Source organism: Telopea speciosissima, chromosome 9 (genome assembly GCF_018873765.1).
Source record: "Telopea speciosissima isolate NSW1024214 ecotype Mountain lineage chromosome 9, Tspe_v1, whole genome shotgun sequence".
Taxonomy (NCBI): domain Eukaryota; kingdom Viridiplantae; phylum Streptophyta; class Magnoliopsida; order Proteales; family Proteaceae; genus Telopea; species Telopea speciosissima.
The window spans coordinates 56,715,545-56,989,906 of NC_057924.1; the positions used below are offsets into that span (position 1 = coordinate 56,715,545).

Consider the following 274,362-nt stretch of genomic DNA (forward strand, 5'->3'; position numbering starts at 1 on the left):
CCACGAGTTGGCCCTTGGCCTCTTCCCCCACTTTTCCAATCTCTGTGGGAACTAGAAACAAGAGCAGATCTCTCTGTTAATGGTGTAAGATCCATAGTTGTTCTCCTGGTTTCCTCACTCTGCAAGTAGTTGCACACGTCATCCAGAGCCATAACACTACTCAAATCTGCCACTCACAACAATTAAGAACCACACAAGACAGCACATCCTCAACAAGGTCTTCAACAGAAAAAAAAAAAGAGAAAATACCCTGCTGGCAGTATTGTGGATGACAGAGTAGAGCTCTCAAACCTGCTTCATGTAGCAATCAACACCTTATGAGCCTTAAAGAGGACCTCAAGGCACTCAAAAAGTCCCAGTCCCAAAGCAAATCAAGCTGCCAACAGGCAGAATCGAACAGAGAAAAGAAATCCACTGACGGAAAAAATTGGGCAGCAATATTTGGAGCAGCACTCCTCGAGCTGCTTCTCTCTTTAACCGACTGTTGGAGGGGTTGAAAGGACACCCCTGGGCGATCCAAATGCACCACACCTCATCCCAAAAGGTTGAGAGATGAGGGAGAAATGAAAAAAAGTTGCAGAGGCTGGCGGTAAAATGGTGCAGCTGTTGGAGCTTCAACTCTGCTTCATCAACATCTGCAGTCCCTCCATTCTATATTGAATCAAAGAATGGAACTCCAAAGGGATGTATTGCTTCACATGGTACAACCCCTAATGGAACCCTACAGAGAAGAAGGGTTCCAAAGAGAGGTAGAAGAAATAAGGCAGGCCCTAGCCAACTCTCAAACCAGAGGACCTTGATGCTCTAATACCAAGTTAATATTTATGGTTGATTGATTCTAGTAATGAATGAAGAGTTTACAGCATGAAGGAGAAGAGGAAGAAAGAAGAAGAGAGGAAGAAGAAGACAGTTGGAGAGAATCGTGGAAAGTTAGGAGATTCTTCTCCTAACATCCATTTACTTCATCAAGCCATAATTAGGAAATTATAAGGACCACCCTAGGGAGGTAAAAGAGAAACATAATAAAAGTTACAAAATACAACTCTAAGACATATGACATAGACATGTACTAAAGTACCCCTAGCACATACACTCTAACAGGTTCCACCTTTGATAGGCCCCAGTCCCCTGTTCCGCCTCAAACAGACACCCATGCCGCCTGCTCCATCTCCGATAGGCCCCCAGGTCTCCTGCTCCACTTTCAAAAGGCCCCAGCCCCCCCTTTTATCGACTTCTACACATTGCACCGAGGCTTCCAGCTCTTCTATTTCAATGTGATCACAACCCAGGGCCTTTGTCCCGTTATATTTCAGTGTTTTAATCTTCTATGCGCATGTACCAAGTTCTTTTTATTCCCTTTTTTTGTTCTACATGTTGTTGCCTACTATATGAAGTACCTATATGCTCCTTGTGTGAGCATTTGTTTAGCCTCTTGTTGATCAAATGGGAGACAGTTCTTCCGTTGCTACTGGGGGGGATGTTGGTAGTGTGGTGGGTCGTCAAGGAACACATGGCCATAACCATGCCCTTCCTGTTGAGCCTATTAAATTAAATGGTGCAAACTATTTGACTTGGTCATAGGTTTGCATGCTCACTGTAAAGAATCCCAGAATCTGTAACCAGTGCCTAGCAAAAAGAAGAGAGAATAGATCAAGAGATTAAGGGAGAAGAGGACAGAACATAATTTTTCTCTTTCTTGTCTTGTGTCTTATATATTTCTTGAAGGAAATACATCTATTTATAGATGGAATTCCCACCTAACATTAGACAATGGTAGTAGCCTCCCACCTAACACTTACCTAATCTGTTGACAATAGAAGATGATGGGAAAATACCCAATCTACCTTTTCTAACAATTTAATTCAACAATCCAAGACCCCATGGGTCGACCCATGTTACATTTCAACCCACATTGCAATATTATTCAACATTTGCTTAAACTAGGAAACTAACAATTAATAACAAACTAATAAAGGAAACCACGATAGGGGGACTCCCCCTATCATGTTACATATCTCTTAACACTCCCCCGCAAGCTGAAGTATACACACATCAGAAGAAAGCTCCAGCTTGGACCAACAAGAACAAATATGAAAGGTAGCACCAGTCTTGAACACATGTAGTCATAGACACCAACGAGCTCAAAGTAGCACTCCAATCAATGAATCCATCAACAATAGCAGCGCAAACAAATCCAATCAGCAAAAGCTCTTCCCAAGGAAGTCAACAAAATGCAGCACCCAACGGCTACATAAAATCCCATAAAAATGCAGTTCCGGTGACTACACAAAAGCCCATAAAAGTGCAGCTCCAATGGCTACACAAAATCTCATAAAAAGTGCAACACCAATGGCTACACAAAATCCCATAAAAGTGTAGCTCCAATGGCTATACAAAATCCCATAAAAGTGTAGCTCCAATGGCTACAAAAAATCCCATCTCGAGGAAGGCACTCTAACAACAATCACAACTCAATCCTTAGTCCCAATCAGACTCACTCTTGAGCTCCAAACACATAAAAAAGTCTCAAATAAAATTGTTTGCAGTAGACATCTTCAATCTCCCCCTCACGTGTAGTATTACACGTGAACAAATAACGACCAATGATCAATATCTCAAAGGACAGACATCGCAACAAATCTCATAAGCAAGAGCACCAGCAAATAAGATCCCAATAAATTAAGCTTCAATCACACCCCACACGGTAACAGATAATCTCCCCCTCACGGTAAAATGCTAGGCAAGCACAATCATCACTCCATCAAAAAACATAAGCCCAATGGCAATTCAAAAATTAATCCATGCAATCTTTGGTTGAGTCCAAGCAAAAATACCAAATAAAGTAATTTAGGGTTCCAAAACCTGGTTCAGATCATTTGTAGATCTACCCAATCAACAAAACGGTAGGTATTAAAAGGTAATGGCAATTTCGTAAATAACCAGAATATTTTCAAGGGGCCATGGGTAAATAAGAAACAATGGGACATGAAAGGAATTAGATTTATAGATGGGAGACATACTTGGAAGGGAAAATAAGTAAAGTCTATGAAGTAATTGAAGGAAAAAGTAAGGGCAATAATGGGATTCAAAAAATATAAGAGATATGGAGGAGTCCCCCTATCGTGGTTTCCTTTATTAGTTTATGTCTTTAATTGTTAGTTTCCTAGTTTAAGTAAGTGTTGAATAATATTGTAATGTGGGCTGAAATGTAACATGGGTCGACCCATGGGGTCTTGGGTTGTTGAATTAAGTTGTTAGAAAGGGTAGATTGGGTATTTCCCCATCATCCTCTATTGTCAACAGATTAGGTATTTCCCCATCATCCTCTATTGTCAACAGATTAGGTAAGTGTTAGGTGGGAGGCTGCCTCCACTGTTTATTGTCAAATGAGGCTGCCTCCATTATCAAATGTTAGGTGGGAATTCCATCTATAAATAGATTTATTTCCTTCAAGAAATATACAAGACACAAGACAAGAACAAGAAAAATTCTGTTCTCTCTTCTTCTCCCTTAATCTCTTGATCTCTTCTCTCTTCTTTTTGCTAGGCACTAGTTAAAGATTCTGGGATTCTTTACATGGTATTAGAGCTATAACCAATTACCGGTTTGAGAGTCATTTTTAGTTTCGTGGTTTTGTTTGGTTTCGATGAAGATTTGTATTGCTCTGATACCATGTAAAGAATCCCAAAATCTGTAACCAGTGCGTAGCAAAAAAAAGAGATCAAGAGATCAAGAGATTAAGAGAGAAGAAGAGAGAACCGAATTTTTCTTATTCTTGGCTTGTGTCTTGTATATTGTTTGAAGGAAATACATCTATTTATAGATGGAATTCCCATCTAACATTTGACAATGGAGGCAGCCTCATTTGACAATGGAGATAGTCTCGCACCTAACACTTACCTAATCTGTTGACAATAGAGGATGATGGGAAAATACCCAATCTACCATTTCTAACTTAATTCAACAAAGCAAGACCCCATGGGTCGACCTTATAGATTGGTCGAACCATGTTACATTTCAACCCACATTACAATATTATTTAACACTTACTTAAACTAGGAAATTAACAATTAAAGACAAACTAATAAAGGAATATACATATCTCCTTAACACTCATAATACGAAGCAATAATTTATTGGGATATGTGACTGGTGATTCTCCCAAGGCTTCTGAAAGTGAGGCTGCCAATGCTTGGTTGGAAAATGATGCCCTTGTAATGACCTTCTTGCTGAATTCTATGGAACCATTGATCAGCCCAAGCTTTGTGCTCTTAAACTCAGCAAAAGACTTGTGGGAGGCTGCGAAACACACTTGTACACATTCCAACAATTATTCTCAAATTTATGAACTGCGGAGACAAGTTCGGGAAACCACCCAGAAGGAATTATCTCTTCCCGCTTATTACTCTGCCCTTAATAACTTGTGGCTACAGTTGGATTTTTATCATCTTGTGACCATAGTGGATCCTACTGATACTAAGACCTTCCAGACTGAGTATGAGATGGAACGTGTATATGACTTCCTTACTGGACTGAATTCGTAGTTTGATCAGATCCGTCTTCAGGTCCTCAACCGTGACAAGTTTTCCACACTACTTAGAGCCTATAATCTTGTTCAGCATAAAGAGCATCGTCATTCCGTTATAATGCCTTCTGTTACTCCAGTTTGATCGGCCCTGGTTTCTACTCCTCAGACTGATTCTACTAAACCAGCTGCTCCTGGTAAAGAACTGGTCAAGTGTGATTATTGTGAGCATCCCCGTCACACCAAAGAAACCTGTTGGAAGCTTCATGGTTGCCCTAAAGGGGGGTGGTTGTGATGGGAAACAAATTGGCTCCTGCTATCAAGCTCATACGGCCGAGACATCTAATAGCACTACCACTGCACCCACTGCTACTTTCACCTCTGATCAGGTTTAGGCTCTGCAACGTCTTTTGGCTCAGATGGGCTCTGTTGCTCCTCCTTCAGCATCATCCACTTCCAACCTTGCCCAATCAGGTATATTCCGTGCTTCCTCTCAGCTTAGTCCTTTTTGGCTCTTGGATTTCAGAGCATCGGATCATATGACTAGCTCCTCAGATATGTTCCATACCTATACCCCTTGTTCTCGTAAGGACAAAGTCCGAGTTGCTGACGGATCCCTTTTTACTATTTCTGGTAAAGGCATTATTCCTTGTTCCTCTACTATATCCCTTCAGTCTGTTCTCCATGTTCTTAATCGTTGTGCAAATTTACTTTCAATTTATCGTCTTATTACTGATCTCAACTATTCTGTTCACTTTTTTCTACTCATTGTGTTTTTCAGGACATGGTGACAAGGGCAACGATTGGATATGGTAAGGTGCGAGATGGGCTCTACAACTTGGATTTGGAGTTTTCTGCAACATCAATGGCACTAATCCCAATCTCTGCCCATACTCTCCATGCTGAAAGTGAACTTCACCAACTCCACTAATGGCATCATCACTTAGGACACCCCTCCTTTCCTATTTTGAATCGTTTATTTCCTGCTTTAATAAAACACTGTCCTCAGGGAAAATTTCATTATGATGTGTGTAAAATTTCTAAACACACTCACTCTTCTTATTACCCTAGTGAGAATAAAAGTATTGTTCCTTTTTCCCTTATCCATTCCGACTTATGGGGACCTTCTCATGTTGTTTCTCGGGGTTGGTATCGCTGGTTTATCACTTTCATTAATAATAATACTCACTTAACATTGATTTATCTCCTTATCCTTCAGCACAAATCTAAGGCCTTCTCTTGCTTTAAGTCCTTCGATAATATGATTCGGACCCAGTTTAGTGACCAGATCCGTGCGTTGCGTTGTGATATTGGACTCGAATATATGGATGGCTTGTTCCTGAAATACCTTGATGATCATGGTATCCTATCCCAAACTTCCTGTGTCAGCACCCCGGAACAAAATGGTATTCCTGAGCGAAAGAATCAGCATCTTCTCAATGTTGCACAGTATATTATGTTCACGAACAATGTTCCTAAATTTTATTGGGGTGATGCGGTCCTCACTGCTTCCTTTCTTATAAACAGGTTTCCATCAGCTGTTCTAGATTTCAAGACTCCGTTCAGTCAACTCCCTGACCCTGCTCTAGCGACTCATCTCCCTCCTCCAGTGTTTGGGGGTGTTTATTTGCCCACTACTCCTCATGTAACTGTTGGTTGAGTCGTGGGTCATGGAGAGGGAATGAAATAATAGAATGGCTTGTATTAATGATAGAAAGGCCCCTCTATTTATAATAGAGGGGAAGTTACAAATAATAGAAGCTAGGCAATGTGGGACTAAAACCCACATAGCCGACATAAGCTAATAACACTTAATAACATAAAAATACCCCCAAAAGGACCAGAATACCCCCACGGTATTCTGAAGTACATATATTCTAACACTCCCCCTCACGCTGGATTATACAAATATGAAAGAAGGAAGATCCAGCGTGGACTAAAGAAAAAAAACTCTCTCCATAACAATGCAAACACTCCCCCTCAAGTTGGCGCATACAAGGTACTAATGCCCAACTTGAATAAAATGGGAAAAATAAGTTGTAGTAGAATCCAGCTCCAAAATGAATGCAGCTCCCAAATAGACCTTCAAGAACTTGAAAAAATAGACCTTCAAACTTGGACAAACTTGATCAGCAAAAAGGCATCTCTCACCAATCTTTGTCCAATAATGAATCTCTGAATTATAATCTTGAAGATAAGTAACTAGGGTAGTCGGCAAATGAGTCAAGCAGCAGTAAAGATCAAGCAGCGAAAAAAACAACCAAACTGTAGGATCTCATATGGGCAGGCAATAACCAAACATCTTCAAAATTTTAAGGCCAACCTCCCCCTTATAACAAACTTTAACCCAATAACAAAGTAGATACCCATTGGCAATGGTGAAACCTCTGACCTTCTATGTTTTGCACCAAGTGTCCCTGCATGTTCTGCTCTCTGCAATGGCTGCAGGTAAACTGTATATAATCCCCCCCTCACGTGTAGTGCACGTGGACATAAGAGAGATGATTTTAGAGATAGGGCAAAACATAACATTCCAGAATTTTTCAATGGCTGCCAAGTGTAATGGTAAAAAGAAGAAATGGTAAAGAAGAGAATACCATTAACTTCCAAGGTGATTATGGGGAATGCCAAAGGTATGTTTTGGGAGGTGGTGAAGGAAAAACAGCAGTGGGATAATGAAGTAGGAGTAAATAATGCAACATATAAAGTTCCAACCATCTTCCATCCATCAAATAAACACTTTTGATGGAAACTTCTGCAGGGGAGAAACTCCTAACTCCAATATTCAGATCGGATAAGGATACAGATCTGATGTGATGAAAGGAAAGGCTCCATTTTGCAAGGCTTGATCAATCTTCAAACAAGGAGGAACAATTGTGCAAAAAACTCCAAGGTATAAACTCCCACATGCTAAACAGTACTAACGAAGACATCTGGACAGCAATAGATTGAAGAAGCTTCAACAAAAAATTGGATCGGATCTGAATTAGGGAACAATGCTAGGATAAGCTCCAAAGTGTGCCGGATATGAATAAAAAAAAACTCCACATAACTGAATAGGTTCGTAGGTGTAACCAATAATCGTGGAACACACTGTAATAATCCCAAATAAGCTGATCTCCAGGGTAGCAGATTCGAGTCTTCCATAACGAAAGAAATTCGATCTCCAATAATAGGAAACTCAGTCATAATCATAGGGCAGAAGTATTCCACATGAAGGCAGCAGTAACACATCAACCAGTCATGCTTACAGAAGCTAATCAAGAACACCAGCCAGGTAGGTAGTGAAGCTCAAAATAACCAGCAAATATAAGATAAATAACTAGACAAATCCATAGGTAGTTGAAGCAGCCAGCCATATAGGAACAAGAAAAAACAGGTTGATAATTGGAGAAACCAAGCCAACAGAATAAATTGTAATTTTTGCAAAAAACCCTGATGAATGATGCTGAAATATGGCCTGAATACTCCTTTGATGGTTATAAAACTCTCCTAAAAAAATCAGCAAGAGTGGACTGCCCTAACCCTTAGATCGATAATAGCCAGGGTTTTGTAAAAAACCCTGAAAGTGAATATCGATTGTAGGGAAGGGGGCTTCAACAAAAGTGAGGATGACTTGGCCAAGGTGATTGCTTATGGTAATAGATGCTGACCACAGCTGCTAAAAGGATCTCTAGTTCGAATGACCAATCTCCTTGGTAATTGAGACTTGATCTTCATGTGGGAGAAATACCAAAAAATCGCAAAAAAGGAGGGCAGCAGCTATCTTGTGCTGTAGACCTTCTTCAGGCCATAAATAGTTGAAGTAGAATGTCCTTCTTGATGGTAGAAACACCAACAAAAAACTCCAATAGCAGCAAACAACCCTAACCCTAACATCGATATGGGTCAGGGTTTTGAAAAAAACCCTGAAAAGAAGGATCGATTGGGGTTGGGAGTCTTCAAACACTTGGAAAGAGGCAAAAAATTGAGGTCGAGTGGTCTCTGTAGGTGGAGTAATCATCCCTCAAAAAGGCAGCAAGAACTCAAACCTGTAACCCTAATGTCGATTTGAGTTAGGGTTTTAACGGGGAACCATAAAAGGCAGAATGAGAAGATTTTGTTGTAGGGATAGATCCAGCCATCAGATTGTGTTCATACTGAGGTCGATTAAGGCTTGTATTAGTTGGGAATTATCCCTGAAAAATTAGCTGCATTTGACAAGGAAAGACCCAAAAATCGATTGGAGTCAGGGTTTTGAAAAACCCTGACAAGGTGAGATCGATTTTGGGGATTGAGGCTGGAAAACTTAATAACAGATAGAGAGAAAGACAAAAGGGAAGTTAGGTTTTGGAATAGGGCAGAATAAGGCTGGAAAAGGCTGCATAGGGTGCTCCAAAAATTAGTGGAACAGTTTTCATAGAGATCTGATCTCAAAGAAGGGAAACTCCAAATTGCAGAGAAGGATCCAGCAGAATTTTAATGGAAAAATTCGAAGAGAATGCAGGAGGGCAGCAACTAAATCATTGGATATTTTATTTTCCTCAGTAGTGCTGCCCCCTTACATGGGTAAGAAGAAGAAAACCAGTAGGAGGAGAAAACCGAGAAAAGGGAGAAGAAGAGAGAGATCGATTGGAGGAGAAGAAGGGAGAAATAAGGTTTTTTTCCTCTCTAACCTGGATCAGACCAGCTCTGATACCATGTTGGTTGAGTCGTGGGTCATGGAGAGGGAATGAAATAATAGAATGGCTTGTATTAATGATAAAAAGGCCCCTCTATTTATAATAGAGGGGAAGTTACAAATAATAGAAGCTAGGCGATGTGGGACTAAAACCCACATAGCCGACATAAGCTAATAACACTTAATAACATAAAAATACCCCCAAATGGACCAGAATACCCCCACGATATTCTGGAGTACATATATTCTAACAATAACCATTATAAACTAGAACCTCGTGCCTTCCGATGTATCTTCCTTGGGTACTCAACCTCTCAGAAGAAGTACCAATGCTATCATTCACCCACTCAAAAATTATGTCATGATCGATGTCATCTTTCATGAGGACGTACCCTTCTACTCAGCATCTCTTCAAGGGGAGAGTCTTAAGGAAGAAATGCCTTCTCCTACACCTTGTGAAAGTTCGCCGGTTGTTATTGATACTATTTTACTTCAAGGGGAGCCAGCTCAGGAAGTCACTCCAACCGAGAACAAAGAGCTCATTACGTATTCTCGACACAAAAAGAAAGCGGATCTCACCTTACCATGTTCTCCGATGCCTCCAGAACCAGTTCCTGAGCATACGCAAGGTACTAGTCCTATTCACAATGATCTTCCTATTGCCCTTCGAAAGGGAGTGAGATCTTGTACTCAACATCTTATTTCTAACTTTGTCTCTTATGACTCATTATCTCCCAGCTATCATGCTTTTGTTTCCTCTCTATCTTCTGTTTGCCCCTCAGGGTTGGAAATAAGCTATATCAAACCCAAAATGGAAAGATGCTATATTGGAGGAAATGCAGACCTTGAAGACAAATGTTACCTGGGAGCTTGGACCTTGTCCTAAAGGGAAGAAACCAGTTGGGTGCAAATGGGTGTTCATGGTAAAATAGAATATTGATGGGACTATTGTCCGATACAGGGCCAGACTGGTTACCAAAGGGTTCACTCAGACCTATGGTATTGATTACCAGGAAACTTTTGCACCAATTGCTAAAATGAATTTTGTTCGAGCATTGCTATCTTGTGCTGCAAACCTTGGGTGGAGCCTTCAGGAGTTAGATGTAAAGAATGTTTTCCTGAATGTTGATCTTAAAGAAGAGGTCTACATGGATATCCCTCCTAATTTTGACTCATCAACCACAATTGGCAAAGTATGTAGGCTTAAAAATTCTCTCTATGACTTGAAACAATCACGTTGTGCCTGGTTTACCAAATTTCAAAAGGCAATGGAGAAGTGTGGTTTCAAACAGAGCAACGGAAATCATACCTTATTTGTCAAGCATAGAGTAGGCAAGATCAATGTACTCATCATTTATGTGGACGACATTGTAATTACCGGTGATGATGAGGCAGAAATCTCCCTCCTAAAGACTTGACTGGCAACGGAGTTTGAGACTGAAGATCTGGGACATCTCAAATATTTCTTAGGAATTGAAATGGCACAATCCTCCAAAGGGATCTTCATCTCCTAAAGGAAGTATGTCCTAGATCTCCTCGAAGAAACAGGGATGCTTGATTGTAAACCTGTTGATTTTCCCATAGAAGTTAACCACCAACTCAGCAGCACATGTGGTGACTCTGTTAACAAGGAACAATATCAGCGCCTTGTTGGAAGGCTTATTTATCTCTCTCACACCAGGCCTGATATAGCCTATGATATGGGTGTTGTCAACCGTTTTCAGCATGATCCAAAGACTGCTCATCTTGAGGCTGTGTATAGAATCCTCAGTTTTTAAAATCAGCACCAGGGAAAGGTATCTTGTTTTCAAACAATGGGAACTTAAAGCTAGAATCCTTTACTGATGCTAACTGGGCGGGCTCCATTGATGACCGCCGATCCACTTCTAGGTACTGTACATTTCTTGGAGGAAACCTTGTTACTTGGCGAAGCAAAAAACAACCGATTGTTTACTGATCCAGTGTTGAGGCCAAATATAGGGCAATGGCTCAAGGAGTGTGCAAACTCATGTGGTTAAAAGGTTTTCTCAGCGATATAAAGTTGACTCCAAAAGGACCTATGAAGCTTTATAGTTATAACAAAGCTCCGATCAGTATCACTCATAACCCAGTCCAACATGATCGGACCAAGCATGTTGAAATTGATCGGCACTTCATCAAGGAAATCATTAAGTGGTCTGAGATGCAATCCATTTGTTACTACAGAGAATCAACTGGCAGATGTTTTCATCAAAGGGTTGTCTGTAAAGTGTTTTCATCCTATTGTCTCCAAGTTGGGCATGTGTGACATTTATGCACCAACTTGACAAGTGTCGAAGAATTAGACCAACCGGGACCGGTTCTATATTGGTTCAATATATAATATGTCCAGATACATTGTACCACATGCTAGAATAGGTTGAGTCAGCTTTAGCTAGCATGCCTTAATTGTTCTCTCTTAAATCATTATAAGTAAAGGGTTGGCCATTGTATCTATGACAAACCAGAATTATTCTCTCTTTTCTCTCTATAATTCTCCTATTATTATTGTTTCAAACTTATTACTGGCAACCCTTTACTATGTTTTTTATTTTTTAATATAAAAAGGTGGGATGGTAAGAAAGCTCCAACTTGGTCATGAGACACCTAAGAGTTTGCAGCTCATCTTGAGAAAGAGAGGAACCTGTGGTTGCAGTATCAAAAGTCTTTGTATGGTTCGCATGGGACTGATTAGATCGTCCTTGACCACGACCACGAGAGGTAGTTGGTCTACCATGAAGCTTCCAACAGTGATCCTTTGTGTGATGCTCCTTTTCACAATAATTGCACTTAACAGGTTCCCAATAAGAACTAGAACGTGTGAAACTACCCTCAGACTAAGTACCAGGGCTAAAATATAGTGCTGACCGCTGCTGTGATGTGGGCTGCAACATCGCGGTATGACGACTCTCTTCCAATTGTACCAGAGAATATAATTGCTCCAAAGAGGGAAAAGGGTCTCTGCTGAGAACTTGAGCACAAATCTAATCATACTCAACATTAAGAGCCAAGAAGTCATATACTCACAACTTATCTTCACATTTCTTGAAAGCGATAGCATCGTCAGGGCAGATAGTTTGGAAATCTTAAAAAAAAAATCCAACTCTTACCATAGTCCACGTAACTCGAAGTAGTACTGTAACAAAGTAAGTTCTTTCTGCTTGGTCTCATAAATCTTCTTTTGCAACTTAGACTTGGGCATCATTACCAACCTGAGAATAAGTCTCTTTGGCAGCCTTCCAGATTTTGGTTGTAGTATCAATCAATAAATAACCCCTTGTTATGTTAGGTTGCATTGAGTTGAGGAGAAAGACCATGACCAACAAGTTGTCAAAACTCTTTTCTTTTTTTTTTTTGAGGTTGACCGGCGGCAGTAGGTTTAACAAGCTCGCCTGTAAGATAACCAGCATACCCACGAGAATCGATGGAGAGAAAGCATGATCGCAACTACATTAGGTAGTTGCTCCCATCTAACTTTATGGATCTAATAGGGAATGAAGGAAAATCGGTTCAACAACCAACGCCTTCCATTCCAGTCGATGCAGTAGTTAGTTTAGACATTGACGAAGATCAAAAAATGTATGCTCCTGAATGAAGAAGGGTTGCTAACACATAATAACCTTGAAGTATGTGTAAACCGCAACCAACCATAGCATCGAACATTTAAAAAAGATGTTGATGACGAAATCAAATCATCAAAAATGGATTGCAAACAAGATGCTCTCAGTTCATGCAATCAGTAACGTGAGATACAAAGGCAGATGAGAGAGGCGAGAGAGAAGAGAAGGATCAAGAGAGACGAGAAAGGAGAGAGAGAGAGAGAGAGAGAGGTTAGAGCCGATAGAAAGATTTGAGCAGACAAGAGAGGCGAGAGAAAAGAGAAAAATGAGAGAGGCGAGAGAGAAGAGAAGATCGAGAGAGGCGAGAGAAAAGAGAAAGACGAGAGAGGCGAGAGAAAAGAGAAAGACGAGAGAGGCGAGAGGGAAGAGAAGAGAGAGAGAAGAGAGAGAGGTTTTAGCCGATAGAAAGATTTGAACAGGGAGAGAGGTTGGAGCAGAGAGAGAGAGAGAGAATGGGCTAGGGAATGCGTTTTAACCCCAAGTTGGATTGGCTTTACCATGACAGAAATATTTTGTATTTTGTATTCTTAGAATATTCTAGTATTTGTCTTCTATTATAAATAAAGGAAGTTGTGATCATAATGACACAAACCATAATGACAAAGGCAGATGAGAGAGAAGAGAAGATCGAGAGAGGCGAGAGAGAAGAGAAGATCGATAAAAGAGAGAGAGACGATAGAAAGATTTGAGTAGATGAGAGAGGCGAGAGAAAAGAGAAAGACAAGAGAGACGAGAGAGAAGAGAGAGAGGTTAGAGCCGATAGAAAGATTTGATCAGAGAGAGAGGTTGGAGCAGAGAGAGAGAGAGAGAGAATGGGCTAGGGAATGAGAGTTTTAACCCCAAGATGGATTGGCTCTGATACCATGATGGAAGTATTTGGGAAAATTATGGTTTGTGTCATTATGATCATAGCCTCCTTTAATTATAAAAGAAGACAAATACTAGAATATTCTAAGAAGACAAAATACCAACTATACCCTTTTACACTCATATTACGACACCATTCATACCCTGCATACCTAACGGACCAATATATAGCTAGTCATGTTGTTAGGCATCAACCATTGACATACCACAAACACACAATGTTTAAATGCGATAGTAAGTACCTCTCTGGTATTGGGGAAAAACAACTATCAAAAATTCTTATTTTTGTCAAAAACAACTGAACCATTCAAGAATCTCAACAATCAAGTTCAACACACAGTGTTGCCCACATCTATACTTGCATGTCAATCCCTATTGGAGAAATATACATAATAGCAATCGTAGAATAGATTGTCCAAATCTATCCGTAGTTGTAAACAAGTTAAAGATAAATTCTGATTTGTTACATATTAAAAAACCAACAAGATTACCTTGACTTTCTGAATCTCACTGATGAGGACCAGAAGGCACTGAAGAGACCCGATGAAATCCATGGCCATCCCAAAAGGAGAGAGGCACACAGCAACAGTTTTGGCTACGCACAACCTCAGCTGGAAAAACTCCTCTCCTACTGACCAAGGACCAGGAATAGGGCCTCAAGAACCCAAAAATTCCTCGGAGAAGATCATCGATAAAGGCTTCCGATCAAATGGTATAGAAAACCCAGCAGCAAGAAAACCTGAAATAGAAGATCACAACAAAGAGGGAAAAAATAAAATCAAGAACGCCATTGGTGAAGGAGAAGCAAGAACCGACTCTTAGGTTAGAGAATCAAAGTGAAGCTTCAGGAGGAAGGAAATAGAGGAAATGAATAGATGGCAGGAAGGAGTCCTGCCACCCCCAACACGAATTTTTATCCTCTGTTGTTCGCTGTCCGAACAGCACAGTGTTGTCCCCTCACATGGGGTGCGAAATGACGACTTAACCTCCCTCGGGCAGTGTGTTCGGGCAAGGAGATTAAGTTTTCATTTCGCCCCATGTGAGGGGACAACAGGTGCTGTTCGGGCAGCGGACAACAAAGGATAACGATTCTTCTTCCTACCAACTTCATTCTCCCCCTCCTAAACTTCTGGGATTCAGATCCTCTATGGCCTTGTGAGTAGCAGCCATCGTGCTGCCAAGGGTGGTGAGCGTGCCACGTGTCATTGCAACCATCCAACGGTTGGGTTGTTATATTTTCAAAAAGAATTCAAATGATGGAGTTGAAACTGGGTTGATTGGATTAACCATCTTGAACCAAGACAAACCCAACCAAACCTAGTTCGGTTTCAAAACAAAACCCTAGAAAATCTTTCGAGAGGCGAGTTTGTCTTCTTCCTCTCACGCATCATAGAGAAGCAAAAGATCGGCTACGAGAAGGAAACACTGGGGAACATCCACAAATCAGTCATAGACAGTGCATACGAGGTGATTCATCTCAAGGGCTACACATCATGGGCGATTGGGTACTCTGCAGCTAGGCTCGCTCGAACCATACTCAAGGACCAGAGGAGGGTTCACCCTGTTTCAGTTCTGGCCAAGGGCTTCTATGGGATGGATGAAGGGAGGTGTTCATGAGCTTGCCTACCCAGCTTGGTAGGGGTGGGGTTCTAGGTGTGATTAACGTGCATTTGACGGACGAAGAAGTATAGCAGCTCCGTGACTCTGCTAAGACCATGTTGGAGTTCCAGAGACAACTTGGGATCTTGAAGGAAGCTGCAAGCTTATCTTTTGATCTTCAATTTGTTTGTTTGGTTTTGGGTTTCTTTTTTTTTTTTGGTCGGATTTTGGCATTCTTTTCACAGAATGTTGCCGCTGTCATATGATAGGTTTGTGAGGAAGTGTTTAATGCTTCCTTACCTTTGATATTTGTGTAAATTATCCGAGTAACAACGCAAAATCTCAGACTGATGTTTATCAAAGTACGGATTGTCATTACCATTAACTGTTACACTGTTAACTGTTCTTAGTTTCTAGGGCCGGCAATAAGGCCTTAGAACTTTAAAACATCATTCTACTGTGAAGATACAATTGATTTTGATCATAAATTAAAACAAAGTGAATCAAGTGGCAAAGAAAAGATTCCTGAAGATGACAAGTATAGGACAAGGAGAAGGGAAGAAAAAATCAGGTTGATTCTCACAGAAAACATGTTTAAAACAGGCGAATTTTGATAATAAATTAAAGCAAAGTGAATCGAGTGGCAAAGAAAAGATTCATGAAGATGACAAGTATAGGACAAGGAGAAGGGAAGAAAAAATCAGATTGATTCTCACAGAAAACATGTTTAAAACAAAGCGAATTTTGATCATAAATTAAAGCAAAGTGAATCAAGTGGCAAAGAAAAGATTCATGAAGATGACAAGTATAGGACAAGGAGAAGGGAAGAAAAAATCAGATTGATTCTCACAGAAAACATGTTTGCCAGAGGAAGGAGGAAAAGAGTAAAATGCTATGCTTTGGAATAGATGACAATTGTCCCTCAATCAAAATGGTTTGGAGGTTTTAATCTTTTCAATCCGAATGGTTGGAAATATCTAATATTGCAGTCATAAAACCATTGAGGCTGGAAAAGGAAACTGTGACCATGAATTATAAGGTCAAAAATATTACACGAGGAGTGAGAGGAAGAAGAGTTGCAGGAGAAGAAGCCGATTTGTGTGGTTGCAATGGTTGCAGTCTTGCAAGCGAAGGAGGAAGAAAACCAAATAGGTTTTTTGCGGGGAAGAAGTTTCAAAATGAAACGATTTGAAAGTTTAGGTTAGGCTTCTGTTAGAAACCAAAGACAGTACTTGTATGGTCGGGTTTGTCTTGGTTCAAGATGGTTTAATCCATTCAACCCCGTTTCAAGCCCATCGTTTGAATTTTTTTGAAAATATTACAACCCAACCGTTGGATGGTTGCAATAACACGTGGCACGCTCACCACCCTTGGCAGGACGATGGCTGCTACTCATAAGGCCGTAGAGGATCTCAATCCAAACTTCTGATGGCCGGCAATGAAACCAACTCCTGAACTTAAGAAAATTCACAAAATTTAATTTCTGAGAGTTGAAATCGAAAACCCAAAACGAGAAGACACGATTTATGAGAATAAAATTGAGGGATCGGATCGCTTAGAAAATCGGTGAAATACTGAATTTTGCTTGATCGGCAAAACAGAGGTGCATTTGAAAGTGATCTGAACTAGAGTTTCCATTTGGTTGTGTTCGTTCAAGATTTAAGAGAAAGCAAACTCTTCCATCTCATATAAAGCAACATAGAACAGGGAGATAGTAAAACCAACCGTTTCAACTTGCTTGAAGAGACTACAGTTTTGAAATCTGGAGTGAAAGACGCAAAACCCTCAATTACCTTCTTCCCAATCCTGAGAAGCAATAGTTACTGTGACGGAATCAAATACAAAGAAAGAGAGGCAAGGCTTAGCAGTTCGATGGGAGGCCGGAGAGATAAATAAAGCTTACCAATTAGGGTTCGCTAGGGGCTGCGAAGTTTTTCTGCAATCGTAAGAGTCGTTCATGAAGAAGACAAGCGAGGGTGAGAGAGAGAGAAAGAAGAAGAATGGTGGCGTCTGGATTGTTGTCCGTCGGGGAGGGACAGTAGTTGTTGCAGCGGCGAACGGTACGGAGATTCCTCGAGAGCGAAGCCGGAGCTGCAGGACGTCTCGAACTTGAAGAGATGGTAAAGGTATGTTATCGGGTATGAGTTTGTTTTTTCACTTGACTCTGTTCTTACCAAGTTGTTCCGATACGGAATAAGAATTTTTTTTTTTTTGTCTGTTATCTAATGTATCGCACTGTTGTGATGCCGTGTCTCAACTCTCAACTCAATATTTACCTTCGCCGGAGATGAAACCTTCACTTTTTGTCGGAGTTTGCAGGAGATACCTTGAAGCTCGCTAGAGATGATGACTTTATTTTCCTCTGTTATGGGGGTTTTAGGCAGTATTTTGTATGCATTTTTTGAATGCATTCCAAGTTTATATTGTTTTTTAAAAAAGGGAAATTTACACATGCCAACCTGAGGTTTGACGAAAGGATATTTTCACCCCCAGTTTTGGAAAATTCTGCGTACCCCCTGAGGTTTGCAAACGGTAACAAATAAGTCCATTCCGTCAGTTCATGACTAGCACTGTTAAAAATTAGATTTGAAGTGACAGAATTGCCCTTTTAAGAAGAACTCAAAAAAAAAAAAGCAAAACCTGCAACTCATCTTCCCCAATCGATCCTCTCTCTCTCTCTCTCTCTTTTGTCAAGTGTTAATGGATTCTTTTTTCCCCTTTTTGGTTCCTGTTCCAAATCGATTGGGAAAGAGGGAAAATATTCTTCTTTTACAGGCCAAAGGTGGACAAAGAAGAAGCTCACAGATCCGACGATGTACAAAGGTTGTATGTCGTTCTTCGGCCGGAATCCGGCGAGAGGGCGGTGGAAGAGAAGCAATCTCCAGAATTTGGACATCGGTGGAAATCATTAGTATCTCTTTTTTTTTTTTTGTGGAAGTGTTATCCATCTCTTCGTCCTCTGCAAATCGCAAAATAGGGTTTTCATAAGTGTCTAAAACCTACAACTTCACCATACACTAGAGAGCCTCAATCATCAAACTGATAAAGCTAACTCAAGTCCTAAGACAAAGAGAAACCAGTTGGAAAAAAATCCTAAAGATTGCAGAAAGCCCGGACTACAACAGACTATGCATTATTAAATCTAACATCACCTAATTAACACAGAACCAGAGAAATTCGATTGAAGATCTCAAAGACTGTACAAAGTAAACATGAGATGATATTCTTACCGGGAAATTACAAGGAATAATAGAAGAAAGCTAATTGAAAGAAGTGAAAGAGTGAAGAATTAATTGCTGACATGGGATCTTCTCCAAGAGAGGAGCTGCAACCTCCCTGAAAATCCATGAGACAATGAAAGAAACACCGCATAGACCAGCTTTTGTCTTCTTCCCTGAAAATCCTTATGATTTTGGAAACCTACAACTTATCTTCCCTAATTCGATTGGGGAAGATGAGTTGCAGGTTTGTTTTTTTTTTTTTTCCTTTGTAAGGGTAATTTTGTCCATTCACTTCTTTTTTTTTTTTTTGGTTCTTCTTAGAGGGGTAATTCCGTCAGTTCAAGTCTAATTTTTAACAGTGTTAGCCATGAATTGACGGAATGGGCTTATTTGTTACCGTTTGCAAACCTCAGGGGGGTACGTAGAATTTTCCAAAACTAGGGGGTGAAAATATCCTTTCGTCAAACCTCAGGGGTGGTATGTGTAAATTTCCCTTAAAAAAATAATGCATTCCAATAATGCATACCAAACACATTCTTAGGTTGAAGATGAAGAAAAGAGTAGCATTGTAATTCTATTTGTGATGTTTAATAAGGGGTAAAAAAAGTTTTTTCCAACATTAGACTAATACATTAGCTAGAGGGGGTACGGGCGTAGTAATCAAAAGTCAAAGAGAGAAATGGGAGAAAGTTTTTTGTCCGGGAGTGTGGCCTATGCCAACACTCTCATAAGTCTGTCTCTCTCCTCCCTAGTTGAAAAGACACCTCTACCCCCTTGTTATAAGGAGGAGAGAGATAGATACATGGGACTACTGGCGTAGGCCACACTCCCGGACAGAAAACTACTTCCCGAGAGAAATTTATAATTAAGGCAAAAGTGCAGGGGAGGGATGTAATTTTCCGTTTTTTTAATATTGCTTTATAAATAAAAAAATCTGATGGTCGTGTGTGGGAGAGCTTTGCCTAAATATTGGGGCCATGCAAAATGGTCACCGCACTTGGCATTCTCTTTCTATAAATAAATTAAGATTTAAGAGTATTATCAATCAAGTTTAAGCATTAAAAGACTTTTGACTGATTCTTTGTCCATAAAATTTTGTTGCTACTTGTAGTAGGAATGTTACCCTGCTAGCAGCCAAGGAAATAGAATAATTCACTTCCCTTTTGGTTTCATAAATACTCTCTTAGTTTTAGTATTTTCTAAATATCTTTTAAGATCTCATTTCCTTGGGTGCCACTAGGGTAATAGGAACGTTTCTATTACAAGTGTAGCAGCAAAATTTAGGAATCAATGATGGAATCGATCGCCGATGAAGCTTGGCCTGAATATTCCAATTTAGAACGTCAGATATCAGAATTGGTACCTGTTGGTGATAGAAATCCCAAACACTCACACGCGGGGATACGCATGTGGCGTGAATAGTGCGAGCGTGCCAAAACCTTTGTGCAGGTTCAAACGAGGCCGAGAACAGCCTAATCTGACTCCTCACCAGGCTAGTAGGTTTCTCTTCTGCCTGAGTAGCTCTAAGGTCTTTTGGATTAAGCCAACAACTACGGACTACAACCCGAACTGCTATTGATCTATGATAAAAGAGAGCGATTTAAGACACAAACAACAATGAACTGAAAATAATGAATATATTAATCAATCATACTAGATACAAGTGTGAGCCTTGTGCATGCACCCCTGTTGCCCTTAGTATGTGACCGTACATCCTTTCAACCTCAAATGATGACAAGAACAACAATAAAGAATGCAAAACGAAACAAGAAAAAGTAAAACGTAAAGCAAGTAAAACAAATGGTGGTTGTCAGATGTGTTTGTGTGTCCCCTGTCAGATTTGCTGTCTCCCTTATATAAGATAAGCACCAGCGGTTATCAGCCTGTGCCACTGCTTCCACCAGGGCCATTCCTCTCGGTCCACGTTTCCTTACTTCCAATCAGGCGTTGCCATGTATGCCACCAACCTGTTCTGCCTCCAATTGCCAAGGCAGTGGCGGGGCCCACCTTCATTGTCCTCATTCACATTCCTCGCAAGACGCGATTCTGCGCTCAGCGCTGCCTGCGTCTCTGAGATGTGGGCCAGCCCCTAACTGACAGGGTGCAGCCACGTCCCGACATCCTCCCACTCTTTCGGCCCAACGACGAGCGCTCAGCCCTGGCCCCTCCCTGGCCCAGCCTGACCAAAACCAGGTGGTTTGGGCCGCAAACAGTACCCGACGGATTTTAATTCGAATTAGTCGGTTCCGGTTCGATTCCGATTCACTGATTTTTGAAACCTTGACAAAAGACGGAATTGAAATTCACACCTTCGTGGAAGCTGCGGGAATGACAAATAAAAACATCCATACAATTTCCATGAAGCACCGAAAGCTTGAAAGTATCATGGAGAGAAATTTCTTAGAAATTAATTAAAGAAAGCAAAAACCAATGAAGTGAGCACGCCGCACACCTTCGTGGAAAGCTGCCCCTGATGAATCTGATACAGTTTTTCACTTTGACAACTGACATAAATACCCTCCGTTACCTTGATAATCAGAAATTTTTTTTTTCCGAACAAACCATTGAAGATCATGGAGAGCAGTGAGAAATCATCGCAAAATTCTGAATTGAGAATACGATTTCCTCCACCAGAAGTAGTGATTGTTGCTTTATCTTCGATTACTGCATTTTTAATATATCAGCTCCCTTTCGAATACATTAATGGGAACCCAGTTCCAACCATCGTCTTTGCAGGTAAGCCGTCCATCTTTTCTGCTTTCCTCGTCGCATTAACCTTCGCATTCTCTGGTTCCATTTGTGCAGTCTATCTCCACAAAATTTATCCGCAGATCGCGAGGTTCTGCAGATGCTTTGGTGTTGCTGCGATGTCCACAGTTCTAGTTGTACTGATCTGGCTCATCATTCTGCCGTTTTCCCAATATTGAAGCCAATTCAGAGTCGTCTCTCTGTCTCTCTTTATATAACTCAGAGCAGAGTTATGGAAATTTTTTTTCTTTAAATCCTTTTTGTGTATGGAATATTTGAATGGCCGTAGAGCGTTTGCTAAGTAGTTTGTTAGATAAGTAATCATGTGGGTTACTTACATGTATTAATTGTTATATTGTGTTATGATGTTGTATTATTAGTGGATTAGTTATTTAGATGTGGAGAGAGTCATAAGTAGAAAGTAATGTAATGGCTATACAGCCTGTTTATTAATAATTGCAAATTAAAAAGGCAAGCGTTTATTATATCCTAAATTATCTTTTAAGTTTATCTTGAGAAGAGGATTGACGGCCTCCCAATTGGACCAAGCGTTTTATCCTTCATCTGATTGACTTAGTTTGAGGTTTCTGTTGAAGGTCATGCTGAAGGTGGATCCTTAGAGTAGTGTTGAGTCTTTTGTTTTGTTAAGGCTATACTGTAGGTGAAGTTTTAAGACTTTTTATTATTGCATTGTATTTTTTTGGGTATGTCCAGACATTAAGTTTCCTGTTCATATTCTTGTAATATATCCTTTACTGACCTTTAGCAATATATATATATATATATATATATATGTATATGTATATACATGATGAGTCTATTATAGAGATGTATAGGGCAAAAAATGGATTAGTACCTTATACTCTTGAATGGACACATCCTGTTAGTATGCATGATCACCATCTAATTAATACAGTGAAAGGGGGAGCATGTGAAGGAGGGATCAAAACTTTTCTGGTCTGATACACATAATTGATCCTCTCGTCGCAAGTGAAGCACCTCTAATGATTCACAACACTTGAACACCGAGGAATCAATCTCTACTCAACGCTCTGATGGAGAAGAATTCAGTGGAATCCTTCCTCTATCAATGGCAATCACCAAATTTTGGATAAAATAGAGAGAAGAAGAGGAGAGAGAGAGAGAGCCTAGAATACGGGTTTAGGATTACTATTTTAGTGTCGCAAGTGAAGCACCTCTAACGATTCACAACACTTGAACCCCGAGGAATCAATCTCTACTCAATGCTCTGATGGAGAAGAAAGCAGTGGAATCCTTCCTCTAACAATGGCAATCATCAACTCTTGAATAAAATAAAGAGAAGATGAGGGGAGAGACTCTAGAATTCTGGGGAGAAACCTTCCTACCCTCATTTCATATGTCTTAACAGTGTCATGCATCTCATCTAGAGTAATTGTATCAAAATCCTTTGCTTCTTCATTAGTTGAGACTTTGGGGTCATATCTTGGCAATACAAATCTAAGGATCTACTAATACATATCTGAGTCAATCATCTTCTCACTAGCTCCTTTTATGGAGTTCACTATCTCATTGACCCTAACAATATAGTTTTCAATGTTCTCATTCTCTGTCATATTGAGGTTCTCAAACTATGGGCCTTATTTTCGCATCCCCTTCATAGATGATGTTCAACCTGTCCTAGAGTTCTTTAGTAGTGTCATAGTCCATCACCTTAGCCATGACATTCTTCTCCAAAACTGAAATGATTGCATTTAAGGCTTTGAGGTTGTATCCATAGGCCTTCTTGGCCTCTACAAGCCATTAACAACTAATTCCTGCACATTATATCCTAAGGATCCAATGTACACTTCATTCTTCTCTTCTAGAAGACATAACCTGTGCCATCAAAATCGGGACTCTTTCCTGAGTCCTCTGAACTACCTTCCCCCGTAGCCATACTTCCCTTGTTCACTCATATGCTAATTTAATTGTTACTGATCCTAGTGCTATAATATCAATTGATGAGGTATGACTGACACTAAGAAGGGGGGTGAATCAGTGTTCCAAAATTTTCCCTTTCTCAACCGCCTAATGTACTGTGTTGCTGGTTGAAAGCACCGATGATCTCAAACACACATTCGTGTGCACACCTTTACTCTCAAGTCTCAACCACAAGTAGGTACACAATCCCTGTGGAAAGGTCTACCTAGTGTGCACACCCATCCTGCAGATGATATAGTATACATAAGCAAACATCCACAACACAAGATATATGTGGTTCGACAAGTTTCCTACATCACGGAGCAATGTTTCTAAGGGCTTCGCATATGCTCAACATTCTACTTTTAGCTGCACCTACAGCTGGGATCACCCACACCCAAATTTACCCAACATATAACAAGGAGGGAAAATTAATGCCAATACAAGTAACAACACCCACTGCCAAGGAGCACTCAATCCGTGTCCAGTACCCACTGAACACCCCTTTTCTTGTATCAGATATTTTAGTCTACATTTCACTTAATAATTTTAAAAGCTTTTAATACTCAGTACTGGAAAATTTTACATTTAAACGAAGAGAATGTCTTCTGGTCTCATCCTCACTAGAAGTGTGCCACTTTTATATTCAAGTTTTGATAACTTCCAATCTATCTATCGTGTGGTAATGATCCTCAGTGCCCATAATCTCCCTACCCTCTGCAGTTAAAGCTTGCTCCCCAATGTGGTTTCAACAATGGAAAACCTGGTAAGATTGTTCTAACACAATGAGTTCTTCCAACCAATCAACTAAAGCTCTTGAAGAAGACTCCCTTGGTGGTTTACAAACTAATAACTCCTCAAAGCCTATGGTGGTGGATAATGAATTCTAATCAGAACAGTGGAAATTTACTCGTATTGGGAACAATAACCCCTTCACACTTGTGTGAAAGTTAATAGAGATACACAACGATAACCAAATATGTGTTAAGTAATAACATGTTGAAATAAATCAACCCAACCACAAAAGCATACATCAATTTTAAAGTAGAAACCTAAGGGGAAAGGGAAAAACCATGTGACCTCATCTAAGTAAAAACTTCCACTCTAGTAATAGGGCAAGAGATCTCTACTTGGTCACATGGTCTCTACAGAAGCATCAAGGCCAATGGGGGAGCACGGCTGGGTATCTACCCAAGGGGCAAAGACACCATTTCACGATGCCCTATGAGAGGGTGTAGGAAACACCACCAAGTAGGAGATCTTTTTCCTATAGTAATAATAATAATCAGGTTACAAGATTTTCTCTCTAGACAATACTAGAGGCTACCAAAACATCAAGAATAAAACACCTTCTTGGATTACAAAGAGCCCGCTTGATAACCTTACGGAAAAACACATAAAAATCGCTTGATAACGAAATGTTTTTTGTGACTGTTTTTTAAAACATAAATCAAAATTTATGCTTCCTGGAAGACTTTTGATAAAACATGTTGGCCATGTTCTGTCGCTTCTAGGCTAAAAACTGAAAAAGTGTGTCCGATAAAAACTCCTATATTCATTCACTATGCTCTTGACGATACACATCTCTCACCTCCAACCTCCATCGCTGCTCTCACATGAGCTCTCAAGTGAGAAAAACCGGCAAGCTTTGTAAGGGGAAAACGGCAAGCTCTGATCTGCGAAGAGAGAGTAGAGTCGGTGGGAGTGAAGAATGTGAAGGAGCTTCCCAAGATGATCTCGTAGGGGATATATCCGATATCACTAAGGCGTTGTAGAAGAGGTTTTATCCTCACGATCTCAGAGCATTCACCATTGCCAAGAGTTCTTGTTCGGGGGTTCCATTGACGCCATTGGAGAGAGAAACGAGAATGACGAAGGAGATTGTTGCTAGGAGGTTGAACAATCAAAGGAGAATCGGCAGTAACTGAGCTCTTGGATTGCTGAAATTTGCCTTCTCCTCTAGGTAAGAGTTTGGTTCGATTCACCTATTTTTTTTTTTTTCAGTCTCATGTTTGTCTCTATTCTATCCTTGGTTCGATTTTCGATCGAAGCCTGATGAGCATAATCATCTCGACCTAGTCCAGTTTTTTTGATCTCATCTTCGATGCCTCTGTTCTCGACCAGAGGAAACGATTGTCGAGGCCAAGCCTCAACCATTGAAATCTCATCTCTTCTTGTCATTTTTATGTCTGTACAAACCAAAAGACCCAAGAGGACCAAACGGCATAAACCCCTCCGCGCCATGAAACTGTCGAAACCTGAAACCAAAGCTGGAGGTGGGTTTTTTTTTGTTTCGAAACCCTAACGGTTTCCTTTTGTTTTGTGATTTGGGGAAGAAGCTCTCCGATTCCTTTTGTTAATTTAAAAAAGAAAAAAAGAAAAAATGAGTTTTGCTTGTTTCCAAGAACAGGTTTACCAAGCGCGTCAAAAACAGTTTCTCAACACAGAAAATGAAAAATCTGTTCTGCTGTTTTTCAACACATAACCAGAACAAAAACACCCGTATCAAGTGAGCACAGAGTAACTCATCGAATAAAGGTAGATTCACAGGATTATACTGCTTTTACCTCAAAACCCAAGTGACAAAATACGAAAAAACCTTAGTATCTTCCCTTTTTCCTTGACAGAGATCATCGGTAACCGCAACCCACTAGATAGAGCACCTTTTCTTCTTCCGTGTTTTCTCTCCACTCACTCTCAGAGAGAGAGAGAGAGAGAGAGAGAGGATCCCCCATAGTGCACAGGTCCAGGGTTCAATGTTATCTGTCTTAATTCTGCAATTATGATTTGTCTTATTAAAAATCAAGGTTGTATTAGTATAAATGGAGATGACCTGTTGACACATCACACCCCTAAACCATAGCGATAGAAAGTACAAAATAAATGCAGAATGAAAAGGTGGTGATGTCGTATGGGAGTATAAAGAAGAATCAATAATTTAGGGCTGTCAATAAAAAGCCAAGCCAGCCCAAACTCGTCCTAGCCCGCCCTGAAGCCGGATAGGGTCTCCACTGTATTGTTCAGCCTGTAGAGCAGGTTTGGGCTGGGATATTGAAGCTGAGGCTGGGCTGGGCCTGGGTTGACACATTGAGTTGAGCCTAGGAAAGCCTCTTATGGTTGGAGGAATGTCATGGCTGTGGTGGATGTTCTCCTAAAGGGCATTAGGAAAATTTTTGGTAACGGCACATCGACCGATATTTGGTCTGATCCTTGGGTTCCCTTATTCGAGAGTCCCATATCCTAAACCTGTTCATTGCAATCTTGAATATATTGCTGATCTCATTGACCCTTCTACTAAGGAATAAAAATTTGACCTATTGTCTTCAATCTACCCATCAGATTTTGCTCTTGAGGTGGCAAAAATTCCATTGAGCTCCACTAGTTTTGATGATTGTTGGGTCTGGATCTTTGATAAGAAATGTGTCTTTTCAATCAAGACACCTTATCTTGTTTCCAAGTCATCCTCCCCTTCTTCTTCATCATCAAGTAGATCGAACATCTCCTATATTGCACTTAGAAATCTATTTGGAGAGCTTGTCATGATGCTCTAGTTGTGAAATCCAACTTGGTTGAGAGGAATCAAATCTCTGGCCCTTCTTGTCCATGTTGTAATGAACCTATTGAAATTGTTATTCAGGCTCTTTTATCCTACAACCATGCTAAGTTGGCTTGGTTTGGATCCCCTTTTTGCCTTCGACCCTCTGTGTCTTACCATACATTTGCAAAGTGGGTTAAGTCTTGGCTTGAGGTTCCTGATTTATGTAAATAAGATTGCAGGAAACTATCCCAACTTAATGTTATTCTCTCTTGGGAGATTTGGCATAGGAAGGTTTTTAAACATGTTTCAACTAATCCAAAATGATACTTTATTCTTGGCTAATACGATGGTCCAGAACTTGGTGGGCCTCCATTGACATTGCTTCTTCCATCAACAATCTCTCACAAGGAATCTCTTTTTGGAATGGTCCCATACAAGGTTATGCTAAACTAAACTCTGATGGTGTCTTTATACAAGGATCAGCTGCTGGTTATGGTGCTCTCATCTGGGATGATCATGGGTATTTTTTGGCGGGCATTGCTTTAAAAGACAGTCCTAGATCTGCCCTATTTTCAGAATGTGCAACAGGTTAGATCTTCAATTTGCTTTGGAGCTGGGTATTGAAAACATTATGGTGGAATCAGACTGTGCTGATTTACTCAAGTACGCTAGACATCTTTCCAATCCCCTTGGGAAATTTTACCTTTCACCTAGGACATTTGAAGCTTTGCCTCTAACTTTAATCCTGTTATTTTTATGCATGTTTTGAGGCCTGCAAACTCTTCTGCTCATCTTTTAGCATCATTTGCAATCTCCTTTAATGTTTTTTCTCTTCGTAAATGGGAGGGAATGCCCCCTATTTTCTTTGAGATGTACTTAAACGTGACCGTTGTTTAAGCTCTAATGCATAATTTTTTTTTGACCAAAAAGTAAAAATATTTTGTACCCTTTAACTTTGGTGCTTATAAAAGAGGTAGGCCCATTAAAATAAAAAAAGTATGAAAACAACAAGCACAACGCCCAACAAACCAAATCATGGGCCAAAATACTTTATTCTAAGGTCAATTGGTCCGATTGGATACCCTTAACTGCATCACTTCTTAAAGGTTAATAAACCACAAAATCGTAGGATGTCATCAACTAAGACTATTGCTTACTAGGATTACCAATTCTCATCCAAGACCACACAAAGTCTTCATAATTTTTGGGGTTTCTTAGATTTCACATGGGCCTTCTCCACGGGGGGGAAGGATTGCAACTAAATGTAAGAAGCCTATAATCTAATGCAATTCAGGGTTCAAAATCCTTGATTTAGATCGCTTGTTGGCTCACCCAAATGAATAATGGTCAAAAGATGAAGGACAATGGAAACTCTATAATTATTTCAAGGGAAAAAGATCCATGCTTGGTGGTATCCCCTACACACTCTCACAAGGCACCATGAAATGACGTCCCTACCCACTGGGTGGAATGGTGGATACCCAGGTGCACTCCCCCATTGGCCCTCAACTGCTGGTATAGAGACCATGCGACAAAGCAGTGATCTCATGCAAATAAACCGAATAGGATAAATAAATATTTATCGAGAAAGGGTACAATAGGCATTAAACGAATAAAGTATATAAATAAGAGAAAGAAGGAAGTATGGTGACAAATAAAATTACAACACCAGCCCACCAGGTGCTCTTCAACCTTCTAAACCTCTAAAACAGAAAAGGCCTCTGTCCACCTAGTTTTAGAGAACCCAGTCTATTCAACACCAATCAAATCAAAATTCCAGGCCAAGGTTGATAATTTCATAACCATTTGATCCTGAAACAAAAAAACCCTCAAATCAGAAAGTTTTGGGGGAATGTTTATAATCTCTGAAACCAGATCTACTGGTAGCATTGAAGCAACCTGGTTTGCAGGTTTTGGTTCTCACAGCAGGGGATTCTTAAGGGATAAAATTCAAGGGATCAAGTCAGCTAAGGCAAGGGTATAATCAACGTAAGTTCAGACCTTTCATTCCATAGCAATGAAGCAGGTCAATAATAAGAATGAATTTTCATGTAAAATTTCCCGTCTTAGAGAGATTATAACATCTAATCTCTCCCATAATCCGAATTATTGTTAAGCATATAAAAACCAACTAAAATCCTCTACAACACCAAGAGCTTTCAACAATACCAATGAAAAATTGGAAACTGTTGACAGATAAATAAATGAATAAATAAACAAGGACAAATGAATGCTCAACCACCATCCTAGGGTTCACAAAACCCCTATATTGTTTTAGTATGTTTTGTTGGGGTTCCACATGGATGGCGAAAATAATAATAATAATCTCACATCGGATGTGAATAGCCTAATTTGAGTTCTACCTGAGTCCCAAACAAGCCGTATCAGAACCAAGGAAGGTCAAAATAATAATCCCACATTGGTAGTGTTCCATATGATCAGTTGTAAAGAAATTTCAAGGAGAAAATATACATGAAAAGGCACACCATAGTGATAGTAAGTAGAAAATAAATGGAGAAAATAAGGAATTAGGTTAGGAATGAAAAGGTGGTGTTGTCGTATGGGAGTATAAAGAAGAATCAATACAATAAGAAAGATAGAGAGTTTAGGAGAGAAGAAATGAAGGAAGAAAGTGTGATTGGAAGGAAAGCTAGGGAATAATATTTGAGAGGAGAAACCTTACAAGTGAAATAATGTGAGGAAATTTTCCAAACAAAACTAATCTATTCCAATCAAAATTGTAAACTAACTTGGCAAGGAGAGGTGATTTGAGAAAAGAAGTATCCTCAAAAACAGAGGTCTCTTTCGACTTAATCCCTTCTAAACCTTCTGTTTTTCCCAGCCAGCCCATCAGGTCCACTTCAACCTTCTCTAAACCTTAAAAACAGGGGAGGTCTCTTTGGACCTAGTCACTTCGAAACCTTCTCTGTTTCCCTCCTACTTGATGTCTCTGCCTCTCGTCCCTCCCATTATAAATACCTATGTCTTCAATCTCCAATTCCATAAGATTAAACCTTGTGACTCTCTGAATATTCTTCCTGTAATCAGTTTCCTGTCTTCAACAATAGCTGGAATTGTGGTGGTTTTTGACTTTGACAAGACGATTATCGACTGCGATAGCGATAATTGGGTGGTCGACAATTTGGGTTTTACCTAGTTGTTCAATGAGCTTCTGCCTACAATGCCTTGGAACTCTCCCATGGTTTGTTTCAGCTTTCCTAATTTATAAGTTTTTTCTGTTTTGAAAGCTTTTCCCACCCCTTTTGATATTGTTCTTGTTCACTGCATTCTAGTAGAATTTTTTCATTCTTCTCTGATGTTTCAACGCAATCAATTTCAATGGGCTTAATTGCTTCTTGGGCTTCTAAAATTTGCAGGATAGGATGATGAGAGAGCTTCACTCCCAGGGATTACTATCGAGCAGATCGAGAACTGTTTGAACGAGCTCCATTGCATCCCCGGATCATAGCAGCCATTAAATCAGCCCACTATCGAGCAGATCGACAACTGTTTGAACGGGCTCCATTGCATCCCCGGATCATAGCAGCCATTAAATCAGCCCACACTCTTGGGTAAGTTCTCTATTCCAGAAGATTGTTTATGCACTTTTTTTTGTTCTGGTAAAAGGAATTACTTTGTGTTGGGAGAATGATTAATTTCTGAAACCAGATCTAGTGGTAGCATTGAAGCAACCTGGTTTGCAGGTTTTGGTTCTTACAACAGGGGATTCTTTAAGGGATGAAATTCAAGGAATTATGTCAGCTAAGGCAAGGAAGTCTATCTTCAAACTCTTACAAACAGGATTCTTAAGAGGGTTATGCAGAATTTCTGTTCTAATTCAACAATACGGCCCAATAGAGGAAAAAAATGATAATAGAAAATACAGACAGGAAAAAAAAAGATGAAAATAATAGAGAATGGAAGAAGAATAAGGAAGGTGAGAAAGGTAGATTGTACCTAATATGAGGATAGTAACTTCCAATTTCTTTGATAATCTAAAATATTGTTAAAGCATATAAGAATCAACTAAATCCTCTACAACACAAAGAACTTTCAACAATAGCAATGAAAAATTGGAAATGTCGAGACTTATAGGTAATTGGGCATTCTCTCCCTAGCTTTTAAGGATGAGTTCTAGCCAAGTATTTAATTCGGTGGGGTTCTACGCGAAAGGCAGAAGTAATATTCCCACATTGAAAGTGTTTCATACTTTTAGTAGTAGAAGGAAAACTCTTTTTTTTTTTGATAGATTTAGAAGGAAAACTCATTCCAATGAAGTAGTTGAATAAAAATAAGATGGTCTTTAATGTTAGCAATGAAGGAAGTCAATAATAAGAATTAATTTCATGTAAAATGTTTGTGTCTTCTATTAGAATAAACTATCGAGTTTCACATCAAGCCTGAATGGTATCTCATACAAAAAACTAGAACATGAAATCAAACATAAGGGGAATCAAGATGTACCTTGCACCAAAGTATTGTGGAGATGATCTCTTGCTGGTTCTAAATCTTCCACAACACCTCAGACGTCCTCTCTCTCTTGTGGTAAAGTGGAGAAGAATAGAATGAGGGCTACGGAGACCCAAAAAATAGTATATATAATATTGTCCTAACCCTAAACCCTAAACCACAATAGGTTGGACCAGCATATCCCTAAACTGGAGAGTAAATCGAACCAATCTGTGTAACTTGATTCTCACCAACTAATCTACCTAAATTTCTACAAAAAAAAAACTAATCAATCTAAATAATTAATTAAGCCCATAATTCTTACATATTCAAGAATATAACATCCCATCTCTCCAATAATCTAAAATATTTTTTAAGCATATAAAAAATCAACTAATAAATAAATAAATAAACGAGGACAAATGAATGTTCAACCACCTATGTTGGGGTTCAGAAAATCCCTTGTCATGTGCGTAATGGGGTCCACTCTAGTGTATATGTGTACTAGATTGGGTCAATCTAATACAGAATAGGTTAAGCTCTGAAGTACCTAACACCCTTATAGTGTTTTAGTATATTTTGTTATTGTGATTATATGTCAAAGGCGTAAATAATAATCCCACTTCGGATGTTACTAGTCGGATTTGGAGACTTAAGAGGTAGTTGGGCACTACCCAAATCCTTAACCTGCACATGAAAGTGTTCCATATGTTTAATGCAATTCACCAAGCAAGCAACATTAATTAGATGGGTGAATGAATTGGATTTCAATTTTTGAAACCGTGAACCCACCACCAAAGCAACATTAATTAAATCTAAAAATGGCAATATGATGCAACACAAAACAAATGCCTTTCAATCAAAAACAAATATAGCCAGACATGAGGGAGGATAGAGAGACAGACCATCAGAGTTTTATTTATTTATTTATTTTTTATGGCATCAGACCATCATATATTAAAATTTATATAATAATAGATAAAATCTAAGATCTTGGTGTTTGGGGATATTAAAGTTAGTACAAAACAGTGAACGCCCTTAAAAGATTAAAAGAGTAACTAACTAACGGCTTTCTCCGTTCATCCCCAGATTTTATGCATTGGAAGCTCGAGGCATACCCGCTGCATTTTCTGACGATCCTTCTCCAGTTGATACGAAGTGTAGAATAAACGGAAAAATACACATAAAGCAACAGATTACCAAAATCCAAATGAGATTCAGTGCCACATAACAAGACATGAAAGTGAAAAAAGTTATTACCATCGATATCGCTCCCATCGTCTCCCCAACCATTGTAATCATTGGGTAACTCTTTGGCACCAGAAAAGCCATGAATGAAGAAGCGAACGAAATTGAATATCCAGTAATCAAAAGCCTTAGCAGATATTCATGATGGCTATTTGTAGACTGAGCTATTTGAATCGCTAGGGCTATACCAGCTGGAAACGATAACATTATCATCATCATCCCCAAATTCAAATTCTCCAATTCTCGACCTCTTCCCTTCGATTTCCTCCCAAATCCCTTCAATACTTGTAAGAAATATTTGGTCCACTCAGAAATTTTTTTTCGAACGCCACATAATTCAGGCGACGGTGGCACTGAATCAGGGAGTGGATCAATGTTGATGCGCACATCCTCCATCGAATCCCCAGGGAAGATGGAAAGGAAAACTTTGGATCAGAAAAGCATTTGGAAAAAGAGGCCAGGTTATAATAGGGTTTCGCTAGTTTGTTTCCCATTTTTTTCACAGAAGAAAAGAAACTCCGGCGGGACGGGAACCTTCATCGAAGCTTCATTTAAATGGGTCCTTCTTCCTCTGTAATTTTAATTTCTACTTCTCTCAGTCATAAGAAAGCTGCAAAACGGTAGAAATTGCTGTAAGTGGTGGTCCTCTTTTTCTTCTTCTTCGAGTTTTAATCTCTGATTCGTAGTCACATGGGTCCCTCTTCTCTGACTTTAATCTCTTATTCACATTCTTATGTGACTTCAAAGCTTACAATCTCCAACAAGATGGAAAAAGCGTTATGTGCTACACTGTTCAGTCTTCTCTGAGTTTAATCCCTTCTCACATTCTTATGTGACTTCAAAGCTTACAAGACAATCTCCAACAATAATAGATGGAAAAAGCGTGTGCTATACAGTGTTCACAGTCTCCACTCGACGGTTTGGTGAATCTGAAACAAATCCAGTGCTTTGATGAGGTCAATGATGATGGAGTGAGGATGAAGAGAAAGATTCCATGTCTACATGTTTGTTTTGGATTCTATTCCACATCAGTGTGGCTCCTGCACCTAGCACAGGGCCAATAGGAGGAATCGTTATCTTCTTCTGTAACTGCACGGTGTTGTGCTGCATCATGCGGCGCAGCAAAGGCCATGTGGCACAGCAGGCCCCACATGGTGCACATGGTTTCTGCAGCTGCAGCACGATGTAGTATAGCACCGTGCAGCTACTGCATAGGATAAAAATTCCAATAGGAGTGTATGCATAATCATCAACAAACTAGGATGGAATTTCCACTTTCATGGGGGTGGGGCGATCATTTCTCTCGTTCATGTGTTTAGAGGAGGACAAAGAAGCGACGGTTCCAGATACAGACATTTTTCCTTTCTGTTAAGTTGGAATACTTTATAAAAAAAAAAGTATTTTGTTTTTTTGGTAGAACGAAGTATGTATTTATTCAAGAGAAACATAAAACAACTCATGGAACAGAGGATGAAGACACATCATGTAACCATGGAATAGAATTAGGATAAACAGTCATGGATTTAACCGATAGTGCCCTCTTAGAAATCAAACTGTTAGGGATCTCCCAATCCCTTGACACTTCCAACTTAAGAGTCTCATTGTTGGGATTTTTTTCCTCTAAGGTTACTTCACCCATACGGTTGTGAGATTCCCTTTAGGGATGTTCGACATGTGTTAGAGAGAAATCCAACGGCTGGCTTTTCATGACATGTTTAAATTGGTAGTTTCCATTGAACATGTGACTCTCTCTCTCTCCTCTCTCCACTCATTCCTCAAAACCACTCTTTCTTCTCTCTCCTCTCTCCACTCTATCCTCAAAACCACTCTCTTCTCTCTCCTCTCTCTACGTAAGCAGAAACCACTCTCTCTTCTCTCTCGTCTCTCCACTCTATCCTCAAAACCACTCTCTTCTCTCTCCTCTCTCCACATAAGCAGTTTCTCAATGAAACTGCAACTCTCCTCTCTCTCGTCTCTCTCTGGATTTACTCCTCTCTCACGTCTCCTCTCCAAAAGAAAAAACGAAGAGGGAAACGACAACGATTTTGTAAGCCAGGTGTCTGCAACTGTTCACCCTCGACCCTCCATAAACATACCGAGAAGAGTGACGATCGATCAGTCTCGCTCCACTACAGGTACTCCAATATGTGTTTGTGTTTTCTTTTTTTTTTTCAAAAAACGTTTCTAGTTGTCGGTTGTACTTGTATGTTCCCTGGTTTGCAATTGAGAGAAATCACTTGATCGAACTCCTTTCAAGATGAAATTTCACGCATTTGTAACACCTAAACCGACAAGGAATAATCAAGGGGAGAGAGAGAGGAGACGTGAGAGAAGAGATTATAGAGAGAGGAGAGAGACGAGAGAGAGGAGAGAGAGAGGAGACGTGAGAGAAGAGATTATAGAGAGAGGAGAGGGACGAGAGAGAGGAGAGAGAGAGGAGAGGGAGAGGAGACGTGAGAGAAGAGAGTACAGAGAGAGGAGAGAGACGAGTAAATCCAAAGAGTGGTTTTGAGGATAAAGTAGAGAGAGGAGAGAGAAGAGATAGTGGCTTTGAGGAATGAATGGAGAGAGGAGAGAGAGAGAATCACACGTTCAATGGAAACTATCAATTTAAACAAATCATGAAAAACCATTCATTGAATTTCTCTCCGACATATGTCGAACATCCTTAAAAGAAACCTCACAACCGTATGAAAGAGAAAACCTTAGAGGAAAAAAATCCCTCATTGCTGCTTGTGGTATTGAGAACCCAGAAATAACCGTTTGCAAAGGGTGAGAGGGATTTGGAAGTTGACTGCCAAATTAATATCAAACAGTTTTTGTTGGTGGTTACCATAACTGCCACTATCCCTGCCATCATCCCTGGCAGCCTCCCTTTTGGATGGTGGAGTCAGAGAATGGCAAACCACGTAGAGAAGCTCCAGACTTGAAGTTCCTGTTGATGTGCAGACTTTGCATTAAAGAAAGGCACACACTTCCTAGAATCGCGCCCAATCATTCCACAATGATACTCGAATACCATTGGAAAAAAATGGTGTGTACATGAAAAGTTTAGAAATACTTTCTTAGTGGTAAAAAAGAACATAAACACGAATGAAATGCAAATTAACACAAATGGTGGTGGTAGTGGTGGTCGGGGTGGGGAAAGGTACGGTACAGAATCGGGCTTAATGGGCATGTTTTTGTTATAAATGTGTATATTTATGTTTATTTTGGGTAAATTACATTAGAGGTACTCATTGTTTGAGAAAAATACATCAAAGATGCCTCATATTTGAAAATGGATGTTTGGGGGTATCTAAACAAGTTTAATGCTAATCGACTTAATTAATCAAATAGTATTTTACAATATTATCCCTTACCCAACAAGAATGAATGTTCCACTTCCAATCTCATTCTAATTCCACGGCAAAGAGCAAAACTAACTCTCTCTCTCTCTCTCTCTCTCTCTCTCTCTCTCATTAAATTGTAGTTTCTCAATCATTTGTTGGAAACCCCCTACTTAGAATAATGTAATGTGGATGGTAGCATATGGTAGCATCTGTAATATGGTCAATAAACAACCTAACAAGGGGAAAGAAGATTAAAGCACAAAGTGGGTAGTGCTTAGTTTATTTTTTTCTTAAATGTGAATTAAATATTTGGGTTTTTGTTAAATGCCCCCTAAAAGTGTCCATTTGTCCAAATGCCCCCTTATAATTTTTTTAATTGTAAACTCCCCTTTATTTTTAAAATATTGTAGCACTTGGGTCTAGTCCGTTAATTTGAAACGTTAGATGTTAGTTTAAGGATGACCAAAATACCCTTTTGATAAAAACTCATCAAAATTAAATAATAAAATGATCAAATTGCCCTTCATTTTCCCCAAATGTTTTAGGGTTTGAAACTGAAAATCAAACCCTAAATCATTTGGGGAAGATGAACCCTAAAATCAAACCTCTAAAATTGAAATTATAAAATTGAAATTGCAGTGAAGAAAGTTTCCCTTGAATCAAGACAAGGGATGAGAGAATTTGTTGCTGACATCGTTTGAAAGTTTCAGGTTCGAGATCGCATTCATTAGGGCAAAGAATGAATGTAGCACGCAATAAACGAAACCCAGAAAGAGAGAGAGAGAGAGAGAGAGAGAGAGAGATCAGACGAAGCTCTAACCAATTTGGGTGTCAATACTGCCATTAGAACGACCAATGGAGAAAGCTTGGTTGGGAGAATCCAAAATCTAATCAAGAAGTTATCAGGGAACTCCAGCAACTCCATCTGGTCGCATAGCTTGACTGCCCCTGAGGGCACTCGATTCAAACAATCGAGTCAGGATTTAACTTTTTGATGTTTAAGAAAATACTAATTGATCATGAGTCAGAATTTTTTTCTATGGATTTAGTCCAAGTTCTTCTAGGATTTGGAATTGATTATTCTATTTGGCATTAGATCTACAGACTTATTAGTATTTCCCAATTCAATTATTATTATGAAACCTCACACATGTTCTCAATTTCACCTCACTTCATTCCACCTGCAAGGCTGCAACCACTAGACTGAACCCAAGAGAGAAACTGAGAAACCCCTTACGTCTTTCACCTGTACAACACTTTGTTCTACCATGAAAGTTCTGAAGAGAGCTGCAGTGTTTTACCACTACCCTTGCCCAGACGGCGCATTTGCAGCTCATTTCTTCTTCTCTGCTACATCTCGTCCCGCAGTTTTCTTCCCCAACACTGTCTATGATCCCATCAGTTCACTAAATCCTTCTTTGGGTTTTTCCTTTCTTATCTCTGTTGTTGCTGCAATTGGTTATGTTTAATAAATTTTCAGCTCTGATTGAGTTAATCCGTAGGGTTTTGACATTGATTGTTTGATTGAATATTGTACAGAAACTAATGATTTCATATGGGTTTGAGTTTGTTATGGACAATCTTCTCTGCTACTGCAACTTCAATTTGGAGGTTTGATTTTAGGGTTAATCTTCCCCAAATGGTTTAGGGTTTGATTTTCAGCTTCAAACCTTAAACCATTTGGGGAAGATGAGGGCAATTTGGTCACTTACATTTTAATTTTGTTGATTTATATCACAAGGGCATTTTGATCATTATATATCCGAAAACTAACGTTTAACGTCCCAAATTAACGGACAAGACCAAAATGCTATAATTTATTGAAAATAAAGGAGAGTTTATAATTAGAAAAGTTGCGAGGGAGCATTTGGACAAATGGGCATTTGACAAAAACCCTAAATATTTTGAGAAGAGAATGAAAGCTTCACTTAGGAAGACGGGACGAAAGTAGTGGGTAATAGTTCTGTTCAAGATGTGAAACGTTACCAAGAGAGAGGGATCATTTTCCGTATTTCTTTTCCTTCTCTATTGCTTCTCATGTTCCCCCATTACTTAGCGGATTACCCACCGTAGATGGGTTTCTTCTTCTTTGAATTGTTTTTGTTATAAGGAATCTTTTAAAAAGTGGTGCAATTTTTTTGAATTTTTTTTCGTGAAGAATTGAAATGGGTATTTATGATTAGGTTCTGGGATTTCTAGTGTGTTTTGGGCTGCTTCATTACTATTGATTTAAGAAAGGGAGAAAGTTCTCTGACCGGGAATGTGGCCTCTGCCAACACTCCCATGAGTCTATCTCTCTCTTCCCCATTTGAAAAGACACATTTGCCCCCCTTGTTTTGAAGAGAGAGAGAGATAGAGACATGGGAGTGTTGGCGTAGGCCACACTCCCGGACAGATAACTACTTCCCTTTAAGAAATTAGGCGGTTTCCCTTTTTCTTCCTATCGTCTCGCTTCTGAACTGGGTTGAACTTACCTAATGCTTGAATTGTTACTTGAACAAGTTCACCAGATTCTAGTAGGTTGACCGGCATATGATGTTACTCTATTGTCGGATGATTAGACCCGAGAGATAATGGTTGATGGTGGTAAGGTGAACCATCATGTAACCTAAACATGAGTTAGTTGTTTCTTATAAGCAAAATTGGAAATTTTGAATTATTTTAAACTCATATGACTAAAATTAGACCAGTCGACTAGCATTAAACATGTTTAGGTACCACAAACATCTATTTCAAACATAAGGTATTTTTGGTGTACTTTTCACAAACATTGGGCTCCTCCTATGTAATTTACCCATTTTTTAACCATATTAAATCTGTTTCTTTAATCACTAAGAAATGTGGTTTTTTTGGGGAGATAAAATTCTCTGCACCGGGGCTCAGGGTGCAGAGTAATGAGGCATGGATAGCCCAATATTCCATTGTAGGTGGAATTAACCTTCACCATCAGAAAATTCAGCATGACAATAGATTAAAGTGGAGCTGTTCCAATTGTGACTGCGAATTCCACAGATCTTTCTACGTGCACGAGTGCTCTAGAGAATCCGTACAGGGGAGAGTCAACTCTCTTCAACATGTTGTTGCTTAGCCCCATCTTCTCAAACGCTTCAAACTATAGAATGTCAGCTGAGCTACCATTATCCACCAAGATCTTGTGCACCATCTCATCAGACTAATGACCATAGCATCATCATGAGGCATTTGAATTCCCTCCATATCCTTGTTAGAGAAAGTGATTTTATGCTTGGGGGGTTGCTGGTATCTGGCATCAGCTTGGTAGACTCTTCGTGCATATGCCTTCTTGGAATTGGAAGACTCTCCTCTTGTTCATGGCCAACCACATTGGTGAATATTTCTCCTGTAGGAGCATTGACTGCATGTGCATCGTGTTTTTGTCATTTCGTGCGTAGTTCTTCTCTTCCTGTAGCTCTTTTAGGGGATTGCTCCCTCCCTTTTTGGCCAACTACTCAGCGCTCCTGTCATGGTCTGTCATCACTTCCTTTCACATACCTCCCCAGGTGGCCTTGTTGTATCAGCCTCTCTATTTCCTGCTTCAGCTGCCTACAATTGTCAATATTGTGCCCGTGGTCTTGATAGAATCTGCAGTACTTGTGTTTGTTACGTTCCTCAGCTAGAGCCTGCATCTTCTAGAGCCAGTTCACAACGTCTTTATCCTTAATCTGGTTAAGGACATGAGCTCTACTATGAGTGAGGAGGTATATGTCTAGCTACTCTGTCCGCGAGGGATTTCTTCTTGAGCTTGATGCTTGGTCATCTCTCTTCCTTTTCCTATCAGACCTTTTGTCTCTTTCTTCCCAATCAGATTTCTTATCAGGCTTCTTTTCTTGCTCCTGATTTGCCACCATCACATCTGTAACATTGATTTACTTTTCACAACGGGCGATGAGATCATACATGTAGGGCTCTTCTTCTTCTCCAGAGACTTCCTTAATTCGACATCCCTGATGCCACTATGCAGGGCTTGGAAATTCACCATGGGATCTTAATCCCTCACTTCCAGGGGTTCCTTGTTGAAACGCGTAAGGAAAGCCCTGAGAGTCTCGTATGGATGCTACTTGATCTCCATGAGGTTGGCAGTGGTTTTTCTATGAACTCTGTTGCTCATAAAATAGGCCATGAAGGCCTTGCCGAGCTCAATGAAACTGGAGATGGACTGTTTCAGACGAGCAAACAAAATCATTGTTGTCCCCTTCAAGGTAGATGGGAATGCTCTCCATATCATGGCATCTAATGCTCCTTGGAAGAGCATCACTGATTTGAAACTCTCGACATGATCTTCTGGGTCCAAGGTTCCATCGTACTAGTCCAAGGTTGGCATCTTGAACCCCCTTGGTAGGCATTCTGCCTTGATTTCATCAGTGAAGGTTGTATCTATGGTAAAAGTGAAGTCGTGACCGGTTTCATGATTCTTTAAGACTTCTTGCATCTTGTCATGTAACTCACGTACACGCTCGTTCAGGGCTTGTTTGCCCTTTGTCATCTGGGACTCCGCCTTTTGGTTGGTTGATGGTACAACCTTAGTCTTCGTTCGTCCCTGATGATCATTGGAGTTGTTGTGGTTCTCACTATGATTGGTAGAGGGAGACCTGCTTCGCACTGTGGTTTGCACTGGAGGTGGAGGAGGTGGAATAATTTTGGCTGCTTGCCGTTGGAGATCTATCATCTACTGCATGTGCTATTGTATTTATAGTTGTAATGCAACAAACTGTGCCATGGTGATATAGGCTTGTGGATCTGCCTAAGGGTTGTCCTGATAGTTGTGGCTTTAGGATTCATGGTTTTGTTGGATCTGATCTTGATCAATCTTTGCGATGGGATTGGGTTGTGGCCGGTGATCATCAGGGGTTGGCTAAGTGGTGGTTTTGGTTTTCACCATTATGGATCTTCGTGAGGGATACTCTTTGTTCTCACAAATGGCGCCAAATATTTTCGGCAGAAACAGTCTTCTTTCTCACAAGCGATCCCGGTACTTGAAAAATCAGAGAGTAGTGGGCGGAGCTGGCCTCCGAGGGGACTCTCCGACAATCAAGTCAATAATGAGAATTTGAGTAATGGGAAACTGAAGAGTAATTGAGTATTCAGATTGGAGATCTTTTACCTCTTACCCTTGTTGCTGTATTTATAGGTTTAATCGTCTAGTTCCCTTGATAGCCAAGTAACTTTGAATTGACAAGAGTCTTGATAGGGATGGAATCCCTGATTTGGGGGACTTTCCCCTTTTACAGCGGTGTTCTGAAGATGTGCGTGAGACATAATAGGAAAATGATAAGGTGTCAACCGTGGAGGCCAATCTTGTTGATTTGTTTCTTTTTGGGAAGAGTCCTCATTGATCACGTGTGTAATTTAGGTGTACATTTGCGTATAGTGCCACATGTCAAGTATCTATTGGGTGGTGACAATTGTCCACATCAATGGCGATCTCGCACTATGGTATGATCCACCACTATAGCGCAATCTATTGCTATGACGTTATGACACAAGCTACCATTATGGCACAAATTGCTGCTATGACAATCTTCAAAGCACTATGGCAATATCAGATCACCTGACTCGGTATTGGATTGATATTGAATCATATCATATTGGATTGATATCGGAATCGGACCTCGTGAGTATTGTTTGGATCATTAAAAAAAATGAAGAAATATGAATGTTACGGGCCTTTTTGGTATCATTTTTTGACAATTTTTAAAATTTTCCATGTGTATGGTATCATTTTTTAAACTTGTTTTTATTTAAAATAAATGAAAACACCCCCAAATCATAATAGACTCAAGAGTTTATTTATGGATTATGGCCTTTTCCTTCATTTTTTCACTCAAGTTTAGTGAGCACGTGCTTGTAAAGTAGAAGAAGTGAGGGTAAAATAGACATTTGGTTTTGATTTTAGAAAAGCCCCATCTTCTTCTTCCTTTTTCTTCTTCTTCGATTTCAACCACAACGGATCCATCAATGACACCACACTCGTCAGATTTTTTGAACAAAAACTACCCATGGCAACCTCATCCGCAACTGGACATCTGGCGACGCCTACACCACCTCAAGGTAAGGGTGTCAATCGGTTCGGTTTCGGGTATTCGGTCCGATTTCGGTTCGGTTTCATGCATTGTAGGTGTGACCCGAAACCGAACCGATACCCGACTCGGTTTTGTACTTGCAACCGAATCCGAACCCCCCTCTGTTCGGTTCGATCTCGGTTCTATTTCGGTTTCAAAAAACGGTTTTCATTCGGATCTCATTTGGTTTTTACTGCAATATAATTCGGTTATTGTATATGGTTCCTTTTTTTTTATGGAATGACAACACCATCAAACCTTCAAATTGACAATACTACTTTGTTTTTAGTAAATTTCAAAATGCCTTGCCAATTAGATATTTGGGTCGTTCGGACTTAAGAGAAAATGTAACGTTTGAATTTGAAAGAATTGTAAGATTACCTTGAAGTAAAAGAGTAAGACTAAAATAAAAGCAATAAAATAGGAAAGGGAATATGAAAAGCCAATCGGTTAGAGAATTAGAGTTATAGTGATAACAATTACCAAAAAACAAATACGGTTTTGATTACTTACTTACTTTAAATCGACTTACTTACTTTAAATCTTTAATTACTTAATTATCTTATTAAATATCTTTTACCCAATTAAAAGAAATAGGGTTTGGGGATTAAATGGGTATTCGGTTCGGTTTCGGTTCAAACCGACAGTTTTGGACATGGAATCGAAACAGAACCGAATTAATATATCCAATATTTGAACCGAAACCAAACCAAATTAATTCAGTTCGGCTCGGCTCGATTTCGGATTCGATTTTCGGTTTCGGTTAGATATTGACACCCTTACCTCAAGGCATGGCATCCGCTGCAGTAGCAACTGGGTTATCTTCCTCTCCTTCCCATCCTTGGACCTATAAGACTCCATGGACTCTCTCTCTCTCTCTCTACCAGCTCTGCCTCCACATCCACGACAACCACCTTAACGGTTTCATCCAAACTCGAGCTCCTTCTACCTCTCCAACAACATCTTCTCCGTCAAAATCCCTACCCACATTGGCTCCCTCAAGCGTCTCCTCAAACTCCACCTCTCCGGCCGCAATCTTCGAAGCCCCATCCCTGCCTCCATCTTCAATCTCACCCTCCTTCTCGAGAACATGGCGGATGAAGGGTAGTTTGCAAAACAAGGCAAGAGGACCCAACCTACTCCCAGAGTTGTACAACACTAAAACACACAACAAACACGATATTCAGAATTTTGAGGTAATATAATTTTCGGGAAGTAGTTTTCTGTCTAGGAATGTTGCCTATGCCAACGCTCCCATGTGTCTATCTCTCTTCTCCTCAAAACAAGGGGGCAGAGGTGTCTTTTTAAATGAGGAGGAGAGAGATAGACTCATGGGAGTGCTGGCATAGTCCACACTCCCGTACAGAGAACTTTCTCCCATAATTTTCTGTTCCCAATCCTCAACGACAACTTTCCGTCTTATTTCTTTTCCACTTTCCATCACTTATACCCAATTACTTGCTATGCTTAACAATACAAACCTAACCTAATTAAAAAGCAGAGAAATAAACAAAAATTAATCAAAACGTCTATATCAACAAATACTTCAATGTTTAAGCAAACACTTGAGGGAGGAATTTTTAGAGTTAATTTGGGAAATAAGATGGGTGATGGGAGAATTTCTTCGCCTACCACTAAAAAAAGCCCAATTTCAATGTTGAATTTTCATGACTTGGGCCCATTAGTTCAAAAATGTTATAAAAATTATTTATAGATAAACTCATTTTTCATTCTACAACCTGTTGTGTTTAAGTAGTTACCAAACAATTTTTTTATTTTTTTTATTAAAATGGTTTTCAGTAATGATTTTTTTAAATAGACCAAAACAAAATGAAAAATGATAGCAAAAAGACCCTAAATAAAAAAGAAAAACGAAGGAGAGAGAGAGAAGGAGGTTAGAATGTGGGTTGCCCATTTCATTTTTAGGTTATGAGGTGTGGGCAGTCCCACATGTACTTCCAAATTGGTCTAAAATTCCACAACCCCTTTTTTTTATGATAAAAATTTCCACAACCCCACCTACCCCCAAAAAGAGAGAAAAAAAAGTGTTGTGACGTAGTTTTTTCTTTTGGTAAGAACCCATTAAAACTTTAGGATTAAGTTTCCCTCCAATATACCTAAAATTAAAGGTTAAATAATTTCTAAAAATACATGAGTTTAGTGTATGACTATTTTACCCTTTGGCTGTATCGTTTCATTGATACGATATCGATCAAGTATCAACATTATTCACATTCAAAACCATGCAGTATTGACCGAATCGGGCGATCCAATACCAATACCGATGCCGATAGCGATTAGGAGTGTAAATGAATAGCCAAAATCCGTTTCCGTATCCATTTAGCACAATTCGAATCTGTTTCCAAAAGCTGAACGGATGCGGATACAGATAGGCTATAGCTATCCGAAAAGCTATATTTACATGTAAATGGATAAAATATCCGATCCATATCCGTTTAGCGCTATCCGAATCCATCCGATAGCTAATCGGATGCGGATGCGGATATAGCACTATCCGAGCTGAATCTGATCCATTTACAGCCCTAATAGTGATGCCTCAAACCATGAACAGATAAGCATCAAGACTTTTTTGCCTTGACTATTTATAAAAGTGACAAAATTGATGACCGAAAGTGAACTTAGATTTGTCAATTATCAATTTCGTGGAAACTACGCGTAAATGATATTGAAATTTATTTCATAAGCAGAACTTTGCTCCTTTCCTCTTTGTGTTACCTCTTCTTGTTCCAATTCCACTTCCTCTTCCTCTTCCAATCGATGTTACTATGTTAAAACATAAAATTACTCCTTTCCTCTTTATGGGTTCCCTGATTCCTCCTCCTCATCCTTCTCCTCCATCAAACAATCTGAAGTTACAAATCGATGTTATTATTTTTAGTGGATTTTTTTTTTTTTTTTGATATGTGTTTGCCATTTATTTTACATTTTCAAATTATTTAAAATAATTACATAAAATGTTATTCTAAGGCAATCCATTTTATATGATTGTAAGAATCATGTATCGACATGGGATCCACAAATTTCGAACATTATATTTTTCATATTTAGTAGTGGAATGAGGAAGTACCACGAAATCTAAATTATGTGTTTCATATGTAAAAACCTATAAATGAAACCAATGCGAAGTAATTAATTTAAGGACATATATTTACTATCTGTAAAGTGGACCTATAAATTATTATTATTATTTTTTTTTACCAAAAAAATAAAAGTGGAAAATTAAGAAACAGTAAGAAACCGCCACAAAAACTTTTCAATAGCAATGGTGGTTAATTTACCACTTCTAAATCTATTTTATGTTGTCACTTTTAGTGGCGATCAGTCCCAGTTCCATACATAAAGTTACGTGTAAGTCGTACAATATATTTATACCAGATAGAGATGCAAAAACTTGGGAATTTCCATTTCATACAAAATAAGCTAAACAAACAAATATGTACTTGCATTTTGGGAGGAAAAAATGATCAATGAAATCTGTACCCAAACTTAATTACAATCCACAAAAATAAGGATTCAACAATTCTTGATAATTCCAAATGAAATATATTGGTCAACATTGTCTGCTGAATCACCTCCAATAAAGCAAACAAAGAAAGGTGAGTGACCAACTCTTTCCACCCCCTGCATCAGCATTATTAGAAAAAAAAGTGAAAGTGAAAGTGAAAGTGAAAGTGAAAGGAGGAAAGCAACAACTCTTTCTAAAATGACTAACAAAATGGCTCATTCACTATCCATTAAAAGCAAACAAAGAAAGGTAATGGTTATGCTCTCAGTAGAAAACACAAAACTGAGGCATCAATCTGACACAACTCTAAAGTTGAGTAGTTGAGTCAACAGATTAAAGTCTCTCAGTTGCCCTCATTCTTTTATAAATGTTCAGATACATACATAAAGTAGACAAAGGATTTTCATTCATAGCATGTACAGCAAAAGATAGATATCCTAATATTGTCAAAGAAACAACCACAAACTGAGATTTTAAAGTGGCTCCTTTAACCCAATGACTTCTATGAGAATTGGAGAGCTTATTTCTATGAAGGACATTAGCCTGAGATTTTACAATGGAGTATTTTAATGACCATAGTTTCAAATCTTTCCTGTATATATCAACAACTCCTTTCGGCCAGCAACTATGATAGACTGTGAACACTTGGAACCTTGACATCAGTCAAAATTCAGCTATTGCATCACGGGAACATCTCCACCGCATACTGGAAGATTCTACTCGTGAAATCTCCACCCATTACGAGTGGCTATACAGCCTATATGACTAGAGAATAGTGTCTCTACTGACAATCGTTTGGTGCATATGTTATATAGGAAAGTGATGAAAATCAATAGTACATGGGAAATCCTACTAAATTCAATTGGCAAAAGAAATGCAATCTCATTTGAAATTCTCATACACAAATGGAACAAGAAAGAATCACATCAAAATTGTGATGAAAGATCACCCACCTAGAAAAATGTCATGGTTGATTTGAGTAATTTCTCAAGCATTCCATCTGCCAGCTGTTATGCGGAGAAACATGTTCGTGGGTTGGAATATATTGCTGCAAATTAAAAAGCAGAAGAATCAAAATTAAGATGCATAAATTTTTAAGAAATACAAGTAGGTCATTAAATCACCTCCATTCTTACTAGCAGTTCTTTTGCAGTGTGGAATTGATATAACTATATGCTGAGCAGTCGGCTTAATGAAACCTTCCCAAAACATTGTCAAATAATGCAAGCAAAGAATTGCAGTAGCCATCAACATTTAATAAATTAGCCAATCTGTCCATACATATTACCAAATCATCACATCAATTTGTTTGTTTTACCAACCTGAACACCCTTCCCAACCCAATCCAAAATGTTCTTGACACAAAAAGTTGGAGCCCTATTGGTTTATTGTGAATTCCAAGTTGTGACCATATTATCATCTCCATGGTTCATTAAGGGCGTACCCAGTGCACGAGGCTCTCGCTATTGCAGGGTCTGGGGAGGGTCATAATGTATCTGGAAGGAGAACTATATATATATATATAGATTTACGTTCCAAGGAGATCAAACTGGAAACATTATTGCCAAAAAGAGAAGAAAAGTCATAGCCTTAAGCAGTTCACATTCACCTAAACATTTACATTTCAAATGAAAAGAACTCTTTGGTTACTTGCCAGGAAGAGCAATAAAGGCATCCACTTGTCGGCCATTTCAGCTTTTCGCTCATGCATGTCTGAAACAGTTTTCACTTCTCCCACTCTTTGTCTACATATCTGTCAAGGACTCCATATAATCCAGGTTTCTACCTCAAAACTATCTCAATTAGTCAAATGAAAGCTTCTGGTTGCCCTGAAGATTGAACCTTACTTCTCTTGGAGACCAACCGATGTAAGGATCAGTGTGCTCTGAGCTTTATAACTTAAAAGCAACACATAAAACTACATAGCATAAAAGTAGTGCAAATGATAAGGATTAGCGTTTTTAAGTGCTTGATTCTAAAATTGTATTTTATACCACGTCTTAAAGAATAGATGTAACAAGAAACTCTATGGTGCGCTCTCTAGTTTTACAATGCAGTCTTTCAGTTTTAATGAACTGGCTTCAGAAGAACTAAACTAGATATCCCCTTATATTAGTCTATGAAGGCCTCAAGACATGAAGTATGGCAGTTTAACAGATACCAAACAAGTGACAATCAACCCACACACACACACACATGCAGAAATTAAAACCGAGAAGACCAGAAATGCATTGATTGAATTACTGACTTAATCTACTTACCCAAGAACATGGCAACCTCCATCATAAACTCTCTGAGAAATCTAACCCATCAACCCAACACTGCCTCCTCCATACCATTAAATATATTGCAAACCTAAATTGAATAATATGAAATAATGAAATCAATCTGAATAATTATTTCCTACAACCTAACAAACACATTCTAGGAAAGGAAAGAAGAAAGTGCAACAGAGTAAATAACCAACCAATCTGAACAATTATCTCCTACAACCTAACAGTCACATTCTAGGAATGGAAAAGGAGAAAGTGCAACAGAGCAACTAACCATTACTCAGGTCGTCAAAATCAATGAGGAATGCGAGAAAATCCATTAAGTGAGAGAGAAAATAGAAACCCATTTGTAGAAACATAGCAATGTCAATCAAAGGAGGAATATACTTTCTTAGAGAACGAAAAGAAATAGAAAGAGAAAGGGAAATCAACTAGTGCATTTCCCAATTAATGAGCAACATCACTAAAGACTTTTCTGTTGTCAGCATTGCTACCGCAGAAGAAACAGACTCTCTTGAATTTGCTTTATGTATTTCCTTCCTTTTACATGATTTCAAAAGGGTTTCAATCAATTGCAACCCATGAGACAGAAATCTTTCACTTGGTTACCTGGTTTTCAAACAAGAAGAAAAAAAAAAATACAAAAAAAAAGCAAAAAACAAAACAAAAAGAAGTGAAGAAGACTAAGGAGTGAATAGGAAACCAACCCTCAGGCCTCAAGGCTCAAAGACAATCTTAGTTCCTCCTGAATCGGAAGACTCATTTCACATATTGGAGTCTCTTTATTATGTTTTACCAGGAGAAGTTGAGAGAATGAAAAGGCAACAGGGGTGACATCGAGGAGTGGAAGGGTTCTGTTGCGATTGCGAAGGATGAGAATTCTATCTTCGGCAAGAAGAGTGAAAATTTTACGGACAATTCAGGAAGAAAATTTGTCAAAGCTTTTTCTGGGAAATGATCCTGTTAAATTTCCTCCAATATGTAAATTTTACAAAGTTCAAAACAAACAGGGGAAAAGCCCTGCTCTACAACTCAAGTCTGCATATGGTTTCCAGTATTGGTGTGTCTAACTTGTGTTGTCTAGGTAACGAGACCTTGGTCAAACAGTAATGAGAACCCATTGGCAGGACACCAGATTTGGCTAATCACTGTGCCAGTGCATGAGGTGCAAGCGATTGAGGACAAAAAAATTAGTATTAAACATGTCTACCAAAAAATAGTCCTCAATCCATCTTCATAAATATGAGAACCAATTTAGTACTCATAACTGCTGAGAATTGTCCTTACTGTTTGCAAAATTACATAGTTCTTTTCAAACCAAGACTACATTGTGTAGGGTTTATGCAAGTGATTTTGGGCCTTGAAGGCAGATATGGGTTCATTGATGGATAGACTGAACATGGGTTCTTGAGTTTAACTAATGAGTTAGTTTGAACATGGATGAAAGTAATGGGGGCTGGACAAGGAGTTGACCACCTTAATGAGCTTGGGTGGTCAAGTATGCAACTGCATAAAAAAACAACCGCATTGTCATTTTGTTGTGAGCTATTTGATTGAAAGTTTCCTTTTGAAACTTCAGGATAAACTAAACTACCAATCTCCTAAGAAATAGTCTATAAATTCAATGAGGTCTAGTCCAACAAAAAGGTAAATAAAACAAAGTTAAAAAGCTACCAAGAAATATTTAGTCAAAATTTAATTGATTAATAAGAAATTTTCAAAGTTTTTAGAACTACTGGCAGTCAAATATTCAGAACCATGTTATGTTACCAGTAAAAAATATCAGAACCACATTATGGATAATACATGAAAGGGGCGGAATCACAATTTACTCAGTATTTACAGATGGTCTCATCTCAATCACAAGTCACAAAACAATTGGAGATATACCCTCAATAAAGTTTGCCCAAAAAAAAATTAAATATCAGTACCCACAACTCAAAAATTGCTGTCAAATAATCTTTGCTTCTAAGATACCTCATATCTAGAAGAATTACTTAAAAATGATATGACACGGAAGGGCAAATTTACATATTCAATCATAGAATTGAGAAACCCCAGCAGGAAATCCTTTCATAAGGAAGATGCAGAGAGAGAGAGAGAGAGAGAGCTTACCAGTTTCTGTGACCCTTGTAGCTCAATGGCGATGTCTGAAAACTTCAATCATTCAAAGTCTCCTCAAAGAGAAATCCAGTATCTAAACTCAGAGCTGTAACTTGAGAGGAAATAAAGTTCAGACAACCAGAACAGTATGCAGAAATAACACACAAAGAGAGTGTGAGATAGGAGAGAAGAAGACTGAGCCAACGATAGAATCAAAGTGAGAATTTTATTACTGGCTATGATGTATTTATATAAGTAAACAGAAGTACAAGTTAATAGAAAAAGGAAATTCAACTTAGACTAGGAAACTAACTAAAAATAAACAACTTATCACTACAAAGGACTCTCTCAAGATGGAAACAACTTCCAATCGTTAGTTAAACAATACACTACTGCTGGCTATAGGAATGGGTCCAATAGGGGTGCACACGACACCCTATAGGACCAACTACAATATCTCAACACTCCCCCTCAAGCTGGAATATACAAATCACACATGCCCAGTTTGAATAAACACTTCTGGAATGCAGGACCAAAGAGGGACTTAGTAAATAAATTGTTGAGATGTGTTACCCAATATTATAAGGGTACTTTTGGTATTTTATTTATGCTTTATGTATGTACTTTTGAACAAGGGTAGAGTTGTAATTTGGGCCGTGACACTGTTCACGCGAACAGTGCCGTGAACAGTGTTTTCCTTTGTAATCTCTTTTATTATTATTATTATAAATAGAGAGCTTGACTGATCTCATTGATCAATCAAGCCATTCACAAAATTCCTGTTTTGTTAACATAGTATCAGAGCCAAATCAACTCTGATCGATTTTTTCAAAACCCACCACCCTCCCCTCATTCGAACTTCATCCATTCCCACCCTCTCTCTCGATCTTCTCTTCTCTTCTTCTTTTGGTTTTTTTTCCCACATTAGGGCAGCAATGATCTAGATGCTGCCCCAACTACCCCACATTCTTCCACCACTTTTTTAGATCGATGGAGGCTGCAGGACTGCCTGCGATTTGAAGAAGTTCTGTTTTTTTTGAAGATCAAGCCTCCCTACCAATTTCGGCTGCTTCTTCCCTTGGAGAACCTTCTTCAGCTACTGCTCTCAGCCTCCATTCTCTTCATCTACAGGTTTGAAGACCCCTCCCCCTTATCGATCTCTCTTTTCAGGGTGTTTTCAAAACCCTGACACTAATCGATATTGGGGTTTGGGCTGCTGGTTCTTGCTGCCTCTGATTGGCACCTTTGCTGCTCTTATTCATCATCATTCCCTGCCTCAAATCTGGGAATCTTGGCTTCCTTACAGCCCCTCTATCCTGCAATCGATTTCTGCCTATATCGATTCTAGGGTTTTTTTGGGTTTTTTGTGGAAGGTTGCTACTTATTGAAGACTCTGGTTCTTGGCTACCATGACTGGTTCTGATTCTTCTTCAGCCTCTTCTGGCATTGATGGACAACCCAGGACTGATTTGCTGCCACTTGCTGCCCCCATCAAACTTGATGGCTCCACCTACCTGAAGTGGTCTCAGTCAACCTATCTGACAATAACTGGCCGTGGCCTTACTGGCCATCTTCTCGGGACAGCTTCAAAACCTGCAGAAGAAGGTGCTCCACTCAACAAGTGGTTATCTAATGATGCAATGGTGATGTCCTACCTGATTCACTCTATGCAGGGGGATATCTCCGATAATTTTCTGCTACTGGAAACAGCCCAGGCTATATGGAGTGGTGCTAAAGAGACTTACGGTCGCACTGGGAATGATGCACAGGTCTATGAGATTAGAAAAAAGGCCAATGGGACTGCCCAACAGGACCTCTCTGTTTCGAAGTACTATGCTGCCCTCAAGAACTTATGGCAGCAATTGGACCACTACTCCGACTATCAGTCCTCCACTGCTGCAGATCTGGCTGCCTATCGCAAACACGTTGACAAAATACGTGTTTATGATTTTTTGGCTGGCCTAAATATGGAGTTTGATCCTATTCGGGTTCAGGTACTTGGCCAGTCTCCGTTTCCCACTCTGGAGCAAGCCTTTGCCATGGTTCATATTGAGGAATCTCGTCGGACTGCCATGTTGCATTCCTCTACTGTTGATCGATCTGCCTTGCAAGTTGCTTCCAATGTTTCCTCTTCTACCACTACTGATGGTGGTACTACTGCCCAGAAAGGCCCAGTCAAGTGTGAACACTGCCACAAGCTCTACCATACTAAAGCTCAATGCTGGAAGCTCCATGGGAAGCCTGCTGATTATGAAGAAAAAAGAGGCCGTGGGAAGTCCAAACCCAAGGCTCATATTGCTGATTTTGTACCTATTGCTGCTACTGCCCCTTCTTCTGATATTGGGCTTACTCAGGATGAACTTCTAGCTTTCCGTCGCATGCTTCAGGCCTCTTCTGCTGCTCCCACTACGCCACCTGCACCTGCTGCCAATCTTGGTTCTCACTTTGCCTCAGGTATTCCAGTCAATAGTCTGTGTGCATCGGCTATATCCACTCCTTGGATTATTGATTCCGGTGCTACAGACCATATGACTGGCTCATCCCATGTGTTTCATTTTTATTCTCCTTCTTCTGGCCAAGACAATGTTTGAGTCGCTAATGGCTCCCTTTCTCCTATTAATGGGAAGGGTTCCATACGCTGCTCTCCTACCCTTTCCTTAAAATCTGTTTTGCATGTTCCTTCATTTTCTACCAACCTTATCTCTATTAGTAGCCTTACTAGAGATCTGAACTGCAAACTGACATTTTTCCCTTCTCATTGTGTTATACAGGATCTGGAGACGGGGCGCACGATTGGGGCTGGTAAGATGCAAGGTGGTCTCTACGTCCTCGACACGGGTCAGCCTTCTCCATTGCATTCTGCTTCCTCTACCGCTCATCATTTACAATCCACCTCGTCACCTGACCTTCATCTCTGGCACTATCGGCTTGGTCACCCATCTATTAGTACCTTAGCTTTTTTGTTTCCAGACTTACTAAAAAATTGTAATCGGAATGAGTTTTTATGTGAGGCTTGTGTTTTGGCCAAACAGACTCGTTCCAGTTATTCTTCATTAAATAAAAGAAGTGAGTTTCCATTTTCTTTGGTTCATTCTGATGTGTGGGGCCCTGCCCGTTGTAATTCCATTTTGGGTCATAGATGGTTTGTCTCCTTTATAGACTGTTATACTCGTACCACTTGGGTTTACCTGATGAGTCATAAAAGTGAGGTCTTCCGTTGTTTTCAGTTGTTTCATCGTATGGTTCAGACCCAATTCAATGCCACATTGCGGATTTTACGCAGTGATAATGGCAGAGAATACTTGGAGGGTCAGTTCCAACAGTGTTTGGCTACCCATGGTATTGTCCATCAGACCAGCTGTGTTGACACACCTGCCCAGAATGGGGTTGTTGAAAGGAAAAATTGACATCTCCTTGAAGTAGCCCGGGCCATTATGTTTGCACGGTAGGTCCCTTCTCAATACTGGAGTAATGCCATTCTTACAGTTGCTTACCTCATAAACTGCGTGCCTACCCGTGTCTTTGATGGTCGTTCCCCCGTTGCTCTCCTTCAGGGTTCATCATCCTTTGTGGTTCCTCCCAAAATATTTGGTTGTGTCTGCTATGTCCGCAATCATCATCCTCATGGGAAATTTGATCCACGGAGCATTCGATGTATTTTTCTGGGCTATTCTGCAACCCAGAAAGGATACAAGTGTTATCGTCCCCCTACTCGCCATACATTTGTCTCTATGGATATTGTCGTCCATGAATCCTTGCCATACTATTCCCAAACACCTCTTCAGGGTGAGCAGGATCAGGTTTTTTAAGACGTGTCTGTTAATGTGCTTTGGGTACTGTTCACGTGAACAGTGTCGTGAACAGTACCGTATACTATTCACGTAAACAGTGACATGAACAGTACCTTATACTGTTCACGTGAACAATAACTAGAAGATGAGAATTGTTAATCAGGGGTAGTTTGGGAATTTTTCTTGTGTGTTAGCTCTACCCTATTATTAATAATATTGGTGAAGAGGGGAGAATAATTTCATTCGATAGTTCTCCCCAAAGGATTACAACCACTTCTCTTCTTCTTCATCTTCTTCCTCTCCGTCTTCTCCATTAAATCTAGGCTCCTATTCAGGGGGAGCCCTTTGTAACTTTAGCTCCTACAGTGGTTTCTCATCAGGGGGGCGTAGACCAGTCAGTCAAATCCCTGTTGATAAAGTATATACCTGGGAGCGCACAGGACAGGTTGAGACTGCCACTACCACCATACCACCTCTACAATCGTCTGCACCTTTCAGACCCTGCTACTTCACCTAGTAAGGATCCTTCTCTTGATTTACCTATCGTTGTCCGTAAAGGCGTTAGGTCATGCACCCAACACCCCATCTCCAATGTTGTTTTCTATGATGCTTTATCTCCTTCCTATCATGCATTTGTTTTTTCTCTTCCTCTGTTTCTATTCCTCGGATGGCGGAGGCGATTGAATCCAAGGAAGCAGCATGATGGAAGAAATGAGCTTACTTAAAAATGAGACATGGGAGCTAGTTGTTCTTCCTTGGTAGAGACCGTTGGGTGCAGTGAGTATTTGTTGTCAGAAGCGATGGACAGTGGATAGATATAAAGCCAGGCTTGTGGCCAAAGGCTCACTCGGACTTATGGGATCGACTACTAGGAAACATTTGCCCCTGTTGCAAAGTTGAACACTGTTAGATTTTTACTGTCGTGTGCTGTAAATCTTGGTTGGGATCTACAGCAATTGGATGTAAAAAATGCATTCCTACATGGAGAGCTGGAAGAGGAGGTGTATATGGAAGTTCCTCCAGGTTTTTCCTCTGACAAGAATCATGGGAAAGTTTGCAGATTAAAGCGGGCACTTTATGGATTGAAGCAATCACCACGGGCATGGTTTGGTAGGTTTCATAAAGCCATGGTCTCCTATGGATATAGACAGAGTAATGCTGATCACACTTTGTTTATCAAGAGAAAGGGAGAAAAGGTCACTCATCTTATAGTTTATGTTGATGACATAGTTGTGACTGGTAATGATGCAGATGAAGTTTCTCACCTGAAGGCTTTCTTGGGGCGGGAATTTGACATAAAAGATCTAGGACAACTAAGATATTTTCTTGGGATTGAAGTTAGCCGGTCTCCAAAGGGCATCTTTCTCTCCCAAAGAAAGTATGTTCTAGATTTACTATTAGAAACTGGTTTGCTTGGCTGTTACCCTTGTGACACTCCTTTGGAAGCTAATACCGTCTACAAGAGAAGGATGGTGAGCCTGTTGATAAGGGCAGATATCAACGATTGGTGGGAAAACTGATTTACCTCTCCCACACCAGACCAGATATTGCCATTGCTGTGAGTCTAGTGAGTCAGTTCATGCATGATCCCTATTCCACTCATATGGTTGCTGTTCTCCGTATTCTCCATTACTTGAAATCAGCCCCAGGAAAAGGGATCCTTTTGTCTCCTCATGACCATCTTTGCATTGAGGTTTATACAGATGCTGATTGGAGTGGTAACCCAGACAGGAAGTCAACCTCTGGCTACTGTACCTTTGTTGGAGGGAACTTGGTAACATGGCGGAGTAAAAAACAAAATGTGGTGGCAAGATCAAGTGCTGAAGTTGAATTTCGTGCCATGGCCCAGGGTATATGTGAGTTATTGTGGCTTCAGAGTTTACTCCTAGATATCCGTGGGTCTGTTAATCTTCCAATGATGTTGTACTGCGACAACAAAGCAACGATTAGCATTGCCCATAATCCAGTACAGCATGACCGTACCAAGCATATGGAGATTGACAGACACTTCATCAACGAGAAGTTAGAGAGTGGGCAGATTTGTATCCCTTTTGTGAAGTCTGGAGATCAACTAGCTGATGTCTTCACCAAAGGGTTCAGTGGAAAGTTGTTTTATCCTAGCCTAGTCAAGTTGGGTATGTGTGATATCTATGCCCCAACTTGGGGGGAGTGTTGAGATGTGTTACCCAATATTATAAGGGTACTTTTGGTATTTTATTTATGCTTTATTTATGTACTTTTGAACAAGGGTAGAGTTGTAATTTGGGCTGTGACACTGTTCACATGAACAGTATCGTGAACAGTGTTTCCCTTTGTAATCTCTTTTATTATTATTATTATAAATAGAGAGCTTGACTGATCTCATTGATCAATCAAGCCATTCACAAAATTCCTGTTTTGTTAACATAAATCACCCAACTGATCACCAGAAAAAATGAATGGAGTGACAATCAGCTTCTTCAGGACAGCATCCACACAAAGTGACAGTCAACTTCAATATGTATAGTTCTTTTGTGAAACACTGGGTTGCTAGAAATATAGAAGGTATCCCGATTATCACCAAACATCTTCATAGGTTGAGTAACTAGAAAACCCAATTCTTGAAGAAGAGACTTGAAGCCACAGTTGTTTGCTTCTTGCTACGTCATGAGACAAGATAGCTACCAATAAACGTACAATATCCTATGGTAGATCTCCGATCACCATCAACAACAACCCAATTAGCATCTTAAAACCTAACCAGATCAACATTCTGATGTGGACAATAAATGAGCCCCTTTGCTAGAGCCATAGTTGTCACGTCGTCAAGGCGATCCAAGTCGGTGGAGGGGTGTCTAATCAATATGTCGACAAGTCACCCACCATGGAGTTGCCATGGTGATCATGGAGATCATGTTTTATTTTTTATTTTCCCTATTTTTATTGTCATTTAGTATGTTATAATATATACCCTATAATATCAAAAATCAACATGAAAGTGTACTACTATGATTTAATTCATGAAACTGTAATATCCATTTGTGTATATGAAATCATGGATTAGCCTATCAAATATAAAATACTTGGCTAACCTGTTTACTGAAGCTTGATAGCAATAGTCTTTCTTCAGCGTGTGTGATTTGGAGCAAAGCAACCTGAACAAAGTAAAAGGTGTTGAAGATGTGTCTTTCGGCTCCTAGGGGCTAGTGTATCTTAGTTAGGACTAAGAGTACCCTAACCGAGATACACTAACCCCTAGGAGCCAATAGACACATCTTCAACAGGTTAAATACGTATGCACCCCCTAAGTCGTCCAAAAATTCCACCTGCACCCCCTGTTATTCTGACAGTTCCACATGCACCCCTTGCTATTCTGACAATTCTGTGCTTAATAATATTTGGAGTATCTTGCCTTCTATTTTGAGGAGACCCTACCATTGAGGAGATTATGTTACTTGGCTGCCGAATTCTTTGGGCTCCTTTAGCTCTAAAGCTGATTGGGATCTCTTTCGTACTCAGGGTTTATTAGCTCCTTGGAGGAAACATGTTTGGTTCAAGCATCATATTCTCCATCATTGTTTTACGGCTTGGAGAGTTTTTTCTAACTGCCTTCCAACGCAGTCCTTTCTTCGACATCGGCATATTGCGGTCCCCTCCAGTTGTGGTTTTTGCTGGAATGCGGTTGAGGATTCCAACCACGTTTTCTTTGCTTGCCCCTTCTCCTCCTCTATACGGAAAGGCATCCTTGCAAAATGCTGGCCAAGAAATCGTAGGATTCTTCCTTTTGACAGAGAATGGATTTGGGTTGATATGACTTTTGGTGGCCACTCCCTCTGCGACACGGTTGGCAAGTTGACTTTTTGTGCAGTCATCAATCATATTTGGATGGAACGCAATATCCGCAAATGGACTACCAAATCTCGATCTCATCAATAGATAGTTTGGCTGCTCCCTCCACTTGTATTGATACCCCAAGGAACATGATTATTGTTGTATCCTGGGGTCTTTCCTCTATCTCTCTTCGAGCATCTGACTCCCCTATTTGAGTCTTATGGCTCCTTTGCTTTTTTGTTTTTTCCTTTCCTCTCCCTCCTAATTTGAGGGCTGCTGTATTTCTTTCTTTCTTCTTTGGTAATGAATTTTTTATTCACCCAAAAACAAAAAGCTGTCATTTCTCGTCCGAATAGGCATTAAAATATCTTTTCGAAATGGCGCACAGAGATCTACAAGTGAACCAGACTACCTAGTTCAACCAAAGCATCTGCACAAAAAACCCTTCATTTTCTAGACCGTCCGAGGCTTCAAAGTTTGGGTTTGCAATTTTTTGAATTTTGAATTTTTATGCAACTTTTTAATTTTGAATTTAGATGTTTTTTTTTTAAAAAAAAAATCTAGAATTGTACTTTGGCCTATTATATAAGGTATCTTCAGGGTTTGTAATCTACTGAAATTTGCCAGTTTCGTTCTTATCTCCTACCTTGTGGATTCGAGGGTAGTTTGTGCTAGAACAATATCTAGCCCACCCATCTTTCTACTGCATCACTCTAGCACCCAAAAAAAGATAAATTTCCTTAGTCCTGCAACAAGAGACCAAACCAATAAAAGATACCAGTCTTTATTTTCTCACCACTGTTCAAACTCAACCAGACACCAGTTTTACAATGATAAAGATAATATTGAGAGCTATGAGGGGAAGTCTCAAGTACTGAGTTGCATATATGAGCCCTATAAGCTGTCCCTTTAGTGATTTTGTCCTAACTCCTGAGACTTCTGAGAAGCCCCATCCTCTGGGAGCAAGAAACCGTTCCTCATTCAGTATTGCCAATGCATTTGCAAGAAGAAGAAGGCCTTCCACCAATGTCCACAAGCCCATATCCTGCATGATAGAAGATTCACTACAAATGTAAGACAATGTCTACAAAACCATATCCTTTAGAAATCAAACTTTCACTAGCTACTCTTGAATAAAGATTTATTGTCCATATGTAGATGTTAGAAGCACAGTATTTTTTCTTTTTATGTTAAGGAGGCTGTGATAAGGATCAAGGTTGGCTTCATTGAAAAACAACAGATTTCACTGTAGTTCCATTTCCATTAAGGATCTGCATCAAGTGAACAATATTAAAATATTTTTTGTACCTAGAACCAAGGTTTAAAGTATCAGTGCGTATCGTACCGTATCGGCCGATATGTCTTAGTATCGGTCGGTGTCGATACGATACATACTGATACGTATCTATTTTTTTTTATAAAAAAACAATGTATCGACTGTATCGATATGTATTGACCGATACATGTCGATACGATCGATACGTATCGATACAGCTGATATGCACTATTTTCAATTTTTATTATTTTTTAACTGTATTGGTACGTATCGATATGTATCAATACATATTGATATGTATCGGTCGATACATATTGATATGTATCGGTCGATACATATCGATACGTACCAATATGTACCGATACATATCGATACGTATCAATACACATGCCTTTTTTCATATTTTATACCAAACACGAATTAGAACCCCAAAAATTTTCTCCCTATCAGCCCAACCCTCTGCGTCACGAACTAAATCTCAACTTTTTCTCCCTTCGCGTTGCGCCACAAAATATGTTGGGTCGGGTCGGATCCACATCGCACTCGAATCCTTGGAATACAAGACATACTCAACAATTGAAAGGGAAAAGGAAGTTTTTTTTTCAAAAAACTTGATCTTTACTTCAAATCTTGCATTTTAGTTCTTTTTTTTTATTTTTATGATTCAAGGAGAATAGGTTCAACTAACTATTAGATGCATGTTTTGTATACATTTGCAAAGATTTGAACTCAAATCCACCATTTTTAGCTCAAAACCGAAGATGGCTCCCTTAAGGGTCAGTATTGTGCTTATGTTCGGTCAGTACACAACATCATCCTAGTTGCTCTTATTCTTGAAGACCCTTACAGACATGAGTTTGATCCCATGGCAATAGAGTGACTTTGCATGTAAGAAATCTCATCTTTTATAACAATTTTGAAGTGCCGCACTTGTCTGGTTATACATTATTCACAATTCTTAGTGTATATGCATGATATATGACATATATTGCTTGTTTATATTGTTTTTTGTGTCCAAAAATGTATTTCCATGTGTATTTTGATCATGTTCATGCGTTTTTGCACCGATCAATACGTATCTCCGATACGGAATGATACGATACATCTCTTAAAATCGCCCGACCGATACGATACCTGATACCGATACTTTAAACCTTGCCTAGAGCTGCAAAGAAGATTGGGTTAGTCATCCATCTAGGACAGCTGAATGGGTTGAATCCCTGACCCGACTGGCCGGGGCCTATTTTGATTGGAGAGAATATGGGCTGTCTCCTAGTTGTGAAGAGAATGTGAGGAAGGGAGAAAAAAAATGTAGGAGAGTCTACAGTAGGGAGGGGAAGGGAAGTGTAGTGAAGTTGAAGAAAATGAAATACAATTTCAAATAGACTTCTGATAGTACACTCTAGAGTTTTCTCTATGAGAATCACAAATAAATTGGATTTTCTAACAAAACCTTTCTGGGTAACAGGAAAGGACATTAGAAAGGAGCACATTTCAAGGTATAAAACTTAGAACTCTGAAGGAAAAACAATTGACATGTTACTGTAATAGGAAAAAAATGTACTTATACAAATTTTGTTCACTTTCCTACATTCTCACGACAACTAAACAAAACCTCATTTACTCAGCAAAAAGTGGGTAACTCAAATCTGTGCAAAACAGGTGCCTAAGGTTTCAGTAGAGAACAAGTGAATAATGAACTTCTCGCTCAAATCCTGGAGACCAAATGCAGAAGCAATCTATTAATTATATGCATATCTATCACATATTGTCAACTAACTATAATGCATCTTGTACGCTGCAGTTTATCTGATCTCTTAATACACATCTAGAGGTGGCAATCATGGACAAACCTACCCAAGCCACCACTCATTTTCCTTTCCTTTTCCTTTTCTAAACATTGCAAAATGGGTTGTGGATTTTCCCGCTGAGTTGAGCACAGGGCATCCTGTAACTAGCCTGAAATTAACCTTTACTGAAGATACTCAGCTAAACACCTGAAACCACCCATTTTCCTAGATCTTTGGTACATGGTATACCTCTACCTCATTAGTAACAGGTCTGATCTGATAGGCTGTTTCCAACAACCCAACCTAACCAAACTGTTAGATTTTGGCTTAACCATTTAGACTCCAAGAACTAACAAAATTGTATCAAGGAATCTGTTATTATATTTTTTCAAATGAAATTTATTTATTAGCACTAAAAAGGATAAAATAACTGAATACCATAAGGGAATGTTTGACGCACTACTATTTTCAGTTTTGTCAAACTAACAATGTCTACAACACAGCGAAAACGCTGTAGACGTGCGTATACACACAGTCACACACACCCACATTACAGATAAGGAAACCTAAGAAAAAAATTTCAATTGAAAGAACCAGTAGACAATTTCCAGATAAGTTCCACTCAGGCGCCATTTGATCCAACAGATCCCATGATCCATTAGGGCATAGAAAACCATCATGGGCTGCTTAAGAGGGACGACCACAGGGTTTATATTTATGGAAACATTTTGAAATAATTTAAAAAACATGAGGAAATAAAATATAATAAAATAAAACGGCCTATAAAACACAGTAGAAGTAAGTTCTGCAACAGCCAACTATCCTCCATTACAGAAAAGTACATTACAAAAAGAACAGATTTAGGCATTGAAAGATAGAATAACTGATCAAAATATATAATTTTGTTATCATTGAATAGGTAGCATTTAGGATTCCTTCCAGTACCATTGAGAAAGAAAACAAAAAAAATATATTAAAATTCCAACAGAAGCTCAAACACAAGAAAGCAGATTAAAATCCACAAAGACCATAGAGAGATTAACACCACAATGAAATGCATACTTGTCAGAAACAAACTCTCAGTGGCTATGATGAAAAATTCAGAAGAGAAATCAATCCCAACAATCAAAAGCAGACCTGAGTTTTTTACTAATCAAACCAAACAAGAACAGAGCATCACAAGGAAATTGAGTAATCCATAGACAACGATACCTGAAACGTTGAAGCAACAGATCAACAAAATCTAATCTGAGAAAATGAACCCAGAATAGAGAATACCATTAATGAAAGAATAATGGATCTAAAGGCTTTAAGATCGGTGCAGTTGCTACTTGGGGATTCAAAGCACGTACAGAGAACAAGTGGTTTCCAGAATGTGGAGACACGAGGCACAGATAAATATATATAGGTATGGACGAGGGTGTTATTATCAATCCAACACCTTTTCGAGTTGATTTTATGCTCTTCGAACCGTCCCGGTCCGGTCTAAATGCTGATATGGAGCAAGTCAGCAAGAGAGCAAAAGAGACTCAACGAACCAAGTAACTCTCTTTCCCGAGCTCCCTCTCTTCCTCCCTGCCTCTCTGGGCACTCGGTCTCTGGGGTAGGTTCGCACTTTACAAGAACGATGCGAAAGAGGAAAGAGATGAACAACCTTCAGCCCAGTTGGATGAGCTTGCTCAGGCTGCACAGGTACTTTCCTTATCCACTCTCCTTTCGGCTTGGTCGCTTTTAGAGAAACCAACTTAGAAAAACCCAGGTAAATTTCTCTGCTATTTGTCGTTCCTCGCTCAAAGTGAAGTTCCGTTTGCTCGCAATTCCGTTCCTGAAATGTCAACCATCCTGTTAACTTCAAAATTTGTTGGATCAAATAGTTTACAGTAATTAGACCACTTTATTCTCTGTAATTTGTGAGGTCATAAGAAAATTCATAACAAAAGGTGCATTCTCTCCGTTGTTAATTCCAGGAGAATTTGTCTCGACTAATTACTGTCTTTTTTAATTTGATGATATTTGATTCAATATTCTGTTACTGCTTACAATGCTCAAATATGTATTGACTTTCCACTGTTTTAGCTAATACCCTTATGGCAAATAACTTACTTCCATAAAAATCTTTATTTACCCAACAAATACTTAACTAGATTCAATATACTATCCAGATGACAGGGTAAAGCAGAGGACCAAAGATTCAGAGACACGGTACTCAAGTTTGATAACAGTAATGAGCATTGAGAAGGTACATCAACAAAATCTGAAATGCCGCCTGAGATACGACCTCTCGTCACCAACACCAACAACAAATTCTACTTCTACTATGGCCACCGCAAACCATCTCAGAATCGACCAACTGTCCGTGGTGGGATCTTCTCCAATCGAAAAACCTCAAACCCTAATAGTTTTGATCAGTCTAAAACCCTTAACCCTAAACACCAATCAAATTCCGCTTCTACCTCATTCGACCTACAAAAATGGGACCCCAATTCTCCTGGATCCCTATCAACCCCACCAACAAAAACAGCGTCTGAGAAATTCTTCTCAATTGCTCAGACCCTCACTCCAATTGCTCGATATATATGTGATTCCTTCCACAAGCACAAACATTGGGGACCATCTATTATCACTGACCTCAATAAGCTCCGACGAGTCACTCCTAAGCTTGTTGCTGAAGTTCTAAAGGTCCAAACTGATCCAAGGATCTCCTCCAAGTTCTTCCACTGGGCAGGTAAGCAGAAGGGTTACCAACACAATTTTGTTTCTTACAATGCATTTGCTTATTGCTTGAATCGTGCAAACCAATTTCGGGCAGCTGATCAAGTGCCCGAGCTCATGAACATGCAAGGGAAGCAACCTAGTGAAAAACAATTTGAAATTTTGATTAGGATGCATTCTGATGCCGGCCGGGGTCTTCGGGTTTACTATGTTTATGAAAAGATGAAGAAATTCGGAATCAAACCTAGAGTATTCCTTTACAACAGGATCATGGATGCACTTGTAAAAACGGACCATTTGGATTTGGCAATGTCAGTTTATGAGGATTTTAAAGAGGATGGGTTAGTGGAAGAGAGTGTTACTTATATGATCCTGATTAAAGGGTTGTGTAAGGCAGGCAGGGCTGATGAGGTTTTGGAGCTTTTGGGTAGGATGAAGGAGAATTTGTGTAAGCCAGATGTGTTTGCTTACACGGCAATGATCCGGATATTGGTTTCAGAGGGAAATCTTGACGGTTGTGTAAGGGTTTGGGAGGAAATGCATGGGGATGGGGTTGAACCAGATGCTATGGCTTACACCACTTTGATCACAGGTTTGTGCAAGGGGAATGAGGTTGATAAAGGTTATGAACTTTTTAAGGAGATGAGAGAGAAGGTTTATTTGATAGACAGGGCTGTTTATGGCTCATTGATTGAAGCATTTGTAGCAAATAGGAGGGTTGGTTTGGCTTGTGACTTGCTGAAAGATCTAATGGAATCTGGCTATCGAGCTGATCTGTCAATATACAATTCTTTGATAAAAGGTTTATGTAATGTGGACCAGGTAGACAAGGCTTATAAGCTTCTTCAAATCACAGTCCAGGAGGGTCTTAGTCCTGACGTTGTTACTATAAATCCCATCTTGGTGGCTTTTGCAGAGCAAACCAGAATGAATGACTTTTGTAAATTGCTTGAGCAGATGAAGAAATTGGGATCTCCAGTTATACATGATCTCTCCAAGTTCTTTTCATTCTTGATTGAAAAGGGGAACAGAGAACTGACAGCTTTACAAGTGTTTACGTACTTGAAGGAAAAAGGATATTCCAGTGTTTCAATTTACAATATCCTTATTGGGGCTCTTCACAGTATACGGGACATCAAAGAAGCATTATCACTCTTCAATGAGATGAAAAATTCAGATGTTGGACCTGACTCATCTACATATAGCACCATAATTCCATGCTTTGTAGAAATAGGAGATCTCAAGGAGGCATGTTTATGTTATAATAAGATAAAGGAAATGTCTTGTGTTCCCACTGTAATTGCCTACTTATCTCTTGTCAAAGGGCTCTGCAAAATTGGAGAGATCGATGCAGCAATTGTTTTAGTTCGTGACTGCTTAGCAAATGTTATGAGTGGGCCCATGGAGTTCAAATACACTCTTACCATTCTCCATGTTTGTAAGTCGGGTGATGCTGATAAGGTGATTGAAGTACTGAATGAAATGATGCAACAGGGATGTCCACCAGATGAAATCATATATTCTGCTGTTATTTATGGTATGTGCAATCATGGAACTTTAGAGGAAGGAAGAAAGGTATTTGTACATATGAAAGAGCGTGGCCTTCTAAGAGAAGCAGAAATGATCCTATATGATGAGTTACTTATTGACCACATGAAAAAGAAGACAGCAAATTTGGTTGTGTCAGGTTTGAAGTTTTTTGGTTTGGAATCAAAGTTGAAATCAAGGGGTAGTACACTCTTACCGAGTTGAAGATACATTCCAGGTAATGAAAATCTTGAACGCCACACATTAGATATCCATAAAGCTATGTCACTTATCTAGTCACATGACTCACATTCGTATTTTCAAAAATATTTTCTTTTGTGGGGTGTATTCTACACTTGATTCTTATCCTTTTGTTTAGTTCTACAATGATTACATAATGCATTTGAATTCAACTATTAATGAAAGGAGTAACAAAAAGTTTTGTCTTAATTGATTAATCAAAATCCAAGCCGAGTTTTTATTGATGAAACACATCTTAAGACTTCATTTGCTCACCTTTTTGGTATCAATAGCTCTTATTAATAGAGAATTATATCTTAAAACATTTATACAAATCCTTAATTTAAGAAATTGTTACGAAACCAGATTCCTGCAATCAAACCAGAGCAAAGAGAAGAGAAAGAGTGAGAGAGAAGAAAAGGGCAAAGAGAAGACAGCCAGAACCGTGGGAACCTGCCTGCGGCTAGAACTAACTGTTCTACCACAGGCCCCTCCCTCTTTTATATATATATTTAAGTGAAAGAATACAAGGGGACAGAAATACCCCTGTACCCAATCGCAGAACAATAAAAGAAAACGAAAAATAAAAACAACTAGACCAAACTACCCCTAGAATCACAACAGAAATGATAGATTTAGTAATTCTAACTTTTAAAATTATGAAAATTCCAACTAATTTGAAGGTATTTAATCTAACCTTAATGAGAAATTATTGGTATATGAGTCCTTAGGTTTACTGTAGACCTAGCATAATAGTTGTTCTTCAAAAAGGATATGGTAGCTATAATTGGTTATCCATAAATAACATAAAAAAGAAAGCTGTACCTGTAGCTTTACACCAAAAGCAGATCAACATTGAACGGGGTTAGACCGACCCAAGGACATTTTCGGTTTTGTACGTGGTTTGGATTTTAAAACATTGATACAAGCCAATGATGGTTCTTTGTTAAATTGGGCTAATTTGGTTCAGCCCAACCCAAAAACCAGCAAACATATTATCTTCTTCTCTTTTTTATTTCACCCAGGCAGCTTATTCTGTGTTTAGGATTAACCATCAATAACTTGTTTACTGATTGGACTGAGTAAATTGGCAATCTGGGTCTAGAAGGTACTGGGGGTGTTTTTGGAACCATGATAGCAGATTATCCTTGTATTTTTGGGTCCCAGTCGTGTTTCTGATTTAGTGTCTGCTTAGCTCTGGGAAATTATTCAAGGATTGGAGATTTCCCAACGAATGGGTGACCTAAGGTCTATGTGGCTCTTTAGGATGGACAGCTTGTTAGGATAAGTAAAACAACCAACCTAATTCGAGTCGTGTGGAGGGTTGATGTGGCCGATTAAAACCATTAAGATATGTAGGCTACAATTGACTATTTGTATTCTTGGTCTGGAATGACGGATCCGGTGTTTGATGCAATAGCTCTATCTGGTAAGAGTCGAGGAGTAGGAGCAGTGTGTGAGAGAATAGCAAAACAGGTTTGGCTTTTGTCTTATTTTCTCTCCTTTATTTCCCCATAAAAGCTCTAGAACCAGATGGATTATCCCTGGTTATTTATTATGCTGTATCACTCATTGTAATCAAGACTGCTTTCACCTCAATATCCAGGCAACATTTGGGAGGACTTGATCAGTATCAAAGTGCAAAGGAACTTACGTTTGACTTTTGAATTGATGGCTTTTTCCATTCTAACACATAAATGTACCTTCATCAATGTACTTCATCTTTTTCTAATTATATCATCTTATGGAACGCAAATTAGCTTGATATATAGGAACCTTTATCTCTTGGAGTGTCTCTTAAGAGCCATCAAACGCTAGACCACCTAGTCTTAATCAATTATAGATTAACTATGTGCTTGCTTTAAAATATTATTTTTGTGAGATGTTACTCTTCTTTTGATGTGTGTGCTTTTTTTGGGTATAGGCATTTTGGTTCTTGGGCTTACTGATAGTTGAGATTTGTTTTCGGCGGCATTGAGGAGGGGTTGCTGTTCTCTTGGAAGCTCAGTGGAGTACCTGATGGGTTTTTAAATATTCCCTCATAATGCCATCTTCCTCTTTTGTTGAAGTACACTCCAAGCAGCAAGATTTTCCAATTCATGGTCACAAGTCATGCAAGCTCAAAAGTCTACAAGGGGGTTTCCTTGGAAGGATTTGGAGACAACTCGATACTAACAGCTACATCCGCAGATGGATGAGATTTGGAATACCTAATCCAAATGTGTTATAATGTCATTTTACGTAATTCTTTAAAATACTTTTACCATGTAGAAGTAATAGCAAACAAACATTGGAAAATTTTTAAGGTGACATTTTACATCATGTTTTACTTCCTGGAAACAAAGACTGGAAATTTTTCCAGAATGTAAATTTTACACCGAATCAAATGGAACCTAAGTTGCAATACCATGATGTACCACCAGTTATATTAGAATCGTAGGGAATTGGCAATTGACATTAATAATTGTGAAATATTATGAACTAGATAAGGCTTCAAGCGAGAAGACAACCTTCAAACTGAAAAACCTGAGCTTTGAACCGTTTCTGTGAAGGGAAGAACTACAAAAATAACCTTATTTACTGAAGGAGTTTTTGAACCCCCTTAGTTAAGTGTTGTTGAATGTTGTTGCTTCTCCCCAATCAAAACTGCAGGTTGTTTTGGTTGAGGGATGGTGTTAAGTCTTTCCAACATCATAACCATATATGATCTGGAAGGCCTGTAAATTGATTAGATTTTCTTGAACATATGAAAGGCCTATTAAGCGGCGTTTTCGGAATTCTGTTGTTGGACATGATTTGTGCAACATAGCATCCACAAAATCCATGCCATTGCCATTGTTCATCTTCTGTACAAAATGATTGAATGAGCCAAACATTCTGCTGTGAAATACATGATTCAAAGAGTTAGCACTCATATAATCACCATCAGTGCTAATATGTTGTTTGGAGTCCAGAGTTTTTGGTATGAAAAGAAAATAACATCCTTTACTGGCTGGAATAAGATCAAAAAACAGCCCACGAAAACCTTAAGCCGCGTAAACAGTCAAATAAGGCATTCAGAGGGTGCTAGAATGATATCGCAGTATGGAACTTTTTCTTCACCCATCACCTTTTTTGCTGTTGGATTGGAATCTTTGGACACCCGAGTACTTTTAGCATTTTGTACAATAAAGGGAGGGGGGGGGCGGGGGAGGAGAGATTATGACCTCTATTGGCAGGGAATATCTTCACCATGGGTAAAGAGAAACTGGGATAATACGACGTAGCTACATCCATCTTGATTTGAAATATCAGAAACATATACTAGATTTAACTAGTTATCAAATCCATAAATGGTAATCAAAACAGAGCCAGATTGAATCACCAAATGGTATAATAAACCTCACGAAGATGGCCTTGTTGATTGCTATGAACTACAAATTAACTAGAGGATTTCTTCAAATTTGACCAAACTATGAAAGAGACTAAAACTTATTTGCCTACTTTCTACTATGAATTACTGTGTGCTGAGGAGTGAAGAACAAAAGTCAGAAATGTAAATAGAGCATGATTGAATTTAATTACAAAATACCCTAAGTAAGGTGACTTTAAGCTACAAATCAATCAAAAGACTTTAAGCTTCTGTAGTCTCTTCTTTTAAAGCCTACATAGGGGTTACCACAAATTTTGAGGCTGAAGTCCATGCGTTGATTTTGGGGATGGAAAAAGCTTAGAGATCTATGTATCCCAATGCTCTGGATTGAGTGTGACTCGACTTCAATGGTCATCTTGGTGTTGAAGGGTGTGGCAACGTTGGTCTGCTATTCAAAACTTTCTAATGGGGATAAAGTGGAAAATCACTCACTGTTATCGGGAGTCCAATTTAGTGGCTGATTTTCTTGCCTAGTCTGCAGCAAAACTGAACTCTCAACCCCTATTGATTCTTGGCCAGTTTATGTTCAAGAGGATCTCAGAATGGATACTCAGGGAAGACCTAGATTCCGGTTGTGCTAAGTTGTCTTAGTACACTTTTTCTTTTTTTTTGTTCTCTAGTCTTTTCTTCTGCTGATGGCTTTGCCAAAGATGGGGGAGAGGTGTAGTTGATTTTGTTTGTTGTGTCTGGTATTTTGAACCTTTTTGTTGTACATTCCTCATAATAATAATGATTTTGTTTTTTAGTATTATGTAGAATCTCAGTTTTCTTCTCCTCTATCCGTTTACATCCCTAAATAGACATGATCTTTTAGTGAGAAAAAACAAAAGACTAATGAACTGATAATTTGAGACTATAGTTTTATACATTATTATAGGAAGAGGGGTTCTCTTTTGGTAATAGAGGAGTGACCACTGATATGCGGCAAGACGATGCATTGAAGGGCAGCAAGATCATTTCATACTCATAGGAAAGAGATAGACATAGAACTGCTAGCATACTCCACCCTCGTGGCTCAGAGAACTTTTTCCCATTATTATAAATCAAAGAAGTGTTGACGTAGTGGCAGCATAGGGCTCAATGATAAAGGCTTCAATTACAGCTACAAACCTAGGATTTCAAGGATGAAAACCCCAAAAGGCAAAGATGAAAACCCCTAAGGTGGGAAAGGAGCTCACAGAGCTGCTAAAACTCGATACAATTAATGAAGGACCGAGTTTTCCCAAGGCCATGGTCAAGGGAAATCCCTTGACCGTGGGGCTTTAGATGCGTGGAGTAGGAATCGGGAGGGTATTTTGGGGAACATAGTAAAACCCTATAATGAACCCTAGCATGGTGTGGTGAATATTCACGCCCGGTGAAAGAAAAAATTTTCCCGTAATGAATTAACTTGAGATTAAAGTCCCCGACGATTCTCATATATGCCTCTAGTTCCTGCTGAAGCTTAAAAGTCATGGACCATTTTCTGCATTATTGCAGATAAAATAAAGATAGAACAAAGATTAAAGGGAAAAGTTTTCCTTTACCCGTTGAGTAGGGTTCAACAAACATCTTAGGGTCATCAAAGATTAAATTAACTGCTTTAACAAAAATAAAGAGGGGTATTTATGGCTCAAACATTATAAAATAAAGAGACATAAAAAGATGGACCAGGAAAATCAAGAATAATTCAATAGATTTTGGGCTACTATCTCCTTCGAAGTTCAGGGTAAGCTTGATCTCCATTTTGGGTCTTGCTTGGAGACTGCTAGGAATAGGCATAGTGTTTAATCTTGGGAGATTTCTATCTAGTTGATTTGGTATGAGCTAACATCTTCATTTGAGTTTTATTAGAAGGACCAAGCTTTCCTTCACGTATAAGAAAAAATTTCTCCTTGCAAGAAAGGAAAAAGAAGGGAAAAAATAATTAAAGCGTAAATTTTACGAACACCCCCTATAAGTATATGAAATATCACAGACATACCAAACTTTGAAAACATATCACAGACTACCCTTACTTTATGATTGTATTTCAACTTAGTCCACTCCGTTAGGTCTGGGCAATTAAGTATAATCCAATATGTACCCCATATTAAAGCAATTACTTACACAATGGATTAGTCTTTTTCGGATCAAAATTAGCCATGATCGATCCCATTTTCATGGATTGAAATCCATTGCAATGCACCGATCTTGCGGTGCATTGCAATGCGGGCTTGAGAGCTCAACATGTGGATGATGCTTAATCCAATGGTGCGAGTTCGATTAACCCAGTTTTTTTTTTTTTTTTCTTTTTTTCTTGAGCGCGGTACCGTTTGATGTCGCACTGATCCACGTGTCGAACTCTCAAGGTGCACTACAGATGAATTTTTTTTCTTTCAATTTCCACCTATCCGACATGATCGATCGATTCACACCCAAAACCCAAGAAATAAACATTTAATCCAAAAAAAGACCATTCTCTATCTTTCTTGTAGGTCATCCACTTCAGCTCAGTCAGAATTAAGCGGCAACACAATGCAAAAAACCTAACCTCATTTGGACCCCAAATGACAAAGATATGGCCATTTTCTTGTACAGGGGCAAATCTGTCCATTTAGTGGGTCGTGACATTTCCTCTATCACTATTAGATCTCGCCATTGCTTGAACCGTTACAACTCGATCGGCTTTAACAGTTGAGATCCATGTGTCGTCGGTTAATGGAGGTCATTCCACCAGGCCATTCATGACTCTAGCGAAGGTATCAAACACGTCACAAGCTTTTCTAAAATTCGCAAATTAGCCCACTCTGCTTTTTAAACTTAATTATCTTTTCTTACCCTGCCAACTTTCAATATCACATTTGCAAATCTTGAGACAATTTTCAACACTATTTACTAACCGAGAGCAACAATATTTTTATCTTTTCCCAGACGTAGGATCGAACATCATGAGCCACCTCTAGGACTCTGGAAAATTGTGAATTACAAAACGTGGACACCACGGTCTTGCCACAAGGTGCTGGCCCGACATTCCACTCGCACGCGGTGACCTTTGCTGGCATTACTGCCCAGCGCGCGGGAGGGCCTTGCCCCCGTGCCAACACAAGTGAAGTTTCTGGGATGCCACGAGCGACCCTGGTAGGTGACCAAGCCATGGTGACCCAGTGCAATAGTGTAGCTTTATGAGTGATGATGCTGCCCATGCTGCTGTGACATGATACTACCAATGCATCTATAATATCAACAGCCATGCATCCATCAGCATGCCCATCATACATCTCTCATGCATACCATCTTGATATTCATATCAAGTCATGCATCTCATCTGCACATTCATGTGATTTTCACTGATTTCAGTTCAAGTTTTGAAACCATGTTCATCCAGAATTGATAGAAATGGATTTAGGCTGGGCTATAGTTAGCAAAAACGGGAACCGAAAAAAAAATGGAGTCTAATGGTATAGGTTTTAAACGATAAAAAATTACAAATTGACGGTCAAAAAAATGGAAAATGGATGGTACGGGTTTTAAACATATATATTTTCAAAAAAAAAAAACATAAAACAAAAAAGTGGCACTATTCTCAAATAAATTGATGAATTTTTTTAAAAAATATATGTTTCTAATGTTCAAAACAATTGTAACATCCAAAATTAATCCATATATATTCCACAATCCATTGTAAGCTCCAAGACACACATCATCACCGAACTGTTCGTAAAGTATGTACGGACAGACTTGTCATTTATTGTATAAAGTTGAAAATGTCCTTAACAGTATTTTAGGAATCCCATCCAACCATCAAAACCCATGGATTAAGAAATTCTCTTTTCACCATAGATCAACTGATAAGGTCTGTCTTGCTGCGCTTGTGTGGATCAATAGATGAACAAAGAGATCTGAGAAAGAAGAGAGGTTTGATGCCTTGCTTAACCTTTAAGATTATCCATGTTAGATTCGTATTTGGTAATCAGTTACCTTTAGTTATTTTAGTTAAAAGGTAATGGGGATCTCTATACTGATTTGAATCGTAGAACCAATGCCTGGATGGCATAATGAATCTCTTTGCGGTCATTAATATCCATTATAGATTCTTATCAACTACAGAACTATTGAGGACCTCAATTTGTCTTGACCTGGTAAATTTTTTATACTGTTTACCAACTGCTACTGGAAGTTTAGTAGTTAGCTTAAGGGATAAGAGAAAGAAATGTTTGAATAAAGGCTTCCATAAACAAGGGAAGCTCTCTATAAATGTCTCCTCTTCTTGTAGGACTAATTACCTCTATGTGACTGATCATCTTAAGTTACTACAAGATGCTTCATTATGTTGCATACCCTAAGTCTGTAATTTCTCCCATGTCTCCTGAGAAGCTAAGAGAGTGGTTCAAACGGATTGACACCAATGGAGATGGTCAAATAAGCAAGAAAGAGCTTGAAGAAGCTCTACGCGACCTTAGATTGTGGTTTAGGGGCTGGAGAGCTCGATGTGCAATTGTCCATGTTGGCATCGACCGTAATAGGTCCATCAATGGGGATGAGGAGCTGATGGAGCTCTTCAACTATGCCCAAAAACAGTGGAGAATCACTTTTAGTTGATGTTAATTGAGTAAGGTTGTGTACATTATGACCCTCCCCAGATCCTACAGTGACGGGAGCCTCATGTAGTGGATACGTTTTTTTTTAAATAATTATAAAAAATAAGGGTACTATTACGAGGTACAAGTAGGGATTTGGAACTAAATAGCTTTCATCACCAAAAAACAAAAAAACAAAGAACTAAATATCTTTCAATTCTTCAAATTAACAAAAGGGATCTTTGAACAAAGATGATCTCTCCTCATGGAACAGTCTTCTTCCTCTTGGAGGGAGGTAATTGGGATTCTTCCGGTAAGAACTTGTCATCATCAACAAGAGCATTATTTGAAAACTGAAGAAACTCATTGTCTTCATCAGTGAAGAGTTTATTTCCTGATTCAGAACATTCAATAGACATTAATGAAGAACAGATCCAGTTCTCTGGTGTGGCTGGTTCCCATGACTGAATAAACTCATTGTCTTCTGACCACAACTCTTCTGACCTCATCAAAGGTGAAACTGCTAATACTTGCTGGTCAGCTACTTGCTGCTGCTGCTCATGTTGTTGTAGTTGTTCTTGGTTAGTTTCAACCGAAACTATGCCTTCATCATCTTGCTGTTGCTGCTCATGTTGTTGTTGCTGATGAATCCCCTCCTCCATTGTTTCCCATGACTGAATAAATTCATTGTCTTCATCAGGGAAGAGTTTATTTCCTAATTCAGAAGATTCAATAGACATTAATGAAGAACAAATCCAGCTCTCTAGTGTGGCTGTTTCCCATGACTGAATAAACTCATTGTCTTTTAACCACAACTCTTCTGAGCTCATCAAAGGTGAAACTGCTAATACTTGCTGGTCAGCTACTTGCTGTTGCTGCTCATGTTGTTGTTGTTGGTTAGTTTCAACCGAAACTATGGCTTCATCATCTTGCAGCTGCTGCTGCTGCTCATGTTGTTGTTGTAGCTGATGAATCTCCTCCTCCATTGTTTCCCATGACTGAATAAACTCATTGTCTTCTAACCACAACTCTTCTGAGTTCATCAAAGGTGAAACTGCTACTACTTGCTGCTGCTGCTCATGTTGTTGGTGTTCAGTTTCAACGAAGACCATGCCTTCATCATCTTGCTGCTGCTGCTCATGTTGTTGTTGTTGGTTAGTTTCAAATGAAACTATGGCTTCATTATCATGTTGATGCTGAGATAGGTTGTTTTGTTTTCCGGATTGGTGTGTAAGAATCTCCTCCTCCATTAATGTTGAACCATAAGTAGTAGTAGTATTGCAAGAACTACTTTTTCTTCCACTGTTGCTGATCCTGCACAATGTCCACTCTTGAAACTCTTTCTTATTAGGGTTTTTAGGATCCACTAAGTTATATTCATGCATTATCCAACTTGTTTTAGACCCGCCATTTTGATGGGAACTGCAGGTTTTCTTACCCTCATCATCACCTTCCTTGAGGACATAATAAACAAGACTTTTCTTCATACCTAACACATTTCCATGGTTATCCACCACTGGTTTCCCCGAAGAAGTTGATTTCCAAAAACCCATATCACCATTAATCCTCCGATTAGGTCTCCAACCATTTGCATTCTTTTTCGTCATTCGAACAAAAAAGTAAACAGCTCCATCTCTCTCCATTCTATAAGCAGCACCTTCAGTAGAAACCATAAGAAGCCATGGATGCTTGTTGTATACTTCACTACACTCAATCACCGCCGTTGAAGAGAACTGCTTATAAATAAAATTAGGGTTGCCTGAACAACTCCAAACCTTCTTGGCTAAATATTCACAGATAAGCTCCTTTTCAGTTGGGTTGAATCTAAACCCAACTGGAATACTAATCTCTGAACTCTCAGACATCTTAATTAAAAATTTCTTCTTTCAATCTCCTCCCGCCTTTTTCTTAGATTAAATTTTTTTCTCAGGAAACTGGTCGGAAACCTATTCTTATTATATATTTGTATATTACGAGGTACAAGTAGAGATTTAGTTATAATAAATCATAATTGCATTAGGATTTAGTTAGTTAGTTAGTTACGTAGGATCTTGGTGAGCTTTATAGTCAACACGTGTCCGGTAAAAGGATAACTGTGAGGTCGGAGATATAGCAGCGCCTTAATTAATATAGAATAAAAAGAACGGAGAAGGTTGTAGCACCCCGTCGCCTGCCTGAATGCCTGATACGACTCGCTCTGTAGTAAATTAATAATGATCTTTAATTAAATATTAAGGGAGATTATCTTATCTAATCCAATTAGTAATCACTACCAAGAAGATCATATGGTTCAACCCGGTCCGTTTGGTTCTGACAGGAGGGTTCAATTGAGTTTATTTTCAATCAGATGGATCAACTCCATCTGACCTTCGCCACGTGTCTTTGTTAACGTTCACAAAAATGTTTTAGTAAAAACATAAAATATATATATGAGGAGGAAAAGATCTGACCGTCCAGTATAGTGTTTGGGAGATTAAAAAATAGATGGCCAGATTCTTGCCAATTGTAGTGATTAGCGTGGTTAATCACTTAATCCAACGTGATCTTTGGCCAATAGTATGAGCCATAGGGTATACTTTAGTGAAAAATAAAGAATAAAAAATAAAAAGATTGGTCGGAATCATGGTTCGTAATCTTTCATTATCGTGTCTGAAAACCTATAGTAATAGATATACTCGCATAGTATTAAAACGGTTTTAGTTATAATCATAATTGAATTAGGATTAACTATAAATCGAACAGTATGAAACGTGGCGCATTAAGTTTAATTAAAAATGAAAAATAAAATATTGGTCGGAAAATTCCAAATAATTTGGTACGGTTTTGATTTTGGAATGTAAAATTTAATTGGTTCGTTCTAGTTTTGGTTTTAGATTAAAAATCATTGCATGGTTCTAATTGAATTGAACCATACCCAATAAAGTGTAACCTCTACAATCAAACCTAAACCATACCAATAAACCCTTTGAGTGTGTTTGTTTAGTTGTGTCAAAAGGATTCCAAGCTGCCCTACTGCCAGTTGCCCGAGTGGGGGTAAGGAGGTCTTTGTCACCTTATTATGTCTGGGGCACACAACAGTAGAATAATTATCACCTCCAATTCACGGGCACCTCCAATTCCTCCAATTCCTCTAATAGAGGGAGTGGACCCCATCTTGGGCAGTGGGTAGGATGGTCATTTCCGCTCTCATGTGAGGAATTGGAGGAGATAACGATTGAAGTAGGGGCAGCTCGAAAGTAGAGGATTCAGTTCCTTCAGCAGGTTATTCCACATAAAAGGGAACAATGCATGTTAGATCAGATTCGTCCCAAAACCTAGAGACCTCGCTGGATTTTTTTTTTTTGGGTAAAAGATAAGGAGATAAACTCCAAACAAGAAAAGTCATGAGCTCGTCCTTACAACAGTTTCCAGTCAGATGGGATTATCCCAAGAAAATAGAATATGGGTTTTTAGAGGAGAGATACAATAGGGAGCAGATTGGAATTTGACCCTAACCTCGAAGGTAATAGTGTCAAGGACTTGACAAATGATAGGGAATTCCTCATGAGAGAGTAAATGAAGGAATTTGATGCTAAAATTTGACATAAGGTACATTCAGATCTTGACTTGTTCATGAAACGGTTGGAGTTAGGGGTGTCAACTAGTTGAGTCCGATCAGTTTCGGGCAAGCCTAATCGGTCCCCACCTATTTAAGGCCCACACCATTTCTGTTCGTTTAGGTATTCAGGCCTCGTAGGCTAGGGCATGGTCAAGTTTCCATTTGGTTGATTGTTTTCGGTCCATAATCGGGCTCAAGGTAATTGGGCTAATTGGGATCTAAATGGGCTTATTGACTAATTGGGCAATAAAAGGTCTTTAAAATGATCGTAAATGGTCCTAAAAACTGACATTATTAGCATTCTAATTCAAGGGTCGTCAATGGCCGAAAAACTGAATAACCAAGCATTCAAGGATGGTCAAGAGGCGACAACCTCCCGTGCTCTGATACTATTTGATAGCCAAAATTGAAGGGAATTAATGCAGCCTCGTTGGAAGACACGGATCGGGAGAGTCAAACACACAAATACAAGGAGAAAGACATCGCAACGGATTTAACGTGACTCTTCAAGGACACGGGAAAATTACAACTCTTCAAGGATGCAACATAACTTTTCAGGGTTACGGGAGAGAACACTTCAAGGTTCCAAAATACTCAATGGAGTAAACTTTCTTTAATCAATTCTTCACTACTCCTATAAACAAAGCTCTCACATTTATAAGAAAAATAAATTCTAATTTTCAAAAACCTAGCAATCTATCCTATGGCTACGATTAAATAAAAAATTACATTATAAAAAAATATATATATCAAAATAAATTCTAATCTATGCTAGACTCCTTGACAATTAAAAATATAAAATTAATAAAAACTAAATTAAGAAAGAGGTGGTTGTAGAAGTAATTCGGTCAAGGCTGGAATGCTTATCATTAAAATCTTCTGAGGTGGAAAGGATCTTCATAATTTGGTTATAATAGGTGTCCTTTAATGTGCTTCAATGTTGACCTCATTCCTTACAAATAGGGAAGGAAAAAACTTGCAAACCGTGGAAAGGATCTTCATAAATCGGTTATAATAGGTGTCCTTTAATGTGCTTCAATGTTGACCTCATTTGTTAAAAATAGGAAAGAAAGAAACTTGCAAACAGTACCGGTCAGAAACCGCACATGAAAAAAATTCCAAACCGTGAATGATAACCTTGGTGATTTTGTGTAGATTTTCTTCAAAATAAGCTTCCTAAAATATAGGAAAGAAAATAAATACGACAATTCCTCCCCAACCGAAGAATTAGGATTTAAGCGTGATCAAAGTGCTCCCAAAAATTCAATGCGGAACTCATAAATGTACTAGGGCTGGCCAGATTAAAAAATGGATGGCCAGGATTCTTGCCAATTGTAGTGATTAGCGTGTGAGGCATAGTTTTTGTGAAAAATAAAGAATAAAAAATAAAAAGATTGGTCGGAATCTCAAATCGGATCGGCTGATATTGGCTGGATCGGATTGGTATCGGTCGAGATCGATCCGATCCACCTATACAGATAAGGGTAAAAAGATAAAAAATTAGTTTTTTTTTTTCTTTTCTTTTTAAATAAAAAAACAGGGACAAAAGTTTCATATTTACCCAAGTTTGGGCGATCCAGATCCGATTCAGAAACTAAGATTACAAACCTTGGTCGGAACTCGGAACCATCATTAAAGGTGTCAATTTAGAACCAGATTGAAAATTTTTATCCAAAATTTCCAAATTGGCCATGTAAAACTAAATTAAATTGAACCAAATAATTAGGTTCAATTTTGACTTTAGAATGTAAAATTTTATTTGGTACAATTTAATTTTAGTTTTAGACAAAAAATCATTGGTTCGAATTGAATTGAATTATACCGAATGAAATGTAATATGTATGTACAATCTAACCAAAACCATACCAAACCCTTCCAGTGTATTTGTGGAGTTGTGTAAAAAGGATGGAAATGTACCAGAGTTGACATTGTAGAGCTCTATCTTCATGATGTTGTAATTTCCTTCACAACTTAATTTGCTTTAACAGATTATTCCACATAAACCAAATCGATTGAAACCGTAGAAACCAAATGAAAACGAAAATCATTTGAAAGTCTGAAAACTGTTTCAGTTTTTATTTTTTATATATTTTATCCTGAACCAATTCAAAATACCGGAAACGACTGACACACTTACTAGCCAGTCAAGTTAGTGAATCAAGCTTCTTTTTTGGGGGCAATTACTATCACTATCCTACACTAACCTATATTTATTAAAGAGAAAATAACACTATCACCCCCTGAGGTTTGTATTAAATATAGAGCGACCCTGTGTTTCTAAATTATACAGCCACACCCCCCGTTGAGATTTGATTAATTGTTACAGTCAGTCCCACTCAGTTATATCATTCCCGTTAAGAGGTATGCTATTGGTAATTCATGATTTAAAATGACTAATATACCTCTTAGGGGTTTGAGCTTACCACCCCCTCCCTCTGCCCTGTTACTTGAATCAAAATGAGGTTTAGGGAGGGCATGGGTTTACTGCTGCTTCGGAGGAGATTTGAACCATCGGAGCACCTTTCAGAACCGCTTCAATGAGATTCATGAGCCGGACAGGTTTGCCTTTGCCCTTGCTGAGCTAATCTGAGTCTCTCGTTCTGTTTTTCACCCGCTTAGAAAAAGGAAAAAGGAAGAAAGCCCATTTGAGATTAATCCTTCCTATTACCTGTGATAGAATAATCCGATCGATCTCCAATGCCTGCTTATCAATCTGAGCAGCTAAAGACTCAGAAAACGCCATTGACAGAGGGTTACTTTGAGAAGAAGAAGAAGAAACCAGGGGACTAGTTTCAAAACCCAGATTGTGATTTCTGAGTAGATTGATATTCGGTAACTGCTGCATCTGTTCTTCTGTTTTCCCAAGTCTGAGCTAGGGTTTTGGGGAGAAGAAAACATGGCTGTGGCGTCCTTGAGTCGGACTCTGATCAACAAACCATCTGTAGCAGCTATTTTTTTCTCGATCTTTCACTTCAAGCACTATCTCAGTTCCTGGTTTGGCTCTTAGTTTCGTTATCCTTCACATCTTCTTCGAATCCGACCTCTCGTCACTGCCCTCACAGAGTGCCCTCACAGAGTTTCATCGGTTTCTACCGGTTGGTTTGAGATTCTTTGCAACGCGTCAGACGGCGTCATCTCTCAACAATCCCAATCCGAACTGGTCCAATCGTCCGCCGAAGGAGATGATATTGCTCGATGGCTGCGATTTTGAGCACTGGCTCATTGTTATAGAGAAACCTGAAGGAGAACCCACAAGAGACGAAATCATAGATAGCTACATCAAGACCCTCGCTACGGTGGTTGGGAGGTCTGTTCGTTTTCTATTTAGTGATTTTATCTAAATATTCATTTCTAAGATTTATATACGTAATTTGATTCCCAATGTTTTGCTTTCAGGACGGAGGTGTTCAAGTCTGGCATTAATGAGATTCATGAGCCCAGCACGGCCATAGAACTTGGCGAGGAAGACCGTGGCATGTGCTTGGGATTTTAGGTTTTTGATCCGTTGCAAACAAGGTTTGATGCTGCAATTCTCGTTGCAACCTTTGCGGAAAACTCGACAAAGGCCATGTTAGGTCGAGATTCAAAGTTTGGGTTTGCAGGTTTTTTAGGATTAATAGCGAATGAATGAGAACAGGGAAAAAAATCCGAGAAAATAAAGGGAGAAGAGATGAGGGAGATAAGATTTAGATGTATAAATGAATACCCGTGCGTAGTTTCAGGTCAGCCATGGAGGCAACTTCAAATTAGGGGAAGAAGACAAAGTTGGAATTTTCTGTTGAGTATTAACAGGATATTTGAAAATGGCAAAATTGATACTTAAAATGTATTATGTAACACCGTCCACTTAGGGGGTGTGATTGTGTAATTTAAAAATATAGGAGGTTGTTTTGTATTTAATATAAATCTCAGGGATTGGCAATGTAATTTTTTCAAAATTAATTAAATAGAAAAATTGAAGAAAAAAAAAAAATAGAGTAAAAAATGGGAGAGAAGAAGTAGATGAGTGCTTTTAGGTTTTTACTATTTTTTTTGACAAAAATAGTAAAAAATAGAAGAAGAATGGTAGGTTAAAGGTTACTAGATGAAAAGGAAGGATAGTCTGAGTATTTAAAAACATGAGGGTAGAAAGAGATGTAAAAGTTCAAAAGCAGGGTAGTTTCAGAAAAGAAGTTTAAGGTAGGATAGTTTTAATAAATATAGGTTAAGTGTAGGGTAGTGATAATAATTGCCCTTATTTTTTATTCAATCAAACTGTCTAACTGATTAAAATTAGAAAAATCAAATCACCCTTTCAGTTCAGTTCCTGGACCAATTATTAGAACTCTCTATAAGGTATTTAAAGTATGGGATCATTTATTTACCCAAAAAAAAAAAAAGTATGGGATCATTAATCCATGTTTAGATCAGGTTCGTCCCAATACCTGGAAACCTCGCTGGATTTTTTTTAATTAAAAATACAAAAAAGAAATTTAAGGAGAATTTTTTTTGGGAAAAAAAATAAGGAGATAAGAACTCCAAACAAGAAAAATCATGAGCTAGTCCTTACAACAGTTTCCAGTCGAATAGGATTATCCCGAGAAAATACAATACGGGTTTTTCGAGGAAAGAGAAAATAGGGAGCAGAGTGGTATGGACTTAAGTAAGAATGCAATGTATCATTCCTGCACGAAGCATATGGATGTGAGATATTATTGACTACGTGAAGTAGTGGATAAGCGCGCAATTACTACGGCTTAAGAAAATTCATAATGAACTTCAGATATGATGACCAAGATTGTTCCCAAGGAGAAACTTGAGCTTTGCACTGCATTGATCGGGATGGACTCCAACTAAAGAGTCGCGTGCTGGATATCCTTCCTCATGGGCTGGAGGGGAAGATTGTTGTGGGGCCTAGGCCCATTAAAGTCCAGCCCAAGCCCCAACAACAGAATTTAAAAGGTTAAATGGGATTAGGGCGTTGGAATTGGTAAAACCCATTTTTGCATCTTTTTTTTTTTTTTTTTTTTTTTTTTTCTGTTGGTTTAGTGGTAAAGACAATCTCTCCTCCAGTCCTCCTCCGCCTTCATCTAAGGTTGTTCTGTTTTTTTTTTTTTCCTGCTTATGGTTTAAAAACCTAATTTTCTCGTCCTGTTTAGGATGTGTTTTGATCACCATTAATGAGAACTTTCTCTGAATAGAAGAGGCATTTATTACCTCTGTTCCTTATTCAAGAAAAAGATTTGTCTTTTTGGTCTACAATTTCTTATATCAGATTTTAATTTTATTCGGCTTCAGGGAATTTGATCTGGTGTTTGGTTCAGTAATTAATCGCTGGTTTCATTGATACTTTCTAATTATCGAAACTTGGCATAGCCTATTTGAAAGATGGGAAAATGCTTTTTGTAGTTTGTTCTTAATTTGAAGCTTAATTAATTGATCATATCCTTATCCCATGACTTTTGTGTTCATTGATTCTGAATATTTTCTCATTGTTTGCTTCCCTTTCTTACAGTTAGAAGGATAAACTTTCTTCTGTTCCAGCTCTTTTGAAAATCGAAGAACAAGAAAAAAACTTTGGACGGAAAGACGAGAATTGTCTTTGATTTCCCATCCATCGTTGTCACTGCATTCCTCTTCTCTGCATCGCTGAAATTCCTCCTCTTCCAAAATATTCTCTTGTTTCAGTTCAAGTTCTCGGTAGTGATATCTCTACCTGATTCATAGTTGCCTTACTGACCAGGTCATTACTTTCTCTGGCTTGATCTCAAAACATCGAAATCCCAATATCGCAAACCCAATATCTCTATAATGGGTCTCTTAAGCCTCCCTGCTCCATCAGGAGTTCTCTGTATCTTCCTGGTAAACACAGCTCTCTCCATCTCAATCTTGGAAGGCATAATATGGGGTTGACTCACTTGTGACCTAGCTCTACATTAGAAATGGGAGAGAAGAAGAAAGAAGAATTTAACTGCAGCAGGTGGTCGTCGCCGGAGCAAGAGGTGGTCGCCGGAGCAGCAGGTGGGGTTAGTTTCTTAAGAACAAATAGGGAAGGGTAAAAAAATCTTTTTAAATTATATGGTGGTTAGAAGAAAGGGTAATTTGATCAATAAACAAAATTTTTAACATCTAATGCCTAATATTAACGACATGGACTTAAATATAAAATAATTTAAGAAACAGAGGGTACATGTGAAATTATCAAAATTTTAAGGAGGATATGCAGAATTTTTGGACGATTTAGGGGGTGCATGCATATTTAACCCCAAAAAAATGGTCACCAGTGGTGGCTTCTAGTTGCCCTTTGTGTAAATCATGGCCTGAATCTGTTAATCATTCTTTTACACGATTTGTTGCAACTAAACACGCAAGGAATTACCAGATTATTATTAGAATTACAAGATTATTTTTAATATTTTCCCTAGAAATAGTGTTTTTATCTATTAAAGTTTTTTACTAACTAGGGATTTAGATTTTTATCCTCTAATGATAGTCTTATTGGTTTAAAGAAATAGTGGAAATTTTGTGGAGACTTGTTTTCTATCCTAAGTTTAAAATGTTTGTTTGAAAATTGTTACATAATGGCTATTACATTAAGAATTTTTAAATGGACACCTAATGATGAGTTGTGTTATTTTTGTAAAAAAAAAAAAAAAAAAAACCGGAATCTGTTTGGCATGTGTTTTTTTTTTTATATGTTTCCCTCATGTGAGTTCTCTAGAAAAAGGCTGCTTTGGGATCTTGAGTCTTCGAACTGAACTATGATCGAATGATTCAATTCTTAGTTTATTTCTTACTCTCCCTACTAATTTTTCCTCGGTGGTGGAAGCCATTGATTTTTTAGTGTCATGTCATTACTTTATATTTCATTTGGATTCATCACAATCAAGTTCCTTTTCAAAATTCTTATTCCAAATCTAATAATAGTTTTGAACAATGTTTCTAAATGGCGATCTGATCTTCAGTTTTTTCCATCTTCATCTTTATCTTTTCTTACCTCTTTTATTGATTCTTTTTCATGTTCTTTCTCGGATTTGACATTGTTGGATTTGGTATCTTTTATCTAGAGAGGTTTATGAGTTTGGTTCAACGGTCCGTTTGGGTATCCATTAGGTCTTCTAATGGGGAGATGTAGAGACACCAAAGTAGAGACTAGAAGAGGCAAAGTCTTCCAAGTTGGTTGAAGTCTTTAAGTGAGGTGGAATCTCCAAGATTGTGGAAGAGGTAAAGTCTTCCAAAGTGGTTAAGGCTTTTAAATGGAGTGAAGTCTTCCAAGAAAGTAGAAGAGATGAAGTCTCCAAGAGAAAGAAGTCTTCCAAGAGTTGAAGTGGTTGGAGTCTTCAAGGAGGTGAAGTCTCAAAGAAGATGAAGTCTTCCAAGTGAGTGGAGTCTTCCAAGGTTGAAAGATGAGTCCTATAAAAGAAGAGAGGTAGACCGATGAAAGGTATTGAGATGCCAAAGCGAGCTTTCAAGATTTGAGGATCCAAGTGAGAGTCCAAGGGATACAACATGGATGCAAGGTGTGTACAAGGACTAAGCGAGGTGCCAATGTAGTGAGAATGAGAGGAGAAAGGGGTGTACCGGGGGCTTGGGTCTAGGCATCAACTTGCAAGGATTGTGCTATTTATATTCTCTTGATTATTAGTGGAAGTTGGATTTCACTTCGTGGACATAAGTGGTATTGCCGAACCACATAAATCTCTTTCCTCTTATGTATGTGCTTGATTTATTTTATATTCTCATTATATACGCACATACATTTTTATGTGGCATACACAATTCTGTGAAGAATTTACAGTTTTATGTGTTACACACGATTCTGTACGTTGCTCACATCATAAGCAGACTGCCCATCAAAAATGGTAGTTGCAGATCATACTGTGTTAATTCTTGATGGTGATTTTGATCAATTTTTTAAACAGGTTGAGTGGACCTCTATTATTTTATGGGTCCTCCTAGACGTCACTATAGAGAATGAATCAGTTTGCTTCACTATTTTTTACATACCCTTAATAAATCTTTTTCTTGAGTTAGAATGAGGAGCAAAATTTATAAATTAACATGTGATAAGTCTTGTATAGAAACAGTGTAGGGTTAAAATTGGCAAACAAAAGCTCCCTGTGTACGTAGGGATTGTCAGAGACAGAACATGGAAGCGGTGGTGGTCTAGTTCAGGAGGGAGGAGAGTGATGGTTGGGGATCGATGGAGAGCAAGGAGGGGGTATTGGCTACGAGGAGCAATGGTCAAGGGAGCACGATGGTTACAAGAGAGCAAAGAGCAGGGGCGACGGAAGCTGGTTGCTACGAGGAGCAGGGCCAGGAGCACCTGGCGATTTTTGCGATGTAAGGGAGAAGACAACGAGTATTGCCAACTGAGAATTGCAAAGGCAATTGTAGGTAAATGAAATAATAGTATACTTATTCACTCTTTATAGTGTTGCGGAAGAAAACCCTTATTTTATTATGCAATCAATTTTCTTTTTATTGCAATGGATTATGGTGGCATAGGAGGCAGAGTTGAGGTCTTGTTATAAAACACTAATGGAAGACTATTGAGGGTGATGAAACTAATCTGTTTGAAGGAAAGTGCCTTCCTCTAGAATATCTAAACTAATCAAACTGAGATGTACCAATGGGCACTTTCCTTAAGACCATAGATGCCCCCAATTGGTGCAATTGGGTGTATACGAATTGGCCTCCAAAATAAAACTGCCTAATGGCTTCCTATGCACTCCCTTACTGCAAACCTTTTCAAGTTCTACATGGTTGTGCTCAAACTCACAAAATGGAAATACACAATCAAGTATAAAACTGAGATAAACAAATATGAAGTTCTGGAGAGTGTGCAAAGTCCTACCCACACGGGCAATGTGAGAAACCCTCCGCAAGTAAGGGAAAGTACACTCTTTTGTTACCTTCCAAAAAATTGTCTTATATACGCCACATTTGCTTTGTAAAATGCTTTGAAAAAATTGTTAGAGATTAAATAAAAAGATGAAGTTTTCCTTCACCCTTAGAGGAAGAATTCCTTTCCCACAAACGATGTAAACCTGTGATTAGACTCCTGTATCTTCATTAACTCTCATCCCTTATTGTACATGATGGAAAATATCCTTCCCCATCCTAATCAAAGGTACAAAACTTCATGGTGAGGAGATTCTATCATCACCATGGGAGAAGAGAAACTGACTTCATAAAATAAAGTTGGACATATATTTTACAATATTTATTATTTTACAAATTTTCTAGATAAAATAACTAGCCCACTAAAAGACCTCATGATTAGGGATGTAAATGGATAACCGAAAATTGGAATCCGATCCGCATCCGTATCCATCGGATGGTCAAAAATTCTAATTCAATCCGCATCTGAATCCGTTTAGAGGGATCCGTATTAGGCCAGGGAATATCCGGATCCAATCACATCCAATCCAAATCCGATCCGTTTACATCCCTATTCATGATCCTTTTCACTGCATGAGACATACTCTATAATTAGATACTTCATGTTCCTTTCTTTTACTATTTTACTTCCGACCATTTTACATCCAAATAAAACATAGCTTAATGGAAGAAAATTTGACTCCCATGGATCATGATAGGTAGTTCAAAAAACCAAAAAAAAAGTAAAAAAAACAAACAATGAGAAAAGAATTAAACAGCTAACATATCAAAAGACAACTATTAATGAGAGAGAGAGAGAGAGCCAGCCCCTAACAAAAACATCACTTTCACTAATTTATTAGTGCATTTCTTTCTCTCTTTTTTTTTTTTTTTTTTTTTTTGGGGGGGGGGGGGGGTTACATGATACATCACAGTAAACCAAGCAATTTTCGTCAACATCAGCTATACACAGGCTGTTTGAACACTTCTGGGGCAACATTCCTTCAGAAGGCTGTTTAATGTAATAACTGGGCCCACATTTACCAAGCACAAGGAACCAGGCTAGACAACCACCACCCGCGAACAACCTCAACTCCTATGACCTCCACCATCTAGAACTCTGGGCTGTTCGGTTTTCCTGCTGTGGAGAATCTTCAAAAACTTGGCCCTGGTCTCTCACATCTCTGAACATGGAAAAAAAGGAATTTAGGCCTTCAGAGGATGCCCCACCTAAGATCCACAGCAGCAATGAACTGAATGAATTAAGTGAGCCAGGGTTGGTGTTTGCTTCTGCTTGTTGAGGATCTGGTGGTTCAGGAAATTGTAGGGGACTGTCCACAGTATCTGAGTTGTTAATTTCAGTTGGTTCTTCGGTTGCATCGTTGGGCGACCTAGCTTCATCCAGCCCAGGTCTATGCGCAGGTAAAGAACCAGGATCCCCATTAACTGCACCTGTGTTCCTTGTGTTTAATCTTGTGATATGCAACGTCGAGGCCAGGATGGTAGAGGAAGTGATATGGAAATCTGGAGGCTGCTGAAGCTGAGATCGACGGTTCTGCAAAAATCTTTGTAGAGCTGGGACCTGAGATGAATTAGAGTCAATACACTCAGAATTGAGAAAAAAACATAGATGAATCTGACTTTTAAGCGTTAACCAACAAATGTAGGTTTTCTTATATTAGGTCATACTTATATGGCTTCTATGTTTTTTTGATGAAATATATGGCTTCTATGTTGTATATAAGCATAATTATGTAACATTGATCATTGCCAGATTACATATACTGCATGCCTAGGCAGGCACCTTGTTGTCTAGGCACCCCTCCAATGCCTTGGGTCGCCTTGAAAACTATGCAACCCACCAACCAAAATAACACGACCTATTAAATCTGTGCTCACTTGTAGATTATTACAACTCAAAACAACAACGGAGAATCAGTAGAGTGTCTTCGTCTATCCCAGTGTTACAAAAAAATGGGGATCAGATCGGCCGATTTGGATCGGAATCGGTGAAGGCCAATCCTGATTCAAACCAATCCAGATCGGCTGGTCTCAGTACAGAAACTAGGTTAGGGCTTATTGGGACCAATTCTTCACAGATCCGGATCAGAATCGTTCTGGATCCCAATTCCAGGTTTTTAATCCTTGATCTATCCCCCAAATCAGAAAATAGGGCCAGAGGCAAGTTGAAGGTCTAACAATTAGGAGCAAAGATTCAGTGATCCTTATATTGTTAAGCAGAAACGAAATGTACACACTAAAATGCAGTATACTAAAAATAATCCAACCATAGTAAGCATATGCAGGTTAATTCATATTTGATAGAAATAAAGTGTAAAAACAGTTGGAATCACTTAATATTTTGCAGTGAAATTATCGGGTGTGAATTTGGAAGAAATATCCCCGATGCTCTTAAATTTACTTTATGAAAAGACTAATGGTCATCGTTATTACAACATTGTTACCTCAAAGCGGTTCCAGAAGTATAGGATGAGGTGTAGCATGAATGCTGCAGTTGCAGAGAAAGCTAAATATGAAAAACCTGGAAAAAGAAAATGATGGCAGAGAAACAGTACATGATTTTCCATAAACATAGATAGTGACTTGAATTAGAACACAAATTTGTGATAAAAGGGAGTACCATAAGCATACGAAAAGAAATATATGTGAAACACCAGAAAATAGAGCAAGAAGAAGCGAGGGAAGAACTTCATTGATATTGGTGTCCGGACACTGCATTTCAGTGAAGATCACATCCATACAAGACCAGCATTAATATGAGGATTTCATACACACTTGGGGAAGGGGACTAGTGGAGAAGACAGAGAGAGAACCTGATCAGAGTAAACAGTTCACACAGCCATACAAGAATTAAAACCATGAAGGCAAGCAGCTGATCATCATAAAACTCAAACAGAAAAAACAGTATGCCGATCATTATCTGCAGAAATAATGCATAAAATATAAAATTAGTCAAAATTTAACAAGGCTGTTTGGAAAATGGACTAATGTTAGTAGGGAAACTATCAAAAGAAAACAAAAACAATATATCAGAAAAAAAAACTAAAAATTTATATTTAGAAAGTATTCTATGCCCTGTACTGAGCAAAAGTGGAGGATCAACAAATAAGAGATATACTTACCGGTACAAAGACTAGTGACTCAATGACATGCACAAAGATCAACTGAAAAGTTGGAAGTTGATGTCGAGCATGGTGTTGAAGCTGCACTGCAAAAATTTGCCAAAAGTTAGTACAAGTCATATCTGAAGACATGTGGAATACCAACGTGTAGCCACTTAAGTGTCTAAAGCAAATCTACTTAAGAGGATGTAGAATAATTGTCCTACTGGCACTTTTCTTGTAAGGACAAGGCACCTGTACATACAGACTGCACAGTTAGAGTTGGCAACAGGTGGCCAGACTCCATATTGGGCAGGACCTGGGCCTAAGATTTTCAGTGCAAGCGTGTCCTGGACCAAGCCCAGTGAAGTCCCAATGAAATTAGGGCCAGGCTTGGGAATCACATATGACGCCCGGCCCAGGCCAAAGTCCAGCCAGCCCTGAGATTCGATAGGTATATTGTGCTGATCCAAGTCTTGGATGAAGAGTAATTGAAAATTCTCCCTTCGCTGGTTCTGTTCGATATCTGGAGATAAAAGTACATTACTGTATACATATGTAGCAGACCCCATTTAGTTGGGACAAGGTTGAGTTGTTGTTAAGTGTTAGTCCCGGTTATGGGTATTTTGCTTTATTTGCTAGTTTAAGTTAGTGAGGGGTATTTTGGGTATTAGAATACTTAATGTTTTAACTCGGTTGTAATTGTGTTGTGATTAATATAAATCCCCTCTTGAGCTCACGGTTGGTGTAATCCATTCTCAACACAATCATGGCAGTGTCTCTACTTTCTGTTTCTCTTCTTTCCTCTTTGCTGCAGGTCTTCGTGCTCTTGTATTGTCACATGGTATCAGAGCATTGAGATCCATTGTCTCTCTCCATCCTTGTTACCTTGAGAGTCCCTTTTGGGATTTCCTTTGTGGTCCACAGCAACCAATGCTGTATCGTTGTTTTATTTGAAGCCCTAATTGATGAGTTAACAAAGAACTAGGTTTTCCTATTGCTGTGAATGCTCTCCTCAAATTGCTGTGATTGTTGCTTATGGAGTAAGCTGGTGGTACCCTGTTTTTTGAGGATTTCTGCAGATTTTTTATCTCCTAATTACTTTTTATCCCTCCATCGGATTGTCCTGATATTTTTGGGCATTGAAGCCCCTCTTATATGGGTCATTCAACCTTGGTATTGTGCTGATCCAAGTCTTGGATGAAGAGTAATTGAAATTCTCCCTTCGCTGGTGCTGTTCGATATCTGGAGATTCTGACTGGGTTGATTCTCTGATTTATCCTAGATCTGTTCTCTGGATTTGCCTTGTCTTTTTAAGCTTTTATAAGACGTTGTGATTAGACTCTTCAACTTGGATTTGGGCCTGATCTGAGCCCTCTGGTTGCTAGTTGCTACAATCTTTCTCTCTCCATATGCTGCAGCGATACCCTGTTTTGATCTCACAGTGGCAGAATTGAATCATCAACTGGTACTCTGTTTTCAGCAAACTTGTAGGGCAGTGTTGGCCCTCTGTGCATGATTGTTTGATTACATATTAGATCATGAGAAATAACCCAATCCTAGTTGAACCAGGAGAAGGGTATAATGGTAATTTCAAACAGTAGAATAGAAAAAAAAAAGAACAATCAATCAGTCAATCGATTCTGATCATGAACTAGTAATCTCACCAGAAACAGATTACTAAAACCCAGATTCAATACTGATATACACAACTATTAAGAAAAAAAAGGGTAAAATAGAGATTTCAATGTATATCCAGATCAGCTGATGCAGATAAGTCACATAATGGGCTTATTTTATTCAAAATAAGCCTTGGGTGGGGTTATGTATGCATTGGGCCTTTGATTCCATGTGTTTTCTTGTAATGGCCACTTTAATGGGCCTAAAATATGGGTATAAAATCGGAATACGGGATTTACTTCATTAGTTTAGTTGAAGTCATGTTTTGAGTCAGTTTCTTTCATTATTTTAGTTTCCTAGTTAGTTTATAATATCTTGCTAGTTAAGGATTGGGTTAGACCTTTTCTTTTTAGTGTTTGAGTCTGTTTTTTAGTCTTCTATATAAGTTTGTAAGGGGCTACAGCCTTGCACACGAATTTGATTAATGAGATTTTGGCTTGAGCTTTTTCTTTTATTTTGTGAGACTCAAATGGCTGTGAGATACGGTGCTTTGTGGTGGGATACCATTAATGGCTGATGGAATTCCAGTCGAGGTTAGGTGGGATGCTTAGGCATATTTTCTCCTTCTCCATTAATACTCAAGTAAGTAATTCTTTGTTTTCTGCCATTGTTGCTGCCTGTGATTTGTTAGTCCTATCACTACTAGTGTGACAGAATAAACACAGGAACAACAAGGCCGAGAGGATGGAGAAGAGAGAAGGGGACTGATGTTAGGAGAGATTGAACTTAGCAGTCCCCTCTCAGAAACCTTTATTTATATATGAATTCAAGGTACAACCTAAGATTCCTAATCCTACTAGGAATCATAGAAATAATAAACAAAAGTAGAAATATACTAGGAAACAAACTAGAACTAGGACTAGGATTGACCATCACTTAATTATAAGATGAGACAATTAGAAACTAGATGAGGGTTGATTCTAGTAAAGGAACAAGATCTAATAGCAAGAAGAAGAAGGAGCAGTGAAGAAGGAAGAAGAAGAGTTGGGAGAAATCAATGATAGTGGAGAATAGATTCCACTCACCTATTTTGTCATCAACAACTTCTGGAAATTACATAGGCCTCCCTGATGAGGAAAAAGGAAAAAAGAGCAAAAAGTAAAATTACAATTTAACATGACTTATGATAAGCAAGTGACAAAATTACCCCTAACAACATAAATTCTAACACTCCCCCTCAAGCTGGAGAATAAATGTCATGCATTCCCAGCTTACACAAGAGGGTATTGAATTGGTTAGGTATGAGACCTTTGGTGAAGATATATGCCACTTGATCACCTATCTTCACAAAGGGAATACAAATGTAACCACCTATCTTCACAAAGGGAATACAAATGTAACCAGAATCCAACTTTTCTTTAATGAAGTGCCTATCAACCTCAATGTGCTTCGTTCAGTCATGTTGAACAGGGTTATGAGCAATACTTATAGTAGCCTTGTTATCACAATAGAGCCACATAAGTCCCTCAGAATCGAACCCCAACTCTTGAATCCACCACTTCAGCCATATGAGTTCTCACACTCCATGAGCCATATGTCTAAATTCTGCCGCTGTGCTAGATCTAGCTACAACTGGTTGCTTCTTGCTCCTCCAAGTAACAAGATTACCACCCACAAAGGTGCAGTAACTGGATGCAGATCGCCTGTTAGAAACTAAACCTGCCCAACCGGCATCAGTGTAGCTTCTATCTTCAAATGATTATGCTTGGCATATAAAAAGCCTTTTCCTGGAGAAGATTTCAAGTACCTGATGATATGATAAACAACATCCAAGTGCCCACTCTTAGGAATGTCCATGAACTGACTCACAACTCCAACTGCATAAGTGATGTCTAGCCGAGTCAAGGAGAGATAGATCAGTTTTTCAACCAATCTCTAGTATTTCCTTGCATCTATAAGAGGAGAGACACAATATTCACTAAGCTTGTGATTTTGGTCAATTGGGGAGTTTGCTGGTTTACAACCCAACATTCATGTTTCTTTTAATAGGTCCAGAACAAACTTCCTTTGGCAAATATTGTGTTGTAATATGGGTATAAGGGTAGAATTGTCATAAGGGTATTTTTATCTTGTACTCTATTTTGGAATGTTCCTCTATTCTATTATAAATAAAGCTGGTCTGTGTCACATTGACACAAGTAATTCTCTCCATTCCAGTATTTCACCATGGTATCCAGAGCTAAGAATCGACCTAGGGTTTCGTCATGTGTAAGAGACTACTGGCAGCCACCTCTCCAAAAATCGCAGCACCACCACCACTGTAGCACCACCATTTCCTCCACTCTTTCTTCCGCCTCTCTCTCTCTCTTCTTGCAAAACCTACCGCCCACCTCTCTTCCACTTTTTTTCTTGCTTTTTCCCTTCTTTTTTTCGCCCCCTTTCTTTTTCCGCCTCCACACCCACAGCCATAGGGTTCCTTTTTTCCCTACCTCCCTTCTTTTGCCTCCTTTGGTGGTAAATGTATCCCACTAGGGGTCCTTTTTTCTCTTCTACCATGTAGTAAATCTCCCATTACTCTTAGAGATTTTTTTATGTGCTTCTGTGATTAAGCGTTGTGATATTTTTTTCTTCTTCTCTACGGCCATGTCTGACGACGGAAATTATGCCATCTCTTCTGGACAAGGAGGAACCTTTGTACATCACGAGAAGGATTTCCCTAGTTTCCAGACTAACTCGGTTAAACTGAATGGCAATAATTACCTCATATGGTCGAGGTCTGTTTCGCTTGTTGTTGGTTCCCGTGGTTTGAAAGGCCATTTGATGGGTACCTCTGTTCGTCCAACTGCTGCAGGGAAGGCCCAGGATAAATGGGATCTCAACGAGTGTCTGGTGATGTCTTTTCTACTCAGCTTTATTGATCCTGCGATTTCTCAGAGTTATCTGTTGTTGGAGACTGCTGCCGATGTCTGGAGTGTTGCCAAAGATGGTAATGATCCCAGTGCTACAAACTCCGTCGGAAGATACATAAGATGAAACAGAAGGATCTTACTCTTAGCCAGTACTACAATGCCATGAGAGGTATTTGGCAAACCTTGGATTTCTATGGGAAGTTTACTGCTATGTGTCAGGCTGACACTATTGCCTACCGTCAATGGGAAGAAAAGCTTCGGGTGTATGATTTTTTGGCCGAACTAAATATGGAGTATGATCCCATTCGTGCACATATCTGGAATAAGGATCCCTTTCCAACCCTTGCCCAGGCATATGCTATTGTTGCTTCTGAAGAAAGCCAACGTGAGGCTATGGTTCACCCTCCTCCTGTGAAGCGTGCTGCCCTTTATACGGCTCCCTCTAAAGGGGCTTTGACTTCCTCTGTGGCTTCTCTTACTGTTCAGAATCGTGGTTCTGCTGCCCCTTCTGGGCGATCTCCTGTTAAGTGTGACTACTGTAGGAAAGAGTGTCACACCAAGGATCGTTGTTGGAAGCTTAATGGTCGTCCACCTGAGTCCCGTGGGCATGGTCAGCCAAAATCTGGAGGTAGTGCTGCCCATCAGTCCATCTCTGAGGACGATTCTTCCAGTATACCTCTCTCTACCGATGAGATGACCCACCTGCGGAGTTTGATGTCAAGGCTGGAATCTACTATTTCAGCACCTTCGGCCCATGCCAGTGTTGCCTTTGCCACTACTGCACCTTCCTTTGCCAGTCCTTCTACAGGTATTTTGTTTTATGGTCAGAGCTCCTCTATCAGATCCACTTCCTGGATTATTGACTCTGGCGCTACCAACCACATGACAAGTTCTAAAAAACATTTTTCCCAATATTATACATTAGCTGGTAATCATAAAGTTCGGGTTGCTAATGGATCTTTTTCTCCTATATCTGGCAAGGGGGTTATAAATTGTTCACCTTCCCTTTCTTTATCTTTTGTTCTTCATGTCCTGAATTTTTCTACTAACCTGTTATCCATTAGTAGCATTACACGTGAGCTCAATTGTAAACTGACTTTCTTTCCTTCTCACTGTGTCTTTCAGGACTTGGAAACGGGCAGTACGATTGCATGTGGTAAGATGGAAGGTGGCCTGTACCTATTAGAGCAGCCTCCTACTGCATTATCTACCGTGGCTTCTCTCCCAGGATCTGGATCTAAAGCACTTGCTGATTTACACGCGTGGCATCGTCGTTTAGGACACCCACCGCTAAGAACTCTTACTAGCTTATTTCCTAGTTTTTCTAATGATTGTAATTTGAACAATTTTCATTGTGATGCTTGCATTTTTGCAAAGCAAACCAGATCTACATACTCAGTGTCGGATAATCGTAGTTTAATTCCTTTTAGTTTAATTCATTCCGATGTGTGGGGCCCTGCCTGTGTGGTTTCTTCTTCTGGTTTCCATTGGTTTGTGACTTTTATTGATTGTTTTAGATGAACAACTTGGGTTTATTTAATGCACCAGAAGAGTGATGTTTTTTCTATTTTTCAGCATTTTCATAACATGATTTCAACCCAATTTGATGCTAAAATTAGAATTCTAAGGTCTGATAATGGGACTGAATATTCGGTTGGGGCATTTCAATCATATTTTTCTGCCCATGGGATTGTTCACCAGACTTCCTGTGTAGATACTCCACCTCAAAATGGAGTGGCAGAGAGAAAAAACCGACATCTCCTAGAAGTTGCTCGGTCATTAATGTTTGCTATGAATGTCCCTATTCGTTTTTGGGGAGATGTTGTCACCACGGCGGCCTTTCTTATTAATAGGATGCCGTCTCGTGTCCTAAATAATAAGAGCCCTAGTGAAACTCTTCTAGGTAGTCACTTTCCCTGTTCCACCTAAGGTTTTTGGCTGTGTTGCTTTTGTTCGGAATCATTATGTACATGCGAAATTAGATCCCAGGGGTCTTCCGTGTATTTTTTTGGGATACTCTGCTACCCAAAAAGGCTATAAATGTTACATCCTTCCTCTGAAAATTTTTTGTTTCCATGGATGTTATTTTTCAGGAAAATATTCCCTTTTACCCTGTCCCTCTTCAGGGGGAGTCTGTTCACCAGGAAGAGGTCCTTCAAATTCCCATAGATCTGCCTTGGGAAGAGGAGGATGTTCTTGAGGATGGGGTTACTAGTCAGGAACAAAAGCAATGTCAGATTTCTGTTCAGGGGGAGACTCTTCTGTCCTCTATTGTGCCCACTGAACCCATTATTAAGCCAAGTAATCAGCTAGGTAATGGAAAAATGGTTTCGGGAGATAAGTCACTTCTGACATATGACAGGAAGGACAAGCTCGACCAGGACAGGCCCACTACCATCTTTCCTCTAAGATTGATTGCAAAGTTTCCAAGTTCTACTAACTTTGAACCCTCTGGTAAGCTTCCATCTGTTCCTACTTCTGATTATGATCCTACTCTTGACCTTCCTATGGCTACTAGGAAAGGTAAACGTAGTTGCACTCAGCACCCAATTTCGAATGTTGTTTCCTATGACTCATTATCTCCTAACTTTCAGAACTTTCTTGCTTCCCTGTCCTCTATTTCTCTTCCTAACTCTTGGCAGGAGGTAGTGGCACACTTGGACTGGAAAGAAGCTATGAAGGAAGAGATGAGACTCCTTGATAAAAATAACAAGTGGGATTTGGTTCAGCTTCCACCGGGAAAGAGAGTTGTAGGGTGTAAATGGGTGTTTGCAGTTAAACAAAAGGCTGATGGGAGCATTGAGCGATACAAAGGTAGGCTGATTGCTAGAGGCTTCACCCAGACGTATGGAATTGACTATCAGGAGACGTTTGCTCCAGTGGCTAAGATGAACACTGTGAGGGTTCTCTTGTCTTATGTAGTAAATCAGGGATGGAACTTATTCCAACTTGATGTAAAAAATGCATTCTTGCATGGTGAGTTGACTAAGGAGGTCTACATGGATTTTCCACCAGGTTTTGATTCTCAAAAGACTCAAGGAAAGGTGTGTAAGCTCAATTGAGCTCTTTATGGGTTGAAGTAGTCTCCCTGGGCATGGTTTGGTAGATTTCAGAAAGCTATGGTCTCCATTGGGTTCAAGCAGAGCAATGCAGATCACTCAATTCATTAGAAGAACTACCAAACATGTGACTATGTTGATTGTATATGTAGATGATATAGTCATCACTGGGAGCAGCCAGGAGGAGATTGATTCTTTGAAAACATTTCTGGGCACTGAGTTTGAGATCAAAGACCTGGGGAAGCTTAGGTACTTCTTGGGTATTGAGGTTCCCTACTCTAACAAAGGAATCTCATTATCTCAAAGAAAGTACACCTTGGATCTATTGTCTGAGATAGGTACATTTGGATGCAAGCCAGCAGACAGCCCTGTTAAACCTAATTGTCACCTTTGGCTAAAGGAAGGAGAACCTATGAATAGGGAGCAGTACCAACGATTGGTAGGACGTTTGATTTACTTGTCCCACACTCGTCCAGATATTGCCTTTGCAGTAAGTCTGGTAAGCCAGTACATGCATGATCCCTATTCTACACATTTAGATGTTGTCTACAGAATTTTGAGGTACTTGAAAGTTGCTCCAAGAAAAGGAATTTCTATTTCTCCCTATGGTCACAAGAAAATTGAAACATATACAGATGCAGATTGGGCTGGATCACCTGATGACAGGCGTTCTACTTCTGGCTACTGCACTTATGTTGTAGGGAATCTTGTCACCTGGAGGAGTAAGAAGCAAACTGTTGTGGCTCGTTCTAGTGCAGAGGATGAGTTTCGGGCTATGGCCCAGGGTATATGTGAGACTCTTTGGCTCCAAGGTTTGTTGCAAGATCTTGGAATTGAGGTAGAGATGCCTATGCGGTTGTACTCTGACAGCAAATCTGCAATCAGCATCGCTCATAATCCTGTTCATCATGATCGAACAAAACATGTGGAGATAGATAGTTACTTTATCAAGGAGAAACTTGATAGTGCTCAGATGTGCATTACCTTCGTTCCTTCAGATGATCAGCTTGCAGATGTTCTTACCAAAGGCTTGAGTCCCAAGTTATTTGTTTCTATTGTTAGCAAGTGGGCATGATAGATATATATGCACCAACTTGAGGGGGAGTGTTGTAATATGGGTACAAGGGTAGAATTGTCATAAGGGTATTTTTGTCTTGTACTCTATTCTAGAATGTTCCTCTATTCTATCATAAATAAAGCTGGCCTATGTCACATTGACACAAGTCATTCTCTCCATTCTAGTATTTCATCATATTGATTACCTTCTTTGATGTTGATACTTCAATTCCCAAGAAGTATTTCAAAAATCCTAGATATTTAATTTCAAACTGTTGGGTCAGGTAAGATTTCAATCTACTTATCTCAGCGTTGTCATTCCTAGTTACTACAATGTCATCAATATAAACAATGAGAGCTGTAACTGTACCATTTCCTCGCCTGATAAACAAAGTGTGGTCAGCTTGACTTTGTGAATATCCATTCCTTAGAATGGCTTGTCTAAATCACTCAAACCAAGCCTTAGGAGATTGCTTGAGGCCATAAAGTGCCTTTTTTAGGAGGCACACTTTCCCTTTTGCTGACGAAAACTTAAAACTAGGTGGAGGCTACATGTACACTTCTTCAAGGCCACTATGGAGAAAGACATTCTTTACATCTAATTGGTACAATGGCTAGTCTTTATTGGCTGCCATTGATTGAGTTGTGCTTGGCTACAGGACCAAATGTCTCTTGGTAGTCAATGCCATACACTTGACTGTACCCTTTGGCCACCAACCGGGCCTTATATCTTTCCACAGTGAATCTGATCGATACTTAATTGTATAGAACAACCTGCATCCAACTGGAACTCTCCCCCTGAGGAGATCTACAAGAGTCCAAGTACCATGCTTCTCAAGAACCATCATTTCTTCAGACATGGCCTTCTTCCACTTTGGGTCAGACATAGCCTCAGAGACATTTTTGGGAATGGAGGATGAAGCAAGAGCAGTAAAAAAAGCAATGCTAGTAGGAGAAATAGCATCCCTGCCTGAGTACTGTTATGGTTTGAAGACGGATGTTCACTACACAGTTGATTCCTTCATTTTACAAAACTCGATGTCGAGTTTTTTTAAGCAAGGAAGAATGCAGATAAGTCACATAATGGGCTTATTTTATTGGAAATAAACATAAATTAAACACCCTGGCTTCACACCGCAAGGTTGTTCGATTGGATCAGACACCAACCTAATCCTTGATCACTCACAAGAGGCCTTCAATGGAGAAGAAGCAAGCAAAGATGCAGAGTTTTCTTTGTACAAATAGTTGGCTATGGAATGAGCCCTTGATTGCTTTTTATTGACAATTAAAGATAGAGTTGGAGTGTGATTAGGAAAAGCCTAACCTACTCTAGCTTGAACAACCTAGTAAGACTTAAAGTTCCTAACATGCCTATGACTTTAAGTTAGCTAAAGAAATAACTAAAGAGAGTTAAGAGTTGGAATGGCAGATCCCATAAGCGAACTCAGCTAAGAATAAATAAAAGATGCAACTTAAATTAACCACATAGAACCGGTTTAATCGAACTAACTCAAAACAACCTAAAAATAAACCAAGTATAAGAAACTACGTCCTAATAAAGGACTATATGCAATCTTACTACCCACGTTTTAGGCCCACGAAAGTGGCCTATTACGTCAAGAACCCAATGGATCATAGGCCCAACATGTATAGAACCCAACCCTAGGCTTATTCCTAATAACACAAGTCCATTTCGATGATGAATCTGCATCAGAGAGAGAGAGAGAGAGACAAAATGGTCTTCATTTAAGCTGCTAACACGAAAAATAATCAGTGTAACCATTTCATTTGGATTTTTTTTCACTTTGCTTTGTCATTTTGTGTTGACCTGAACATTAGCCATCCCTTAAACATGTCATGCTGAGGTTCGGAAGAATTTTCAAAGTCGTGTTTAGGTTGACCCACATGATCCATTAATTTTTGGGCCATGCTAGGGTTTCCATTTTGTGTTATACTCGTGTCCTAGCATGTCCCAAAGCCAACCTACGATGATTCATTGCCACCCCTAAAGCATTTTTTTAAATGAGTGACAGCCCAAAAATTGTACAATCCAGAGAACCCCAAGTATCAAACTCTCTAGCAACATTACAAGCTTGTCTACATAGTGATAGAAATCCACAATATCTTGTAATAGGGATTACTAAATCCTGCAATTTTCAGTTTTTATAATCTTCGAAATTGTCTGAGATAAATATTAAAGAACCACAAGACCACATGGTGTTCACACCAGCCCATATTATTTTTACATGTTCTATAAATGTAGAGATACAAGGAGATGTTACAACAGCAACAACATAAAAAATTCAAACAAGACTAGTCAGAGAAGGTGCAAGAAGGCCCCAAAAAACTGACATCCACCTTACTTCTGTGTAAATTTCCTTTGAGAAAGAAAAATATTACCTGTGAACTTCAGCATGCGTGTCTGCGTCTCTCTGAGTGTAAAGGAAACTGACATGGTTGTTGTGAAGAAAACAAACAGGGACATCATAAGCACACCACATTTCGTCACAAAGTAATCTGCAAGGAGAAAGGATAGCATATTCAGACTAACTCCAATCTAAGCATCTTTACCCATAAATGAGAAAAAAATTTCCACAAAAGTAAATTTGCTTTATCTGTACTTAAGGAACCATAAAACCATTCTCCAAGGCCACGGCAATCAAACATGATTACAGTTCATGAGAATCATGACTGAGACAAATGTTTAAGCATATTATTGCCCAAGAATTACTAAGTTCTGCCAAGTTCCCTGAAATATCTTTGAAAAAAATTTAATTCCATTTTATTTCTGAAAGTGGCTTTCTAGAAGGAGAACACATGCCAGCATAGTTGTCCCCCCCCCCCCAACAAATCCCATATATCTAGTATAGACACATCATAAGTAAATTAACAGTCAATCAAAGAAACCGACAGTTGCATATAAATAAATAAAAAAAATACCAAAATAGCGTAAGGCACCTAGGGGGCTAAGGTGGTTGCCTTACCTACATCCAGTAAGGTGAGGCATCACCTTGACACCCTGAAGGCACCTGGGAGATGCCTTGACAACCATGCATTCCAGTACATATGCATGGAATATATGTAGTCAATGATTTGCCTTCTACCCAAGACGCAACAAGGTTCAAAATTCGATTCAACTAGGGTTTCGACTTTGTGTGTGTGTGTGTGTGGGACCATAGGTTTGCTACTGTAGGTTGTGGCCTACTGTATCCTTTGTTTTATATAACCTATTTAGCACATAATTTTACTAGAAACCATAACATTCGATAAAAGCAATTGAAAAATGTATTAAGAACAAAGAAAAAGCATTTAACAGTACACCAACGTCAAAAAATGTCATCCTAGACAATAAGCACAACTGTTGACACCCCTAAGCCAATGTCAGTACTGTTAAGAGTAAGTACAGCAGGGATATATTTGTAATATCTTTGCTTATTAGGGTCTTAAGTGCCTTATGAGAGCTATTCTCTCCAATCAGTAGTACAAGTTTTGCACTCTATTCTCTTCTTCTTCGTCGTTCAGATTTGGTAGAGTAACAAGGCATTTTCATTGGCCCTCAGGTGGACCATGCCCCCATCCCGGATCACTTGCTCAACAAGTTCGTTGCTCATGAATTTTATGCTTCCTTGTGTGCCATTCCTAAAGAAGATGAAATTGTGGAAGCTATTCACTCTTTCAAGGTGAATGGTGCTCCGGGCCTCGATGGCTTTAGTATGGGATTCTTTTTAGCTTCTTGGGATATCATCAAAATTGACCTTATTGCTGCCATTGAGAGCTTCTTCTTCAACCCTAGTCAGATCAAAGGTATCAATCACACTTTCCTTTGTCTCATCCCGAAAAAGGAAGGTGTGAATGCTATGAATGACTACAGGCCTATTGCTCTTTGCAACCTTCTTTACAAGTTTATTGCCAAGATTCTTGCTAGTAGACTCAAAAGTGTTGTGGATCCTCTGGTCAGTGATAACCAATCGGCCTTCATTCCTAGTAGAAATATTTCGGACAACATTCTTCTTTGCAATGATATTGTCAGAGGATTTGACAGGAAAAACCATGCTCCTTCTATTCTCATGAAGATTGATATCCACAAGGCCTTTGATTCCCTAAGGTGGAAATTTATTGCTCAAGTGATGACTAAGATGGGGTTTCCTTTGGTTTTTGTCAACTGGATTAGCTCTTGCATCTCTTCCCCAATGTTCACAGTCTTGGTTAATGGTAGCCCGGTAGGATACTTTGGAGCTTCTGTGGGTACTCGTCAAGGCTGCCCTCTTTCCCCTTACCTGTTTACTATGGCGATGGAAGTCCTCTCCAAAGAAATCCAGCTTAGTACTGATCAGATGCTCATTTCTCCACTGCCCAAGTGTAAAGCTCTCAAGCATACTCACTGGGCTTTTGCTGACGACTTGATGATTTTCTCTAATGCCTCGATTGCCTCGCTTGAGTCCATTATGCTTTGTCTCTAGCACTTCCATGAGCTTTTAGGTCTCCGGATCAATCCCTCAAAATCCCTGTTATTCTTTGTTGGGGTTTCAGAGATGGACAAAATTGTTTTCCTTGAGAAATCTGGTTTTCTTGAGGGTCTGCTGCCAGTCAAATATTTGGGGCTTCCTTTGATTCCAGCAAGGCTCTCTGCTCACCATTGCACTCCTATGCTTGACCTTATTCAGAAGGGGCTTCAACTTTGGAAGGGCAAGCTTCTCTCATATGCAAGCAGATTGGTTCTTATCAAATCAGTTTTGGAGTCGTCCTACATTTACTGGTCTGGCATTTATGGCCTCCCTCAAACCATTATCAAGTCCTTAGAATCCCTCATGGCTTCTTTTTTTTGGAAGGGTAATGAATCCTCAAGATTCCTCCATCCTGTTAGCTGGGCTGCCGTGTGTCTCCCCAAAAAGGAAGGCGGACTAGGCATTCGAAGAATCAAAGAAGTGAATTCTGCTGGTATCATTAAGCTTATCTGGAAGATTGTCTCAAAGAAGAAAAATATTTGGGTCGACTGGATATACTCGGGTCTCCTTTGCCAGGATTCAATCTGGATTGCCTCAGCCTTGTCGGATGCTTCCTGGGTCTGGCGCAAAATTCTTGCTAACCGCCACTTGGTGCTCCAAGTCATTCACTCCACGATTGGTGATGGTCTCTCTTCTTACTTGTGGTTGGACCACTGGCACCCATTGGGAATTCTCCTCCACTTGGTCACTCCGAGAATCATTTATGCTTCGGAATTCAACAGACTCTCCTTGGTGGCTGACATCATTGATCAAGCTGGCTGTGCTCCCCCCTCCTCCTCTGCCCCCTCTCTCAACCTTATTTGGAATGAGCTCTCATCCATTCCAAGAAGTTTTGTGGCAAGAGGTGACTGTGTTACTCGGTCGTCAAACAACTCATGCTCCTCCTCCAAGGCTGCATGGAATCTCATCCGTTTGAAAGGCCCATTGGTTCCTTAGAGTAATCTTCTTTGGTTCAAGCATCACATTCCTCGTCACTGCTTCACCGCCTGGAGAGTCTTCACCAACTGTCTTCCAACTCAGGCCTTTCTCCGCAGCCGGCAGATCTTAGTCTCCCCTGCTTGCTGCCTTTGTTGGAACAATGCCGAAGACTTGGAACATCTTTTCTTTGAGTGCCCTACTGCTGCTGCCTTTTGGAAAGGAATCTTGTGCAAGTGCTTGCCTGCCCACAGAAGAATTCTCCCTTTCTCTAGAGAATGGATCTGGATTGATATGACTTATGCTGGCTCCTTTATTTGCGATTCGGTCGGAAAGATGGCTTTTTGTGCAACTCTCAACCACATTTGGATAGAGCGCAATATCAGGAAACGGACCTCCAACTCTCGATAGCTCCCCCTTCCTGTTGTTTAGAAACCGCAAGGAACAGACTCATTGTTGATTCTTGGGGTCTCTCCAATGTATCTTTTGTTGATCCAGCCGGCCTTAGCTAAGCCTTGAGCTTGCTGTCTTATTTTTATTTCTCCCCTTTGGGGCCCACTGTAATCTTTCTCTCTCTTTTAGTATTGAACTTCTTTATTCACCCAAAAAAAAAAAATATGCACGAATGAGGATGAAACAAGTTGGAGACGTAGTGGGAGGAAGAAAACAAAGACGTGGCTGAAGATGGAAAGAAAAAGGGAAATAGACAACATGGCTTACTACGGTCAAAGCTCGGACAGTTTGCCTGACTGATTCGAACAAAAAGCTTGGAGTATCTTGATAATCCTCTCTAACCAAACACCAGTAAGTCAGCAACGGAGTTAGGTGGCCGGAAAATATGCAGCGATAGAGCAGACTATGTTTCCTTTCCTAGAAGCTTCTGCAAACATCGCCGCATCATTGCAGGTTGGAAGAGTTGAAGCAGATAAATAACATCAAATAGAATGAAATTGAATGCCCAAAAGCTTTCCCTGGACCCAGATCTTAGAGAAGCAAAAGACCCAGAATCGGTTACCACCAGAAGTTGAGAGATAAAGTCAGAAAGAGAATGATTTCAAAGATACCTAAAGCAGAAGCAGTGAGAGCAGAGAATCTCAAAGTGCAGAAACACAAACACGAGCTTGCAGAGCTTCTGGTACAGAAGGAAAACAGAGGAATTACATGGGTCCTTCACTGGACGAAAGGGCTAGCATATGCTTTTCAGAGGATCATTTGAGTGTTGTTTTGATGCAGATATAGACCTTACGGACAAACAAATTCCTGCTCTGTTTTTGGTGTTCATTGAGGCGCCCTTTCTGGATCCAGACGTTGGAATATCGTTTTGATGTTTGTTCTTCTCCTGAACCAAAGGAGTTCTTTAAAATAATTAACGCAGTTGTGGGAATCTCGCCATGCTTTCCTATTTCCATCCGTAAGGTCTATATTTGGATTACTCAGGTTCAAGAACCCTTATTGAATCAGATTCTCAATAATTTTGAGAATGTAGGCTGAGCTTGTTGAATTTGGATTACTCAGGTTAAAGAACCCTTATTGAATTACGTTCTCAACAATTTGAGAATGTAGGTTGAGCTTTTTGTATTTGGATTACTCAGGTTCAAGAACCCTTATTGAATTAGATACTCAACAATTTTGAGAATGTAGACAGAGCTTGTTGGTTCAACCTGCACGGACCGTTCACCATATTTTGGAAGCAGCATATGTCATCTTCATGGATGGGGTGGGGGTAGGGATGGAGTCGGGATTTCCAGGGTGGTGGGCAATGGACCATCCATCCTGGATAGTTCGCTGCACTCCACCGAAGAAGAAGAAATTCAAGATAAAAAGAATAAAATAAAAAATAAATCACAAGTGATGAGAACTGGTTAATAGGTTAATTAGAGGGGTAATTTGGCACAAAACAGCAGGCGAGAAGAAGAGGTAAGAATTCACTTTTGGGGGGAAATCAGAGGTGGAACTTCTGACACGGGAATTTTGAGTAAATAGAGTGTAAGTTCAAGTGAGTGATAGAAATTTCCCCTTATATTAATGTAAACTTTTTTTTTTATTTAATGGATTCAAAAAATTTTCATATATACATTTAAGGAACTGATTTTTATGCAGTCAGCACGTGGCAGAAATGGCATTGCACGCACCCTCTCTCCCCCCCCCCCCCATATCCGACGGCTGAAGGTATCACGGTGCACGAGCATGGCCATACACCAACACTTTTTCCTACATGTAAATACTAAATAATTTTATTTTGGTTCTTGAATATTTTTTTAATGTCCAGTTGTTCCTAATTTGTCTAATTTTTATAGTGTTGAAAAACTATATAAATTGAACACTCGTAGGGGTCTTAGTAGGTTTCATACTGCACTTGAGAATTGTTAGCACTCAACTAACCATTGAAGATTTGAATAAGACAGATGCAAGCAAAAGTGAGACAACCAGACATTGGTTAAAATTATAATGACTAAAATAAAGAGTAACAGATTACATACAAGATGCAACTTCTGTGGTACTGAACATTGTATGGAGATGAATTAACGGGACAAAAGGAACACATGGAAGAAGAGTATCCAAATGTACAAATGCGTACAAAGTGTCGTCTCAGAATTGACCGCTGCCATGAGAAAGCATTTGAAGGAAACTAAGAGAGAGAGAGAGCCAGAAGTGAAAGCATGCAGCTGAAAAGTTGACACAAAATTTGGAGTAAAATCTGGACTTCAAAGAGTATGAAAGAGAAGAAATGGCAGAAGATGAAGTAGAAGTATAGAACAGTGATGAGGATGATGAAATGACACCAGTGATAAAACAATCACAACATGAAAAGAGGGCTAAAGCGTGGAACAGGGGGGGGGGGAGTTGGGAAGACTTAAATCTGCTCGAGTCCTTGACTATAGTTTCAAGGTTCACATGTCTGGTGGTTCATCCCATCCACAACCAAAGAAGAGCAAGGGTAAGGAGTTGGCTGGGCTGTCATCAAGCATTCACAATATTTAAGATCTAGCAAACAAAGAGTAAGAAGAAGAGCCCAGCTGATATGGCCTTAGAGAGGACAACAAAGAATATAAGAGAGCTTTTAGCTTATCAAGCAGAGGAAAATAACTGGAAGATCAATATCCAGATGGTTCCATGGTGCACTGATTCCAGCTAACAAGGCCCAAAATCCTCACTTCAAGGCCATGGTAAGAGGATACAATGGTGTTGAACTTTAGTGAAACCCTTGTAAGCATATGACCATCATAGGGCCTTACTTAGATGATATTGCGGGAGAAAATTGACAAATATATCGTGAGGTTTAAGGAGAAGTGGCCCCAGTATGAAATGACTATCTCGGGTAATGGGAGTGAATGAGTGATCCCATGAGATTGTCCATCATCAACTTCCTTATCTTTTGTGATGACCAAGCAACCTTCCTCAAGTCAATTAATACATCAAGCAAGATCAAGGATACTACGTACTTGTACAGGCTGATAGATGAGGTTGTGGAAGAGAATGTTGTCTATATTGTCAATAATAATGTGGCCAATTACAAGAAGCCAGACACCTATTTTGGACCCCATGTGCAGCACATTGCATTGAATTAATGTTCAAAGATTTTGGAGAGATGAGCAAGGTACAAAATATGGTTTAGGATGTAAGAAAGACTGAAAATTCCATATAGAACCACAATTGGATGTTGTCCTTGATGAGGAAGTATACAAAGAGATTTGATGAGGTCCATTGCCATGAGGTTTGCAACAAAAATGTTGCATTTGAAAGCCTTCAATCCTCATTCAAGGAAAGATGGTTTACTCCAGATGTTTACCTCTACAGAGTGGTTGTTCAGTTCTTATGCAAGGTTTAAGATAGGAAAATATGTTCAAGATTGCGTCACATCCTTTAAGTTTTGAGATAAGGTGTACCAATGAGGCCATTCTTTAGTCTTCTTAGAGAAGTTGATGGGGATAAAGGGCAGATAATGGGAAAGATGGTGGCCCAAATGCTTATGATGAAGGACAAGATACGGGAGTGGACTCTAAGGGCAACAAGAAACTTTTGAAAATATACAGGAGAAGTGGGACAATACTCTGGTTCAAGACAGAATTAGCACGTCATTTTACCTACAAGTTATGAATTATTTAGGACTTTCCGTTTTCATTTCAATCCTTCTAATATTATTTCCTCACCTTGTGCAGCCTATTCTTTAAATTCAAAATTTCAATATAGCCAATGAATTGTGTAGGACCTGACATTGTAGGAAGCCCTTCGCAATGTGATAAATAGGATGGAACTGGATACCACTAATGTAGACGAGTCACAAGTGATAACCAGTCCACAAGGGGATCGCAAACTTCGGGTCCAGCAACAGTAAATACTTCGTTCAGTTCTCAGATTTGTACAAAATTTCAGAACAATAAAATAAAAAACAAGAAATCGAAAAAGGGAAGAAGAAGAAGAAGAAGAAGAAGATAGGGTAGTCTCCCTCAAACTTGAGTCTCTCATTAATGGCATCTCACCATACTCACTCACAAAGCAAAGCACAAAGCTATGTATTTTTTTTCTCAATCTCATTAACTCAAATTCGTGTACAAGGCAGTAAGCCCCTTACAAACTTATATAGAAGACACAAAAAAAAGACTTACACACTAAAAAGGAAAGGTCTAACCCAATCCTTAACTGATAGGGTAACATAAACTGACTAGGAAATCAAAATAATGACCTACATAACCCAAACCAAGGCTTATTTCCAATAAAATAAGCCCTTTAGTTGACTTATCTGCATCAATTCTCCCCTGCTAGAAAGAAAGAAAAAAAAATGATCCACGAGTTTGGTATAGATGTTGAATCAGACTTGCATGACCATCCTTCATTGGGAAGTAGAATTCAGCAACTGTTGACTCCATCTGTCGTCCCTCCATGGCTCGGATACCAAATAATGTAGACCAGTCACAAGTGATAACCAGTCCATAAGAGGATTGCAAACTTCAGGTCCAGTAGAAAAAATACTTTGATCGGTTCTCAAATTTGCAGGAAATTTCAGAACAATAAAATAAAAAACAAGAAATTGAAGAAGGGAAGAAGAAGAAGATAGGGTAGTCTATCTCATACACCCACGGCCTCTCACCAGTGGCATTTCACCATACTCTCTTACAGAGCAAAGCACAAAGCTACGGTTTTTTTTTTTTCCTCAATCTCATTAACTCAAATTTGGGTACAAGGTTGTAATCCCTTATAAACTTATATAGAAGACTCGAAAACAGACTTAAACACTAAAAAGGAAAGGCCTAATCCAATCCTTAACTGATAAGGTAACATAAACTGACCAATAAACCAAATAATGAAAGAAACTGAAAGAAACTGACTCAAAACAAGACTCTAACTAAACTAATGAAGTAAATCCCGTTTTCTTACTTTCTACCCATATTTTGGTCCCATTCAAGTGGTTAATTACAAAGAAAACCCATGGGATCAAAGACCCAATACCTACATAACCCAACCCAAGGCTTATTTCCAATAAAATAAGCCCTTTAGGTGATTTATCTGCATCAAACACCAATACCTTGGTAAGTATGTTAGGTACATAGACTTAGGATTCTGTATTCATTCTTTCCTTATACAGCTGACTGAGGGTTAAACCATGGGGGTAGTGCTCCCAAATTGAGGACTGCAATTAGGATCTTATCGCGAACAACATTATCAAGTGGTTGTGAAGAATTGGAGCACATTTGGTTTGATACATATTACGCCCCACAACACCCTCAGTCATGCAAAACTGGTATACATCCACCACAATATGAAGATGAAGATGAAGTGCTTGCAATTGGAAAAGAAAAAAGGGGAGGACAAAGATGTCAACTTGATCGATATTGACCACATCATTGATGAAGAAGATCCATTTAAGGGTGGAGTGAAGATACATATAATGCCATCTCCATGCTTCTCAGCAAAGATGGCACCCCTCTCTCCTCTGTCCATAACATTAATACAGAAGCCATCTCTTCCTTTTCCTCCCCCTTCTGCCCCCCTTCTGCCCCTCCCCTCTCCCCCTGGTTTAATCAATAAATTTGTCCCCTATCTCTCTTCGACTCCTTGCAGTCTATCCCACCGAGGATGAAATCCTTAAAGCGGTCCTCTCTCATAAGTCTAATCAGGCCCCTGGCCCAGATAGATTTAGTATGGGGTTCTTCCGGGCTAGTTGGGACATTATCAAAGATGATCTCATCAAAGCCATCCACAGTTTCTTCTTCAATCCCAGTCAGCTCTCACGGATCAATCAGACCTTTCTCTGTCTTATCCCCAAAAAATGGGGGCCTTGTTCTTGTCTGATTTCAGACTCATCTCTCTTTGCAATATCCTCTATAAATTCATCGCCAAAATTTTTGCTAATCGTCTTAAGCAGGTTGTTCCTTCCTCAGTCCGCCCTAACCGATCAACCTTCATTTTTGGGAGAAGCATAGCGGATAACATTCTCCTTTGCTCGGAAATTGTCCGGGGCTTCGATCGCAAATCTCATTCCCCTGCGGTCCTTATGAAAATTGACATCCATAAAGCCTTTGATTCCATTAGATGGGATTTCATTTGCGATGTCATGACTCATATGTCCTTCCCCCTGTCTTTATGCGTTGGATCCACTCCTGCATCTCCTCCCCCTTCTTTTCGGTCATCATTAACGATTCCCCTGCTGGGTTCTTCCCCTCCAAACTGGGAATTTGTCAAGGGTGCCCCCTCTGCCCCTTTCTCTTCTCCCTTGCTCTTGAGATCCTCTCTAGGAGCATTCAGCCTAAAACTGACCAGCTCCTCATCTCCCCCATTCCTAAATGTAAGGGTCTCAACCTCTCCAACCTTACCTTTGCGGACGACCTTATGATCTTCTCCAAGGCTGACCCCTCTTCCATCACTTCCATTATGTCCTCCCTTCAACTCTTTGAGAGTCTTTCCAATCTTGGGATCAATCTTTTGAAGTCCAACAACTTCCTCTCAGGCGTTTTAGATTCCGATAAGGAATATCTCCTTCGCCTGACGGGATTCTCCCTCAGTTCCCTCCCAGTCAAATATCTTGGCCTTCCTCTTAGGCTGACTGGTCACCATTGCACCCCAATGCTCGATCTCATCCACAAACGACTCCAACTATGGAAGGGTAAACTCCTCTCCTTCGCTGGTAGGGTTGTGTTGATTAGATCGGTCCTCCAATCTTCCTACATTTATTGGTGTGGCATCTATGGGCTCCTCAAATCCGCAATTAAAGCAATGGAATCCCTCTTCTGTGTTTTCTTTGGAAAGGTAAAGAATGCTCCAAATTCATCCACCCGGTTAGTTGGGCCTCCATCTGTCTACCCAAATCTGAAGGAGGTCTAGGTATTCACAAGATCCGAAATTATAACATTGTGGGCATCCTCAAGCTAATTTGGAAAATTTCCTTCAAACATGACTCCATCTGGGTCAATTGGGTCTACTCTTACCTTCTCAAAAAGGACTCCCTCTGGACTGTCCCTCTTTCCGTGGATACCTCTTGAGTCTGGCGCAAAATCCTCCTACGAGGTCGCTGATGGATCCTCCACTTCCCTCTGGCTTGACCCCTGGCACCCTTCAGGTGTCCTCTTTAATTCTTTAGGATCCCGCTCTGTCTACTCCTCGCACATCCCCAAGCATACCTCTCTTTCCTCTTTTATCTCTGACGGTTTGTGGTCCCCTTCCTCCCCCTTTCCCCCGTGTCTTACCCAGGTCTAGGCTGCACCCCCCTCCCTTCCTCTACCTCCCTCTCGGACAAGATCATCTAGACCCCCTCCCCCAATGGTCTCTTTAGTTCTAGATCCGCTTGAGACTTTGTAGGGACTCATGCTCCCACTGTCCCTTGGCACAAAGTTGTTTGGTTCAAAGGTCACATCCCCCACCCACAACTTCAATGTTTGGAGATCCCTTAACAACTGTCTTCCCACCCCAGCCTTTCTCCTTCACCGGCACATTCATGTCTCCCCTTTCTGTATCCTTTGTTGGGACGGTATTGAGGACGTCAACCATCTCTTTTTCTCTTGCCCTCTCACCTCCATTATTTGAAAAAAAAAAAAAACCCTTCTTTTCATCTGGCCCCGCAGTAGGAGATTTTTCCCCTTCGCCCGGAAGTGGCTTTGGTTGGATATGACTTTTTCAGGAAACTCTATCTGTGATTCCGCTGGTAAACTTGTGCTTGGGACCTTCATTCGCATATTTGGATGGAGAGAAATCTTCGAAGATGGACCTCCAATTCTCGATCTTTCGACAAGATTTGGAAAGCCATCTTCTTTGATGTCAGTTCCAAGCTTCACTTGCTTCGCCATGGCTCTCTTTTGGACACTCCCAGGAACAGGCATATAGTTACTTCCTGGGGTTTAGATGTTTCTTTTTTTCAGTCTCCTAGCCCGCCCCTTTAGGGCCTATAAGGCTGGAGTCTTTGTATAGCTTCCCCCCCCCCTCTTTTCCCTGTGTATTCTGCCCCCCCCTTCTCTCTTTCCCCTTTGGGGTTTTGGTAATATATTCTTATTCACCCCCCCCCCCCCAAAAAAAAAAAAAGATATATAAATGTGCTGGTAACAGATCAAAACACTGATGCAAATATCAAAACACAAGTTCCAACCAGTCCACAAGTGACCCACATCATTTGAGAACTTACAAATTAGCAGTAGCACAAATACAACTTTAGATGGGGCACAAAAAGATACATTTGATAGTCCAAAAAGATGACATTATGAGTGGAGACACAAAAAGATTGACTAGACAAACCTCCAAATCTTGTAGAACTCCCTGTTGGTTCATGTGCATAACTTAGATCATAGAACTCCTTGGTTTGATAATTATAAAGATAACCTGCATGGAAGTTTGAAAATTAGGTTTAGGAACAGAAGTACAATAATTCCCATATATTTTGAAGTATCAAAATTTTCATGACCTCTAGTCATACACATAACATGATAACAATTACAAAACACTTCCAGAAATGAGAGCATACTATGGTACCTGGGGTACATGAAATGGAAAATAAAAGAAAGAAAACTAGATTGAGATGGTCTAGTCAAATGCAATGAAGGCAACTAATGTTGCAGGCAAGGTGAGCTTCAATGCAGGTCCAAGGGTCTAGAAAGGGAAAGCACTGCAGAAAAGGACATGCACTGACACTGTGACAATTAAAAAGGACTTGAAGGAGCAAACGTTAACAGAGAAAATGGAATTGCAAAATAGGTCTTCCTTTGCACATAATCAGTGGGGAGCATGGGCATCCCCATATCCCATACTTTGTATCTTTTCTTCTTTTGACATATATGCTTCTGAGCTTCTCTTTAAAGCCTCTATCCTTTATATTTGTATTTACTGAATCAGTTATTAGAGACTAAAGCCCAAGATTGAAAACCCAATAAACTGATGGATTTGATTAGTTATTAAAGGAGCAGTAGACAATTTGATCATCTTTATTATTTTATTCAGTGTTTAAGGCTACTTCTGTCCACGGGCTACGCTAAGTATATACATACATAACTAGGAAGTAGGAAGGGATTCCTGCGCCATCCAATTATTTGCCTCATGGAAGCTCAGCTGAACCCAAATTTTGTGGACACGTAAATCCCAATGTCCCCTGCTCACATATCAAATTTCAACCTAGACAGAGTTTGCCAAGTGGCAAAAAAGAGCTTTGAAAAATCAAGATTATAGGAGAGCATACCATAGTGGTCAGAGTACCAGTAGGGGTGCATGGACATAACGCGGATGCATGCCAATACATGAGGGGCTATTTGATTGAATTAGACTGAAATTTGACATGAGGCTAATCCAGACCTTGTCCTCTACATCCAATGGTCAGAATAGCCACATCACTTGTCCACATGGCACAGTGACAGTGGACAGCACAGGAACCCCTTCCTAATCAGGTAACGCAAGGTTCATTTTGCCAGATATAGAAAGAAAAGTGGTTTTTCTACAATCGCTTGCTTTAACGTCTTGGTTGAGTACCTTACTGGAAAAAAACTGCCTGGAACTGAGTACCGAAACAGATTTCTTGTTTTAAAGTTATCCATATATTAGAGTTTCAGAGCCTAAAACCCCAGGTCGCATTCTAAAGCTTCAGGATGGATTTCCCTACAGTTTCTTCTGCCAAGTTGCTTGTGTTTCATAAAATCTACAATATTCCAAGTGCTATTGTTTTTTTTTTTTTTTCTCTACAGTTAGATTAGCTAATTTGGTCTTGTTTTGTGGTGTTTTTTGAAGCCCTTCTGCAAACTGACCAAATATATCAACAATCCACAACATTTCTGTTCATGTATCATGCGAGAAATTCCAAAATGCCACATGTAAAATCATTCAGATATGGAATCAATTATTACCTTGGCCAGGAGAATTCAGTAAACTATTCATCAGTATTGTGTCATATCCAACAAAGCTGTTAATGAGAAGTTGCTGCCACCTGGAAACGAGAAAATGCACCAGAAATGTGTCAATATCACTGGAAAATTTGTAGAATTACTTCCACATACACGTTGACAAACATAAAAGAGATGGAATTTGCATTACGGTCCGACAAGCATTCACCTAGTTCACATGGCCATGAATCCTAAACAACTTCCCTTAATTATTTTGAACTGAAAGTTAACCAGATCGATGGGTGTCGGATCCTCTATCAAATAGACCCTCCAACGTTTACTGATACAACTAGTCAACTAGTAATCGTTGTGTATAAAGCAACATACCACCCCTACTCCGCTCAATACAAAGATTATATTTTTCCAATGAATAAGCCATTTGACTTTAGTAAAACAAATGAAAAAGTCAAAATGATCATATAATAAAAAAGGACCCTACTTTGTTCCGAGGTTTCGACACTGGGTTGCGACCCTGGGCCCCCCTTGGTTGAAACCCAGGGTCAAACTTGGGTTTCAACCATGGGTTTCGATCCTGAATTTCATTTCGTTTCGCCCAGGCCCAAAACCGAGACAACTTGGAGATTTCGGTCAATATCAACCGAAACCTAGAACTATTGTCGAAGCAATGCAAACTTTGGGTTGTATCGAATTCTACAGGCAGTGTTGTAAACATTTAGAAATTCTGAATTGATGGTCAAGGATACACTAAATTTCCATCATCTTGGATCATAGATTCAGTGCCCATAGTCCTACAATGGGGCCCTTGATTAGATGATTCCAATCATAATCAAGAATTTGTGATACTGAGCATTGCACAATTTAGGATCATGACTAGAGCATTTAAGTTGACAACCATGGGTGCCACAACTAAGGAATCATAGCAGGAACACAAGAATAATTCAATGGTTAACCGGATCTGGTATGTATATTCATAAAGACAAAGGTTCGGTAGACTGAAACATCCACTTGATGGTCAGTATCATTCTGCCAAGTGGAAGGTTGATGTGGCAGAACGAACTTGTTGGATAGATAGAGCACCATTTTCTTTGTTTACCGGTCAAGTGGAAATTCTGACCATTGGATGAAAAGAGGACCATGTGGATTGACCATATACCCAATTTCAAGGCAAAATTAATCAGATGGTCCACCACATATCAAATATATTCCCCGGATGCCAAACCTAGACAAAAACTGGCCTATTAATTAAGCAGCATTGGGTGTTTCTAGTGAGCTGAAAATTATCACGAGTCTAGGATGACATGGACTTATCCACAAAGCTTCAGGACCAACTAAGCTGTGACTCGCAGAAAAAGTGCATAAATGCACTGGTCAAGAGATGCCTCTCCAGAATGCCGGACTACAAAAACTGCACTGAGAAAAAAGAATAATTTCAAATGCTAAATTTAATTGGATTTATGTGATACTATGCACAGGCTCTCTATCAACTTTAGCCATGTGTTGTGACCTTCCTTCACAGGAGATGAGCATTGGTACTAGCACATAAAATAGAGCATGGCATCTCGAAGATACATTCAGGCACTCACTCATTTTAATATAACCAGTAATGGATGATAAAGTAAATCTGCCATTTAAACTACAGCCCAGATCTAGGAAAATTTGCTGCATCTGTTACAGAGAAAGGTCTAAGGAGTGAAGCGTAAGGAGCCAGACTTGATCAATTGGATCATGGATCAGATATAGATCCACATGCATGGCTAAGTTTGGATCCAGATTAGGGTCAGTTAATGTGAAATTGGATTTGGATTCAGAATTGGATTTGGCTCTACGAGGATCTGACCTCATTTGCCTTTAGCACTTCTATTCTTCAAAGAGAGAGAGAGAGAGAATAATAAAAAAACTAAACATTGGGAGTAATGCATGGACTTAAAGACATTACAAGTTTCATTAAATCTTGGATTAGATAGGGATTTAGAAAATTATATCGGCCTTAAGATTTAAGAAGGAAAAATGGAAGAGAATATTATTAAAATACTCCATGGTACCCACGCATGTAAGTGCCTGTGGATTGCATAGACATGCACAGATGAACAAACATATGTGACATGTTTGTTCACATAGTTCATATGCAGATAAAATCTCAATGAATAATATAAAGAAATACAGCAATGAGATAAGCTAAAAATTCAATAAGAACTGGCAAGCAATGGAGGATCATCAAAACTAGATCACATGATGTACTTCAATAAGTTAATCAGCTCTGCACCGACCACATCAGTGTTTTTACAACTGATTTGGTACTATATTTTACCATGTAAACTCTTTCTCTACCCACAGGGACAGGTATATTATCTTCATGGAGTTTAAAGTGATAAGTTGACACATTACACCAGTTTATACATAATTGAAGCACCACATAACAATAATCCTTCCACTTTCTAATTAAAAGTTTAGATACTGACAGCAAGAGCACCAAGGAAAAGTGTCTCTGAGCCTAAGCAGTTTCCTATGCACTCTCACATATGAATTATTTATTATTTTTCTCTCTTAGAAAATGAATATAGAACTACATTGTGAGAGGATGGCAGCCTTGGTTTCGGCTTATAGCTTCTTTCTTGCATAATACTATATCTCGCGATATATCGGTATCTCGGGCCTACCGAGATACCCGAAATATCCGAAATTTTGCCAAATTTCACCGAAATATTGCAAAAAAATGCAATATTTCAGGGGTCCATCTCGGTGGGTATTCGGCCATATCTAGGCCTGATACTTCATGGATACCCTTATTTAAGCTAAATAAACACATTTAAACCATACAATTGCAAAAAAATGAACTCAAAGTGGTGTTTTGGGCTTGCACCCTTGATTGACAGTATACGGTCGCCGGCCCTAATGTATAAATAGTTAAATACACATTGATTAGGCAGTCAAAGCCATAAAAGAAATTTAAACAAACTAATTAAAACTCATAAGACATAATTCATAAATCATTGCTAGGAGGTGTTTCCGACGTGTTTTTGGCGATGATCCGTCGAAGAAGATGAAGAACAAGTTCGAAGTTGCTTAGAATCCAAGTTGGAAGAGTAGAAAACAAAGAAAAAACCCCAAAAACAGCCTCTGCCCAGCTCTCGGTTGATATTTCGACCGTTAGCTGGCGAAATATGGTATTTATAAGGCCTCTTTAATGAGTCACGTGAGGTGTTTTGTAACATTTCGGCGATATTTCGGTATATCTCCGAAATGTGCCGAAATATTACGAAATATCATCGAAATTTTGTCCTTTTTGGTTTCGCCTTCACATCTCGTCTCGGCCCAAGTGAAATTACCGAAATTTCGCGATATATCGCCGATATATCGTGAAATTTTGTACCATGCTTTCTTGGCACTAAATCCAATTATGTGGCGGAGTTCATGGCCCTATTTCATGGTTTGTTGAGAGCTAAGGAAATGGGTGTGACTCGGTTATGGGTGGAATGCGATTCCATGTCTGTTGTGACTTCTCTCCGTGCGGGTTCAATCCCCTGGTTCGTCAGGCAGCAATGGATTGACTTGCAACCATTTCTTATTTCAATCTCTTGGAAGATCTCCCATTGCTTCCGTGAAGCAAACCCTGTAGCAGATTTCCTTGCTAAGTTAGCGGCGAACAGTGGTGTGTCCTCTCCTTGGGTCTCAGACTTCCCTTCCTCTGCCTGGAGCCTGTTGTCTGATGATGCTAAGGGAAGCCCTAGATTCAGATTCGACTAGCTGGTTTTTTTGTTCTCTTTTGGCTATCGGCTGTTGGCCTTAGCTTGCTTCTGTGTTTTTTTTTGGCTGTAGGCTTTTGGCCTTAGCGTGGTGCTTCTGTACCTGTCTGGGTATGCCTCGACATTAAATTCTTATATTCTTTTTTTCCTTTTAATATATACTTGCTGATCCTTAGCAAAAAAAAAAAAAGAGGATGTAATAAATGCTGTAGGCTCAGAAAACCCTTCCCTTATTATTTATAACTGACAGCAATATGAAAAACAAGACGAATGATTCCAAAATCAACAACTAATCATCTAGATTAGGTTAGCCAAAAGAAATGAACTGAATATCACCTGTTCCCAAAGCAGGAATGTGTGGCAGATATGCTGATGTTAACAGTACGTATGTTGTGCCTAGATTTAGCTCCTTCAGGAAGCAAAAAGTAACCCTGCACAATAAATATGAGCTTTAGTATAAAGTTAAAGACTGAAACAAGTCTTGATATCAAAGGAAAAATATCAACTAAAGGTTATTGTGGAGCTTTGTTGGTAATGGGGGAGAGACTTGTTGGAGATGGTGAATACATAATATACATAATGTACATAAAGAGATGGAAAGATGTAATGCATTGAAGAATTCAGAATGACCTTTTCAACAGTGTATATATAGGTTGGTTCAAATGCCTTGCTTCTCTTTTCAAGCCATTCCACTGCAATTGATGGTGGAAGTTAGCCAAAGGAACAAAAGCAGGAGTAAGAAACAAAAAAAAAAAAAAAAAAAAAGGCTGCATCTAACAAATAAGTTTCCTTGCTTAGTTCTTCAATTTTTAAAAGAACATGCCATTTGCTGAATCAATGGACGCTGAAGCAATCAAACAGATTAAAAAGGCAAGTAAAATATTACTAGCTAAATTATTGAATGTACAGGTGGCCCCATGTCCTGGACCAAGGGCTACAGGACCTGTCCTGCTGAACAGTCAGGACTCTGAAGCCCCCAAAGCCTCATGTATCAAGTATAAAGGATCATGAGTCCTGAAAAGATTATGGATGGGGAAAAAAATCAGTATGGCCATGTGATTGCAACTGTTTCGCTTTCCACTTTTATTTGGACAGCAATAACAAATTTAACTCAAGCTCAGGGAGTCAGAAACCCATAATCTGACCATATTGATTTTGGGTTGTATCATAACTCATAAGCACAACCCACATTGTGGGGTCCAATCTTCTAAAATGACTCAAAAGACATGGATCCCAGTAAGAAACCAATTAGAAAAGGGCCAAGCAGATGGTATAATCATCATCTCTAGTGAAAGCTTTCTGGATTAGCACATTTCTTTGAAACTCCTCCCACCTTTTTTTTTTTTTAACAATAACATGTAAGTAAAAAAAATTTGAGCAACCAAAGAAGCCATAGAGATGTCAAAATCCAGATGACTAACTAAAACATACCAACTGGGAAGTGGGAACTTGATTGAGGAAAACAGTATTAAAAGGTAGCCTTACCTGCAAATGAGTTAAGCCTTTCCAGGTGCAGAAGTTGTGACCATTTGGGAATATTAAAATATAGATCCACACCTGCAGTATTCTGTACCTAAATTTTCAGTTCTAGTCAATAAATAAGATACAAGAAAAATCTACACCAATTCAGGTTCTGTTTAAACCACATATGAACAAGATATATTCAATAATCAGCAGGGTAAGAAATTTGAAACGCACAAAGTAAAAACAACTTTGTAAAATCACACAGAAAAGAAGACAAATTTAGAATATTGCATGTCCAATGGTACCGCATCATGACAATTTGCTTTTTAAATAATTAAATGGAAAACGATCCTCACATAGATGGTTACTTCAAGCATCAAATAAATTCAACATTATTTTTGGAAAGCTGTTCACTACCCAAGTTTGTTGAACAACATGCATCATTGGAATGAAAAAAAACATAGACAAATTGAACTTTGTTGGTAGCTCTTTTGTAAGCCACTAAGCCTTATGCCAGGCATTTCATATGTTAAGAGGATTCCACTCGTCAAAAATGCCCAGGCCTATTGGCAAACGGAACTCAAAGGAAAAAACTATACCTTATAAGAACTAAATAGTCTCTTATACAACTCGAAAAAACTATACCTTATAAGAACTAAATAGTCTCTTATACAACTCAACTGTCATCTTCCCTTCTTTTTTTTATAGAGGAAAAACGATCATGGGAATATATTAATTATAAATGAAGCAAAAGATATGGTGGGAAAGGCATCCAGTATTGGTATACAATGAGATCAGGAAGAAAAAAAATTAAAATGCTAAGAGCAAAATGTCTACAGGGAGAGAGACTACAATTCAAGGAAGCCCTTGCCCCTCAATGAAGTCCAATCAGCAACGAAAGAAGCGAGGACATAAGATGCTTAAACTTAGGTACAGAAGAAGCCCAGAAAAAAAGACACTTCATAATATTGCAAACCACTAGACCATGATCAGAAAATGAGTGATCAAAAACTTTTCTCTGTCTCCCATTCGAAAGAAGTCCAACAAGCTGCAGCTGGAGTAATACTCCAAAGGAGTTTACCAGGTGCATTTAGACCCCTGCATTTCCAGCTTTGCAGCAAAAGAGAGATGTTCGGAGGATAGATTCACACCTGCCCAAACAAAGTCCACCAATAATGTGCAGACAACCCAAAAGTAGAGGCACAAAAGCAATAAATGCCCATTTGACCTTTTCTTACTTAAGAAAATTGTCTGATTTTTGCAGGGCTTTCGGGAACAATTTTAGACCATGTTTGCAATCTCATTGACCATATTTGAAACATCACTCATAATAGAAGGCCATACTTAATACATTACATTCTATTTTCTAACAATCTTGAAAGATCACTTGGGTGAGGAAGTATAACTCGGCTTTGTATTGAGATCACCAGCAGAAAACGAACCAAATAAAGATATTAGTTTTGGAATGATTACCATAAATAGGGATATCCTTTATTGTGGGTCAATCCAGGACACAACTAACATTAAGAACTTTTCATACCGGTGGAGTATTTACAAGTGGTACTGCAGAACATATACGAGTTTGCGCTAATGGAAAAATAAAATTCAATGAGGCAGAAACTACACCCTCCCCTGTCATTTTCACTGTGAAAGGCCTAGCACAATGATTAGCATCCATCTTTACTTGGTGGATGAGTTATATATATGGGGAAGAGTTTTTAGTCCAGGAGCCTGACCCCTGCGCCAGTGCGGGAGCACACGTGGAAGCATCAACAGGAGTGGGATTTCTGCCTTTCATGGGGGCGAGACAGTCATTTTGTCCCATCCTGTGTCTGGCGGCATGAGCCATGCTCCCGGACGGAGTCCTTTTTGCCTATATATGTATATATAGGATGACCTAAGGAGAAAGGCTCCACAACAGAGATGAGCCTCCCGTCACCTTCCTCCCTCCCCCCCCACCACCTTTCCTCCCACCATCCCTACCATCTGCTCCTCCACCATCCCCACCGCCTGCTCCTCCACCCATATCACTGCCAGCACCACCCCCCTATTGTCACCACTTCCACCACCCATATCACTGCCAGCACCACTCCCCCTGTTGTCACCACTTCTACCATCCCTACCGGCTCGAAATCCTGGGCTTCCCTACTCACTCCCCCACCCTCTCTCCCCACAGCTCTGGTCTAGCCCTCCACTACGTCGAACCATCTTCTGAGGATGGCAATGCCTTTGCCCTCTGCCCCAACGATATTCTCTCCCCTGAAATTTCCAAGCGGCAACCGTGCCTGCTTGGTCATTTTCTCGACTCTCGGCCCTCCTTCAACACCGTCAGGGCTTCCCTCTCTAAACAATGGAAAGCGCAGGGCTCCCTAGACCTCTACCGCTTAGACAGCGACGTTTTCATCTTCAGGTTCTTCTCAGATGACACAAAGGCTTCTGCTCTGAACGGTGCCCCCTAGCTAGTTGGCACCAATCCTATTTTCCTTAGGCAATGGAACCCTTACATCCTTCTTCACAAGGTCGACCACAGCTCCATTCCCTTGTGGATCTCCCTTCCCGGCCTTCCTTTTCACTTTTGGAGTCAGGAAAGCCTCAGCAGAATCGGCTCTGTTGTTGGTCACCCCATCTGCACTAATGTGCGCACCCTCAAGATGGACAGGTTGTCCTTTGCCAAACTTTGCATCGACGTCTCTGCTGATCACCCCCCTCCTCCATCTCTATTGTCGACGATGATGGCTTCAGCTTCGAACAGCCCACCAAATACGACTGGCTTCCTCCACACTGCATCCATTGCCATGTTTTTGGTAACCATTCCCATGATTGCTCTGGTAAGGCACCCCTCTCTTCGTCTGGCCATGCTACTCATGAAGACCCCTCTGAACCACAAGCAGCCATGCTCTCGTCTTCGCCAACGATGGCCCCAAGTCATACCTCGTCTCCTTCGGCAACGATGGACACTTCTGCTCCTCAGGCTGCTCCAAACTTACTCTTGCTCCCCCCGCTGACCTCTGGCTCCGCCAGATCTCCTAGCAGGGGTTGACTGAAATCTCGCTGCCGCCCCAACAGAAATCGCCACCGTGTCCAGCCAAGCTTCTCCTCACCTTCGCACAGGGAAGACCCCTCTTTTCCTGTGACTGAGACAACTATGCCCTCCTACTCTGCCACCTTCAGCTGGTCAGTCAGCCACATCGATCATTGGCCCTCCTCGGATGGATCCTTCAACCTCTTCAAATCGCTTTGCCCCCCTGAGTCTGCCAATTCCCCAGATGACTGAATCGATGCCTCGCAAAGCACGTAGCACCTTTTTGGCTTTTGATGCTCTTGCCAGAACCCCTTCGAACTCTGCGATATCAAGGTTTTGGGCTCTGCCTCCTCTGGCTCCCCCTGACGCACCTACAGCATTCGCTTCCAGTGGGACAAGATCTGCAACCAGGAGCCTCTCTCTTGACAGGGGCTTAGCTCTTGTGAATGACAAGGTAAACAAATCCCCCCCTTTTCCAGACCCCCTGTTTTTTACCCTCGCGACTCTGTCGCTTCCCAACCACCCCCCACCTCCCCCTATCCCTTATTGACAAGTGTCCCCACCACATCCCCTAATCCCTCTCCTCTCTCTCCTTCCTTGGCCCCACCAACTCTCAAACCTCTACCCTCCTTTTTCACCTACAACTTACCCATTTTAGCCCCCACCACACCTCCTCAATATCCACAACCCTCTTCTGACCCTAACCATAGCCCCCCCACGACCCATTACCCCTCCACGACCCAATACCCCCCCGCTCCTTCTACCCGACCCGATGTCCTACCTACTACCCTTCCAGATGCCCCATCCACCAACCCACTACCCTTCTAGATGCCCCAACCTCCAACCCTTGCTGCCTTTATGCCCTCTCCCCTCTCTTCTTGGCCCTTAGCAGCCCCCCTCCCCCCTCCCCCCTCTCGGGTCTGGCCAGATCCCTCCTCCTACCCCCTTGCTCCCACCTTTGGGACCACTTTCCCTCTTGTAGCTCCGATCATTGCCCGCCACCACCCCACCATCTCTTACTTTCACCGGAGGTACAGAAGTGCCCCCCCAAGGAACTCGTTGCCCCCCTTTTAGTTCTCCATGTCTTCAGGCTTCATTTGGAATGTCAGGGGCCTTAATTCCCTGGCAAAGCACCATGAAATCAAGAATCTCATCAAATCCTCCAAATCCTCCTTTTGCGCCCTCCTTGAAACCCGGGTTCTCATTGATAATGCCCCCCGCATTGCGGCAGCCATTGCCCCCTCTTGGTCTTTCCTATCCAATTACAATTTATTTTATAGCTTTAGCTCGCACAATCATTTGTCTCCTTTTACTAAGGCTTTCTTTCCCTGGTGTTATTGGTCAAGTGAAAGAAAAGACTGAAAAAAGGCTCAAAAAGAGTGTATGCCATCCGCTCGCCCTCAGAAACTAAATAAGAATTTTCTATAGATTTTAATATTTAAAATTTTTATTTTATAATTTTATAGTTATTTATCTTTATTATATTTAAATTTTTTTATTTATTTAATTATTATTTAAATTAATTGATTAATTGAATTGAAATCTCAATTATTCTAATTTAGAATAATCAAATTCTAAATTAGATTTAGATAAGGCCCTAACGGCCGCATTTGGATTCTCTGGGACCCCTCTAAACTCCACATCTCCATCTCTCACTCAACCCCCAAACTCCTTCACCTCTCCATCTCTCTCCCTAACTCCCATCTCTCTTTCTTCCTCTCTGTTGTCTACACCTTTAATAGGGCTGCTGATCGCACCCCCCTTTGGGACGACCTGCTTCTCCTCAAATCCAGGGTCGGTTCCACTCCTTGGGGGGTGGGGGGAGACTTTAATGTAGTCAGATTTCAATCTGAAAAAATTGGCGGCCGCCCCCTCGCCTCTCTCGCCGTCTTTGCCTTCAATGATTGCATTGAGGAAGCGGGTATCAAGGACCTTCACTGGTCCGGATCCCCCTCACTTGGCACAATCGTCGAGAAGGTCCTGATCGGATCACTTGCAAACTCGACCGTCTCCTCACCAATGAAGCCTGGCTCTCCTCTTTCCCTCATTCCCACGCTTCTTTTCTCCTCTAAGGTCTGTCCAACCACAGCCCCTGCCTCCTCCTTATCCAACAGTACTCCTCTTTTGGCCCCAAACCTTTCAAATTCTTTGACATGTGGACCTCCCACCCCCTTTACCTCCCCACCATCCTTAAAGCTTGGAGCTCGCCAGTCTTCTATCCCTCCCTCCCTCTCATCTCCTTCGCCAAAAAGCTCTGTCTCACCAAATCAGCCCTCAAAGTTTGGAACTCCTCTACTTTTGGCAACATCCTTCCCGTGTCTCTGATTGCCGCAATGACCTCTCCTGTATCCAATCCCGCCTCCAATCCGACCTTCTCAACCCCTTCTTGGTAGAGGAAGAGAAAAAGCTCTCTGAATCCCTTGCCTCCCTCTCCTCTCACGAGGAAAGCTTCCTCAGCCAGAAATCCCGCATTCGGTGGTTGGAGCTGGGCGACTCTAACTCGGCTTATTTCTACCACTTTCTCAGAGCCAGGCTGAGCTCCAACTCCATCACCATGCTCATAGCTAATGATGGCTCCTATCTCTCTTCTATCTCCGACATCAAGTCCGAGGCTGTCTCCTTCTTCTCCTCCCTCTTCAACCCTCCCCTCCCCCCTTCTTCCCCCATCCCCCCCCGATCTCATAAATAAATTTGTCCCCCCCTCTCTGGCTAGCTCCCTCCTCGCCATTCCCTCTGATGAGAAGATTTCCAAAGCTATCCTCTCCCATAAATCCAACAAGGCTCCTGGCCCTGATGACTTCAGCATGGGTTTCTTCTTGAGCTGCTGGGACCACATCAAAGCAGAGCTCATCACTGTTGTCCGCAGTTTCTTCTTTAACCCAAACCAACTGGCCCAGATCAACCAGACTTTCCTCTGCCTCATCCCTAAAAAAGATGGTGCTTCCTCTCTTTCTGATTTCAGGCCTATCTCCCTTTGCAATCTTCTTTACAAGTTCATTGCAAAGATCCTGGCCAACAGGATTCAGCTTGTTATCCCCTCCTTAGTGAGTCCGAACCAGTCTGCCTTCATCTCTGGTAGAAGCATTGCGGATAACATCATCCTCTATTCCGAAATCGTTCGTGGGTTTGACAGAAAATCCCACTCGCCAGCTGCCCTGATGAAAATTGACCTTCACAAAGCTTTTGATTCCCTTCGATGGGACTTCATAGCCGATGTGATGTCCCATATGGGCTTTCCCCCGCCTTTCGTTAGGTGGATTCTAGCTTGCATCTCCTGCCCCTCCTTCTCTGTTATCATTAACTGCTCCCCTGCGGGGGTTTTCCACGTAAAAGCCGGGATCCGCCAAGGCTGCTCCCTCTCCCCTTTCCTCTTCTCCTTGGCCCTTGAAGTCCTCTCAAGGAGTATCCAGGCCAACACTGACCTTCACCTTATCTCTCCTCTTCCCAAATGTAAGCGCATCAACCTCACCCACCTTGCCTTTGCTGATGATTTGATGATCTTCTCCAAAGCTTCCCCCTCCTCCATCTCTGCCATCATGTACTCCCTTCATCTTTTTGAGCGCCTTTCAGGGCTTCGTATCAACCTCCTCAAATCCAAACTCTTCCTTTCTGGGATCCCTGATGCTGCAAAAGATTCCCTTCTACACCTGACTGGCTTCTCCCTTGGCTCTCTCCCAGTCAAATACTTGGGCCTCCCCCTCATCCCAACCAGGCTCTCCAATCACCACTGCACTCCCATGCTCGACAATATCCACAAGAGCCTCCAACTCTGGAAAGGCAAGCTTCTCTCCTATGCGGGTAGACTTGAGTGCATTCGATCGGTCCTCCAATCTTCCTACATCTACTGGTGCGGAGTTTTTGTCATTCCTAAAGCCACCTCCAAAGCTATGGAAAGCCTTTTCTGTGTGTTTCTCTGGAAAGGAAAGGAAACCTCCAAATTCCTCCACCCTATCAGCTGGAAAACTATCTGCCTCCCCAAAGATGAAGGAGGCATGGGCATTCGCCGCATTCAGGACTCTAATACTGCGGGTATTCTTAAGCTAATTTGGAAAATCTCTTCCAAGTAGGATTCTATCTGGGTCCAATGGGTGTACTCCCACCTTCTCAAAAATGACTCCATTTGGACCGTCCCTATTCACCGAGATTCCCCCTACACCTGGCGCAAGATTCTCCTCTTGCGCCCCACTGCTCTGCGAGCCATCTCCTCTTCTATTGCTGATGGCTCCTCCACCTCCCTTTGGCTTGACCCCCGGCACCCTCTTGGAGTTCTCTACAATCACCTTGGACCGAGGGCAATCTACACCTCTGGCATTCCAAAGGCCGCTCCCCTTTCTTCCATTATTTCACAGGGCTCTTGCTCCCTCCTATCCCCATCCTCTCCTTGATCTGGCCTTCCCTCCCCCTCCCCCCCCCCCCCCTTCCCTTGCAGATAAGGTTATTTGGCTCCCCGCCTCAAATGGCATTTTTAGCTTCAGTTCTGCCTGGAATTTTGTTCGACCTCATGCTCCCACTGTCCCCTGGCACAAACTGGTTTGGTTCAAAGCACACATCCCCCACCATAGCTTCCTAGTTTGGAGAACCCTCAACCTTTGCCTCCCTACCCAAGCCTTCCTCATCCACCGCAGAATTCCAGCCTCCCCCACTTGTACCCTCTGTTGGTCCGGCTCCGAAGACATCGACCATCTCTTCTTTGCTTGCCCTTTTTCCCAATGCATTTCGAAAAAAGCCCTCTCATTTATTTGGCCTCGTAGCAGGAGACCCCTTCCCTTTAAAAGAGAGTGACTCTGTTTGACCAGGACTTTCCCTAGAGGCTCTATCTGCGATGCTATTGGGAAGCTTGTCTTTGGCGCTGCCCTCTATCACATCTGGTTGGAGAGAAACCTTAGGAGATGGACTACCAACTCAAGATCTTTCGATTTGATTAGGAAGGCCATCTCTTTTGATGTTTCTACAAAGTTGGGTTTTCTTCCCCACAAGTCTTTGTTGGATTCCCCCAGGAATAGACATATTGTTAGCGCCTGGGATCTAGATAGTTCCATTTTACAGCCCCCACTTAAAGGGTTGGTGGCTTGTTTCTCCCTCCCCCCCCCCCCTCTTTCCCTTTGTATTTTTTCCCCGCCCATCTCGGGCTTTGGTAATACATTTTTTATTCACCAAAAAAAAAAAAAAAAAGGCTCCACAACAGGAAGAGGAAAAATAATAGCATGGGCATCATATCTTGATTCCTCTCAACACCAACTAACCAAAATACATTCCAATAACGGCTAAAATACCAACAAAAGACAGTCTATCCAATGCTCAAGTAACAATCACACCCCCTCTAGAGTCCAGAATTTTCGGCAAAACTGCATCTCTCTAAACTTTAGAGTTAGCTACTGCCATAAGCACCTAAGCAATAAACCCTCTTGACCACTTCTTCCCTTAAAAAACTCTATCATTGGTATACTGACAACCCACATAAATTAAACCCCCCCCCCCCCCAAAGCTATCTGAGAGTGGAGATGCCTTTGAACCTTGACGCCGCCCGTAAGTGAGAACAGTATAAATCAACAGGGAAAACATGTGGAACTACTGATAGTGAATTAATCAAGCAAAACAATCACCAAAATCTCAAATTCTAGAAGAATTTAGCAGAGAAAAGCAATATCTGCTATCATAGTTCTAAATCTTGCCGAGATCTCGAATATCTCGAGCTCCTCGAGATGAGATTACATACGAACCTTAAAACCTGCAATGTCTCGAAAATCGGTCAAAATTTCGGCAAAATCTCGAAAATCTCGGATATCTCGACCTGCTTGAGAAGAAACTACTCTTGTTTCTTCTCGAACACTATGATTTGGCATACATATGTCATGCAGACGGAAGATAATGCACGTCGGTTCCATCAGACCATGAGTAAACTTGATCCAACACGTCGTAGTTCATATCAATAGACAGTCACAAACTCACAATATTGTATTGTTGGGACATGGAAGACTATGGTGTCTATGACAAATGCATTGTTCACTGTACTTGGGTGTCTATTTAATGTGCTTTGTTCACTGTACTTTGTAGTTCTTCACCTTAAGTCCTTAACTATTTCTTAAATAATTATTCAATATTATGTGTCGTCATCCATTATTGCATAATTTACTTGTTTTATTTGCCCATTATATCTCATAGCGCTCAAACAATGTGTATAGGCAAATATTGCATAAGGATTTGACGTTTACTGCCATCCAAGGGTGCAAATCCAAAGCACAAAATTGGGTGGTTTTTTTACAATTTGAAGATTTAAATATGTTTGTTAAGCCTAAAACAAGCTTCTCTTAAAGTCTCGGAGCCAACTATGGCCATTTGCCCACCGAAACATCAAACCAGGTCTGCTACTATGTTCTAAAAATCAATAGACAATGACAAAGTTCTGCCTTTACAACCTTAAATATGAATGGTAGTGGCTGAAAAACCCATTAATAGCTTAAAGCCTTAAACAATGACTCAAAGTAACCAAGCTAACCATTATTACAGAAAGATAAGGCAGTCGTTTAGATTATAACAAAAACTGGATCCAACTAAAACCTGAAACCAAATCTATGCTATTACAGTATTTCTTGCACCATGAATTGAGTTGAACTCCAACCAGATTCTCTCCCTGGACAATGACTTATTCCAACACCTTCTAACGGTAATTAGTATTGGCTCCAAAAAGGGCAGTTTCTCCTCACGACTCTAGGTCTAACCGCTCTCACTACTACCAATTGGTATTAGCGCGGCGGTAAGTTGCTAAGTGCCTGAGCCTCGGACCGACCAACAATTGATATCAGAGCCGAGAACCACTTGGCAAACGTTGAAGGGGGGGATTGTTGGCCCAAAAAGGGCAGCGTCCCCTCACAACTCTAGGTCTAACCGCCCAACCTTCTTAAGGCAATAAAGTAATGCCTTCACTACTACCAATTGGTTTTAGTGCAGCTGTAAGTTGCTAAGCGCCTGAGCCTTGGACCAACCAACAATTAGTACAGAAACAAGGCCAGTTTTCTCCGTCATTTGGCTTTGGTGCTTCTCTTCTTCAACTTCTTAGTAGCTGCCTCCTATGCTCTGTTTTGCATAAGAACAGAGCAGGAATCTGATTTAATATCAAATCTACAGTTAAAGGAACCACCAATTACATGCAAAATAGACTCAAATAACTTCTTCAAGTCCACTGGTACTAATGAAGACGAAAGTCAAACCAAGGAAATCCAGTTGGAATTTAGCTCAAATAGGATCACAAGTAGTATAGGAACTGTAGAACAGAAACAGAGAAAAGCCAATAGCTTCAACAATTCAAATCAGATAGATCTGATACTGTAGTCAATGGGTTATTTAGCAAGTAGATTTAAGCCTGCAAAGTTCGATTCAAACCTGATGGCTAGAATGTGATATCTAGAACAATCTACTACAATAAGGAATTATAATAAATTGAAGCATAATTTCAGCAAATCGACTATCAAAACCAGAAATCAAAATCAGAAAATAATTGAAAATAGAGTAGCCGCAGGGTATGAAATTGAGTATAAGGGTAAATAGGCTAGGAATCCACCTAACCTATTTATTGTAAGGTTGACCATTGTGACCAAGTGGTCACGGGTTCAAGTCTGGAACAGCCTCTCTGTGATGGTAGGGGTAAGGCTGCGTACATTATGACCCTCCCCAGAGGGCCAGACCCCGCAGTGGAGGTAGCCTCGTACACTGGGTATGCCCTTTTTAGGCCAGGAATCCACCTAAGCCCCACTTGGAATCACCAAGCACGCTACTGAATCCACAGCAGTCAAAGTTTCAGAAGACTGAAGACTATATTTCATAAATTCGTATACCTGAATGGCTGGCTAAATAGATATATGTAGATTCTTGAAATCTGACTCCTAACATGACTACAACAGCCTAAACCAATTAGTAATCAAACTAGCTACTTAATTGACTACTAAAAGACTTGAACCAACTCCTATTCTGACTGGTACTCCAACTTAAACTAATTAAGAAAGTAAATCCCGTATTCCTAACTCCTACCCTTATTTTAGGCCCATTAAAATGGTCAACTACAATGAAAACCCATTGGACCAAAGGCCCAACAGATATGTAATCCAACCTAAGGCTTATTTTCACTAAATAAGCCCACTTCTGTGATTAATCAGCATCAGATACTCTCTCTCCTCAGTACTTGAGAACTACTACACTGAAAATTCATGTCCCCTACTGGAAGCCCAACAGCTTACTAAATTTATAAGCACATCATAGTGCTTCATCACTATCACAAAAGAATTTCCCAGTTGTTCTACATTGTCCACATTTACCTCGCCTCCCTTGAACAACCAACACACCACTTTTCTCTGTTCACGATCAAAATTTTCTCCTCTATCCAGGAATTAGAGTCAAAAATTCTTTCTACCTGATGAAATCCCTTGATTCCCTTCATTGTCCTCTAACCCTACTAAATAGTCAAATCCAACAAAGAACTGACTATTAGTCCCCTCTTTAAATTTGTCATCACCTGAATGAAAAACTGCTTCAGGTTTATGAGGAAGTTTTAGATATCATATACATACAACTTTAATGACTATCCTCCCAGAAGGAGAGCTAAATAAGATATAAGCATAAAAGCAGCACTACTCAATGGTTTTAGAACCAACTACCAACAAGCATGTGCAGATCATATCAACTCAACATCATTTGTGACCAAGGCAGATACAGCAACAACAACAACAACACAGCCTTATCCCAACTAAATGGGGCCGACTGCATGGATCCTTGCAAAGACAAAATATTAATAATAAAATTGGTCACTGAAGTGACCAAGGCAGATAACACTAACAAAATTGGTCACTGAAGCGCAAGAATAAGAGACAAATTGAAAGAGTAAAGATACAAACAGCTGAATTTCACAAAACCAAGAGACAATTGGACCTGCTCACCTTGATAACTAAACAATAAAAACCAATTTACCCAATTAAATAAGTATGAGTCAAGTTAGCCTGAAAAAAATGCAAATCCAAACTCTCCAATGTCCTCACCCATAAGTGGTGAAAACTCCACAACAATTGTTTTACATGTCCCCAGATGAAGGAGACACGCCTTAGCCACTTGCTGCAGAAGTGAATAAAAGACGCTTTCAATGATTCTCTTGCAGATGTAGGAAAACCAACATGATTTTCTACTTCATCAACATCTGGCTTAGAGCCAATAATATCAGTTGAACTTTCTCCTAGAGGCTCAATAATTTCATTATCAGTCTTCCATGATTTGAAGACCAATTTGCTCCTCCTAGCACTTGTACCTATCCAATTTAACCAATTTTTTGCAGCCAAAAATGTCAGCCCATCACCATCAACATTTGGAACTTCTAAATTCTCAGTTGAAGTTTCCTGTTCGGAAATATCGATCAAATTAGATTCAGCTGCATTTCGTGACCACAGCCCACTACTGGTTATCTGCATCGAGACAAAAGCAAGTCAATTTTGCTCAACGGTAATGCCAGCATATGGAAGAAGAAAACCCAAAGTGTTGGAAAATAAGAAAATGAATATGACTCTATAACTTAATAATCGCATATCTCCTTGAGGGGGTGTGCCACCCCTTCTATCAATTTATTATATATCAAATTATTATTATAGCCAGCAATGAAGCTGTTTAAGTAGAGAGAATCAAATTGGCAGAACATATAAAGCTATAGGATTAAACAATATGTAATTACCAACGTAACTAGCTAGGCAATCAGTGAAAATTCAGGAGTATTTCTCAGAATCCCAAGGATTAAGAGAGAGAGAGAGAGAGAGTTTTAACTCAATTGGTTCAAAGAATCTTATTGGATTTGGAGGTCCACAGAATTTCCTATGAACTTTTCATTGACTTATTGTCTGATAATGCAACTGTTCACTAGTAGCAATAGTTGTAATTAGGTGGTTGTTAGATCTGGTTATTTATGGGACCATTAATTAATACATACAGGAAACCAGGTTCTTTTACAACCTGCCTTGCATCATGTGATACAGCAATGCCAAATAGTATCCTGATATTAATCATGAAGTTTGATTGTGTCACAAAGTGAACAAAAGAATATAAGCAAAGAAAAATGTTTAACATCACACAGTTGAGCATTTAAGGTGTAACGTAAACCTAAACACATCAACACTTAGGAAGAGCAGGAGTTCATTGATTTATCTTACGACTACCAAGTAAAAAAGGTGGAACGTAAATACAATGTCATACATGAACAACAAAGACCAAAAATTATATAGCCAACAAGCAGCTTCATACCTTAATTTGCACAAGTTGGGCTTCTTCTGTTTCAACTCCAGAAAGCTCACTTGAACAGCCAGGCTTCACATGCAAAATATCACGAAAACTTAATCAGAAGGTCTAACAGTCACGACAAGAACAAATGAGAAGTTTTCAACATATTGATATGGGATACAAACGAAGAAGCACCAAATACATAAAAGAACATCTGAACTGTCAACTGTGTAAAGTGATTGATGTAGATTTATCACCAAACTGGGCTTCTTAGCTTAGGAATAAGTCTAGGGTTGGGTTATATACATGTTGGACCTTTGATCCCATGGGTTTTCTATGTATAGGCCACTTTTATGGGCCTAAAATATGGGTAATTGTTAGAGATATAGGCCAGAATACCGTAGGGGTATTCTGGTCCTTTCCTCCTTTTTGTTTTTCTTCTTATGTTATTTATTCTCTTTCCTTCGTTTATACTTATGTCGGCTATATAGGGGCATAAGTGTCTATGTAATTCTCTTTTATTAGTATAAATAAAGGGCTTAGGGAATCATATTAATTCACTTAAGCATTAAACCATTCTATTTCTTAACATGGCATCAGAGCAACGATACTTCTGATTTTTTTTCAAAAACCCCACCCTCCCATCGTGTTCTCTTCCCTTTCCCTTCTCTCTCGATTTTTTTTCTCCCCCTTCTCCTTGCTTCTTCTCCTTCTCTAAGGGCAGCACTGCAGAGGTGATCACATGATCTAGTTGCTGCCCCTTCCCACCTCTTTTATTCCTTTTTTTCATGACCTAAACCTTTTCTCTCGATGGCTGCTGGTTCCCTATTGCGCTAATTGGAGTTTCCTGTTTTTTTTTGGAAGTTCAGTCTTCGATTTATTGGGACTGCTTCTCCTTCTATTGGAGACCCTCCTGCGAAATTGAACTGCTACTATCGAGACTACAACAGGAACTGAAGACCATATCTCCCAATTGAGCCCTTCTTTCAGGTTTTTTTTCTTCAAAAAAACCCTGAATATTCTCGGTTTTTGGGATTGGACTGCTTGCGGCTCCTGCTTCTTTTGGATATTTTTATTCTTCATCAAGGACATTCTCTACAGTATATTGGACAGCGTGGATAAGCCTTCTTCAACAATTTTTTTTGGATTTCCCTGCCCCATCGATCTCTGTTTTTGGGTTTTCTTCCATAACCCTATCACACTCGATATTGGGGAGGGCTCCTATTTTGCTGCTGGTTTTTTGGGAGGTGTATTTCCCATCACCAAGGGCCATTCGGATATCCTTTCGGCACTTGGTTTCTCTGCTGGACAGATCTTCTCTTCACTATGGGTGACTCCACTGATATTTCGACAGCTGCATCTGATCAGGTTAGCCATGACAAATCTGATTTTCGTGATCTCCACCCTAACCCTATCAAGTTAGACGGCAGCAATTATCTGCTATGGTCTCGATCAGCCTCTTTTGCTATTGCTGGACGTGGCCTCACTGGTTATATTGATGGGACTATCCCTATGCCGACTGCCCCTGGTACTGCCAAGACTCGATGGCTAGCCAACAATGGTCTTCTTATGTCATATTTTGTTGGTTCTATGAATTCAGATCTTGCACAGGGATTTCTTCTACTTGATACAGCTTCTCAGATTTGGGCAGCATGTAAAGAGACATATGGGCAGCTTGGTAATGATGCTCAGGTGTATGAGCTTCGCAAAAACGTCCTTCATACTACTCAAGGGGACTTAACTGTGTCTAAATATTATGCCACTCTCCGCAGCCTCTGGCAGCAATTGGACCATTTTTCAGATTATCACCCTGATACAGCTACCAACATCGCTGCCTATAAGAAGCATGTTCACAAGATTAGGGTGTATGACTTTTCGGCCGGGTTGAATGTTGAATATGACCATATTCGTGTCCAAGTGTTGGGCAATTCTCCTTTTCCCACACTTGAACAATCCAATGCCCTGGTCTCTTCAGAAGAAAACCGCAGGGCTGCTATGTTACATCCTCCTGTTTCGGACAGATCGGCTCCCCAGACTGCTGCCCAACCTACTGCTGCCCCTATAGGTACTTTATCTGTTGGTAGTTCTACTTCAGGTCCTATTACCTGTGACCACTGTCATAAGCCTTATCATACCAAGGACAGGTGCTGGAAGCTTCATGGGAAACCGGCTGACTTTGAAGCCAAGCGGGCTGCCAAGAAAAAGCCTAAAAGCAAGGCAAATCAATCTGAATCTGTTGATACCGCCCCGGCTACAGACATTGGTCTATCCCAGGATGATTTACAGGCTTTCCTGCGCATACTAAGGTCTTCCGCTGCTGCTACCTCTACTACTTCCGCTGCCACTGCCAATTCCTCCGCTCCTTCAGGTTCATATTTTGCCCGGTCAGGTATCCCTTTTGGTGGTCATTGTGCCTCTGTAGCTTCACATCCCTGGATCATTGATTCCCGGGCTACAGATCACATGACTGGTACTTCTAACTTATTTTATAGATATTCTCCCGCTTCTGGGAAAGACAAGGTCAAGGTGGCTGATTGGTCCCTTTCTTCCATCTCTAGAAAAGGAATCATCAACTGTACTTCCAACCTCCCTTTGTCTTCTGTTTTACATATACCAAATTTTACTACTAACCTCCTTTCCATTAGTAGTATTACTCGTGATCTTAACTGCAAGGTAACATTTTATCCTTCACATTGTGTTTTTCAGGATCTGGAGTCTGGGAAGACGATTGGATTGGGTAAAGTTCACGGTGGGCTGTATCTGCTTGATGATGGTCATCTTCCTTCACCGCTACCTTGTCCACTACATTAGAACTCCTTGGTCTCTTCTGAACTTTACCAGTGGCACTCTAGATTAGGTCACCCTCCATTAGGAATTTTAGCGCATTTATTTCCATCTTTGGTCACCAAATGTAATAAGGATAACTTTTTTTGTGAGGCTTGTGTTCTAGCCAAACAGACACGTGCAACTTTTTCTTTATCTAATAAAAAGGAGTTCTTCTTATTTTCATTTGGTGCATTCGGATGTTTGGGGACCTAGTCGTAAGACCTCTATCTCTGGCCATCATTGGTTTGTCTCATTTATTGATTGTCATTCTCGAAATACTTGGATTTATCTTCTTCAGTTTGAAAACCAAGTTTTTTCTTGTTTTCAACATTTTCATAAAATGATTCAGACCCAATTCCAGGCCACTCTTAAGGTTTTACGGAGTGATAATGGCACTGAATATAAGGAATCCCAATTTCAAAAGTACCTTGCTGATCATGGGATTATACATCAGACTAGTTGTGTTGATACCCTGGCCCAAAACGATGTGGCCGAAAGAAAGAATCGCCACTTATTGGAAGTGGCAAGAGCATTAATATTTGCTCGACATGTTCCATCCTAATATTGGAGTGATGCGGTTCTCACTGCAGCTTACCTTATTAATAGGTTACCTTCACGGGTTCTGGATTCCCATAGCCCATCTGAAATTTTACTTGGTGATTCCTCCTTTGTGATACCTCCCAAAGTCTTTGGCTGTGTCTGTTATGCTAGGGATACTCATTCCCCTGGCAAACTTGAACCCTGTGGGTTACGGTGTATTTTTTTGGGTTATTCTCCAACCCAGAAAGGATACAAGTGTTACCACCCTCCTACCTGCCGTACTATGGTCAGTATGGATGTGGTTTTCCATGAAACCCTTTTCCTATTATTCCTCCCCACCTCTTCAGGGGGAGCGTTCTAGTGAAGATGTGGTTCATACTCTTGGTTTCCCCTCCCCCCCCATCACCTATAGCCACCAATCAACACTCCCCGGCTTCTGTCCAGCCTCCCGAGGCTGCTGTCCCTTCACCTGAGGGGAATCCAATACAGGGGGAGATCATGGAAATAGATGGTGGTAATGTTCCTATTCGGGGGGAGCTGACTCCAGTACAGAGGACCATTCGTAACTTTCAGAGGACCATTGACAATTCCACCATTCTCACTTATAACCGGAGATGTTCTAACAGAGGGCAGAATCAGTCCACTGCAGCACCGATACCCATCCAGTTGCCGCCTCAGGATCCAGATCCTCCTTCTCCTGGTGAGCCCTCCTCTTCTGTTCGACCCATTGCTCATCACAAAGGTACCAGGACCTGCACTTTACATCCTATTTCCCGTTTTGTGTCTTATAGTTCTCTTTCTCCCTTTTTTCGTACCTTTGTTTCGTCCCTTTCTTCTGTTTCCATTCCTAAAAATTGACAGGAAGCATCTACAAATGGGAAGTAGAAGGCAGCAATGTTGGAAGAAATGAGAGCATTGAACAAAAATAATACGTGGGATCTTGTAGTTCTTCCTCCAGGAAAAAGACCAGTGGGTTGTAAATGGGTGTTTGTGGTCAAGCAGAAGGCAGATGGTACAGTGCATCGGTACAAGGCACGTCTGGTTGCTAAAGGCTTCACTCAGACATATGGCATTGACTACCAGGAGACTTTCGCACCGGTAGCAAAACTCAATACTGTACGGGTATTGCTATCCTGTGCAGTGAATCTTGGATGGGATCTTCAGCAGTTAGATGTGAAGAATGCCTTCCTCCATGGAGAACTAAAGGAAGAAGTATATATGGACATTCCTCCAGGTTTTTCGAGTCCTGCTACTAAGGGTAAGGTGTGTCAACTGAAGCGTGCACTCTATGGCTTGAAAAAGTCACCTAGAGCTTGGTTCGGTAGATTTCACAGGGCTATGTTGTCCGTGGGCTACCAGCAAAGCAAAGCTGATCATACCTTGTTCATCAAACGTGTGGGTGCTAAGGTTACTCTCCTCATAGTCTACGCTGATGAGATTGTAGTGACCGGTAATGATGGTGATGAGATCAACAGGTTGAAGCTATTCCTTGGCCGTGAGATTGAAATTAAGGATCTGGGGACTCTGAAATATTTTCTCGGGATAGAGGTTGCTCGTTCTTCAAAGGGTATATTTCTGTCTCAAAGAAAATATGTCCTAGATCTACTATCTGAAACGGGGCTGCTAGGGTGTCATCCTTCGGAAACTCCCATAGAAGCTACGACAAGACTCAAGGAGAAAGAAGGCACACCAGTTGACAAAGGTCGTTATCAGCGGTTGGTGGGCAAACTTATCTACCTATCTCACACTTGGCCTGACATTGCCATTGCAGTGAGTATGGTCAGCCAGTTTATGCATGACCCTTATTCTTCTCATATGGAGGTAGTCCTTCACATCTTAGGATACTTGAAGTCTGCTCCAGGACAAGGGATACTCTTATCTCCCAATGGTCATCTGAAAGTTGAAGCATACACTGATGCGGATTAAGCTGGTTCAAGTGACAGGAAGTCCATCTCTAGATATTGCTCTTTTGTTGGTGGGAACCTTGTCACCTGGCGTAATAAAAAACAGAATGTGGTGGCCAGGTCCAGTGTTGAGGCTGAATTTCGTGCGATGGCTCATGGTATCTGTGAATTGTTGTGGCTTAAGGGGTTGTTGCAAGATATTGGAGTTGCTGTCCAACTTCCAATGATGTTATATTGTGACAATATGGCTGCCATAAGCATCGCTCATAATCCTGTCCAACATGACCGTACTAAACATGTGGAGGTGGACAGACATTTCATCAAGGAGAAACTTGAAGCTGGACTTATCTGTGTTCCCTATGTGAAGTCTACTGATCAGCTGGCTTATGTGTTCACAAAGGGGTTGACTGGCAAAGTGTTTCATCCTTTTCTAGCCAAGTTGGGCCTGTGTGACATTTTTGCACCAACTTGAGCAGGAGTGTTAGAGATATAGGCTAGAATACCGTAGGGGTATTCTGGTCCTTTCCTCCTTTTTGTTTTTCTTCTGATGTTATTTATTCTCTTTCCTTTGTTTATACTTATGTCGGCTATATAGGGGCATAAGTATCTATGTAATTCTCTTTTATTAGTATAAATAAAGGGCTTAGGGAATCATATTGATTCACTTGAGCATTAAACCATTCTATTTCTTAACAGTAATTACGTTGCATACGGGATTAGTTGTTTTAGTTCCATACTTGGTTTTATTTTGGTGTTTTTGTTCTTAAATTGAACCGGTTCAACCAATGGTTCAATTTAAGTGATTTCCATAGTTTTTCTTGTAAGTGTTTAGTTGGGCTGGATTAGGACTCTGTCGTGTGTCTATTTCAGTTTCCTACTCAGTTTAGGTTACCTAATAGGTTAAGGATTGGGTTAGGCCTTTCCTTTTAGTGTAGAAGTTTATTTTTAAGTCTTTTATATAAATAAGGTTGTAAGGGGGGCAAGTATTGAAAACGAATTTTGACAAAAATGGAAAGCTTTTTGCTGCTCTTCTTCTCCAATAAAGATTTTTGTCTTGTGTTTGATCAAGGCTGGTGAGATTGGTGTTTGATCCAATCGACACCTTGCGGTGTGAAGCCCAGCTGGTTCTTTGAAGATCTCATTCAAGTTTTAGTTCAAGTTTTGATTTTTATTCAAGTTTTACAATCAAGCAAGCTGCTGCCAAGGATATTCTGCAACTAAAGTAAGTTTAAATCATTTCCAACCCCTACCAATCTTATTCTAACCTTCCATACACCCAAACCCTAAGATTCCCCCTTTGTTTTCAATTTTTCCAAGGCCCAAATTCTGCCTAGACCAAATCAGCCAGCCAAATCACACAACTTTGATCGAATTCTCCTCTCATACTACGGAAAACTCGATCCAAGTGGTTCCCTCATCTGACCATCATAAACCCTAAAAATCCATTTTTTCCACTTTCAAAAACACGAAACCCCAACCTTGCTGCCGATTCTAATTAAAGGGCCTAGACTCGTTAAAACTTAACAAGACCTTCACTAGAAGACTCCCCTATATCAACTTAGCATAACCCTAACATCAAACCCTAGGACCCATTAAACCCTAACCCTAATTTAACCAAAAACACCTATTTTGACCTATCCGGACTACCCTGTACAGATCAGATCCTGGTTATTGAATCTGTTGGATTGTATGGGCCAGAATACCGTGGGGTATTCTAGACTTTTTCCTATATTTATTTCTTGTACAGCCATGTCGGCTATGTTAGGGACAATTCTGTCCATGTATTTTCTATCTCTCATTATAAATATATGAATTGGGGTCTACCTTAGACCATCAAAGCAGTATTCTCTAATTCTAAATCTCTCAACATGGCATCAGAGCAGGTTGTGAATTAGCTACCTTCCCCTCCCTCCATTCTCGATTTTTTCCCTCCCCTTCATTCTCGATTTTTTCATCCCTTATTCTTCTTCTTCTTCTTCTTCTTCTTCTTCTTCTTCTTCTATCTTGATCTCCTTTGCTTTCATTCTCCCACTAGGGCATCACAAATGAGGTGATCTACAGATCCAGTTGCTGCCCTCAATTACCTTTTTCCATGCTGCAATTTTTTGATCGATAGGGACAAAGTTACCTATCTGCGATATTTAGAACTTCAAGTTTTTTGGGATTGCTTCCATCTCCGATACAAGGAACCACTTCTCCTCTTTGAAGACCAAGAACTGCAGCAGGCTCTCTTCTTTGATTCAGTTCCTATCTCCAGTTGCATTGAAGACCTAAGATCGATTTTTCACAAAAACAGGGTTTTTTCCAAAACCCTGACAATTATCGATCAGGGAGTTGCTGACTTCTATTGGTTCTGATTTTTTGAAGGGTGGTTCTCTACATATAAAGGCACACTCGATTTCAATTTGAGCTTCAACAATTCAGTTTTTGGGCCAATTTTTCCCTACATCGATTTCAGCAAAACAGGGTTTTTTTCAAAACCCTGACATTATCGATCTAGGGATTTCACTTGTCTGCTACTGCTGATTTTTGGAGACATATTCTCCCATTGAAAGGGGATTCTCCTCCAATTTTCAGCCCTTAACTTGAAGGAATTCTTGGGTTTCTCATCAGTACAGCCCTTCTCTGCGATTTGGGTTTCTCTGCTGCGTTATGGATGACTCTAAAGTCTCTACTGGCACTTCTGCTGCTGATGGGCTTGGTAGGAATGACAACCGTGATCTCCTCCCTAATCCTATCAAACTAGATGGGAGCAATTATTTGATCTGGTCTCGCTCGGCATACTTTGCTATTGCTGGTCGTGCGCTTATTGGCCATATTGATGGTACTATTGCTATGCCGACTACCCCTGGCCCTCTCTTAACCAGATGGATCTCCGACAATGGTATACTCATGTCCTATTTGATTGGCTCAATGCAATCAGACCTTGCCAGTGGTTTCTTTCTCCTTGATACAGCCCATCAAATCCGGTCTGCTTGCAAGGAGACATATGAACAGCTCGGTAATGATGCACAGGTGTATGAACTCCGTAAGAAGGCTAATAATACTACTCAGGGGGAGTTATCTGTCTCCAAGTACTATGCTACCTTGCGCAGTCTCTGGCAGCAATTGGATCATTTTTCTGATTACCACCCCACTACAGCTACTGATATCACTGCATATAAGAGGCATCTGGACAAAACCAAGGTGCATGATTTTTTGGCTGGTTTGAACATGGAGTATGACCAGATTCGTGTTCAAGTGTTGGGTCATTCCCCTTTTCCCACACTTGAACAATCCTATGCTTTGGTCTCCTCTGAAGAGAACCGTCGGGCTGCTATACTTCACCCTCCTATTACTGACAGATTAGCCCTCCAAACTGCTGCCCAAGCTACTCCTGCACCTATCGGACATGTTTCTCTTGGTGATTCTACTACAGGGACTGTTACTTGTGAGCATTGTCATAAGCCTTTCCACACCAAAGAGAAGTTTTGGAGCTTCACGAGAAACCAGCTGACTTTAAGGCTAAACGGGCTGCAAAGAAAAAGACAAAAAATAAGGCAAACCACTCTGAATCTGTTCCTACAGCCCAGCTACTGACATTGGTCTATCCCAAGATGATCTATAGGCATTCCTACGTGTGCTAAGGTCTTCCACTGCTGCTGCCTCTACTACTTCAGCTCCTGCCAACTCTTCTGCTCCTTCAGGTTCACACTTTGCCCAGTCAGGTATTCCATTTGGTGGTCATTGTGCTTTTGTAGCTTCTCATCCTTGGATCATACATTCTGGGGCTACGGATCACATGAATGGTTCCTCTAGCCTATTCCATCGGTATTCTCCCACTTTTGGGAAAGACAATGTCAAAGTAGTTGATGGTTCCCTTTCCTCCATATCTGGAAAAGGAATCATCAACTGCACTTCCTCCCTTCCTTTGTCTTATGTTTTGCACATTCCTAATTTTACTACTAACCTTATTTCCATTAGTAGTATTACTCGTGATCTTAACTGCAAAGTGACTTTTTTTCCTTCCCATTATGTTTTTCCGGATCTGGCCTTTGGGAAGACAATTGGATTGGGTAAAGTGCACGGTGGACTGTACCTGTTTGATGATGGTCGTCTCTCTCCACCACCATTACCTTCTCCGCTACACCAGAACTACTTGGTCTCTTCTGAACTTTACCAATGGCACTCTAGATTAGGTCACCCTCCCTTAAGTATTTTAGCATATTTATTTCCTACTTTGGTCACCAAATGTAATAAGGATGCTTTTTTTTTTGTGAGGCTTGTGTTCTAGCCAAACAGACACGTTCCACTTATTCTCTATCAAATAAAAGGAGTTCTTCTTGTTTTCATTTGGTGCATTCTGATGTTTGGGGCCCTAGTCGTAAAACTTCTCTTTGTGGCCATCGGTGGTTTGTCTCCTTTATTGACTGTCACTCTAGAAACACATGGGTATATCTTATACATAAAAAAAAAATCAGGTTTTTGCATGTTTTCAGCATTTTCATAACATGATCCAAACTCAGTTCCAGGCGACTCTAAAAATTTTGAGAAGTGACAATGGGACTGAGTATAAGGAATCTCAATTTCAAAAATATTTTGCTGATCATGGGATTATACATCAGAATAGTTGTGTCAATACCCCAGCCCAAAATGGTGTGGCTGAAAGAAAAAACTGCTACTTGTTGGAAGTGGCTAGAGCGTTGATGTTTGCTCAGCATGTTCCATCCCAATATTGGGGTGATGTTGTCCTAACTGCAACTTATCTCATTAAGCGGCTACCTTCCTGAGTTCTTGATTCCTGTAGCCTAGCTGAGGTTTTACTTGGGAATTCCTCCTTTGTAGTCACTCCCAAAGTGTTTGGTTGTGTCTGTTATGCTAGGGATACCAAATCTCCTGGCAAACTTGAACCACGTAGGTTATGCTGCATATTTTTGGGTTATTCTCCTACCCAGAAATGTTATAAGTGTTACCATCCTCCTTCCTGTCGTACTATGGTCAATATGGATGTCATTTTTCATGAAAACCTTTCTTATTATTCTTCCCCACCTCTTCAGGAGGAGAGTTCTAGTGAAGATGTGGTTCCTTCACTTGAGGTTCCCCTTCTTTTATCCCCTATGGCTGCTGCCCAGCCTCCTTTGACTGCTGCCCCTTCACCCAAAGGGAATCCTCTACAGGGGGGAGATCATGGAAACAAGTGGTAGTGATGTTCCTATTCAGGGGGACCTGACTCCAATACAGAGAACCATTAGTAAATTTCAGAAGGCCATTGACACATGACAACTCCAACATTCTCACTTATAAAAGGAGATGTTCCAGCAAAGGGCAGCCTCAATTCACTGTGGCACCAATACCTGTCCAGTTGCCGACTTAGGATCCAGATCCCTCTTCTCCTAGCAAGCCTTCCTCTTCTGACCTACCTATTGCTCATCGCAAAGGTACTAGGACTTGCACTCAGCATCCCATTTCTCTTTTTGTTTCTTATAGTTATCTTTCTCCTTCTTTTCGTGCATTTGTATCCTCTCTTTCTTTTGTTTCCATTCCTAAAAATTGGTAGGAAACATCTACAGATGGAAAGTGGAAGACAGGAATGTTGGAAGAAATGAGAGTATTGAACAAAAATAATACATGGGATCTTATGGCTCTTCCTCTAGGGAAAAAACCAGTGGGATGTAAATGGGTGTTTGTGGTCAAACAGAAGCCAGATGGAACAGTAGATAGATACAAAGCACGTCTGGTTGCAAAGGGCTTTACTCAAACATACGGAGTTAACTACCAGGAGACCTTCGCACCAATAGCAAAGCTCAATATTGTAAGAGTGTTGTTATCTTGTGCTGTGAATCTTGGATGAGATCTTCAGCAGTTAGATGTGAAGAATGCCTTCCTCCATGGAGAACTGGAGGAAGAGGTATATATGGACATTCCTCCAGGTTTTTCAAGTCTTACTACCAAGGGCAAGGTGTATAAATTGAAGCGTGCTCTCTATGGGTTGAAGCAGTCACCTAGAGCTTGGTTCGGCAAGTTTCACAAGGCTATGGTTTCTGTGGGATACAAACAAAGCAATGTTGATCATACCTTGTTCATCAAACGTGTTGGTGATAAGGTAACTATCCTCACAGTCTACGTTGATGATATTGTTGTGACCGGAAATGATGGTGATGAGATCAATAAATTGAAGCTCTTCCTTGGCCGTGAGTTTGAAATAAAAGATCTGGGAACTCTAAAATATTTTCTAGGGATAGAGGTTGCCCGATCTTCAAAGGGCATCTTTCTTTCTCAAAGAAAATATATCATAGATCTATTGTTTGAGACTGGGCTGCTAGGTTGTCACCCTTCAGATATTCCTATAGAAGCTACTAAAAGACTTAAGCAGAAAGAAGGTGAACCTGTTGACAAAAGTCGTTATCAGCGATTGGTGGGCAAACTGATCTACCTCTCTCACACACGACCTGGCATAGCCATTGCTGTAAGTTTGGTAAGCCAGTTTATGCATGATCCTTATTCCTCTCATATGGAGGCAGCCCTTCGCATCTTGCGATATATAAAGTCTGCTCTAGGAAAAGGAATCCTCTTATCTCCCAATGGTCATCTAAAGGTTGAAGCTTATACTGATGCCGATTGGGCTGGCTCTACTGACAGAAAATCCATTTCTAGAAATTGTTCTTTTGTGGGTGGAAACCTTGTCACATGGCGTAGCAAAAAGCAGAATGTTGTGGCAAGGTCCAATGCCAAAGCAGAGTTCCGTGCAATGGCACCAGGAATCTGTGAACTGTTGTGGCTTAGAGGATTGTTGCAAGATATTTGTGTTGTTGTCCGTCTTCCGATGATGCTTTATTGTGATAATAAAGCAGCCGTTAGCATTGCTCATAACTTTGTCCAGCATGATCGCACTAAGCATGTGTAGGTTTACTGACATTTCATCAAGGAGAAGCTCGAAGTCGGACTCATCTGTGTTCCCTTTGTGAAGTCTGCTAATCAGTTAGCCGATGTATTCACTAGGGGGCTAAGTGGCAAAGTGTTTCTGCCTATCTTAGTCAAGTTGGGCATGCATGACATATATGCTCCAACTTGAAGGGGAGTGTTAGATTGTATGGACCAGAATACCGTGGGGGTATTCTGGACTTTTTCCTATATTTATTTCATGTACAGCCATGTCGGCTATGTTAGGGACAATTCTGTCCATGTATTTTCTATCTCTTATTATAAATATATGGCAGCATTATTCTCTAATTCTAAATATCTCAACAGAATCCTAGTTTTATTATTCAAACCTAAGACTACATTAGTGATCAACCTTAATAGTTAATCTTCCAAATGAAGAAACTATAGTCAAAATTGACAGTTACATTCAAATTTCAGACAGATAATCAAATCCTGAAAACCATGAATCATACCAAAGAGCAGGCACTGGAAGCTGTCACAACCTTGAGGACATGCCCTTTGCATGGACTCTTCGAAACCGACATATTGTTGTTGGACGTGTTTGACTCCGACGATCCAAAGACTCTGATTTAGTAATCCTATATTTACCTTCTCATTCTTTTGGTTTCTGGTTTTGTTTTGTACATAGGGGCTTTTTTTTTTTTTTGAGGGGACTAGTGAAGAAATTTCATCATATCAAAACTTCAAACAAGTCAAAAAACAGTCTGATGATCTTCAACAAAGCGAACCTAATATCCGCTGGATGAATAGAAAACCATCTTCCACAAGCGACTCAACTGCTAAATTGGCAAAAGCATCAGCTATTGCCTTATATGTCTATCTTAGAACACAAAAGGATGCACTTCTGTACTTGAGTAAATGCCAACGAAGCTTGAAACAGTAAGATGGTGATGATGGGATCACATTCAACTTTAAGCCATCTGGCTCCACATTCTACAGTAAAAGACCATCTCCAATGTCTCATAGCTGAACTGTGCTATTGGATGCTCTTCCAATTTGAAGAACAAAACCAGCAGCATATTTATCAAGGTGTCGCCTAGGCATCCAGGCTCCTTAGGTGCCTTGCCGCCTTGATAACTATGACCAGTAAAGTATGGTCATGCGTTGTGAGCCACGTGCAAAGGTCTGAGATTGGTGCATGTGGGCATAGTTCGAAATTTCACTAATTTCGGCAATTGTGACATGTCTGAGACTAAACAAGAGGCGAAACGAAATCAGCACGGTTTTGCCGAAATTTCTCTCATTTCGCCAAAATTTCGCTCATTTCGTTACGGTATTACGCTCATTTTGGTCTAAAAAATGCACTTCAACAACAACTCAGCCTTATCCCAACTAAATGGGGTCAGCTACATGGATCCTTGCCCTCCAATCAGCTCTATTCGAGGTCATACTTGATACAAGGCCTAAGCTATGCATGTCTTTCCTCACCACTTCTCCTAAAGTCATTTTAGGTTTGCCCCTGGCTCTTTTAGTTCCTTCAATCTGAACCAAAACACTCATCTGTATTGGAGCATCCAAAGGCCTCCATTGAACATGGCCATGCCACCTCAAACGACTTGCTCGTAGCTTATCATGTATCGAAGCTACTCCCAAACCAGCTCTAATATGATCATTCCTTGCTTTATCCTTCCTAGTTTTTCCACTCATCCATCTCAACATCCTTATCTCTGCTACATTAAGTTTATCTATATGATGCTTCTTAACTGCCCCAATATTCTGCACCATACATCATAGGCGGTTGTATGAATGTCCTATAAAATTTTTCTTTAAGTTTCAAAGGAATACACCTATGACACAACACTCAGGATGCACCTCTCCACTTCATCCATCTTATTTTAATTCTCTATTAAACATCATCCTCTATATCACCTTCTTTATTTATGATTTTGCCAAGATACCTAAAATAATCACTTTGCAGAATTTCCCTCTCATCAATTTTCACCATCTCATTATCCGTCCTAGTGTAACCAAAGTTACACATCATATACTCCGTCTTCGTTCTACTTATCTTAAAACCTTTTAATTCCAAGGTTGAACTCCATAACTCTAATTTGGCGTTAATCCCTGCTTTTGGCTCATCCACCAAAACAATATCATCAACAAAATTCAAAACATATCATCAACAAAATTTCGGTCATTTCGGTAATTTCGTTTCTGCATTTCGCTCAATTCGGCCATTTGCCCCCCGAAATGGCCAAGTGAAACTCATGGAAAAAAAACACTGTTTTTAGTATATGTTGCAATCCACTCTGGGTGGTTTGACATCTTGTAATATATATATATAGTAGCTTGACTGCAGACATAACCCAGATTACTTTGCTCCTCATCCTCACAACATGTATAAAACTTAGAAAGGTTTGTTGAACCCAGCAAGAAGGAACATGTTTTTATAGTTCTATAATCATCCAGCTCTTCATACCAGCCAGGTCAATGAAATATAGATAAAGGTGTTTGCCAACAACGTTATGAAACCCAGCTCATTTCTTAACCAATATTTTGAGTGCTGGACGGTAGCTCTCTGGGAGAACCCACAGATTAATCACTGGTAAATGTTTGGGTTTTGGATTAAAGTTATTTGTAGCACGAGTGAGGTCCTGATACAATGCTACGATATTCTATTTAAATTTTGAGGATGAGAGTTCAACCCCTAATGGAAGTACATAACTAACTTGTGGACACTTATTCATCAAACTAAAAATTTTTGCCACTTCAAATAAAAACCTAATATATTTATAAATATTATACATACATAAAGTTCACAAAATATCAAATTGTTAAACAGTAAATACATATTGTGCAATAGTCCTTGAATCATATATACATTCAGTATTAAGCTGAACACCCATAGCATGTCAATTGTTGAACAGAGAACCTATCTGTTTTAGATGGAATTCTTTTTTCTTTTTCTTTTTGTGTGTTGAAGTTCTAGATTCCGTCTTTCTCACTTCATAATATTTCGGATTCAAGGCAAATTTGGTTTTCAGGTGGGCACTTCAATGCTGCTCCAGAATTATGCAAACCAAAAAATGTTTTTTCCTTTAAAACCAGCCGCAGCAAACTATAAACTAGGATTCAACAGAAAACCAAACAAATGAAGTCCCAATTGCCAACAACCCAAACCCATAATTCATTCATCAACAAATTCAAATCCTATAATCCATTACTACCGAAAACCTCATAATAAAGCATATAGAGCACAACAAGAGTAGTAGAGACACAGAGCTTTTATTTTCTTTACCTGTTGGACATAATTCGCGTGCATAACGACCAACAAACAGAACAGAGCTATGGCCATGACCAGATAGATATACTCAAGAGCAACTCTGATTCTCGGGGTGAGCATCTTCGAGAACCGTTCTTGAACCCGAATGAAGGTCTCCTCGGGATCCATCCCTCACTATTTATAAAAAATTACCCTATCTATTCATTACAACTAGGGCTTTTTTGCCCTAGATTTCAAATTCAACTGTTTTCAGAGAGGAAATCTTCGTTCTTCACAGAGATCGATTCGGGAAGAAAACAAAGATGGCAGCGCGAGGAATTCAAAGTTCTGTATCTTGCTGTCCAAGTGAAATCTGTTTCGGCAATTATTATTTGATTTGATATTAAAATCTCCGCTAATTTTACCAGATTAGTTTGGTTTCAAGCGTGAAATGCGAGTAGAGCTAGCTGAAAGTGGATATTACATTACCATGTATCAGTCATCGTCTCCTGACGCGTGACACAGTCATGAATTGGTATGACAGAAACCCTTCCACTTAACTGGTCCCACACAGGTCCCACACACATCTTGGGTCCCATCATCATTATCTTTTGCAGTTGTTGTGGATCCGGTTTTCCTGTGCTTCGTTTGGTTACAACGAAATTAGAATAGAGGAATTGATTTTTGTTTTTATCTTTGAGTTTAAGGAAAGTTAAAGAGAATGGAAGTCAATTTTCAATCCTAAGGCTATGTTGGGAGCCAATAAAAGAAAAAAAAAATATTATGATAACAAAATTTGTGTATCATCTCTTCAAATTCAATTTCTACTTTTGAATATATATTTTTTTTTATTTTCTATTTTTGGCTTCCAATCATAATCTAAATAAAAACTTTTGTAATCATTATCCCATGTGATTATATAGTAATTCCAAATTATTCTATATTTGATCATTAAATTGAATTTTATATTGCTTATAATTCGTTTGGTTTGAAAAGTAATATGTATCATTACTAATTTGGTATGAAATTTAACTAGTTTGTACAATCACATGAGCTAATGATTAAAAAAAGATTCTTTTTTAGGTTTGAAAATTTTCATTTTTTTCCCCTTGAACTCCCTTACAACCAAATATAATCTCGAATCGGATCGGCTAATATAGGATGGGTTTAAAAAGAAAAAAAAAAGGCAATATAAGATGCATCAGATTGGTATCGCCTCAATCAAGGGTAAAAAGGTAACAAAATTGAGTTTTTTCTTAATTAAAAAATAGGGGTAAATGCATCCAAATCGGTCCAATTTTGGGGGATACTGAGTCTGATCCTAAGACCAATTCGATACCAATCTAATACACTGATACTAAGTTAACGAAGGTGAGGGAAATGGGAGATTCTTAAACTAGATCTGAAACAGATCTTGAACTATAAGCCTCAAGCCAGTTGCACTAGCAGCTGTCCTCGAAGGGAAGTGAACTTTTAAAATCAGAAAAATAAACTTTTGTAATCAATACCCACATGATTATATTATTAATTCCGAATCATTCCCCTTTAGGTTATAAAAATTCATTTTATATTGCATCTAAAAACCTTGGATTTGAAAAGTAAAATAAAAATTATATGGATAAATTACACATCACCCCCGGGTTATCAAACGAAACTCAAATCACCCCTTTATTAGACCCCAATATGACAAATTAATCTCTACCATGGTTCTGAATCTCAGATCAGATCGGTCGATATTGGTTGGATCGGATCGGTATCGATCGAAGTCGATCCCAAGATTAGACCGATACAACAAGGTTTGACTGGATCGTTCCATGGATCAGCCGATCCGACTGAATATTTTTTTATTTTTTCAAAGTTTTTAAGTTTTTTTGTTTATTTTTTTTATTATCTTGACCAATATTGACCGATACCAACTGATATTGATCGATCCGATCTGGATAATATCGGCCGATCCAATCCCAAGATCAAAATACCCACCAACTTTGACAGATACATGACCCGATCCATAAAAAACGATTTTGGGGGCTTTTTGACCGATCCTGGCCAATTTGTACCGATCCAAAAAGGTTTTGACAATGACTAATACCGAGTCTGATACCTGGATTTTGAACCTTGATCCCTACCATTAGTTTTTTGTTGTTAAGTGATGGTATTAGCCAGTTAAATAAATTTAAATCCCTAAACTACCCTTAACTAGTGTTGATTTACGATTTTACCCTTCTAAAAGAGGAGAGAGATGAAAAGTGAAAATGAAAATGAAAAGTCAAATTTGAAAAGTTAAAATTTGAGGTTAAATTTGTCATTTCATTTTTTTTGTTTGATTTAAATTAACACCGTTACTATAGAGGGGGACAGATGAGTATTTCAAAAATAGGGGGTGATTTAAGTTTCGATTGAAAACTAGGGGGTGACATGTAATTTAGCCAAATTATATTTAAAAACTTCATTACTAAATACTATAAGAAATTTAAGTAATTTATACCATATGTTGGATAATGATTATCAAAGTTTCCTTTTAGATTTAAAAAGTTTCACTTCCTTTTCCTTTTAATTTCCTTGCAACCAAATGGAGCCTAAGCTGTTGTGAAATGAAATTCCTTCACTGGCCATCATAATACTTGAATAGTTGGATAGGTGTCAAGAAAAATGAAAGGTATTTCAGATCTTCGATGTATAGGAAGGTGAGTAATGATAACCTTAGATTTGTGGATGAAGGAAAACTTTCTCCAACTCTTGATGTCTTAAATTTGTGGAACCCATGATCCACCCTAATTTTATTGAGGGGACCCCCATAAACCACTAGTCCATGTACGACTATGTAACCTAAATGAATCAGGAAATATGAAGGTCCAACAAAAACATGAAACCATTTTCACATGGAAAATTATCCTCTCCAATTCCTAAAAGTGTGTAGTTCGGCAGTGCTATGTGGAGATGGTAACACCTGGTAGCTCAGACATTTAAGGATTCGAAAGAACAAAAAAATAAAAAAAATAAAAAAAAATAAAAAAAATAGAAATCAATGAGCTTGAACCGTTGGATGTTTGAACTGTCAGGTGTTGCCATCTCCACCTAGCACTATCGCACTATACACTATTAGGGAATTGAAGAAAATTAAAATCCAATGAGGGTGGCTCAAGGGGTGGAGAGGAGTTCAAGTCAAGACCTTTGCAAAGGCATGGTACTTTGTCCTGTGAGCCACTTGTAGGGATTGATTACACAGAGATTTGTGATATGCCTCATGTTTCCTCGCCATGTTGGCGTAATTTAAATGGATGAGTGGATCCACTTGATAGATAAACCCAAGCCCATCACATCAGTTAAATGCCAACTGTAACAAGCACAAAAAATATTTAAAAAGATGTATTTCTTTAATAATTGCACTTTTAATTCGACTTCATGTTTGCGAATTTGACGAATCAAAAGGGTGTGGGATCCTTTATCACATCCATGTTTGCGAATGTTATAAGTTTATGACATGAATCTCTAACCCACAATGGATAGTGCAATGACTATGACGAGTTGAACGGCAAATGAGTCAGTCATTTGGATGCTAAGAAAAAAAAAGAAAAAATATAATGAGACAAAAATTATGATGATACAATGATTCCTTATGAGTCTATCTTTCTCTCCTTAAATTCAATTTTTTTTGAATTTTTATTTTCTTTTCTTGACATCCAAATATAGCCTCAAGAAACCATGAAGTAATCTCTCTTCTTTGTTTGCAATTGCATTTATATTCTATTTGAAATTGGGGTTTTAAAATGAGATTAATTTGTTTAATTAATTGTACGGAATATAACAGATGAAGTTGTGAAGATTGCTACTGTCGAACAAGATTAACAACAATGATATGTGCAACCATACAAGAGAAGAATAAGAAGGTCAAGGCCATAAATGCTCCGTCAGGCAACACACCATGTGTACTAACGACACCCTTAATTACTCTCTCCCACAATTTGAATCTTGCCCTACTTAACCACCTACCTCATTGCAAATTAAGGGTTATTTTAATATGATTTCTATTTCAATTTCATGAGATCAATGTGCATGTAAAACAGTCTCGATGTCTATGTTACAAATAGGGCAAATGGGAGAGACTGAGATGCTAACGAAGTAAGGAATGATTAACACCCAAAATATCATATGCACATCACCAAAGCAATACTTTTTATTTGGGGAGAATATCAAAGCTCCATAATTTGGCCCATAGAGGGTCTTTTGGGGAGGAGCTCCCATTATCAAGGTGCTTCTTAGCCCAAAAACAATATAATAAGCTACAATAAGTTGCTCCATTTTGACCAAGAGGTCACATGTTCGAGTCTCTGGAAACAACATCTCCACGAAGTAGGGGTAAGACTCTATACATAATGACCCTCCCCAAACCCCACAGTGGCGGGAGCCTCGTGCACTGAGTACCCCCCCCCCCCTTTAATATAAAAGTCCATTGTTAGTGAAAGCCCAAGATCAACAGTATGTTCTCTAATACTGAGGGGTATGGCTAAAATATGCTTTGTTTCCAAAGGTGAAAAGCAAGAATGATCCAGGGAAGAGTTCCATTGATGTGTATCTAGGTGAATAAGGTCAGACACTAATCGCAGCTTGAATGCTGCATGATTACTAAAAATACGCCCATTGGGCAGGGTGGGGATCCAACCATCTTTGTAGATGTCACTTAAACGCCCATCACTAACTTTACACCGTAACTCGGACATGAGGCGGGCACGTCCGTTAAGAAGACTTTGCCAAGCCCAAGAGCTATTGGAACGAGACGAGGCCTTAAGAAAACTGCTTCCATTATGATACACAGCAGGGATCATAAAATATACTTTCCAAAATCTAAAACAAAAAAAAACTGAAATGAGGTTTCTTTGCCTATCCAAAGGAGAAGGGGGAAGATAAGAGTGTTAATCGGTTTGATTTCAACTAATGTTTCAGCTCAAAGTATAAAAAAGAGTAGAAATAGAATTGAATCGTTTATTAAACAATTTTCTACTCGGTTACACATCCCTAGTCAATATGATTTTTGATCCAACCCACCGGTTAATGTATCGTATCTGCTCCAATAGATGGCTTAAATATCCTAAAAGGACTAGCTTAAGTAAATTCATAATTTCGTATCGTTGAATTAAATGTTGTTTAAAATTGTTGATCTCTATTGCTAGAATTGTAAATGAAGTTGTTATTAACAAATAGAGAAAGTCAGCAACCAACACATCATAATGTAAAATTTTGAGATATGTGGAAGGTTGATTAATAGATTTACAACCTACACTACAATTCTGCACTCTATTTATAAAGTTTTTCTTCACGATTAAGGGTGAGGGCTAGTTGGTCTGTATAGACCATGGAGCCTTCTTTGGTCTGCATTCATTTCTTGCTATGTGGCAAATCAAATGATGCTGAAATTTAGTGTATAGGTGACATCAATGTCCTTTTCTCACATTTCAAATTTCAACCAAAATAGAGTTTTCATACCACATGGTAAAATAAAATGTAAGAAATTCTAGACTACAAAAAGGGTGTATAGGTTACCAAAAGGATGCACAAGCATACCTGAAAGGGAAAATAATTGAATTTGAGCATGATACGTGACTGATACATATCATTTCGTAAATATCCAATTGTAACAAGTTCCACATCCTCCTTCCACTTGGTACAACTAGGTGCGAAGGAAGACGAAGGAAATTATGTGGTTTTTGCATACTAGGAAACCTTTCTCCTACACTTAATGAATGGAACCACTACAATTGACCCCCTTATCTTGTTTATTGGCCTCATAGGTCCCTTCTATTTTCTTTCCTCTTGAATCTTGAAGTCCATATAATTATAAGAATCTGGAAAACTCTTGGCATTCTTGTAGAGAATCAATGATGAATATTGCTTTTGGGAAAACCCTCAATTTTTTTAGGATTTCTATTATATTAATAGTAGTGTAACCAATAGACTTTGAGAGGGGTGTCTTCTTTGGCTTCTTTTATTAGATTTTTTTTTTTTAAAAGTAATGAACATGAATCAAACTTTTATTTATTCATTTTTTTTTTGTGCTAGGCCATTGGGTGGGGCGCCCAAGGGGGCAGTCTAGGGTGGGGGAGTGAAGGATTGGGCGTTGCGGTGGGACCCAAGGGATGGGGCAGTGACAACCAGCGTTGGAATGTGCGGGAGGAGGAATCGATATTGAGACTAAGCCCTCAGCCTTGCAACCCACCATCAAGGCGCAATCACCAGGCTAAGCCGGTGTCTGCATAAACCAATCTTTGTTTTTCATTGAATGTGGGATTTACATCGATCGTGTGGTTTCACTTTGTTGGAAAAATTAAACTTGTAATAGCTTTAATCTTCTAGTACCGATCTAGCAAAAATATCTTAATTTGTAATAGGTTCAGGAATTACTAAGTTTTCACCGCCATTGATTTAGAAGATCCATTTACTGTCATTGACTTGGTTGTTTGTATTTATTGTTACCTAGTTGTTCTTGTTGGTCATAATATCATTATCATTATTGAAGCAATTTCATTTTACTTCAGGAAGTTCCTAGAATGCAAAATCCATGGTTTTTGTAGAAGAACAAGAAGGAAGAAAAGACTGAATCATAAAAATCCTTAGAAACAAAAAGCACAATAAAGAAGTGTTTCCATCGGATCAACGATTTACCTTCTTCCTCTTTTTTTTTTTTCTGTTTTTTTTTTTTTGGTGTGTCGAGGTGGGATTCTTTTCTTGGCTTGCACTTCAATTGATCTCATCCATTCCTTTAGTGTTATAGCTCTCTATAATTTTCTTAGAAGTTTGTTAATAGGTAACTTTGTTATTTACTTTTTGGTGATTTCAGAAGATTTCAGGCGTCTCTTCCCCTTATTTTGGATTCTACGTCTAACCCTCTTTCCCTTTTAGTTCTATTTTTCTGATTCGAATTTGCTTCTCTCTCTCTCTCTCTCTTTTAATTTGTTCGCTTAAATACCCAAGTGTTAATTTTGCTTTTTCTGTGTAATTTCTGACTGTTGAATATGTTGGCTTTCCTTGTTGAAAGGTCACATAAAATACCTGTTTCAAATTGAGGGGTGATCCAAATGTGTGGCATGTCAAACAGATGCAAATCAAGTGGAAAATAAGGACCAATGTTTTTTGTCTTAATATCGTAAATGCCATTATCAAGATATTCAAGAACCTCAGAGATTATAAGTTTGTCAACAGTGAAGTAAATTGAGTTCCCTTGCAGCCCTCGGCATTCAGTAGTTGAGATTGATTTGGAACAAAATCTCCCTAACAGAGTGGTGTGTTGATAAAAATTCTCTTCTGACTCTCTCTTCCATCACCTTGAAGCACAGGATGCCTTATGAAGGAGCTCTCTTGGAAAATATGCATGTCGTAGCTGCATCTTTGAAGGGCATAAATGAAATGATCAGGATTACATTAGAAATATTGCCTAAATCTGGTGTTTTAGATAAAACCAAGAAGCCAGCCAGATGTTTGTACTATAAATAACTACTATATGACCTTTTGATCATATAGAAAAAGCACTTTCAAGAATTGATGATGGGTGCCCTTTCTTCCTCTGCCAGTTAAGCAGACTTATCACTATGTATTTCTTTTGAATACAAGTCATTGTTGTGAATACAAGTTACAAGAAAAAGAAAAAGAACAATTTTAACGTCGTGGTTTAACGGTGGCCTACGAAGGCCTGCATGTATATCTTACTTGGATTTGGGGGCACTACAAATTTAGTTAACATAGATGGGTATGATGGCCTTGAATATCTATTCTCTGTAAATGGAGTCAATTGGCATTGGTTGGGTGTCAATAGAGTAACTTTCAAATATAAGTATTTTCATGATAAAAATGATACAATTACGAAATCTTAATTGATTTCAAGTTGTTTGACTAACCGTTGACTCAATGAACCTTTTCAGAGGCATTTTGTTCATTTCCTAAGGCTACCTCTCTCGACCATTTTGGAGATGGTTCAAAATATTATATAACAGGTAGTTGCATAGGACCTTCAAGGGTATAAATAGGCCCACACACTATTCATGAGTATTCGTTAATCATCGCTATCTATGACTTCCAGGGTTATAAATGAGCTATCGATAGTATGGTACTAGTTGCATTAAATCTTACACCATATGCCTCAAGTTTATATTTTCTAGAATTGTAGCTTGTGCCCCACATTTATAAACTTGCCAGTTGTTTTAGTGGGATTATGATCTACCATTGTCTTAGAAAATGGTGCAATAAAGTAGGATAAAAACCTAGCACAATATAACCACAACTCTATCCAAGTATAACCAACTACAAAAAACTATGCAAAGTAAAAGAAAATCCAAGAGGAAGATATAGGAAATAGTTTAGATTACTACAAGAAATTGTAGAAGTCGAAAGAAGATAGCGCAAATGAGAAGCTGCAGACTTCTCTAGAATTTATTTTTTCTTTTGAAAGCTAGAAAAACTAACCTAGTTGGGTCTTCAAATTTAGTTTAATAGCCAAAATAGCCACAACTAATGATAATATCCTTCAATACAAGTGTTTTTAACCTACTAAATAGGGATGTAAACAGATCGGATACGGATTGGATGTGATCGGATCCGGATATTCCCTGCCCAGTTATGGATACGGATGTGAATTGAATTCGGATTTTCGACTATTTGTTTACATCTTTGACTTGTGTAAGCCAGACTTTCCTCCACCCAACAGATGTGATTCACTCTCAATCCATATTTTAGTCTCCTAATTCTCATTTCCTCATTCTTTAGAACTTGTTGAATCTTCAAAAACCCTCCATATCATTAGTTGGATATCTATTCGGATCAGACTTTGGATTATTGATAAAAATCTGGATGTCCCTAAACGGATATGGATACCCCTAAACGAATTTGAATTTTCGGGTACCCGTTTACATACCTACTACTAAGAGTCTAAGACCAACCATGTTTAACCCAAAAGAAAATATATGACAGGTGTGGCCTATTTAAAACTATATGGATTTTGCTAATATGCACCAAGTAGTAGAAAAATGCTAACATACATTTTCCTGTTTAAATAAGAAATGCACCTGACATCTTTACTTATATTTTCAGTTTGTATCTCATAAATACATTTTTCCTTATTTAGCTCAAATGCAACTCATCATATTAAAACAATTAAATGCGCAAATGCATATGTTACTATACGTTATGACCGTTTTATGGAAAAAATTGCTGAATTCCTCTATATAATGCCTCCTTTTCATTTCACTATCAGAATTCCTTGAGGTTCTAATGGAGAATTCTTTCAAGTAAGATCTCCTTTGTAGTCTTGTTCTATTCTTCTTCTTCTTGTTCTTTCTTTTTACTAAGTAATGTATCTATGTTCTCCAATATAATTTTTTCCACAACACTATGTCTTTTCTGTCATTTTTTGTTATATTATTAGTGAATTTTTTTTTTTCATTCAACCTTTGGATAAGCGATGCTATCATTTTCTTTTTCATTTTGCTGCAATGTTTTTGTTTAATAATATATTTCATTGTTCAGATTCAATTGTATGTTCTTTTTTTTTTAAATATTTGTTAATTTGCATCTCTAATCTAATTTTTCTTATTTCTGATTTTTCATCGTATCAACGACCTGTGAAGTTCACACCATCCTTTCACTTGGCACTATTAGATGTGAAGACCAAAAAAGTTATGCGGTTTATGCAGACTCGAAACCTTTCTCATACACTTAATGCATGGAACCACTAAACTGGACCCGCCTCATCTTGTTTATGGGCCTCATAGGTCCCTTTTATTTCTTTCCTCTTGAATCTTGAAGTCCTCATAAATTTAAGAACCTTGAAAACTTTTGACATTCTTGTAGACAATCAAAGATGAAGATTGCTTTTGGAAAAACCCTCAATCTTTTAGGATTTCTTTTATATTAATAGTAGTTTAAAGATTAGGCTTTGAGAGGGGTGTCTTCTTTGGCTTCCTTTATTAGATTCTTTTTATTTTAAGTAAAGAACATAAACCAAACTGTTTTTTTGGTGCTAGGCCATTGGGTGGGTGCCCAAGTGGGCAGCCTGAGGTGGGGGAGTGAAGGATTGGGGGTGTGAATGTGGGGTTTACTTTGTGTGGTATCGGTTTCTAATGTTAGAAAAATTAAACTTGTAATAACATTAATTCCCTAGCACCAGTCTAGCAAAAATATCTTAATTTGTAATAGGTTCAGGAATTACTAAGTTTGCACTGCCATTGATTTAGAAGATCCATTTACTCTCATTGACTTGGTTGTTTGTATTTATTATTACCTAGTTGTTCGTGTTGTTCATAATATCTTTAGCATTATTGAAGCAATTCCATTTCAATTCAGGAAATTCCCAGAATGCAAAATCCATTGTTTCTGTAGAAGAACAAGAAGGAAGAAAAGACAGGATCATAAAAATACCTTAGAAGCAAAAAGGACACTAAAGAAGTGTTTCCATCAGATCAACGATTTACCAGACTGCACTGTATGTTCTTTTTAATCATATTTCTTTTGTTCTTGCACTCTCTTCAATTCCTTTCTTTTCTATGTAATTTTTTACTTTTGAATATGCTGGGTTTCCTTGTTGAGATTGTACATATCTTTCGTTCTTCTTCTTTGAGCTCCTAAAGTTACATCTTTTTCACACTATATTTTACTCTTCTGTTTTTCAAGGATAAGGAATATTCACCACAATCCACAACTGAGCTATAATGAGAGATATGGATACTCTCACAGAACACTGGTTGTGTTTGTGGAAGAATAATTAACAGGTAATTTCTGACTGTTGTATATGTTGGCTTTCTGGTGTCTCGATCTACCCCCTGTTTCGAATGCTATATCTAACTCTCCTTCCCTTTAGCTCTAATTTTTTTTATTTGTTCGATAAAATTCCCAAGTGTTAATTTTGCTTTTTTTGTGTAATTTCTGACTGTTCAATGTTGGCTTTCCTTGCTAAAGGTTGTACATATCTTTTTGTTTAAGTTCAACTGAGTGCCGTGCCGATGAGAAGATTCCTACAAGTGGAAATATGACAAAATCAAACAGATCCATATTCCTAGGCATGGCTATGATGTACCCAACCCTAGAGATATCTGATGCGTCAAGTTCCACTAGAGTTTCACTGAGAGGGGTGTGTGAAGATGCTTCCCCATGGCAATGCCAAATTGTATAATTCCTTAAAAATCCATCACAGACCAAATGTTCGATCAATTCAGTCCGATTTCTCCAAAGTTGATTTATGCACTTTACACATGAGCATAAGATCTGAGCCCCACAGACTGCATTAGAAAATGCATAATCTAGGAATTCGTCGACCTCCTGCATGTATAGTGCAGACAATCTAAAGCATGGATCCTTTGATCTTTCAATCCAACTCCTAGACATAGTTATCACACGTAACTGGTAAAACAAAAAAAATGTTGACACTAAAAATTTTGGCATTCAGTTTCGTCTGCAATAATAATAGCAAAAATTGAAACAATAATTTCCATAAGACATAAACTGAAAAGCATTATTCTGTACTCCATTGAACTAGTTCATGGGCATCCAACAAGTAAACTTCAGCAAACAAGGAAGAAAATTTATATAAAAACAGTAAGCTCCCATCCTTGTTGACTAAGAGAATCCATATATACAGTGCAATATTCAAAATTTCACCAAAATTACCAAAATTTTGCCGAAACATTTCAATTTTGGCAGGGGGTGAAATGGCCCCCTCCAAAAAAACAATTTCAGTCCAGTGGAGATCTGCCATACTAATGCTGTCTAAACAAGCAGAGAAGTTACCCCTTCTCATTAACCTGTTTCATTAATATAAATACAAGGTTTTTCTTCTTATGATATAATCTTTCTTTTGTTTTTGCAGTTCAGAACTCTTCATTATGTATCACAGTCACAATGTGCCTTATAATGAGGATCCACAGAATTTTCAAAATCCTGATCAACGTTCAGAACTCTCAGAACATAATATCCCGAAACAAAAGGGCAGCAAAAGAAAATCCATTTCGAAGAGCTTCTATCTTACTTGCTGTGAATGTGCCAATTAAGAAAGTATAATTCCATCCTACTATGAACAATTTAGTCTTTTGATTCTTGTTTTTCTTAGAAATTCCTATTTACAGTTCTAGCTAAAAGCCTTGCTGAAGGATTTCATGATTTACATTAATGAAATTTATTCCTTTAAGAACTTAATACTAAGTATAGAGAACACCATGACAGAAACCCTTGCTGGAACTAACATTGGGACTTCAGCATCGTATAGGCACAGCAAGCAATTCTGAGGTATGAACCTGAAGCTTTTCTTGTCCGTTCTTAATGTTGGACTTCAGCGTCGTATAGGCAAAGTTCAATTGAAAGTTGCAATCTCTTGAACAGAGTGCAGGAATACCTCTGATGGATTGGCTCTTGACGTGATAAAAGAGAAACAAGAGAGATGCCTGTTTTATCAAGTCCAGGCCTGTTTTATCTTGGGAGGCAGATTTACTGTAACCCAGTGCAGAAGTAAGGGTGCAAATACTGTCTTAAGGACAGAGCGGTCTCGTTCGACTCACGCAGCCTCACTGTTCTCTCTTTTATGATCTCAGCTTCTCAACAGATACTGTAGTAGAGAATTTGAATACAGAAAAAGAGATAGAGAAAGTGAAAGAGATCAATACAGAGAGTTGGTAGAGGAAGTTAATGTACCAAATTATTCCTAGGATTCCACTGTTTACGTTATTATCTACGTGACACAGGAATTTCTAGTTTATATCAAAGAAATAATTCTTGAACTTCCATGACAAACTCAAATATTTCATCAAACTTCCCCAACTTCCATAATTTAAACATGATTTTTTCCTAAATTTTGACCAGAATACAAAAGTACTCTAATTTCAATGTTGACCAAAATCAAGGTCAAAATTGAAATGTTGGTGTCCTAGTCAAACGACCCAACCCCAAAAGGATAAAACCCATATTTTAGTTCCAATTGTATCCCTCCCAGCAACTCTCTTAGCAAAACCAGTCAAAGCACCATTCTCAAATCTTGAAACGCGATGTCGATGAGATTCTCTGTATCTAGGAGTTCTAAAGGAACAAAACTTTCATGGCAGACAATGGCTTAATTCTTTCTAATGTGATAAAATAGCTTGCCCATTCTCAAATTAAAGTCAATGTACCTTTAGGGACCTCTACATGTACCCTGTACAATAGTTCCTTGCATTCTCTTTACAGCCTCCATCACCTCAACTTCCAAAACTTATCTGGCTTTGAATGTTTGATCAAACTAACATCTATTGAGCTTTGGTCATTACCCACCAACTCCCTACAGCATATAATAACCTTCTACTCCTATTTTTGTCCCTCCTTTTGTTTGAAGAATTTGATGCATTTTCATTGAAAGGGATCAACAGCAGGAGGTGATGGAACAACACAGTTGTAGCATCCAGCTGAGCTGCTTCCACATACTCATATACTACCTACTAGTCATTAAGCCAAATCAATTACATTATAGAAAACAGAGAATTAGGAGAAGTCCAAAGGTTCTTTTTCCACTACTTTTTATGTTTGGAGGGGGTGGGGGTGGGGGTGGGGGTGGAGTGGGAGGAAAATAAATCAATGGTCTGAAGTTTGGGAGGGAAATAATGTTCTATACATAAGCTGAAACTCAAGGAATGGATGAAAAGATTACAGAATTTCACGGTAGTTACATTTGATTAAAGTCACAAATCTTACTATAAAATTGCAGAAATTTTGACATCATGGAGAAGCAACCTACATTCGATTTTCTGTCTAATGCTTGCTTTAGAAATGAAAGCTTATAGGAAGGCGATAAAATCCTTGAAATTCAAACCGTCCACCTTTATAAGCACTCTCTACAATTATTTTCAATAAAAAAAGGTCGTACCCAGTGCACAAGGTTCCTGCAATCCACATTTAGCAGGGTCTGGGGAGGGTCAAATGTATGCAGCCTTACCCCTGTTTCCAGAGAGGCTGTTTACAGGACTTGAACCCGTGACCAAGCGTTCAACAAGTGAGCACTTGACCAACGCGCCAAGCATGACCTTCTCTTTACAATTATAAGAAGAAAAAAAAAACTGTTGAGCTTTGATCATTACCCACCAACTCCCTACAACTTATAATAATCTTCTACTCCTATTTCTGTCCCTCCCTCTGTTTCAAGAATTTCCTTTCTTCTTGCAATAACATCTATCCCTTGACTCCCTTCTGCTAAAAACTGAGATATACCAAGTGTCATAACTCCCTCTTTTAGGGCTTTGCTGTGCGAATTCACGATTATTTAGAGCCCCTGCAGCCTTCCTTGCTTCAACCTCTTGTGGAAACAGAAGCTGTATTGTATTCCTAAGAACAGTGTTCATTGTGCATGATGCTCATTGCTGCTATGATGCAAAAAGAAAATCAGATAAGACTCTATATTGTCTTAACAAAGACCATATGATGAAGACCCCCTAACCTCAAGTATTTAAAACCCCTAATACCTGATTAACTGTCTACATTTTGGTCATCTCTTCCCACATTTATCAGCAGCAGATTTCTGGCATTCCTTTACAAAAGCTGCAATAGAAACACATTTATGCCCACATTGGAAGAAGGGGTCACCTAAAACAGCAGATAGAAATTAACTCACTTAAACATTGAGTTAGAGATGCTTAAGAAGCATCCACTTTCTGGACCAATAAAAGTTCAGATTCAACAAGGATACACTACAAAAATAAGGGAATGGAAAACCAATCCTCTAGACCCCACACAGTTATCCACTTTTTGCGCTTTGTTTCTTTCAGCACATGAACTAACCAGTATTACCAAACTCTACGTCAACAGCGTGGAAATACATCACATACACAAGTCAAAATCCCTACTGGTATGTATGAGGTACCCTACTCCATGTTTTAAGACCCTAGGATGGTGGTTGAACCCTTCCCAAATGGTGAAGGGAGACTTTCCCCTAAATGTCATACTACCTTACATAAACTGTACTTTTAGATACCCCATCTTTTAATTTTTTTCTTTATTTTTACTTTACTAGTGAAGTTTGTTAGGTTTGTCCTCAAAACAAAGTTGTAAAACAGATTTAATCAATTTGTTAGCTAATTGAATTACAAATTTCACCCAAAGAGAAATTGGGGTTGAACTTGGTGCCAAGAACCATGTACATTCCTCAATAATATTGTCTTTGGTAATATGGTAGTGTAGCTACTACCCCATATTCTATTCTTCTAAGATTCTATTCATAGCAATTTCTTTCCAATCACAGGATCAAAATCAATGTATCCTAATGAAATTTAGAAGATTGGTGCTGTTAAAGTCTATCATACAGAGCTCATCTATTTACTAGACAAGCATTTTTAGGGAATCAGAGAAGTGAATCTAGTTGTTTCTATTGGAATGTAGTGAAGGACATACAACATCTATTCTCTCTAGGTCCTCTCTCTTTGAGAATCTAGGGTGGTATTCTATGCAAACACTAGTCTGGAGAGGAGACTGGAGGTAGATAAAAAGACTGTTCAAAGGTAATTTCATTCTATATTCTATTGGTAAGATAGCTTTCGGGGCTACTATCTACCATTTCTAGATGGAACGGAACCTTAAGAATTGTGCTTATCGATCTAGAACTATTGACCAAATATGGGAATCAATTTCATTTGATGTTCGAGAGAGGGTGCAATCTCTCCAAAGCTCTTGTATCGATAACCCCCACAATCGGTACATGGTTTCTTCTTAGGTTTTACCTATTTGTCTTAGGGATACCATTGTTTCTCCCCTCTAAGGGAATTTGATGTCGGTTACACACACACACACACATATATATATATATATATATATATATATATTTTTTTTTTCCTTTTAAGTTTGCTCTCCTTGGCTTTTTTATAAGGAGACTCTTCTTTTCCTTGTGCTTTGTTGAAAACATTGGTGATTCATTAAAAAAAATTGTATTTTTTGCGGGCTATACTTATGAAGCCAAGTTAAGACTCCCTCTATGATTGTAATTATTTGCCATATGGTACTTATTATGCATCAAATTTTCTAAAAACTTTCATTTTTTTGCTGGTATGTTTAGATAGAACCCTATCCCCGTGTGATCATATTAAGCTATGGAAAATTGTTGACGTGTCAACTTCGCTGCTTACGGGTTAAAATGTAAGGGTAAAATTTAAATACACAGCATGCCATATGGTTGACATTAGACCTAAAACTTGATGTCATACTACATGGTGGACCATGAAGGCAAGGGTTCTTACATGAGGAGGTGCATAAAGGCATATTCCATCTCATAGAGATTTTACAATTGCAGAAAGTACTTACTCCACAAATGATACAACATTCAAGGGAGCCATATTTTGCAGATAATTATAATCACTTTATTGGTGCTGAATTTGCTAATATATGAATCTCGCAAATCATGAAAGATTTTGAACAATCCTTCTTCCATTACTCTCGTAAGCATGCTTGATTGTTGGAATGTGCTGAATTTTCCAACGGTCATCACCTGAATTTCTTACTCTTCCCATGAATCTAAGGGGCATATCCCACAAATGCAGCCCTTCAAGATTTCTTAGGTTTTCAATGCCGAGTGGTAACATCTCCAGTTCCGAACACCCTGTGATTTCTAGTGTTTTAAGCATAGGCATTGATCCTTCAGCTAGTCTGATCCATTTCAACTGTTCCAGTTGTTGGATGCCCAATTTCTTCAATTTTCGAAATCCTCCAGCTTTGCAAGATAGTTCTTCCCCATCATAGGCTTCTCGGAGATCAAGATATACCAAGTTAGGCATCTCTTGAAGGGCCATGAGTGGATCTTCATTCAGTCTAGAATACTGTAGTCGTAACTCAAGTAGGTATGGAAGTGACACAACCCAGCCTGGCAGGGTCGCTAAACGACCTTTGAGATATAAATGTTGAAGCAGTGGTGGAGGAGATGACAGAGATTCTAGCTGAAGAAGTTTAATGTCTTCAGAAATCACATAAAAAGAGGTTAGGTGCTTCAGCTTCTCAAGAGAAGAACACAGATTCTTCCCATCTTCTCCTCTTAGTTTTGAAATGCCCAATCTCCTTAGCTGTGTTAACCTTCCCAACTCGATCACTTGATCCCTATCATGGTTCACTTCTATAATTGACAAGCTCTCAAGATTCACTAAGCTCCCTATCCTAGATGGCATAATCATTCCATGAGTATTAGCAAAGAACTTTGAAGATTCAAAACGGTAATGGAAGATACGGATTTGGCGGAGACTTGATATTTTTAAGATCCCAGAGGGCAAGGTAGATACTTCAGTGCCTTTAAGATCTAATACTTCCAGGTTCCTGAGCCTCCCAAAAGACTTTGGGAGCTTCTTTATCATTGTGCCCCTCAAACTAATACCTCAGATGAATCAATTTCAACAATTCAATTGGAAATTTATGGAGATGTGCAAGTTCTAACGCCAAAACCCTCAAAAATTTAAAGCTTTGAAAGAATGATTTTCCAAAAGAATGAGAAGATCCATCAAATACAAAGACCAACAAAGAACAAAGGCTTGGAAATGTTATACCCAATGGAAAGTTATCCAATGTAGTCTGGATCGACAATCTGCGCACTTTCTTATGTATCGCCAAGCGTTCTTTCCCCACTACTCTGCACAAGCTTTCTTCCTTTGACTTTAACAGAACAATTTCTCGCATGAGATCATGAAGCCGTAAAGTTCTTACCCTGTTAAATTCATCTATCTGCACTACTTGAATCAAGCTCCTACTTATGAGCTCATTAAGGTAGCACTCTGCAACCTCTTCAGTTGTGAGGCCTTCTATCTCTTCTATGAATCCTTCTGCTACCCACAACCTGATCAACCTAATTCGTCTGATAAGGTGATCCTCTGGGAAAACACTTAAATACAAGTAGCAATATTTAAGGTAGTATGGCAAGTGATTGTAACCAGACATAAGTACTCTCCCCAGGCTTCCAAGGTTATGATCATTTCTCATTTCTGCACCGAGGCTATTGTGAACCTTTTTCCATTCTGTCACTGTCTTCTCCTTCCTCCACAGCAATCCACCTATTGCTACAATTGCCAGTGGAAGACCACCACACTTCTTCAAGATACTCTGAGAGAGCTCCTCCAGCTCTTGAGGACAGTTATTGACTGTATTATTTGATCTGAAAGCTTTCATACAATACAGAGACCAAGCTTCCTCATCATTTAGAGGTTGGAGATTATAGACATAACCTTTAATTTCTATCGATGCGGCTACCTCACTTATACGCGTTGTTAACATTATCCTACTTCCACAGTTACAATCAGGAAGTGCATACCTTATTGCTTCCCAAGCATTTGCATTCCATATATCATAAAAAACAATCACATACCTCTTTAAGTGCAGATGGTTCCTGAGGGCTTCAATCAATTCTTCATTACTCATCCTGTCCAAACCTTCAAGAATTGGTTCCTTTGCTGCTTCCATAAATCCTTTTAGTGCAGTGCGTAGAAGCTCTCCAGTTGTGAATGACTTAGAGATGTTAATCCAAGCTTGACACTCAAAGTGTCTCTTAATGGTTTTGCTATCATAGACCTTCTTCACAAGAGTGGTCTTTCCTAGCCCACCCAGACCTACCACAGAGACAATTGTTAGCCTTGATTCACCTTCCCTCAACCACTGAATCAATAAATCTCTTGGCTTCTCAATTCCCACAAGATCAGCTTCATCGATGTAAAGAGAAGCCAATCTGGAATCATGCCAACTATTCAAGGTAGTATCTGCACTAGTCCGTTCTTCTATCTTATCAAAAGCATATGCTTTTCTTCGATCTGATATGCCTTGTACCTGCTGCTTGAGATCTTTAATCTGAATTGCAAGACCATGGCATGCTTTGAATTGCTTAACATGTCGAAGGAGATTACTAACAGAATGGATGAAGCTTCTCCCATGGGGATTTGCTAGACAAAGCATGAACTTGTCAAGAACATCTTCCATGTCATAAGCTAATTCCCTGACTTGATTCACCCATGTCTTTACACTCTGATCACTCTCACTTCTCCTATCTGCATCCAATAGGAAAGATCTGATGATCTCTAATTCATCCTTTATCTCATTGACCTCTTGATGAATTCCTCCTAGCAATTGAATTTCTCCTTGGAGGAGGATAGCCAACTTCTCAAGCAAAAATTTCACAGCAACTAGAGCCATATCTGCTTGTGTTGTGGCAATTTGCTGTTGATGGAACTTTAGTTCGTCTGTGACTCCTCTGCCACAAATCCTAGTTATAACAAGTTTATTGTAATTTACTCGAAGGAAGAAGCTTCATTGAGAGTTCCGATCTGTTGACTTTCTTCCTTGATGGCCCTTCTAAATTATTTAAATCATCTTAATCTTCCTTGCTCTATAGATTAGGTGTAAGATTCCATAAAAGGTTCATTTTATTCCTCCTATTACCCAATCATCTGTGAATCAGAAATTCAAAAACTTGCTGCTTCCATATTTTTATTGGTCCTCATAGTTACTTAATACACGTTTGGGCTGGGTTTTTTTTCAAAAAAAAAAACGTTTAAAACGCGTTCTGCCGCACTCAACTCAAACGTACGGCAAAAAACACCAATATTTTAGACTACAGCACTTGCATTCCGTTTTTTTAAAGGGAAAAAACGGCCTAGATAACAAGGGACACTTCATTGTAAACCCTCTCAAAATATAATTAATAAAAAGAAAAAAGAATGCTAACCGATTGCGTGGTTCCTACGCCCAAACATAGGACTGCATGAAATTAATGCTCAGTCCCAATGAACTAAATTCAGTCAAATGATCTTGCAGGCGTTCTTATTGGTCCCCACTAAGGTTGCAACAGGGTCGGGTTGGTCAAACCTTTTAAAACAGCCCAACCCTAAGTTCCCTTAGCTAGGCCCAAGCCTGATCCGGCCTTGACTCAAGGTCAGAAAAAATTAACCCTGACTCGCTCTCAGGGTTGGGCCAGGCTGACACTGATTGGCCCTGACTATGGGGGGAAGGGAGATGCATGGGCTTCAAACAATTCAATAATTAGAAGATCTATATGTTGGATTAATGGTTTTCTATCTTTCCTGTGCTATCAAGAGGCAGGAACTGTGAGATGCGAAAGAGAATGTTTTTGTTGCTTCTGAGTTTGCATGAGCCTTGGGTGAACCACTATATATAAATATTCGTCCATGAGATTAACTGTGCACCTTGAAAGATAAATGGGCTGGCCAGGCTGGGAAGAAGAAGAAGAACAACAACAACACGAGAAAAAAAAGAGGGAAGATACAATCAGGTTGGGCTCAGCCCGAGGCCTCAACCTTGACCTGGCCCGACCCTAATTCAGGGCCGAAAATTCCCAACCCTGACCCACTCTCAGGGCCAAGGTATCTCAACCTAGGCCCTGTTTGGGTTCCGGGCAAACTCGGATCGTCAAGGTCAAACTTGCATCCCTAATCCCTGCACTAGTGTAGGCATTACACGACCAGACAACGATCTCTTGCCCTTAATAAAATATTAAATAGGGGCAATTTCTATTACTTACCTACACTTAGCTTATGTTTACTGATACTCCCCTACCACAAACTTTCTTTCTGATATTCCCCTACATTTAGACTATTATCTCTTCTTCTCCACTCATGTTTTAAATACCCAAATTGCCCTTGTTTTTTTGGCTGTTCACGAATCACTCCCTTTCTTTTTTTTCTCAATAATATCTTTTCTTCTTTTCTGTTCTCATTTTTCTTCTTTCTCCTTTTCCTGTGAAGTGTGAAAACGATTTTCTCCTTCTTAGAAGGCATCCCCTTCCCCCACCTTTCCTCCCTCCCAACCCCACCCTCACCCTTCCCTTGTGCTGCAACCCCGGCCAACCCTGCAATCCAGCCCCACCCTTGTCGCCACCCCGCCTCACCATTCCCTGCAACTTTATTCTCTCGGTTTGGGCTTCTGTCAGTTTTCGGTCCCTTACGGTTCACTTTATAAAAAATTAACATAAATGTAATATAAACATCAATTAGTATCTTAAACTGAGCTCCTATAAGCCCATATAAATGCATATATTGATTTTAATACTACAACCATTACAACATGACTGTCTGATAAACAGATGTATAATCATCACAAGATTTGGTTGAAAATGAATTTTATAGGTTTGACAACAATTAAGTTTATAGAAAATTGTTAACACAGTTTCAGCTAGTGCACACCAAGTTATTTGGTCTGTGAAGACAAGGAAATGGTTGCCCTAGCTAAAGCATGTCCAGCACCCTCTTCAAGTCCTAAATTCTTCAAGCAACTACTTCAAGAATCAGTTTCAGCTAGTGCACACAAGTTATTTGGTTGATGGTTCCCTAGCAAGGTAAAAGCAACAGAATCCGCAGGTTGACAGATGCACAGTTGGAGGAAACATTTTTAAGCATGAAAATAACTCTGCATTTTTTTTTTATGAATCAAAGAACTACAACAACAAACTCAGTTTATCCCAATTTAATGGAGTCGGCTACATGGATCCAACAAAACAAAATAAGGAAACTAAGGTCTGAAAAAAAAAAGATGGGGAAAGAGATGCAAGATGAAAAATGTAAAATGACAAATGGACAAAGGAAAATAAAAAAGACAAATGAAAGGTAAAAGCTGAAAGCTGACAGTATAACCCAGCAAGTCAGGAGAATCTCAGCTGAATGGAGTCTGCTACATGGATCCTTGCCCTCCAAAAGGCTCTATCTGAAGTCATACTTGGTACAAGACCTAGACTATTCATGTCCTTCCTCACAACTCCTATGGTCATTTTAGGCCTGCCCCTAATTCTTTTAGCTCCTTCAATCGGAATCAACCAAAGAACTGTTGCCCATCAATTCATTCCACAATTCCTCTACAATTTGTTTCTTCAGAAAAAGTAAACATTGTTCAGTCATCAATTCAACATGTTAATGCCACTCTAATTCATGTGCAACTATGATGGAAAGATCAAAACCAGCAACATCTGAAAATTTTTACATCATGGACTGATCCAGGTGTTTGCAGCCAAGAGAAATGGAAACCTTAAATTAGGCTCGCTTATGAGAAATATGGCGTTAATATGTCAAGCATACATCCAGGTGTCGATAAGATGGAACTGTTATCAAATGACAGTAAGTCTTAACTTAATATGGTGGAAGATACTTTTTCTTTTCTCTTGTTTTTGGGCTTCACAGCATCTTTCAAAGTCTTCACTTCATTCACTTGCTGTTGTGCTCCACTGGCTTCAATTGGCGCAGACCTATTGTCACAAACATCTAGTGCTGGCTCCTCAGCCTTGACTTTAATAAGCCTTTTATCATGTCTTGAATCTTTTTGTTCCTTTTTTTGTCTTTGCATCACTGTATCACATGTAAACTTAATAAGTTCCTCAAGAACTAAGTGGGCACCAAAAGGTATGTAAAATAGAAATGCCTCCCTAAAAACAATGCAATGGTCATAAAACCAATATTGCATCAAAATAATGCCTTTACAGGCAGTTTGTAATCCACTTGAGAAAAATGTGCTTCTCTTAAGAAGCAAGAAAGCAACTTTGCAATATCAATCTCTCCCAGTGATCAAAACCCTTATGGAATTCAACAAACAGAAAATACATTTAAATCAAGCAGTAAGAAATCCAAAGGTTTCTTTTTTGTCAAAATGTTAAAAGAAAAAGAAAATGCTAAGGAGACAGAATAAAAGAATAAAGGTGGATACCAGATGAAGCTAGAGAAGTTCTAAGGGAATATAGATCAATGCCCTTCGAGTATGGATCCCTGAAGAATAAAAGATAAGAACCCGTTCTAAGTTCTGATGAAGCACCAACATGATCAACAAGGTTTATGGTCAATCATGTCAACATGTCCATGTTTCAAATTCTGGATTTAAAATAGACATTATATGCTTTCACAACACCACTCAATCTATTGGCTTGCAAGATATTTAACATTCCAATGAGCGAATTTGAAATAGATTTTATGCTTATGCACAAAGTAACATCAAACAAAATTATAACAGAATGAAAATATACCAAGTTGATGGTCCACCAATGGAACTCTTAGTATCACCAACTCCTGCATTTGTTACACGTTGAGACGTTTGAGTTTCACTTTCAATACCATTGCTTATAGTAGAACAGCTTTCTTCTGTTTTTTCCCCAAACCTCACCATTGGATGCACACCAGCTTCCTTCTTTACAACAGATTGTTCTTCATACAGCCTCATTTTAATGTCTGGTCCATTGACATCCACGGCAACTGATGTTGGGTGACGCTTTATCTTCCTTAGTGTTCTTTCAGTGTTGTATGCTTCAACCTAAACAATTGCACTGAAAAACTCAGTTCTGAAATAGAAATGACCAAACCAATGAGAAGTGAAACCAACACCTGGATGAGAAGATTGATCCACTACGGAAACAAATTATTCTTAATTTTACATTTAAATTCATCACATATTGAGTCTCAACTCTCAACAAAAACAGATGTGCTTCCAGCTTTCCATACTAGAATGACATTTGGAAGCATGATTAGAGGATAAATGAGCTCTCAATGAAAAAAAAATTCAGCAGCTAGGAGTAAGAAAACAACATCAAGACTTATTGGTCATGTTCTCACAACCAACTGATCAGGACCAAAGTCATCATAAGAAAAGAGACCGAATTGAAAACATTACTCTCAGAATCGACAGTGTCGGCAGTGGAGGAGAAGAAAAAGAAAAAGAAAATATCATGAATCTAAGAAGAAGTGCTTGCTTTAACAGATCATGATTTCTTAATAAAAGCATTGGCAGCCTTTTAATTAGTTAAGATTCATTTTAATTTTCTTATGATAAGAAATATAGATGGTGGAACTCAACTTTATTTTAGTCTCTCTTAATAAAGAGAATCTCCTCATTTTTGAAAGACTATCTACTTCTAAAAACATTAAATACTTAAATATCTTAGAGGCAACAGATCGCTGTGTGGTCGCGTGGCCCCTGCACCAGCATGGTGGGAGGGCAATGAGAGCACATCCAGGGGCATCAACATGGATGCGATTTTTTTATTTCACAGGGGAAGGGCGGTAATTTCGCAAGCTCGTGTCTGGGCGCAGGAGCCACACCCAGGCAGTTTTCTATTTCCCATATCCTAAAAAAGAAATAGAGTTGAAGAAGGAACAGAGATCCAAAGATAAACTCTTTTAACATTTACTGTGAGACAGAAAGAGAGATCATAAACATCTTCTTTGTTCATGATCTGTGCAGGCTAGTGTTTTGATGGATGTTGGCTATTGTAAAATTTCGGTTAAGAAAACAGGAATAGGTTTCACAAATACATGAAAGTACTAATTACTTACGTTCTTGCAAAAAAAAGTATGATTCATTAAGTTCCCTGCCGGAGTGAAGCCTTCTGCCTCATGGCCAGCCACCTCCTTGTGGGCCCTTCCCCCTCTCTCTCGCTCTCCCCTTCTCCGCCTCCCTGTCTCGCTTCCCCCTCTCCACCTTCCACCATTTCAGGACCAACAGCCTGGAACTTCCTTTTCAGTAAATCTCCTTCCCCCTCCCGTGAAGTCTCCACCTCCATTTTGTAACTCCTCCCTGGTTGATTCCTCCAAGTTCGCTTTCTGCCCTGCTGAGGTCTTGGCCCCTGAAATTTCCAAGTGGAAATGCTGTCTCGTCGGGCCACTTTCTTGGTAGCAGACCCCCCTTCAACATTTTAAATCTTCTTTATCTAAACAATGGAAAACTCAGGGTTCCATTGCCATGCACCTGTTAGATAACAGCATCTTCATCTTCAAATTCTTCTCTGAGGAAGACCACTCTCGTGCTCTTGATGGTGGTCCTTGGTGAGTTGGAAACAAACCTGTCTTCCTTTGTCAATGGGATCAACACATGCTACTCCATAAGGTCGACCTCAACACCACTCCCTTATGGATTACTCTTCCAGGTCTCCCTCTCCACTTCTGGAGTGCTAATGGTTTAAGCATCATCGGCTTGGTAATTGGTAAGCCCCTATACTCTGATGAGCGCACATAAAAGATGGACCGCCTCGCGTTCGCCAGAATTTGTGTTGAAGTTACAGCTGATTGTCCTCCATCAACAATCACCGTGGAAGATGACGAAGGTTTTAGCTTCCAAAAATCTGTGCACTATAACTGGTTGCCTACTCAGTTTCTCATATGCAAAGTCTTTGGTCACCACACCAAAAGTTGCTACTCCAAGTCCTCCGACAACCTTGCGAACCTTACCATCTCTACGGCAGCGAGCCCAGGCCTAATCTCTGCTACAGACGGCTCCCTCACAACAATCTCTCCTCAAAAGGTTCATGAGCCTCCCATCACTACCTTTGGTGGCCCCAGGTACCCTACTCCGCGTTGCTTACAGGACAGCTCTCACAATCCCAGTAGAGGTATAAGGAAGAAGCGGCACCGTCTCTGTCGTCATTGGGAGAAACCGGCCTCCAGCTCCCCCTTGCCATGCCTCCGACATGCTACTTCATGCACCACCTGATGATGATCCCAGAAACAAGATCCCTGCCAAATCTTTACAACCTACAAACATTGTTGATCTGCTGGTCGTCACCCAGTCTTCCCAGTAATATACATTGGTCTACACCGATACGTCCGAAGGTTAGATGAGATCTCGATTTATGTGCCAAAGTTTCTGCCAAGAAGGTAATGAATTGCCGACTCCCCCCCAAGACCTCATCCTCCATACTTCCTCCTTCGAGCAACTGGCATCGCAGATCTCCCTCGATCTCTGAACCCCTCTGCCTCCCCTACCCCTGCATACCCCCTCTAGTCGTCCTCTGATAACCCCCGCCCTCTACACTCCTCTGTAGACATTTCCTCTTTAAGCTCTCTCCCGAATTTCCGCCTTACTTGTCTCCCCCCTCTTCTCCCTAAACCCTTCCTCGTGGCCCCCCTTTAACCTTTCAAACCACCACCCTTTCCTCGTTGGCCCCCCTTTAACCTTTCGAACCCCCAACCCCCCCTCCTCGTGCCCCCCCCCCCCCCCTTTAACCTTCCGAACCCCCACGCCCTCCTCTTGGCGTTGCCCAGGGCTCACCTCATCTTCACAACCCCTTGGCTGACCCCTCACCCCAAACCATCCCCATCTCACCCTTGGTCCAAGCCCACCCTCCTTTAGGTGTGACCCAAACCCACCCCTCTTGTATTACCAATCTACCCCAAACCTAATCCCCTCCAAAATGCCCCTCAGTCCTCCCCTACCCTTTCCTTGCTTGGGCCGACCCTAAACCTGGGACCCGATCTCTCCTGGGTCAATCCGTCCATCCACCTAAACCCTCTTTCCCCCTCTCCCGATCTCGTTTTTGTTATCCTTCTCCCCTTGCACTTTGAGGCCCTCTTCCCCTCGCTGACCTCGGTTACTAGCCCCCTCCCCTCTCTAGCCCCTTTCCCTCCCCCTTATTCGAGCTTATCATTGCTGACACAAAAGCCTTATGTCGCCCTCTCGCTCCTCTTCCACCCTTCTTGGGTATGCTCCTTAACTCCCCCTCTTTGTCATGTCTAAAGGTTCCATTTGGAATGAGTTGAGAGAAAGAGAGAATGATTTGGCTTGTCTATAAGACAAAAGCCAGCACTTTATTTATAATCTTGAGAATATGCACAATGAACATCTGCATAATGAATCTAGGCACTCTAATGTACCTAGTTATATTACACACTTTACCAAGAGATCTAAACCAGAAGAGAACCGAACCAAACCATAGTTGTCATGAGACATAGGCTTATTATCCTGTGTTGGCACCTCTTCAGGGGGAGTCTGTTGCTTTATGTGAAGATGTGCGACTGGTTGCTCATCTTGGTTGAGATGGGGACAACAAATAGTGTACCTGAGCCTCCCATTTAGGGGGAGCCCTGATTGATTAGAGTTTTCTCAAGAAGAACTTGAAAAAGACCACTCCAGCACCTCAAGTTGATACCAATGCAACTGCACTACTCCAATTAGTGCCCTCTGATCCAACGTCCACATCTTTACTTGGTAATATCTCTCCTCCTAGTACCCCTACTAAACGTCTTTCTTCTCCAACTTATGATGCATCTCTTGATCTACCTATTGTTGTTTGGAAGGGAACTAGGACCTGTACGTAGCATCCCATTTCCCATGTGGTGTCATATGAATCCCAGTCTCCTCCATATCAGACTTTTACCTCTTCTTTGTCTTTTGTGTCTATTCCTTCAAATTAGCAGGAGGCTATTGTAGACTTTAGATGGAAGGAGGCTATGCTTGACGAAATGCGAGCACTTGGGAAAAAGGATACAAGGGATCTGGTTCATCCTCCCACTAAAAGACCTGTAGGCTGCAAGTGGGTGTTTACTGTTAAACTGATGGGACTGTAGATTGGTACAAGGCTAGATTGGTTGCCAAACGCTTTACTCAGACGTATGGCATCGACTACTAGCAAACCTTTGCTCTTGTTGCCAGGAGGAACACCATCCGTATTATTCCTGTGCAGTGAATTTTGGATGGGAGATGCAGCAACTTGATGTCAAGAATGCCTTCCTCCATGGGGAGCTTCAAGAAAAGGTATATATGGATGTTCCTCCTGGGTTCTCTTTCTACAAACTAATGGGAAGGTGTGTAAGTTAAAGAAGGCACTAAATGGGTTGAAGCAATCACCACGGGCTTGGTTTGATAGATTTCATAGAGCTATAGTGTCAATGGGATACAAGTAATGCTGATCACACCCTATTTGTTAAACGGGTTGGTGATCACCTTACCATTCTAATTGTATATGTTGATGACATAGTTGTTATTGGGAATGATCCTACTGAGATAGCTACTATGAAGACCTACCTAGGCAAGGAATTTGAGATCAAAGACCTAGGGAGATTAAAATATTTTCTTGGCATTGAGGTGGCCCGATCTACTCGAGGTATTTTTCTCTCTCAACGAAAATACACTCTAGATCTTCCCTCGAAGACTGGTATGCTAGGCTGCAAGCCTGCAGATACTATTGTAACCCTACTTCATATCATTATAAATAAAGGGGATGGTGTCATTATTGACACAAGTCATAATTTCCTAAATCCCAACACTGACCATGACATTAAGTCTGAAGCTGTCTCCTTCTTTGATATTTTCGGACGGCCTCCTCAACAAGTTCGTTCCTGCCCACCTCCATGCTTCCCTCCAAGCCTCCCTTCCGATGATGAAATTAAAAAAAGCTGTTCTCTCCCACAAGCCCAACAGAGCCCCAGGCTCGGATGGCTTCAGTATGGGGGTTTTTCTCCTCTTGTTGGGACATCATCACTATGATCTCACTAAGGCCCTCAAGAGTTTCTTCTTCAATCCCTCCCGAATTAAAGGAGACCATCATACCTTCCTTTGCCTCATCCCCAAGAAAGAAGGTGCCTCCTCCATGTCTAACTTCAGGCCCATCTCCTTATGCAATCTACTCCACAAATTAATGTAGTCCTAGAATAGGAATTAATCCCACTAGGAACCAAGTAGAACCAAGCTTCGGGTAAGCCTGCTGTTTAGGGCTGATTAGGGGCTGTTTTAGGGCAAAATTAGGGTTTAGGATGAGAATTTGGGAATGGGGTTTATAGGGTTTTAATCTGCAGGTTTAGAGGGTCATTATGATATAAAAATATCTGGATTTGGTTAGGTTTCAAAATTCTGCAGATTTAGGGTTAGGGTTTCGGGTTTTGTAATGAGGAAAAACAACTAAAATTATGGTTTAAAGTAGGATTTAGGGGCAGGGGTTAAGGTCGACTGTTAGAGGGGCTAGGGGGAAGATTCGGTTGCAATATGGAAGGTTTCTGATGGCTGAATGTGTCCCAGCAGAAAATTAGGGTTTTTAGGGTCAATGGAGAAGAGGGATCTTAGGGTTTGGATGGACAGAATGGGCAGCAGCTAGGGTCGAGTGGAGATGGTGCTGAGGGGAAGTTATGGTCCAAATCTGATCAGATTCCAATGGAGGAGCAGATCTGAATCAGAGTTTAGAGTCTTCTAGGGTTTATGAAAATAGGACAGAAGAGAAAAGGAATTGATTGGGGAAGGGAAGAAAGGATAAACAGAAAATAATAAATTCAAACTCACTCTCGAATCCTCTAACAGCAGTTTGAATGGTTGAAGGATGAAGCCACCTTCGAAGAAAAATCCTCCCAGCCGTCCCGGCGTAAAGAGTCGCAGGATTCCACCCACCCTTCCACCTTGATAGAACCACAAGGATGCATAAACTCTTGAGAGCAAGGAGCAGCAGCAGTAACCAGGCACGAAATCAGTGTTTTTAATTCAAATCTATTGTGGGGGGGCCTCCCACGATATTCTTATTTATAATAAAAGCCTAAGGCCAAATCCTATTACAACTTAAAGGCCTCTCCTTCACAAAATCGTGGAAGGGAGAGGTTTAAATCTAATTGGACTAATTTAAAACTTAAAATGTCCTAACTACCCCTACTTAACTTAAATTAAAAGACTCTAACTTAAACAATTAATTTAAAAGAAGATTCCCCATTAGCCAATAGGATATAAGAACCTATTAGCCAATAGGAGCTCTTCACTTAAATTAAACCCATTGGACCCATTGAACCAATTGGATGCAACCAATTTCAACCCGGTTCAATCTAAAAAACATAAAAATAAACTAAGTATGAAAATATAACTCCTAGGCTACGGCTCCCTATTCAAACCCTAAGTTCAGGGTTTCTTCTTCTTCTTCTTCCTTCTTGGAGCTGCATCACAAATTCATTGCCAAAATTATGGCCAACCGTCTCCAGTTGGTCGTAGACTTCTTGGTCAACCCCAACAATCGGCTTTCATTTCTAGTAGAAGCATCTCAGATAACATTCTCTTTTGTTCTGAAATTGTTAGTAGGTTTCTCCTGAAAATTGACTTGCACATAGCCTTTGATTCTCTCATTGGGACTTCACCCACAATGTTCTGATTAAGATGTCCTTCCCCCCCCCCCTCCTTGTCCATTGGATCCACTCTTGCATTTCTTCCGCTTGTTTCTCAGTCCTGGTTAATCGTAGCCCTGCTGGTTACTTCTCTTCCTTCGTTAGTATTTGCCAAGGCTGTCCTCTCTCCCCCCTTCCTCTTCTCTTTGGCTCTTGAAGTCCTCTCCCGGAATATCCAATCCAACACCGACCAACTTCTCATCTCCCACATTCCCAAACGCAAAGCTCTCAAGCTTACCCACCTTGCATTTGCAGTTGCAAATGACCTCATGATATTCTCCAAGGCCAACCACTCCATCTTGACCATTATGTTCTCTCAACTCTTCGAAAACTTTTCGGGTCTCTACATAAATCTCCTCAAATTGCATATTTTTCTTTTTGGAGTCTCCGAAGCCGAGAAAGCCTCCCTCCTTGGGCTGACCGGTTTCTGCCTTGGCCTCCTTCCAGTCAAATACCTGGGGCTCCCTTTGGTTACACCAAGTTGACTTGTCACCATTGCACCCCAATTGTCTCGATCCGTAAAAGGCCCCAACTTTGGAAGGGCAAGCTTCTCTCCTATGTGTGAAGGCTTGAGTTAATCAGATCTGTTCTCCAATCCTCCTACATCTATTGGTGTGGGGTCTTCAGGCTACCTAAATCCACCATCTCATCCTAGGAAAAATTAATGTGTGCCTTCCAGATTCCTCCACCCTCTTAGCTGGGCTTCCATTTGCCTTCGCAAAGAGGAGGAATGCCTCTCGCATTGCCTCTCATCTGGGATCTTAATTATCTGGAATCTTAATTGCTGCTTTTTCTCCTTCGATATGATATGATTTATTTATGTTGATCACTTGGTTGTTGCTCTGATGTGATATTGGGACTGAACAAGTCCTCTTTATTATCCTCTACGTTATTTGCGCACATGTAGTGCTACACGTGATGAGTGTTGAAATGTTGGAAGTTAAGAAGATTTCTCCCTAATTGGATTTCTTCTTATTGAAGTTTTCTATCTGAGTTCTTCTTATTCAACATTTTTTGGATTTTCTAGCCTGCAGAAAGAGTTCTTCATCGTCTACTGCTGCTATTCTCTGGCTGGTTGCTGTTTATGTTTTCTGGACTACAACGATGAGTTCTTCACTTTTTACTGTTGCTATTTCTGGCCTGAGACTGCTATTTTTTGCCGCTTATATTGTTTGTTGCTATCTAGATTTATTTTGAATGAAAATTTTCTTTGTTGCTGCTAATGTTATGTGGCACCTCTGATCATATCTAAGCTGGTCTGAACTACTTATGTTTAATCTGGTGCAGAGACTTGAAGATTCTTCTTCCTGCTGTTCTTTTGTTTGCTACATATCTGAGTGTGGTTATTGGCCACTGGCCTATACTTCTCATATATTTATTCAATTAGGTTCTGCTGGTTATTTATGTTCTGGTTGTTTCAAGCTGGAGCATATTTATCTCTTATGCTCTAGCTTGAGGGGGACTGTTAATAAATAAAGCTTTATGTTATACCATATAGGTAATTTTGTAATGGTTTCTTATTATTTTGGTCTTGTGTGTAAATACACACAAGCCTGGGACTTTATTGTAATTTTCTTTATTTTAGTGTTTATATATACAAGACATACCTACTGATTAGACTGCTCTCTACTTTCTTCCATTCGGTAGTTCTTTTTTCCCCTATTCTCTTCTTTCTTTTCTTCTTCTCCTTTGTTGGTTTTCAACTTTTCATCATTTTTCTTTGTCACAATACCTCAACATAATCAATATCATCAATTTCATATTTTTATAAGCTTTGAGCGTTTTTTATGTGATTGTTCAAACATTGAAAGAAACTGTTCCTACCACTCCAAAATCTTCAAACACTACTATTTCAAAATTCCATGGTCAACATTTTGCATCAATTATGGCATACTGGACCTAAACTTCGGGTGCCTGGAACTCAGATTCTGCACGGGAACGATGGAGAGGGAAGAACTCATCTCCTGACATGATTGATTAGCAACTGTATGGAAGGAAAAAGTCAGGTTGATGATTGTTCAAAGACAAAAGTCAGCCCAGATTTTAGACAGCAGAAAAAGACGGAAAAACTTGATTAAACGTGAAAAAATACTTTCTATAGATTTCCAATTCAGGTCTTTGAAGACACATCTGTGAAGTGGAAAACTATCTTTTTAATCATAAAACATCATTCCCCAGAAACAAATACTAAAAGAATGGGCAAAGGACAGAAAGAGACTCACAGCATTTTTTATTTTGCTTGTTATATCAGTGGCTTTAACAGAAGCAATGCGCAAACACTGCATAATCACACTCTGCATGATACCCTCTCCGCCAGCCTTTTGGACTGCACAAACATCGCCATTGGAATTCAATGTAGCAGTCATCCTTCCTCCCATTACAGCCTCTTCATAGTGAGTAGGATCTATTGCCTACACACCCAACCACTGTCTCATTAATCAGAGAAAACAGATCCAAATTCAATAAGCATTTCACTGAAACCAGCTGAGGATTAAAAGAAAATTTTTAGGACTCAGTATGCCTACCACAATGTTACCATTGCCAAAAAATGCAAAGGTCACTGCTATGGGAAGATGATGTATGATCAGAGGAAGTGGCTCCTTCACCTACCAAAATACAAAAGAAAATGCATACTTAAATACATAACATAATCAACAGCAAGATCACTAATTTATCAACTCCATAATTAGAGCATCCATCAGTCTCCACTAACATGAAACTTCCATATAATACATAAGTGGTGTATGAACTATGAAGATATCAAGAACATCATAACGAGATTAGGATAAACCATAGTATCACAATCCTGTCCTCTCTATTATGTCACACAGAAAAAAAGTAACCATCAAATACAATGGTAGCTACCAAGTAGCAACAGCCAACTTTTAACAGCTATGATGTTGTACCTTTCTCTTGCTCAACTTCAGTAAACTGAAAGCAATAGAAGAGTAGCTGTAGGACAGAATGATCAACAGAAAATTAATTCTACTCACTATTGACAGGCCTGACAACCATGTTCAGCTCCACCTGGAAACCAAAATTGTTGGAACCCCCCTCTTCATCAATACTATAAGCTTCACCACTAAAAGCCCTTTTTCTTTGCTGACATAATTCACAATTAACCCTAACAAAATTTTGCTAAGGAGTGATAGAATCATTTTGAGATTATAGGGCTCCCTTTTCCCTTGTTTTGGATTCTTTAGAAAGAAAAAAAAAAAGAACTAAAATTTAATGAACGACTTTCATAAAATAAAAATTTTTTAAAAATTCTTCAAGAGTTTTTTCCTTGTCCGGAAAGACTAGAGAGTATCTCTAGGGTCTAGACTGACACCATGTTTTGCCACTTGGAAGGGTAATGTGGCATTCTTGACCTTATGGATATCTAGAACATGGTCAAGATTGGCTACATGTCAAATTTTAGACTTTGATTCAACCACATACCCTCCCGTGTATTGGCATATTCCCTTGTATTTTCAGACATCCATTTCTTTCTAGAAAGGTTTCATTTTTCCACTGAAATTTTTAAAACCTAATTTTTCCACTTGGCCAACTCTGTCCTGGCTGACACTTGACATGTAAACAGAGGTCCAACCATCCAAAATTTCAGCTCAATCCAATCTACCACATGGCAGACATTTTTGCAGTCTAGAGAAGTCTCTAAGACCTGCTGGACTAGAAAAACTTCGTCCAAAATTTTCAAGCTCAAATTGAAGCAAAATTATGTTCTGATCCCCCAAATGTCTGCTGGCTGTCAAATTCAATTACATAAATCTGATAAAAGAGTTTGATAAATCAAAGATTCCTACTAAATCTCTAAGTTATACCAATGAAAGCTGATTATCAAAGACATTGGTAGAAAAGAAATTTCTGACCCACTTCAAAAGGGAAAGATCTTCTTCTTGGAGTTTTTCTGCTTCCTAAGTAAAAATGCCATAACATGGCCCTGGCAAGGAAAGCCCTGCCTTGACAGTCCATCATCATTCTACCACATGGCAGAATGATGCAACAATTATGACTGTTGCATAGACAGGTCAAGTTTAAGACCATAATTTAACCATGTACCCCCATATATGTGCATGCACCAATGTACTTTTCAGCTGTCCATGTACTGGAAATTACTCTCCCATAATCCTGGATTTTTAAAGCTTTGTTTTGCCACTTGGCCAATACTGATATGTGGGTAGGGGATCTTTTGGTCCACCTGTACAAAAATTTGGTCCCCATGCCCCCATCCGACATGCCATGTGGAAGATATTTGAGCCACCAACGGCACCAAGGGAGCCTCCTCATGTGGTTCTGAATCCAGCACCACTTGGTGGGCCAACTAGGAACATTTGGGGTAAAAAGAGAATGTTTCCTATTGTTTAAGTGGGGAAGCAGTGGTTACAATCAGAATTCCTTTGAACCAGCTGGATAATGTAGCACTATTTGATGAAATGATTATTTAAGCATCCCTATAAAATTTTTTATGGTTTGAGAAATTCCCCACTGTATTCTTTTTGAACTTCAGTTTTTCTTTTTTTCCTTTTTCTTCCCCCCATTTTGAACAGCAGGAAAAACTTTAACAGAATAAATACGTTGGAAGGAAAGAGTCGCACTGAAAAATGCATCAGCAGTTCAGTACAGCCCAAGCGACTGACCATCCCAACTGAAAAATAGCATGACAGAAGCCCATATTGAAAAAAGGTAACCAACCCAGTCCCTTCCCTTGGGCAGCATGAAGACCTGAGAGTAGGCTCCCACACACTTATGCCCTCCCCAACACAAATAGTCATTTTTTAATTGCTTTTACAGCTTTAGGTTAATATGAAAAAAATTTTGCAGAAACATTTCATATTCAAACATCTGATGTCATATTTATCGAATATACTTCTTCTTAGCAGTTCGCAGGAAAATAATAGCCCAAAATTGATGAGCTAAGGTTAGCAAGATGTCCTAAAATAGTTCTATGGTGAAATCCAAGTAAAGTCATGCCATGCTTTATATAATATCCAACATATTGCATCAAGGGACAGGTAGTGGATGATTGGTTTAGATGGAAGAGCATCTGAATACTCTTTGCATACCTCTCGGGTTTGCGGATTGAGGATGGGGGATGGTTCCAAAATCCAATTCTTCAATGCTTAAAACTATAAAAATCTTAAGTTGAAGGCAAGCTGACATGTCTAGAACTGTTTAAGGATAGGGCAGAGGCTGGTGATGGTCCATGACTGAGACTCAACAGTTTGAGGAAGGGGAAGAGGTTGGAGCCAAAGGGGAGCACCCCATGGTGATAAGCTATTCTCTTCCTCCCATGTTCAATTTTTCTTTTGTATTCTAATCTGATTCTGCATTATGCTTAATTATTTGTCCATGGTGATGCAAATCCGAAAGATGAAGAAAATGCCAGATGAGTGGAGGAAAGCACTGTAGTTCCGATTTATAAGAATAAAGGTGATATCCAGAACTGCAATAACTATAGAGGCATAAAAGTAATGAGTCATACCATGAAACTATGGGAGAAAATCATTGAAGCCCACCTAAGAAGAGAAACTGATATATCGGAGAACCAATTTAGTTTTATGCCAGGAAGATCCACGACAGAAAATATTTACCTTCTAAGGAGGCTTATAGAAATTTTTAGAGCTTACAAAAGGAACCTCTATATGGTCTTCATTGACTTAGAAAAGGCGTATGATAGAGTTCCTAGAGAGCTCATTAGGCATGTCCTAGGGAAGAGAAGGAGCTCAAGTAACTATGTGGATATAACTAAGGACATGTATGAGGGGGTGGTGACAAGTGTCAGAACTGCCGAGGGTCAAATTAGTAAATTCCCAATTACAATTGGGTTACACCAAGGATCAGCTCTAAGCCCTTATTTATTTACACTCATCATGGATGATTTAACCAAGGACATCCAAGATGAGGTCCCTTGGTGTATGCTTTTCGCTGATGATATTGTTTTGATAGACGAGCCAGTGGAAGGGATTAATGCAAAGCTAGAGTTATGGAATTCATGCTTGGAATCAAGAGGCTTAAAGTTAAGCATAACAAAGATAGAATATATAATGTGTAACTTCAGTCAAACCAGGAGAGGTGATGAAGTGGTGAAACTTGAGGAGCGAGAGCTACGACAAAGTGATTGCTTTAGATACCTGGGGTCAACCATTAATAGAGAGGGTGATATAGAGGATGATGTTTCCCAAATAATTAAAGTAGGCTAGATGAAGTGGAGAGGTGCTTCGGGAGTATTATGTGACAAACGCATGCCTAGTAAGCTTAAGGGGAAATTCTATAGGACAGTAATAAGACCAGCCATGACCTATGGAGTGGAATGTTGGGCAATTAAGAAAAGTAATATAGATAAGATGAGTGTAGCGGAGATGAGGATGTTGAAAAGGAGTAAGGAATGATTGTATTAGAACTGGAATGGGAGTTGCACCAATCTAAGACAAGCTCCGTGAGAGCCGCTTGAGGTGATATGGTCTTGTCCAACGGAGACCATTGGATGCACCGGTAAGGAAGAGTGACCAGATTCAGTTTGACAGAGCTAAAAGAGGTAGGGGCAGACCTAAAATGACCATTGGAGAAGTGGTAAGAAAGGATATGCATGTGGTAAGGCTCGATCCTAGTATGACCGCAAATAGAGTTGTTTGGAGGACAAGGACCTGTGTAGCAGACCCCTTGTAGGAGAATGTTCCTGGGACGTTGGTTTGACTATTGCTTTGACTTTTTCCTTTACTTATTTTCAATTCTTCTTCCTTTTACCTCTTTTTACTTATCTTATTTCTTTTACTATCATAGCCTCTATTGGATCCATGTAGCCGACCCCATTTAGTTGGGATAAGGTTATGGTTGTTGTTGTTGGTGGTGATGCAAACCCGAGAGGGTAAGCAAGCCAAGATCGAATCTGGAAGAGAATAGGTAGGTATGAAAATAGATAATTAGATTGTAGAGCTGGAGTCCCACCAGTGTACCAGCCGTAGGAGTCCCACCTAGGCCAATCCACAGGAGCCCCACCTAGGTTTCTGAGTCTCACAGCTCTTGTTTCTCACAAGGATTCTCACAAGAGGATTTTTGTTTTCAAAATTCTGGGTTGCCTTTGAGAGCAGACAAGACTTGTATTATTCAGAGAAGGAAATTTTGAATATAGCAAAATAACACTAAAGACACCCTTAGAATTCCAAAACCCTTTTGGAATTCCCTTATACATAGATAACAATTCCTAGACATGGAAAACTATCCCCAAACATTGAAAACTAAACCCAAAACATTGAACCCTACCCCCCAATACATAGGAAACATAAACCAAGAAAATTAACTAACTCTTGGAATTCTAAAAGATACTAAGAAAATTAACTAACTCTTGGAATTCTAAAAGACACTAAAAATACCAAAAGTCTTCTCCAGCAACTGTTCCAAAATAGTGGACCCAAAAAGAACTATATAAAATAAACTCAGCAGGGCCAGGTTGGGACAGCAAGGACCTGCCTGTGGCTTGGGCTGGTGCTTGAAAAGAACCTTGTGAGCCAATTTCTCCCTGCATCACATGGTTGTTCAGTTTGGACATGAAAGGGAGGCTGCTGGCATTTGAGAGATTTTGTTTAAATGTGTGATGGTAGAAGGATTAAGATGGTGGCTGGGATTTCTTTATACTCATAGTGTTTTTTTTTCCCCACTTCTTTCCCCATGTCCAGTAACCTCTTGGTTTCTATACTTAATTATATCAAGAGGGAGAGAGCGGGCTTGTCAAATGTTGCAAATGTAAATCACATTTTCAAGATAACAATGGTCCCATTGTATGGGTGCTGAAACCTGACGAATAATGAACTCGATCAATATGCTGGTTTTCTTTAGAGGTGCAGAATGTGTATATTTAAGTATCAAAGGAGAACAAAAGAAAGTGGATGAATGGTGCAAGATGTCAGTTCTCTGTTAAAATATGTATTTTTGTATGATTCGTGTGGTTGCACAGTGCTATATTCTCACAATTGTATACTTTGGACATCTTTTGAATATCAATGAAATCTTCTTGGTGTTGCGAAGCAACACAAACACACACATCCTGGTTCTTGTTTTCCCCCTTCTTAATGAAGTCAGATGGAGTGATGCATCACCCTGGTAAATGCAGGCAACAAGGCTCAAACCTTGTTAAGTTGCTTTTTTTTAGCACTTTACAATTACTTTTTTTTTCTTTTGCCAGGAGAGGATGGTTGCCCCAAGGCACTCATCATGCATTTCAGCATTTCTCCCTCTCCTCATAAGAGACAACTATGGACCCAGTAATGCATTTACTTTTATACAGCTGATATTGGCAATTTTCCACACATGGTACCCTATTTCACTTTCATCAAATAGAGAAAAATGTGAGATGAGCCAACCTCAGGTGGATGAATTATCACTTCTTGACCATCTTCTCCTCCTAATGTACATTCAGGTCTTCGGAATGTTAGGAGTGCAGCCAAAGCAGCAATATTAGCAGCATCAACAAGATTCCTGAAAGCAGAACGATAAATATTACTGTGATGTCTAAGAAAATTAACACTAGTCCAACTACACAGGCTTTACAACATACCCTCCATTATCCAAAATGTGAAGATCAACACGGATGGACCACACAAACTTCCCAGCAACAACACAAAGTGATTCTGTATCCACAGCCCTGCTCTCCCTGCAAGTGTACTTCCAAACTTTCAAAACAGTGAAGTTGCGAATAGTAAAAACAAGAAGGAAAAAGAAAAATTAGGAAGAGGAGTATCAAAAAATTCAACCTGAGATGCAATAGAAATGATGCTCATATCCATGGTTCAAAATTTGAATGACTTTTTGGAAAGGGTCATTTCAAAATTAAGTCTTATTTTATTTCAAAGGAAAAAATAATTCCTGCAAAATCAACTTTTAACTATGAAATGTATTTAGTATTTCTTTGCTAATTGTCTTTTTTTATTGTTATTACTATTGAATATGACAAAGAAGCACATTTGGGCATGGTTGAGCAAGGAACAGAATCCACCATATGATGGACTGGTGTCCTCCATGGTGGCAATTGTACCATTGACCAAGACACCTCCACTCTTTTTTTTGGGTAAACCAACATTTTTTTTCTTGCATTTCCGAAGACTAATTTCTGGTTTTCATAGGCCTAAACAATTTTCCTTTTATCTTTTAACATAATTCCTGGAATGGAGAAATTCAAAAGCCCAGTCATTTTTCATTAAAATCTCAAATTTTGTCCGTCCTTCGACTATTTATCAAAATTTTTTGAAAGATTCCACCAACGCTTTTTCAATGGCGAATCCTACAGGGTTAAAAATGACCTACAACATTTCTTTAGGTTTTACTTTTCATCTTGTTGATTCCAGAGCAAAACAAAGTAACTTCAGTTTCTTATGGTCCCAAATCTTGATATTTCTATATCCCCACATTCAGTTAGCTGATTATACACTCATGTTTTCTGAAGCCCCTAATTGGAAATTGTATACAAAAGAGTGATGCAGGGCAGAACTACAAGTAAGAGGGAGTGGGAAAAGGCTTAGAGCAAAATAGGATCATACAAAAAAAAAAAATATATATATATATATATATATATATATATATATATATATGAAGAAGAAACAAGATACTGTTATGGAGCTGTCAACAGGACCCACAAATAGTAACTTCCAAGGGGGAAAAGGAGAGAAGATAACACAAGAAATACCCGCCTAGGGAGGGTTTCACAGTTGGAGTGAATTCCAATAAAAAAAGCATGGTGGATTACATCATAAAAACAAAATCTACAAAGGCAAAGAAAACTAAACCCACTTTTGATTCCTATTATGACTCAAAAATTAGAGTCCTACCCAAGGTTAAACTAGCACTCAAGAATTTAATCCCCAACATAGACTAAAACTCCTGGTATTACTTTAAAAGAGAAACTAAAAATGTTAATATCAGAATGACCATAAATTGTATCAATAGGATTCAGTGAAATAGTAAAATTTGCACAACTCAAATATAGAAACTCACCCAACTCCTAAGACTTGGAAACTAAGTAAACAGAAAAAATAGAAAGTCTAAAACTGAAAAAAGAAACTCCTTTAACAGTGTTAGAGCTTCTAGAATTAGCCTTACAAAAATAGCAACTAAAACAACACAGAGCCTTGACATAAAAATAGAAACTATTCTATAACTCCTAGACTTCTAAAGACTCTAATCAAAATAAAAAAGAAATTAAACTCTAATTTTGTGCACCTAAAAAATACCCCTAAATAAGCCATTTACAGAAAATAACCCAAAATAATTTAATATCCCAAAGCCCATATGGTTCAATAACGGTTTGAAATTAGGAATAATCAAGCCCAATTGAGCTGGGCTGCCAGCATCATCTTAAGGTGTGTTAGATTTTAAGTATAAAAAATTTCTAGTTGTTAGAGCATGGTATCAATAACATTTTGTAGATTTACTAATTAAAATCAGCGAATAATCAAAAGCCAAAAATTCTTTACGCATTACTCTTACCAAAAATTTCAGAAGCATTATTCATGACAAACTTATATCATTAAGTTCTAGACAAGAGTGGTGAAAGAAGCAATGGTTCACCTTAGACCTCGGTCTATTATACGTCCCAGTTCCACTGCAAACTCCCCAGGACGCCCTGTCTCAAACGAAGGGTCAGCCATTGGTGAAAATTCAGTATATATTGACAGAGTCCCTTCATTTGGCCTATCTCGGTAAGGTTGTAACAGTTGAGAAGTCACAACACCCATAACACGAGTCTGACCTAGCTGCACCTCTGATGAACCATCCTCTCTGCAGATTTAGTAAAATTATTTGCAGGAAAATAATAAAAGAAAGAAGTGTTCCTTCTCATGCAGTTTTATACATGTTCATTCGCCTTTTACCTATACCACAGAAAATATTGCATCAAGTGAGCCAAAGCACTACTATGACTCCACAACCAAGTAATATATGGACTTAGAAATATGCGAGCAAAAAAATACAGGGCAGGACAAGCGATGCCAAGGTACAAGAAATTCCTAAGGCTCTAATGTAATATCAACTCAACTTATCTTTGACAGTTTGACTAGCAACATGATACACCATTCAAGTTTCAAGGATATTCCCAGTAACATTCTCTTATAGTCCAGTTGGCAAGGTTTGCAACATATGTCCATTGTTTTGTTAATTGTTACATTACAGGATGGATGCTAGTCATTTCTGAGTCATCATTTGCTGAGAAACTGAGAATTGTCCCACATACAAGAAAGAGAAAATAGGAATATGAATTAGTATCAAAAGTAACTTGGCTACTTCAAAACAATATCCATCCACCTAGAGCTTGTTCCCACTCACAACAAGAATTTGTCAGTTCTTGAAGCTGGTGATTGGTGAATTCACAGTTCTGTGAGATTTGTATGTTCATCTACCTAGAATTATGCTTTTCCAAAAGATTTTGCACATCTGGATTGGCTGATGTAGGACTCCAAAATCCAAATAGTCATGCAAGACAAAAGTCCCAACCAAATCTCTTTCTCAAAGAACAAAAAATGTAAAAATCTTAAAAATAACCTTTTCAAATTGATAAGAAAAATCCAAACACTACCTAAATATAGGACGCTAGCTTGGGAGGTCAGCCATGAAAGGCTCAATACTTTTGATAGATTGTAGAGGAGAGGGGGTAAAATTTTTATTTTCCACAGGTCTGTCTTCTCTGCATGGTAGGTGGGGAAGCTATCAGTCACTTGTTACAAGCTGTCTGCTCCCAGCGATTTCTTTTGATCAAATCTGGAATCCCCTCCCCAGGGGATCAAAGATCTGATGGATTTCTGATGGGCCTCTATGTTCTCTAAGAGGGGGCAATTGATGTGGCAGTTTTCTGTTTCTTGGTTGCATTTGGACCATTAGGGAGTACCGTAACAACCATATGTTAGATGGTCGGTAAGATAGACTTAAAAGGCCTGTGACGTGGTCATCTTGAGTACCGCTAGATGGTTTGTGACACATTAGAGGCTTTCAGAGGAATCTCAATTGACTCCTTGAGGCATTAGTTAGAGGTGGCCTCCTCCTTGGTCACAAACCCCGCTATCCATCATTCTTGGAGCCTCCCCCTCCCCCCTCCCTCATTCCCAATTACCTAAGACTAAATGTAGATGGAACTCTTACGGAAACCCCGGGCACCCAGAGATAAGTGGTCTGCTCAGAAATGTGGAGTGTAGTGTCTTGCTTGTTTTCACTGGCTCTATTGACTCTTAACTTTGCTGAGCTTAGGACCACCATTCAAGGGCTTGAACTATCTCTAATGGTTGGTTCAATGTCATCATTGAGGGGGATTCCAAAAACATGATTTCTTGGTTGCAGAATCCTAGTGGTGGGCCTTTGATATATATGCATCTCATCAGAAAAGCAAGAGCCTTACTTGCCAAGGGAACTTTTCTTGAAGACTTAGAACGGAAAACTCTCTGGCCGATCAACTGGTCAAGGAAGGGATTAAAAAGGACAGTTTATATGTGGGTTTACACCCAATAATGTAACTACCCCCTCTTTTTTTCCCTTTCTTTCACTGGGCTTCCCTTTAGTTCAAGGGAGCTCAGGTTTGTTGTTGTACCACATTTATATTTCCTTTGTTTCTCTAACAATATATCTTAAGTTATCTATAAAGGAAAGAAAAAAAAAAACAAAACAAAACAAAAGGAACCAAGCAATCAAGAACTTAAAACAGGGTTGCAGGTGTACAACCACATTGTATACAACTAATCCAAAAATGAAAGCCCCCACAACCACTTGAACCAAATCATTGCCATCCCTAATGCAGTAGGGAATAAAATATATGACAAGAACATCTTTATGTCAAGGAATCATACATGCCTTCCGAAACTAACGGTTAAGTGGCGATAGTCAAAAGGTCGACGACCATCAACTCTGAGGTCTGAAAGCAGAGCATTCTCGATGAATTTCTTCTCATTGACTGTCATACGCCAAGTGTTGGCAAATCTCTGTTCCATCTTCAACTCTGTGCAACCCAAAGGAGGTAGAGGAAGATCTTAGTTGTCACAGTGCAAAATGAAAAGAAGACTTCATTGAAACTTTCATGAAAACTTAGCCCTCTCAGCAAATCAATCAACTTAAAAATGAAAATCATAAAAAACATAAGTATTCAAGAATTTGAAGCATAGAATCCAAAACCATACTCCATAGAACAGTACTTCAACACCATCCATTAGATAATTGGACAATAATTCTTAATTCCCAACCTTCACAATACGAGTTTTCACAACAATTCATATACTGCCTTTCTAGAGTGAAGAGCCAGATTTGGATAGAGGACACACATGCAAACAGGAGATGGGATTACTTGTGTATTTCATTAGTGCTACTGATATTCTTAGGGAAATAAAAACGAAAATTAGACACATACACACACACACACATACAGAGGGATCAAATATCAACGGTTTTATTTGTTATGTATGTACTTTGTAGCTAACGCAAGAAGGAAGTAGTTTGCTCAAGGAAGCTCACAAGTAGTTTGCTTAAAAATCTAACTCTACCCTTTGAGGCCCAAGGCGATCGACTGCCAAGAATTTATGGCGCACAAACTCGTAATTCAGAGGGAGGAATGGGGAAAACTTGGAAATCTATGGGGAAGAAAGAGAAAAGCGGGGGGATTTGAAAATATATGAAGACAAATCCGGAAAAAGAGGGAAAATAAGAAGAAGCAGACGCAGCTTCTGTCGCCCGGAAACACTCAAAGGAGAAGCAGCAGCAGCAGAAGCAAACAGGCCGTCGCTACCACTGCCAGAGAAGAAGAAGCAGAGGACATAATCACAGCCATTGCCACAGAAGAAGAAGAGAAGGAGGGGGAGAATGAGATAGGCGTACCTATATCGTGCTCGTCGGACCGTCGAAGGTGCTCGTGCTGGTCGACTTGCAGGGGCGAGAGAGACTAAGAAGGAGGGATTGGGTTGGGACTTGGGGACCGTCGATGGGGAGAGACCGAAAGAGGTAAAAACACAACAAATCAGGGCGGTCTTTGGTTTGATTTATTTGGGTTTTTTACAAATGCTCCCCCTGAAAATGCCCATTTATCCAAATGCTCCCCTACAACTTTTTTAATTATAAATTCTTCCTTATTTTCAAAACAGTGTAGCACTTTGGTCCAATCCTTTAGTCTGGGATGTCAGAGGTTAACTTCAGAAAATCTAATGATCAAAATGCCCTTATGATAAAAACCAACCAAAATAAAAAAGTAAAGTGATCAAATTGCCCTCATCTTCTCTAAATTGTTCTGTTGTATTTTCTCGCCTCATCTTTGTCTTTCTATTTTCATCACTTTTTAGGCCAATATTTTTGTGAAGCGGTTTTGACATCTGCCTGTTTTGTATGAAACTGTCATTTTAAAGGTTTATATATCAAATTATCTTGGCCTGAACTGGAAGACATCTTAATGTCAAATTGATGAATGGAAATCTAAGGTGGTAAAATAAACAAAGGGTAAGGCTCAGATTATTGTAGGACCACCCTCTATAAAATGCCTCCTTTATTTTTAATGTTTTTCCATAATGCCCCTCCTTCAAAGCATGAAACTGCACATAGTTTGTGTAATAAACCCTCTCCCGTAAACAAATATTTCTAAAGTGAAAATAAGTCTCGTAAATATCAATATTCTTTTTCAAAGCTGTTCAGTCTACACTTTGTTGCATCTAAGTAGATGGATTAGACACCGCAAGTTGCTGTTAATTGAAGATCCATTGTTAGAAGCCGATATTTTAAGCCACCACTAATTGCTTAGGTTTTTCTTCTTTTATTGAACTAAATACCGCTGCTAAAGGTCCATACTTACTTAAGAGCTGATATTTTAGCCACAACTAATTGCATAGATGACTTTTTTTTTTTTTTTGTTTATTGAACTAACTAGTTTGCCTTTAGAGGCGGACAACAATGACAACAATACTGCCGCTAGAGAAGTATCGGTATCAACCGATACAGATACATATTGGCTGATATGACCAATCTAATAATGATTGTCAAAAACCATTAATAAGATTAAACAGTAGTTAATGGTGGTGGTTAATTTGAACCATTGGGATATAGTTTCTTTATTGGCAGTTTAAGTATCACCGTTAAAAGTTTGCTATGCATGATGCTTATTATATTCTACTTCCAAGCTTTCTGTCATAATAATTAGTCCCAAAATATGTTAACACCATTCTACAAACCCTAGCTTTCAGTATGGCATTAATTGGATGTACCATGTTTGGGTTTCATATCACAACTAACCTTGGGTAAACATATTACATCTATGTTGTTCGTTATGATGACAATTGCTTCCTCATATTGGGTTCTTTTAGTGACCCTATTGATTCACTCCAGATGAAATTTAAAATTGAATATCGATGGATGCTCTCTTGGCAACCCTGGTCGATCAGGTGTTGGTGGTATTTAGGGATTGTTATGGATTTTCTAGAGTATGTTTTGCCTCTTTTGAAGGGATTGGCGCTAAATTTTTGGTGGAGTTTGCTGCCTTTTTTGAAGGCCTTCAACATGCAACCTCAATGAACGTGAGGAGGCGTGGTCAAGTGCCTAGCGCACTTGGTAGCTAGTGGTGCGTAAAAGCCCATTGCTACCAAGAGGCTTGAACTCAAGCCTCCTGGTTCACATCCTACATCCCTCCCTACCTATCTAAAAAAAAAAAAAAAAAAAACGTGAGGAGGCTGTGGATTGAATGCGACTCTCAATTAGGTGTGAGTTGCATTAAAAATAAAAAATAAAAAATCCATGGTTTTTCCAGCAAAAATGGTTTTCATACAAGCTCTCCTTGGACAGTATTTCATGGAACATTTCCCACTGTTTCCGTGAAATAAACTCAGTGGTAGATAAGCTCGCAAAACATGCGACAACAACAAGAGTGTCTTCAATATGGGATAGTGCTCCTCTGTTTACACTTCAGGATATCAGTTGTGATTCCTAACTGAGACCTCGATACAGATTCGTTTAAGGCTTTTTTCTTGTTTGATTGAGTTACTTCTCTGCTGATGGCCATGCCAAAGGTGGAGATGTTACTCAATGGTGTTTCTCATTTATTCCCTGTATTATTTACTGATATATCAATAATACTCACTTGCTGATTCTTACCCAAAAAAAAAAAAAAAAAAAAATTGTTAATTAGAAGTTTAAATTAAATTCATCAGTCAAACAAGTTTTGTTACTTCGCTTCTCATGCAAGGAATTTTTTTTCTTTTTTTATAATTGTTAGGCTCCAATGAGAGATTATTGAGAGAACGCTAGACGTCTTTCCTTTCTTGGACTCTCCATATCTCCACATGTGATATGGATCCGGATCAATATACCAACTCTAATATTGAGTCCTCCTAGAATGCAAACTAGCTCTATAATTCATGTAATCCCAATATTGTCTTTCCTAGTTTAGAACGACTAGGATTCTCACCATTGTAATTTGTATATACTCTCTCTTTGAGAACAAGGAAAATTAAGCCGATCATATTCACTTTGACAGAGATGAACTCGATCATGACACCATAACTGTGAGGTGTTAGTCTTTGCCAAGGAGAGTTGAACTCATAACCTCTCTACATGTTGCAAGGAGATTTGTTGGTTTAGTAGAAGAATAATTTTTTTTTAACAATTCATTTCCACCTTTTTAAATAGAACTCCAATAGAAGATCAACGAAATATTTCCCTATATACATATGTATAAAAATGGTACTCATGGGCTTCATTTTGCATTACAACCATCAATTAGAAAAAAGAAAACAACACTATTTCAAGCACAATGGAAGTCTCCAAGGAGATACACGAACATACATAGGACTAAAAGTAAACTATTAAAAGGTCAAAAAAAAAAAAAAATACATATATTTCAAATTGAAGGGGTGATCCAAATGTGCGGCATGTCGAATGGATACAAATCAAATGAAAGATTATAAGGACCAATGTTTCCAGTCTTAACATTGAAAATACCCTTTTCAGGATATTCTAAACCCTTCTTGTATTTCAGAACTTTGTCATCAGTGAAGTAGATTGAGTTCCCTTGCAGTCCTTTCCATTGACTTGTTGAGACAGATTTGGAACAAAATCTCCCTACGAACAACACTTGATCATCAGCAAGAAAGGGTACTCTTTCCAACATATATTCAGCAGCACTTTCTACTAGCCTGTAAATCATAAATTTGACTGTTTTTCTAACCCTTTTTTTCTTGAACCTTAAAATCAATAACAAGTTCTCTTCTGACTCTACCAGGTAACATTCTACCTGATATTCATGAAGAGAACTAGAAATAATTTCTGGGAAAACAATTTCGCGTTTATGGGCACTAGGCTTGGGACCTGCCAAATTTACAGTCCAAAGCTCCCCACTTCTTGACATTACATAAATCTCTCCCTTGTAAAATATAAGGCTACCAAGAATCTGGCCATGACCATCCAATTTCATGATAGTACAAGACTCATCTCCGAGCCTACACATGTTCAGTTCGGTCTTCAAAGAGTTTAAAGCTACAACAGTACAATCAAAGTTAGGCTTCTTAGAAGTGATATCAAGAGGATTGGAGAGAAAGATCACCTTTGAGATGTCAACCCCTAGGTTATTGAAGCATGGAAGATCGATTCGGGTTCCTGTGAAAGGATTCAATACAAAGCAATTGGGAAGGTAGGGTGACAACATAACTAACCAGCCCTCATAGCATCCAAGGCATTGTGAAGCTGGGGCTATGTCTAAGCTGATCCAATATACCTTACCCTCTTCAAAACTGAAGAAACCAAAGGTTCCTTTCTTCAAATTGTATTCGAACAAAACCATTGGAACATATGACTGCTGCGAAGAGAGACTGCAACGATGTCTCCTTGTCTCATTTGAAACCGATCTCCATGGCTTGCAGACAGAACCGAATCGGAGAATGTCTGGGAAACCAAGACGATTAGATATCATCTCAGTGATGTGATCAGGAAGCTCAACCCATTTTGAGCAATATTCTTGACTTTGCTCCATGATCTTCTCTTTCTCATTCTGAGGGGATGAGCTGAGGATCTCTCCCATGAAGACTGAAGTGTTTCTTGAATCCATGAATTCTCAATCAGAGGGGATTGATTCTCAAAAATTTGTTGAACACAGTACCTGAGAAGGAGACCTTGTATATATAATTGGATTAGTTCCATGATAATCTCTAAGTGAATTTTTAGAAAACTTAGATTTTGCAGATTCTTGCCAAACTAAAGTCTTCATAGTTCATATACCAATTTGGGATTAAATCCATGGTAAGTAATTGATACCATTGTCATTTGAGCTCTAGTTTCCTTATTTAAACAACAAAAAAGGACTGTTCTGAGTTGTACATAACGTGTCAATTTGGGACCAAAACAGGTAACCATCCAAGAACTTATCCACTTAAACCTGAAACTGATCCATGGTTTTGCTTCAGTTACCCCCCAAAAATGCATTATTAAAACTAAAGATCAAGAACTAATTAAGCTAATGACATAGTTTCAACAAGTAGACCAGACATTGAGATATTTAAGTCTCCAGTCCTTGTTAGACCCCATTGGACCAATGGTTCACATGTTTCCACCTTGTTGAACATATAAAATTAGAATTACCCTAAAAAACGAGGAGAGTAGAGAAAAACATATATGGGCAAAAGATCCACACGCCGTCCGTATACAGATTCTTTTGAACATCAAGGGACAAAGGGGTGGGGTTGATTCTCTCTCCTTAAACCCCCTATTTTACAATTCATAACCATGTCCCTCCATTCGCCCAAATTAGTACTCAAGTGTCCGAGGGAACCCTCTCCTAAGATTTATTTAAGAAATGTCAAAAAAGCATAAGCAGAATTTAAGGAGGAAAATGATTTCTCTAGATTCATCCTTGCTACAAATAGGTACATTCAATATCATAATAACTTGCCATGGATAGCATAATATCTTAGAAAATCTAATATGCCTTAAACATATACCAATCTAAACATTGAAGATGGTAGAACTGCGTGCTTGTGTAGCTGGCCCATGGTTGCGACCCTACCTCAAAATAGACACTGTGGATCAATCCTTGGTTATTAGGCACAAATGGAGAGAACGCCTCACTGAAACATTGAAGGAGATTTCTTTCCCTGTTATGAATAATTAATTTTTGGATTTTATTTAGTTGTTGCTTCCTAACTATTACACCCAATAAATGAGACTCCAATGGAAAATCTTATGTCTCTTGTGTGAAACAAATCATAATTTTCCTAAATATAGGTTTAGATACCAAAGTGAAATCTAAGATTTTCTTTCCATTCTTTATTGATTTGATAATATTGTATGTGTTAAACGAAAACAAAACAGGTTAGGGATTTACCTCGTTGATGTTTTCCACGCAACGGAAAGGATCTGGTTGCCCTACGCGTTGATCTGTATGAACTCTAACATCACAAGCCTCGCGACGATCCACATTCAGTACTCCATCATAGGAATCACGATAGGTTTTTCAATGGAGTTTCCACACTCTAAGACCAGAGGCAATGATGGAAGCCTGCATAGGAATACACTCACACTCAATCGGAGAGAGAGAGTGAGAACCGAAAGAGAGATGGAGGGATTGAGGGAGAGAAATCAAGAGACAGTAGGGAGAAAGAGGCTGTTGCGATCAAATTATGATCACAACCCCTCTTCCTTCCTTTTTATATTAGTTGGGGACCACAAGGTCACTCCCCCCCCCTCACACCCTAATCCTAGTGGGCCCCCTTGGCGTACACTACCCCAAGTGGGCGCAGGTATGGGCCTCAGGTCCAAACCCGAGTTTGTTACATCTCTCACTCACCCACACAAGGTGGATATACTCAATCGGTCATCTAAGTCTCTCTCCTAAGTGTATCCCCTCATACAGGAAATGGAGCGTGCAACCTAACAAGATAGAACAAAGGTAGGAGTGCTATATCAAGATTCCATCTAACCAACATAGCATATCACTCACAAACTATCTGGGGTACCCTAAACAATCCAACTACACCAGATCCAGTCGATCCTCATGATGAGCAGTGCTGACCCCAAAACATTTAATGTGCTTATGACTACATCAAAACACAAACATGACAAGTCGCTTGAGCAATGAGCCACAAAACAAGGGTGTAATTCCGAATAGTTTTCTCTAAGCCCCACATGTCAATCCGACTATTCCCAACAGCTTTCCCAATCGTGTCTCACTGGATCGCATCATCCATATCCTCTTCATGACATGGTCTCAGGTAGAGGGTATTCGTAGGATCAACTCAGTTTAATCTATGTGGTTCACGCAGTGACGAAGCAAGTTTCCATCCAGTCACTCTCACAAATGGTCGTAACAAAGCACATATAATATGAAATGTATGCTATGGTGTTTTTCTCACTAAGGTGGGCATGTCACTCATAGAATATAAAAGAATACCATACGAGTCTGGGTCTAGTTGCACTATCAAGCGCCTGACCTGAGTCTTTCAATCCAGTCGCCTCTACATCACCTGAAGTCTCACACTCAGCTATAAGTAGGGTACACTAAGATGTGGAATATCTATGTTCGACTATCTAAAAGTCTTATCTTAGCTCTAACTAATGCACCACTTATCTTAAAAACTATTTATTCATCTCGCTCGCTATCTCTAAGCATCCAAACTCAAAAATAAACACAAATCATCCATGTCGAAGGCCTATATTCCTAACATGATTAAGGAAGATGTCTCAAGCAATAGGCTTTGTCAAAAGATCAACCAGCATGCTATTCGTGGAGATATGTTTTAGGGCAACCTCCCTTGCGCAACCATGTCTTGTATGTAGTGATATCTAATGTTTATGTATTTGGCTTTCCCATGAAACTTGGGGTCCTTAGCGAATGCCAAGGCTGCCGTACTGTCATAGTGTACTAGCACCGCATCTCCTAAATGAGTGGTAATGCTGAGGCGTTATAGGAACCTCCTCAGCCAAATGGCCTCCTGAACGGTTGCCGAGCACATGACGTACTTGGAGTCCATCATGGATAGGGCGATGCAAGTCTACTTCTTGCTGTTCCAAGATACATCACCGCCTCATAGGAAAAACTTATTATATTCTACTTCCAAGCTTTCTGTCATAATAACTAGTCCCAAAATATGTTAAAACCATTCTACAAAACCTAGCTTTCAGTATGGCATTAATTGGATGTACCATGTTTGGGTTTCAAATCACAACTAAACTTGGGTAGACATATTACATCTATCATTCTATTGTAACAACCCGAATTTTTGATAACCTTACGACACATATGTTACGATGTCAAGTCTCTAACACCTTGATCATCGATGGAACCCCGAGTTGAATGTTCTCACTCTAAGGTATTTTTCCTAATTATTTAAATTACACTCCCTAATCTTGTGTTATTTTATTTATTAGAACTTATTAATATTTTTATATTCGTATGGTTTAATTATTTAATGCATGTGTATGTCACTCCTATGTTTAATTTCATCACCATTTTAATTTTATTGAATGGGTTGAACCCATCTATTTTATCTTGAACCAAAGGGTTCAATTGGGTTGTTGGGTTCAAGAGAAGACCATGGGTTGGTATTTTTGTAAATATAAGGGGGTCAAGAGGGTATGACCATAATTGTGAGATTAAAGGGAACCCTAACACTATTCTTGCATGGATGACTATTGGCCCAAATTGGAGGCAAAGAAGTCTTGTCAAGGGTATTTATGTAACCTCACATGGATCAAAGGTAAGGATGCAAATGGATATCTAAAATTCAAATCCGATCTGCATCCGTATCCATTTATGGACATCTGTATTTGTTTAAAGATATCCGAAAAAAATATCCGAATACTCCGATGAAAATCCAAAAAAAAAATCTGAATACTTAATAATAAAAAATTAAGTAAATAATGATCTGGAGGGTTTTTGAAGATTCAACAGGTTCTAGAATATGAGGAAAAGAGAATGATGTAAGAGATATGGATTGAGAGTGGATTGTATGAGGAAGGTCTGGGTTATATACGACAGAAATGTAAACGGATGATCGAAAATCCAAATTCGATCTGTATCCGAATCCATCTGAATCTGTTTAGAGGTATCGTATTCGGCTAGGGAATATCCGAATCTGATCACATCCGATCCGTATCCGAGTCGAATCCGATCTATTTACATCCCTAATCAAAGGCCAACAAGGTTATATGTTGGTCAAGGCAAGGGTGAAAGGGTAATTTTACCTTGGTCAAGTGGTTGCATGGTAATTTTGGAGTCAAACCATAGGTAAATGGTCATCTCGAGGAGACAAGGGTACCCGTTATTCTCATTGTCATAGGTCCATATTGGTTGAAATTGGAGGTGAGACTTGGTCAAAGGGGACTTTTTGGCCTTTTCCCTAAAAGAACTATTTGAATAGTGTTCAAAGATCCACTTATCCAAATGTCTTGTCTTCCCTTGTCATTTTCATTATTGAAAAAAATTGAGAGAGTGGAGTGGAGAGAAAAATCGTGGGAGTGGGATGTTGGTCAAACAACGGTCCAGGGATAAAAACATAGTTCCCTTGAGAAATCAATTAACTAAAAATTAGGGTATTGCACGCCCTGGGTTATCCCATGGTGTCCCATGGGTGCCCCATTTTAATTTTAGGGTTTCCCATGGTCTCCCATGGGAACCCTGGTGCATCCCTAATAGGGTTTCTCCTTCCCTCATGTGTCCCACGCAATTATAGAACACGTTAGGGACAGAGAAAATACATCTCTAGTCATCACATGGCAAGAGGGATCATCCCATACTCGAATACGCAGCGGAAATAAATCGATTCGAGTTTCTTTCGCATCCCATGAATATTAATAACCAATGAACAGAAGGAATTAATAAAGAACTGCTAACCTGGTGAGCCTCAAGTGTTGCTCCTCCAATAGACAGTGGTTCTTCCTCCAATGAGTGCTCTAAGCAAACAGATCTGAACCTCCAATGGTGCTACCAAGGTTCTACACGCCAATCCTAGATGCCCTCAAACTCCTCAGCACAGATCTAGGGTTTCACAAACCCTAACTCTCAAGCACATGTGAGAGAAGCAAGAAGAAGAAGAGAGATCACAAGAGGGAGAGAGAGAAACCAAAAATGCAGGAGAGAGAGTGTCTGCTCCAAAAACGTGGAGAGCTCCCTCTTTTGCATTTTTTGGTCCCCTATTTATAATAATAGGATTTAATTAAATCCTAGATAGATTTAATAGAGCCCTAGTGAGAGTCTGACTCTCTCTCTTTCAGTCTGGCAGTTCTGTTTAAACTCAAAATGCTACACAGGTGAAGAAGCAGAATCTAATAGGGAAAGTATTAATTAGATTCTTTATTTAATTATTAATGGATAATTATAATTAGCACCAAATCCATTAATTAAATAAAGAGCCAATTAAATTAGCAAATTCCAAATAACTCCCTATATGATAACAATTTATCATATACAACCCCCCCCACTAATCAACACCATCATTATGGAATCTAGGGCATGTACACATGTATTGCCAAACCCCAATCCATAGTACATGTCCATATAAGAGCGTCTGTGCATCCGATCGGGTCCCGCAAAACTCGATAAAACACTTTATTTGAAATAACTATAAATAATGTATCATTTTATGTAAAATAAATTTTGCAAAACCATTTCCAAAACGGTACTGGATCTAGATTCTGATCCGACCATGCACAGACAGTCTCTATCTTGGTGTTCCCCAATCGGGCAGTGGTGACCGTGTTGGATAACTCCTTCACTCACAAAGTGTTCACGCATTCCCAGAACACCGGCTTTGACTCGCTTGAGTCTCGGTCATTGATGAACCAAAGAATGCGATCACACTTTGCAAAGGATGTGGTTCCCTCAGTATGTGGTGTCGGTGACACATGTCTATCCCTTCCAACATCTGGCAGTAATACATGAGGGAATCGACAAAGTAGATTCTTCGCCAATGCACACATCAAACATGTGAGCACTCGCATTCGTACCCTGACATCACATGCCTAGGCATACCCAATGCGACGACCATATGATAAGGGTGCCCAGCCCAAACCCTAGTCGTGACTACCATTTTAAGTATAACTTACGGACACATAATGCTCAAAAAGTTTATATCGCATCTGACAATATTAAACTAAAATGTATAAATGTTCAATACAAAGGTGAACCGGGTTGAACCGGACCGAACCGGGTTTGATGGACACACACTTGTCCAACATGGGAGAGGTCTTCCTTGAGTGAGTTTGTGCTTGGGTTTTTGGGTTAATCCTTAGGGGCTATGAGTATCCTTCCCTTGGGGTTTTGAGAGAGAGTTTGAGTTGGGGGTTTTGATTGAAAGAAAGAAGAAGAAGCTGAAGAGTTAAGGATACATTTTGGACTGCAATAGAAGATGATGTGAAGAAGAAATCTCTTGGTTCTTCATCTTGAAGCTTGAGGTGGTGAATTGGAGCTGTGATTTAGAAGCTCAAGCTTTAGGAGAGGGGTTTTTTCAAGTGAAGTAAGGGTTTTTCTTCCCATTTTCTTCATTCTTGGACAACATGCTATATTTTTCTTTTCTTGTTTTCTTCTTGCTGAAAAATCTGGGTTTGGGATTAGAGTTTTCTTTTTTAAATTCTATTATGGGAATGCATAAAAGAAGAAGAATGGAAGAGGTATATTAGTTTTGTGCTATGTTAGATATAAGATTTTATAGTTACATAATGTCATTTTAAAGTTTTGAAAGTGTCAATCTCCGATCGGAGGAGAAGGAAGAGACAATGAGGTATATGTGCATGACAGTATTTTCTGGGTTGGGCAGAACAACAGCCCGAGATTGTTCATGATGTTGATCATATTTAGCGATTGATTTATGGTCTGAAATAATGATGGGGAGTATACATATGTTGAAGGTAATGGGTTTAAGCACTGGTTGCTTTATCAAGTTTAGAATACCCAGGCTGCTACCTCCAGCTAGTAATTATAGAGAAACTAGGGTTTATGTTAGATAGGCTAATTACTAGATTACCCCTCAGCCTGAGCCATAACAAAAGTAGGATTATATTAGAACATATAAAGAGATATTACTATAATGCCCTTACAACATATTTGTGTAGATCATCTCCTAAATTTCATTTAATTATAAGAAAATTTTTTTATTATGGATATTGCGATATTCATGGTTTTGAGATGAATGGTATAATGTAAATAAATAACTGTTAAACCTATGATTGTCATCCCTTTCCAGTAGGGAATTAGGTACTAGTTAGAGTACTTGGTTATTCCTCATGGTACAGCCATCAAGATGAACGGTTCGCCACCGTATCCCCCGATGTTCTAGGCACCGGTAAGATTTTTGCCTTGCCTCGCCTGGCCAACGAGTGCTTTCAGGCTCTCCCCCGTCTAACCAACGAGCGAGATGTCCTTTTTATTATTTCCTCGCTTGCCAGCGGGATGCCCAGTGGATGTCAACTGGAGGTACGATGCTACCATTGCCTTTTTGGCTCCAGGGGGTCACTACAACAAAATAAACTTGTAGCTACAAAATACACTGTAACTGCGATTTCTTCATGTGCAGTAATATGAGACACTTATTGCTGTAGTATTTAAAAACCGTAGTAACAAGTGCCTTTAAAACTGTGGAAACAAAAGTGCAGTTAAAAAACGCAGTAATATGTAATACTTATTACTGTGGTATTCAAAACTGCAGTAACAGAGGACCCTCTAACTACAGAAACAAAACCACAGTTATAAATCGCAGTAATATGAGATATTTATTACTGCAGTATTTAAAACCACAGCAATAGAGGATCCTGTAACTGCGAAAACAAAACTGCAGTTAAAAATTGCAGTAATATGAGATACTTATTACTACGGTATTTAAGACTGCAGCAACAGATGACCTTGTAACTGCAAAAACAAAGTTAAAAATCGTAGTAATATGTGATACTTATTGTTACAGTTTTAAATACCGCAGCCACAAAGGACCATATACCTGCGAAAACAAATCTGCAGTTAAAAGTCGCAGTAATATATGATACTTATTGTTGTGATATTTAAAACTGCAGTAACAGAGGACCCTATAACTGCGGAAACAAAACCGTAGTTAAAACTGGCGGTAACATGAGATACTTATTACTGTGGTATTCAAAACCGCAGTGAAACAGAGGACCTTGTAGCTACGAACACAAAACTGCAGTTATAGGGAATATTTATGGTTGCGGTATTAAAAATCGTAGTAATAGAGGACCCTATAATGGTGAAACTACAACAAAAAAGTGTATTAGCGACGCCTCAGTTTTTGGTTCGGTACGATTTCTGTTTACTTCGATTTTTCAATATCGGATTAATACCGGTTTAGATTGATTTATTTTCGGGTTTGAACCATAATGAAATCTTACATTCATAACTTGTAGTGAGGAAATATTCGATAAATCCACTTTAATTCACATGAAAAGGAAAATGGATTTGATGTGTTCATATTATAATTCGAACAAAGAGGAATAAATTGTTAAGGTAAGATAACTAATATTGAAATCAATGGATAAATAGAGTTTGTAACAAAATCATTGTTACAAATCATATAATTATTTATCATTAATTGTAAAGGGAAGATAACTAATATTAAAATCAATGAATAACTAGTCAATGAGAAGATAAGTATTATTAAAATCACAAAATGAACCATACTATTATCAAATTATTCATTTACTTCCATTCATTTATGATCAATGGAAGCATTGTTACAAATCAATTTCCCCATTCATAACCTTATATTCATTGATTTGTAACAATTTCCCTTACAACAAAAAATGTTCTCACATGTTAGCACTCCCATGTGTCTATCTCTCTCCTCCTCAAAACAAGGGGGTAGAGGTATCTTTTCACTTCGGGAGTAGAGAAATAGACTCATGTAAGGGTCTCTAAATCAAACCGAAACCGTTTACTGAAATCAAACTAAAACATTTAAACTGAAATCGTGAAATAGTTTAATAAATGGTTTGGTTATGGTTTCAAAATTAAGATCGTTTAATTAAACGGTTTAAACCAAACCGGACCGTTTAACCGAAAAAGCCATTTAACACTCATAAATGTGCCAAAATCAAACAAAAACTGTTTATTGAAACCGAACCGAACTATTTAAACTGAAACTTTGAAATCGTTTAATAAATGGTTCAGTTATGGTTTTAAAATTGAGACCGTTTAATTCAACGATTTAAATCGAACCGGACCGTTTAACACCCTTAAACTCATAGAAGGCCACACTCCCTGACATAGTTCTTTTCCCCCCAATATTTATACTAGGGAAAAAGATCCCTGCTTGGTGGTGCCCCGTACACCCTCTCATAGGGCACCGTGAAACGATGCTCTTGCCCCTTGGGTAGATACCCAGGCGTGCTCCATCATTGGCCCAGATGTTGGTGTAGGGACCATGCGACCAAGTAGAGATCTCTTGTCCTTTATATTATTATATTTTTTTTAGGGTTATGCGGCAATTGATTCTATGCACGCGGGAATGGTTTTTATTTTTCATTCCCACTATTCTGTCTCTCTCAGTCTCTTCTGTGAAAATCCCTCCCTCTTACAGCTCTACACATCTCTCTCACACAGAACCCTAACCAGTTCTTCCCGCATGAAACACCCTTTGTCTCCTATCGCTCTCCCTCACTCTCTCTCCTTTCGCTCTGTCTTTCAAAACCCCTATCTGTTTCTGCTCTCCCTTTCAAAATCCCTATCTCTCTTTAATCACTCTCGCTCTCTACACGCAGCATAGAAATCCCTAGCTGTCTCTAATCGTTCTCCCTCTCAAACTCTCCCTCTCATGAACGTTAACAATATCGTCTTCTTCTAACATTATGTTTCATTATCGTGGGAAGCAAGCATAGGTAAGAGCATATGAGTTGTATTATTCTTGCGATGAAGGCATGTGGTTGGCAGCTGTTGATTGGGGCGTACCTCAATATCCTTGTTTTGCGCATTTGAAAGTCACTTAAAGACTTGACCATATGAGTTGTATTTATTTTAAAATGAAAATTTACATGCAATGATTTATTCATTATTGTCTATTTCATCATGTGAGATTTTAGTTATGAATTTCATGGGGTAACTATATTTGCATTCATTGAGCTAGTGAGCTCACCAGGGGCTCCCCAAGCTCGAGGGGTTGATATATTTTAATTCTTGAGGATGTGCTCGTGCTTATATTTTAGATCTCTAGGGATCAAGATATCATATTTCTTTTTGTGGTTGAACATGTGTCTTTATTTTGGGTTGTATGTGGCATGTTTGATTTTGTGCTTTTATGGACTTACCTTGAGAAGGGATTGATGTATTTAAATCCTCATGGACACTATGGTTTGTAATATTTCTATTATTCCACAAACTTTAATCGCTATGAATTAGATGCTACCATGTACCTTAGATTTTCTCTATATTTACTTCCTTGGGTGGTTGCCTCCCTAGCATTGTTACTCGTTGTAGAAGGATGGTCAAGACCCTACTCGTCCACCTAGGATTCCGCCGTGTCTTCAAAAGAAAAAAAAAATTTCCGCAGACTTTAGATGGAATTTGCCCAATCATTTGATTGCCGCCCATGAGGGCGAGACGTATTACCTTTATTCGGGTTTAGGTTGTTACATCTATATCGTTTATTATGGTGACAATTGCTATTCCACATATTGGGTTCTTTTACTGACCCTAGTGATTCACTCCTAGTGAAATTTAAAGTTGAATATCGATGGATGCTCTCTTGGCAACCCTGGCCGATCAAGATGTTGGTGGTGTTTAAGGCTTGTTATGGATTTCCTAGAATAAGTTTTGCCTCTTTTGAAGGAATTGGCACTAACATTTTGACGGAGTTTGCCGCCTTTTTTGAAGGCCTTCAACACGCATCCTCAATGAACGTGAGTAGGCTGTGGACTGAATGCGACTCTCAATCGATTGTGAGTTGCATATATGTATGAAAATGGTACTCATGGGCATCATTTTGCATTACAACCATCAATTAGATAAAGGAAAATAACACTATTTCAAGCACAGGGGAAGTATCCAAGGTGATACATATATAGGACTAGAAATAACCAATTCAAAGGTCAGAAAAAAATTCATATTATTTCAATTTGACGGGGTGATCCAAATGTGCGGGCATGTCGAACGGATACAAATCAAATGAAAGATTATAAGGACCAATGTTTCCAGTCTTAACATTGAAAATACACTTTTTCAGGATATTCAAAACCCTTCATGTATTTCACAAGTTTGTCATCAGTGAAGTAGATTGAGTTCCCTTGCAGCCCTTTCCATTGACTTGTTGAGACTGATTTGGAACAAAATCTCCCTACGAACAACACTTGATCATCAGCAAGAAAGGGTACTCTTTCCATCATATATTCAGCAGCACTTTCTACTAGCTTGTAAATCCTAAATTTGACTGTTTTTCTAACCCTTTTTTCCTTGAACCTTAAAATCAATAACAAGTTCTCTTCTGACTCTACCAGGTAACATTCTACCTGATATTCATGAAGAGAACTAGAAATAATTTCTGGGAAAACAATTTCGCGTTTACGGGCACTAGCTAGGCTTGGGACCTGCCAAATTTACAGTCCAAAGCTCCCCACTTCTTGACATTACATAAATCTCTCCCTTGTGAAATATAAGGCTACCAAGAATGTGGCCATGACCGTCCAATTTCATGATAGTACAAGACTCATCTCCGAGCCTACACATGTTCAGTTCGGTCTTCGAAGAGTTTAAAGCTACAACAGTACAATCAAAGTTAGGCTTCTTTGAAGTGATATCAAGAGGATTGGAGAAAAAGATCACCTTTGAGATGTTAACCCCTTAGGTTATTGAAGCATGGAAGATCGATTCGAGTTCCTGTGAAGGGATTCAATATAAAGCAATTGGGAAGGTAGGGTGACAGCATAACTAACCAGCCCTCATAGCATCCAACACATTGTGCAGCTGGGGCTATGTCTAAGCTGATCCAATATACCTTACTCTCTTCAAAACTGATCGAAGAAACCAAAGGTTCCTTTCTTCAAATTGTATTCGAACAAAACCATTGGAACATATGACTACTGTGAAGAGAGACTGCAACGACGTTTCTTAGTCTCATTTGAAACCGATCTCCATGGCTTGCAGACAGAACCGAATCGGAGAATGTCTGGGAAACCAAGACGATTAGATATCATCTCAGTGATGTGATCAGGAAGCTCAACCCATTTTGAGTAATATTCTTGACTTTGCTCCATGATCTTCTCTTTCTCATTCTTAGGAGATAAGCTGAGGATCTCTCCCATGAAGACTGAAGTGTTTCTTGAATCCATGAATTCTCAATCAGAGGGGATTGATTCTCAAAAATTTGTTGAACACACTACCTGAGAAGGAGACCTTGTATATATAATTGGATTAGTTCCATGATAATATCTAAGTGAATTTTTAGAAAACTTAGATTTTGCAGGTTCTTGCCATACTAAAGGCTTCATAGTTCACATACCAAATTGGGATTAAATTCATGGTAAATAATTGATACCATTGTCAAATTGGGCTTCAGTTTCCCTATTTAAACAACAAAAAAGGATTGTTGTGAGTTGTACATAAGGGTGTCAATTTGGGACCAAAATAGGTAACCATCCTAGAATCTATCCACTAAAACCTGAAATCGATCCATGGTTTTGTGATTTGGTTTTGGTCGGGTTCAATTACTAAATGGGGCAAGATAGTTCTGGGATAGGTTTCCCAATGGTTCCATAACCCAACGACATAAAGAATTGATTGATTGGAGCATAAACCGCTAGAACCCGGGTTTTACTTTATGTTTGTGTGTTTTATGTTGGAGTGTTTTGGAATCGGAAGAGCACCTCTTCTTTGATTGCCCTTTTTCTCGTTCCGTCTGGAGTTATATCAAAAAGTATTGGTCTAATCCTAAGAATATTCTTGTATTTGATTAGGAATGGAGATGGGTTACTTCTTCCTTTAGAGGAAAGACTTGTTGTGATGTTGTGGGGAAGTTGGCTTTATGTGCCTCATGTACCATGTGATAAGTCTAGTACTCTTCAATATATATGAAATAACATAGCTTTGAGATCATTGGGAAAATTGGCTCTTCCTTGTCTGTTGTGCCTGGCAACACGAGTAACAGGTTAATTGTTCGAAACTGGAATCTTCCCACTACCTTTTGTGATTTCTTCTCCAATGGTTAGGGGCTTGCTCCTCGAGTTTTTTTTTTTTTTTTTTGGCAATCTTATTTTCCTTCTTTTCCCCTTATTGGGTGGTTTCTCTATATTTTTTGGCGTTTCTTTAAATTTATTTATTTATTTATCCAAAAAATAATTATAACTTATAAGAATCATGTCACAGAGAATTAAAGTGGGATGGATGAAATGGAGAGGTGCGTCCAGAGTGTTATGTGACTGATGTATTCTTTTAAAGCTTAAAGAAAAGTTTAATATGATTGTTGTTCGACCAACTTAAGAATGCTCAATTTATCGTTCAGTTAAATTGGGGAAATTGGTTCTTCCTTATTTGATTATCAAGCAAATAACCAACTTAGCAATTCTCAATTTATTGTTCAACTAAATTGGCATTATAGTGTTGCTTAACCATATAGTTTTTAGAGCTGCATAGAATTGCGATTGGTACATTGAATGATTCATAGGGGTATCTTTTGTTAGAACCTCACTCAGCTAAATTGCGATTGGTTTCACTTAAAGATGATAAAATTGCATACTTGTAGCTGACCCACGGCTCGAACCCTTGCTCACAATGGGTACCGTGATCCTAACCAATCCTCTTGGTTATTAGGCATAAATGGAGAGAACGCCTCACAGAAACATTGAAGGAGATTTCTTTCCCTGTTATGGATTTTATTTAGCTTTTGTTTCCTGATTAGTAGACCCAATAAATGAGACTCTAATGGAAAATCTTATGTTTCCTTTTGTGAAACAAATCATAATTTTCCTAAATATAGATTTAGACACCAAAGTATAATCTAGAAATTTCTTTCTTTTTTTTCATTGATTTGATAGTCTTGTATGTTATATCAATCAGGCCAAGTCCCCAAGTTGGGCCATTAATCTATCCGCACAGGTTTGATGTAAACAGATCCACATGTCTAATATTCTCTTGAATATCTTCCACATGCAGCTTAGCAGATTTAAAGGCCTCATCCACATCAGGAAAAGAAAACTGGGCACAGGCACATGGGGGTGGGTGCAATGATCATGTGCCTAGGCGTAGGCTGCTCATGTGCCTAGGCGCAGGCTGCACTGCGGCATAGAGAACATTCTCCTTGATAGCTTTAGCCTCTTTAATTTTTTATCTAAGCAGAAAATCGATGATTCCAAACACTCCATCCCCCAAGCCTCTTTAACAACTGGAAAAAAAGTTTCCATGGTCCTTCCAAAACTTGTGAAAGCGAAAAGGGAAATGCTACGGTCTTGACAATGCCTATGATGTTGCCACAAGAGGGGCATGATCTGATGAGACTCTCTACAACACTTTTTGGGAACAATCCTCAAAGAAAGATAATCACTCCTTATTATAAAAGCTTCTGTCCAACATTGCCAATATGTTCCCTCTTCTCCTATTGTTAGACCAAGTGAATTTCCTCCTCTAGAGGGCATCGACAACTAGGAACAAGCATACACCATTGCACCGAATTCTGCAGTCGAATCCAGATTAAAATCCTGGGCCACTTTTTTCATGAAAAACCAGAGTAGCGTTAAAATTGGCAACAATCAAGCAAGGCGCTGAAACAATTGGCAAAGTTGCCATCTCTAGCCACAACACTCTTCTTCGAGCACGAAAACAGTTAGCATGCTCCAACTAGCGGTGCAAGTTTGGCCCTGTCGGTCCGAACCCGCCTTGAGCCTGAACAATGTCTGGGCTAAGATATTTGGCCCTAAGGGCGGGTTAGGGCTGGAAATTTCTGGCCCTGAGTCAGGGTCGAGTCATGCTAGGGTTGAGGCCTCGAGCTAAGCCAAGCCTGGCCTGACCTAGCCTGACTCGGCTCGACCCTATTTTAAGTTATACTACAAAATATATATTGATATAATATATATATCTTATAAACTTTAAACATTAGATCTTTCCAAAAATGTGTTGTCTTCACGAGTCCTTCCACTCCCAGAAATTGCCATGGAAGGAACCTTCTCAACTTTGCCATCAACATAAGTCGCCCTAGGAATTCCTCCATGAAGGTGTTGATCTCAGTCATAATTCTCCACCAACTTCTTTTCTCTACAGTTATGAGCAAGGTGACCCTCGTTTCTTCAATATCCGCATCTTCCCATCTCAACTTCATAGATAACATGTTGTTTGAAGCAAAGAAGCTCCTCAAATCCAAGTTTATGAAGCACAACTTGAACCTCTTCAAGTCTTGGAAATGTCATATCCACTCAACAAGAACTTGTGCAAAATGCCCACCCGATGCGCCTGGTTCTCCTATACAGGGCACCTATCTTCCCATAGCCTTTGCCATTGATAGAAGATACTCCTAATGCCAATATTCAAATGGAAAATCTGAGAAATGAATCTAGATCAACTTCTTGGCAGTTTCTTTATCGTTTATATTGAAATCCGGGCACCATCTCTGAAAGAGTTAAAAGAGCTAGGGACGAGACTAAAATGACCTAGGAAAAATAATAAAAAAAGATTTGCATAATTTAAGACTTGTCCCTAGTCTGATTTCAAATAGACCCATTTGGAGGGCTAAGATCCATGTAGCCGACCCCATTTATGTAGGTTTGTTGAGTTGTTGATGTTATTGTGCTTCGTATCAACAAAATGTTGTGCTCTTTTTTTTTCTTCTATTATTCTTACTTTTCTTTGCAAGGAACCATGTAGCCTTCCAATTTAGTTGGGATAAGACTTAGTAGCAGTAGTGATAGTAGTTGTGGCAAGTCCAAAATTTGTCTATTAGGATATCATTTGGGATTCTCAGGAAAGACCTCAGTTTCATTTTGAAAGGTGATGCTTCTTGCTCTTGTCCAAGCAATCTTTTTGTCTTGAGGTTTCCGCTAACAACGGCAATTCCAAAGGAGTTGTGTTTACACCCTATTTCGGTCATTGACCGAAACACTATGTATACATGCTTTAAATTCGTGAATTGCACGTGCCATCAAAGGGGTTTTATTTTGAATTTGAACAACAAAGTGGGAAGGTGCTGCAGGACGTTATGACAGTTATTTAACCACCTAAAGATGTTCAAATTCAAATTCAAAATGGGAAGTAGAAATTACCGGAACTACCACAACCACCAAGGGATCAATAACACAACACTTTGCAAGTTTAGTCTATAAATATGATTTTGATCTTTTACTGAATGGGGATCAACATTCGGAAGAGACATCATGTTCTTAGCATCAACAGAATACTTGACATCATATTAACATCAATAACCGAAAATGAAGACATCATGTTATAGCATCAGCAAGCCATGGCAACCATATGATCTACCAACATAAGCATGCCAATGGCACCATGTTATCAACATCAGTAGATGTGAAACGAAGGCATCATATTTGAAATATCCGCAAGTCATTAGCAACATGTTATCAACATCAACAGGCCATGAGTGGAATGTTGATCTATCATTTTCTTTTGTTTGATATTATTTATTTATTTTTATTTTTTTCAATCAATATCATTACCTTGCAATCTTCCTCTATTCTTCCATTGCATTTTCACATTTTAAAAGTCCTTGAATTACCAATGGCATAAGTCCTTTGATTACCAAAGGCACTAGTAGAATCCATCATTGCCTGGGGTAAATTAAAATATTTTCCTCAACCAACAACAATCTCTAGACCGAAAAAATTGGGAAAAACACATTGCAATTTAAAATCGTATTCCTATATTTCCCATCTGGGCGTCTAGGAATACCAGCCATTATTTTTGTACAATCTTTTAACACCTTTATGTAAACTTTTGATTGCCTTTTGCAAAGAAACTACACTACCATATAGATAGATGATATATTCAATCCAACCATTGGATAGAGAGTGCATGATCTAAATTAGCCACGTGTTAAATTTCAGAGTCTAATTCAATCAAAGACCTGTTTTTGCATTGGCATAGATCCAATGTATTACCATACATATGCCAATACTCTAGATATTACTGTGCACTATCACAATTTTGAGTGGGAACAAACAATTTGGATTAAAATATATGTAAAAATAAATGTGTCAGTTTTGTCTTGTCCCAGTATTACATGGATAACTACCCTACGGCAAAACATTCTAAAGATTTCATCAATTTTTTTTTTTCCTTTTTTTGAAGATGGTGCAGAATGCAGACCACAAGAATTTCCCAAGGAATTCCCTGAGGTATTACATCAATCGAAGTTTTAAAGGGGTTGGAACCTGCTGAATTTCCTATTATGGGCTATGGCTGATTCCCTATAGTCCACTCTCTCTAAATCTGTACCCTTATTTATCCAAAAAAACAAAAACCAAAAATTAAACAGGATTTGAAACCCCCCCCTCCCCTCCAAAAAATCCAAATTGATACTTTTGAAAATATACACTGAATGGGCTAGAAACCAGGAGTTCTCACCAATAATCATCCACTACCATCATTTGCTGTCAGTGAAGTCAGCATCAATGACATCAGCATCAGGTCCCTTGCTCTCTGATTCTGAAGGGCCTGCTTCGCCTCCTGGTGCAGGGCCAGCACCAGGTGACCCAGGTTGGTTGTATAGAGACTGACCAAGCTGCATTACCTCTTGATTGAGGGCAGCCATGGCATCCTTTATGGCTTGTGTAGAACCCCCAGAGACTGCATCCTTGAGCTCACCAAGTTTAGCTTCCACCTTCTCCTTGACAGGGGCAGGGACCTTGTCTCCCAACTCCTTCAATTGCTTCTCTGTCTGGTACACCACAGAATCTGCCTGGTTTTTTGTGTCTACGGCATCCCTCTTTTCCTTGTCTTCCTTAGTGAACTTCTCAGCTTCCTTCACCATCCTTTCAACCTGCACATTGTTGTTATCTTCTAACCATCAGTAATAAACAGGGTTTGCTACCTTGAAAATGACTCGCTGCTTTAGAGGCATATGGGATCCCGTGAATCGAAAACCCCATATAAATAACATTTTTATCTAAGAATAGATAGGGAAGTGACATCACAATCACCGTGAAGTTGGCAATTAATAAATTAATTATCACTTATCAGATCATATTAGTTGATGTTACATCCAGACATGTTGGGAGGATATTAACAATTTGAATACTTTTGAGGACAGCACGAGAAACTACCAATCTAGTAGAAGCAAATAAAATAAAGGTTGGTAGAATGAAAGCCATGGCTCTGACTTAGAACACATAGAGGCTACTCATGGTCAAAGGCCAGGAAACTGCTTGAAGATCCCCTATGCAGCTTGGACAAAAACTAAATGTTTTAATGATTGTAAACATTTCGTACATAGTCGAGGCAAGAAATGGCATAAAACTGATAAAAGAAATTGCCTCGTGAAATGGTTCATATAATCTGACTGCACTGCACTGTTGGGGTTCTGATCCTCACTAAGCACCAAAGCATCAGGAGCAAGGCAAGATTAGTCACTAGCTATCCTATAGCAATGCAACAAGCAGAAAAGAAACATGTGTTTATAACAAATTCACCCATACTGATACCATGTTGCTTACATAAAGATTGAAGCATCCAAATAGCATGTCAGTAGCTCAGGTACATCCTCGAAATGATGAATTATGTAGTCAGTCATATTTTATATTTTTAGCACTGATCATGTGATAGAATCAGCTGGATTGCAAAAAATTATGATAGAACTGAGTCATAATTTGAGTTAATACAGAAACATACTGCCTCAACTCTAATGGTGAGAATACAGAAACCTACTGTCATTGTTTCTAAACAATATAAATTACCAAGGATAGAACTCACAACCTACAGAAAGAGCTCTTCTCGTTTCATCTCCCCAAGCCAGAAAACTATTTAAGGTATGTACAGTAAAGTGCAACTATGCAGGAAAAAAAATCTAACATATTGACTTGAAGTAGAACACGTGTATCTCAAATAACCGTAACTCAATCACACATTGAAGTTTTAGTCAAAGTCATTGTGGTCATTATTGGATTAGGACACCAAATCTTGCTAAATGTAAGTAAAGATTGCTCCAACTAAGACCTTCATTCAGAGATAGGCTATTTTGAATGCAATACTCGTAACAAGAAGGCATTATTGGAACATACCTCGTCACTGGGCAAGGTGCTAGCACCAGTAATGGTTATGTCCTGCTGCTTTCCTGTACCCTTGTCAACAGCCGCAACAGAAAGGATACCATTGGCATCAATGTCGAATTTGACTTCAATTTGGGGTACACCACGAGGGGCAGGTGGGATGCCATCAAGACGAAAACTCCCGAGAGACTTGTTATCCCTCACAAACTCCCTCTCACCCTGAAGAACATTGATCTCCACACTGGTCTGCCCATCTGCAGCTGTAGAGAACACCTCCGATTTTGAGGTGGGCAATGTAGTGTTCCTTGGGATGATCTTTGTCATTACACCGCCCAAAGTTTCCAGACCCAAAGACAATGGAGTCACATCCAGGAGCACAATGTCACTCACATCACCAGCCAATACACCAGCCTGAAAATTTATAAAAAAAAATTTGATTGGATTCCAATACAACAATCAGTCATGAAAAAAAAAGAAAAAAAATGTCATATGGGACTTCCTATTTTTCATGATTGATGATACTGCAATGTATTCAGGGCCCCACCTCAGAGCACAATAACTCATGACATATGGGCTAGAAAAGAAAATGAAAAGTAGCACTGACCTGGACTGCAGCCCCAAGGGCAACAACTTCATCAGGATTGACTGTGACATTGGGTTCTTTTCCTGTAATGTTCTTTACAAGCTCCTGAACAGCTGGGATACGTGTTGATCCCCCAACAAGGATGACCTCATCTAAATCCTTGAATGATAACTTTGCATCCCTTAGAGCGGTTTCCACCGGGGTTTTAAGCCTAAACATCAATGCCAAATACTTGTTAGCTATTGTCAACAGGAAAGGACTTCCGTTTTAGAAAATGATCATAGAAACCAAAAACAAGCTAGGAAACAGAAAACTAACATGAAGGAAGTGGATATTGTGGAAAAGCATATGCCTAAAGCTGATAAACAATAACACAAATGAGTGGAAAAGACATACCTATCAAGCAGATCTGAACACAATTCCTCAAACTTGACCCTTGTGAGTGTGGTTTCAATGTGCTTGGGGCCATCCGCAGTTGCAGTAATGAAAGGTAAGCTGGCAAATGGTAAAAGGAAAGGAGATAGAAAAACTCTCAGCAGCAAATCATGAATAAATGTGCATGCAGAAAACACAAACACAACACCCACCTTATATTTGCCTGCGTCAACGATGACAACTCCATCTTCGCTTTTTCAGCAGTCTCAGTAAGACGCTGAAGAGCTTGCTTGTCTTTCAGAAGATCTATGCCTTCATCTCTCTTGAAGTTTGCAGCAAGCCAATCAACAACTCTCTGTTTAAAATCAACTACCATTATATTTTATTGAAAACAATAACAATAACAACAACAACAACATTAATAAAGCCACAGGCAACAGAAATTGCGGGCAAGAAAATTTTAAAAATTATCTCAACCTTGTCAAAGTCATCACCTCCCAAATGCGTATCTCCTGAGGTAGACAGCACCTCAAACACTCCATCTCCAACCTCTAGAACTGCAATTAAAAAACATGCAAGGATGAGAGGTTATAACAGAATGCATAGGCTCCTTCATGGTGGGCGTTAAATAAGTATGTTTAGGGCGTTGTACTCTTTGTACCATTCTTCTCATTGATAATGTTCTCTTCATTATCTGTTTTTTTTTTTTTTAATTAATGGCAAAGTAGCATATCAATTATATGACAAGTAGAAAAGGCACCTCAAAAGCAACATTCCACTACTAAAATGAAAGAGATTTTTATGCCCCAATCTAAAACTAGCAATGACTATGACTACCAATGGACCCTATGACAATGGTAGACCTTAGCATGGTTATTCTTCTTATTAGAAGTGGGAGTGATGTGTTATAAGGTAGATAAGATAAGGTTTATAAAACACAATGCCCAATCCAAGTACACAATATGGCAGAATAGAGAAAGTCAAACAAATCAAGATTCAACGGTCAGATGGGGCTGAAATTTGGATAGAATAACCCTCTTACAAGGATAGCTAATCCCACCAAAGAACAAACAGATCTAATGGTTGGATCTGCAGTAAAAAAAGTATAGCAGAAAATAGAGACTTAGAATAACAGAATATTTTAACTAAACAAAATAGACATAACTCTAAATCTGTAGGTCTGATGATCCTCAAATTAAGGTCAAACAGAGTAATAACAGGGAAGAAGGTAATGTTAAAAGAAGAGATCAAGCCAAGCGCTGGATGGACAAAATATTAATTTAATTCCATGCGGGCAGAAATTAGCAACATAACACAACAGTGATATTAGACCTGCAAAACAAGATGTAATACTGACAATCGATTGTTAGGACAGTAGGGAGTAGATAGAAAATGATGGAGAAAAAATATATAACTTAACCCTAAGATCGTAGCCTGTTTAGAGATCAAGTAAAACAGAAAAGAAAACAAGACTAACAGAACCAGTGGGTGATTCCTATGCAAAGTTCTAAAACTCGGTCTCGACCAGGTCGAGTTTTCTGAGATCTCAGCAGCAAGACAGTGTATTTTTTTTTTATGTTTCGGTGGGCATATGGCTATAGTTGGCTCCGAAACCTTAAGGTAAGCTTGTTTTAGGCTTAATAAACATATTTAAAGGTTCAAATTAAAGAAAAAAAAACACCAAATTTGGTGTTTTGGATTTGCACCCTTGGTTGGCAGTAAAGGGCGAACCCTTAATGTAATATTGCCTATTCTACACATTGTTTGAATGATATGAGACATAATTGGCAAGTAAAACAAGTAAATTATGCACATAATATTGAATAATTATTTAAGAAATAATTAAAGACTTAAAGTTTCTACTACAAACCACAAGATACAATGAAGTGTTCACAATGCATATTACATAGACACCCAACCTAAGTACAATGAATAATACATAAGTCATAGACACCTTACTACCCTAGTCTTCCACGTCTTAACTCCCAAGTCCCAACAATACAATACTATGACTCTATGAGTATTGAAGAGGTCAAGATTCTCAAGATATTTGAGATTTCACCGAGATTCTTGAAAGATTCGAAATCTCAATCGAGTTTTTCGAGTTTTTACATTTTTTTTCTGTTTTGTATGCATAGTTGTCACATCGTCACGGCTATCCAAGTCGGTGGAGGGGTGTCATGTCGATATATCGACATGTCACCCAATCAAATCGACCATGTTTTATTTTTTATTTTCTCTATTTTTAATGTCATTTAGTATGTTATAATATATACCCTATAACATCAAACATTAACATGAAAGTGTACTACTAATCTACTATGGTTTAATTCATGAAAGTGTAATATCCATTAGTGTATATGAAATCATGGGTATCAAATAATTGATAGCAATAGTCTTACTGATAATAAAGTTGAAAAATCATGAGAGTTGAGATATGATTCATATGAAAGTGACTACAAAAGTAACAAAACAAAAAAAAAAAAATACAATTACGAGAACGTAATTTATATTGAGTGAATAAAGCTAATAAACAACCCATCTAAATAAAATAAAAAATTTGCTGATGTGAATATGTGATTGTGTATTAGTCAATAGTGTATTAGTGATTTCTGTTTGATGTTTTTTTAATTTTTTTTATGTTAAGGAAAAAGCATTAAAATAAAAATGGTTAAAAAAATTCTTGTTAAAAAATTAAGTTTTATAACTTGAAACAACCATGTCGCCCGACATGGCCATATGTCGTGGTATGGCGTCCATGATGGTGCCATGGCGACGACATGGAGGCCATATCGGTCGATATTCTTACATCATCCATATCGGTGGTCGATATGCCCACTTCTCCAGCGATATGACGCCATGGCGTCCATATGGCGACGCCATGACAATTATGTTTGTATAATAACTCGTCTCGAGAAGCTCAAGTTTTCCAAGATCTTGCCAAGATCTCAGCGAGATTTTGAACTATGTTCCTATGCTTGGAAAACCTGCAGAAACTTTAACGGTCAACTAGATATGGTAAAACAATAACTAAGATCCAAAATAAAAATAAGACATACCTAGAATAAGGCCACGGTAGGAAAAGAATACAACTCAACTCAACTCAGCCATGCCCCAAATAAATGGGGTCAGCTACATGGATCCTTTCCCTCCAATCAGCTCTATTCAAAGTCATACTTGTAACCAGACCTAAACCATGCATGTCTTTTCTCACTTCTCCAAGAGTTATTTTACGCCTTTCCTTGGCTCTTCTAGTTCCTTCAATCTGAATCAAATCAATCCTCCATACCGGGGCATCTAAAGGCCTCCATTGCACATGTCCATGCCACCTCAAACAACATTCTCGTAGTGACAAAAAAACTGTGAGAGGAAATTGTGATGAGAAAGATCACTTCGGCAACAAGTGTCCCAACAAGACTTGTTCTGTGAACATGGTTGAGATATTGATCGGGATGAATAAGGATGACGTGGAGGTTTATGAGCCTCATTTTCCCGAGCCAAATGATTATATCGAGTATGGCCTTGATGACGAGATTGAAGCCAAGTCAGTTAGTCTTACTCCCTTCTCCAATGGACTAGTAGAGAAAGCTTCCTTTTACAGACAAAAGAGTACTTTACTTCATGATAAGAATCCTATGGCAGTGCATACAGTTGTCGACGCAGGAGCAAAAGCCAACTTCATTTCCACAAACTTAGTTTGGGTACTGCAATTGTATGAGTTAATCTACAGTTTGGGCCACTTCACTCTCAGGTGTCTTGCCTAATCAGCTCCTAGTTCATTGTGGCATTCTTTTAGAGAGATCATGGCAGCAAAAGACTGGCATTCTCTACGATGGTACACGGAACACCATCAAGGTGAAACAAGGACATATGTTTACGATGTTGCCTCACATGTTGATGGTTATGCCTCGACAGAGGCAATTCTCTTCTCCCCAACTTCGAACCAATCTAATCTTCCTATTTAGGGAGTTTCAGTCCCACTGAATGATGCTCATGTGCCAAACATGTAATTGTGCTATAAAGTCCCACCAATTTGCATGAGGGTCATGGTTACTTCACCAATATAAAAGAATTCATGCAAGATAAGAAACAGACCAAGCTGGGAGGTGCCAAAAATATACAAGCAGAACACTGTAGTGAATACTATCTAATGTAGTCCTAGATAGGTAGGAGACCTACTAGGAGCCAAACAACAGGATCAAATAACAAAAGGGGCTGCTGGTTCGAATAGACAGCACTAGGATTTAGGTCAATTCCTAGGGTTTGGGTTGGATATTGGGAAAGGGGTTTATAGGGTATTAATGGGCAGGTCTAGGGGGTCAATATGGTATAAAAAGGTTAGGATTTGGATGAGTTTTGAAATTCTGTAATTTTGGGCAGAATTGAATTTTAGGGTTTTGGGTTTGGGTTTTAATGGAGCAAGGAGATGAAGGGGTTAGAGTGGGAGTTTGGGGCTGAAACTTGGATCGAGTGTCAACAATGATGTAAGGGATGTATGCTGAAAGTTTGGTTTGAAACTGATGGACAGATTTGGAGTTATGGAGGTTTCCTAGTAGAAGTAGGAGAGACGGGTAAAACTGTAATTTCAGACAATCAACTGGGTGGATGGTGCTGAAATTTGAATAGAGTCTCTCTTAGGGTTTGAGGAAGACTTGATCAAATTTTTAGCAGATTCTAATGGTTAGATTTGGCTGGGCAGAATTCTCACGAAAATCACCTTGTATGTGACCTTCTAGAAGGAAGAAGAATAGTTGCAGAATTTCTTACTTGTTACAGGTCTTCAATGGCAACAACTTTGAAGATGAACAATGGGGTCTCCCGATCTTCACAATGCAAGGAGCTAAGTAGCAGCCCTCCCGATCTTCACAATGCAAGGAGTCGATTGGAGATCCACCAATCCCTTCAACCTTGATATTACTCACAAGGCACACTCACGATGGAGCAAAGACAGCAACAAAGGCAGCAAGCATAAAGCTAATTTTTATTAATCAAATTCGTATTCAATGCTGGCCTCCCTTACAAACTTATATAGAAGACTCAAAAATAGACTTAGACACTAAAAAGGAATGGCCTAACCTTATCCCTAACCTATTAGGCAACTTAAACTGACTAGGAAACTCAAATAGACTCAAAATAGAGTCCTAATGACTTAAAAACAACTTAAACTACTTAAAATAAAGAAGATTCCCTAGTAGCCAATAGGATATAAGAACCTCTTAGCCAATAGGATCACTTCACTTAAATTAGACCAATTGAACCAATTGGATGCAACCAATTTAAACTGGTTCAATTAAAAACACACAATAAAAACTAAGTATTGGGCTAATCCCGTATGCAACCTATGTACCCCTATTTTAGGCCCAGAAAAGTGGCCTATTACATTAGAAACTCATGGGATCAAAGGCCCAACATGTATGTAACCCAACCCTAGACTTATTTCTAATGAAACAAGCCCTATTTGGGGATGAATCTGCTTCACTATCATGCAAGATAAGAAACAGACCAAGCTGGGAGGTGCCAAAAATATACATGCAGAACACTGCAGTGAATACTAACAGACCACATACTAAATAGAGGAATGCCATACATAATTTATCAAATTCTAATATTGAAGTAAATAACACTCATATTTAAATATGAGGTTGAAATAACAATGTATGCCCCATGAAGGACATGAATGCCTAAATGGAAGGGAGTGTTTTCACTTTCTTCATTTGCATTATGTGTATAATTCATACCCTATTGGAAGAAAAAGGACCCAACATGAGAAACCATTTATGAGAATAACGTATGGGCCACAAATAATAATCATTTGGTTACTGATTCCCATAATAGATTATATAATGAAAAATAGATTTGGCATGCCCATGTGCAAATAAATTACATAACCTTTTACATTCCCACATTAAGAACCTACACCATGAAATGATGCTCAAGGAGATGACCATAACACAGGCAGGCCATTACCATATCAAACTTTCATCAAATGGCACATAATCACTGTACTTCTCAGTGGAGAACTCATGTAGAGTGGCTGAGCTCCACCATGCCCCTTTTTTACCTCTTCAATAACCCTATCTAGGCTAAAAGAAACCTGAATACTGGGTTACTCCAAGAGCCAAGGCTTTTTCAGCAACCCAATTTTTCTCATTCTTATTTCTAAACTCACTGAGTTGAGAGATAGATTCCTCTAGAGTCCAATGAATATTTCCAGTGATTTTCCTTCCAAAAATTGAGCTTTGAAGAAGCTTTGAAAATTTGTCCTGGAAAGCAATGGGATCTTCTGAACCCTAGATAAAAGTTAGACTGTGACGGAAGCTCCCACTTACCCTCAACTTCTCTTCCTCGCCAAACTCTGTTCTTTACTTGCCCTGTGATATAATTTAATCTTTACTTCTCAGCCCTAAATTCCTATAGTTCATCACTTTCTTAGCTCAAAATCCCCTTCTTTTTTAAGCTTGATTGTTGTGCTTCAGTTGTCACCTGTACTCTGTTTATCTCAACCATTCATTCCTACACATGAACACAGAGATACAGATGGGTCTTTGCATGAATCATTGTGAAAGCTTCTCAGCAATGTTGGTTTTTTTTGCCATTGACTTGTCTTCCATCATCCTCCAAATCAAGCTAGTTGAAATCCACAGGTGTGACCTTGCTAGTGTACTCTAAGAAGACGGAAGAGGAATAATGCCACCTATTTAAATGAAACTCCAGCTTGGGCTGCCACTCACTCGCTCTCTGCCAAGTCCATCGTGTGTTGCCTGTGTGGCCCAACTACGACCAGCAGCAACTCAGCAAATGGCCCACTCAGTGGGACGTCATTGGGAAAGATAAGATTCCGGCCGCAGTACCTATTGTCATCAGCTAAGCCTGCGAATTCACCTACTTGAGGGCCCAGGCATGCGAAGACTTCAAAGAAGAGGGATACAAAGTGGTTCTCATAAACATGAACCGCAGTTTAACAGTAACCAGAGAAGAAGAAGAGAGAGAGAACCGCACTGCCGTGGACCAAAGGAGGGGCGGACAGAGATAATGAATAGTGTTCCGAGCGAACTACAGAACAATAGAGGGAACTCATTGGGAAAGACAAGATTCTGGCAGCAGTACCTATTGTCATCAGCTAAGCCTGTGAATTCATCTACTTGAGGGTCAGGCATGCAAAGCCTCCAAAGAAGAGGGATACAAAGCGAATCTCATAAACTTGAACTGCAGTTGAACAGTAATCAGAGAGAAGAAGAAAGAGAATCGTACTGCCGTTACCCAAGGGAGGGGCAGACAGAGACGATGAATACTATTCCAAGGGAACTAGAGAACAATAGAGGGAACTCAACGGAATTGAGTTGGGAGGGAGGGCGTGAATCAAGGGAGAGGGGAAGGTGGAAGATGCGGTTTTGTTTTAATAAAAACATGAAATGTCAATAATGCTCTTGGTTTTAAACCATTTGAACATGTGCTCATAAAGAAGAATAAATGCTCCATACCAATAACATAAACACCTGCTGACCTCGTTATACATTTCAGTTTATTTTAATTTATATTAAATAGAAATAGGGTCAGAAATCATACCAAACACTTCTACTAAGAGAAATATGCCAAATAAATAGAATTGTAAATTATACCAAAGGGAGCATAAACTATATGGCTATACCATAACTACTGCTAAGAGACAGTGGATAACAGCCAAATAGCCATCACTAGACCAGTGTCCGGCAAAACTCCATATGTAAGAATAAACAATTTTAATCAATTATCATCATAAAAGATCCATACCTCACATTTCTGGATGATAAATGAGGAATATATTAACCGGAAGTAAAAGTAAAACAAGCACAAATAGTCACTTTCAGAGGAAGTCAAAGACCAGACTCCAGAGCATACTTTCTCAGACTTTCAGTAAATGAAGATATTAATAGATAATTCTAACCCAGTTATTCATCCTTCAAATTAAAGAGAGAGATTTTGAAGCATCAATTCGAGGAGCATTTGAAAAATAACCAATGCTTATGCAATCAAGCAATTATAATGCACCGTAGGGTTGTTACTATAAAAACTTTACAAAATACAGCACTTGACAAAGAAGACGTAGAATTAACAACACTTACAAATCTTTGATAAACAACGAAAAAGCAGACTCAATGTTACCTGAAACATCAAATGTACCACCTCCAAGGTCAAATACCAAAATGGTTTCATTGCTCTTCTTCTCAAAACCATATGCCAGTGAAGCAGCAGTAGGTTCGTTAACAATACGGAGAACCTCTAAACCAGCAATACGTCCAGCATCCTTTGTTGCTGTCCTTTGGGAATCGTTGAAGTATGCGGGCACTGTTACCACAGCTTTGGTGACTTTGTCATTCAAAAACTTTGAGGCATCATCCACAAGTTTTCTCAACACCTGAAAGCAAACAGAATTAGCGTTTGCTTATTAGCAAGATAAATGCAAACTATATTCCTAATGCCAACGCATCCAGAGACAGGAATCAGAATAAGCATACTTTTACATACAACAGTACAATATTGAAACTCAGAAAACCAGATTATAACACAAAGCCAAGAAACTATTCCAAATAACCAAAGTATCTTTATTTAATAAGAGCTGGAAAGACTGAATCCAGAAAGGAACAACGATGACCGATTTCCTTTAAATATAGCGAATAAACTTCGATATAGAGTGAAATACCACAACGGCACAACCCATAACGAACTGCAACATTTCCCCAACCAAAAAACACATAAACAAAACCCATAAAGGGAGACATTTATACCTGTGCAGAAATCTCCTCAGCAGCAAACTGTTTACCAATGGCAGGGCACTCAAGCTTGACATTTCCATTCTCATCCCTAATCACCCTATAAGAGACCTGCTTGGATTCCTCATTTACTTCAGACATCTTCCTCCCAATAAATCTCTTCACAGAGAAGAAAGTATTCTCAGGATTCACAACAGCTTGTCTCTTAGCAATCTGCCCAACCAGACGATCACCATTCTTGGTGTAAGCAACAACAGAGGGCGTCGTTCGTTGACCTTCAGCATTCGTCACGATCGTCGGCTTCCCTCCCTCCATTGCCGCAACCGCAGAATTCGTCGTTCCGAGATCGATTCCGACTACCTTCTCGTTCACCACCCGAACAGGACCAACTGCAGAATCCCTCTTTACATTTCTCTTAATCTTCAAGAATGCAGAGCTAGGAAATCCGAAGGGAGTAGTTCCTCCATTATTCAATCCCTGACCAAAGAAGACAGTTCTCGGTGAGCTTGCGTTTCTACTCCATGACTTTTTCGTAGAAGGGAAGTCAGAACCACCGAGGACATGAATCTTTGCTGCAGTTGAAGATGCCATCATGTAATCAGAATTTCTTTGCAAACCCTGCAAATCGACAGAAACCCTAACCCTAATGAGAGGCCGCAGTGAAGTAGAAAATGAAGAAGTGGGCCTCTCTTGATGTACTTCGGTCGTCGCAGGGTTTCAGAATAAAGGGTGGAAAACTGGAAATAGTAGATAAGAGGGACACTGGAGGCATTGTTTTCAAAACCGGCCGGGGCCGAAAATGGACCAGTTGGTTTAGCCATGTCAAACCGTGGTTTAAAAATGAATTAAAATGATTAAAAGGGAGAGGGTTCCCCCAATGTGATGAGGGATCTGCAATTCTGCATGCAACACAATGGTTATTCTCAAAAGAAAAATATCATTCATATGGGACAACTTATGTTTTTTGGCTAAAGCATAGGACCACATATTTAAAGCAAGTGAGGAAATAATCAAATATTTCATGTGAAAGGGAAATTGTTGTCTGGCGCATAGTTGGAAAATCAGATTGTTAATTATAATAATAATAAGACTTGGTCATGAATCGTCTGAATCAAATAAAAATCGAGCTTTTTACCCGAATCTCTATAAACTCAAAAGGTCCAATCAATTTTTACAATACAATCAAACCACTTCAGATACTTGTGTAAGTGAGTTGACAATTGATAAAATAAATCAATAAATGTAAATGTAAATTGTAAACCAATAAAAACGTTTAGGGGAAGTGTTTCCTATGGGGGCACATGACCTTTGTGCGCACGAGGACCAATGGGAGGGTGTGCATGGGCATCAATAGAAGCATCATTTCTTATTTTATAGAGGCGGGATAGTCATTTTTCAAACGTTTAACTTGCAAAAAGGGTAAGCAATTTGTTTATTAATGATATATTTGTTTTTGAATAAGTATAAATCTGGCATTGGTAAGCTTTTTCAACTTGTAAGTGTTTAAAATAGATGGACGGAAATAATTAAAAAAAATTCATGTGAGATTGAAATTACAATCTGAAGCATAGTTGAAAACCAGATTTTGACTCGGGCGAGTCACCCAAATCAAGTCAAAATTTTGAAAAACTTGATCAAGAGTCATCTAGAACCAGCCTAGGTGAAAAATAACAAGACTTTGTCATGTATGGTCTGAGTCAAAGAAGACTCGGTCTTTTTCCTCGAGTCAATATAAACTCCGCAAGTCTAATCAACTTTTACAATACAATCAAACCATTTTAGTTACTTGTGTAATTGAACTAACAATTGAGTGAATAAATCAATAAATGTAAAAGTAAAATTGTAAATTTCAAAACAATAAAACATTTAACTTGCAAAGGGCAAGCAATATTGTTTATGAATGAATTGATTATTTTGAATATGCAATTGGTAAGCTTTTCTAACTTGCAAGAAACAAGTTACGTTATAAGGTTTGTAAAATAAGTCATTTAATCAAATGTTCTTATATTATTGAATATGTTTGCATTGGTATAAGCTCAAAATTTAATGATATGTGATTCCTTAATTTTTTATTTTTTTAATACTTTGCGTAATTTTTATTAATTTATACATTTTTATTATATTTAAAAAATAAAATAAAAAATGTGACTCTCAATATGACTAGGTTTGACCATGTTGAGTCACTAAGGTTTTTTTTCTACCCAAAAAAAAAAAGAGTCACAAGGTTTTCTGAAAAGGCAAAGTCAAATTAGATAATATAGTTTTCCAACTACATTCGGGCGTTGTGGGGAAGTTTTTCCTTAATAGTTTTGCCCATTTTAATGACATTTTTTATGGAAACAGTCTCACCTTATTTTTCTTTGGGTTTTTAACAAATGCCTCCCTAAAAATGCCCATTTGTCCAAATGTCTCCTTACAATTTTTTTAATTGCAAATGCTCCTTAATTTCAAAACATTATAGCATTTTGATTCAGTTTTTTTAATTTGGGACATTAAAAGTTAGTTTCAGAGAATCTAATGACTAAAATGCCCCTCTAATTAATCCATTAAAATTAAAAAACAAAATGATCAAATTACTCTCATTTTCCCCCAAATAATTTAGGGTTTGAAACTGAAAATGTTTTCCTCAAATCGTTTAGGGTTTGAACCCATCTGAAAAACAAGAGACTAATATTTGTTTGTTTGTCGCTTTTTGCACGCTCCCCCTGGCCCTTGTTTTTAAGTGGAAGAGAATTGAAGACAGAAGCTTAAGGGGTGTGTTTCCTGATCGGTTTGAGTTGTCTTCCTTTGCATCTGTGCTTCTGATTTTAAGACAAAGTTTGTTCCTTTAATCACTCTCACTTGGGTATTAGAGAAGGAAGGGAAAGATCATCTTTGGGAAAGTTAAAAACCGAGGGTTTTCCTGCTTTTGTGGGTTGATTGAGATTTCAGGTTTCTGGTTAATCTCGGATTTGGAATGGAGTTTTGTATCAGGAATTTCCCTTTAACAGTTGGCTTGATTAGTCCTTCCAGATGAGAAGGGGAAGCCGGCCCCCGAATCTGGAAAAACTGAAGAATAGAGAAAGAACACCAATATCCAGATAGAAAAGTGGAGATGAGAATTTTAGGTGGATTTGAGATGGTTCATGAATCTCGGTTATTATTTTTCTCACTGATAACAGGAATTTTCTGTATTGTTGATTGGGTGTTTCTTGCTTTGAAGCAGCTTTAGGAATCCAATCACCTAGCAGGTTTCTGGGCTCAAGAGGAGCTGGTTGTTTGTTAACTAAATTATGATCAAACAGACACTTGGTACGCTCCCTTAGAAGCCATCTAAGTCGGCTGAAAATCATGAATTAGGTGGATCATCTGGCCCTTCTTCAAATTCTTCTGCCAGTTCAAGAAGCAATGATCTAGTAAATAGCCGGTCTGTGAATCTAAGCTATGCATCTCTTCCATCGGTTGATTGTGCTTCAAATTCTGGGGTCAATCATGGGAATAAGCTTTCACAAGTTGTAAACTCATAGCTGAATGGAAATTCTACAACTTCTTCCTACAAAGCATTGCCTAGTTTCTTTCCAGATAATCCTAATCGATTGGGGGAAAAATTTTCAGTTTCAAACCCTAAACCATTTGGGGAAGATGAGGGCAATTTGATCATTTTAGTCTTTAATTTTGATGGGTTTTAATCAGAGGGGCATTTTGGTCATTGGATTCCTTGAAACTAACGTTTAACATTCCAAATTAACGGATGGACCAAAATGCTACAATGTTTTAAAATTAAGGGGGCATTTATAATTGAAAATATTGTAAAGGGGCATTTGGACAAATAGATATTTTCAGGAAGACATTTGTTAAAAACCCTTTTTCTTTTGGACTTCTCTACTAATTTTGGTTTTTCATTTGCATTAAAAACATTTTTCAATTAAGCAATTAGTGGGCCTAGACTTGATCTTCCATATCAGTCGATGTCTTTGTGCAAAAGACATTTGATTAGTGGTTGAGTTATCTTGAAGGTAGAGCGCCAAGAAATCCTCTTGCACTCAAATAGGTTGGGGGGGGGGCATTTCAAACCTTAAGGAGAACATCTATTTTGATGTGACTCAACTAGTATTGTTCATGTATTTCTACAACACTTTGGACACGCATCTTCTTAGCAGCACCATCTTCATCAACACTTTGGTTTTATAATTTGACTTTGTTACTTGGCAATATTATCACACTTATTCAAGGTTTTCAAACAGATAAGTCCTACACCTACTGCTCGTTATATTATATTTCTAGTCTTATAGTTTCTCCTATCATATTATATTTCAACAGATAATGTTTCCGTGCAACCATTGGTGTGGGGTAGGAGATTTCCCACCCAATTGGCATCATAGATCATAAAGAACCCTCTCCCATATATATATATATATAACCTAGAAATTGTCGAAGAAAGACTTCTCTTGGGTCATTTATCACTCACTTTTAGTTTTTTTTTTTTCTGTCCTCCAGAAAGTGGTTGATCAATATCCTATCTAGGTGGTCTATGTTTTTTTAACCCAGATTCGTTGGACAAGTGTCCCCTGTCGTGTTTCCCCAGAATGGATAAAACCAATGACTTGAATGTGGTTTGATGTGGGAATATGTTTTGTGATTAGCCTTTACCAAGATACCACGCTAACTAGATTAAGTTTAAGTGTGCCAATTTAGGAACAAAACCTAGAATTGGACCAAAATTGATTTGCTGGAATCATAACCGATCCACTTATTAAGTTATTGGCCCGTTTCTAGATCTGAATTTTGGAATCGTTTGGAAAATGGGATTGGTTGTTTTCTAGGATAGGGCTCCTAACGGTTTTATAACCAAAAGACCAGTTTGGAATTGGCTGGAATCGAAATTGTCAGAGCCGTTCAAAACTTGAATATAATCATATAATCATATATTTGGTATTGGTGATTGAGATTTTAGATTTTTGGATTCATTGGTATGTTTAGCATTAGAGATTTCCTTTTAAGCATTTTCGTTCATATTTGTATTTGCTTGCTTATGGATGGAAATTTGGTTATGTATGTATATGCTTAGGAATAGATATTGGGCAATTTATGTGATTAAGTAAAAATTAAAAAATTTTGGACACTTGTAGTGTGGAGTCAATTAAGAACCAGATCCATCTCACCCATTAATAAACGGTTTTCGATCTTAGGTTTGGAACCAATTATAAAAATGGGTCAGTTCTGATCTTGATCCCTTAGAACTGAAACTGAGTAGGAATCGGACCGATTATTGAGAACCGGATATACGAACACCCTTATGGAAAGCTTAGCTTATTTGAAGATAAACCCTCTCATTCTATAGGAATACTAAACAACTCTTGAAATTTTCATAAGACAAGTTTACCATCGAACCCACTGTGAACCCCAAGAGCAACCCATTGAATGCACTATGAATGGCAATACTGAAGAATAAAAAGGATTAGACTCCATTGTACATGAATAGATTTTTGGACCGAGTTCCCTCCACCCACGGTGAATGGGATCCCATTCAAAGGGTGGAAATGGATATCGGGAGGGTATTTTGGAATATGTCAAAACCCTAAGAAGGATTTGTAAACCCTAGAATGGTGGGTGAATTGTTTTTTATGAGTGGAGGAAAACTTTGTCTTAGAATTTTTAACAATTTGGGGGGAATAGTTCTCTAAGAAAATCCTCTTTTATTAAATCACAACAATAAAAAATTTTCATGCAAATCTGCCTTTTTCGAAGCATTACAAACTCTTCGCCCAACTAAAAAAAAGCACAACCACAGTAGAAGACTTCTTTATTATTGAGCCAAAGTGGCTCTATTGAACTTTCATAAAAAAAAAAAAAAAAGTCACTCCATTGAAACCATAGAGAGTAGTTATAGAAAGAGTCTTAAGCATAGGCATTTGGGTTCTCCAAGAGGTAAGCTTCCACAACCTTGGAGACCCGTATGGCCATATCCTTGCTAATCTTGATTTCTTCTTCTTTAACCTCACAATCATCAACAGTATGGAACTCACTAGTAATCTTGCAAATGGATCCACCATTAGGAGAGGCCTCAAACTTAAATGTTTCAACAACCTTTATGATCTTGTCCCCAATTACACCACCTTCGATCAAAGTATGCTTGCACATGAAATTCTCCTTGTCAAGTTCTTCAATTCGGTGCTTGATGCATTTGAAAGGGCTACCTGCATGTTAGACAAGAATCAAAATATGTTCATTTTACTTTGTCTACGAAATGTTGCAGAGAATCTGTTTATTTGAACGTAAAAGTGGATTTTCGAATCTACTAGGTATAGTAAAATTTTAAGAACGGATCCTACTCACTGTTCAAGTTTCAACCTCATTAGAGTTTGCAAAGTGACAAAACAAAGCATTGAAAATCTTTGACTAATAAAAAGGTACGGGGAATTTGATACATTTTCAGAATAAACAATTATTTAAGTATCCAACGGGTGAAATTGTCACATTGTCTTTTTACATGGCACAAAATGAGAACATGTATAAATCATAAATATGCTTAGATGAGCCGATCCAAAAATTTTTGCTATATGAAGTAGAGAAAAACTTTTATTTCTACATTCTTTCTAAAATATTGGGCCCTAATGCTAAATTTTATAATTTTTTTTGTTACTCTCATGCGAAAAAGCTCTACAACCAAAATTTTAGATTCCTTTTCTTTTCTTTTCTTTTACTTCCATCAATTTTACACAAATAAATAGAGCCTGGCTAAATAGTAAATCTTAGCTAGTGAGTCTAATCCCCGTCAATACCCATATGGATTGACTGATATGTTAGATCTCTGATCATGATCTTCTTGGGCCACATAAGAAGGTTTTCCTATGTGAACTATGAAACAAAGCCCATAAAGGCAAAAATAAAAAAAGTAAACAAAGGAAAAATAAAAAGGTAAGTAAACCAAATTTGGCAAGAAGTAGGGAAAAAGAAATTAAATTTCTTGGAAACATTTACAATTTTGAAAAGAACCTTCGTGAGACATGACAGAAAACGAATTTCGTCATTCCCAAAGTGATTTCACATCTCAAAGAAGAATACTTATCTTTTCTATTCTTTTCCATTGACAAAAAGAAGCTAGCTAGAAAAGAAAGATGGCCTTACAACTATTCAACAAACAAATAATTCTTCTTTTCTAATTCCTTTCTTGCCAAATAAATAAGATCTTAGAACTATCAACAAATCAATATAACAGTTTAGAGAGAAAGAATGCCACCGATTGCCGCCCTGCTCCCTAACACAGGGATGTATGAAATGATCATTGCACCCTTGATCATTTTCGGGGTCTAGGGTGGCTTACGTTGCGCAATCAAATAGCGTTCTCTTTCCCAACAAATTATTGCAAACATATGACCCATAGATTGAAATTCTTTTAAGCATGCAAATCTAAGGCTGGTCAACATGCTCTCCTCAAGTGAACCTCACTATTTATGCTTTTATACCTCATGATCACAGCTTTTTCCTTAAAGAGTGGAAGAAATTTAAGATGGAAAATACTTGAGGCAAACCTTCAGCTAAGTTTATCTGTTCAATGGATCCAGGCCCTCCATCACCTTGAACTTCAATGCTCTTGATCTTGTCAGGAAGGAGTTTGGGAAGTAAGTTGTGTGCATCAAGGACCCCAGCCTTGAAGATCCTAGCAAGAGAGATTGGGCCACTGATCTCTTCTGTAAAGGTGGTGATACCCATTCTTTTCTAAACTAAGAAGATGATGATATGAAATATGAAGTATGGCCGGGAAGGATAAGAAGAAAGAGAGATCTGATACTCTGATAGGGAACTTGGGTTTGGAGATTATGAGAAAGGTACCGGACTACTGGTATTTATAGAACGAGATTAAGGGGATAGATGTTTCTAGATGGCCATGTACTAAGATTGATTTTACAATTTTGACCTTTGGATATGTATGTAATTGTTGGTTGGATTAGACATATGTAAAAATTAGCCTAAAACCCTTTTATATAATGTCATATCTTCTCTTGTATGGCCATGTACCTCTCGAGGGTCCACGCATCTATTGGTAATCCTTGATTTTTTAACGCTTTATTTTACCACTTGTTCCGTTTGAGGTAGGGTTTGAAAATTGGATCAGATCAGATCGGTGATGTGGCCTAATCTTGTACGAAAGCTAGGGTTTAGGAGTTTGTTAGTCGATTTCCACTGATTTGGGCCGATCCAAATCCCAATTCTATATTTTTAACCCTGGTTTGAGATGAAAGGGCTTTTGGGTTCCATCTGCCCATAAAATTTCTTCGTCATCTGACTTTCTATCTGATAGAAAAATAATTCTACTCCAAAACACACTAGACATAGACATTTCATAAGCTTAAGGTAAAAAGATGGCCACGACACCATTGTGCAGATTTTTATTCACCCGCTCACTTTCCACTCATGAATCCCACATTATCTTTTCTTATTAAAACCCACCTTTTGTATTGAACGAATTGATTTTTCACCTTTGTACAAGTGAAAAATTGCACTTTGACATCATAGCAACTAGCGCGTAACAACCTCTTTCCCTAACCTTAATTATGTCATTAACCAAAAAGTCAAAAAGATTTTTTTTTTTTTTTTTTTTCTTTCAACACCCCCTTCCCCCTATTACCTCATCCTCATGGACTATTTGGTCTGAAAAGTCTTCATACGTTTAAAAATTCCTTGTACATGAATGGCTTTTGGATTGGAAGATAATATATATGTTTATGGCGGCACAGGTACCCACCAATGCCACCATAAGCCGCCCCATTGCGATTGTCATACCTTCATGTGCCGGTGCAGAATTTGTAGAATAATTATCACTTTATAGCAAAATAAATTCCTAACTTTAAGCATTACCAAACTGTTTTTTTTTTTGGGTTTTAAACAAATGACCTCTGGAAATGCCTAGTTGTCCAAATGTCTCCTATAATTTTTTTAATTGCAAATACTCTTTTACTTTCAAAACAATATAACACTTTGGTCCAGTCCGTTAGTCTGAGATGTTAGAGGTTAGTTTTAGAGGATTTAATGACTAAAATGCCCTTATAATAAAAATTAACTAAAATTAAATATTAAAGTGACCAAATTGTCCTCATCTTCTGCAAATAATTTAAGATTTGAAACTGAATTTTTTTTTCCTAAATAGTATAGGGTTTCAACCCATCTGGAGAGCAAGAGATCAACCCAGAAACTAATCCAAAAACCGTCAGCCCGCCGCAAAGGAATCTGGTATTTCTTATATCCCAAATTCCCAATACTACTTCCTCGTTCCTCCTATACCAGGTGCGCCCAACGTTTTTAATTCGCGATTCCCGATCACTGATCCGTGATGAGGACAACGAGTTTCAAATTTCTGCTCGCCTTCTTCTTCCTTTTGGGTATTGTAAAGTTTTTGCCACTTCTAAATTTTTTTTTAAAAATAATTTCTTTAAATTCCTTTTGGTTTCAAGTTCTGGAATTACATATCAGATGTTCTCATACTGTAGTAAGTATTTCTACCCAAATGACTAAGGATTCTTTACCCTGAGAAGAAACTAATCGTAAAAGCTCTGAAACATATCCATCGCCGAGGTCTGCAAAACTGCTTCCTTTCTTCTTATTATGATCATCATCTATGTTGTCCCTTTCAAAGATCGAGCACGACTCTTCACGGTCGAGAGAGAGAATGAAAGAATTCTGAGCAGAAATGGACCTTGAGTGTGATCTAATCTACGGTATAGTACTAGATGATATTGGATAATATTGAGATCTTCTCAAACTAGGAAACGTATTTCATATTTTATGTGCCATATCTTTTGTAATCTCTTGATTCTGTGTAATCTCTTTGTAATCTTCTCCTATTAGGATACTCCACCACATGTGATATCACTTTCCTATTTTACTTGTAACACAATAGCTAGGGTTGTACATGTATTTATACTCACTCTCATTGAGAGATTTAATCAAGTATTTTCACCATTCCTAACATGGGGCCGAGGAAAGTGTCACTGCCTATCTTCAACGTGCCAAACTGATCGCTGATGAGCTTGCTACGGCAGGGAAACCTCTTGCCCCTGCGGATTTCAATGTATATGTTCTGCGTTCTCTGTGCACTGATCTACAAGATGTTGTGTCCTCCATTCTTAATCGGATAGAGCCACCCTCTTTTTCTGAATTGAGTGGACTACTATTGAGCCATGAAAGTATTAAAGCTTTTCAAAAGTTGCGCCTCACGGAGGTGCCTGTGTCTAGCCACCTTCTGCCAACACTGTTAACAGAACTGAGTCTCCTGGCCATGGCCCAAGTCGGGGTGGCCGTGGAGGACGCGGTGGTCGTGGATATCGTGGTCGTGGGGGACGGTTCTCTTCTCAGCCTAGGGGGAACTAGTATTGTACCTATTGCCATCGTACAAATCACACTGCACCATTTTGCTATTATCGTAACCCTATGCCTTCCCCTTATCCGCAGCCCACCACCCAATACTTTCCCACACAGCCTTCCCCATCACTGGCAGCCCATTACACCACACCGCCCCTCCTACCCACCCCTTCTTACCCTACCCCATACCATCCATCCATTGCATTGACCTGGTACCCGGATACCGGTGCTACACATCATGTGACGCCGGATCTTCAATCTCTGTCATCCTATGATCACTATAATGGGTCGGATCAACTCCATGTCGGCAATGGTAAGGGACTTTCCATTTTACATATTGGTCACACCACCCTACCCTGTTTCTCCTCTTCACGATCTTTTGATTTAAATAACATTTTACATGTTCCTGATATTTCTAAGTCTCTTTTATCTGTTCAGAAATTTACCCGTGATAATAACGCATTTTTTGAATTTCACCCTGCTTATTTTCTTGTCAAGGATCGCTTCTCCAAGACAACGCTTCTCTCAGGACCGAGTAATGGTGGGTTATATACACTGTCGTCACACAATACCTCTTCTCCTCAAGCCTTTGTTGCTGAGCGTACTTCTCTAGATGGATGGCATCATCGGCTTGGCCATCCCCATGAGTCCCTCCTTCTTTTTATTTTGAAAGAAAATAATCTACCGTGTCAGTCTACACGGTTGAAATCTGTTTGCCCTGCTTGTCAATTGGGAAAGTCGAGTCGTTTGTCGTTACTTGAAACTCATTCCCATAGCATTTTTTCGTTGGATTTAATTCATAGTGATCTCTGGGGACCTGCTCCCACAGTTTCGTTTCAGGGTCATAAGTATTTTGTAATTTTCGTTGATGACAGTACTAATTTCATTTGGTTTTATCCATTATTAAATAAATCTGATGCGTTTCATGTCTTCGAAAATTTTCAATCTCTTGTCGAAAGGCAATTCTCAAGGAAAATAAAAGCAATTCAAACCGATGGGGGTGGGGAATACCGTTCCCTGCCTCAATATTTTCAACGCCTGGATATTGCACATTGGGTTCCGTGTCCCCACACCCATGAACAACAGGGGTTTGTTGACCGACGCCACCGTCACATAGTTGAGACAGGCCTCTCTCTTCTTGCCCATTCTTCTGTTCCTCAACACTATTGGAATTTCACCTTTGACACTGTGGTGTTCCTAATAAACCGCATGCCTTCCAAAACTTCAAACAGGGTGACCCCATATCAGCTCCTTCATCATAGGTCCCCTGATTATTCTTTTTTACGGGCTTTTGGTTGTCTTTGCTTTCCGTATCTTCGTCCATACAACTGCCATAAAATGGACTTCCGTTTTGACTCCTTGCGTTTTTCTTGGGTATCGTCCCTCTCATGTGGGCTATTGGTGTCTGGACATTTCGTGTGATCGACTGTATATAGCATGCCACGTTTGGTTTGATGAGAGCACCTTTCCATTTATGTCAGCTTCCAAACCATCTCTGCCCTCTAGTTCGATGCATTCTTCATCCCCATGGGGATCCATGCCCACACGGGTTCCTCCTCCGCAACCCAACCCAGCTCCTTTCTTACCATTGCCGATCCCATCTCCCCCTCCTTCTCCTTTGGCCTCCCCACAAGAACGGTCTCCTTCCCTATCTCCTCCTCGACCTACACGGCCTCTTAGTGACTTTTACACCGATTTACCTGCCATCAACCCTCTTCCTCCACCATCTCCTTATCTCCCCCCTCACCGTACCCACACAATGGCCCTTTGGAATCGATCCATTACTAGATCTCAACCTGCAGCCCTGACCGTTACCACCCCTCCCACTGAAGAACCAACTTGCTATTCCCAAGCTAAGAAATTCCCTGAATGGCGCACTACCATGTCGGAGGAATTCAATGCTCTTCTCAAAAATGGTACTTGGTCCCTTGTTCCCCCCTCCCCTCATATTAATCTTGTTGGCTGCAAGTGGGTTTACAGGATCAAGCGCAAAGCAGATGGCAGTCTTGAACGCTATAAGGCCCGTTTGGTTGCCAAGGGCTTTCATCAACAGGAGGGCATTGACTACTCTAAGACTTTTAGCCCTGTTGTGAAGCTCACAACCATTCGGTCTATTCTTGCTCTAGCTGTGTCACAAGGTTGGGCCCTCCGTCAATTGGATGTGCAAAATGCTTTCCTGCATGGACTACTATCAGAAGAAGTTTATATGGCCCAACCCCCAGGGTTTGAGGACCCTTCTCACCCATAATATGTGTGCAAGCTTCATAGGTCTTTGTATGGGCTTAAGCAGGCCCCTCGGGTGTGGTTCCAACGTCTTTCGCAGTATTTGATTAGTCTGGGCTTTGTCGCCTCCAAGACAGATCCGTCATTGTTCCTCTATCGGTCAGGTTCAGTAATTATTTATTTGCTCATCTATGTGGATGATATTATTGTGACTAGTAACACTGCATCCCAGGTCACGGCCCTATTGCAACAGCTGGCGAATGAATTTTCTATTAAGGACCTTGGTCCCCTTCACTTTGTTCTTGGCGTTGAGGCGGTTCCCCACTCAAAGGGGCTTCTGTTATCTCAATCACGGTACATTCGTGATCTGCTTCAACGTGCTGGTATGACTGAGTGCAAACCAATCATGACACCTGTGGCGATTTCTTCATCCGTCTCGGATCCAGGGGGTGCTCAATTTAATGATCCAAAGCGCTCTCGCTCCATTGTCGACGCCCTCTAGTATAGTACACTCACACGCCCTGACGTGGCCTTTGCAGTTAATAGGGTGTGTCAGTTCATGCACTCCCCTACTGAGCATCACTGGTCCATGGTAAAACGCATTTTGCGTTATCTTAAACACACCAGCACACATGGTTTAGTACTTAACCGGTCTGCCAATCTTACACTACAGGCCTTTTCTGATGCTGATTGGGCAGGCAATGACTCGGACAACCGGTCCATTGGTGGGTATGCGATTTTTCTCGATCCCAACCTGATCTCATGGCAGTCCCGAAAACAAAAAACCGTTGCTCGGTCATCAACTGAGTTAGAATACAAAGCTCTCGCCGATGCAACGGCTGAATTAATTTGGTTGGAATCCTTGTTTCGGGAATTGGGCTTCCCACTCCGTAGCTCTCCTATTTTATGGTGTGACAATATTAGAGCTACGTATCTTTCAGCCAATCCCGTGTTCCACGCATGCACCAAACACATCGAGATTGATTTTCATTTTGTGCAGGAACGGGTCGCTAATCGGCAACTACAGGTGCAGTTTATTTCCACGACCGATCAGATTGCAGATGCCCTAACGAAGGCCCTATCAACAACTCGGTTTCAGTTCTTGAGGGACAAGCTAAAGGTCCGCTTCACAGGTCCTTCATCTTGAGGGGGTGTATTGGATAATATTGAGATCTTCTCAAACTAGGAAACTTGTTTCATATTTTATGTGCCATATCTTTTGTAATCTCTTGATTCTGTGTAATCTCTTTGTAATCTTCTCCTATTAGGATATTCCACCACATGTGATATCCCTTTCCTATTTTATTTGTAACACAATAGCTAGGGCTGTACATGTGTTTATACTCACTCTCATTGAGAGATTTAATCAAGGATTTTCACCATTCCTAATAGAGTTAAAAAAAAGTAGAAATTTCTTTGATAAATGCATGATGATCCCACCGATTGAAGATAAAAAGGGCAATCGAGGCTTCAGAGACATGAATCACAGTCAAAATGGACAAAAATTCAAAGCCTTCCATTAAACTTTCAAATAATGAAGAAGAAAGAGAACTATCCTAATCACATCTTTTCGATAAAATTATTTACAGGACTATCTAATGAAAAAATCATGCATTTTCCATTATATAAACGGTTGTTATAAATCAAAAGAGGTGAGGGCAGGAAGAACATCGTTGTCGAAGTTCCAGAGCTCCAACGGAGCGCCACCAACTAAGTTTTCCTGAGCGGCGTTCTCATTCGCTGCCACAGACTGCTCATCTCCCCTGTCCAGATATGGAATCTGATAGAACTTCATGTACGTCTCAAACGCCATCAGCTCCTCTGACATCCTCTACACTTCATTTTCCCCTTCCACAACTGCCCATACAGGATGGAAATTGATTCTCTGTTCTCTTGCTTTCCATATGGGTTCAGACCCTAAACGATTTGGGGAAAAATTTTCCAGTTTTAAATCCTAAACTATTTGGGGGAAGATAAGGGCAATTTGGTTTCTTTATTCTTTAATTTTGGTTGGTTTTTATCATAAGGATATTTTGATCATTAAATCCCCTAAAACTAATTTATAACCTTCAAGACTAACGGATTGGACCAAAGTGCTATACTGTTTTGAAAGTAAGGGGAGTTTGCAATTAAAAAAGGTGTAAGAGGCATTTAGACAAATGGACATTTTCAGGGAGGCATTTGTTAAGAACCCTTTTTATTTTTTATTTTTTAATTTTTTATGAAACACAGCCTAACTTTAAGCACTGCCTATTTCAACAAAAATCTTTAAGCTGTACCTCGTCTAAATACAAAGTAAAGTTCGACTAGGACTTTGAAATCAAAAACGGTGCTGAGAAAGAAAATTTCTAAACCCATCTTTATCTTATGTTTCTATCATTGTTGTCAAATTAGGGGAGAAAGCACCCTACGGCTGCGCCTAGACCTAGGGGCGTGCGAAATGATTGTCGTACTTTCATAAAAAGACATAAAACCCTAGAGGTGCAGCGATCATCTTGCGTACCATTGTATCTTGGCACATGCCACAAGGGCAGCACACCACACACATGATGCGCCTAGGTAGCATTCTTTTTCCCGAAAAATTATATTATGGAAATCACACATTGGTCAAAGTTTGATTAATTAAGAATACATGGATAGGGTGATTATTATCCATCAAGATGTTTCTTTCTTATAGTCCATACCTTTTTTGTTAAAAAAAAAAAACTTATCATCCCTATGTGTTTTTAGTTAAAATTTGTGGTTGGGTATATGGTTAGTTTTTGATAAGTTAGCGCATACATCAATTACAGGGTTAAACATAGGAGGGCGTAGGAGTCTTTTTCAAAAGGGGAGGGAGAGAGGATGACACATGCTAGACTGTTTGGCGGCCTGCCCAACCTTTATCTATATATAAAAAAGGGAGACCATTCTGTGGGGAGCGTGGCATGGGGGCCAATGAGAACATGCGTTGAAGCATCTTGGGGGGCGGGATTTTCACCTTCTACAGGGGTTGGGGCGGTCATTCCCCCCTACTGTGTCTGAACATGGGTGGTACACTCCTCCATAAAGAATTTTTCTATATAAAAAGAAAAAAAGATTGAATTACCTATTTGATTGTATAGCATACATTAGCGCCTCTTCCCACAATTGGGACAAAATGTCATTTCATAGGAGAGATGACACAGATAGACATAAGGAGGCACTAGCGTATGTAGCTTTGCATTGTTCTTTCTCCTTATAAAAAAATGGGTAGAATTTGGTTACAAAACTGTGTAGCATTTGCACAAAGACAAGGATAATGAGAGGGCATGTAGAGATATTAATGGGATTAGATTTTTGTATTTTAGAAGGTGAGGCTGTTATTTCACGCATTCTTATGTCTGAACGCATACTGTGGAGATCTTTTAAAATTATATATATATTCTCATAATCTAGAAGTCTCAGAAGTCCAAGTCATAATAACTTAAAGTTCTACCCAAAAAAAAAAAAAGTGTCAAACTTAAAGAAAAAGAAAAGTAAAAAAATAAAACCCATATCATAGAAGCCTCCGCCCTTTGGTCAAAGTTAGACTGGAATGGATAGGCTCTGATTAATAATAATATGTAGTTGGGGAAATGCCAAAATATGGTCCTTCAATTGGGTAATTTACATATATCACCCCTAAGGTTTAATGAAAGTATAATTTTATCCTTTAATTTTAGATAATTCTGCGTATTTCCCTGAGGTTTACAAACCTTAATAAATACATCCATTCCGTTAGTTCATGACTAACAACGTTAAAGATATGATGTGAAATGACAAAATTGCCCTTACAAAGAAGATGAGTTGCAAGTATCCTTTTTTAAGAAACCAAACCATTTGTCAATTTTCTGTCTGAAATTTTTTTTTCGTAAAATAATTTGAAGAATGGAGAGTTCACTTAACACAGCAAGCCACTAAACTCATGGCTTTAATATGTAAATTGTTATTTTTTTATATACCGATATCAATCAAATGGATGGAGCTGAGGATTCGAGGAATGGAAAGTGAGGAGAAAAGGAGGTGGAGGTAGGGGGCTGAGGGGTTACAGACATCCAAAAATCAAACCGAGAAAATGAGAGAAGAAAGATGGAGAGTGAGGCGAGAGAGGACTAGCGTTTTTCATCGCCTTGATGGCACGGGACGGCAAAGAACAGAGATGAGGGAAAGTTATTAGAGAAGATAAGTTGCAGCTTCGAGAGTAAATTACTCCCTCTCCCCTTGATTATGCTCGAATGACAAGTTCCACCCCTGTGCATTGAGTAATAGCTCTCCCCCCTCCTCCTGAAATCAAAAGATCCTATCAACCATTCCCATTTCGTGAAAAATTGCTGTTAAGTTAAGTGATGACATCATCCCTAATGTATTCAAATAAAACCCCAAAATACCTTTTGTATGTAATATTACCCCTGAGGTAGGGGACAACAGTCACATCGCCATCTTTTTCCCCATTCCTTGAATCTTCTTCCATCTTCTTCGTTCAGTTTTCTTCCAAAAAAACAGAGAGAGGGAGGGAGAGAAAGACAGAGAAATATATACAAAAGGGTTTGAGATCGGTTTCTCCGATTTTCAAAAGCAAGAAAGGTTTCTGGACAGCAGGTTTCTTCTTCGTTTGAAGAATAAAGAGAACGAAACAGTGAGAGCATAAGAGATCGGGAAACTCAGAGGTTTTGGGATCTGCGGTTCAGGATTTCTCCCATATCCTCATTGAACCCTTCTCAGAACTACAATCTATGTTGGAGGAAGAGATGAATGGGTTATGAAGCCTTCTCAGAACCACAATCACTGCTCATTCCTCCTAGTTTTTATAATTTCTTCGTTTCTTGGGGTTTCAAACCCAATTTGGAGAAGAGGAATTTGGATTCAGTCAACCTCTTGCATGTTTTGACTTGGGATTCCTTTGTTGAGAGAGGTAAAAAAAGCACGATTCTCTCCTTTTGAATCTAAAAAAATTGCATCTTTTTTAGTCATTTCTCCCTCTGGTTCTTTCATCACCGCTTAATCCTAAAGTTATCAAATTTAAACCCTCAAAGTGACAAAATCCTTAAAGAAATTGACTTGTAAATTGTTACAAAATAAAGAACCATAGTTGAAAAACCAGGTATTGACTGGGCCGCCATCAAGTCAATTCTGATTCGAAGGGTAGTTTTGACTGAGAGGGTCAGAGAAAGTCAAGCGGAGATAGAGATAGCATCAAGGGTGATATCATAATTTTGTACCAATACGATGACCAACTACCATTGTGATTTCATTGTTCTCTCCCACTGAGGAAAGTCTGAAATGCTCTTTCCATTATTGCAGGAGTCTCATCCAAATGTAGAGTCGTCTGTGAGTGAAGAAAGAAGTGTGTAAAGGAAAACTCCTTCTAATAATCTATTGAACCCTGTGATGAGAATAATGTTCTCCCTTGATTCTCAGGAGGACTGGCTTTGTATTTATATATAACTTGATTATAGATTACACGGTTACAATGTAACAACTCTAACAGAATACTAACTATGCTTACATCATAATCACAGGTGGTTAGACAAGTGGGAAGAAGACTCTAGAATATAGAACTGTACAGCTAATATTGATTACGTGGCAGTGATACTCTTAACATCCCCCCGCAAACCCAACCCGGCAGGTTTATGACGAAGGTAATTGAGTTTGGAGCGCAACAATGCAAACCTAGGGGAAGCAATCAAGGCCCTTAGTGAGTATGTCTGCGAGCTGATCAGTTGTAGAGAGGAATCGAACCACCAAATCCTTCTTAGCAACCTTGTCCCAGACAAAATGAAAATCAATCTCGATGTGCTTTGTTCGAGCATGGAACACTGGGTTTGTTGTAAGGTAAGTCGCTCCCACATTGTCACACCACAAGACCGGTGGAGAAACTAATGTAACATGAAGTTCTCGCAACAATGATTGCAACCAAGTAAGTTCTGTGGTTGCTAAAGCTAGAGCACGATACTCACTCTCCGTGCTAGACCGAGCAATAGTATTTTGTTTGCGCGACTGCCATGATACAAGATTATTGCCCAAAAATATCAAATATCCACCCGTTGATTTTTTATCATCAGGGCAGCTAGCCCAATCAGCATCTGAAAAAGCACTCAATGTCAAAGAGGAGTTGGATCGAAGTTGAAGACCCATAGAGATGGTACCCTTAAGATACCGTAAAATCCGCTTAACAGCCAGCCAATGCTCATCAGTGGGAATAGCCATAAACTGACACGCCTTGTTCACTACAAAGGAAATGTCAGGTCTAGTCAAAGTAACATATTGAAGCGCCCCAACAATACTCCGATACTTCGATGGATCGGTAAGAGGAGTCCTAGAGGACCGTGATAAGCGTGTAGTGGATGATAGAGGAGTAGACAATGGCTTGGAACCCTCCATATGCGACCGATTGAGTAGATCAAAAATATATTTTTGTTGGGTTAGAAGTAAACCCGTGTCATTTGGGGTAAGCTCAATCCCCAAGAAAAACCGAAGTGGCCCCAAGTATTTTAAGCCAAACTCTTTGCCCAATTTGGATATAAGAATGCGTAGATGAGATGAGTCATTCCCTGTGAGGATGATATCATCCACATACATAAGGAGATAGGCAATAACACCCTCAGAGCGATACACAAATAAGGACGCATCAGTCTTTGAGGCCATAAATCCGATGCTAACCAGAAAATCATGAAGACGTTGAAACCAAGCCCGCGGGGCTTGTTTAAGCCCATACAACGAACGCCATAATTTACAAACATGATCTGGGTGCCTTGTATCTATGCACTCGGGTGGCTGGCGCATATACAACTCTTTGGTGATATAGCCATTTAGAAATGCATTATTGATGTCTAATTGGCGCAAATCCCACCCCGATGACACAGCAATGGAGAGAACCGTGCGTATGGTGACAGGTTTAACTACCGGGCTGAAAGTCTCGGTGTAGTCCAACCCAGCCTCTTGACTATAACCCTTGGCTACCAAACGAGCCTTGTACCTCTCAAGTGAACCATCCGCTCGTCTCTTAATTTTGAACAGCCATTTACATCCAATAATGTTTCGATCAGCAAGTGGAGGTGTAAGAACCCAAGTGCCATTTTGAATTAATGCATCAAATTCTGTTGCCATAGCAGCCCTCCACTCAGCCGATTTGGATGCTTGAGAATAACAAGTGGGCTCAGTCTGTTAAGCCATAACAGTGATAAAGGCTAATGGGAAAGAATGAGAAGAAGCATAATAGCTCTTGGGCAGCCTTGTTGCACGCGTACCATCTTGAGACCTTGTAACCATATGATGTGAATGAATGGCTGTAACATTGGGTTGCCTAATTTGTGGAGCAACCACAAGAGGAAGAGACCCATCATTATTTATATATGTAGGCCCATCACTATTAATATATGCAGTCCCATTACCAGTGGTACATTCAGGCCCATTCTCAGTTGAAATAGGCTGAAGATCCACCATGTCACTAGTGTGAGTCATAACAAGAGACCCAAGTTGTGGTGAACTCGCAGGCACATTCACCTAGGTAAGTGGTTGTTGTGAAACTGCAGGTTGTTGTACTAAAGTGGGTGGAGGAATCGACTGCGGCTGAGATGATCAGATGGGTATATCCGAGATATCCAAATGAGGATTAGATGAACCAGGTGTAGTGGAACCCAACGACCGAGAACCCAATGAAGTGGAACCCAAAAATGGATGAAACTCATTAGGTGAAATAGAGGAGACTGAAGCACCAGAGAATGGAAATAATAGTTCATCAAAGACAACATGGCGAGACTTGATGACCTTACCCATGGTTGGATTAAAGCATCGATACCCCTTGTGTTGTGAGGAATACCCCAAAAATATGCATTGGGCTGACCTGAACTGAAGGTTGTGGTTATTATATGGATGAAGAAGTGGGTAGCAGGCACACCCAAAGGTTTTAAGGAAAGCATAGTTAGGTTGCTATCCAAATAAACAATGGTAAGGGGAATCACCTTGTAGGACCACGGAAGGAAGACGATTGATCAAGTGTACAGCTGTGTCAAAAGCATATGACCAGTAGGATAAAGGTAGAGAAGAATGAGCCAAGAGAGTGAGACCCACTTCCACAATATGTCTATGTTTCCTTTCCACAACCCCATTTTGCTCAGAGGTGTGTGGACAAGAAAGCCGATGGAGTACCCCACAGGATTGCAAGAACTTGGAGAGAGACTTGTACTCACCTCCCCAGTCAAACTGAAAGTACTTGATATTAGTACTAAACAAGTTCTCAACCATAGCCTTGAAAATCTGAAATACAGATAGTGCATCTGATTTATTTGCTAAAGGATAAAACCAAACAAATCTGGTATAGTCATCCATGAATAGTACATAGTATCTATAGCCTGTAACAGATAATAGTGGTGCTGGTCCCCAGAGATCAGAGCACACACGCTCAAGTGGTGAAGATGTGGAAGAGGCCGAGGTACCAAATGGTAGTTTGTGCGCTTTGCCGAGTTGACATGCCACACAGAGAGTGTTCGAAGAAGAGGAAGACACTGGTAAAGCAGCCTTGTGAAGAACCTGTCGAACCACTGAGTAAGAGGGATGACCAAGTCTTGCATGCCATTGACTAGGAGAAGCTTTAATGCCGGACAGAGCCTGCTTATTGTTGAAAGAGTGCTGAGAGAGAACTAATTCGTATAAGCCATCCCTAATCGGTCCTTGGAGCAGAATATTCCCCGAGGATGGATTCTTGACATAGAAATGATAAGGATGAAATTCGAAATACACATTGTTATCCAAAGCAAATCGATGTACTGATAGTAGATTAGTACGAATTTGTGGAACATGAAGGATATCTTTAAGAGAGAAAACAGAATTATTATGTGAAACAGTACTAGAACCAGTATGCAAGATAGGCAAACCTGAGCCGTTTCCAATCTTCACAGAGTCTGATCCTTGATAAGAACCATGAATGTTTAGTGCTCCAAGATCCGAAGTGATGTGATTGGTGGCTCCAGAATCAGGATGCCACACCTGCTTAGTGGTAGATGGAGCAGCTAGGTATGCATTTGGCGAACCAGAAGAACCATTAGTGGTAGCACCATCTGAAGAATAGCGTTGGTAGCAAGAAGATGCCGGATGGCCATTGCGACCACAAATCTGGCAAATCACAGATCGGGAGAAAGGCACAAAGTTGCCCTGGACCTGAGGTGAAGGAAAAGCATTGTTGCGAGGACGCTGATTAGAGTAATAGCGGCCTCGGCCACGGCGATTCCCTTGATCAGAGTAATAGCGGCCACGTCCATGACCACGGCGTATCCCAGGATCAGATGGCATTGGAGCAGAGGTCTGGACTTTAGATGTGGTCTGGGCTACCTGTGCAGATGCATTGGTAATATCAGCCAAAACATGCTGAGATCGCATCTCCTCAACAAGAAGCATCCCATGAAGATCAGCCAAACGGACTGGAGAGTCCCTTATAGACACAGAGGTGACAAATGAACTATATTCAGGTCCAAGACCTGCAAGAGTATACAGAACAAGGTCCTCATCGAAAACCGGTTTAGAAACCAAGGCCAATTCATCCACAATGGCCTTGACTCGAAGAAGATAGGCGCTCATAGAATCATCACCACCCTTCTTGATGTTTAGTAGATTCATTCGGAGTTGCATGAGTCTCGCCGGAGAAGGAGAAGCAAAAGAAGCCTCCAAATGCTGCCAAACAGCTTGAGAAGTGGTGAGTACAATAACTTATGCAAGCACTGGTTCTATAAGAGACGAAAGAATCCAGCTCAGAAGGAGCTGATCTTGCCGTCGCCAGGTAAGAATCGCACCATCTACTGTCGATGATGCTGTGGAGTCTGCCAGAGAGGTCGTGTCGCACCCCTATCCCGACAAGGGATAAAATACAATATCAGGGTATGATTGGGGTGACACGCGTCATCCCACCTCACCGCCAGGATCTCGATGCAGTGGCCAACTCACAGTCATAAACCAATATTACAATACAATAATATTAGAGTGCGAAAGACAAAGGAATATTACATTCCAAGATAGGTCAGAGTTTGCGGAAGCGTAAAAGAAATAACTATAAGATGTTCATTGGCTAATGATAATAAGTAACATAGTTACAAAATTCCTATGACCATCAAGTAGCTACCAAAAAGGTAAAACATAAAAGTTTATACAAAACACAATGCTCAAAAATAATAAAATGGGAACGATCCCAAGTAACAGTATAGCCCGTAGGCACAATCATCATGGGCAACCATCGCCATGATCCTTAGTCATGGTCTCTAGCTCCACAGTATCATCTGCATCCAAATCTAAAAAGAATGTGTACACAGGGGTTAGCTCCACCGAGCTAGTGAGAGAGAAAAGGGGATGCACAATCACACAATCACAAATAGTCCATGGTGCATGCTATTATTAATTCATTTACCACCTAACACACAATGCTAAGTCAATGGGTATATGCTACTGCAATAACTCGGGAAGACATTGTGGATCCTTCCATTCTCACCACAATGCAACCTCAATTATTACTATGGAGCCCGCGCCGGTCGTAGTCATCACCACCCAGAGGCAGACCCCGATAACCATCACTACCCCTGGCCTGGCCTCTTTAACTCTCCACAGGCAGCAGGTGCTCTGGCTACCCAACACCTAAACCCCTGTTGGTAAGGGTCGTAGCATAGGGAACTGAGCCTAACCACAGATATACTACATGAATCATATCGTGTTGAGAGGTACATCCGGGTGTGTCAACGTCCCATTCCATCTAACACCCGGGTACCAGCACAACACGGCGCATACAGGCAAGAATGAGATGCAATATACAATTCCACGTAATTCGGGGGTTCCGGTGCCAGTATTTCCTGGCACCGTAACCCAACACAAATCCATATCATCCTAATCAATCATAATCATCAAATAAAAATAAATGCAAATATGCAATCATGCTTGAATGATAATGTCATAATATAATTCATAAATGCATGAATAAGCAATAGTAAACAAGCTGAAACAGTCACCCAAACCCACTCACCAATTACTTCAAATAGAATTTGTATAAGCGCAACGATTCCCGCTCAAAATCACTCCATTGCACATATGTTGGCGCCTATAGAAGTGAATAAGAGTGTGAGAGAGTGTAGGGGAGGCCTCATAGAGAAACCCCACAGTTTACATAAGTTATAAGCCTTAAAAACTGCATCAGAGGCAACGTCGGACTCAGCAGGCTTGCCTTCGACCTTCCTGCAAGCTCAGGCCACATCGGATGCAAACATCGGACTCACGCAGTCTTGCCTCCGACCTTGCCTCCGACCTTCCCTGCAGGCTCAGGACACATCAGAGGCAAACATCGGACTCACGCAGTCTTGCCTCCGACCTTGCCTCCGACCTTTCCTGCAGGCTCAGGACACATCGGAGGCAAACATCGGACTCACGGAGTCTTGCCTCCGATGCAACCCAAGTGTGATTTCAAGGTCTTTAAAAGCCCAGGGTTGTCCCATTTGGTTCTCTAAGCCTCAAGGGACTAGGGAGGGGTGTCTTGGAGTCTATTTGGGTCTTAGAAACACCCAACATTCAAAGATTTAAGGGGGGTTTTAAAGGAGCCAACAACTCCGAGTCTAGATTTGGGGTTCCTAGGTGGTTGGAACCTTAGGCCAAGAGACCCAGTTGGAGATCTCAAGGGATGTAGGGGAAAGTAGGACAGCATCCTACAAGGGGAAACCAAACATGGTTCAAGCTAACCCTTTGGGTTTCAAAAGGAAAAACCCCATCTTGGGGCTGCAACCAACGAACCACCCAAGCTCAAACGAGCAAGGGGGAAGAGAGAAAAAGGGGGGAAAAGGGCACTTGGCTTACCTGGTTTGAGGTACACACGAGGTGCCCTCTTTAAAGCTCCAAACTCAGCAGCCGTTTCCTTCTTCTTCTTCCCTTCCTTCTCATTGCTAGCCCTCTCTCCTCATAACTCCCTTCTCAAGCACGGTTAGGTTAGGTTAGGTAGAAATGAGCCAAGACTAATGAATAGTCCTACCCACCTCTCTCTTATAGAAAACCACTATTAATGGCCTGTTTGGATAAGGCCTCATAGTGTACCCTAGGGTCTATTTGGGTAGGGTCAAACATGGCAGGGCGCCAATAGTACCTTAGCCACAGGGTCTCACCCACAAGGGTCCTTGTTAGCAGCATTGGATGCAGGGTCGGAGGCAGCCAGTAACCTTACCTCCGATGCGAGTAGGAAGGTGGTTCCCACCATAAGAGGTCAGGGCCTTTGGACCACACTTCGAGGGCTTTGAGAGGGCAGTAAGCACACAACAAATTTGGTCAACTACTTACCCCTGACATGTCAAGGTGCAACCTCTGTGATCCCGACTAGTTTCCACAGGCAAACTCGTACTATGGTCAATAATTTTATAGCTGGGTTTGACCACCAGTGAGAACAACTCACCGGCATACGTGGCAGTGATAACTACACGTCACGGGGAAGAATTAATAATTAATTATACTCCCGGGGTGCGGGTATAACAGGTCGGCACCGGACATGGATGCGAGCCATCAACGAAACGCATACGATCATATCCGTGAAGAAGAGGCAAAAACTGAGATTGCCAAACCACATAATTTGTGGGAGAAAGCTTGACATTTAGAAAGTGATGGAAACTAGAACTAGATGGATAGGGAGAACCAAGAAGAGGCGATTCAGAATCAAAGATCGTAGCAGAGGTTGAAGGCATGGTGAGAGGAGAAGAAAGAAAAAAAAAAAATCAAGAAAACCAAGAAAAGTTGTAGAGAAAAAGTGACAAGTGTAGAGAGGAAAATGACAAGACCAGGACAGCTGGTCAGACTAACACAAAAACCAACCCAGACTCGATGATACCATGTGATGAGAATAATGTTCTCCCTTGATTCTCAGGAGGATTGGCTTTGTATTTATATATAACTTGATTACAGATTACACGATTACAATGTAACAACTCTAACGGAATACTAACTATGCTTACATCATAATCACAAGTGGTTAGACAAGTGGGAAGAAGAATCTAGAATATACAACTGTACAGCTAATATTGATTACGTGGTAGTGATACTCTTAACAAACCCAATAACTCTCCACCCATGGTGTACAAAGAATATCTTCATTCACTTGATTTGACCAAACTAGAAACAATCGATAAGGGATCGATAAGAGCTTGTTGAAACCAAATTGAAACCAAATCTTAGTGTGTTTTGTGTAATGGTGGTACAGACTCCTTGCAGCACATTTTCTTTCCGTGTTCCTTCTCGGCCTCGGTTTGGAAGGAGGTCCTTTTATATAATGGATTTTGTAGGCCGGAGCCCTTTAGGGTCATGGGCCGAAGAGATTTCATGGTTGATTGGTCATTTCAGGGGGGTTTCCTTGCTTGCATCTGTGTGTAAGTGCAGTTTTATTGCTAATGTCTATCGTCTGTGGCAAGAAAGGAATGCAAGGGTCTTTAATCTTCAGAGTAGCCCACCAGCCATGGTTCTGCGACGTATCCTCTTGGATACTAGAAAAGCCTTCGGGGATCGTAAGAAGCCAGTCCCTGATAACAGCCTGACCTGATTCTTCTTCAGCCGCTGGGGGATTTCTGCTCCATTGTCACATCCGCGAGTTACCACCCATTCTTGGGCGCCTCCTCTGCGTGACTGGGTTGCCCTTAATTATGATGGTTCGGTGAGACAAGGAAGGGGTGAATATGGGGCACTTGGTCGTGATCACTTGGGGAAGCCGTTATTTGCGGTTGCAGGGGGAACCAGTGACATGAGTATTGTGCGCATGGAGTTGCAGGCCATCAAGTGTGGTCTTGCCAAGGCAAGGTCTCTTAACCTTCCTCAGGTCCAGACGCGGTCTGAATCAAAGGTTGCGATCCTGATGATTTTTGGGACATTTAAGATCTCATGGGATGTTAGGTGGTTTGTAGAGGAAATTTGGGAGTTGCGGGATTCCTTCATTAGTTGTTCATTTGCACACCATGTTCAAGAAACCAATAGTTGCGCAGATTTCTTGGCGAACTTCTTGCATTCCACACAGGAAATCTCTCTTTGTATAGAGTCCCTCCCCACAACACTTTCTGTTTTATAATATATAAGCTTACTTTTAACAAAAAAAAAATCTCTCACCTTAACCGTTCGACTTCGATTTGAATTGGCACATGCATAAAATCAAATTAAAGCAATCAAAATCAGACCAAACCAATAGTTTGACACCCCTAACCTTGGTTAGCCAAAGCATAGCTCTCCCCTACCTCTTCCTCTCCCCCTCTTCTTCTCCTCCTCCTTTTTTGGCTCCACTCCCCTCTTTGTTCTCTCCTTCTCACTCTCCTGCTTGTATTACCACAATCGATCTATACTCTCAATAACCCTAATTTAATACCAAGCATAAGTCCACAACAGCTAACAAAATTGATTCAAAGAAAGAGAAGTACGACCTCCTCCCAGATAGAGAAATTCACTTCCTATGCTCATATATAAGCTACAAGGTTTTCTTTGATATAATTATAAGGGAAAAAGATCTCTACTTGATGGTTTATCCTACATCCACTCATAGGGCACTGTAAAATGATGCCTTTGCCCCCTGGTTAGATACCTAAGCGTGCTCTCTCATTGGCCTAGATGCTTGTGTAAAAACCATGCAATAAGTAGAGGGGTAAGAGAGTCATTTCAAAGGGGGTTCTGAATGTGTTAGTATAGCGTAAGCTAACACTCTATGTGCTAGCTTACTTTGGGCGAATTAAAACTTGGTCCAAACGTAGAGGATTAGAATATGTGATCAGTGTTTTAAAAACAGGACTGATTCAGATTCTGATCAATCCGGCTCATCCGGTACTTGTACAGATACTAGGTTAAAGATTTAAAACATTGGCTCCAAGACTGATCCGACTGATCCAAACTGATTTCGATCCGATCCAAATCTTGATTCCCAATTCTTTGTTTATTTAAACTCTATATCTGACCATGACATTTACCATGAATATCCATCATATCATGCTAAGTAGGAGTGTCGATGGACTTGTCCGATAAAGTGGTAGAAAAATAAGCACAAACCTGGTGAGAAGAGGTTCTTATTTTCCATGTGTGGGTCCCACCTGAAAAAAAGGGCGGGAGAGGAAGAGGGAGAGGGATTGATTATCTATTTTTTTTTCCTCTCATGTATGGATCCTACGCCAAAAAAAGAAAATAAGGGGTAGGCTAGGGATTTTAATTTTTGGTAAACAGTAGACTAGGGATGAAAAATTGTTTTTTCACATGTGTGGGGTCCCACCTCAAAACGAAAAATCGGAAGAGACAAGAGATTAGTGATTGTTTTCCGATGTGTGGATCCCACCTCAAAACAAAAAAACAAAAAAACAAAAAACCAAAAAAGAAAGAAAGAGTGAGATGATTGATTGTTAATTTTTTCTCATGTGTGGATCCCATCTTAAAAGTGATCTATACCAAACCAATTGACTGAGATGGTGTGTACAATTTTACCAAAAAAAAAAAAAAAAAGTTGGTGTGTACAATTAGTGTATAGTGTACATGCGTACAAATGGTCCTTTATCGGACCTTTGTTAGTTTTTCAATCGTCCGGCTTCATTTCTTTTGTTAGAGCGGAAACAAGTGATCTATAACGTGGATCGTTATCAAACCATATGGTCATTTTTTTTTCATAAATAAACAAAACAAGGATTTCAATAAGGCTGTGTTTGTTATGTATTCTTGGAATGCATTTTAAGTCGATTTCACATGTTTACATTCCAAGAATGTATATAAAACACAGCTTTAATTATCATCCATTGAATTGAACTATGGATGAGGTATTAAGAAAAATGTATTAATTGCAGACGAAAGTATCCTTTCAAAATCCCAATTGTCAGGCATGCATCCATACTCGCTATTTTTTCAAAACGGCACATAGCATTGTTCAAAAGGCCAATTATCCCAGAAAACTTGTTGAGTATGTAGTTTGAGGAATTGGTATCGAATTGGTTGGATTGGCCGATTCATATTGAAATTGAACTAATTGGTAGAGATCGATATCGATTCTTGACCAATTTCGTATCGGTGGATTGATACGGATCAAGGGTATAAATGTTAAAAAAATGTATGAGGTTCGTTGTGGTTTAATGACCAATAGAATGATTTAAAAACCCTTATTATCATTTAATTTGGGAAAACGGGAAAATGAATTGATTTCGTAAGTAAACAATCAAGTTATATATCAAATGTGTCTAAAATTATATGTTCATTATGGTGATAATTATCCTTTTGATATTCAGATAATCCAGCCAGTCGGTGTCGTTCAGGTACGTAAATATTCTATACTGAAGGATAAGTTTGTCTATTCTTAGCTATTTCTATAAATCTCGCTTGGTGGAGGCGTTACTCCACCTCTCCTGACAAAAAAAAATAAAAAATTAAAGATTACATATTCAGAGTAGGATTTCTCGGATGTGGGTGGGTAGCTGGGTAGAGATTTTTTATTTATATCAATATTATCATCCTTCTTGTGGCCGGTAACAGCTCCAACAACCATCTCTGCAAGTTCATGGCTTCATCATCAGGGGTTACTAGTAGTAGAATTAATAGTAGTTCTTCACCTGCCTTCTCCCGTCGTCCTTCATCTTCTTCTTATGATGTGTTTATCAATTTCAGAGGTCCAGATACTCGCACAAATTTTGTCAGTCTGCTTTACAAAGCTCTAATAAAAGATGGAATCGATGCCTACAGAGATAGCGAAGAACTCTGGGAAGGAGATGAGATTTGCCCATCTCTTCTAAGATCTATCCGAAGGTCTGAAATCTCGATTCCTGTCATCTCTGAAAAATATGCAGAAAGCAAATATTGTCTCTTGGAACTTGCTGAGATTTGGGAGTGCCGTAAATCTAACGGTCAAACCATTCTACCTGTATTCATTAATGTTGAACCACGGGATGTTCGACATCAGACCGGAAGTTTTGAGGTTCCTTTTCAGGAACACCAGAGGAAGAAGTATAAGCCTGCTATTGTAGAGAGTTGGAAGAATGCTTTGACAGAGGTGGGGAAACTCAAGGGATGGACTCTCAAGGGGGACGCAACTATTGAGTAATCCTTACAAACTTATTATTCCTAAGCTAGTTGTTTCCACGTACTCTTCATATGTACCATATTTTTAACTTCAGGGTTTATCTTCTTCTTCCTCTTCCTCTTTAGGATCGGTTAGATGTATTAGCTTAACCAAATAAACCAAAAAAAAAAAAAAACTGATATCAGCTGTTGACTAATAACTGTATCTGTATCTGTATCTGTATCCGGATTCCCGATACATATTAAGATGTGAAAGTTGTATATCTAATTTAGACAACTCAGGTTCTCCTGCTTTAAGATCGTGCCCAACTAGGTTAGGCTGACTCGTACATGTGTGAGCTTGAGGTTGGGCTGTGCTGAGCTTTGATTGGACTTAACACCTTGGGTTAGGCCAGGGCTCTGTAAATCCCAGCCCAAGAAGGACTTATCTGGGAGGTAGAACGATGCTATCTCATCCATAATTATTATGTTACCACTATTGTCTTGTGTATTTTCATCATATCTAATCATCCGATTGTTTTCTCTTTCATCCTTAAAAGTCATATAGTATTTAAGATCCCTCTTACAAAAGAAGAAGTCTTATTTTTTTTTTTCATAAATTCACCAAAATGACTGAATTTGATTGGGAACAATAAAATCTTATACATAAAAAAAAACTTGTAGTAGAACCAAAGTTTTAAAAAACAAGAGCATAAGTTTGTAAGCATAGCAAGCAATTATGATTAAACAAAATTTTCACATTGAAGAGAAATTGTCCTCTGTATTTTAATATTAAATCACTACAGTACTAGACTGACCATGACAATGAGTGAGTTTCCGCTGGATGTATGCTTAGCAGTGGGCACATGTACCACCATCTTATAGGGCAAACAAGGAGTCTTCTTGGTAACAAAAAGGATATATGTCTGCTGATGAACATACGTGCAGTGGGGAGTCACGCTTCATGATAATGCATAATTGACTGGAATGAATTATTACTTACAAAAAGGAAGTTAATTACCATAAAATTACCCTTTCCTCAGGTAGCTTGTTCTCTGACTTTTATCAAATTAGCTGTAGGGTTTCAAAAAAATAAATAAGAGCGCACGTTCCCTGTTTGGGAGCTGCACTAGGCACAGATTGCGCCCGGACACATGGGGCGGGACAAGGGCGGGGTTTGGGTCATTAGAGGGGGGGTCTGGTCATTTCGCCCACCCCCAATGTGTCTGGGGGTACCCTGTGCCCCCAGTGTAGAGAACTTTATCCCAATAAATAAATATTGCATTTAGGTTTTCAAAACAAACAAAGTTCAAACAACTTATAATGTGATACATATTAGATGACAATATAACCTATTGTTGACCTCCTATCTTTGTTCTTTACACCAATGTTGTTTGGTCCATCAAAAGTTGACGTTGTTTCCTTTCTACATGTGGATCAATAAGGTATCAATTTCCTTCCTTGTTATGATTTAGCATGCATTATTTGATGATATTTATGGCCTAGTTCTGAGACAAATGTGAACAATAAAAAATACCCATGATTCTCATTATTAGTGCTTACCATTTATATATATTTTTTCTATTCCATCTAAAAGTTGAGGAATCTCTTATTTTTTGTATTAAAGATTTACACATCATTACTTATTGTTGTGATTTACTATTTAACATGAGAAATTGCAGGGATCAGTCAAATTTAGTCGAGTTAATTGTTCAAAGGGCTTTGAGAGAACTAAAACGCACTCCATTGGATGAATGCATACACCCTATTGGAATAGATTCCCACATTGATAAACTACTTCCTTTGTTAAATACTGGTTTCGATGATGTAAGATTTGTGGCAATATGTGGCATGGGTGGCCTTGGAAAGACAACTATTGCAAAGGCTGTCTATAATTGCATCTTTAGAAGTTTTAATGGAAGTAGCTTTATTATGGATGTGAGAGAAGAAGCTTCACAAGGAAATAAGGGTTTAGTTTCTTTGCAGAAGCGACTTCTTAAAGATATCTTGGACAGGGACGAAGACATTAGCAATTCTTCTCAAGGATCAAAATTGTTAGAAAAGAGACTTCATAGAGAAAAAATTCTTCTTATTCTCGATGACGTGGACAATTATAAACAAATTGATGCATTAGCTGGTGGAATAAATTGGTTTGGTCAAGGAAGCAGGGTCATCATAACAACTAGAGATGACCATTGTTTGAATGTACATAAGGCTGATAAAGATATCAAAATATATAAGCCTAAAGAACTAAATGCTGAGAATTCTCTTCAACTCTTTAGTTTGCATGCCTTTTCAATGAGCAAACCTCTTGACGATTGTAAGGAGCTTTCATGTGAAGTTGTGCAACATGCTAGTGGATTAACCCTAACCCTAGAGGTGTTGGGTTGTTTTCTATGTGACAAAAACAAAGATGACTGGAAAGATACATTAAGAGGATTGAAAGATATCCTTGATAACAAGGTCTATGGAATGTTGATAAGAAGCTATGATGATGAGGTCTTTGCGAGGTTGATGATAAGTTACGAAAAACTAAGTGACCAAGCAAAAATCATATGTCTTGATATTGCATGCTATTTCATTGGATGGGAAGTAAAAGAAACAATTCCATTATGGGAAGCTTGTGAGTTGCAACCAAGATTAGCCATAAAAGAACTCACTCAGAAGCACCTCCCAAAGATTGATGATGATGGCAAATTGAGAATGCATGATGAACTTCGATTTATGGGAAGGAGAATTGTCTTGAAAGACATCAATGGGGATCCTGCCAAACGTACCAGATTGTGGTCTGCTGATCAGATCTCAGAAGTATTAGAAAAAGGCAAGGTGAGTGTAATCTTTTTCTTGTTCACTTTTGTTTTGGGATACGTCATCTTTTTCTTGTTCACTTTTTTTTGGGATGTATATGCATCAAATTTTCTTTATTGGAATACTATTTTTTGCTGTAGGGAACTCAAATGGTTGAAGGTATCCTCCATCCATATGGAGTGGAAATAGGTGATTTAAGCTTCGAAGACTTTGCCAAGATGCCCAATTTAAGATTTCTCAGAGTTGACAGGAAAATCATCACTGGGGATTTTTCGCACCTTCCTTCTAAATTAAGATGGTTTAGTTGGCAGTATGCCCATTTGAAAATTCTACCATCCAATTTTTATCACGAGGAACTAATTCATCTTGACTTATCTTGGAGTAAAATCAGCGTAGCATGGAAGGATAGACCTGAAAATAATATAAAGGTATATACAGTATGATTGTAATTTTATTTATTTATTTATTTTTCACTTAATATTGTCAAAAAATTTTAAAAATTTGTTAAGACTTAATTATATTATTTCTTTGTTTGACAGAGGTTTAAAAAATTGAAGGTTCTTATTCTCGTGGGCTGTAATCAACTCTCAGACTCTCCTGACTTCTTCTCATGGTTTCCATGTTTACAAAGATTAGATCTGACGTTCTGCTATACGCTTTTGAAACTCCCTGATAGTATTTGCCAGCTGGCTTCTCTCAAAAGTCTCATTCTCAATGATTGTAGTTTAATCAACAAATTGCCTACGTCCATAGGTAATCTAAAACATTTGGTTGAGCTTTGGGTACGTCGGACAAATATTAAAGAAATGCCTGATGGTGTAGGGCAGTTAGAGAAGCTTGAGAAACTAGAGGTTTCATATTGCAATAATCTGGTGAGGCTACCAACCTCAATGGGTAGAATGAGGAGTTTGACTTACTTTGACATGACATATAATAAGATTGTAAAATTACCAGATGATTTTTCGAAGCTCTCGAGCTTAGAGGTGTTAAAAATGGGCATGAGTGATCCAAATGATGTGTTGTCAGACGACAACATGAGGAGGAGGAGGCTTCAACCACTCCAAATCAGCAAGAGCAGTTTTCCTTGTCAACTTCAGGAGCTATATTTGAAAAGCTACTTGAAACTTGAATCTCTCCCAGAGCTTCCCTCCACTTTAACTCGTCTGGAAGTTAACAATTGTATTTCGCTGCAGATAATTTCAGATCTTTCAGGCTTGAAATGTTTGAAGGAATTAAGATTGATTGATTGTAAATCATTGGTAAGATTACCGGATTTGTCAAATCTGAAAAGACTGAGGATATTAAGTCTTAAAGGTGATATAAACCTCAAGCAGGAAATTCACGGCTTCGAAGGAGCTGAATCTTTACAAGAGTTCAGTGCGCATGGTTGCAACAAATTAACGGAGACAACGAGGAAGTTATATGGGCAGGTACCGAATCCACTTACTTTTTTTCTCTATCAATCCTTTTCTATATATATATATATATATATATATGTACTAGCTAGCAGCAATAAGTAGTAGATCGAAGTAATTAAAGATATTAATTGACACTGGCTGGATGGACTACTTTTAATTAGTTGCCTTAATTCCTTCCCTCTTTATTTATAATAATTTATATATATACAGGGAAGACTTCTTGTTGATAATGTTGTCCAAGATGGTCAGCAAGGAAGTAACTCCTCCTCAATTGTTGTTGTTGCTGCTGCTGCTGATGATGATGATCAAGAAGAAGGGTCGTCACCAATTCTGTGTGTTGTTTTTGCATTGACATCTCAGAAACTGTTGGAACGAGGGATGCACTTTGTGGTTGAAGCTTATATCCGTCGGGGAGTAAGAAGGATTCGGTTTACACATTCGATTAGAATTGAGGACGACGACATTGAATTGATCATTAATAATAATTATAAGCTTAAGAGAGACAACGACATAATCTACATCCACCATTTCAAAGGCTTTGATTGGTTTGGGTTTCCGCTGGAAAGCAAAGATTCTATTGAGGAATTAAGTGTAGTGATATACGACTCCCCCCGGGATTATTATCGGAAAATAGGCTCTGTGAAATTCTGTAAGGTTTTGTTCGAAAACAAAGATTCAGAGAAACAAATGCCTAATAAAGAATCCAGTGCTAAGTTGGTAGCAGATTTCTTCAGATGGTCAGATGGTGGTGGTAATGATGATGAGGTGGAGGAAGGCGGTGATGATGATGATGATGATAATGATCAAGTGGAGGAAGATGATGATGATGAGGTGGAGGAAGATGGTGATGATGATGATAATGATCAGGTGGAGGAAGGCGGTGATGATGATGATGATGATAATGATCAAGTGGAGGAAGATGATGATGATGAGGTGGAGGAAGATGGTGATGATGATGATGATGATGATAATGATCAGGTGGAGGAAGAAGATGATGATCAGGTGGAGGAAGATGGTGATGATGATGATGATGATGATAATGAGGTGGAGAAAGAGGGTGGGTTGAGGGCAGATAGCAACTATAAGGGAGCTTGTATTGATAAGGAGGACAGCAAGGTAGCAGCTGATGGTTCAGGTGGGGAATGCAATAATTGCTTTGTTGCAGTGACAGCCGTTTGGGATCGTTTATGCAACTGTTTCAGTACTACAGGGTAAGCTTTTATCTGTGACCTCTACAAATTTTATACTGAGTTAAGCTTTGTTAAGATAGATATGGTAGATCGGGTGTGTCAAACATGTGTCACAAAAAATGTTCTTGTTTTTGTGATGCATATATTGGTTGAAAATTCTAATTAGAGATTTAATTGCATTTATGGGAAAATGTTCTCTAGTGTCGAGGGCGTAGGCTGCACTCGGACAAATGGGGGATGGCAAAATGACCGGCCCCGCTCACTAAATGTCGAAAATACAACCCCATGTGTATCTGGGTGCAACCTGCGCTACGTCAACCCTTAAATTATATATAGGGAGAATTTTCCCACTCCATCAGTCTACTATTGTCTTTTCACATGGGATTTTTCAATTGTTTATCTTCCCTTTTCTAACCATATGGGCCCCACCCCTATATAGATGATCAATAATGTTTCCCGTGCAACCGTTGGTGTGGCGTAGGAGATTCTTCACCCAACTGCCATCATGGATCATGAAGAACTCTCTCCCTTATTTATATATAACCGATAAATTGTCAAAGAATGACTTTTCTTGAGTCGTTCATCAATCACTTTCAGTTTTTATTTTTATTGCAGCGAAAAATAAAGAACAAAGATCTAGGTGCTTCCCCTCTATTCCCAAAGTAACTGGCTTGATGAGAAAACCGTATGTGCAGGGACGATGAACACTGAATATCTCCCTCTCTTTCCAGAATGCACTTCTCAATAGTGATTGGGAATAATTAGTTGTTATGGGTAGAGGGGGGACCTAGCTCTCCTTATTTAGTAATTCTTATAGGGTCTGACTCATCACAGTCCCAATAAGAATCTATCTGCCCACACTAAAGCCAGTCCACATAGGATTCCTAATATAACTCAATGACCCCCTTAATTAGACCAATACCATAATTAGCTTGAGTTTCACTTTATTTAATATTAGTCCATATTAGGGAATATGAAATTATATTCTAAATATAATTCTAGCATTCTCCCACTTGGACTTATATTAAATCACACATTTTTAAAGAGATTTAAAAACAGTTTTGACCAAAACAAATCACAAGCTAACAATTCTTTAAGAAAACTTTATGTGCGCAATTTTTAAAAACAAATTGCTCTAGAGATCGTATTAGAAAATCAAACCTGTCCCATAGAGTTTTAGACACCAAATCATGGTGATAACTGCATCTATGATCAAGCGACACAGAGCCTTCCATGGTCACGAGAGCCCTCAACTATACTAACATGGATGTAATGTGGTAGTGTGGCAACGAGATAATACTCACATAGTGTTTCCTTATGTATTATCAATTTGTCAGTCCAAAATTCCTCTTCTTTAAGTGGCACAGGCTCACTAGAGAAATAATCTTTATGATTCCAACGAATCTGTATGTCTCATCTTGAATAACTCGAGTTTTATTTTATGTGTTACAAGACATACCTTTAAGCTAATAACTTAATGCCCCAGCCTTGCTTAAGGTTAACACATTCCTTAAGTCTTTAAAAATATATATATATATATATATATATATACATTATATCAATAAATGAAACACCCATGTGTTCAAAAGAAACTTGCATGCAATGACAACTGATATATATATATAAGCCAAAGTTTACCACACGGTAAAAATTACAGATAAAAAGAAACTTCATTTTACAATGGAGCAAAAGTAACTCCCACTAACCAACCGCATCCCATGATGCACCTAAGCCCATGCTTATGACATGTCTTTCAAAACAGAAGGGCGAAGACCTTAGGTTAGGGGATCTATAACCATATCATCTATACCAATATGCTCCACTGCAATGTCACCTTTCTCTATTGTCTCCTTTAGGGTCAAATACTTGACCTTCATGTGCTTAGACCCTCTAAGTTCTTTATTGTTGTTTATAAACAACACAGCAAAGCTGTAATCACTATATATCTGGATGGGTCTATCCACAAAATCCAAAAAAAAATGGTCAACTACTTTATGAGATTTCTGAGTCAAATAACTTGAGTAGCAACCCTATTGCGTGCTACAAATTTTACCTGTTTAGTCCAAATGGTTATCAATGTTTATTTTGTACTATTTTATGATACTGCCCTTCCTGCCATTAGGAAAACATAACCAGATGTGGACCTCCTATCATCTTCACAGCCAACAAGGTCGGGATCTATATGACCCACTAGCTTGAGTTCAGGAACGTGTCTTTATGTTATATATAATCTTTTGTCCCCTTCAAGTACCTCAATACTTTCTTGGCAGCAACCCAGTGACTAAGACCAGGATCTTACTGATATCTGCCAAGAAGGCCCGTCACAAAGGCAATATCCAGTCTGGTACAGACCTGAGCATACATGATACTACCTAGTGTGCTAGCATAAGGCACCTCATTATTTCATCCTTCTCAACTTGATTTTTCGGGCACTGTGTCGATCTCAGTTTGTCACTCTTGAGAACAAGAACATTCCCAGGTTTGCAATCCAGCATACTGAACCTCTCCTGAATACGATCAACATAAGCCCTCTGAGAAAAACTTAGTAAATGGCGAGAATGATCTTTATGGATCTCAATGCCAAGGATAAAAGAAACCTCACCAAGGTCCTTCATGTCAAATTCCCTAGATAATAGTTGCTTTCAGTTATGTAACATCCCTAGGTCACTGCTAGCAAGCAGGATGTCATCCACATAAAATATGAGAAAACAGAATTTACTCCCCCTGACCTTGTGATATATACATTGATCCACTTTATTTTTCACAAAACTGAATGTAGTCAAGACACTGTCGAACTTCAAATACCACTACCTGGAAGCTTGCTTAAGACTGTAAATAGACTTCTTAAGTCTACACAAGATGGTCTAAACCATCCACCGCAAAACCCTCAGGTTTAATCAACAAGCTCCCAAACAACATTATGTTCCATCGATTTCACCTCATCTCTCATTACATCAAACCACAAATCTAACTGAGGACTAGAAACAACACCCGAATAAGTAACTGGATCAACCACACAACCTATGTCGTAGTCATGTTCTCCCAAATAGACCTCATAGATAGATGGAATAGCTGAATTTCTCTCCCTAATGGATTTCTGTAATGGTGCTACTACTGCCTCACCTTGAATCTGAGGAATCTTAGCTGAAACTGCATTAATGATAGGATCCTCAACCGCATCCTGATTAAGAGGAATCTCATCAAGTGCTACATGAATGTCAGGGACCGTATCAATATTAGGCTCCTGAACTCCAGTAGGTGTAACCAATGGCGTAGTATGCCCCACATCCGTCTGAATAGGTAGAAGAACAGGTACTGATGCCCTAACCATGTCATTATCTAGAACAGTCTGAGAACAATCATTCTTTTCAGTCACATCAAATTCCAGAAACTTCGTTGTCTATGATTCCACAATTCTAGTGCCTCCGCAGGGATTATAAAATTTATATCCCTTTCAATGATCTGGGTAGCTAACAAAATAGTAACGAGTAGTCCAGGGATCCAACTTGTTCAAAGTCGGATAATATAGTTTTACTTTTGCAGGGCACCCCCAAACTCTAAGATGGTTTAAACTGAGTTTAGTAGCTACATGGTTAAGGATATACGGAGTAGTTTTCAAAACCTCTCCCATAAGAACTTAGGTGAATTTGTCTTACTAACCATACTCCTCACCAGTGCAATTATGCCTTTTGGTGACACCATTTTGCTCAGGACTTCCTGGCATAGTCAACTGACCAACTATCCCAGAGTCCTCTAGGTATTTGGCAAACATGCCCTTAAGCTGTCCAACATCGCCATGTCTGCCATAATACTCACCCCCACGATCAGATTTAACAATGTTAATAACTTTCCCCAACTGTTTCTCAACTTCAGTCCTAAAAATCTTGATGTGTCAAGAGATTCAGACTTTTCTTTAATTAAGAACAGATAGTCATATTGGAAATAGTCATCTGTAAAAGTGATGAAATAAAAATTTATACACAATGAGGCTGAATAGAGACCACTAATGTCAGTATGAATGACCTCTAATAGGTCAGAACTACGGATTGCAGTTATCTTCTTTATTTTGGTCATCTTTTCCTTATAACAGTTTGCACAAGTTTTTAGATCACTTTCGAGAGTAGGTAGGATGTCAGACTTTATCAGCCTTTCCACTCTTGCCTTAGAAATATGACCTAGCCTCTTGTGCCACAATGTGAAGAACCGTTCTTTAGGTAAGGGTCTTTTGGAAACAACGTTTTTAACTTTATAGGAGGCGTAGTTATCATTGGAAGATAAACACAGTCTGTACAATCCATTGGACATAATGTAGGGACCAACTTTACTTGAAACAAAAAAATGGTAACTACCAATGTCCAACACTGAAAATGAAATGAAATTTTGCCTGAAAGACGGTACATAAAAAGTGTTCTTCACAGTCAAATTAAAACAAGAAACTAGTAATAAAATGATATCTCCCATGAACTTTACGTCAACATATCCATCGTTTCCTATGATAAGCCTTGATTCATCCTGATTTGGCCTTTTTCGATTTATGAATCCCTGTATGATAAAAGCAACACAGTTAGTTGCCCCGCCGTCTAGCCTTCAAGAACTGGGTGAGGCTTCTGATGGATTGGATTCACAAACAAAAAGCCAAAGAATCAATACCTGATAGTTTGGGTTTTGATAACCAAGTCTTGTATTTGTTGCAGTCCTTCTTTATGTGACCCTTCTTCTTGCAAAAGAAGCAGCGATCACTCTCTTTCTTGAAAGAGTCTCTCTTATGTCCCAAATTGTTAATCTGATCGTACTCTTTATTGGCAGACTTATGAGTAAGGTTTTTAGACTTTTCACTTTTATGGGATTTGAAAGTAACAAGGGTAGTGTGGGGTTTATCTTTCTTTAGTTTCTCTTCCTCAGATACAACCCTAGAAATAAGGTCATTAATACTCCAGACACCATCCTGGGAAAAGTAGTTGATTTTGATGATGTCAAAATTAGAAGGTAGGATATCAAGAACTTGATGAACAATCAAGGCATCAAGAAGAGCAACATTCAAGGCTTTGATTTTGGTTTGATAGTCAACCATCCAAACAATATAATCCCTAACACCCCCAGAACCATGATATTCTATATTAAATAGTCCTTGCAGAAGTCTCCCAATCTCAGCATTCGATGAAACTTGGTATCTCTTGAAAATTGCATCTAGAAACTCCCTGGCAGTACATTTATCAGGCAGACCACTCTTTAGGTGTTTCGGTATTGACCTCTTTATAGACAGTACAGCTAAGCGATTACTCTTTTCCTATGCATAATGCACAGATTTTTCATCATCAGTACTATCATTTGTTAGGTCCATTGGTTTATCTACAACAAGGGACGTATGCACATTCGCCATCTCCATGGCAAACATAATGTCCTCTTTCCACTTCTTAAAATTTTGACCTAGTAAGAATCTCAATAGTGACCATGTTAATGTTGACAGAAAAAGTGACTGAAAATTTAAACAATGAACAGTACAATAATCAGCATGATGCAAGTATAGCTTGAAACCTTATAAGCTAATGAGAATTTTACACACATCATTGTGAAAACACCTTTAGGCTGAATTCCTAACATGCAATTGTAAAAATCCCTACATACCAGTGGCCATGGGAATACAACCCAACTTTCAAAATCCACCACCTTTGGGTGTGCAGAATTCTAGGGTCAGCCTATTCACATGCATACTGTATATGTACCCCTTCAAGTACCAATACATGATCACCACCTTTGGGTGTATGACCACACATTAGAGTTGAAGGACTTCCCACAACTGTATGAGACCGGTTTTTCACAAATCCAACAAGGAAGGGCGCTTTGGCGGCTGCATCCTGTCGAACCCATGGAACCCTCTCTTGGGATTTTTCAAAATTACTTACATCCTTAAACAATTTTGTATTATTTTATAACTTATGACAAGGGGCTTAATGTCTCAAAATTAACACAAATATGCCAACAGTATTGTTCATCAAAATAGGTATTCCAGCAAGTCAGAAAATTGGTTTGGTTCCCAATGAAACGAACCGACAAATTCCAAAAAAGGGCATGCATCAAAAGAATACCAAAAATATTTAAAATATACATATCTAATCAAAACAAAGGGTACCATTGTGTAGAGCACAGAAAAACAGAGCTAACGCAAAAAACGGGACCCCAAACAGAGTCTCGTAGCCCCCAGAAAGCCCGGTCAAAGTTTTAGGCCAAAAAGGTTGACTGTGTCGAACTGGTCAAATCGGTTCAATCAAACCAAACCAATTCTGAGTCAAACCCGGTCCATTCAACCCGTTTCAATCGGGTTCGAGCTAACCTGAACTGGTCAAAATTTTGGATCAATGGGTCGGGAAACGAGTCGACCCGACTTGACGGCGCACGTTAGCAATGTTCAAAATTAGTAACAGGCGCATGATAGCAAACCCCTAAAATTCCTTCCTTCCTTTTTTTTTTTTTTTTTTAAACCAGTCGGAGAGTGAGATCCACTCGCCGCTGCCGCCGGCGACGTTCCACCCATCGAAATTCTCAACGTCCCGAGCTCTATCCACCCATGTGGTTTATTTCGACTTTCACTGGAGAAAAAATTCGGCAGAATGCCAGTGTACGTACGGGTTTTGTCAAAATTTAAAAAAACCCTAAAAAACTTGATTCGAATCGAAAAAATTTCGATTCCCTTAACATGTTCTATTATTTTGAATCTATGTAGGTTCAAGAACGGATCTTTGGAGGCTCTGATACCACATGTTAGAATAAATCAATCCGAATAGGGACAAAATCCCAAAAGCCAGGATCTCCATAGGGCGTTCAAGAACACAATCAAGTAAATAATAGAAAATAGGGATAGAACCACCAACCTTGTTTCGCATCCATAGTGATGACGATTGCAGCAGAAAATAAAGAACAAAGATCTAGGTGCTTCCCCTCTATTCCCAAAGTAATTGGCTTGATTAGAATACCGTATGCGCAGGGACGATGAACACTGAATATCTCCATCTCTTTCCAGAATGCACTCCTCAATAGTGATTGAGAATAATTAGTTGTTATGGGTAGAGGGGGGACCTAGCTCTCCTTATATAGTAATCCCTACAGGGTTTGACTCATCACAGTCCCAATAGGAATCTATCTGCCCACACTGAAGCCAGTTCACATAGGATTCCTAATATAACTCAATGACCCCCTTAATTAGACCAATACCATAATTAGCCAGAGTTTCACTTTATTTAATATTAGGGAATATAGAATTATATTCTAAATATAATTCTAACAAGAAATTCTCAAATATGGTGAGAAATACCCAATGCTTCAATTTTGGGAATTGGGATTTTAACTAGTTTGGCCTTCGAAGATGAAGCAACAGAGTGGATTTGAAGTACAAGTGGAATCATTAAAGAACTGTTTTGGATTTTTTTCGAAGAGGGATTACCTGAAGACCAAAATCGTGTGAGGATTGCAGCAGGGGAAGCAATTGCAATGTTGGCACTCGAGAGCAGTTCTCGGATATTGAATCTGGAAGTAGTACTGAAGCTTGTCGGGGAAATTGAAGAACCAGTTCTTAGTATCCATTCCGCGAGAATTCTAAGAAATTTATGCTCCTATGCTGGCTATGATTGCTTTCAACAATTAAAGGGAGTCTCAGCTGCAGCACCTTCTGTAAGTTCCTCATCTGCAAACCCATTTCATCTTGCTTTCTAGGGTTTGGTAAGAATCGTTCTGTGGGACTAGGGGTGCAGAAAGAATGAAGAATTTTATCTCTAAATCTTTCCAAGAAAAACCAATAACTATACACAATATACATTTAATCAAATAATATTAGATTTGCAGAAACTCAAGTGCATTATCAACAAGTGAGTGGATTGTTTCAGGGTGCCTGCTTAGTCCAACTGTTCTTGAGAAAATGTTGCTTTGTTGCTGTGTTGTTTTTCATCATCCAAATTGCTAGCTCGAAGAAGGGTATTGTTGGGTTCAGAAAAGTTTGATTCAATGTCAAAATCGGAGGTTGTTGGAGCATGGTTGGTATGAAGTTGCAAGAGGAGGAGGAAGAAGAGGAAGGGTAAACGGGTCATCACACAATGACCAAGGGTTAGTTTGGCCATTATAAAAAAAATCTAACTACGCCTTGTCAGCACTTAACAAACAGATGCTAACGGCAGGGGAGGAATTAGTAAATTTTTGAAAACTATAGGGGAATCGTATGTAAGGTGGGAAAACCAAGGGGAGGAACGTGTAATTAGGGCAAAGTACAGGGGAGGGGTATGTAATTTTTCCTAAATTTTTTTTTGGTAGAAAAAGAAAGAGAAAAATAATAATATAAAAAATTAAAGCACCGAGTTTCCCTTCACCCACGATGAATGGGATCCCATTCACTGTGGGGCGGGAGAGGGCGTGAAAGGTTATCGGGAGGGTATTTTGGAACATACTAAAACCTTAGGAGGAGTTTGTAAACCCCAAGATGGTGGGTGAACCGTCTTTTATGGGTGGAGGAAAACTTAGTCCAAATTTAAATTTGTTGCAAAGTTTTACAATTTAAAAAAAAAAAAACTTCGTGAAATGAATTAGAAAACAAATTTCATCATTCCCAAGGTGATTTCACATTTGAAAGAAGAATACTTCATCTTTTCTATTCTTTTCCATTGACAAAAAGACAACTAGAAAAGAAAACTATGGCCTTAAAACTATTCAACAAAGAAACAAATATTTCTTCTTTTCTAAGTCCTTTCTTGCCAAACAAAAATGATCTTAGAACTATTCAACAAATCAAAATAATACTTTAGGGAGAAAGAATACCATCTGGTCATGTCAGACACGCCGGCGTGTGAAATGACTATTGCACCCCTAATCATTTACGGGGTCCAAGGGGTGCAATGGTCATTTTGTGTGCCCCTTTGTCAAGGGCACATGGTGGCTTGCGCTGCGCGCGACCAAGTGGCATTCTCTTTCCCAACAATTCATTACAAACATGTAACACATGGATAGAAATTCTTTTATGCATGCAAATCTAAGGCTCGTCAACATTCTCTCCTCAAATGAATCTCACTATATATGCTTTTGTTCCTCATGATAGCGGATTTTTCCTTGAATAATGGAAGAAATTTAAGATTGAAAATAATGAAGGCAAACCTTCAGCTAAGTTGATCTGTTCAATGGATCCAGGCTCTCGAGGGTCCATGTGTCCCTTGGTGGGCCGCATATCTATTGGTAATCCTTGATTTTTTTAACGCTTTATTTTACCACTTGTTCTGTTTGAGGTAGGGTTTGAAAATTGGATCGGATCAGAACAGCTGATGTGGCTTGATCTTGTACGAAAACTAGGGTTTAAGAGTTCTTTTTCCGATTCCCACCGATTCAAGTACAATCCAAATCTCAATTCTGGATTTGTAACCTTGGTTTGAGATGAATGGGGTTTTGGGTTCCATCTGTCCATAAAATTTCAGCGTCAGATAGAAAAATAATTCTCATTCGAAACACACTAGGCTTGACATGTCATAACCTTAAGGAAAAAAGATTGCTACGACACCAGTGTGCAGATTTCTATGCACACCCTCTCACTTTCCAATCATAGACCCCACTCTTTTCTCATTAAAATTGACCTTTATTGAACGAATCGACTTTCCACCTTTTTATTAGTGAAAAATTGGACTTTGACATTGTAGCATGTAACAACCCCTCTTTCCCTCCCCCCCCCCCCCCCCAACCCACCCACGCTTATTACCTCATCCTTATGGACTAAAAAAAGCCATGTACATGAATGGCTTGGGTAGGAAGAAAATATATATGTTTATGGCGGCATAGGTACCCACCATAAGCCGCCATTATCCAAAAAAAAAAAATTATGGTAGAAAAAGCACTATTGCTATGCCCAAACACAAGGGTGTGTAAAATGACTGTTGTACCCCCATAGAAAGGTAGAAAATCCTGGAGATACAACGGTCATTTTGCACGACACTGTGTTTGAGCACAAGGACAGTGCACCACACACGTCTAGGTAGCATTTTATTTCCCAAAAAAATATATTCTAGAAATCGCACTTTGGTCAAAGTTTGACTAATTAGAAATGCATGGATAGGATCTGTTTATTATCCATCAAGATGTTTCTTCTTATCGTCCCTACTTTTTTCGTTAAATTTTTTTTTGATCAACCTTACGTGTTTTTTAATTAAAATTTGTGGTTGGGTATATAGGTAGTTTTTGACAAGTTAACGTATATACCAATTACAGGATTAGACACTTTGGCAGCATGCCCAGCCTTTACTCATATATAAAAAAAGGGAGACCGTTCTTTGTGGGGGAACGTGGCAACGGGGCCAATGAGAGTACACACTGAAGCATTTTGGGTGGGTGGGGGGGGGGATTTCTGCCTTCCATAGGGGTTGTGGTGTTTATTTCCCCCTATTATGTCTGGGCATAGGCGGTACACTACTCCATAAATAACTTTTTTCTACCAAAAAAAGATTGAATTGCCTATTTGATTGTGTGGCATACATTAGCTCCTCGTCCTCCAATTGGAACAAAATGTCATTTCATAGGAGGGAGGACAGAGATAGACATAGGGAGGCACTAGCATACGCTACGTACTTTTGTGTTGTTTTTTCTCCTTATAAAATAATGGATAAAAAGTCTTTGCAAAGCTGCGTAACCCTTGCACAAGCACAAGGCTAATGAGAGCACATGTAGGTATATCAATGGGATGAGATTTTTTCATTTTAGAAGGTGAAGGAAGCGGTTATTTCACGCGATCTTATGTCTGAGCGCAAGCTATAGAGATCTTTTAAAATAGAAAAGAAAAGAAGAAAAAAAAAACCATAGCCTAGAAGCCTCCGCCCTTTGGTCAAAGTTAGACTGGTAATAGATAGGGTCTGCTTAATAAAAGTATGCAGTTGGGAGAAATGCCAAACTATGGTCCTTAAATAATTTGGTTGGGGCATACAATTTCTATTGTTGGATAAAAAAATATGGTCTGGATTTGTCCTTGTATTGGCATGGTCTCTCTTTATGGTCCATGTCCTAGTGTGCACTGTCTTGGTTATTCTTAATTTTAACAGCTTTATTTTTATAGAGATTCAAATCAGAGATTGGTCTTATGGTGAGTTAGAGGGTGGGTGCAAAACTTAAATTCATATGTGGAAAGATAGATATATGTCATGTGGTTCCTACGTCCAGACACAGGAGTGCATGAAAAAGACCGTTCAGACAACAATGAAATTGAAAATCCCATCCAAACCAATGCCTATGTGTGCACTTCCATTGGACCCCATGCTGGCGTAGGGGCTACACGACCAGTTAACGTTCTCTTGCATTTTAATTTTAAGAACTGACTGTGAAGATATGACAAAGAAGCAACAGGTTTCTAGGATCAGTGATTTATGTTAGAAATTTCAGGTGGCCCATTTGAGGGTCCACCCATCTTGATCCAAATGGTTCAAATGGACTCAAGTAAATCGGTCCAATTAAGACTCTATTTGGTATGATTTCTTGGAGTGCATTATCGACCTAGAATGCAATCCAAAAAACAATACCAAACGCAGCCTTAGGCTGTGTTTGTTATGCATTCTTGGAATACATTCCAGGTCAATTTCGTATTCTTGGGTGATAAAAATAGTTGTTTTTATCGTCTAAGAATGCAACATCGACCTAGAATGCATACCAAACAAAAGCTAATTTCCAAAAGTTAGTTATACGAATTTTCAAGCACTCTCAAATTTTACTCATGTAGTGCATTTTTTTTTTTTGAGGGGTGGGGGTTGGGGAGGGGTTAAAATATAGTTGGCCCACAACTTAGAGTTGAGATTTTAGGAGGTGGGGTGCCTGGGACCCACAAATTGTTGAGATTGAGAAAAGGAGATGATAAATATACTTTAAACAAATAGTGGGCCCAAATGTTTAAGATCATGGGTGGAAGATTAAGGCTGCATTTGGTATGATTTCATAGAATGCATCAAATCGACTTAAAATGCATTTTAAGAATGCACACCAAACACAGCCTTAATGTCACATCACAGTGGGCATAGTTTGCTACTACTTCTTAATTTGGGAAATAAACTTGGCTAATTCCCTCAAGGGATAAGTAAACCAAGAATGCATAACCAACATATGGAGACTAAGAGCGCCTGATCTTGAGAGTTTAATGACCCTGAAAACGTTTTTAGTGAAAGGGTTTGTAGTTCAGTCCTCATCTCTGATATCCTCCATATGTTACTTCATTCAACTTGTCACAGTTTTGTAACAATCGCATTTAGAGACTCTCTTCCCCCTTTCTTTCCAGTGGTAATGAATAAGGTCTTCTGAACTTGAGCAGTGATGAGGCACTTTTGTAGAATTACTGCCTCACCCCTGCCTGAGCGCCTTGCCCGAGCAGGGTTGAGGCGGTCTTTTCACGCCTCACCAGGTCCGGACAGGATGCTGGACAGAATCCTTTTGGTATAATCATCCCATTGAAATCATTGTTGGTGAGGAAAAGTGTGCAGATGGTGAATCAGCAAGCAAGGAATAAAATGAACCCACTCACTTATATGAGAAATTATGAAAACACCCATTTCGCTCTAAGTTGTGCAGAAACCAAGAACCACCTAAATTGAGTAACCGATAGTATTTCCTTGTAGTAAATGGACAGAAGATTAAGCTCTTAATCCCAAGGGGTCAAGGTTGGAGTGGCTCAATAAGTCTCCGAAAAATCTTTCTGTTTCTCTTTTGAGTCTCAGTAGTCTCTCGTATTCTTATCTTTTTGTTGAGCCATTCTCTCAATCTTCTTCCTTCTACCTCTCTCTTAAAGCCAGAAAATCCTGGACTTTGAAGGGCATGTAGTTGCTCCCTCAGCCAAGCAGATTTTTCACAGGTGTTACTCCAGAGTCAAGGACTCCTTGATCCTCTTCATCTCTATTCTAATGAACAGATAGTCCTTCCTTATGCATTAATCACTCTCTCACATGACATAAATCTGTCATCTCAATATTTTCTCTTCAACTAGCTTTTAATTAAGTATGGTCTCCCCTAACATGATAGGTCATCAGTTCAGTTAGATACAGCTTTCTCTCCCTAAGAACTACTTCAGCCCCCTTGAATTTCCTTGACTTGGGATCCTCATAATAGAATGAAATTTTAGTCCCTTTTGAGGAATTAACTGGCAGTTTTATTCAAAAAATGACAATTAAAGAAAACTGACTTGGGGATTTCTTCTAAAAATGAAAACTAATCAAATACAGCCATTAAGAGTTCAGCAAATGAGTGCGAGCACAAGCCTGAAAGCACGTAATTAAGCTCTCTCTGTCTCTTCATAGAGCTCCTGGCTCACCATCCTATCCCTAATCTCCTTAAGTTCAGCTTCAAGCCAGTTGCACAAACCATCCCCTGCTTGAGCTGATGCCGAACCTAACAGGGTTGATCTCCGGGCTGCAAGAATGGATTGTGCCCCCCTCAAGATTTCCCTCCTCAGTCATGCCCTGAGCCTCTGCAAGTGGGTGAGCTGAGAGTGAGGAGGGAGAGGTTGAGTCTTGGAAGGTGGTACCGAATAGAGGTTCATCATCTGGGTTCAGCATCATGTGAAGGTTGATGTGGAAGGTGACGATGCAGTGATGCATCATGAAATTCATCCAGTGGGGAATCCAAAGGAGCAATATGGGCCAGTCCAATATCATTCAATTGAGGATCAATGACAGGAGTGGGGGCTTGGAAAGAGATGTCATTGCACTTGGAGCGGCAAATGGAGCAGAGTTGGTTTCCATGCTTTACACTTGATGCAATACAATTGAAGTGGAAAGCGTGGGAGTACAGTTAATCATCATAACAAACTAATCATGAAAGAAGCATGATTATGGAACATGTCGCAACTGTAAGTGTCATAATGCAATACAGTTGCAATACAAATGGGTTGAGGTACAAACAAGCCAAAGTGAAAAATCATAGAACATAAACTCAAAGCGCCCCAGCCTAACCTGACCTGATCTGACCTTCAAAGATGGTATAATCCAAACACATTTAAGTCATGGATATTGTAAACCTTTCACACAACAATACACATCAAATAAGGGACCAGTGTTCCTACAGGCAGATGGAAGGAATTCCTGTCCTTTTCTATTCCAAGTGGCAGTATTTAATGGGTCGAAAAGTTTGTGGACACCATGTCATTAACTAGGCATTTCTTGATTTTCGACGTATCCACATGTCACAAAATGTTTTACCAAATATTAGAAAAAGCAAGAACTTTGTATTATGAACAAAAATCGGAGAAAAAACAAAGAAGAAAACCTCATACATGATGGACCGAAAAAATCAGAAAATTTGTTATAGTGGTTGGTTTTTTGAAAATTTATCCTGTTTTAACTTTGACCAGAGTTGATCAAAAACTCGAGTTCTTAAAAAAAAAAAAAAAAAAGGCTTATTATATACTTTTATACTGCCCACCACACTGTTGGGCTGCCTACTGCTGGGCCAAGGATCAATCCTCAACATTGGACTCGATTATCTGGCCAGTCCATTAGGGTGCCTAAAATCTGTCCTAAATGCTAGCCCAGAACCATCAGTAGGCTACATCATCAAATCTTCATTCCTAACAGTAGAAACTATATATTTTGGCTGGAGCTTGTTTGATTGCAAAGCAAAAAATCTGAATGGAGAACAATGAGACGGTATCAGAAGGAGCTCATTCTACCCCTCATAGACTTTTACAGAATAAAAACAGAAGGTAGTGTAAACTAAATCTGACTGAGTGCAACTGAATTTACAGTCTCAATAACGTCTGCTGTGACTCATTGGTCTTCTCTCAACCAGGATGTCACAAAACTAACACAGATTAAGGTTCTTTGAAAGTGCCACAAGAAACACTACAGAAACAGATAAGAGAGATGCCCCCCCCCCCCCCCAAGAACAAGAAAAAAAAAACAAAAAACAAAAAACTTGTTCAGCATCAAGAATCAACTTGCTCAGCAGGAGATGCCCAAAATGAAAAAACAAGGACTACTTTGGAGGAATTCAACTGGCATGGGAGATAAGGCTGGAAAAATCCAGTGAAGTCAGATGCTGAGGCTGCCATTAGGTAGATCGAATTTTTTTTTTGAATATTTTCTTAGATATTAAGCCACTGTGTGAAGTCTGAACAGTATTAATTATATGATTCCTGTAAAGAACGATCAACAGATCTGGTAGCCCAAGAGCTCACTTCATGTGCACTCTTAAATTAGATTTTTGGCAAGTATATGGGATCACTTACCCTATATAGTTTTTCTATTTAATAGGTAGGGACTGGTACGTAGCTAGTATTTTTTATGTTGATATGATGGTATTGTACGTTCAAACTCTTTCTATTATTAATAATAATAATAAGGGTAGTTATCCATGTACCAATGGATACATGGATATGATGGCATTTCAGTCATTCAACAACCCAAAACTCATTATTTGTCTTCTAAGTTCAAATCATAATTAAAATCCCCTCAAGACTGGTGTATAGGCATTTTGATTATCTTTCAGACCAAATCTCTTGTTATTTTTTCTCATGTGTGGATCCCATCTTAAAAGTGATCTATATCAAACCAATTGACTGAGTTGGTGTGTACAATTAGTGTATATTGTACACGCGTACAGTGTACCTTTTGTTAAAGAGGAAACAACTGATCTAGAACGTGGATCGTCATCAAACCTACTGTCATTTTTTTTCTTTTCATAAATAGACAAAACAAGGATTTCATTAAGGCTGTGTTTGCTATGTATTCTTGGAATGCACTTTAAATCGATTTCACATGTTTGCATTCCAAGAATGCAAAGGAAACATAACTTTAATTACCATAGATTGCGTCTATACTCTATACTACTCAACCAACTATTGAATTGAACTATGGATGAAGTATTAAGGAAAATGTATTGATTGCAGACGAAAGTATCCTTCCAAAATCCCAATTGTCAGGCATGCATGCGTACTCGCTACTTTTTCAAAATGGCACATAGCATTGCTCAAAATGTCAGTTATCCCAGAAAACATGTTGGGTATGTAGTTTGAGGAATTGATATCGGATTGGTTGGATTGGTCGATTCGTATTGAAATTAGACTAA

General features: G+C 39.3%; 8 protein-coding genes and 1 long non-coding RNA gene across 16 annotated transcripts; 3 read left to right on the top strand and 6 right to left on the bottom strand.

Moving 5' to 3' along the window:
* Positions 1 to 58,108: 58,108 nt before the first annotated feature.
* Positions 58,109 to 61,821, bottom strand: LOC122640641 (immediate early response 3-interacting protein 1-like). 2 transcript variants are annotated; one of them, XM_043833859.1, is made up of 2 exons: positions 61,625 to 61,821; positions 58,109 to 58,391 (listed from the first exon to the last, which is right to left on the bottom strand). In XM_043833859.1, exon 2 carries the CDS (start codon positions 58,386 to 58,388, stop codon positions 58,155 to 58,157), a length of 234 nt encoding a protein of 77 aa, XP_043689794.1. In that variant the 5' UTR covers positions 58,389 to 58,391; positions 61,625 to 61,821; the 3' UTR covers positions 58,109 to 58,154. The 2 variants fall into 2 exon arrangements, with proteins under 2 accessions (XP_043689794.1, XP_043689795.1); XM_043833860.1 differs by lacking the exon at positions 61,625 to 61,821 and adding an exon at positions 60,511 to 60,705.
* A 730-nt stretch (positions 61,822 to 62,551) lies between these two features.
* On the top strand, positions 62,552 to 66,143 carry LOC122641060 (pentatricopeptide repeat-containing protein At4g20740-like). 2 transcript variants are annotated; one of them, XM_043834378.1, is made up of 2 exons: positions 62,552 to 64,889; positions 65,997 to 66,143. In XM_043834378.1, exon 1 carries the CDS (start codon positions 62,672 to 62,674, stop codon positions 64,874 to 64,876), a length of 2,205 nt encoding a protein of 734 aa, XP_043690313.1. In that variant the 5' UTR covers positions 62,552 to 62,671; the 3' UTR covers positions 64,877 to 64,889; positions 65,997 to 66,143. The 2 variants fall into 2 exon arrangements, with proteins under 2 accessions (XP_043690313.1, XP_043690312.1); XM_043834377.1 differs by having other exon boundaries at positions 66,000 to 66,143.
* Positions 66,144 to 79,337: 13,194 nt separating this feature from the next.
* Positions 79,338 to 98,001, top strand: LOC122640835. The gene is made up of 3 exons (XR_006329764.1): positions 79,338 to 79,746; positions 83,613 to 83,616; positions 97,983 to 98,001. It is a non-coding gene; the product is annotated as an uncharacterized LOC122640835 (long non-coding RNA).
* LOC122640832 (membralin-like protein At1g60995) lies at positions 86,216 to 147,087 on the bottom strand. Of its 2 annotated transcripts, none has more exons than XM_043834079.1 (14): positions 146,701 to 147,087; positions 131,296 to 131,358; positions 130,053 to 130,469; positions 118,026 to 118,113; positions 117,171 to 117,232; positions 116,877 to 116,971; positions 112,801 to 112,880; positions 111,209 to 111,292; positions 99,468 to 99,584; positions 88,445 to 88,530; positions 88,136 to 88,242; positions 87,943 to 88,034; positions 87,767 to 87,843; positions 86,216 to 86,883 (listed from the first exon to the last, which is right to left on the bottom strand). In XM_043834079.1, the coding sequence occupies exons 1-14, from the start codon at positions 146,851 to 146,853 to the stop codon at positions 86,398 to 86,400; spliced, it is 2,007 nt and encodes a 668-aa protein (XP_043690014.1). In that variant the 5' UTR covers positions 146,854 to 147,087; the 3' UTR covers positions 86,216 to 86,397. The 2 variants fall into 2 exon arrangements, with proteins under 2 accessions (XP_043690014.1, XP_043690015.1); XM_043834080.1 differs by having other exon boundaries at positions 118,026 to 118,107; positions 146,701 to 147,086.
* LOC122640834 (exosome complex component RRP45A-like) lies at positions 130,345 to 190,432 on the bottom strand. Of its 5 annotated transcripts, none has more exons than XM_043834083.1 (10): positions 190,344 to 190,432; positions 189,330 to 189,474; positions 187,065 to 187,274; positions 185,059 to 185,154; positions 184,865 to 184,979; positions 179,030 to 179,110; positions 178,727 to 178,915; positions 169,631 to 169,914; positions 169,318 to 169,376; positions 130,345 to 130,469 (listed from the first exon to the last, which is right to left on the bottom strand). In XM_043834083.1, exons 2-10 carry the CDS (start codon positions 189,464 to 189,466, stop codon positions 130,459 to 130,461), a joined length of 1,182 nt encoding a protein of 393 aa, XP_043690018.1. In that variant the 5' UTR covers positions 189,467 to 189,474; positions 190,344 to 190,432; the 3' UTR covers positions 130,345 to 130,458. The 5 variants fall into 5 exon arrangements, with proteins under 5 accessions (XP_043690018.1, XP_043690016.1, XP_043690019.1 ...); XM_043834081.1 differs by lacking the exon at positions 130,345 to 130,469 and adding an exon at positions 168,565 to 168,962; XM_043834084.1 differs by lacking the exons at positions 130,345 to 130,469; positions 187,065 to 187,274 and adding an exon at positions 168,565 to 168,962.
* A 2,909-nt stretch (positions 190,433 to 193,341) lies between these two features.
* Positions 193,342 to 194,544, bottom strand: LOC122639141 (probable F-box protein At4g22060). Its single transcript, XM_043831970.1, has one exon. The coding sequence runs from the start codon at positions 194,542 to 194,544 to the stop codon at positions 193,342 to 193,344; it is 1,203 nt and encodes a 400-aa protein (XP_043687905.1).
* Positions 194,545 to 211,777: 17,233 nt separating this feature from the next.
* On the bottom strand, positions 211,778 to 224,050 carry LOC122640053 (stromal 70 kDa heat shock-related protein, chloroplastic-like). The gene is made up of 8 exons (XM_043833165.1): positions 223,347 to 224,050; positions 222,724 to 222,976; positions 215,059 to 215,138; positions 214,794 to 214,936; positions 214,603 to 214,701; positions 214,228 to 214,417; positions 213,636 to 214,034; positions 211,778 to 212,398 (listed from the first exon to the last, which is right to left on the bottom strand). Exons 1-8 carry the CDS (start codon positions 223,923 to 223,925, stop codon positions 212,003 to 212,005), a joined length of 2,139 nt encoding a protein of 712 aa, XP_043689100.1. The 5' UTR covers positions 223,926 to 224,050; the 3' UTR covers positions 211,778 to 212,002.
* A 5,035-nt stretch (positions 224,051 to 229,085) lies between these two features.
* LOC122640054 (major strawberry allergen Fra a 1.07-like) lies at positions 229,086 to 231,091 on the bottom strand. The gene is made up of 2 exons (XM_043833166.1): positions 230,843 to 231,091; positions 229,086 to 229,507 (listed from the first exon to the last, which is right to left on the bottom strand). The coding sequence occupies exons 1-2, from the start codon at positions 231,021 to 231,023 to the stop codon at positions 229,209 to 229,211; spliced, it is 480 nt and encodes a 159-aa protein (XP_043689101.1). The 5' UTR covers positions 231,024 to 231,091; the 3' UTR covers positions 229,086 to 229,208.
* Positions 231,092 to 254,654: 23,563 nt separating this feature from the next.
* Positions 254,655 to 257,708, top strand: LOC122639142 (disease resistance protein RUN1-like). Its single transcript, XM_043831972.1, has 5 exons — positions 254,655 to 255,719; positions 255,842 to 256,129; positions 256,241 to 257,131; positions 257,330 to 257,533; positions 257,655 to 257,708. Exons 1-5 carry the CDS (start codon positions 254,745 to 254,747, stop codon positions 257,706 to 257,708), a joined length of 2,412 nt encoding a protein of 803 aa, XP_043687907.1. The 5' UTR covers positions 254,655 to 254,744.
* The last annotated feature ends 16,654 nt before the right edge of the window (positions 257,709 to 274,362 follow it).

Bases quoted from the DNA above. Each gene is read 5' to 3' on its own strand.
- LOC122640832 (XM_043834079.1), bottom strand. From the start codon at position 146,853: ATGGATCCCGAGGAGACCTTCATTCGGGTTCAAGAACGGTTCTCGAAG. The intron at 88,531-99,467 runs GTAATATTTTTC...AAATTTTTGCAG, and splicing joins ACGCATGCTGAAGTTCACAG to TGCAGCTTCAACACCATGCT. The intron at 87,844-87,942 runs GTACTCCCTTTT...TTCTTTTTCCAG, and splicing joins TTTCTTTTCGTATGCTTATG to GTTTTTCATATTTAGCTTTC.
- LOC122640054 (XM_043833166.1), bottom strand. From the start codon at position 231,023: ATGGGTATCACCACCTTTACAGAAGAGATCAGTGGCCCAATCTCTCTT. The intron at 229,508-230,842 runs GTTTGCCTCAAG...TCTAACATGCAG, and splicing joins ACAGATAAACTTAGCTGAAG to GTAGCCCTTTCAAATGCATC.
- LOC122640641 (XM_043833859.1), bottom strand. From the start codon at position 58,388: ATGGGCTTGTGGACATTGGTGGAAGGCCTTCTTCTTCTTGCAAATGCA.
- LOC122639141 (XM_043831970.1), bottom strand. From the start codon at position 194,544: ATGGATTCAAGAAACACTTCAGTCTTCATGGGAGAGATCCTCAGCTCA.
- LOC122640834 (XM_043834081.1), bottom strand. From the start codon at position 189,466: ATGGAACAGAGATTTGCCAACACTTGGCGTATGACAGTCAATGAGAAG. The intron at 185,155-187,064 runs GTGAACCATTGC...GTACACTTGCAG, and splicing joins ATAATAGACCGAGGTCTAAG to GGAGAGCAGGGCTGTGGATA. The intron at 179,111-184,864 runs GTTGGCTCATCT...GTATTTTGGTAG, and splicing joins TGATAATTCATCCACCTGAG to GTGAAGGAGCCACTTCCTCT.
- LOC122641060 (XM_043834378.1), top strand. From the start codon at position 62,672: ATGCCGCCTGAGATACGACCTCTCGTCACCAACACCAACAACAAATTC.
- LOC122640053 (XM_043833165.1), bottom strand. From the start codon at position 223,925: ATGATGGCATCTTCAACTGCAGCAAAGATTCATGTCCTCGGTGGTTCT. The intron at 214,937-215,058 runs GTTGAGATAATT...GATTTTAAACAG, and splicing joins GAGGTGATGACTTTGACAAG to AGAGTTGTTGATTGGCTTGC. The intron at 214,035-214,227 runs GTCAGTGCTACT...ATAAATTTTCAG, and splicing joins CCCTTGGGGCTGCAGTCCAG to GCTGGTGTATTGGCTGGTGA.
- LOC122639142 (XM_043831972.1), top strand. From the start codon at position 254,745: ATGGGTGGCCTTGGAAAGACAACTATTGCAAAGGCTGTCTATAATTGC. The intron at 255,720-255,841 runs GTGAGTGTAATC...TTTTTGCTGTAG, and splicing joins AAGTATTAGAAAAAGGCAAG to GGAACTCAAATGGTTGAAGG. The intron at 257,132-257,329 runs GTACCGAATCCA...ATATATATACAG, and splicing joins CGAGGAAGTTATATGGGCAG to GGAAGACTTCTTGTTGATAA.